At 42.9% G+C, this 243793-nt stretch overlaps 3 protein-coding genes and 2 pseudogenes across 5 annotated transcripts; 3 read left to right on the forward strand and 2 right to left on the reverse strand.

Moving 5' to 3' along the window:
- The first annotated feature begins 52519 nt into the window (after positions 1-52519).
- Positions 52520-56015, forward strand: LOC128110602 (cilia- and flagella-associated protein 300-like; annotated as a pseudogene).
- Positions 56016-76933: 20918 nt separating this feature from the next.
- Bzw2 (basic leucine zipper and W2 domains 2) lies at positions 76934-138191 on the reverse strand. The gene is made up of 12 exons (XM_052738345.1): positions 138050-138191; positions 115515-115579; positions 109439-109615; positions 105027-105130; positions 102051-102116; positions 100714-100849; positions 96024-96133; positions 91288-91458; positions 87230-87376; positions 86053-86191; positions 77857-77979; positions 76934-77372 (listed from the first exon to the last, which is right to left on the reverse strand). The coding sequence occupies exons 1-12, from the start codon at positions 138160-138162 to the stop codon at positions 77344-77346; spliced, it is 1380 nt and encodes a 459-aa protein (XP_052594305.1). The 5' UTR covers positions 138163-138191; the 3' UTR covers positions 76934-77343.
- A 326-nt stretch (positions 138192-138517) lies between these two features.
- Positions 138518-184711, forward strand: Ankmy2 (ankyrin repeat and MYND domain containing 2). 2 transcript variants are annotated; one of them, XM_052738346.1, is made up of 10 exons: positions 138518-138798; positions 145960-146024; positions 155041-155185; positions 160611-160709; positions 171596-171756; positions 177099-177313; positions 177982-178117; positions 181061-181189; positions 182279-182408; positions 183665-184711. In XM_052738346.1, exons 1-10 carry the CDS (start codon positions 138732-138734, stop codon positions 183844-183846), a joined length of 1329 nt encoding a protein of 442 aa, XP_052594306.1. In that variant the 5' UTR covers positions 138518-138731; the 3' UTR covers positions 183847-184711. The 2 variants fall into 2 exon arrangements, with proteins under 2 accessions (XP_052594306.1, XP_052594307.1); XM_052738347.1 differs by having other exon boundaries at positions 138520-138798; positions 155041-155179.
- Positions 156240-158071, forward strand: LOC128110440 (non-POU domain-containing octamer-binding protein-like; annotated as a pseudogene).
- A 6548-nt stretch (positions 184712-191259) lies between the features above and the next one.
- On the reverse strand, positions 191260-240457 carry Lrrc72 (leucine rich repeat containing 72). Of its 2 annotated transcripts, XM_052738349.1 has the most exons (9): positions 240055-240457; positions 234567-234640; positions 228692-228761; positions 205628-205709; positions 204309-204419; positions 197334-197423; positions 195870-196022; positions 192666-192693; positions 191260-191667 (listed from the first exon to the last, which is right to left on the reverse strand). In XM_052738349.1, exons 1-9 carry the CDS (start codon positions 240283-240285, stop codon positions 191502-191504), a joined length of 1005 nt encoding a protein of 334 aa, XP_052594309.1. In that variant the 5' UTR covers positions 240286-240457; the 3' UTR covers positions 191260-191501. The 2 variants fall into 2 exon arrangements, with proteins under 2 accessions (XP_052594309.1, XP_052594308.1); XM_052738348.1 differs by lacking the exons at positions 205628-205709; positions 228692-228761.
- Positions 240458-243793: the final 3336 nt, after the last annotated feature.

Consider the following 243793-nt stretch of genomic DNA (forward strand, 5'->3'; position numbering starts at 1 on the left):
ACAGAAGAGGGTAAAGCCAAAAGACGGTGGGTAGTGCTGAAAAACACTGATGTCTGGATCATGGCTGCTGCACTCCCTCACAGCCGCTGTTGTGACTTGCTCAGGCTGGGCCCCGTCAACATGCCACCATGGATGGGGGAGGGGCTTGTGAAGCATCACTGCTCCCTAAGGAGCTGTTGGCAGTTAATGATTGCTGGGGAAGGGGAAATCATAATATTCAGTGGCAACTTGCCTTGATCCAGTAAACGCCCCACACACACTACTCAAGCTCATGCAAGCAATCTGAATTCAAGTCACCTGAAACTAAATAAATAATAAGAACAAATACAATAAACTCAGTGGGTCACAACATCAGCAACAGAAAGGCATGAAGGTAGGAGGGACTTGTTTAAAGAAACAAGGGGTTCAGCAGGAGAAGGGGAACAAGGGGGCAGTAAGGAAGAGGGGATGACTAAGAGGCATTATATACTCCATATACATACATGAAGTTATCACAGTAAACTCGTCTGCTAAAGCTCACCCAGTCTATGGTGTTGTGCTGCTGGCAACAGAAAATAAATGAATACCAAGGCCAACAGGACGTCTTTGGCCAAACTCAGAAGTCTCCACAATCCCATACACCTCTCTGGAATGAGTAAACCACTGACTGAAAAGTCACCACAGTGCTGTCGGTTATTTATTTGTGGTGCTATTTACTGGGCAAGAGAGAACACGAGGTACAATGGAACCCACTGTAAGAGTTTTATTAGGGAAAGTATAAGAACGTGGATAGGCCTGCCGGAAATGAATAGTGCAGGAGAGAGAGAGGGGAACGGGTGGAATCTGCTTTTATAGGTCATCCCCACGCATGTGCATATGGGCATGGATTGCGTAGGATGTAAGGCCCTGGGGTAACTGGTCAGCACATTCGAAGTCATGTAGCTAGGAAGTGGCTATGAATTATAACACTATTTATAACTGATTTCAAATGAGAGCATTGATCCATTTCCTTAGGCTACCCACAATGGGTCTGAGGAATTCATTTTCTCAAAAAAAAAAATTAGGGTTAACGTGTTTATATACTGCAAATGTAGTCACATTTCAAACTTTCATTCATTTTTATCATCATGATTTTATCAGGAAAGGAAATCTGTGATCTAGAGTAATTCAGGTGTTAATAATCCTTACTTAAAAGCTCTTCATCGTTTAGATTTAGCTTGACATGATCTCAAAATGTTTTAATAATTTTAAACAATAATTTAAGCTTAAGGCAAACATTTTGTCTGTTGTGAACCTTGCCTTTAACGGCTGAGCCATCTCTCCAGCTTTGTCACAATTTCTTGTAAAGAATTCAGCATCAGGATTTAGTTACGTTCAATTTGTCCCGAGAAGAGCCAGTGCGATGATTCAGTGGGTAAAGGTGCCTGCCCCAGTGATGAGCTGAGTTCAGTCTCCCCGGACGCACACTAGCAAGGAGACCCTGTTCTAGCAAGTTGTCCTCTGACTTCCACATGCCACACACGTACACACACACACACACACACACACACACACACACACACACGCACACACACGCACACACACGCACACACGCACACACACACACACACACACACGCACACTCTTTAATAAATAAATGCTAAGCAAAATGGTACCCCCAGACACCTCCAGCAGTGGTACCCATGACACGGCAATGCGTTCTGGGCTTCTCAGTCTGAACACAAACTTAGATAAACATAAAATTATTCACACACAGTTTGTAGTCATGTAAGACGTCAACGCTATAGTAACTTCAGATTGTTTCATCTAGAGTCTGTTGTCTTTGTCTCAGTCCCAGTGGACTATTTCATAATCCATAAAATAGTATTAATAGGTAAATCATCAATGTTTTAAGTGCAATTGATAGAGTTAAATTATTTCTAATATCAATTTTTATTACAATTTGGGGGCCGTTATTCCTCTGATAGTCTAATAAGCAAACAAAAGAAAATACGAAGCTTTGCAAACTTTCTTTTCTTTTTTTTTTGGTATTTTGAGACAAGGTTTCTCTGTGTGGCCCTGGCTGTTCTGGAACTTGCTCTGTAGACTAGGCTGGCCTCAAACTCAGAGAGATCCGCCTGCCTCTGCCTTCCAAGTGCTGGGACTAAAGGTGTGTGCCACCACCACTGGACCAGCTTTCGTGCTGAATGAAACACCAATGGGGACTTTTTTTCTCAACAGGGAAACACAGAAGCTAGGCAACACAGTCACCCTCCTTCCACATCTGACCTAATGTCTCTGTTCTCCTGTCCCTTTTTTAAAGATTTATATTATTTTTGTTTATGTACACACATAGGTGCAGGTGGCTGCAAAATCCAGAAGAGAGCATTGGATTCTCTGTAGCTGGAGTAACAGGAGATTATGAGCCACTAGATGTGGGTACTGGGAATTTTGTTTATTATTTGTGTTTTTTATTTCACTGCACATGTATGAATGTATAAAAATGTACCACACCCATGCATCCGATCGCTGGAACTGGAGTTGAAGATGGTTGTGAGGCACCATGAGTGCTGAGAATCAAACCCATGTCCTCTGCAAGAGCAACACGTGTTCTTCACCACTGAGCCATCTCCCCAGCCCACGGGTACTGGGAATCTTACTCTGGTCCTCTACAAGAGCTGACAGTACTCTCTGTAATCTTACCCACTAAGATTCTCCCCAGTCCGCCAGCCTATCTTTCTGATGTTTTGCCAGTTTCAGCAATTAAATTGACATATTCTCCATTCCTTCAACAATGTTCTGCCTCCTTTTGCTACACAAGATGGTTCACTATTCATGCCAGAATACTTCAACCAGAACTTTGTTTTTAAAAATGTTTTTCTTCTGGCCACAAATGAAATGTCAAGGTTTCATTTTCTTTCTTTCTTCTTGCAATTTTTGTCGTATGCAAATGGTTCTCTTTTCTCCAGAGGAACTAAATCCATTATGTATGACTACCTTGCTGTGAGATGTCAGCATGGACATCTCACTTCTGAATTTCTGAGTGAGAACTTGTAGAGGCATATTAACTGCTGAAGTATTACATGCAGTTTGAGGGATCAATGGGCGAGTTGAGCTTCCTGAACAGACAAATCCAGCCTGGTCACTGATCTGGAGCCTTTGATGAGGGGAAAACTTGAACATCGGGTAAATACTTTAGACCTCTTCTCCACATCTTCTCTTCCAAAAGGGAAGCTCTTCTCTGTTCAAGGTGACAGTGCATTCATGAGATTTCTAGTTAGAGTGAACTGAGAATATTCTTAATATTCTACCACACCTAAATTTCCTACAAATATTCCCTGTCTGAATTCTGAGACCTGAGTGTTTCCATTTATTGATTTATTTACTTAACTTACTATGTTTCTAGGAATTGAATCTTGGGCCTTATGCATGATAGGCAAATGCTCTACCACTGAGCTGCATCCCCAGCACTTGCCTGGAACTTACTATGTAGACCAGGCTAGTTAGCCTCTAACTCTTAGAGATCTTTCTAGTACTCCTGAGTACTAGGATTAAAGGCATGTACCACCTTGCCCAGATCTTATTCTATTTTTGATATTGTAGGTTAATATTTATTAAATTCATTTATCCAATAGAAATTTTAAAAATACCTGGATTCTTTAATCTAAAAGCTAATAACACAAACTTAATTCACATATATCAGAGAGCAATAAAAAGTGACTAAGAACTCGGTATGTGGCTCTGTGGTAGAGTGCATGCTTAGCATGTACAAGGTCCTAAGTTCAGTCTTCAGCACCACATAAACCAGATGTCATAGTACAAACCTGTAATTCCAGCCTTCTGAGGCAGAAGCAGAAGGATTTAAAACCTCAGTCATTTGTGCTGGCTAGTCTTGTGTCAACCTGACACCCAAACCAGAGTTCTCTGAAAGGAGGGAACCTTAACTGAGAAAGTGCTTCCATGAGACACGATAAGACATTTTCTTAACTGATTACTGATGGGGAGGGTCCAGCCCATTGTGAGCGGTTCTATCCCTGGATTGTGGTCCTAGATTCTATAAGAAAGCAGGCTGAGGAAGCCATGGGGAACAAGCCAGTAAGCAGCACCCCTCTGTGGCCTCTGCACCAGCTCCTGCCTCCAGCTTCCTGACCTGTTTGACTTCCTGTCTTGACTACTTTCAATGATTTAAGTGTAAGCCAAATAAACCCTTTCCTTCCCAACTTGCTTCTTGGTCATAGTGTTTCATCACAGCAATAGTAACCCTAACTAAGACATCACCATGAGTTCCAGCCTGGGCAACACGAGACACTCTGTTTTTAAAAAGAAAATTAGGGGGAAATGCAATCAAGTTGATCCTTGTGAGTCTGTTTAAAGTGTGGTCCTGTTTGAGACAAGGGAAGCAATCCTGACACTTAGAAAGGATGATTAAGTGATTAAAAATTTTAAAGAAAATTTGAAAAACATCTTTAAGAAAGATACATTTTTTAAAAGAAACATAGCTTTCTGCCGGTTATCTCTGAACAGCTTACGCATTCTAAAAGCCAGATGGATGCAATCTGATTCAGCTCGTGGTATCCTGGTAATCCTCCAAGTTAGAAACAGATCAAATATCCATCAACAGCAGAGCTCACCAGCCACACCCTGGTCATCCACCCAATGAAAACCTACCTACCTACACAGGACCAGGATGAGGACACATGGCCACCTCAATGGTTTTCTTACAAGGCATGGAGTTGAGTAAAAGGACCCAGAGATACAAAAACATGGATTGTATGATCTTGTTCCTGTACAGCTAGAGACATTAGGTGTTAACATCCATATCTAGAAATTATACATACACAACAGTGAGGGGTTGATAACCAGGAAAGTCTGGAGAGTGGTGCATTTTGGGGAAAGGAAGTGTGGAAATGATGTTTAAGGAAGGGCCATAGGGCACTCCTGGGGGATGAGAATGTACCTAGACTGTCACCTTGCAATTCATCTGGAAAAGCCAGTGTGTGAAGGGGGCGGCCAGGAGTAACTTCAGCATAATGTACCAACAATCTGGTTTTAGATCATATAAACAATGCTATTATAGGAAAGTAATGATGAAACCACCTGTGTGTTTTCAGTTTCCTGCACTCATTTTTCTTTAGAATGGTACCTGTTTACCAAGAAATGTAGCAGATAAGACGGTCTTAGTCATATCACTTGTGGCTGCTTTTGAATACTGACTGTGGCTGGCAAAAGTGCCAATTTATTCTTTTTGATATTTCTGGCAAAGTTTAACAATCCAGGACAAAGAGACATCATTTTTGAAAATAAAAGTATATCAGCCTTCAATCATATCCTGTTTACACAACCTCAAATGTACCAGAACACCTTGTTTATTACTTTCCCCAAACCAAGTGCATGGCAAAAGTTTTAAGAAACGCGTTTAACCTCCTCCTGGTTCCACTGTGAGTTTTGCAGTATATCCAGTTTCTAGGTTGGAAATTATCTCTTAGAAACTGAAAATTTTGTTCTTTATCAGTTCAAGATATTGTGATGACTGATACTCTCTTGTAAATTTTTTTGCTTTCTCTTTTGGAAGCTCACAATCTTGTCTTTGACTGAAAATACTGGAATTTTTCAGAAATTCTTTATGATGTACAAACCAAGATTGGGCACAACAGTAAATACTTTAATGAAAAAAAAGCAACAAGTTATAAATTTTTGCAAGTAAGTGATTTAAAACTATAAATTTTCCAAAACCTTGAAGAATATGATACATGAGTGTTTTGTTGTTGTTGTTGTTGTTGTTGTTGTTGTTGTTAGGTTTTGTTTTTTATGTCGGAACATTTACTTTATGACTGATTGTTGAAATCTTCACGTTGAACTGCATGCTGCGGCAGCTACCCTCCTGGCTTGAGCTGTTGTTCCTTCATGGAATCCACATCCTAATTTGATGGTCTCATGCCTCAGCCCCCCACATACTGGGACTGCAAATATATGCCATCACCATGTGGCTAACTATTATTATTATTATTATTATTATTATTATTATTATTACATTATTAGCAATTAAACCTAGGAGTTTGCATATGTATTCTACCACTGAGATACATCCAACCCATTTAATTCTTATCAATAACTTAGGCTAACTTCTTTCTGCCTTCCAATTTGAAGTCTCAGTCTCTATAGGTAATGCTGTATACATTTGGGGAAGTCTCCATCATGTATCTCTATTATAATGACCTCTAAATTTAACAGCTTAGGACTGTACCCATTCTGTTGTATCTCTCAATTTCCAGCAAGGCTTGGCTGTCTTGTTGCTCGGCTTCCTAGCAGAGCATTAGGAGGGCACTATTCAAGTGTCATCCAGGGTCCAACCTCACCTACTGGGAACCATCACAATGTTCCGTTTTTCCGTATATTCTCAGGACCTCTGTGCAAGGTCATAAGAAGGAAAGAAAAACAAGGGGATGAGGACTTGAGACAGGTCAGTCCTTTGTTTGGGGAGTCACCTGCAGAGTGACCCCTCTAAGACCTAGAGCCTGGTATCCACTTACAGGTCGGGGCAGTTACAATGTAGCATGGAGGGAGAGTAAGGACACTGAACGCTTTCCTTTTCTAGCCAGGAACTGGCCATTGCTAGGAGTGACTCCCAAGTGGAGGATAGTGGTAAAAGAATGTCATATGATTAATAAACATCGCTTATGGGCAGCCACTATCAGGGGTCTTAGGAGGTACGTGACAAGAATTTAGATAAACAATGTAGAACACTATCACTATGGTTTCAAGAAATTGTCACCATTTAACCAAAATGGGGGGACTTTACAAAATGATGTGACTGTGGCTAACCCTCTCCATGAGCTCTCTCCGTTGAGGTAGTTGGTCTTCCTACACAGTGCTAAGGCACATTAGGCCTCTCAGCATAGACGCTGCATCTCTTCTGCTGTGATCTGCTGCACAGAGCAGCCATAACAAATCAAGATAGAAAGACACAGAAAATGCTGGGGACGTGGGAAAAAAAGGAACCCTTCACTCAAAAGCCTTTTGTCAACCGAGAATCAAGAATTCCAGCACAATTAATGTTTGCTGTAAGGACTGCCTACATAGAAACCATGAAACCATATCTCTTTTATTTAAAGATACTTCCAAATAAAAATTTAAGATGGAAATGAACCATGGTTAAGGCCTGAGCATATGTAACATTCAGTGAGGCCTTACTCCTTTTTTCCAGACGTCTTCTGGAAACCACTTAAACCAGACTGTCAGCTTTTGTTTACAATGAAAACAGCTTAACTTTCCCTGCAGGTCTTGTGACCTAGAGAATGACCTCATCACTATAATCCTACTTGGCCCACCCCAGAAACTGCCTCGTGATCGCATGTGAACTTCTTAGCCACACGGTAAAGACAGTAACTTCAGCACCTCACGGAATCCTATCCGTGGCTGTTGTAAAGACAGGGAAGCCATTCGTTTGAGAAGCCCACATCCGTGTTCTTGGGTACGTTTTAATCTTTCCCTGGACACTTCTCTCTCTATTAATGCTAGTGCTTAAGTCTATGCTAAAAATCCGTTTCAATAGACCTGAACTCTGATTTATTCTGACTCGTCCTGAAATTCCTTTCTGCGGTGAAGTCAGGGATCCAGCTTTACCTGAGTGGGGTCTCTGGGAATAACTCCTCAGGCGTCACCTGTGCAGTGTGGAGCTGTGTCTCCGGTGGACCCCTGGCACCTCTGAGAATAGGTCAGCCCAAATTCCAGGATAGAAGAAAGAGACCCGACTTCTTCTTCTTCAGAAAATGACTTATTTATTTAGGAGTGCTAGGGGTCAAACCCAGAGGCTGTGTGTGTTAGGTGAGGGCTTACCAACTGAGCTACATCCCGGCCTTCAATTAATTACCTTTGCAGTTGCTAGGGACAGAACATGGGTTGTACACATGCCGGCAAGTGCTCATTACAGAGCTCCTTCAACTCCCTCCTTCTCAGTATCTTCTGTGTCCTCTTTCTGAGGTAAGGTCTTGTTACATAGGCTAGCCTGGCCTTGAACTTGTGATCTTGCTATTTCAGCCTCCCAATACAGCTATGGTATTATCTCATAAGAACCAATCTCTTGCTGGAAGTTATAGCCAAGAGTTTGTGGCCACTATCATTAATGCTGTGGTGACTCTATTCCGATCCTTCATTGCTGCCTAGTGAAATGGCCCGACAGAATTAAAACCATTGCATTCGGAAAGAGGCTGGGATTGGAGACATGAAGGCTCTCATGGGCTGCACACACAAGATAGCTCCCTCACATTATCCTGAAGCCTCGGCCAGGGTGACTGAAATAGCTGGGAGAGGCTGGCTTTTTATGCATGACTTAAACTTCCTCCTAGAGCAGCGAGATCCGTAGTTATGTGATATCTTGCTTTCTCTATATTGTGTGTTCTAAGGAGCTCCAAGACATCTCCCAATCACTTTCCCATAGTTATCTACTCCAAGCCAAGTAACAGCCGGCATCGATGAAGGGAAGGATAAAGGACTTGGAGAAACAGGGGACTCTGAAGGTGATAGAGCAGGCCTCAACTTCCTGCTTCTGGCTTCCACACTTGCTTAAACACCACACACACACACACACACACACACACACACACACACACACACACACACACCCTTATATTTGCAGATATTCACAAAAACATTACACTATGGAAACACATTCTTCCAAGACCTTGTAAGAGACCTGCTAATACTCTCTGCCTGCCAGCTGCCCTCCACCTCCGGCCTCTGGAGCTATTCTCCTTAGGCAAGGTTTCAATTTCCTCCTATCTATTCCCTACCCAGGATCAAAACTGATTGCGTTAAAGTATAAATGCAACCTGATTGCCATTTAGGTTTAAAATCCCCGAGAGCGTTTGCCATCATAAAAGTTTCTTAATATGATTTAAAAGCTTTTCGAACTCTCTTTCTATTGACCTTCTTCTACTCTTTGATCTAACAGCATTGGATATCTTTAACTGCCTGATATCTTTTAGTCTAATCCTCCCCAACTTCTAGGTCTGTGTTGGGCAGTGCACCATTCAGACATGGGAAACCATCCTTTAACAGGAAATGTGATTCTGAGGTTGTATAATTGAAACAGTGCAAATGCTTATTCCAGCACGTGGAAAACTGAGTCTGAACCGTTGTCCTCCGTGTGCCAACCAGCAACTCAAGGAGCTTCTGTTTCACCACAAGTGGAGAGTACCTGGAGAACACACACATGCTCTCAAACCCTGCATTCAAAAGTAGTCCACAAGGGGATGGAGGTATGGCTCAGTGGTGTGGTTATTATGTAGCATCTATAAGGGTCTGGGTTCAATCCTAAACACTGGAAAGAACAATAGATCTATGCAGCTTCTTTCTGTTCATTGGCTGGAATGAGTCAAGTGGATAGAATCAACACAGTGTCATGATGTGCAGACATAATCCTAGTACTCAGGAGGCTGGAGTATGGAGGAAATGGGGCAGTTCAAACCAGCCTGGCCTGTATAGGCAAATTCAAGGCAAGACAGAGCTACACAGTGAGACCTTATATCAACAAAACAAATACCACCACCACAAAAAACAAAAACAATGGTGGCGGCACAGGCAGGCAGAGCAGTAGCAGAGACGGTCTGGTTGTAATAAAGACCAGAAACTGAGCTTTTACCCGCTGAGGAGTCAGTGAAAACAAGGAGATTAAGAGCTTGGAACAGGGACACCTTTAATCCTAGCACCCAGGGAAGGAGCCATCTCTGTGGGGCGCGACCAGAACGGATCCAAACACTCTGCCTGAGGCCAACCCAGGGCCCAGCTGCCGATCCTGCGAAACCCAACAACTTGGAGGTGTTGGTAAGATTGCCCTACTAAACAACCTGCTCAGCTGAGATCCAATCAGGAGAGGATTCAGAATCCTACAGTCTGCAGTCTGAGGAAACAAGATCAGCTAAGGAGTTGACAAATGAGCAAAATGTGACCTGAGAACACAAGAGAAGGAGCCGCCCAGCCACCGAACCAGATCACCAGAATCATAAGCCCACCCTACACCAACTGGGAACAGGTAAGCCCCCATCTCCGGACGGGCAGATCAGGTCTCTAGCTCCTAGGCCCTACCCATCGGAGTCCCAGGGACCAGACAGCTACCTTTCCCTGCTCCTTCACCAAAAAAAAAAACAGAAACAAAATACCAACCCCTACGAACCCAACAACCACTGGAACCATAAGCCCACCCTACACCAATTGGGAACAACTGGTCCCTGAGACAGAACCCATTAACACTGATTGGAATAAGCTGCTCCCAGAGAAACAGAGCCCAACAGCACCGATTTGACCAAGAACTCCTAGTGGACCAAGACTAACAATTAGAACAAGAGAGTCACCTTCAGACACAGACACCGCTTGCACCAAGCAGAGGAAGAGATGAGTAGACGCCAGTGCAAAAATACAGGCAACAACATAAAGACCTATATGACATCAGAACCTAACGATTCTACACCTGCAAGACCTGAACATACCAAGGCAGAAGAAGCAGAAGAAATCAATCCTAAAAATGAGTTTAAGAAGATGATAGAGGCGAAAAACTCCCTTAAAAAGGAAATAAAAAAATTCCCTTAAAGAAATGGGAAGGAAAAAAACCAAAACAAAACAAATAAACAAAAAACATCAAACTGGCTGGAAAAATGGGTAATGACCTGGTCACACCTACCTCCTCACTACACTTACCATCTCCCTGCCACATCTGTTTCCAGCTGCTCTCACTACTCACCAGTTACTAGTATACAGACAATTCCATGACGGGATGAAGTGTATTTGTGTGCTCACCCATTTTGTTCTCTTCTAGTCCCCATCAAGGTTTAGGTAACTAATGAATAAAATATTTAAATTGGCAAACGTTTATTACAACACTCAACTCCAACTCACCGAGGTCATCTGAGTAAAGTATAAAGCTCATTTATATGCATTCCTTCCCTTTCTTCGTTTGTTTTGTTTTATTGTGCTGGGGTCTACCGCTGAGCTCTAGCCAAAGCAGTTTTGGTTTGTTGTGTGTGTTTTGTTTTTGACAGGGCCTTGATGTATAGCCCAGATTGGCCACAAAATCAAGATCTTCTGGCCTCATCTTCGCGAGTACTGGAGTTACAGGTGTGTCCCACACTGCCCGACTGCTTGTTTTTATTTTCCTCTGAGGAGAGTGGTATGGTTTCCTACATTACTAACTGTTTTAAAGATGGTAAAGCTGAGGCTGGGAGCTTACAGACTTCATCACTGGCTGCCCAGCAGAACTGCTGTATTCTCATGCCAGATCCCATTCACTGTCTTATCAGGCCTGAGTCGCTTCGCTTGACCTCTACACATTCCAAAGGAAGGCCAGTCTTGAGGCGGGCGCTGGGCCAGCCCCTTTGGAGTACTCTACCCAAGTAAGTGTGAAGTGCTTTGCATGCCTGGAGTCTTGGGCCATGCTGTATTTCTAGCAGATGCCTGCTGCTCTAGTGAGAGATGAAGAGGACGGGTAAGAATCTGAACAGCTGCTGCTGTTATACCCGCGCTGCTGGGGTACACAAGTGACCAAGTGACCGCCAGCAAAACGCTGGCTCTCACAGCTAGGGTAAACATTTATAGTTTGTCGCATTTTGCAAGAGTTGTCACACAGCATTTCTAAGATGTGTATCTCATGAGACTCCACTGGGAGGAGACCCCTAGAAACTCATAACTGTCTATTCCAGGTCTCTCCATATGTGCTCTCTCTTTTGGTAGTAGTTGTAGTGGGTATTCATTCCACGTATGGCCTTGGGGTACCAGCCCCTAGGGCATGGCCTCTTGGGTAGCTTAAAATCTGGGGATCACATAAGGGGGCCTTTCTCTTTGTCATGCATGCACTCTTGGAGGGTGGAGACCTAACTGGGCAGCATGAAGCAGTGTGGGACCAGTTCTCAGCCTTCCAGGACTCTGGGACTGAATTTGCCATATCCTCCATTAGTGAGTTATTCCCCCCATTATAATCCTTTAATAAAGACTTCCTCTTTTAGTAATCCACATATTTTCAGCAATATCTGGCAGCCAGCATAGTGCTCAAACCCACGACCCTGAGGTTAAGAGTCCCATGCTCCATTGACTGCAGAAGAAAAGCTATGAATACCAAGAAAATTAATAAAAATTCAATTCGAACAGGGGAAACCTCTCGGTAAGGAGAGGTGATAGCTCATTCACCCATGTGACAATTCTACAAGTTGTAAGGAAGATTCACGAAACAAGGATTGGGGCAGGGTTCTGTTTTTTTGTCTTTACAGGATAATAGAAATAACCATCATTAGGAAGTCGAAAGGCCTTAGATATCTAGATGTCTAAAGCATAAGGAAAGGCTATATAGAAAAAATTTACAAGCGAAGAATATCAGGCCTATTGGTACCAATATACTCTACAGGGCAATATCTCACTGCCTAACATCAATTTCTCTTTACTTCTAGAAAAGTTATGGTCAATCATAAATCCAGCTGGCTTCAGAGTTGAAATGTGGCTCTCTCCTTCTCTAAACTCAAGCATGTTGCTAAAAGAAAAAAATTAAGAGATTCTGTCTCATATCAGAAGAGCTCCATGGTGTGGGACAGAAGAAAGCCAATAATCTGGGGACTATTGCTGTCAAGATTCTATTTCTCTCCGTGCCTAGTCTTGATTCTTTATAATCCTTCTTTATATACCTTAGATCTTAAAATTTAACCTTTCCATTTTGATATTAATAATGTTTAAGTTATCCACAGTGAACAATAAATTCTCCTAACAGCGATCTCTGAATCCCCCAGAAGGAAGATGGGGCCCCACAACAATTCTGCCTGATTCATAATGATACCATTGAGCCGATAAACACCACTCAGTGATCAGCTTTGGACTACAAACTGTTCAGAATGGTTCCAAGATGGCTAGCTGAGATGGTCCATCATATTACACTTCTAGCCAGAACTTCAGATAAGCTTTACACATAACTTGGAGACTGACTACGAGTATTACAGCCAGTTCCTACGAGACCTAACCACTGTTTTAGTTTTTTCCACAGGATTCCACAGAGATACCATTGCCCCCCAGACATCAGGAAACAATTCTAAAAAAAGGTTCCCCCTTTTCCCAAAAGATTGTTCTCTCAGGGTTATAGATAATTTGTTAGGGTTTGGTTTTAAGCTGTAATAGGGTAGGGCATGGAACAATAAAGTTTAGACTCGGGATTCTCTTTTGGAAAAGAAAATAGGGGAATAGATAGGATAGGATAATAAGGTAGATTATTGTATCTACTTGTAAACTAAATCAGCAACTATCAGCTTTAGATAATTTGCATTGGTATGGATTCTTACATATTGATACAAATGTAAAATTATTTTTCTATTCCTGCTTAAGATAATTTATATATTCATACAAATACAAAACTATATTTATCATATTGTACATATGTTTAGCTGGAAGTTCCTTCAGTCCTGCCCAGCCCCGTGGTGGGGATGAATCTCTCCCACCCATGTCCCACAGCCACTTGGTCCCAAGTAAACACACAGGGGCTTATATTACTTACAAACTGTATGGCCTATGGGTCAGGCTTCTTGTTAGCTAGTTCTTATAACTTAACTCAACTCATTTCTATTAATCTATATGTTGCCATGTGGCCGTGGCATTACTGATCTGCTGGCATTTTGTTGCTCCTTGGGCTGCAGGCTGGCATCTCCCCTGATTCCACCCTTCTTCCTCTCATCTTCAGTTTGAATGTACTGACTAACCTTATCCTTCCCCGCCATAGGCCAATGCAGCTTTATTTATTAACCAATCAGAGCAGCACATGTTCACAGAATACAGAAAGACATCCCACAGCACATATGTTCCTACTCCTGTTTGAAATATTGTGTACATTGATACAAATGTAAAATTACATTTGTCATACTGTATGTATATTCTACCTCTGTTTAGGATACTTTACATATAGACAGATATTAAGGATATTGTTGTCATATTGCACTATACAGTTCTACATCTGATTAAGATATTTTGTATATTGTCACAAATTCAAGGTCATTGCCCTTATACTGTACATCTGTTTACAGATTGTTTACTCTTATAATATGAAGCCTTAGTCTTTAAGTTATTTAGGTTGATAAGATTTATAGGTTAATAGTCACCCATGCTTGTCATATCTATAGTCATGTTTGTTAGGTTTTCTAGATATATAGAAATATATATTGGATGAATAGGTAATCTTCAACTACTTCATAGGCCTAGAGAATATGGCATTTAAATGTTCTAATAACTTGGAATTCTATTGACATGGGACAGGATTGCTCCTGGCAGAACCCGTCTACTCCCAAGAAGATGTTAGGTGATATATTTTGCATCCTAATGAACTTATCTGGGGTCAGAGAACAGAACAGCAACTAGATAGACATAGAGGCCAGAAAATGGTGGCACTCACACCTTTAACCCTAGCATTCAGGAGGCAGAGATCCATCCAGATGTCTGTGAGTTCAAGGCCACGCTGGAAACAGCCAGGCATCCCAGGAAGGGATGGCAGGAAGCAGAAAGGTATATAAGGTATGAGGACCAGGAAGTAGAGGCTTTTTAGCTTTTAGGCTTTTTTAGCAGCAGTTCAGTTGAAATCCATTCTGGGTGAGGACTCAGAGGCTTCCAGTTTGAGAAAACGAAATGGGCTGAGAAGTTAGTGAGGTGAGGTTAGCTGTGGCCTGTTCTGTCTCTCTGATCTTTCAGCATTCACCCCAATACCTAGCCCCTGGTTTTCTATTTAATAAGACCATTTAAGATTCGTGCTACAGTTAGGCATTGAAGACACTCCATACGGAGTTTGTCTTCTTCTTGGCAAAAAAAATGGCCTGTTTGGCAAAGAACTGTCCTTGCCTCGACTGCTAATAGTAAGCATGCTGTTCAATCCAGACAAGCAGGACAAAGGATAAGCAACTGCTGAACTTTGTCAAGACAAGGTAAGATGCACTGGGCGGTGGTGGCGCACGCCTTTAATCCCAGCACTTGGAGGCAGAGCCAGGTGGATCTCTGTGAGTTCGAGGCCAGCCTGGTCTACAGAGTGAGTTCCAGGAAAGGCGCAAAGCTCCACAGAGAAACCCTGTCTCGAAAAATCAAAAAAAAAAAAAAAAAAAAAAAGACAAGGTAAGATGGTCTTTCAAAATATGCTGCTTCTGAAGGTGGTCTGTCAGATATTTTAGAGCTATAGACAAAATATGGATGCCCCAACATTGCAGAGAAACATAGGGTGACTGTCCAGGCTGCCAGCGGTCTCTGTCATTTCTTGTCATTTTTCGGAAGTTGCTCGCTTGCACTTCTGGTTTATTGAGGTAATATTTTCTTTCTCAGGTCTTTGGTAGGGTTGAAGACTAGATAGTTATAGTTACAATCCTCTCATATCTTAGCTAAGAATACATTAGGTACTAGAGTTAGATTCTTCAGGATAGGACAGCTATTGGAGTAATCTCTGTAATTTGCCATTTACCTATGGTCTGGACACATGGTACTTGTTTCTTGCTTGCTGTTGTTCTTGTTGGCTGTATTTCCATTTTGGTTTATGTTATTACCTTTTCCTTCTCCTGGACAACTTGATAATCATTCTTATTGTATGTAGTTTTGTATTAGGTTTAGAACTTTCTTGTTTATACAAAAAAGGGAAATGTAGTGGATATTCATTCCACATATGGCCTTGGGGTACCAGGCCCTAGGGTGTGGCCTCTTGGCTAGCTTAAGACCTGGGTAGCACATATGAGGGCCTTTCTCTCACATGCACATTCTAGAAGGGTGGAGACCAAATTAGGCAAGGAATGTGAAGCAGCGTGGGACCAGTTCTCAGTCTTCCAGGACTCTGGGACTGAATTTGCCATATCCTCCATTAGTGAGTTGTTCCCCACATTATAATTCTCTAATAAATAGTTCCTTTATCAGTAGTCTGCATATTTTCTGCAATAAGTAGTCTTTGTGTATAAAATTTTTGCATATATTTATTTTTTGAGAACTTCACGCATGTATATAATATACTTGACCACATCCACTCTCACTGCCCACTGCCCACTCTTTCCAGGACTCTTTCCTACTCACTGTGTCCCTCTCCCAACCCCATAACCTCATGTTGTCTTTTTTTTTTTTTTTTTCCAGATCTCATGATGGAGTTGTGGCTGGCCTAGAACTCCCTATGTAGACCACCAGGCCTTAAACTCACAGAAATCTGTGTGTCTCAGCTTCCTGAGTGCTGGGACTGAAGGCATGCACTACCATGCTCAACTTCATGTACATACTTTAAAAAAAAATCCTAATTCACTGAGTCTAATTGGTGCTGCCTGTGTGTCCATGCTTGTGGGGCCATCTACTGGAGCATGATCAGTCTATCGGGGCCACACCCCTGAAGAAAACTGACTCTTCCTTCCCCAACAGCCATCACCGGGGATTTTGAATGGCTTGCTCTTGTGCAGGTCTTATGCAGGCAACCACAGCTGCCATGCATTCGAGAGTGCAGCGGCCCTATCATGTATTAAAGACACTGCTTTGCAGCAGTCCTCCCTGATGTCTGGATCTTAAAGTGTTTCTATTCCTTCTTCCACAATGTTCTCTGAGCCTTAGGGGAAGGAGCTATGATATAGATGTCTCATTTGTAGCTGAGCTCTTCACCATTACTTAGTCTCTGAACTTTGACCAATAATGTGTGTCTGCATTAACCAACATCCCCTACAAATAGAAGCTTCTCTGATGGCATCTGAGAGCTCCACTAATTCTGTTTATAATAATAAGTATTTAGAAGCCATGAGCTTATGTCCACTTAGCAAAATAACAGTAGTGGATTCCACACTATGGCCTATGACCTCCTTGGCCATGGATTCATGGCCAGATATATAGTACCAAGCAAAAGTTCCATTCTGTGGAGCAGGCTTAAAACCAATCATAAAATGGATGGTTATCCCATTGTATTTAAGCCACTATTACATGAATAGACATGTCTTTATCTTTTTATTCTAACAGGTTTCTGTCAAGCATAGAGCTGCTTTTCCAAGTCCCATGAATCTGTTCAATGAATCAGCAAGCCTGGGTGTGGACTCAAGGAGCCTCTAGTACAATTTTTAATATGTCAGGCTACCTGCCTTGCCAGATTCCATTATAAACTTGGACTTTAATTTGGAAAATCAGTGCCTTTCAAAATGGGCTTTTTCCATCTTTATTTTGGTTAGGAACTAAATCTAGAGTGTCACACATGTTAAGAATGTGCATTACCACTGAGGTATACCTCTAGTCCTTTAACTTTTTTATTAACATGTAGTAATCATACATAGTAATTGGTTTAATTATGATAAATTATAATCTATTTGATTATATATCCCCCCTTATCATTCTCTCTTGCCCCACTTCTGCTGATGCCCTTTTAGGTGTACATCTTTTAAATTTTATTTATTCTTTCACAAGTTCATACACATATATAATATATTTTATCATAGTCCCCTACTATCCTCTCCTTTCCTCTCCTCCTTCCACTGAACCTCTTCTTCTTCCCAAGGAATCTCCAAGTTACAGCATGAGAATGGGTGGGTAGGGAATTATTTCTTTGAGCAAGGGCTACACCATTGAGAATGTGACTCTTCCTACCCTAGCAACTACTAATTGCCTGTAGTTCGCCTCAATTTCTTTGCAATAAAACATTGCCATGCTATTTCCTAGTGATGTATAGTGAATTTGATAAAGAGTTCACTAAATGACACAAAGCAAACAGCCCTACATCATCCTTGTGTTTCTTGACCGGAAGGAAGTAAACATCTAGCTCTGACCAGTTATCTCACAGAAAAATGCAGTAAATAAGTATTAATAAAGTAGGACTAGTTATAGGCTCATCTGTTTAGATAATCATATAAAGCACATATATACATATACACATATATGAGATTTATTAGAGTGGTTTACATGCTGTGGTCCAGCTAGTCCAACAATGAATGTTTACCAATGGACAGTCAAAAAATCCAGTAGTTGTTCAGTCCATAAGACTGGATGTCTCAGCTGGTCTTCAGTTAAAGCCAGAATCTTGAAGTTGACTCTAATGCCAGTGAAGGAATGGACTTGCCAGTGAGAATGAGGGCAAGCAATCCTTTATATAGGCTGTGACCAGAAGGTATGGCCCAGATTACAGGTGGTTCTTCCCACCTCAAAAATTCTGGATTAAAGGTGGGTCTTCCTACTTCAAATGAAGTAATTAAGAAAAATCTCAGCCACTTGGATTTTAGTTAATTTCAAATGTAGTCAAGTGACAACCAAGAATAGCTATCACATTTGCAATGATAGGTTTGTGGTAGTGGCAGTGGTTGCTTTTAGATAGGGTCTAGTTTTGTGACTCTAGTTGTCCTTGAACTCATTATATAAATCAGGCTGACCTTACATATATAATCCTTGTGCCTCGGTTTCCCCAAATGCTGGGGTTTCTGGTATGTGCTCCCATACCCATCATTTGTGTGTGTGTGTGTGTGTGTGTGTGTGTGTGTGTGTGTGTGTGTGTATGTGTGTGTGTATTTGTGTTGTGTTGCAATAGCAGAACTTGATAGGAAAAAAGCATGTTTTAGATATTAACTTATAGTTTTAAAAATGACAAAGATAGGATCATAAAGAGAAAATATTTCAGAAAACCAATAATCTCTTCTTTTGCCAGCATGAATAATATGTTGGAAACATCCAATAAAAGCTCTTGAAACTTACAATAGTGCTCCAACATGCCCAAGTAAGATATAATATTATGAACAGGATAATCTAATCAGTATGGCTGAAAACTTCACGCATGAACAAAATCAGAATTAGTTTCTTGTTTATGTTGCTCCATACTGTCACCAGGTTTCCATTAATGGAGACACTACCACCACAATAGAAGATCCCTAGGGCCATCACCTCACAGGGAGGAGCATGGAAAACTCGTACCTACTCTCTTAAATGTCCAGCCACTTCCCACAATGAATTTTCAGAAATAATTATTGCTAGGGTCTATGAAGTCTTCCAGAGGACCAAACATAGTAAGCACTATTCACTTCTACTTGAGTACAGCACATGCTAATGAGCCAAGGCACTGTGAGAAGGTGTGCAGATCACACACCACAGTCTTCTCTCACCTCCAACAGCTCACTGAGTGTATAAAAATGATGTGTTGTTAAATTCTGGGTAGTAGACCCTGTCATTAAGTGTTGGGTGTACACCTCATATCCACTTAACTGTTTGCACTAGCTTCTTCCTTGCTAAAAGTATACAATGTTCTGCAAAAGCAGCACTTGTAAATCAGAAGTTGGTTCTATCCAATGGAAAGCCGGGCCTTAGGTCTGATTGGCAGCAGCATTGATTCTGAGAAAGGCATGTAAACCAGAGGTTTGATCCAGGTAAACCTCCCAGCCTTGATTGGAGAGAGGTGGGATTTGGGGTGAACCGATGTGGAATAATCCTTCTGTACACTGTGAATACATATTACTCTCAATGGTTAATAAAGAACTGACTGACTGATAGCTGGGCAAGAAGAGATTGGGCAGGAGAGCCAGACTAGGAAGATGCTGGGAAGAAGGAAGGCAGAATCTGGATTAGCAAGAAGGCAAAGAGAAAAGCAAGATGGGCATGCTGTACTGAGAAAAGGTACAAGCCACATGGCAAAGCATAGATAAGAATGATGGGTTAACTGAAAATGTACGAGTTGGCTAGTAATAAGCCTGAGCTATTGACCAATCATTTATAATTAATATTAAGCCTCTGTGTGGTTACTTGGGAGTGGCTGGCAGGACAGAAACTCCTGCCACCAAAGGAAACCAGCCTGAGAATGTGGCAACACACAGAGGGCACAGCCAAGGTCATGGAAGCCATCTAAGTGAAGCCTCAGGGGGAGTCAACAAGCCCTGTTTCCCTGTGGCTTCATGAGCCACAATTGTCTTCCTAAAACCCTTGAGTCAAGAATTCTCCTAGCTGGGCGGTGGTGGCGCACGCCTTTAATCCCAGCACTCGGGAGGCAGAGCCAGGTGGATCTCTGTGAGTTCGAGGCCAGCCTGGACTACCAAGCGAGTCCCAGGAAAGGCGCAAAGCTACACAGAGAAACCCTGTCTCGAAAAACAAAAAACAAAAAAAAAAAAAAAAAGAATTCTCCTAGATGTAAGCAAATAAATTAAAGAGCAAGCTGGACAGTGATGGTGCACCCCTTTAATCCCAGCACTAAGAGGCAGAGGCAGGTGGACCTCTGTGAGTTCAAGGCCAGCCTGGTCTACAGAGTGAGTTCCAGGACAGTCAGAGCTATTACACAGAGAAACCCTGCTTTGAAAATCAAAAATAAACAAACAAATAAATAAGTAAACAATCAAATAAATAAAATTAATTGATTGATTAAAGAGCAAATCAGCTGGGAAGTATTTGTTGATTGAAATTTTACTTAATTTATTGTCTTGGTCTCTAAAATCAAACTATGTGCCTTGTACATGGACAAATAAAATTAAAAAAATTCTCTCTGCTAGAATTGGAAAAAAATTTCCTTCCTCTCCATTTTTAAGTAAGCAACATTTACTTTAAACTTGTAAGTGGAAATACTTTCTCTTCCATTTGAAGTGCAAATAAATAATTTTGAAAAGTAAATTGCTATTTTGCCGGCTTGATGATATACCCAGAGAAAGAAGTTTCTTTTTCCCCTGAAAAAAGGCTAATTAGCTAATATAAATGCTATCATATATTCAGATATTTATCAAAACAACAACTAAAACATGGAGAGGGTTATACAGCTGTTGTAGAAGAGAGTACAATTTTGTCTTTGTATTCTCTTAGTAGACTGCCTGTGTGTTACAATCTGGATAATACTTTCTCAGTAGTTTGTTTCTTTTGCTGTTATCTTTGTGAAGATTTCAGAGAAGATTTTATGTTAAAATCTGTTTCCTCAACAACACATAATCTGCAATAATAACCATGCTTTAATGATAAAGTCCAGCTTATGGTAATTCTTCCCTAGTATGTTTTTGTTTTGCTCCTGTTAGTTTTCAGTCAATGTTAAATTAACTCTTTCACCACTGCATTCATATACTAATACTGCCATGCTGATAATTAGACAGGCTTTTTCTATGCCAGGTAATATGTTGGGCATTTTTGCCCCAAATTTACTACTGGATCCAGGAATTTGTTAGGTATCACTCATGAAAGTAATATGTATAATTCTTGAATATTGTTACATGAATCAGAGATCAAAGATGGGCAACCATCCCTTAAGAATCTGGGAAAGGAGAAAAGGGAAATATTCTAAGTCAACATCAAAAGCCAAGGAGAAAAAGAAACACATCAGAGCTGAGTGACTGTGGGGGATTTTTCACTTAATAGCCCTCATGTCGGTGTTCTGGCCACCATCAATTTCAAGTCACAAGATCTCAAGCATATACATCAGCAGGTGACTTTGTCTTTACCCAGACCTTTGAATGTATTACCATTGGTCACTTCACTGTAGGTATCTGAAATTATCACAATATTGGAAGTATTGCAGATCTGCATGTTCCTAGGATTCGGTAGTACCCAACCCTATTAGTTAGCAGGGTTATTGTTTTGGTTAGAATTTTGAAGGAAAAAAAACATTCAAATGTGAGAAGAATGATATGAGATTAAATTTAGCATGCATACATGTGTGTGTGTGTGTGTGTGTGTGTGTGTGTGTGTGTGTGTGTGTGTGTGTGTGTGTGATCTTTTTAGGAGAAAATTCAGCCATGTTACAAATATGTATGAAGGATCATCTTTATTTTATTTTCTGTTTGACATCCAGGATTTGGCACACAGCCCATACAAACTAACAATTAAATAAATGTTTGTTTATAAGAAGTACCAGAAGGCAGGGTAGGTGAACTGGCAGATAAAATGGGAAAAGACAATCACAGAATGATCCCCAGGACAAAGAAACAGTGTGCTCTTAAATCTGTAAGGGGGCTCAGAGGGGTTAAAGAGACTAAGGTTGGAAGGGTAGGGGAGAAAGACCCAGAAAGCAAAACCCATGCTAACAGCTACAGAACAGAGAGGAGCCTCTGAGAGAAGCCTTTTATCTTTGACCTTTGAGTTGCTAATTCACTGATTAAAGACTTGGCCTAAGCTTTTTATGCTTGTTTTTATTGGTTGCCCCTGAAAAGCCTTGAGAGCTGACCCAGTAGGAAATGGCTCTTCAGCTTGACCGGACAGTGAAGGATGAGGTGACCGGCCACGACCTTCTGATCTCTTTCTGGGGCTACCAGCCTCTGTAAAATGTGCAAAAGACCCTCTGACATGGGATAGTGTCCTCTGAAAAGAAATGTCATGTTTTCTTTCCATGTGGATCTTTTTGTTTGGTGATGCCATGCACTGCTGTTGGTTCTTCCAATTAATTATTCAGAACTTACCTGAACCTTCAAACTGCACTACTTACGACATTTTGATGTTGGATTCTTGAGAGTGGCACTGTCTGCGCTTGGTGGGTGAGTTTATCAATGAGCTTATCAATGAGACTATGAAGGAACATGTAAGGCCTAGGGTGAACAACCCTGGTCAGGAGTGATAAGCAATAGAATGATGTAAGTAAACCATAAATGGAGTAGTGATAAGCTATAAACTATGTGTGGAAGTAGGGCTAAGACTAGAAACCTAACCAGAAAGGGATATAAAAGATGAAGCCTCAGGCCAAACCAGCAGAGCTCGTCAGGCCCTCGCGTGAGACGACTCTCCTCCACCAGAGATGTGAGATCCTGTCCCCAGTGCAGACGTGGCTGACCAGAGGAAGGCTGACCCAAGATCCAGAGGAATAGACGTGGCGAGTCTGGACCCGTACACCCAGAGAGGTACTCCCACTTCCATTTGGAAGACGGGATAAATATTGCTTGTAATCTTACTGTGTGAATAAATGAGTGTTATACCAAGTCTGAATCAAGAGTGATTATTCCTCCCCCATAACCGGGGTATGTGCTCGCTACAGACTAAGAATCACAGAAGGGTTCTCACAGTAACATCTATGTAGCCTCCATTCATACTTCATACCAAATCTCTGAATGACACTTGCAGAAGATCTTGCAGTCTCCTTTGTTTTAAGAATAAATTTCCCTCAGGCAACTGCACTCTAGTCTTTGCTCAGCCTTGACAGCCTTGAGCTGCCTATCTGGAGCCCACGTGGCGGAAGGAAAGAGCCAACTATCACAGGCTGTCCTTTGACCTCTACATGTGTGCCATGGCACAGTCATGCCCACCACACACAATGAATAAGAGTGAAAAAAGAATAAACATTTTATTCTTTTATTATTCTACTTGACTTCCTGCTGTCTCCCCTTGACACTTCTGTACATACACTGCCCTTGCTTTATATTTATTCCTGGGCCCCAGTAGATCCTCAGCATCCTGAAGAAACTCCCGGTAGCTAGAGTTTTCCTGGTCCTGCCTGGCCCACAGTCAGGACAAATCTCTCTCATCCACCAATCCCACAGCTGTTTAGACCCAACCGAGTAAACACACAGAGACTTATATTGCTTACAAACTGTGTGGTGGCAGAAGCCTTCTTTTATCTAGTTCTTCTATCTTAAATTAACCCATTTCTATTAGTCTATAAGTTGTCATGTGGCTTGTGGCTTACTGGTACCTTACATCTTGCTTGTCATGGCAGCAGCTGGTAGCATCTCTCTGCCTCAGCTTTCCACCTCCCAGAATTCTCCTTTCTCCTTGTCCCGCCTATACTTCCTGCCTGGCTACTGGCCAATCAGTGTTTTATTTATTAACCAATCAGAGCAACATATTTAACATACAGAACATCCCACAGCACTTCCCCTTTTCTTTTTTTCAAAAAGGAAGGTTTTAACTTTATATAGTAAAATTATAGATAACAAAACAATTATCAATCAAGAATTACAGTTACAATATCTAGTCTATTTATAATAACTAGTAATGACCTGTAGGGTCATTGTTCACTCGACCTGAACCTCACATTGCTCTCCCACTCTCGACACCAGATCCTTACCCCACTTTCCCTGATTGTTTTGCCTGACTAAATTTTATTTACTCTTTGGTTCTCCTGCTAAATGAGACCTTTATTCACTCTCTAAACTAGGTCCACTTATTAAATGTTCTAGCAGAATTGTGGGGCTTTTTTTCCTTCAAAGCATCTATAACAATTGCAAGGAAAAATTATGCATTCTTCCATCCCAGTAGAAAATAGGCCAGATAAAGTCACAGATTAGGCCTGATCTGTAGTGTTAAGTGCAGGCTACTGGGCATGGTGCAGGGGTACTAGGAGTCAAACTGGAAACGTGTTGAATGAAGGGTTCCAACAAGAGCTTCCCCTTTTCTTCTACCAGTGCCAACGAGATTAACACAGCTACATAAGACTGATGTTCACACAGACTCTCCAGCTTGGTCCCATGCAAGTTGGGATTAAGAACATTGATTTACAAAGAACTCTCGGTAGGATCTTAACTGACAAGGCACAGAACTGAAGTTTTCTAATAAATTATTTTTGATAGACTATATTAAACAAAGCCCTGCTTATCTAATGAGTCCTAGTTAATTGCTGTGGCAGTGTAATTCTAAAGCAGAGATCTGATGTGCAGGGTAAAGGCCGAGCACAGGGAGTGAGCTATGGAGGAGATAGTGATATGAACCAGAAACAGAAGCTGGTCAGAAAGTTCAGGACAAGGACCTCCGTAAGTGTTCTTGGAAAGAAGCAGAACATGTCCTTGGTTTTGTCTTGGTCAGAGGCCAGTCATGCCAGAGATCTCAGGGGCTCTACTTTCTGGTCTAGTTTTATCTGTTAGAGTCCTACTAGCAACACCATTACTCTTTGGACCCTGTGTACACAATTGCTGTCTTATTTTTTTTTCTCCCTCATTTACAGTTGATCTGCGACAGAAACAACATGTCTTCCCAGTGAGAAATCAGTCCACACACTTAGAAACTGGTAAAGAAAGGGCACTTTGGTAAAGCTTGCATGGCTGTGGCTAATGCCCAAAGAAGAGTTAGCCTTGAATATAGCAGGTTTTACTCCTTTATATACACCTAGACTTATGCATATAGCAGGTTTTACTCCTTTATATACACCTAGACTTATGCATTTCAAACACACTGTTACCCTTAAATCTCTTTTATGTACCAGCCCCAGGTTACATTTTGAACATCTGAAACAGAGACAAGAGACTGCAAGTTCTGCAGATGGGAGATTTGCATTGCACGGACAGAGCCAGGATATTTCTTTCTTTCTTGTTTGTTTGTTTGTTTGTTTGTTTTTCCAGACAGGGTTTCTCTGTAGCCTTGGCTGTCATGGAACTAACTGTAGATCAGGCTAGTCTCAAACTCAGAGATCTGCCTGCCTAGTCTGCTGCCTGAGTATTGGGATTAAAGACATGCACCACTGCCTCCCAGCTAACATATTTCTTAAGTATACCAACGTTCTTCTGTTCTAACAGTTTTTAATCCAGGATCATCTTGTTTATTTGGCAGAACGATGCTTTTTTCCCAGGAAGAGAACTGGGTTTATGGCAGGCCAGGACTTTAGCATGGCTTGTGCCCCTGCACGGCCCCTTGAGCTATTAGAGGCATGCTCTTTGGGGATGGGTCTAATGGCTGGTCAGTCCTGGTGAATGGGCATTTATATCCTAGCATCCTAAATTTCCCCTATCTTTAGCAGGTTTGGTTATCAGGCTACTTATCTTTGGAGTACTTGGAGTGGAGGACAGTGCTCCCTTAAGTAAATTCTACCCCATGTGACTCAGTGTCTCCTAAGCAAATCTTTTAACATCAATTCTATTACTTTGAATTTTTCTACACACAGATCCACACTTAGGTTTTCTGTGGTCTAATTCTTTCTATCTGGGTCCTTGTGATTGCCCTTTAAGGCTGAATGTCAACAATAATGGCAATAATGGAAATCCTATACCTTTCTATGCTCCAATTTCAGCAGATCACCTAAATGATTTGGGTGTTGCTGATTGGTCAATAAATAAAACACTGATTGGCCATTGGCTAGGCAGGAAGTATAGGCGGGACAAGGAGGAGAATAAAGCTGGGAAGTAGAAGGCTGAGTCAGAGAGACACTGCCAGCCGCCATGATGACAAACAGCATGTGAAGATGCCAGTAAGTCACGAGCCATGTGGCAAGGTATAGATTAATGGAAATGGATTAATTTAAGCTGTAAGAACAGTTAGCAAGAAGTCTGCCACGGCCATACAGTTTGTAACCAATATAAGTCTCTGTGTTTACTTGATTGGGTCTGAGCGGCTGTTGGACTGGCAGGTGAGAGAGATTTGCCCTGACTGTGGGCCAGGCAGGAAAACTCCAGCTACATTTGGGGGTCTCAGATCTCAAGGAGGGAATGTTAGTAAGGTAGTTGGACAGGAATTAATAGCCTTGGAGGACATTGAGGATAGAGCCTTCCCTCAAGGCCAGATATGAACCTCACATCCCTTTTAACACTAGAAAGCAAAGTATCACAACTACCCTTCCTCGGGCCTCCTGGTCAAAAGGATGAAGTACATCTGGCTCTTGGTACAGAAACAGTATTCTGATCTTCCCTCATAGACTCCCTCATATATACTGCTGTCTCTTCCCTGAAGAGTTAACCCAGGTGCTAGGAAGGCAGATTAGCAGTTAAGAGCACTTGTTGCTCTTGCAAATGATCCAGATTCAGTTCCAAGCACACACATGATGCACACACATGCATAAAGACAAAACACCAGTAAACATAAAATAAATAAGTCTAAAAAATACAAAATAAAGAGTGAATCCAACTTGGCCTGTCAGTCACCTAGTCAAGAGAACATCCCACAGGAATTTGATTCACTGGAAGACACGTTAAGGAGATAGGAGAAATAATTATCTCCTTAATTAGATAATGTATTTGTCCTTTCAGAAGCCCTCCCTCAGTGCAGCTGCTTAGAGACTCCACCAGCTGGCATGTTAAACCTGCCTGATTAACTAAAACAAGTTTAACTTTTCTTTTTCCTTCTTTTTATCTCCTTTTCTTTCAGATGATGGTCAAAAGCCTAAGCATACTTTCTTTGTCACTCTGGAATCTCTCTCTCTCTCTCTCTTTCTCTCTCCAGGCCTCTCCAGTCTTCCCACCGACAGCTGCTCTCTGACTTCCATTGCTGAACAGACTTGCTTTCTGGAGCTCTAACTCCAAGGTATGGTTTCCTCTCTTCCTTTTCAGCTATGTCCCTCCTCTTCGCAGTTACTGAGATTTATAAGTTGCCTGCCCCACTGTATTTCTCCAAAACGCTAATAATATTGTCCTCAAGCTTCCTTCTGAATCTGTTTTAGTGCCTTTTGTTAATTAAACTAAGAGCCTACAAAAGGGAACAACAACCATTTCTAAATCTCTTCTAGTATCACATTACGTAATCAACATTTTTACTAGGTTTGACTACTTGAATCATTTGTGTTCCAGAGGATACTCACAGAAGTTCAAAACACTTCTGCCAGTCATGTTTTAGCTCAAGGATATATGCCAGTTAGTCAACTATCAAAGAGCAATACACTGAGTTTGAGGCCAGCCTGGTCTATGGAGCAAGTTCCAGGACATCCAGGGCAAAAAAAAAAAAAAAAAAAAAAAAGCCCTGCCTCAAAAAAGCAAACAAAACAAAACAAAAAACAAAGAGCAATGCATTCTTCATTCTTCATTGTTGAGTAATCTCTTTGTACTTGTGCTAATGTTTTTGTTTTGAATAATTCAGTCATGGAAACACCAATAAAAACTGATCTGTGGAATGGGTGCATAAATCACTGGTAAAGGATCCACAAAGTCCTCAGTCTGATTCCCAATAAACAAACACAAATTTAATTGTTTATGGCAGTCAATGAAAAAAAACAGTGAGACCATAGTACCCAGAGAAGCTTAAGACAGATATTTTTCCTACATCTTTGGATTCAGCCTTTTGACATTGACATGGTTAATCAGGCTCTAGATTCCTCAAGAAAACTGCTACAAACTTCTGGAAGAAGCACTCCACTTCAGCTTTTATAACTCTTATCCATCCAGGCATTGAATATTTTGTGAGGTACCCACCAGAGAAGACCACTCTGACTCGAGATCAAGCCAATGAAATGACTTTATTAGCCGGCAACCACACTAGGTGTGGGACCTTGTATGGTCTTGAGCCTTTCTCAGGGTCAGCTCTTAAGCACAGAAACCTCTTCCTGGGTTGACAGACCTCAGTGAGCAAGAACAGATAGCCAGAGTGGAACTCCAGAAGCCAAAAGGCCAGGTTAGTACATACAGGGACTTTCCCAGAGCTATGGTCTTTGATGCATTAGGTCTTAGTTCTCATTTTGGAGGTGCTGCTGCCTATGTGCTGGGTTCCAAGGCCTGTTCATTACAGAGCCAGTTCTGCTAAGGTCTGGGGGCCTGTTATTATACCATGGCATTTGTTTTATGTTTTTGAGATTCACTGTGCACACCATACAACAATCCTCCCGTTTCTGCCAATATGTCTAGGATTGTAGGTATAACCCACCAATGGTGGAATGAACATAGTCATCTTACAAGAAACCACATATTTCAGTTCATTTAGCCTCTACAGTCAGCAATTATTTCACAGGAAATAGTTTAAGGGTGGTCCACCAAAAGAGTCATTTACCACAGAGACCGACGTTATGGTTCAGGAAGAGCCCTGCAGAGAGGCCAAGGAAGTTGTGTATGCACAAGAGAAAACTTCTACTCTGAAGTAACTTTAATCATCCCATTGAATTGTGCCAACAACCCTGTCCAAAATTAGTTTTTAATGGAGACTATATACAATAAAAGTCTTAGAGTTTTATTGCTGTGAAGAGACACCGTGACCATGACAACTCTTATAAAGGAAAACATTTAATTGGGCCTGGCTTATAGTTGAGATTGAGTTCATTATCTTCATGGTAGCATGAGGGAAGACATGGTGCTGGAGAAATAGCTGAGAGTCCTATATCTGGATCCAAGGCAGCAGGAAGAGAGAGAGACTGGGCCTGGCTTGGGCATTTGAAACTCCAAAGCCCACTCCAGTGACACACTTTCTCCAACAAAGCCACACCTCCCAATGCCCCTCAAATAGGATTCTATGGGGGCCATTCTTATTCAAACCACCACAGAAGCTTTGGAAAAGTAATGACTGTGGAAAAGCTGTATTCTAGATTCATAAGAGCAGAAAAGGGGATGAAGAGATGGCTTGGTGGTTAAGAAGAGACTCATTCTCCTCTCTCAGTGTCTGGTTCCCAGCAGCCAAGTCTGGTGACTTCCAACGCCCTGTGACTCCAGCTCCAGGGAATCAGACACCCTCTTCTCGTCTCTGCAGGTACACAAATACACATGCACCCACTCCTACACAGATGCACACACATACATTTAACTTTTAAAATACAAAATAAATCTTTTTTAAAAAGGGAAAGAATTTGTTCCAATGAAATTGGTAGGGAAAGACAGAGCTCCAACCCAACACAAGATTACAGGCTTCAGCATCAACACTGATAGTATTGAATCACCACAATTAATACTAATCTATACTTTGTAAAATATGTTAGTTACAAATCATATCATGTGCCAAATACTAGATAGAAAATTCAGAGACATCTTAATTAGCAGAGTTCATTTACGAGTCCAAGGAAACAAGATTTTTACTGAGTTCAAATTTTGTCTTTAGTGCTCAGGATACTGCCGAGTGAGTCAGTCCACTTCCTGTTCCCTGTAAGCCATAATATAGCCAGCACCATGTCTGCCTGCACACTGCCATGCTCCCCTCATGATGATAATGGACTGAACCTCTGAAACAGGCCCAGGTGCTGGTCCTGCGAAACCCAACAACTTGGAGGTGTTGGTGAGACTACCCTGCTCAGCTGAAATCCATCCAGGAGAGGACTCAGAATCCTACAGTTTGAAGTCTGAGGAAACAAGATCAGCTGAGGAGTTGACAAATGAGCAAAATGTGACCTGAGAACACAAAAGAAGGCACCGCCCAGCCACCGAACCAGACCACCAGAATTGTAAGTATACACTTCACCGACTGAGAACAGGTAAGCTCCCATCTCCAGACGGACAGATCAGGTCTCTAGCCCCTAGGCCCTACCCATCGGAGTCCCAGAGACCAGACAGCTACCTTTCTCTGCTTCCCCACCAAAAAAAAACCCAAAACAAATTTTGTCTTTAATTATCTACTTAAGGAAAAAAAATCCCACTGAGATAACATATTTAAGTATACTTTAGTATAGACACATACATCAAAGAGTCAACCTTAACATTCAGTGATAGTGAATTCCAAGGAAATTCTTTTTAAAACTTTTTATTAGGGCTGGAGAGACAGTTGAACAGATAAAGGAGCCAGGCTTGAGGACCTGAGTTCAACTCCTGGGTCCACATTGTGGAAGGACAGAACCAAATCCCATAACTTGTCTTCTGATCTATGTGTGTGCACATGCATACACACACACACAATAAAACATTTAAAAATTATTAAAACAATATTATATATGCCAAGCAAGCTTAGAATTTGTACCGAAAGTTATGTGCTTTGATTAAGGGTACTGGAACATGTAAGATGCCTGAAAGCCAGGCTTCCGTGGCTTATTACTGATAAGATGTAAGTGACTGGGCTCTGCCAGGAGAGTTGTCAGTGGTCAAGTCCAAGTATTACTTGCTCTACAGGCCTATATTTACAATAAAAAAAGAAATTGTATATGGTGATATTTTATTTGTATTAAAATGTTATTTGTATGTTAATAAATAAAGTTGCCCGGGGGTCAGAGCTATTAGCAAGCCATAGGAAAGCAGGGCAGTGGTAGCATACGCTTGTAATTCCAGCACTTAGTAGGCAGAGCTGGGTAAGTCTCTGTGTGTTCAGGGATACAGCCATTATTGGATACACATGCCTTTAATCTTAATACCAATCATGGAAAACCTGGAGGCCTATACAGACAGGCTGTGAGGAGGCGGTCATGTGGTTGGATTTACAACCAATGAGAAGGCAGGACAGGAACTCTATATAAAGACTTTAACACAGGGGTAGCTCTGGTTCGGAGAGGTAGGACCACCGCAGGAGGAAGGGTAAGGTTTTGGCTCTTGGCTCTGACCTCTTGGCTTTCTTCTTTGCATTGGTTCTGTGTTTATTGTTTGATGGGAAGGTTGGATACATCTACATTTGGCGCCCAATGTGACAAGAATTCATTAAAAACCGATTGGCTTGGCTTGGCGGCAGGTCCGGTTTCCAGCCTGGGCGGCCCGGCTGCCTAGCTTGGGCCCAGGCCTGACTGACCCGCAGCTGGAACTGCTACAAACAACTCAGACCTGCCCCGCTGAACAGGGCCCCTGCCTGTAAAGCCAAGGCTTGACTCGGCTCAAGCGGCTACACTTTCTCTCTCTCTCTCTCTCTCTCTCTCTCTCTCTCTCTCTCTCTCTCGCTGGATTCACACCTCGAACACCAGGTGGCTGTGAAATTCCCTGGGATTCTACTGTTCTACCCAGACTTGGTAAGTCAATTAACATATCTATTTAAAAGAGAATTTTTTTCTACATTAAAAAAAAAATGGGCTTTATGTGTACATTGGAAGAAAATTGGGCTTTGTTTGAAATTTTAGGCACTCTGACAATGGAACAACTATATGAAAAGATTAATATTGATCGAATTATTCAGTTTATTACTTTTCTTATCCTCATTTTACTATTTAAAAAGATCGTCAACTTAAGTGCCAGGATAACAGTCTTAGAAAAACTTGTTAAACCGGTAAAAATGAATTATAGAGAAATTCAAATTCAGACAGAAGAAATAAATAGTGAAGTTGTTTCAAAATTGGATCGTAAGGTTACAGAAAGAAAGCCAGTTTTCACACAATCACCCTTAATTTATCCAGTAGCCATACAGCAGCTACCTGATGAAGAGAATGAACAAAATACTTGGGTTCCAGTTGAAATGTTAGACTTACGAAGATTTAAGGAGGCAATAGCATCTTATGGCATGCACTCCCCATATGTAAAGCAAATGTTAAACACCTGGTCAACTTGTAATAGGATTATACCAAAGGACTGGCGGGAATTGGCACAGGCTGTTCTTGAACCCGGACAAAATCTCCAGTGGAAAATGTGGTTCAGTAATGAGGCTAAAAATATAGAAAGACAATGGAGGGATAGCGGAATACAAGTCTGCCAGGATCAGCTTATTGGCGAAGGCCAATATGCTTCAGTACAAACACAATGTTCATATGATGTCCAAACCCTACTTCTATGTAAAACGGCAGCTTTGAATGCATGGGACAGAGTTGAAGAACCAGGAAAAAAAACTGAGTCATTTACAAAGGTTATACAGGGCCCCAAAGAATCTTTCACAGACTTCTTACAAAGATTGACTTCAGCAGTACAAAAAATGGTCCCGAATTCAGAGGCTAGTCAGATAATAATTGAATCTTTAGCCTTTGAGAATGCAAATGCAGCGTGCAAAAGAATAATTAGGCCGTTAAAGGCAAGATCTGCACCTTTGGAAGATTGGATTAGAGATACAGTTAATGTAGAGGCTTATGACCATGATGATATGTGGGTAGGAAAAGCAATTTCAAAAGGTTTGAGCAATGTTAGATGTTTTGGATGTGGAAAGCAAGGACATTTGAAAAGGGATTGTAAACAGGTCATTCCTAGAAATAATGTTTATTCAAGGAACACTGGCAACAGAATGCCCCTTCCTTGTGGAGTATGCAGAAGGTGTGGTAAGGGAAAACACTGGACCAACGAATGTAGATCAACAAGGGACAGACAGGGTAACCCTCTGCCTCGAGCTTCGGGAAACTCCCAGAGGGGCCTCAGGCAGGCCCCCACAGTAAATCCAGTTCAAACCTTTCCTGCAGTTGTAGAGGAAACCCCTACTCAAAGCAACTAAATAACCAAATGTCTATTGGAATAAATCATGTTAGTCGAGATGATGAAACAGAGAAAATAGGAAATACAGGAAAAAACATAAAGAAAATTTTTTGGCAAACTTCTATTAATGAACAAAGACCAAAACTAACAATAAAAATAAATGGTGTTTTGTTGTCTGGTCTGGTAGACACAGGTGCTGACATTACCATAATTGCACCAGAATTTTGGCATCCAACTTGGCCTCTTCAGGAGGTAAACATTCAACTCTTAGGAATTGGGACATTATCTAGAGTGAAACAAAGTGTAAGATGGCTTGAATGTATAGGTCCAGAAGGACAGAAAGGAAAATTAAAACCATATATGGCTAACATAGCTATGAACCTGTGGGGTCGAGACTTGTTACAACAGTGGAATACTCAGATTAATATCCCTCCAATCTCAGAAACAAATCATAAATTAGTACATGTTTCTGAGAGAAATATTAAAAGATATTATTCTAATGAGTGCTCACCAGCCATCCATGTCATACAAGAACAGGGCACAACAACTGATAATCTTCCAAAAACATTAACAGCTCTACCTTTAAAATGGTCAACAGACAAGCCTGTATGGGTTCAGCAATGGCCTTTAACAACAGAGAAACTCCAGGCTTTACAAGAGCTGGTGGAAGAACAGTTAAATGCTCATCATATTGAAGAATCAACCAGCCCTTGGAATTCTCCTGTATTTGTTATAAAAAAAAAATCTGGTAAATGGAGAATGGTAACAGACCTTAGAGCAATTAACAAAGTAATTCAGCCAATGGGCTCTTTACAATCTGGAATTCCTTTACCTACTCTGTTACCAAAAGGCTGGCCTCTCATAGTTATTGATTTAAAAGACTGTTTCTTTTCAATACCCTTACAAGAAAAAGACAGAGAAAGATTTGCTTTCACAGTGCCTACTTATAATAATTCTCAACCGGTTAAAAGATTTCAATGGAGGGTTCTCCCACAGGGAATGTTGAATAGCCCAACTTTGTGCCAATATTTTGTAAAACAGCCATTAGAAGTGGTACGTAAAAAATTTCCTAAATCTATAATTTATCATTATATGGATGACATTTTATTAGCTGATTCAAATGCAGATACTTTAGAAAGAATGTTTGAAAAAGTAAAGAAAATTTTGCCTTGCTGGGGATTACAAATTGCTTTAGAAAAGGTACAAAGAGGAGATTCTATTAATTATTTAGGATATAAAATAGAACTTCAAAAAATTAGACCTCAAAAAGTGCAAATTAGGAGAGATCGACTACAGACTCTTAATGACTTTCAAAGATTATTTGGAGACATTTCTCATCTAAGAACTATTGTTGGGGTAAAAAATGATGAACTGAATAATTTCTTTAAAACCTTAGAAGGTGATAAGGACTTAAATAGTCCAAGAGAATTATCACCTGAAGCTGAGAAAGAATTGGCCTTGGTAGAAAAGAAAGTACATGAAGGGCACGTAGATCGTATTGATCCAAAGCTGGATTGCATTTTGGTTATTTTACCTTCTAGGCATTCCCCAACAGGAATATTAATGCAAAGGGAAGATATTATATTGGAATGGATATTTTTACCAAATAAACCAAATAAAAAATTAAAAACTTATGTGGAAAAAATCTCTGACTTGATTTGGAAAGGAAAATTGAGACTTCGTCAATTAGCAGGAATAGACCCAGCAGAAATTGTCGTACCTTTAACTAAGGAGGACATTGAAAAATTATGGATAGAAAATGAAGCTTGGCAAAAAGCTTGTAGTAATTTTTTGGGAGAAATTAACAGCAAATATCCCAAAAGCAATAGAATTGATCTTATAAAGAGAGCTGATTGGATCTTGCCTCAAATTGTGAGGAAAAAACCCATATCTGGAGTTCGTACATTTTATACAGATGCCAACAAACAAGGAAAGGCAGGTTACAAATCAGAAAATTTAAGTAAAGTGGTTCAAAGTCCTTATAATTCAGTTCAAAAATCAGAATTGTATGCTATTCTGTTGGTATTAATGGATTTTTCAGAACCTCTCAATATAGTAACTGACTCTCAGTATGCTGAAAGAGTAGTATTACATATTGAGACTGCAGAATTTATCCACGATGCTTCAGAATTAACTTCATTATTTATTCAATTACAAGATACAATCAGAAAACGGAGTCATCCTTTATATATAACTCACATCCGATCCCATACTGGTCTGCCAGGCCCTCTAGCACAAGGCAATGATGAGATTGATAAATTATTGATAGGAAATGTGCTGGAGGCCTCAGAATTTCATAAAAAACATCATGTAAATAGTAAAGGTTTAAAAAAGGATTTTTCCATAACCTGGCAACAAGCCAAAGAAATAGTAAAGAAATGTCCTACTTGTTCCTTCTACAATCAAACACCATTACCAGCAGGATGTAACCCAAAGGGTACTCAGAGGAATGAAATCTGGCAGATGGACGTGTTTCACTTTGCAGAATTTGGAAAACTGAAATATGTACACCACACTATCGATACTTATTCAGGATTTCAATGGGCAACTGCTTTGAGTTCTGAAAAAGCTGATTCTGTAATCACTCATTTGCTAGAAGTTATGGCCATTATGGGTATACCTGCACAAATCAAAACTGATAATGCTCCATCATATGTCTCTGTTAAAATGAAACAGTTTTTTGCTTATTATAATATAAACCATGTTACAGGTATACCACATAATCCTACAGGTCAAGCAGTTATAGAAAGATCAAACAGAACTCTAAAGGATATGCTAAATAAACAAAAAGGAGTAACAAAAACCCCCAGAAATAGACTACATAATGCTCTATTAACTTTGAATTTTCTCAATGCCAATGAGAAACGAACAACAGCTGCAGAGAGACATTGGATAATAGAAAAAACTACAGAATTAAATCAACCTATATACTTTAAGGATGTGCTGACCTCAGAATGGAAACCAGGGTATGTGTTACGTTGGGGACGAGGTTTTGCTTTTATTTCTACAGGAGAAGATAAGCTGTGGGTACCATCAAAATTGATAAAGGTTCGATTTGAACAAGAGAGACCTCTTAATTAGAGGAGGTGATAGTTCATCAACTATCGTAAACATCCAATTTAAACTAACTTACACCAGTAACACATGCCTTTTCATTTAATCAGATAACTTGTCAAAAAGGAACATCCCCAAAAAACCTTGGGGAAAGGTTTTTGTTTTTCTCTTTTAGGAGAATGAAGGTTAACGAATTTGAAGAACACTGGACAAATGAGACAACTGAAGAAAAGGAACAAATCATCTATCCTAAGAAACAGAGTGAAATGGCGTATGGGTATGTTATCTAAAAAAATTTTATGTCTTCCTAAATGTTTGTTTCTGCTTTTCTTTAAAGATTTAACACTATTTAACTTCTAATAGTCCCAGTTCAATTAAAATTTAAAGCTGACTTTGGAGTTGGAGAATGGCTCTCTCCTTCTTTAAACTCAAGCATGTTGTTAAAAGGAAAATGCAAACTCCCTGTATCATGCCAGAGGAAAAGAGCCATCTTCTGCTATGGGACAGGAGAAAAGCCAAATTAATTAAGGGACTATTCTATTACGAATCTCAACTCTTTGATTCTATTCTGATTCTTTAAACTTTTCTTAAAGTATGAATTTTATATCAAAATTTACAAGATCAATATATATAGATATATATACATTTTAAACTTTGTTAAGATATAAATGGTCATATAGAGTACTAACTAATTCTAAAAAGTCGCATATATAGTCTTTGTGTTCGAGTCTCTTATCAGTTTTTTGCAGGAAATCACGGTTAGGCCTAACATCAACTGAAGTCTCCAGGAAGAAGATGGGGCCCCACAACAACAACAATTCCACGTGGACAATAATAACATCACTAAGCTGACAAACATCATCTACAGATCAGCTTTGAACTACAAGGTGCTCAGAGCAATTTTGAGATGACTAGCTGAGATGATCCAGTCTCAAAGACTACTTGAATAAGGATTTGAGATAAACCCTGAATTTTGGCATTATACACAGACTGGATAACGAAGGATATATTTACCTTTCCTAGAATTTGACAATTAACCTAAAATTTTTCTTTCAGGATAAAGATACCTTCGCCCATACCCAGCAGGAAGCAATTTCAAGAATACGACGCCCACATTCCCAAAGAGGTGGTGTGGGGCGGTTGGTTTTTTTGGTCTTTTAATGGGTTTTGGGTCTGGGATAATTTTCATTGATTAGGGGGGTCGGTTACAAGTTGTTGTCAAGGGTTAGGAAAAAGGCTAAGCAAAGGAGATTAGATTTAAGGTTCTTATTAAAAAAAAAAAAAGAAAGAAAGAAAAGAAAAATGTAAATACTTTACATTGGATTGGATTGTTTTATATTTTATACAAATTATATATATTGAAATTGATATTGTTAGAAAATGTTATATATATTTTTCTAATTGTACCGTTCATCTAACAATGTAATGCAATTTTCTGATCCTTGAATGTTATTACCAACTATTAGGATATAAAGAAATGAAAGTTAGTAGTTAGATATTATAATAGAACTTGTAGTTATATTAGGTATGTTTTCAAGATTGAGTAGATATATTTTAGATAGACAGGTTATCTTCAAACCCTTCAGAGATCTACAGAATATGGCATTTAAAATGTTTTAATAACTTAGAAAATTTTTCTTTTTTGTTATGACTATGAGACATGTCGGCTCCTGGCAGTACCAATCTACTTCAGAGAAAATATGGGCATTGAAGAAACTGCATATGGAGTTAACTTTCATTGTGGCAAAAGTTAGCCACTGGACAACAAAGTATCCTCGAATCAACAGGACAAAATGGACAAACAGGACATAAAACAAAGGATTACTGATTCTTGCCAAAACAAGTGTGGTTATGGCTTTATCAAAAGGCATCTTCAGAGGCCAGGACAATATGGCACCATCCCTGAAGTGGCCTTCGCAATTCGAAAAAGGTACAGTGCCCTTTTCTTCGAAGGCAGCTGAACAGGCAGTGGGCCGATGGCCTCTGATGTGCAATGGAACAGCAGCTGAAACAGTTATTCTTGAAGAGTAACTAAGCTCACGCCTCTCAATAGTAGACTGGCATTTGATGGAGGGATATGGAGAAGAATGGGATGCTGAGATGAAGCCATATATACACAGCCAGGAAGAATGGACAGCTGAGTTGGAAAACCATCAGCAATTTCCAGAATTTGAAATCCTGAATCATGACATGACACTGGTGGAATTCAGGTGTTTCTGGTACATGGACTACTCTCACTCAATGTGAGGTTGAACTGTTGACCTTGTGTACATCCTGCTTCACAAATGAGTCTGTCGGATATGCTGGGCCTATAGGCTGAAGATGATGCCCCAGCACTTCGGAGAAACCTCAGGTGACTGTCCAGACAGCTGTTTCTGTCAACTCACAAATTTTTTGGAGGTTGCTTATGTGCACTTCCTGTTTTTATTTTTGTTAGCTAATATTATTTCCTTCTTGGGTCTCTGAGGGAGTTGAAGATTAGTTAGTTATAGTTGAAGGTTAGTTAGTTATAGTTGAAGATTAATTAGGATACATTTTGGACTTACCAAAATAGGATAGATAATGAAATTATTTTCTCTGAATTTGTCAAATACAAATGGACTAGACATTGTTTAGGTATTTATTACTTGTATCTATTGTATATAGTTATTGTACTTTTGTATATAGTTTTTCTTATATTAGTTATAAGCTTTTTCTTTTTTTCCTTTTTATTAAAATAGAAAAGGGGAAATATGGTGATATTTTATTTGTATTAAAATGTTATTTGTATGTTAATAAATAAAGTTGCCCGGGGGTCAGAGCTATTAGCAAGCCATAGGAAAGCAGGGCAGTGGTAGCGTACGCTTGTAATTCCAGCACTTAGTAGGCAGAGCTGGGTAAGTCTCTGTGTGTTCAGGGATACAGCCATTATTGGATACACATGCCTTTAATCTTAATACCAATCATGGAAAACCTGGAGGCCTATACAGACAGGCTGTGAGGAGGCGGTCATGTGGTTGGATTTACAACCAATGAGAAGGCAGGACAGGAACTCTATATAAAGACTTTAACACAGGGGTAGCTCTGGTTCGGAGAGGTAGGACCACCGCAGGAGGAAGGGTAAGGTTTTGGCTCTTGGCTCTGACCTCTTGGCTTTCTTCTTTGCATTGGTTCTGTGTTTATTGTTTGATGGGAAGGTTGGATACATCTACAATTGTATTCCTTTTTTATTTGCCGTAGAAAATTAAGAATAATTACTGAAATGACAATTATCGCTGCCAAGTTACACAGAAGTCTATGCATTTATTTGATTATTATCTTTTAAATAAGGCAAATACTTAAAATAAAACTAAGTCACCTGAGTCATGATACTAAAGCATTTTCACCTGTTCAAGATAAGATTTTACCGAGTAGTCTTTATTAGCTTGAAACCCAGCTGTAGAAATCTGCAGTATCCTGAATGTTAAGATTAAAGCCTGAGCAATCATGCCATACTGAGGCATTCTTGGGCTTGGCGTTATTTTTAAAATTTATTTTTTTATTTTATTATTTTGTATGGGGGAGAGGGCATGCACATGCCACATCATGTATGTGGAGACTGGAGGCCAGTAGGTCCCAGGGACTGAAGCCAGGTCATCAGTCTTTGTGGTGAACAGCTTGACTTGCTGCTCCGTCTCGCTGGACATACAGTGTGTATTTAGTGGTTGTATTAATTACTTTTCTGTTGCTTTGATAAAACGTCACGACCAAAAGCAACTTCTGGAAGAAAGTGTTTATTTTGGCTTCCGACTCCAGAGGGACAAGACTCCATCACGGCAGGGAGGTGAGAAAGCAGGACAAAACGCTGCAAGATCACATCTTTGAACACACATACAGAGCAGAGAGAGTAAGGCGAGGCTGTGTACTTTCAAGGCCCACCCCCAGCAGCATACTCCCCCCAGCAAGGTTTTGTTTCCTAAACTTTCCTAAATATCACCAACTGCAGATCAAGTGTTCAAAAGCCTGAACCTATGGGGACATTTGTCATTCAAACCACCACAGTAGTATCTGCTCTATTCATCTGCCTGCAAGAACAATTTGTGATCAATTTTAGAATGCTTGCAAATTAGACATTTACTCAAAATTATCTTGAATAGATTGAAATAATTTTTTTTTGTAAATTTGACTTTAGCAACCAGCAGAGAGCTCTTATTGTACCCATTGTCCATCTTTGAATTGCCTTCGAGGTACATAGTCTCCTTCCCTCATGTTGCTATAACAACAGGCCATATCCTGGGTGGCCTGAGCAACAATACCCATCACTCACAATTATGGAAGCTGGGAAGTTCAAGGATAGGATGCCAACGTGCTCCGGCTATGGTAGGGGCCCTCTGCCTTGCTTACAATAGCAGCTTTCTTGCAACACCCTCAGCTGGCGGAGGGATGATTCACCTTACAAGGGGAGTCGTTCCATCATAGGACCACTACATCCATGACAACATCTAAATTTAATTACTCTCAAACGCCCTACCTCGAAGTACCATCACCTTGTTAGAATTTTAACATATCAATTTCAGAAAGACACAAGAATTCAACCCATAATATTTGGCTAGGGTTGGTATGACAAAGAACCACAGATTAAGAAACCTAAACAACATATATTTATTGTATTATATTTATGGAAGCTGGAGGTCTGGAATTAATGGATCCTTAGAGCTGGTTGCTAATAAAGGCTAGAGGGGACAATTTGTTCCATACCACTTCTGTTTGGACCCTTAGTGTTCCTCAACTTCTGCTGCATCACTCCCATCTCTGCCCTCAGCATCATTCAGAGTTCTCCTTGTAGTTATCTTGGGTTAGACGCCCATTGTAGCCTATTATGATCTTGTCTCAACATCTACAACTCTTTCCAAATAGTTACATTGTATGACATTAGGGCTAAGACTTCACTGTATGTATTTTTGGGGTACATAATTCAATCCAGATAACCTCCTTAGCTTTAACATCTATAAAATAAAGGGAAGTATATAGAACACTATTTAACTTTTAGATGTTAATAGAATATAGTATATGAAATATTATTCAATACATGATGTAGCCTAAATTTTCTCGACTAGTGTCTGTGATGGCTAATCTTCATTGTTAATCTGATTGGGTTTAGAATCACCTAGGAGACACACCTTTGGACTTGTCTGGAGATTTGCTTCCAGATAGTTTTAACTGAGAAGAGATGCACCCCAAATGTAGGTAACACCACTTGCAGGCTGGAGTCCTGGACTAATTAAGAAGGAGAAAAGGAGAAATGATCCAAGCACCAGCATTCGTCTCTTGGCTTTCTGACTGATTGGCTGCCTCAGGCTCCTGTCACCGGCGCTAGAGCTGTCCTCAGCGGCATGTGTCCCCAACAATGGTCTACACCCCTAACCAGTGAACACAGGCAAAACTTCTGAAAGTTACTTCAGTCAACTATTTTGTCACAGCAATGAGAAAACTGATGAAAGCCATTCTCTCCCTGAAGTGAGAAGAACTGGCAATACCGTCAAATTCCTGAAGCTTGTGGGAAGCACTCATTTGTGAGGAGGAACTGAGTTCCTATGTGTCATCTGAGATCGAAGCTGTTCAAATTAATCATTTGTTCAGTTTCCTGAGATGATGAATTCAGGTTGAAAAGGCAGTGTCTAAGTTAGTTATTAAAAATCACTTAATTTTGCACAAAGCTGCTTTCACTACAAAGCCTTAATTAAAAGTCACTACTTAATTATTTATACACCACTCAGGGCATTCGTATGATTTCCCAGGAAGTGGCAACTAAGCTTTCACAGAGTTGTGACCATTGCATACAGTAACTCTGGTCCATTCAGAACACTCTTAGTTCTTTGATTGAGTCTGCTGTTAGCTTTAGAGAGAGCTGCCAGCTAATGAGGACTCTGATGAGATCAAAAGCCAGAGAAATGCTGGTATTTTGGGATACTCATTTGAAGTCCAGAGAAATTCAAAGCTCTAAGTTTTATCAGCTCACAGCAGAACAAACTGGCAGATACACAAGCAGATTTTTAAGAACTAAGTAACAATCTTAACCTAAGAAAGGAGACCGTGTTATATATTGCAGCATCATGGTGAGCAGGCTGGCTGTGAGGTTGCTTGAGTCCCAGTCTGGCAAACTCCAGCCCTGGGCAGCTGTGTGTGTTGAACTTGCAAATTCTTGTCCTGGATGACTCAAACTTTTATCTTCAATTGGCTGCGTTAGTAATGACAGGATCAATGAAGTCACCGATCACAGGACCGATGAGGGACTTCAACCTTTCGGGCAAACATCATTCATGCCATAAGCTAACAAATACAGCTCTCTAAAACAAATATTGGTCCCCATAAACCAATACCCAGAACATAGCTAATAAAACCTGGTGCTAATACATATGTGAAGAATACAAAATTTAAACATCAGGAGGGAGCCCCTCTCTCTCCCAGTAAGTAAGCTGAACTACACAGGGGCCAAGCCTTCCTCACCTTCCTCCTTCCCTCTCTAAGGGTGGTTGTCCCAGACACTGCCTTCTCAGAGTCCAGTGTTTCAGCACTTTCAGTTTTCCTTCAGAATCCTTTACCTAATGCGTTTTTAGCTTTAATTTAATCCAATCTGAACTCAAGTACTCATGATTTAAAATTCCTTTGTCTTCATTGCTGTGTATGAATAAAGCTGTTGCATGTATGTGTGTGCTTTTTTTTTTTTAACCAAAGGTCAGTCTTCACGTGTATTATGCACTTTCTTCCTGTGAGGCAAAGTCTCACCCTAAGAGTGGAGCTTGATTTTCGGCAAGGTTGGTAGCCGGCAAGCCTCCTTGATTCTGTTGTGTCCATCCTCTACAGTCCTGTGGTCTCAGGTTTGTTCAGGATCATACCTAGACTGTTACATGAGGGCTGGGTTCTGAACTCAGGTCCTCAGGTTCCACGTAAGCACTCTCAACCCCTTAGCCATATCTCTAGCTCCTGATGTATTTTGAGATAAAGTCTTGCTAAATGTAGCCCAGACTGGCCTTGAGTTTGTGGTAATCCCCCTGCCTCAGCCACTGAAATGCTGGGATTATGTGTGCACAATACCCAGTCATTTCAGGGAAATTTAAAAAGAAATATTTAAAGTGTTTTTAACTTAAACTCTTTTACAATGTGTTTAAAAGATAAAGAGAGGAACAATAAAGATTAACTTCCCAAAGTTTATTTGAGCAAATAATGATTTATGTATTGGAGGACTCCAAACCAGAAATAGATCAGTTTCTCCAACATAGGAATGTCACAGACAGAGATAAAGCAAAGATTACACTAGGCTGGTAGCAATTATACAATTGGCTTGATTAGAAAGTCCCAAGTTATATGACTGTAGTTACCTAATTTTTAAAAATGTAGATATAAGCTGGGCGGTGGTGGCGCATGCCTTTAATCTAAGAACTCAGGAGGCAGAGCCAGGTGGATCTCAGGGAGTTTGAGGCCAGCCTGTGCTACAGAGCAAGATCCAGGACAGGCACCAAAACTACACAGACAAACCCTGTCTCAAAAAAACCAAAAAAAAAAAAAAAAAAAAAAAAAAAAGTAAATGCAAAGATGTGTTGTATTCTTTTATGTTGCATTTGTTTAACTCTGTGAAGCTGTGTTACTGTGCCTGTCTAAAACACCCGATGGTCTAATAAAAAGCAAGGCAGGAGAAAGGATAAGTGTGGCTGGCAGGTGGAGAGAATACATGGATGGAGAAATCTGGGAAGTAAAACAAGAAGGAAGGAAGAGGATGCTAGGGGCCAGCCACCCAGCCACACAGCCAGCCATGGAGTAAGAGTAAAAATAAGATAAACAGAAGTAAGAAAAGGAAAAAGCCCAGAGGCAAAAGGTAGACAGGGATAATTTAAGAAAAGCTGTCCAAAAATAAGCCAAGCTAAGGCTGGGCTTTTATAATTAAGAATAAGCCTCCATGTGATTATTTGGGAGCTGGGTGGTGGGCCCTCCAAAGAACAAAGAGCCAAAAGAGTGAAGAGTGAAAAAAAAAGGAACTACACAGTTAAATTTAGCTAGTTTTGTTTGCTTGAATATCTTGAACATTGTTTTTCTTTTATTTAATTAACTATATTTATTATTATTATTATTACTACTACTACTACCACCATTACTACTATTATCATTATTATTGCAGTCTTGTAGATCAAACTCAGGGCCTTGTGCATGCTAGAAAAAATACTCTACCACTGAGCTACATTTCAGGCCTAAAGTCTCCCATTAAAAATTTATTTATTAAAAAAAAAAAAAAAATTATTTATTTATTTAATTTGGTTTTTCAAGACAGGGTTTCTCTGTGTAGTTTTGGTGCCTGTCCTGGATCTCACTCTGTAGCCTAGGCTGGCCTCGAACTCACAGAGATCCACCTGGCTCTGCCTCCCAAGTACTGGGATTAAAGGCATGTGCCACCACTGCCCAGCTTAAAATATTTATTTTGGTTGTGTGTATGGTGTGTGTGTGTGTGGGCACACCTTCCATGGCACTCATGGAAGACCTAGAATAACTCCTAATGGCAGGCCTTATTTTCTACTTTGTTGGAGACAAAGTCTCTTACTGTTTATTGCTGTGGATACAGGACTAGCTGGCCTGGGGGCTTCTGGGATTCCCAGACTGTCTCTGCCTCCAATCCTGTTGTCTGAGCACTAAGATCACAGATGTGTGCTTCCATGTCTGGCTTTAATCTGGTTCCTGAGGATTGAGAAGTGGAAAGTGTTTTATGCTTTACCCTTGAGCCACGCCCCAGCCCATTAGATTTTCTTTAAAAAATTTAAAAGATTTTTACTTTGTGTGCACGTGTGCACATTTTTCTTGCATGTATGTCTGTGTGCCACATGTGTGAAGTGCCTTGGTTACATGTATGTGCCGGGATCCAGACCCTGGTCCCCAGCAAAAGCACTAAGTGCTCTTAACTGCTGAGTTTTTAATTAATATCTCCAGCCCCAAAGGTTTGGGGTTTGTTTGTTTGTTTTGTTGTTGTTGTTTTTTGAGTAGGGTCTTGTACCTGTTGTTGACCTGAGATTTGTCATGTTGACAGGCTGGTCTGGAACTCATGTAGATTTGCCTGCTTGGGATATGTGCTGGGTGCTGGGATTAAAGGTTTACTCCACTCTGCCCGGCTCCTCCATCCTCTTTTGAAATTGTTTATTTATGCTTTGAGTGTGAACATGTGTTAGAAGACAGCTTTCAAGAAGTGGATCTTGTTTCCCACCTTGCTGTGGTAGGCACTACACTGTCTGTTTTTTTAAACATGGGCTCTGGGATTGAACTCAAGTTGTTAGACTTGCATGACCAGGACCTTTATCAGCTGAGCCATCCAGGTCTCTGTAATGTCCATTCACAAGTGTTTATGAAAGGGAGGGAAATAATGTGTTCAAATAGACACTATTAGACCACGTTCCTTACTTGGCTATTATATTGGTCAGCTCAGATAATTACCTGAATTTTCAAAAACAGAAACAGAAAGTGAGTTATCTAATTGTGCTGTGTTGATTAGACCCTGGATCACTGAGTTTCGGAAACTTTCACAGTGTTCAAGTCTGTTCCATCAAATCCAGACGGAAGTAGGTGGTCTCCGGAGCCAGCACTTCATTGTGTCAACACCAAGCTTTCCTCTTTGGGTCCCTTTAGCTGCTCACACCCTACGCTGTCCTTTCCTCTTTATTGTCCCGTTGTTAGGGTGTGTTCAAGGGAAGGAGTAATCGCCTCCAGGACAAACCGAGATGCTGGTAGGGGCTCTGACTCTGACTACTGCAGTACCTTGCACCGCAGTGGGAGGTGGTACTGGGCGTTCAGTGATTTTGTGAGCAGGCTGGTCACTGAAGTTAGGCGAGCTCTCATAGCTAAAGGCTGCCAGCTTTCCTTAGAAGATTCACATTCTCACATGAGTTCTCTGTAATTTTCCTGAATGCACGTAATTTTCACATTAATCTTCAGTGGCATCTACTGTATGCCTTCATTACTTACAAATTTGTCCTTTAGAATTATTCTTTAGTTTTAGCATGAGTTCCAGACTAGAATATTACTTCATGTCTAAAGCAACTACAGTGCACAATGCTGGAGTGGGTTTACTTTGGAATTGCTTATTACTATGTTCAGAGGTTGTTTTCTAACACAAGGGAGGAAATTAAGCTTTGGATTCTTTTTTATTATTGTTTTTTGTTTTTAATTGATCCTGATTACAGTTTCCCTTCCCTCCCTTCCTCCCACCCTCCCTGCTTCCCCTCTCCCCCAGGTCCACTGCTCCTCCATTTCCCTTCAGAAAAGAGCAGGCCTCCCAGAGATATCAACTGAATACAGCATAACAAGATACAATAAGACTAGTCACAAACCCTCATATCAAGTCTGGTCCAGTCAACCCAGTAGGAGGAAAAGGGTCCCAAGAGCAAAAGAGTCAGGGACAACCCTGCTCCTACTGTTAGGAATCCCACAAAAATATCAAGCTAACAACCATAACATATATGCAGAGAACCTGGTGCAGACCCATGCAGACTCCGTGGTTGCTGATTTAGTCCCTATGAACCCTGCTTAGTTGGTGTCTGTGAGCCTTGTTCTCCTGGTGTCCTTGACCACTCTAGCTGCTACAATTCCTCCCCCACTTCCCCAGGTTTCCTGAGCTCCAAGGGATCTGATGGAGATCTGGAGCTTGATCTCTTTCTCCTCCTAATGTTTGGCTGTGGATCTCTGCATCTGCTTCCATCAGCTGCCAGCAGAGTCCTCTCTGATGACAATTGGGCTAGGCACTGACCTATGAGTATAACAGAATATCATTAGGAATCCCTTTATTGATTGTTATTTTCTAAACTAGGTCTCTGAGTTATCCAGCCTCTTGTCCCTGGTCATTCAGACAGTGTTGGGAATGGGCTCCCTCTTCCTTCACAACAGCCTCAAATAATAGAAAATATCTTGGGGTAATTTTAAGCAACTGAAAAGACTTGTATGATAAAAACTGCACATCTTTGAATAAAGAAAGTGAAGATCATCTCAGAAGATGAAAAGATCTCACATGCTCATGGATCAGTAGGATAAACATAGTAAAAATGGCCATCCTACCAAAAGCAAACTACAGATTCAATGCAATCCCCATTAAAATTCCAACATAATTCTTTACAGACCTCAAAAGAAAAATACCCGACTTCATATGGAAAAATAAAAGACCCAGAATAGCTAAAAGAATCCTGTAAAATAAAAGAACTTACAGAAGTATCACCATTTCTTATTTCAAGATATACTACAGAGCTATAGTAATAAAAACTGCATGGTATTGGTATAAAAACAGACAGGTTGATCAATAGAATTGAATTGAAGACTCAGACATTGTAAGTCCATATACCTATGGACACCTGATTTTTTTTTATAAAGAAGCCAGAAAGACACAATGGAAAAAAAGACAGAATCTTCAACAAATAGTGCTAGTCAAACTGGATGGATGAATGTAGAAGAATGAAAATAGATCCATATTTATCACCCTGAATAAGACTCAAGACCAAGTGGATCAAAGACCTCAACATAAAACCAGATACGCTGAAATCTGATAGAAGAGAAAGTGGGAAATAGACTTGAATTCGTCAGCACGGGAGACAACTTCCTTAATAGAACACCAGTATCACAGACACTAAGATCAACAATTAATAAATGGGACCTCATGAAACTGAAAAGCTTCTGTAAGGCAAAGGACACTGTCAATGGGCAAAACAGCTTACAGAATGGGGAAATATTTTCACTAACTCCACATTAGACAGAGAACTGATTTCCAAAATATATAAAGAGCTCAGGAAACTAGACATGAGAAAAACAAAAAGTGGGATACAGATCTAAACAGAGCATTCTCAACATAGGAATCTCAAATGGCTGAGAATCACTTAAAGAAATGTTCAACATTCTTAGCCATCAGGGAAGTACAAATCAAAATGACTTTGAGATTCCATCTTATACCTGTCAGAATGGCTGAGATCCGTAACATAAATGACAGCTCATACTGGAAAGGATGTGGAGCAAGGGGAACACTCCTCCATTGCTGATAGGAGTGTAAACTTGTACTGCCACTATGGAAATCAATATGGTGGTTATGTAGAAATTTGGTAGATGATCTAACTCAAGACCCAGCTATGCCACTCTTGGGCATATACCCAAAGAATGCTCAATCATACCACAAGGATACTCACTCACTATATTCATAGCAGCTTTATTCATAATAGCCAGAAACTGGAAACAACCTAGATGATCCTCAACTGAAGAATAAAGAAAATGTGACATATTTACACAATGGAGTATTACTCAGTTGTTACAAAAATGACATCATGAAATTTTCAGGCAAATGGATAGAACTAGGAAAAATCACCCTGAGTGAAGTAACCCAGACAAAGAAAGGTAAACATGGTATATACTCACTAATAAGTGGATACTAGTTGTTAAGTAAAGGATAATCAAACTATAATCCACAGACCCAAAGAAGTTAGATAAAGAGGAGAGGTCTAGGGAAGGATGTTTGGATCTCCCTGGGAAGGAAAAATAGAATAGATATTGAGAGTGGACTTGGGGTAGTTGAGAATGGGAACAGGAGGGATTAGATTGGGGAGAGAGGATGGAGTGAGAGAGTACTGGGAGAGATGACTGGAATAGGTTGAAATTTAGGGGGTGATGTGGAAACACAGAGCAGTGGAAACTTCCTGAAACCTATGAGGTTAATGCTAGCAAGGACTCCTAGTAACAGGGGATATGGAGCCTGAACTGGCCATCTTCTATAACCAGGCCAATATCCCAGTGGTGGGACTGGGACACCTACTCAGCCACAAAAATCTACAACCCATACCATGCATACTGCCTGCATGATGTGCTGGGGCAATGGTAGCTCAGAGCTTATGAAAGTGACCAACCAATGACTGGTCTAACTTGAGGTTCAAGCCATGAGAAGAAGCCCATGCTAGACACTGCCTGGAGACCCTAGGGTAGAACCAAACCCAATTGACACAAAAGGAAAAAAAGGCAATGAAATGAAATGATTCCCAATGCAATTCTGCTTTACTCATAGATTAGTGCCAGGCCCAGTTGTTTTCAGAAAGGCTTCCTCCAGCAGCTGATGGGAGCAGATAGAGAGACCGATAGCTAAACATTAGGCAGAGCTCAGGGAACCCTGCAGAAGAGTGGGGGCAAGGATCATGGGAGCCAGAGAGATTGAGGACACCAGGAGAACATGGCCCACAAACATCAACTGAGCAGGGCTGTTGCAACCATGGGCCTGTATGGGTCTGTACCAGGCCCTCCCTCTGTATACATGTTGTGGTTGTTTAGTTTGTGGTTTTGGGTATCTCTCACTCTTTTTCCTTCTCTTCAGACCCTTTTCCTCCTACTAGGTCACCTTGCTCAGCCTTGATGTGAGGGATTGTGCCTAGTCTTATTGCATCTTGTTACACTGTGTTTGGTTGATATTCCTGGGAGGCCTACTCTTTTCTGAAGGGAAATGGAGGAGCAGTGGATCTGGGAGAGAGGGGAGGTGTGGTTACTGGGAGGAGGGGAGCAAGGGGAGGCTAAGATTGGGATGTATTATATGAGAGAAGAATAAAGAAAGAGAACAACAAAAAAAGGAATGTAATTCTAGTATCTTCCTTTATATGTTACTTGACCTTTCCCCTTGCAGCTTTTAATATTCTTTCTTTGTTCTGTGTTTAATGTTTTGATTTTTTTAATTAATTACTTAATTAATTTTTCTATTATCAGCTTGATACAGTATAAATTCTTATCCTAATAGTGAAATGTTTCACTGAGGCTTGCCCAGTAATTGAGTAAAACCAAAACTTATTATAAGCCACAGTCATCCTAGGGTCCCCCCCCCCTCCGCTATATAGCCTCCCTGGTTCTGTGGGTTGCAGTCTGATTGTTCTATGTTTTGATTATTATGTAGTGAGGGGGCTTTCTTTTCTGGTCCAACCTTTTTGGTGTTCTATATGCATCTTTTACCTTTATAGGAATCTCCTTCTTTAGGTTAGGGACATTTTCTTCTATGATTTTGTTGAAATGTCTTTCTGGGTCTTTGAGCTGGGATTCTTCTTCTTCTTCTAGTCCTATTATTCTTAGGTTTGGTCATTTGATAGTGTCCCAGACTTCCTGGAGGTTTTGTTTAAGGAATTTTTTAGATTAACATTTTCTTTGACCAATGTATCTATTTCTTCTGTTGTATTTTCAATTCCTTAGATTCTCTCTTCCAGCTCTTGTATTCTGTTGGTGATAGGGTGACTGGGGATAGGGTAGGTGGGCACCAAGAGAGTGAGAAAGTTGGACAGGTCCATGGGCAGGTGGCCTACCTGGAGTTCTGTCTGGAGGCTGGAATGACCTCTGGTCAAGCAGGGGTTCTCTATCTGAGTTGGGGGATGGGACACTGCAATAGGGAGGGGGTGGACTAGGGAAAGGGTGGGGGACACTGAGGGAGTGGGAGAGGTCCTCAGGTAGATCACCTGCTTGGACTTTTGGCAGCCTGCACAGCCTCATGCAAGGTGTCTCTGCCTGAGTTGGGGCTGGGACATGGTGATGTGGAGGGGGTAGGGACTGGGGACAGGGGTGCCACCAAGAGAGTGGAGAAGGTCTGCAGGTGGGTAGCTTACCTGGACTTCTGGTGGCTGGCATGTCTCTGGTAGAGCCAAGTCTTTGGATTCTAATAAGACAACTTAGGCATAAATGCTTAGCTCGAGTGATACTTTTCAGGAATGGTCAGGGCCTTATCAGTGTTTTCTGTGTATTCCACTGAACACTGACAAGCTGTGGTATAGCTGGGAGGATTAAATGGAAAGGAGAATGTAGCCAGAGCCTTTTCTCTGTCCCACTTGGTCCTGCAGCAGCCTATAAAGTAACCATTCAGAGGCTTAATATTAATTACAAACTGTTTGGCCTAGGGCTCAGGCTTATTATTAGCTAGCTCTTATATCTTAAATTAACCCATTTCTATTAATCTATGTATCGCCACGTGGCTGGTGCCTTACTGGTACTTTCACATTTTGCTTCTTGGGAGGCTTATTGGCATCTTTCTGACTCTGTCCTCTTCTCCCTGTATCTCTGCTTGGATTTCCCACCTGGCTATATCCTGCCTTGCTATAGGCCAAAGCAGCTTCTTTATTAACCAATGGTAATAAAACATATTGATAGCATACAAAAAGGCATCCCATAGCATTTCTAATCAAAAAGGAAGGTTTTAACTTTAACATAGTCAAATTACATACAACAAAACAGTTAGCAAGCAAGAATTACAGTTACAATATTTAGTCTATTAGTATTTGATAAAATTAGAGAAAACATTTAGTTCTCTATCTTATCTTGGTGAATCTAAAGTTTTATATCTAATTTACCTTTTATCCTAACTAATTAAAATTATAAATATCTAGTCTTCAGTTCCATCAAAGATCCTAGAAGGATATAATATTATCTGAGTAAACAGGAAGTGCATTGAAAGCAACTTCCAAAACTCTATAAATGACAAGAGACATCTGACTTCATGGACAGTCACCCAAAGTTCTTCTGTAACAGTGGGGCATTCATCTTCAGCCCATAGTATCAGGCAGACTTTTCTTTTTCTTTCTTCTTTTTTCTTTTTTTTTTTTGAGACAGGGTTTCTCTGTGTTGTTTTGGTGCCTGTCCTGGAACTCACTTGGTAGCCCAGGCTGGCCTCCAACTCACAGAGATCCTCCTGGCTCTGCCTCCTGAGTGCTGGGATTAAAGGTGTGTACCAGCACTGCCTGGCCAGGAAGACTTTTCAATGCAGCAGGAATTTTGAAAGACTGTCTTGCTTTGTTTTGGCAAAGTTCATCAGTCGCTTTTCTCTGTGTCCTGCAAAATATCTGACAGACTCTTCTATGAAGCAGGAATTTTGAAGGACAGTCTTGCCTTGTTTTGGCAATGTTCAACAGTCTTTTTCTTGTGTGTCCTGCATGTCCAGTCTGCACAACATATTGTCAGCAGTCAAAAGCAAGAACAGTTTCTTTGTCCAGTGGCTAACCTTGCCACAATGAAAGCAAACTCCATAAGGAGTTTCTTCAATGCCCATCATTTTCTCTGAAGTAAACTGGTGCTGCCAGAAACAGATGTGTCTCATTGTCATTAAAAAACTTTAAAAACAAAACATTTTAAATGCCATATTCTATAGGTCTTTGAAGTACTTGAAGACCGGCTATCTAAAATATATCTATTTAACCTAGAAAACATACCTAACATATCTACAAATTTGATTGTTATAAATGACTAACTACATATCGGAATATTAAGGTCTAGCCTCTTAATTTCCTTCCAGGGCCCCAGGAGAGACACTGCTAATGGCAGGGAATGAATCTAGATACATGGAGCTCTTTCATCATACTTGTTTATTCGTCCGCCACCATGATTCTGTTTGGTTCTCTTGGGGAGAGTCTATATCTCTCCAAAACCAGCAAGAACCTTCATGTTTACAATACAAGAATTACAAGGTTCCCACCAGAAGCTTCCTGGTTAACTTCATTTGCAACCCAAAGGGGAAGTGAATAAAGGTAGAGTTAGATAGGAGCTGGAATAAATCAGAAAAGGAATTTATGTGCTAGAAATATTTCCTCATCTGTGGTTAGGTGAAAACATTATGAATCTATCATAAATGTGCTCAAACTACAAACTCACAGGTGATGGGGTAAAGAAATCTATAAGTCACTAAAATAAAACTGACTCTATTTTCCTATGCTGCCGTTTTTTCTGACAGGGCAGGGGAGGAGTCCTGACGGCCAGTCAATATGCATCACAACTTGAAGCACCTGGTGAGAAGAAAACTTTTTGTTCTAAGAAGTTGCTCTGGGGCATTGAGAAGAGGGGGGAAATCTGAACTTGATTTGCACAAGAAGCAAAGCTATGCACCTAGGAGCCAGGCACTTGGCCTGGGAGCCAGGTTGCCTCTGAAAGCATGTTTTACCTTAGTTCAGGGGCCTTGGATGCTTTGTTTGGAGCTGGCCCTACCTTTGGATGTAGCTAAAGGGGAATATTTGCAGAATGCAGATACCAAATTCAAATGCTGAAAAGGGAGCAGGGAGCCCAGAAGCAGAAGGCCCTGCCTATATGACCTTATCCAAGTACTTTGAGCGTATATGCCTGTGGAGGTTCACACACACTGTTCTTGGGGAATTATGAACACAAGAAATTCATAGCAAGAAACAGTTGAATATTACAAAGCTGAATAACACCAAGTATTCAGTGATAAATGGCTTTCTTTTGAAGGACTCCTTAGTCAATCAAGTTATAGCTTATTATGTATAGCTGGACTCCTCTATTTCATATTCTTGTAGCCCGTGGACAACTACTGACCTATGTTTCTTGATTATTTATAATAATATGTGTTTATTATTTATAATAATAGCTTTCAAAAACTAGAACTTTATATTACATTTTTAAATGAACTTCATAGGTATAATAGCTTAAACAAAAATAGAAACACATGTTGTAACAAAAGTAACCTTAAATTTTTATCAATATACAAAAATCCTTTAAACAAGAAAAGAAACATATACACAGTGTAACAAATAACTTTAAATTTGTATCAATATACTATATTCCCATAAATGATAACAAATATCCATAACACACCAAATAACCAGAAGCCAACCACACCCCCCAACTCTTGGGAATGTGGACATAGTTTTATCCAAACTGCTTCCTGCTGTCTGTGGACAAAGCAACTTTAGGGTTCCAGAGAGAAAATTTTCAGATAATGACCAAGTGCTGGGGAGACCAGCAGGAACCTTTGCTGATAAACATTACTTGTCAAGTTTCAGGAGGTCTTTCCTGATCAAACCTGATCCATATTAACCCTGAAGAAATCCACAGCCTCTCATCTCCTGTGGGAATAAAACTCCAAAGCATTCTTGATTTTCATTTGACAATTATATATTTTGACTTCTTTTTTAAAGTTAAGATAGCCCTAAATTATCTAGGTTGGTTCAATTTTGTAGTCTTGTTCACAATCCCATGTGTCCTAGCAGCTGTCTTTTGCTCTTCAGCATTCAAAAAATTCAAAATGAACACAATACTATACAGGATCCAGACTCCTTGTGTATTTCATGTCTTACATGGCTTTTTTCTTTTACTCTCTCTTTAAAGACTTTATTTTATAAACTCTTCATTTTTTTCTATGACTATACCCTCTTTCTTTTCTTAAGCCCATGCACATTGTAACCTGTTTAGAGGTTTTTTTCCTTCTGGACCTCTTTTATTGTGTATATTCAGCCTTTTTTGACCATACAAACAAACCTTTAAACTGATAACTTCATATAGCCTGGGTGCTAAGAATGGTTTTGTGAGACCAAAATGAGCCATCTTAGAAATAAGACCAAAATGCTTTCACCCTAAAATTAAGGCCTAAGATTTCTTCTTTTGGGAATAGGCCATTAGTTACTGAAACCAGTCATTTCAGATTCCAGAAACCAGGAAATGTAAAAGTACAGAGTCACAAGATAGTCATGATGTAATGCCTGCCGGACTATGGAATGTCCACTCCCTGGTTTCCAGGATAACTGACCATAAAAATGCCCCCACCTGAGGGCAGCCCATGAGAAATGATGGCAGGCAACCACTCCCTTAGAAGTAAGATTAAGCCATGATTTCTAGAAAGCCCCTAGAAGTGAGCCAATCAGAACTGTAGCCGTGCTACCACCCCTAAATGATGTAACCTTGTGATTTTTCCCTTTAAAAACTGAGCTTGCGGACAGGCGGGCACTTCCTCCAGCCTCCACTGTGTTGGATGTATTGGACGAAGTCCCTGCCTAGGCTTGTATTGCTTTTGGATATCCAGAATTAAACCTTGCTTTTGCATTCCGGCATGCTCGTCTTTGGTGGTCTCTCTGGGGGTCACGATCTGGGCACAACAGTTTCACATTTTTTAAAATGATTATTTTAAAAAAATCAGGAATGTTTCATGACACATGGAAATGATGTGAAATTCACAGTTTAGTACCCATAAATAAAAAGAATTAAGGACAGAAAAAAATTAAAAAAGTAAAAACAAAAAAACTGCTAAATTACACCTGGATCCTCCGCATGTGGCTCTTAGCTGGCTCTTCCTGCTTCTCAGGTCATGAAAGCCAAGCATGAAACTCATGGCCTGGTAGGAGGTTCATGACCAGAAACTGCATTCATCCTTCCTAGAGCTCCAGAATGCATATGCTTGCACTTTTTACTTAGTTTTTTTTTTTGTTTGTTTGTTTGTTTTGTTTTTTGTTCCTACTTAACATACTAGCTGCCTAAGGCCTCACTAATGGGCAGAAACTATCTGGCTGAAATTCTTAAAGGAGCTATATCTCCTCCACCCCCACCCCTTCTTTCAGCTTTCTCAGGCAGTATGGAAATTCAAGCACCTCATTGGTATGCCAAAATGTTGTTGTTCTTTGGTCTATTGGGGAGGGCACCATCCAGCTCCCAAATAAATCACACACGGAGGCCTATTCTTACTTATAAACATCTGGTCTTAGCTTGACTTGTTGCTTGCCAGCTTTCTTTAACTTTAAATTATCCCATGCACCTTTTGCCTCTGGGCTTTTCCCATTCTCTTACTCCTGTAAATCTTACTCTTACTCCATGGCTTGCTGTGTAGCTGGGTGGCTGGCCAGGCTATCTAGGTGGCTTCTACTTCAGATTCTTACCTCAGAGAACCTTCTCATCCCTGAGCATCCAGGAGATCACCAGCCAGTTCTTCCAATAGGCCATACTGGGCAGAATCCATGCACAGGCATTCACCTTTGTCTAGATGTTCCAGCCCTACCAGAAGGATGATTTCATCATGGCTTTTTTTTTTTTTCAAAGACCTTAACGTTATTCCAAATTTGCAGTTACTCTCAGATTCTTCTGGACAGTGAACCACATTAGGTTTTGCTCACAGAAGACTCTGAAAAATATGAAGTCCTGAGCCCACTGGAAAGGGAAGAGTTCTTGTTCTGTCTCTTTAAGCACCTCTGCATGGGAGGGTCCCTTTGTCAGTATGAAGATATGCTTAAGCCATATCTGGAGACAGTAATGCTGATCTGTAAGGATCAGGTGAATGCTCGGAAACATCCTCGAACCAAGGAAATGCAAATTACCTCTTCTGTCTTTAAAATGAAATCCTACAACTCTGCTGGTGTGTGCTACCCTTCAGCTAAAGAGCATAAACAGACATTCTCTTACTTCATTGTGGATCCCATTAAGCATCATGTGAATGTCTTATACCATTGCTATGGTGTGGGGAACATGGCTAAGTCTTGTTAAAACCATCAGTTGGTGCTGCTCCTTAGTCATTGTGTCTCCTTGTCAGCACTAATGGATGGATAGATGTGTTCTTGCAGATCAGTCAAAAGCAACTGTAAAGAGCCTATTCCAAGCTGAAGAAGGCAAACACTAAAGTGCCTCTCTCTCTACATTTGCCCAGCACACTCATGCAGGAATCCCTGATGGAACCTGCACAAAGCAGAAATGTTGTAGAGCATTATTTTTAGATATGTTACTTTTGTTTATGCTGCATCTGTTTAACTCTGTGAAGCTATGTTACTGTGCCTGTCTAAAACACCTGATGGTCTAATAAAGAGCTGAACAGCCAATAGCAAAGCAGGAGAAAGGATAGGTGGGGCTGGCAAGCAGAGAGAATATATAGAAGGAGAAATTTGGGAGAATAAGGGAAATAGCCAGAGAAGGAGGAAGACATCAGGAGTCAGCCACCCAGCTTCACAGCAAGCTATGGACTAAGAGTAAGATTTACAGAAGTAAGAGAAGGAGAAAAGCCCAGAGGCAAAAGGTAGACAGGATAATTTAATGTTAAGCAAAGCTGGCAAGAAATAAGTCAAGCTAAGGCCAGGCATTTATAAGTAAGAATAAGCCTATGTGTGTGTTTTATTTGGGAGCTGGGTAGTGCCCCCCCCCAAAAGACCAAAGAAAAACAACAGGGGAGGGGAGAGCAGGGTAAAGATGGGGAGGGACAGAAAAACCATATGGAAGCCTACTACTGTAGAAACTTCCTAAAATATATACACATATGAAAGGAATTTAAATGGAGTTGCCATATAATTGGAGAGAGAATTCCCCAGCTAGAGATGTTATGCCCCCAAGTAAAACTTCCAGTACCAGGAATGGGTTACATGTGGTTGAGTTGTTGGCTAAGTGGATCCAATGGAATCCTCCAAACATCCAGGCTATTGTCATGGCTATTTGTTTCTCTCCACAACCTGACCATAAGGCCCTATTGCTGAGGAGAATAATTACTTATGTCACTGGACATGGGGAAGTCGAGCTGGTGCCTAACTAGAAACTTCACCTCCACTGACTAGTAGCCATGGTGCTGGAAGGTAATCTACGTGCTTCTGGAGGAGAAAGGTAATCATCAATTTCACCCAGCTACAAACCCAGTGACCCACGACAGAGACCTCCTCCAAGACATACTGGTACAACAGTGGCAGAGACGCTATGTATGTAACCGACCACTTTTAAGGCCCACTCCATGAGATGGAACCTATACACGACATTGCTAAAGTGGCCAAGAACCTGAGCTTGGATAGGTCACAGACCTAGGGGAAAGCCTGCTATTATTATTGTGCTAAAGGAACTTAGCAACAAACATACTGCTATATCCATAGATCAGTGCATCACTCAACCCTCATAGAGAAGCTTCTTACAGTAGAGGGGAATTAACAGAGAGACCTATAGTGGCAATTAATGAGTGAATTACATGTAGTTTATCTGATAGTCAAAAGACGTTTATTTTGCATCAACTTACAGCAAGCAAAAGGGTCTGTTACAGGATCCAGGAGAGGTGAGGTGCAGTCCAACGCAGTTCTCTGGAGAACTCTGACTTGGTCTGCAGTCCAGCATCCAGCATCAAGGATCACAAGGTAGCCAAGAGAGTGAGCACATATGCATTTCAGTTCTTAAGGGGTCCCTGTCTTGGCCACGCCCAGGGTGGGGGCAGGTACTTAGCAGTTACCTGCTGCCTACTAGGGGCGATACTTCAGGGGTGAAGCACAGACAACCACCCTTACAGAGACCCACAACTGGGCAATGTGCAGAGAGTGAGAAACTTTGGAGCACTCAGTCTTAAATGGGATGTCTTCATCAAAGCCCTCCCTTCAAGACTCAGGAGTCCAGTGAAAAGGAGGCAGAAAGGTGTTCAGAGCCAGAGGTGGTGGATGACTCCAAGGAGACAGTGACTTCTAGACGCTGCAGGACTGATGCACACAGGAACTCACAGAGACTGTGGCAGCGTGCTCAAACCAGACAGAATCCCAGCACTGAGAAGGGAGTGAACATAAAGTCCCACCCCTAACCAATGAGCTATTTGCAATTGATACCTGCTGGGAAAGGAAAAATCAGTTTTCTCCAGTAGGGCGTCACTGGATGTATCAACCACATTCCAGGACAGGCCTTATGCCCAGGAGTAGTCACTTGGCCAGCGCAAAATGAACTCCATGTTTGTTTGTTTGTTTTTTTAAATTTTGTTTTGGCATTTTTTGATTTACTGATTTTTTTTTGTTTGTTCTGTGTAGCTAGAGTTTTCCTGCCTTGCCCACAGTCAGGACAAATCTCTGTTACCCACCAGTCCCACAGCCGCTCAGACCCAACCAAGTAAACACAGATTTTATTTGCTTACAAACTGTATGGCCGTGGCAGGCTTCTTGCTAACTGTTCTTATAGCTTAAATTAATCCATTTCCATAAATCTATACCTTGCCACATGGCGCCACATGGCTCATGGCGTACCGGCATCTTCACATGCTGCTTGTCATGGCCACGGCTGGCAGTGACTCCTCCCACCTTCCTGTTCTCTCAATTCTCCTCTCTGTTAGTCCTGCCTATGCTTCCTGCCTGGCCACTGGCCAATCAATGTTTTATTTATTGACCAATCAGAGAAACACATTTGACATACGGACCATCCCACAGCAGTTCTGATTTTTTTTTTTTGAGAGGGAAGAGAGGAAGAGAGAGAGAAGTTGGATGAGAATAGAGGTGGGAAGGATCTTGGAGGGAAAACATGATCAAAATAAATTTTCTGAAAAAATTTTAAATAAAAACGTTGTGATTATTGAATTATCAAGTCTTTAACTTTCTATTAAAACTATCTTAGAGTATCCGGAGAACACCCCAAAAGGATTCAAAAGTCTTATCATGTCTAACTGGTTAAGTCTATACACAAATAAAATATGGAAAGACTGATCTCAGAGGCAGCTACTATATAAAAATTGGAGAGAAGCTAGACATACATGCATCAGGCATTCATGTCTCATGTAAGGCATTACAATGGTAACTCTACTTATAATTTAAGATTGTACATGGTGAATCCTTAGGGTAACCATGATAAAGGTAATATAAAGTACACAAAATAACGAATAAATTGTAATTAGTAGTATCATTACTATTGTTGTTATTCTTGTTTTGAGATGTGGTCTCACTATGGAGCATTCTGGCCTCAAACTTACTATGTAACTTAGTCTGCCCTTGAACTAGAGATTCTCTTGTTTCAGCCTCCTGAGTGCTGGGATTATAAATATATTCCACCACAAAAGCCTAAAATGGAATTCTGAAAAATCTTCAGGTGATTTAAAGAGAAGGCAGGAAAGGAGAGATGTAGGGATAGAAGCAGAGGGGTTAACAAGGAAAACTGGAAGTTTGCAGATGTAAATCCAATGGTTTGCAATCATGGAGATTTTAATTTATTTTCTCCAGTATTGCTATAAGTAGCAAATGAAAAGCAAACAATTCACTGTGGGTGTTTAATCTCAGGACATTATCACCCACCAAGGTCTCAGTGATATTTATACAACACCCACCTGTCCTTCTCAGCTTTGGCAACTTAGGATAGCCTACAATCACCTGAGAGGAAAACCTCAACTGAGAAATTGCACAGATCAGACTGGTTCATTCTTCCTTGGCTATGAGGGACTTCCTTAGTTTGGATTTTTATTGCTGTGAAGAGACACCATGACCATGGCAACTCTTCTAAAGACAACATTTAATTGATGGGGCTCTCCTACAGTTTCAGAGGTTCAGTCAATTATTGTCATGGAGGGAGCAAGGCAGCATGTGGGCAGAGGTGGTGCTGGAGCTGACAGCGATACATCTTGCAGGCAACAGGAAGTTGACTGACTGTCACACTGAGTGAAGCTTGAGGAAAAGACCTCAAAGTCCCCACAGTGACACACTTCCAACAGAAGGTGTGGCACAGATTAAAGGTGTGCCCTCCAGCCTCAAGGTCTGGATTAAAGGTGTGTGTCATCCAGCCTCCTCCAACAAGGCCCCACCTACTAATAGTGCCACTCTCTGTGAGTTTATGGGAGGCAAATCATTCAAACTACCACTCTTCTCTAGTTAGAGTAATGCCGTATGGAAGAGCACGCAGGCCAGCTTTCAAGTTCTGGCCTTGACTTCCCCAGTGACAAACTGTGACCTGGAACCACAGGCCAAATCAATCCTCTCCTCCATGTTGCTTTGTGTCTCAGCAACAGAAAACATGTGAGAGCAGCCTTAACCAGTGTGGAATGCATGGTGTCAATAAGTGCACGGGTGCGTTGATCAGCCACGTGGTGGGCTACAAAGTATGCCTCAGTACCTCGGAAGCACTGACATTACACTGCAGATGCTTTTTAACTAAACTTGAAAGCAATAACAGTGATATATTGGAAAACTGACATCTGCAGATTAAACAATGTGGGCCCTTGTCTTTACTCATATTGGTTAGACGTTATTCAGCATATACATGTGAGGATGTGAAATGTATTTGGATTCAAATAAAAGATGGGAGGCCGCATGATTAAAGGAGACTTCTCCGCTAACGCCCATGGGAAAACATTGAGGTCGGGCCACAAAACGAGACATGTGATCAAATATTTGTGTTTTTAAAAAAAATCTTATTTACTCTTGTGTATTTGCATACATGTCATGTCACATGTTGGAGGTCAGAGGACGACTGTGGAGTCAGTTCCCTCCTTCCACCTTTCTGTGGGTTCTGCTGACTGAACTCAGGCTGTCTGACTTCTGTGGCAAGTGCTTTGCCCACTGGGCCCTCTCACTGGCCCAAATACCTGAATTTTAGACTTTTACACACTCCATTATTCATGCTCAGCACTGTGCTGCATTGAAATTGTGTGTGTGTATGTACACGTGTGCATGTGTTTATGCATGTGGAGTCCTGAGGTTGGTGTTGGATGTAATTTCTGGGGGACCAGCCCCTAATTTTTTGGCCAGGGTACTCTTGAGCAGGGAGAGGTGGGAAATATCTAGATAGAAAGAGATACCTAGACGATGAGAAGACAGAAACACAGGATAGCCTCGGGAGGGCCTGGGTCAAAACCTACCAGCCTAAAAAGGGCTTTTTATAACAATGCCAAGGGTTGAGGCCAAAAGACCTCCCCTGCTAGATACAACCAAGTGTAGACCCTTCCAAACACCTGGTACTCAGGCCCATGACCCAATCATCCTCTTATACAGTCCTGCTGGGTAAAACCATAGGAAACCTTGGTGGGCTCCAACAGTATTTCTGCCTTCCACCCTACTTTTTGAGGCAGTCTCTCTCTGTCTCTGTCTCTCTCTCTCTGTTTCTCTCTCTCTAACCTTGCGACTCACATTGCTTAGACTGGCTGGCCAGCTAGCCCAAGTCATCTGCCTGTCTACATGACTCTCTCATCCCTCTTATGCTGGGGTTACTGTGTGTACTGCCACACTTGGCTTTTTTTTTTTTTATTTAATTTTAACCTTAGCATTGTCTATTTTCTTATATTTTAATATCATAGTAAAGCCACCTCAGCTTCTGCTAGGAAAAGCTTAAACCTTTCTGTGGGAGCCCGTTCGGGTTCCTCGTGGCTTTACCCAGCATGTCCACATAGAGGATGATTAGGACCACCAGCCTGAGTGCAGGTGTCTGAGATAGTCTGCACTTGGCTGTGCTGGGGGAGGAGGCCTTTTGCTCCACCCCTTGGCGTCTCTATAAAAACCCTGGGGCAGAGACAGTCGGGGCCCGTTGGAATAGGTTCCAGGCCCTCTCGAGGCTATCCTTTATTTTCTATCTGTTTATCTCCGTAATAAATCCTTCTATCTAATATTTCCTGCTGCTCGCACTCAAGAAAACTCTGGGGAACTGTGGGGGTGGTTGGGTAAACGCCCCATAGAATGGCGCCATGAACAGGGACTAAAGAAAAAAAAAAGGGACTAAAGAAAAAAAAGGGGGACTAAAAAAAGGGGGGACTAAAGACAAAGTAATAGGGACTAAAGATAAAGGAAAATAATAGTTTTATTACAGAGTTTTTGGCGAAAGTGCTGCGTTCAGCCCTGCCGGTGGATAAGGCATGCCGGTGTTATGGAAAATATATATTTTTTATATATATTATTGAGAGGCAGGGGTTTTATCCTTGAGAGAAAAGGAAAGCAGACTGGAAGGATGTCCGATGCTGCAGCGAAATTCTCTTCTGTCAAAATTTTCTATCTTCTATCCCTTTCTCAATTTCTATCTGAAAAATAAGTATAAGGCATAGGGTAGTAAAATAGTGTAGGAAAAACTTAGAAGTGTAAGATTGTGTAGGAAAAATAAGGCAACTAGACAGAAAAACTTCAATTTTCTAACTTTGGGGGCTATGAATGCAAACTGGGGGGGAAATCTTTCTTTGGGCTTTACGGGTAGTAAAAAAAGCTCTTCTTTGAGCTTATGGGGAAGAAAAAGTTTCCTATGGAAGCTTTTGACCTGGGGACAGCTGAAATGCTAAATTCAAGCAGCAGGAGAAAGTGATTTCTCCCTGAGGCAAAAATGGGGGTGTAAAAAGCCAAAAAGTTTAAAGTTGGGAAGTTTTGGGAAAAGTTAGTCTTTCTCCTGGGAAAAAAAATCTTTCTCAAACTATAAAGCTTTTCTTGGAAAATTTGGGGGAAAAAATCTCTCTAAAAAGCCTTAATCTTTCTCAAAATCTCTTAAACTTAAAAACTAAAGCCTTTAACTTAGAAGTTCAAAAATTAGAATCACCTGAAGATATTAGTATGGGGACCACCTGTGATCAGCTCTAAGGGAAAACAACAAACCTCTTAAGACAGCAAAACCTCTAAGTTCTGTCTTTCAAGCTTTAAAAATCCTCCCTGCAATGCAGGAGGCAGGGACAAGTTCCTAAAAACCTCTCTTCTAAGCTGTTTCTTCAAGCTGGTAAAAGACAGTGGGTCAGAGTATCCTGAGGGAAACGCTTGGGAGAGTGTGGGTAAAGAGCTACAGAGAGCCCAAAAGGGCAGGAAACTTTACTGGGAAAAGCAAAAAAGCCAAGCTTTTCAGTTACAGCCAAGCTGAGGCATTAATGGTTTTGTTTCTGAGTGAGCTTTTCAGAATGACAAGGTGCTCCTAATCGTCCTAATGCAAAGATCCCCTGAAGCAATGCAAAGTTAGCATTGTATCCTCGCTTCTGAGCAAAAACCCAGAGGCGACTGGCCAGAGTCTCTGAGTTAGAATGCATTTCGGGGATACTAGGGTTCCTGCAGTTGTAAACTTCCTGGAGCACAGAGCTGAGGCAGGAAGGTGCAGGACCCAGGGGAAGATTGCTAATGAACAACCAAAGCTAAAGCCGGTGGGAACAGCACAGTTGTCCACTTTCCTGCAAGTCCCGGGTTGATAGGTCCACAGCTGCAAAAAGAAATCCGAGAAAAAAGCTTTCCTTTCAGAGTAAGGACCTTTCTGGGAAAACAGTAAAGCTGAACTGTGTCTGAAGCAGTTGTGCTGCCGAGTCAGAACACTGTCTGGGGAAAGAGCCCAGCCAGGGCAGAACAGAACTATCCAGGAGTAAAGCTTTCTTTTCTGTCAGAGAAAGCATCTTTTTGAGAAAAGCTTTGTTTCCACTGACTCCCGTGAGATGAGGGGGAGTGTAGCCCTAAGGGGTGATTGACTCTGGCATAAGCTGTCCTTGAGCACCCAGACAAGCAAATGCAACCCACTGGGGGACTGGGCCAGGTGAAGGCCTGATGAGGCAAAACACCTGTCCTAATGGGAGTTTAGAAATGACAAAAACCTCCCTTGCTAGATTTTCAGTCTGTACACAAACCACACAGACCCTGCAAACAGAAACGGACAAAGAACCCCTACCTTCAGTAGCAGGGAAAGCCACCACTGTAGTGTCAGAAACTGTTTCTGGGGTAGAGGGGATAAACTGAGACCAAACTGGGAACTGTCTGGGAAAAAGACTCCAAAGAAACAGAAGGAACATAATCCTCCCCAGAAAATACATGACCTGAAAAAGCTGCTAGAATTCGAGGCAGATTTGGGGGGAGAAAAAAAAGCCCCTACCTCCAAAGGCAGCTAGCAGAGGTACAGAGCTGCAGACAGATACCTGAAGCTCTGCATCTGGGGAAGGAACAAGCAAAATGAGACAGATCAGTGGGAGAAAACCTCTCTGAAAGAGCTATGGAAAAGCTTTTGTACATGATCTTGTTTTTCACTGACTGGCTAAGACAAACACGAGCCCTGAGGAAAGTTGCTATCAGAAATGCCAGCCTCAATGCCGGCTAAGGAGGCAGGTGCGGTTCTGAACCGGGGCCAGTGTCAAATGAAGGAGAGACACCTGTTAAAGCCAGCTAAGGAGAGACCAGAACCCTCCCAATGTCCCATAATTGAAAATGTAAAATGCTTGTTCAAATCTCCTGTTGCAAAAGCAAAAAACTTTGCTCAAACCTCCCGGGCAAGAATTTGTAAGCAAGTCTGGTAAAAGAGAACCAGTTGACTCTCAGACCCTAAAAAATATGGGAAATGACTGATATAAGGGAAATGATATTATTATGGACTGATATAAGGGAAATGCATTCTGGGAAAGGTAGTTTTTCCGCTAAAGATGGCGACATTGCCCTGAAACACGTTTGTCAGCTCGAAAATACGTTCATGGTAAACTTAAAATACAGCCTTTAAAAGAATAAGGAGGAAAATCATCTAAGAGTTTAAGTGTCAGTTCCATTGGAAAAATTGAAAGGATATGGAACTAGGTGCTTCGCGGTTTGGGGCTCCATTGGTAAAATGCCTTATTTACCCTAATAGCTGTGCAAAGTTTTTACGGTAGTTGGATGACAAAAAGCTACCTATAAGAGCAAACAAGCCACTTTAAAATCCGTAAGAAAGCAAGAGAGAGCAGTTTATACACTGAACGTTGTCTAAGATATGAAGAAACTTATGTGAAATTAAAAATTATTTACCTCTTGAACAAACAGCCTGCAACGAGTGATTCCTTTGCAAATCTAATTAAGGGGATAAGAAACAGGAATTCAAAAAGAAATGACTGCTTTATAGATGGGAAACAAACTTCAGAAAATCTGTCTTACAAAAGAGTTGCTTCACCTGAAAGTTCCTTATAAAAAATCAATGCTAAGTATTACAGCTGCTAATAACATCAGGAGTTAAAGCTAATGAAGTGAAAATACTAAATACAGTTTGGAGCTGTGCCACTTGTGGCTTTACTAGCTCCTTTAGAAAATACTTTATATCACCTAATAGCTATGCAGTGTTTGGCAAAGAGCTTTACAGCAGCTAAATACGGTAATTTCACCCTCAGCGTGAAGTGAAGTTTTTCCATAGAACAAACCAAAAGTACTGCTGTAATAGAAACGTTTGTCTGAATTGAAGCACTTAGGGGAGCTATTATGAATTTGGGTGAAGGGACAGCCTCTAGTTAAAAACCGTCTACCGCTGACAGTGCATCTCTGCCGGTTCCGGAACAGCTGAGAGAACTGGCAACTTTGGAGTGTGGCTTCGCCCCGAGAATGTTACAGTCCCCTAGCAACAATTATCACAATTCTATAACACTCACTAAATCCCAGTGCTTTATAACAAAGCTGACTATAAACTCTAAACTTTAGAAATGATGTATGTACTTCCTGTCTAGTTAAGAGAATCTTTCTAATAGAGATAGTAATAATAATTAAGAGTAAGAAATAGAAAAAGATGAAAATAAGATATGTGAGTTTATAAAATTTCTCTTGTTAGATTTGTGTTAAGAAATCTTTAGGTGTTTGCGAAGTTAAACGTATGCTAATGGTAGCCCTATATAAGTTTGTAAGATAGATCTATAGAGTTCCTTTAAGAATATAAGCTTGCAAGAAGTATCTAAGGTAGTCTTAAGATATGTAGTAATAAGCTTACTTATTTACTTTATAAGAAGTAAAGATGTTAATTGTAAATGTAAGTTTAAATAAGAAATAAGATGGAATGAACATGAGAAATAAGATAAGAAGTATATAAGTAATAAGAAATATATTTGCTAAAGTAGTTCTACAGTTCCCTTAAAGAGTATAAATAAGTAATGTTAATGTTATATGTGAATTTGTAAAGTGTAAATGTTAAATATGAATCTATTCCTAATGTATATGGTGAAAGAACCCGAGACACAGAAGGTTAGTGTCCCAGTAGACTGCAAAGCAGGCAGTCTGAATGGTTTCAAAAGCTCCAGAAGCCGCTAAGAAGCTAAGAATGGTGGACGCCAGAACCAGCACAAGGCATCCGCAGCTGAGATCCGTGGAAAATCAGCGCAACACAGAAAAACCTGAGCTAACATCAAAAACGGTGCGGTTTAGAATACTACTGTACCTAAAAAGGTCTCTGGCTTGAGAATAAGTTCAGAGACACTTGTTTGAAGAAAAATTGTTAACTGCAAAAAGTTTTGGTTGAAAAACGTCTCTTCATATTTGGAAGTGAAAGCCTGATACCAGAATTTATTTGTTTGAACTTTTTGAACTTAAAATGAGATAAAACTACAAAAAGATTTTTGTTATGGATTTCTTCATATTTGGAAGGCTAGTACCAGAATTTATCGTTTGAATTTTAAGACTTAAGAAATGAAATAAACAATAGAGATTTCATTGATATGGGACAATTTTGAGTTTACTTATAGTAATGACCTAGGAACTGTTTTCTGGAATTGGGTTAAAAATGGAACTGTTTAAATGAAGAAATTTACTATTTCTACCTAGAATCAAGATGCAGTTTTGTGTATGCATATATGCTTTATTAATTGGTGATTCATGAATTGTTTTGTGGAACTGTTTATGCAAAAATGAAATTACTTACAGAACTGGTTTTGTGTTATAAATGGAACTGTTTAAATGGAAAAGTTTGGTTTTCTAACTAGGCTTGAGATTTTGCTTAAATTATAAAGAAAAGGGGGAGAGTTAATATTCCTTAGTCTAATTTCAAAAGTTGTTTGAGTGGATTAATGTCATGTTTTTGTTAGTAAGAAATGCAAACGGGGTATACTAAGAGACTACTTTTAAAGTGTGTAAAAAGTTTTATTAAGAAACTGCTTTTTTTAGCAAAAAAAAGTTTTGCTAAAAGTTTTCCAAGTGTTCATGGTTAGATTGAAAATATTGCTTTTCAATATGGGTTTGTAGGAATTGTATAAGTTTGGGTTCCTCTAACTAGGTTTGAGATTTTGTTTAAAAAATTATAAAGAAAAGGAGGAGTTATGAGATTGAATTATGTTTGCAGAAATTATATTTACCCTATTGATATTAATGCACCCTGGTTTTGTGGAGTTAAGGAAATATTTAAGTTTGATGTGAATACATTGAAGTTTTTCCTATGTTCTGTTAGCAAGAAAATTCAAATGATTGAGTTAAAGTAAGATGGAGAAAATTGTTAACTATATATAGCACCATATATGCTAATTCAAATGGTTCTGTTAAGAGTTTGCTTTGTGTTGTAAGACTGAGAGAATTGTGACTATATAGCAATATTTGTGTTAACCTGTTAATGGTAATGATGAAACTAAGGGATTCTTTAAGTTTGTAGTCGCCTTAAGAGTTTTTGGTTTAGAAAGGGCTTGAGGCAGCTAAGACTGCTGTAGTCACCTTGGACCTAATTCAAAAGAGAAATGCCATCTTTATCATCCTCTACTCCCATATTGGGAGGTGTAACAGCTATGGAGATTGCTATAAGCCATTAATAGTTATTTTTTATATATTAAGAAAGGGGGACCTGTGGGAGCCCGTTCTCGGGTTCCTCGTGGCTTTACCCAGCAGGTCCGCATAGAGGATGATTAGACCACGGGCCTGAGTGCAGGTGTCTGATATGGTCTGCACTTGGCTGTGCTGGGGGAGGAGGTCTTTTGCTCCACCCCTTGGCGTCTCTATAAAAACCCTGGGGCAGAGACAGTCGGGGCGTTGGAAAAGGTTCCAGGCCCTCTCAAGGCTATCCTTTATTTTCTGTTTATCTCCGCAATAAATCCTTCTATCTAATGTTTCCTGCTGCTCGCACTCAAGAAAACTCTGGGGAACTGTGGGGGTGGTTGGGTAAACGCCCCACACCTTTCAAATCTGGTTTTCTTCATTCCTTCCCTCTCCCCAATGGCCTACTGTCTTCCAAAGGGTCTTTTAGTCCAACCTGCTGGGAGAGAGACATCTGGGTCCTGAAGTTTGGCTTGCAAGCTTACATCCAGGCATTGCTTATGAGCGCCACACTACGCCTTGTTCCTACTGTGGTCCCTTGTGCATGTCCTGGCACTCAGGTCCTCTAGTTTAGATCTGGATGGAGCAGGGAGAGTAGCTTTTTCCTTTCCCTTCTACCTCTTCTGCCAGTTGACACATAACTTAGCTCTTCTGTAATCAAATGTTTTTCTCCCACCTTCCTGGAAGCCACTTCCCAAATAATTGACTCAGAAGCTTAATATTACTTATAAATTCTCAGCCAAGAGCTCAGGCTTGTTAATAGCTAACACTTACACTTAAATTACCTCATCATTCTTACCTATGTTTAGCCATGTGGCTTGTACGCCTGGCTTTTTATGTGGGTGCTAGGTATCAGATCTCAAGTCCCCATGCTTGTGAGGGCGGTACTTTACCAAATGAGCTGGTGTTATGTCCCCATGCCCTGAAGGTTTTGATCTTTTGTAAACCACGTGGTCTATGCTCCCTTACCTCAGCTCTTACTTGAATCTACATATAAAAATCACCTCGCCTTCACTCATGTTCCTCCCTGTTACCTAGAACTTTATGATACACTGTAAATATTCATCAGAGTCACTGCATTTTAAGAACCTGCTGTTGTGAGTGCTGGCTGAGTCGACTGGACAGAAGAAGAAAAAACCCCTGAAAATATTATCTTGTTCAATAAGAATTAAAAAGTTGAGAAAAACCAGCTTTGGAAGATGTCCCCACACACTTGCAGATGAGTTCACAGATGTTTCTACAGCTCCGGCTGAGTCACACGGCCACAGGACACTGACATCTGACGTCAGCTAAGAGCTGCTGAAAGATGCCAGGTCCCCTTGTCCTCAGAGACACGTCTTGTTTTGCCCTGTCCTTCTCCTTCACTCTGTCCTTTGGTTTTTAATTAGCCTCCAGAAAGTGAAATATGCCATCTCCCCAGGCCCTTACCTTGTCCCAAAGCCTGAGCCTATCTCTGCTCTAATTGTCCATTGCTCTTCTGTCTCTTTAGGGATGTGTCAAGATGGGTTGACATCTGAGGCCTTGTTTTCAAGACAATCACACCTCAGAATCCAGGCCAGCCTGTAGCTGGCTGGGATGTCTGGAGTGAACGCTGGCAGCCTGCATTTTTAGCTAGCTTCCAGGTGGTCCTGATGCCGCCTATCTGGGGCCTATCCTCAGCAAACCCAGGGTTTCTTTGCTAAAGGGGAGAGAGAATGCTGACCAAGGGTCTAGGATGTGCTCAAAGGATTTTGTGTGTTGTAAGAAGTTGAGATATTTCCAACTCTGTTCCCCTTAAGATTGTTTTAGAGACAGACAAGTGGTACAGAAAACTGAGGTTGGCTGCTCTCAACCTGAAGGCCAGCCTGGGATACATAGCAACACCCCACTCCATATATATATGAAGGAGTTTGGGAAAGCTAAGTTAGAAACTATGAAATAATCTTGGAAACCTACAGAGAGGAGCACCCAGCAGTACCTCAGAACTTGTTAGAGAAAGCCATCCTGAGGCCCAGCCAGGAGACTGAGCCAGACTCCCCGCCCTCTGGGGGGTGGGGGGGCTCTGGATGAGGCCTGAGGGGCAGCAATGTATGCTGCTTTCTGGGCTTCACAGTCGCTGTTTAAGAATGGATCTTCTCTAGGCCCTTATTTTGCAGTTAAGCAAAGTAAATACCAAGCGTTAAGTGACTTACTAATTAGCTAAACAACTAATTAGAGAGCCATCTTCCAGCTCAGGGCAAGCAAATCCAGGTTCTCTCTGCTCCCACAAGCCGCCACTGTCTGAAGAAACACAAACAACTGAGGCTACAGTAGGCTGTGCTCTTTCATCCGTACAGCCTGTCTGGCCATGTAAAATAGGAATGCCCTTTCAGGGAAGGGAACAGAATTTCCTTCCCTCCTCCCTTCCCTTCCCTCCCCTGTCCTCCCTTCCCTTCCCTCCCCTGTCCTCCCCTCCCCTGCCCTCCCCTCTCCTGAGACAGTCTCATCTGTAGATCTGACAGGAACTCACTGTGTAGCTCAGGCTGGTGATCCTTCCTGCCTTGGCCATCCGAGTGTCAAGATTACAGGCACACGCCGCTATGCTTGACTATTTTGTTTGTTTGATGACTGGTATGAAGGCAAGCGCATGCTCCAAAATTATCACCGACAACCAGCCTCATGCCTCCTAGTCATGAGTAAAAAACAATAGTCTCAGTGGGATATGGGAAGCTGAGGCAGGAGGGTTGAAAGTTTGAAGTCAGCCTGAGTCACTAGGAGAAGTGCTGTCTCATTAGAGGTATGAACTGGTGAGGTGGCTCATCGTGGAGGGGCTCTTGTTGCCAAGGTGATGGCCTGAGTTCAATCCCATGGATCAACATGGTGAATGAAGAGAACCTACTTCCACAAGTTGTCCTGTGACCTCCACACATACACTATAGGACTCATGTGCCCCCTCCCCATAATTAAATAAATGTAATAAAAAATGTAAGTGGAAAGGCATAGGGCTATATGTAGCTCAGTGGCAGAACACCTGCCCAGAGTAAGCAGTCTTTGGGTTCAGTTTTTTCTTAGCACTGAAAAAACATACCAGCATTCCCAATTCATGAATTCTGAAAGAGCTGGCCATTGTGGCCAGTAGAGCAAGTATGTTCACTTAATCATATACCAGAAAATAGTTGAACTCAGAGAACAGGTATCAAGAAATCAAGGAAAACTGCTGGGCGTGGTGGTGCACACCTCTGACCCCAGCACTCGGGAGGCAGAGGCAAGAAGATCTCTGTGAGTTTGAGGCTAGCCTGGTCTACAGAGCAAGTTCCAGGATAGACAGGGCTGTTACACAAAGAAACCCTGTCTAGCCAGGCGGTGGTGGCGCACGCCTTTAATCCCAGCACTTGGGAGGCAGAGGCAGGAGGATCTCTGAGTTTGAGGCCAGCCTGGACTACAGAGTGAGCTCCAGGACAGGCTCCAAAGCTACACAGAGAAACCCTGTATCGAAAAACAAAAAAACAAAAACAAAACAAAACAACAACGAAAATCTGGTATTTATGTTTTTGAAGAATACTGTATTTATATGGTAAATTGTTACAGAATACTATTAATAACAGGATATAGAATAGATTTAATTCTTAAAGAATCAAGCGAAAACCATACTTATAGATGGGAGTGGTGGCATATGCCTTTAATCCCAGCACTCAGAAGCCAGAGAGGTAGGTCTCTATTTCCTGCTTTATTCAGTGAACCTGGGAGAGTGGGGCCTGAAAAAAATGAGATGGACTAAAACACTGGTTCTCAATCTGTGGGTCTCAACCCCTTTGGGGATTTGAATTACCCTTTCACAGAGGTCACCTAAGACCATCCTGCATATTAGATATTTACATTGTGATTCATAGTAGTAGCAAAATTACAGTTTTGAAGAAGTAACGAAATAATCTTACGTTGGGGGTTGCAGCATTAGGAAGATTGAGAAGCACTGGATTAAAGTCTCATGAAATAGCCAACTTTATCGAGAGCATTAGACAATTTATACTTGAGGGTTAGGAAGAGTCACCTGAGTAAATTTTACAATCACAAGGACAAGCCACATGCAGCACAACCATGTCTTTCCATAGAGGCCTATGAATAACAACAGCTGAAGTCCAATCACTCCTGACCGCTACACCTAGGAGGAGCACAAAAACACATTCCAAGACAATTCTGTGTTTTGAAAAAACAGATCACAGGACTCTTGTCTGTTTCCTCACAAGCACTCAGACTTCTCACACTACTCCATTCTTGGACTGTGTTCCAATAGGTCTCTGAGTTCAAGGCCAGAACTGTTTATAAAGCAAGTTCTAGGGCAGACAGGGCTGTGTAGTAAGATTCTGTTCCAGACAATCACAGCAACAATAAGCAAAGTAACTGTATTTATAAAAATATTAGAGCATGTTTCTCCCTAAATGTTTTCAATGTATTCCATAATAAACATACTAATGTTTTACAGTACGAAGATGCTGTTTTCTAGAAAGAAATTCAAATAAACATAAACATATAAGAATCTGTGAGCTGCTTCCTGTGTGTGGGGAGCCAAACCAGGTCCTCTGTAAGAGCAAGTGCTTTTAACCACTGAGCCATCTGTCCATGCCCTCTTCACACACTTTTTGCATGTGTTCAATTGAGTTACTGCTTTAATTTCCAGAAACGTTACGCTAACTGCCATTTTATATTAGTCTATTGAAGCCCAGAGACTCCACATGTATACGGTGTTTATCATTCAGGTACTTGTCAGTGTGGAAAAGTTGCCAAGGCTATAAAGCTTTCTCTATGTATTTTTTGGACTTTTATCGTCTCATACATCTACATATAGATATCACATATCTACATACATATAGTTCTACAACTGAGCTGCACCCCAGCTCTTTTATTACTTGAACATGAGGTGGAGATTTTAATGTTTAAAAGTTACTTTTGTCTGCCTATCTTTTTTACTGTAGCAACCAGTCTCTCAGATAACTTTACATTAGCCCTACATCCTGGCACCCATACCAGTGTATTGTACAGGATTTTATGTTCCATAGGACTGGCCTTGGCAAGCACAGAACTGACGCTGTCATGTCCAGGATCAGGTTATTAAAGACTGGTTTCTTTTTTTTTTTTTTTTTTTTTTTTTTTTTTTTTTGGTTTTTCAAGACAGGGTTTCTCTGTGTAGCTTTGCACCTTTCCTGGAACTCACTTGGTAGCCCAGGCTGGCCTCTGCCTCCCAAGTGCTGGGATTAAAGGCGTGTGCCACCACCGCCCGGCTCAGTTTCTTTCTTATTAAAGACTGGGCTCCCCGCTAATCACTTAAAGCTGAGGGAAAGCCAGCTTACGCTGTCAGGGCTTTCAGGTGGCCTGAGTGGAGACTGGAAAAGAGAGGGAGAACTGATGAATCCAAAATAGTGAGTCAGCTTGGAAGCAGCTCCTGCAGCCTCCAGAGGGTGGCAGCCCCAGCCAACCGCTTGACTGTGGCCATACAAGTCCTAGGCTAGGTAGGGGCAAAGCTACTTCTAGATAAAGACCAAAGAAACAGTGAAGTCATGAATGTGTACTTAAAGCTGGTGAGTAGTAGAATAATTTATTATGCTAACTAAGTTAACCACGTGTATAATTAGTTCAAATTTTACTTTAAAGGTAAAACAGTGCTGGATGTAGCTCAGTTGATAAAGCATTTGCCTAGCATGCATGAAGCCGAATGTTTAATCTCCAGCCCTGCACAAATCCTGTGTGGTACAAGCCTGTAATTCCAGCATTTGGGAGGTGAAGGCAGGACAAACAGAAGTTCAAGGTCACATTCAGTTCAAGGTCACATTTGGCTATATAGAGTAGAGGCCATCTGTAAGCTATGCACGACTGTCTCACAAAACAAAAGCTTCCAGAAGCTTTCATGGAAAGACATGGCTTTAGTTGTTTGGTTTTTTTTTTCTTCCAAGACTGAGTTTCTCTGTGTAGCTTTGGAGCCTGTACTTGAACTCACTCTGTAGATCAGGCTGGCCTTGAACTCACAGAGATCTGCCTGGCTCTGCCTCTGGAGCCCTGGGTGGCATGTGCCACCACTGCCCAGCAACAAGGCTTTAGCTTAAGGCTTTCATGAAGTTCTTGCTATTGGAGTATGTGCCTTCATCCTTATGTGGCTCAAAATTACCATCAGCTTTGGGAAAATGTTAAGTCACTTTCCATATTTGTTATAGGCTAGAAAAGAAAAATTTCAGGTGTTTCTCAAATATAAGTGCTGCATGTCCTTCTCCTTTATTTATTTAGCTTTTATGGCAGGGCCCTGTTCATGCTAAGCAATACCCCAGACCAAATGAGCTAGGGATTTTTTTTTTAACTTTTGCTTGAACTGTACAGTTATTCTCAGTATAAAAAACAAAAGAAGCATAGATGTGGGATGGTACAGTTGGGATATCTTGGTCATTGGTCACCAGCCCTCAGTTAACTGCCCATTTTCTGTTTGGCTACTTTAGGAACAGGGAGAGTCAAATACACTGCAATTCAATGACCTTCAGTTTTTACTTATGCTCCCTTAAAATGAAGAGAAAACTTCCTTAAATATTGATAAAATTAAATGTGAAATATTGAATATGAAATGTATAAAAGTCAACATAAAATATTCTGTGGTAAATAGAATGTAATGTGTAATATTTTATCTTTGATATATTCAAAATGTTGTTTTAAATCCATGTATTAGAAGATTTAATTTACTGTTTATGAAGCATGATTGCTGTGTATCCTAGCTAGCAATAAACACTTGTCAAATTAGTGAACCAAATTTTATTATTATTATTATTATTATTATTATGAGTTACCTTTCCTTTCCATACAGCCCAGGCTGGCCTCAAATTCGCAATTCTCCTGCCTACACTTTTGAATGCTGAGATTAGTGTGTGCCACTACACTGTTTTAAAGTTAAAGATTTTTTTTTAACTAAAACAAACACATCAATTGGGTGGTGGTGGCACACCCCTTTAGTACCAGCACTTGGGAGGCAGAGGCAGGCAGATCTCTGCAAATTTGAGGCCAGCCACGTTTACAGGGTGAGTTCAAGGACAGCTGGGTCGGTTAGAGAAACTCTGTCTCAAAAAACAAACACATCAATACAGGCTCTATGATGTGACTACCATTTAATTTCACACCTTTCTTATGTAGGCGGGGAGGAAACAAAATAATAGAGACTTCTGTAAACTGATGGTGGTACTTTCTTCCTTGCCTTTTTTTTTTTCTCTCAAAGGACTATCTTCTAAAAATATCAGATTCTAGGGCAAGATGGCTCAGTGAGTACACCTGCCATCAAGTCCATGACCTAATTCAATGCCTGGGACCCACATCTGTGAAGGCAGGGCACTGACTGCTGCCAAGCTGGCCTCTGACCTCTATATGAGCATGATGGGCACGTGTGTGCAGGCACACACATACACACCCACTAAATAAATGTAATAAAAAAAAGAATATCACAGGAATGGAGAGAGGACTGATTACTCAAGAGACTGACTGGGGTTCAGTTCAAGCACCCACATGGTGACTCACAAGTGTCCATGATTCCAGTTGCAGGAGTCTGACAGCTTCTGCCCTGCGTGGGCAATGTGTACGTGTAATGCATAAGCACACAGGCAGGTGAAACACCCATGTAAATGAAAACCCAAGGAACATCACGTTAGAGGAGTAATTTCTCCAAGGCATTTATTATGGTTGGCTTTAATGTCAACTTGCCACCAATCAAAATCTTGAAGAGTCCTAACCGATGTAGGAAGCCCCGCCCCAAATGTGGGTGGCACCTTCCGGTAGGAACGCAGGTTTAAAAAGGCTGTTAAACTGATTTGTACCATCATTGCTGAAGATTCCTTTGCTTACAGACCAGCGTTTCTCCAGGGAATTCTGGGTTTCAGCACAGGGAAGTGCAGAGGCACCCACCTGTGGACTAAGTGACCACTGGTCACCCCTCAGTGAGACAGTTTTTCTGGAACCACTCCAGCTCTTGACAACCCAGCCTCGTGGACTCAACATCTCAAGTGTGATTTGGCCCTGGATACTATTTAAACATTTACGAAATTATGATTCTCTATGTATTTCCATTCCCTTGGTTCTGTTCCTCTAGAAGACCTGACTGAAACAGCAGTGAATACACTGCCTTGACCCAACAGGTATAAAAACTTCTTACCCTGACCTTGGGGAGTGTTATTTAGCCACACGCCCCGTTTTGTTTCAACTTTTGCCTTCTTGAACCTTTCCATTGCCCTGACAGCAAAATTACTTCATGTAGCTCAAGAGTAAAGGCTACAAAGTTTCCCAAATGGTCAGGTTTATTACATTGTTACCATTGAGAACAGGCTCCTCAGAGAATAAAATCACCTGAATATATATAAATACAAACAGACCCTTTAACACGTACACTTTAAGCTCTTAGCAAGGAAAATACAAGTAGCATGGAACTATATATTTCCATATTCAACAACTGTTAGTAACTTTTGAGATGTCACTGGTAGCAAACACACACATTTGGGTTAATGTCCATTTCACCGTGAAGACCACCTAAAGAACAGAGTAAGTCCCCTGCCCCCTAAATTTTCTGAAACATGGTCTTACACTCTAGTCCAGGCTAGCCTGTAAGCTCATTATGTAGCCCAAGCTAGCCTCCACCTTGCAGCAACCCTTCTGCCTTAGCCCCCGAAATGCTGGGGTTATAGGTCTGATTTACCATGTCCAAACACAGCAGTTTTTATAGCTAAGAAATTTAGCCATTTAAAAATATTTGGATTGGAAAAAATTATGACACTTGTATTAGAAAGTAATGTAAAGAAATAAAAAGTGCTTGCCAGGTTCCAAACCCGAAGCCTGAGTTAGATCCCAGGGAAGAGAAGGGAAGTTCTCTGACCTCCACGCCCAGGCCTGCTCTCACACACTGTGGTCGTTTGAAAAAGGCCCCCATGGGGAGTGGCACCATTAGGAGGTGTGGCTTTGTTGGAGGAAGTGTGTCACTGGGGGCGGGCTTTGAGGTCTCAGATGCTCAAGCCAGGCCCAGTGTGGCGTTCTCTCTTCCTGCGGCCTTCAGATCCCGTCATATAACTCTCAGCTCCTTCTCCAGCACCATGTCTGCCCGCACACCACAACGCGTTCCACCATGATGATAATGGACGAAACCTCTGAACTGTAAGCCAGCCCCAACTAAATGTTTTCCTTTATAAGAGTAGCTGTGGTCATGGTGTCTCTTCACAGCAACAGAAACTCTAACAAGATACAGCCCCACCGCACACTACACTAGTAAATAAAAAGAGCTCTGAGAATATACGCAAGGGTTTTTAAAAAGCCATTTATTTAAAAAACTGGTTTGTCAAATCACATACACGAGCAGAGGGAACAGCTATGGAGGTGGCCCTGTGACACAGACTCCAGTGGGTGTCCCACGGCCTCTGGAAACAGCTGAAAAGGGGCCTGCTGAGTGAAGTTAAGCTTCAGGTTCCTACCCGGCCCCTTGCTGAATGGCTTTGATTAGCATACAGTGCGAGGTAGAGTCCCAAGTGTGTTAGCCGCTGCCTCAGGGCTCCGCTTAAACAAAACAGAAATGAAAACCCCTTCCCCTCCCAGTAGGGAGGCCTCGCTTATCATTTTTTTCCCCTTGGTGCAAACAGAAGCCAAGTTCCCCTCCCCACACGCTTCAGCGTTCCCAACCAAAAGTGTGGTGTTCGGCAGTGTGCTCCGGACAGTTAATTTTCTTCACCTTCTGATTCGGATTCTAAGAGACAAGAAAGAGAAAAATCAGGTGTTTTATCAGATTCCTTTACATGAGCTTCTAATGAGCATCCCAGAGCTGTGGTCAGCCCGGGACAGATTCACATGTATTAATTAGACAAAACAGTTCCACAGGAGGGCAGATGGAAACCTCCATGAGGTTTGTTTCCCAGCGAACTTCGGCCGTGTAATAACCCACGCAGCCCTGGGGAGTTTAAGCTCTGACTCTGAGACACGCTTTCATTCTGGCTTCTGTCTCCAGCAGGGCCCACATGTGGCCAAGCCGCACCACTTCATCCTCCTCATCTTCCACAAAGTGGATAACCTGAGTTCCTTTTTTTATATTTCTTTTTAAAAAAATTGTATTACGTTGCTTTTAGATGTAGGCGAAAGAAAATGCTTGTGTATGAAGACACATTAAGAATTTTAAGGAAAGCGAGGGGAGAGGACCTGGAAAAAAGTGGCCATCGGAGTTGTGAAGAAGTTACCTTCTTCTGCGTTTTGTAGCCACTCCACAAACTTCTTCATCTGGTCAAGAAAGACACTTTTGCCCTTGGCGGCATGAGCCTCCTTATACCACTTCAGGATCGCCTCCTCGCTCAGAACGTCAGCTGCAGTTGGAAAGCAAGGGTACCAAGTTACCACAGGAATGGCATGTTTAAAAAAGACTCTGCTGTGGGGGCGGTGCTGGAGAGCTGGCCGACGAGTGACGGGCACTTTCTGCACAACCATAAGGACGAGAGTTCAGATCCCAGCGTGGATCTGAGTCCAGACTATGCTCATAACCGCGGCTCCAAGGGTGTGTGTGTGTGTGTGTGTGTGTGTGTGTGTGTGTGTGTGTGTGTGCATGTGTGTGTACAGGAGGATTGCTGCAGCTTATAGCCCCAGCTCCAAGGGTCTGTGTGTGTGTGTGTGTGTCTCTGTGTGTGTGTGTCTCTGTGTGTGTGTGTGTGTACAGGTAGACTGGTGCGGCTTATAACCCTGGCTCCAAGGGTCTGTGTAGGGGGACAGGATTGCTGCAGCTTGTTGAATCCTACAGAGCCAATGAGAAAACATGAGCCTCTACTTCAGGGTAAAACGTGGTAGAGGACACCAGACTTCTTGTCTGTCTGTCTCTCTCTCCCCCCTCCCTCCCTCCAAGCTCATTTAAAACAGCACAGAGCCACACCCCACACCCTTACAATCAGCTCAGTTCTGTCGATAACAGCGATGGCATCATATCAGTCAGGATACAGTTCAAGCCACACAGGTCAGTACTGGGCTGAGGAAATCTTTCTTGCAAATGAATCAGCAATTCCAACGTTTTAGAAAACCATGTCCCGACAAGTTCTACCACATAATGATTAAGGTGCAACCTCAGCTATGAGGCACACACACGTGAGCCGAGGAGCAGGAAGCTGAAGAATCAGGAACAGCACCGAATGCTAAACTAGTCGGCCCACACAGGACCTGGTCTCGTAAAACGAGGAACAACCATATGGCTATTTGCCCTTCTATTTGATTTCCCTTTTGTTTGTTAAGGAGAAACAGCAACCAGAAAGATGAAGGTCGGATGCAAGGAAGATGGCGGCAGGCGGACAAAGACGAGCTGCAGGGGCAGGACCAGTAGGCAACCCCACCTTCCACACCACACGCTGCCATTAAATTACCACCGTGCTCCGGGATAACAGCCTGTGCCACAGTGCAGTCTCCCCGTCCACAGGAAGAGAAAGGCACAGCAAGACAACTGTAAATGGGCACCCCATGAAGTTATCACGCATGGTCATGAATTGAGGACACTTAAGGGCGGGGAAATATGAAAAAAACAAAACAAAACAAAACAAAACAGCCTACGTACTCTGCAGTGTCCTAAGGGTTGTCTTTTGGGATTGTGTCCCCCGTAAGAGTCTATTCCATTACACGTACTGATAAGTAGATGTGACATTGATGCATCATTCTAGCGACACATTTGCAATTAGAAAAGTTTTAAATCACTTACTATGGCATTCATTTAAAACATAGTACCATTTTCACAAGAAATGCATTTAGTTTTCCTTTCCTTTAAACAAACAAACAAGCTGGCTTTTGGAAAGGGCTCTTGGATTAAACTCAAGGAATGGGTAAATAAATGATTAAAAAAAAACACTCGGGAGGCAGAGGCAGGTGGATCTCTGTGAGTTCAAGGCCAGCCTGGGCTACAGAGTGAGTTCCAGGAAAGGCGCAAAGCTCCACAGAGAAGCCCTGTCTCCAAAAAACAAAAAACAAAATATGGGGAGGGGCACTGGAGAGATGGTTCAGTGGTTAAAAGCCCTGGCTGATCTTCCAGAGGACCCCGGTTCAATTCTCAGTACCCATGTGGCAGTTAACAATCACCTGTAACTCTAGCCCAGAAAAGAGAATGACCTCTTCTGGCTTCCACAGGAACTAGGCACACACGGTGCACAGACATATAGACAGAACACCCACACATATAAACGATGTGGCTGGTTCAGAACACAGGTGTTTGTTTCACTTTTTAAAGAATCATTTGATACCCTACATTTTGCAAAGGAAAGATGTCTGGATTTGTTCATTTATAAGTATAGGATACCCCGGTACATAATAGTCACAGCCCTATACAATTATTCTTATCCTCTAGCCTTTCTGTTGCTTCCAAAACCTCCACCAGACCAAGCCCATTTTTTGTAAAGGGACAGAACAGGGGGTTATGGTCCCAGGAAGTGACTTGTTGCTGTTCAAGACAGCTTTGCAGAGATTTGTCAAGAATACTAATTGGGGGTTTTAAGATCACTTGTAACTGGTACATTGTCTTTAAGACACTTGTGACTTAGACTTCAGAAACTCTTTTGATCACTCACCCCCGAGGACTGCAAGAATTTTCGGCACATATGTCCAGCCATATGCAGCTTTTGTCTCTCTCTCCAACTACTACTGTTATAAAATAGGTTGGTTATAAGACACAGCAAATACGGGTAATTGATAAAGATATAAATGGAAACGGCACTCGTTCCACACATTAATGAATGGGGATCATACATAATGAGCCAGACAACTGATGTCACCTGCTGCTCAGAGGCACTAGGCCTTCTGAAGGCAGAGCTCATGCTAGGGTTTGTCACCCCACAGAGGACAAAAGCAGCCATGCACATACTAAAATGTGTCAAAGACAGGGGTGGAAATGACACCAAAAGACTGGCAAAGCCACATCAAATATATCTACACACACACACACAAATATAAAACCACCCAACAGTACAATGGAGAGGTCTGAGAAGTTAAGAGTCTCATTTATAAGTCTTTAATCCCAGCACTCAGGAGGCAGAAGCAGGCAGATCTCTGAGTTCAAGGCCAGCCTGGCCTACAGAGCGAGTTCCAGGAAGGCCAGGGCTACACAGAGAAACTCTTTCTCGAAACAAACAAACAAACAGAACCCCATTTATTAATGAATATTTGTTTAAAGACCAAATTTCTAGCACCAGGGAATTATTACTAAAGAGCTAGATCCACAGCCTGGGACAGTTAGGCATACCTGGATGTCAAAAAGTTTAGGAGGGGCTGGAGAAATAAATAGCTCAATGCACAAGAGTGCACACCCCTTGCCCCTGCCCCAGGTCCTGTTGGTTCCCAGAACTTACAGGGATGATTCATGACCAACCACCTGGACTCCTCCACGGGAATCTGATGCCTCTGGCCCTGCAGGGCATCAGCATACACATATACCTGGTGTGGCACACACCTTTAATCCAGGCACTGGGGGCAGAGAGGCAGGTGGATCTCTGTGAGCTCAAGGCCAGCCCGGTCTGTGTAGTAAGTATTTTTCTGAGAGAACGTTTTACTCTCTAGCCCAGGCTAGCCTAGCTCAGGCTAGCCTTGCCTCCTCCTGCCTTTGCCATTTGTAGCTGGGATTACAGGCAAGAGACACCGGGCTTAGGTTTAAAAAAAGGAATTAATTCCTGAGGAATGAAGAAAGGGAGGGACATTTTTATCCTAAGCAAAAGTGGGATAGGGGTTTGTTAAAATTACAAGCGTTCCCTCAGACTAGATGATATATTTTCCTTCCATCTTGCAATTTTCACAAGTCGGGAACTCTTTTGTCTATGTGATTTCCAGCACTGAACAAGAGTAGCCATATAGCATGTGTTCATCACACAAACAGTAGACAAACCCAGGGATAGAACAGAGAGGCTGAGAACCATGGAGCTTTACAACATGTTATTATATAGTTAAGTCTAAAACTATACCACCAGAAACTTAAAAAACTCAGAATTATACATCGGGAGTGTCACATAAGGACACACGTCAGAAGATAATTTCCCCAAGAACGCTGGAAGTATTTCCCGAGAAGGTAGAATATTATTTTAAGGTGTGTTACTTTTGTTTATGTGGCATTTGTTTAACTGTGTGAAGATGTGTTACTGTGCCTGTGTAAAACACCCGATGGGCTAATAAAGAGCTGAATGGCCAATGGCGAGGCAGGAGGAAGGATAGGCGGGGCGGGCAGGTAGAGAGAATGTATAGAGGGAGAAATCTGGGAGAAAAGAGACCTAGGAGCCAGAGGAGGGGAGGAGGAACGAGAGAGAAGGAGGAGGACTCCAGGGGTCCAGCCACCCAGCCACCCAGCCACCCAGCCACCCAGCCACCCAGCCACGGAGAAAGAGTTAAGATTTACATAAGTTTTCCAGGACGTGCCTCCAGTTATGGAGGGACCCCCGGCTACAAGCCTGTAGCACGAGCACCTGTGGGGGATACTTTCCAACACTGTAGGGAATATGGTGAGACTCACGTGTTTTATTTCATTTGTTTATTTTTAGTTATTTCATTATTTATATGTATGAGTGTTTTGCCTGCATATAAGTCTGTTCACCATGTGGGTGCTGGGAATCAAATCCTGGTTCTCTGGAAGAACAGCCGCTGCTCTCAATTACTAAGACAGCCCTGCTTTCCCCTGGGACTCAGTTTTGTGGGGGTTTTTAGATTGTTTTGTTTGGTTTTTTGAGACAGGGTTTCTTTGTGTAGTTGTAGAGCCTGTCCTGGATCTCACCCTGTAGACCAGGCTGGCCTCAAACTCACAGAGATCCACCTCTGCCTCTGTCTCCCAAGTGCTGGGATTGAAGGCGTGCACCACCAAAAAAAGATGTACAGAAATAAGAGAACGGGAAAAGCCCAGAGGCAAAAGGTAGATGGGCTAATTTAAGTTAAGGAAAGCTGGCTAGAAACTAAGCCACACTAAGGCCGGGCATTCATAAGTAAGAATAAGCCTCTGTGTGATTTACTTGGGAGCTGGGTGGTGGACCCCCCCCCCCCCAAAAAAAGAGCAAAAACCTCCAACAACAGGTGTTCACTTATTTTTCTTAAGGAAAAAAAAAAAAAAAGACGACAAAAAGCTTCTCAGAAGCCAGAGGTGTGGGCCGCCTGGAGGTGACGTTACAGGACAGGCAGTTGTGAATGCATGGTGTGGTGCTGGGAAGCGAACTCAGGTCCTCAGCACTAACAGCTGATCCATCCCTCTAACACCTTAGTCTGCATTTCAGCAAGTTCTCCAGCCGAGTCTTACACCCACTGGAGCCGGGAAGGGAGAACATAAACCCACTGTTCACCTAGGCTTTCCGGCACGACACAAGCGCATCTGAGTCCTCAGGGAACAAATGAAGCCGTATCTCCTGCCGCACAAGCACCGGTTGTGCGGAGTAATCCAGTTAAAACAATAAACACGGTAACGTAGCAACGCTCTGAACGGTGGTGGGAACATCTGTTCTCCAGGGATTCCTTGTTCTCAAGAGGAAATGTACAATATTTTACCCAAGAAAATAGGCTGTAAGTATAAGTCTCAGGGAAAATTACAAAATTACCGAAAAATAATAATTTAACATCTCAGTGATTTATCTTTAGGTCCCTACTGAAAAAGTTTTCTGATTTCTGTTCACGTGATGCTGGGGCCCTTCCCGCCACAGGCAGGACTGACTTCCGTTATTTAGAGGCGTGAGTGAAAGGCTTACGGAAGAGCCGCCGCCTCTGCCTTTTATTTTCCGGCGATTTTATACTTTCAGGTCACTGTCCCTTGGCACCTGGGACTGGAAACTCGTAACTGAAGTAGTTTTAGTTCCTGTCATTGTCGCTCTGAGGAGCATAATGGGGAAGGACACTGGCATTGACAGGCACGGTGAAATCTGAAGGGCTTCAGCGGTTCATACCACTTACAGGCCATCAGTTCTGAATCTGAACCCCGCCCGTCTCCAAGAGAGTCATGTTTTGAATGCTTGTCCCCCATCTCGTGGTGCTATGACAGGCTGTGGAGCCTTGGGCAGGAGGGAGCGGGTGGCAGAAGTCAGTCACTGGGAGTGGGTCTCTGAGAGTTACACCCAGCCCCGGTACTTCCCATGAACAGCTCCGGCCACGTGCCTACTGTCATGGGTGGAAATCACGGAAACCATTTTCTCAAATGGATACTTCTTTCTACAAGCTGTTTGTCAGGGACCAGGTTAAAACAATACAAACTGATGTAACATAAACCGTGCCAATGCCATGCCCAGTAAAAAGTCCTTTCTTTTTTTCCTTCATTTTGTGTGAATTAAATAAAATAGGGGCTCTTATAGGGAAATTAACATTAAACTATGGTGCCTCGGATAGAAAAACTTCTGATAAGACTGTTCGATTACAGAGGTGGGGTGGGGAACGGTGTTGGGTCAGAAAGCAAATGTAGAACCCACTTACCCCCCTCAGCCTCTGCAGTCCCAGGTGAGCAGTGCTCTTCAGGTGGACTGCCAGCATAGCCTGAACGGTTTCCTTTTTAATCGTTTTCTGTAATGAGGGTTTTGCCTACAGGTGTGCACTCACAGCACATTCAGACACCACATCAGAAGAGGCTGCCGGCTCCCCTGAACGTCATTACGGATGGCGGTGAGTCAGCACGTGGGTGCTGGGAACTGAGCCCAGGTCCCCTACAAGATCAACAAGTGCTCCTAACCACTGAGCCACCTCTCCAGCTCCCAGGTTTGTCTTTTTAACATTCACTTTATACACGTGCATTGGTGTTGGGTCTGCATGTATGTCTGGGTGCCATGTGCATGCAGTGCTGGAAGGAGCCGAGAAGGAGTGCTGGTCCCCAGGGAACTGGGTTACAGACAGTTGTTAGTAACCACACGGGTGCTAGGATCGATTCTGGGTCCTCTGAAGAGCAGCCAGTGCTCTTGACTGTTGAGCCATCTCTCTAACCCCTCAGGTTTGGTTGGAAATGATATTAAGAAAATGCCCCAGAGGCCGGCCCACAGGCCACACTGGTGGGGGCATTATCTCAATTGAGATTCCCTTTTCCAAGTGACTCTAGCTGGGATTAAGTTGATAGAAAACTAACCAACACATTTGTTGTTCTGCAAACATAAAATATCACCCCAAAGGACTTGTAAGATATATTTGTATCAAGAATCTGGATGGTTGCTGGGTGGTGGTAGAGCACTCGGGAGGCAGAGGCAGGTGGATCTCTCTGTGAGTTTGAGGCCAGCCTGGTCCACAGAGTGAGATCCAGGAAAGGTCCCAAAGCTACACAGAGAAACCCTGTCTTGAAACACCAAAAAACAAAAACAACAACAACAACAAAAACCTGGATGGCCAATTAAAATTCACAGTGAAATACCACTAAGCAGTCAAAAAATACCTGTTACTCAACCATGTAAAAATGTTATAACAATAACTAAGTAGACAACTTTGGGGGGCAGGGATGAGAGATGCATCTGTACATCACCCTAACTAAACTCATTTGGTTAATGAGAAAAAAGACACGAAACGGGGCTGGCTGGGATAAAGGAGATCAGCAGGAGCTGGGGAATGGGGCGGGGGTGAGGGGGCCGGAGTGGGTAAAGGGGTGTATGTGAATATGATCAAAAGACAGCATATGTAAAGAACACAGTAGGCAATTTTAAGAACACAAAGGGAAAATAAACATTAAGCTTCTATTACCTTATCTTCGTGATATTATGCTACTTATGTATGTAATAACCTCTAATGAGCCTTTTGTAATGTTCAAAATGTACCTCCCAATTGCTCCCTCCCCGTCATTAAAACTACATCATCTAGCCCTAAAACAGCCCAGAATCACTTTTGTATGCTGTAGGTATGGAGACTGAGATCAGTTAGAGCATTTAACATTCATTTTTAGTGCTAGTTGTCATGGCAACCTAAACCTTATAAATACAGTGAAAAGACAGTAAATGTGAATTCTTAAAAATAGCCTTGCCTTGGAAAAACAGGAGAATGGCTGGGCCAAACAACCAAAATGTCAAGTGAAAGGCTAACTATTCCAATAATTTTCAAGTCAGGCTTATGGCACCGAAATGGGTCTGAACACAGTATATATAGCATTTTGATAATCACTGTTATTAGAGCTAATTGTTACAATTCAGAAGCAGACCCAATTATCTTATATAATTACATTTGTTCACTATAGCCAAGAAACAACCAGTTCATGCCCAGTCTTCTGGCAGATTTGACCAGTAAGAAATGTTCAGGTGCCCAACTAGCAATGTTCCCAATGTAGTGCACACGGGTGCATGCCTTCTCTCTTTCTGTGATGCGGCCAACTCCCCAAATGCTCAGCAGTTAGCATCTCTGGTGTTCCTCCGTAAGGACAGGCTTGTGATCTCTGCCTTACCCAGCTCTGCTCTCAGGGCTTCTGCAAAGCACTGAGGCACAGTGACTGGACATGAGAATACCTTTATAGAAGAGAACCACGATCTTCTGGAAGGCTTTCATGAAGTGGATGTTGTCGTAGCAGTATTCCTGAACCTTCTGCAGGAGGACAAGCTCTGACTGGCCTTGGGAGCTGAATACAGCCAGCAGGGGAGCGTATTGCTGGAAGAGAGCGGAGGGGAAAGGTGTGACCTGGGGCCAGCACTGTCAGAATCTCAGCACCATGGAGGTTCATTTCCGGGTTGTTGTTATGGCCAATCAAAGCGAATTGTATAGCAGTGTTTCTCCCTAGATTCTTCTCACTGTACCCACTAAAGAGACCAAATGAGACTCTGCCTATACTGCGGGCAACTGCAGAACCCACTGTGTATGCTGGACACTGTGGAAGTGGGATCGCATCCTCCAGGCCATGGCGCAGCCTCCCTCTGCAGTTAGGAGGGTGGGAGTCTACTTCCTGATGTCCCAGGCATCAAAAGCCACCTGGAGGGTCTTTCTGTTGTTCCCACACCCGCACTGTCTTTGGTTGCTTTCTCTAAGACCTACTCATCCCCTTTCAGGAGACTCCCCATCACTGCTGCTGGGACAGATGGCGCTCACTCCTCACGAACACTGGAGTCAGCATCTCTGGCCACCGAGTTCACAGTCTGTCCTTGACTTCCTAACAACTCCATACGCAAGATCTACGGTTCCCACTCACCTCAAGGCAAAGGCATGCTGATCTATACCTGGAAATATACAACTGACATCATCCATTTCTTCGCTAATTCTAATGTCTATTCATTGTTTACTCAAATAAAAGATTCGGGTATTTTTTTCATATAAACACAGTCAATAGTTAGCTCACATTTCTCTTCAATGTATGAACCTTAGGGTGACTCTGGATATTTCTGATGTTTTTAGTGAGAACCCACTTTGAGATGTTTCATGTTCTCATATTGGAGACATTTAAGGCAGTGGCAGATTTGAAAAGGAAAAATGTAGACAGGATACGTTTAATTTGGTTCTGGGGAATGCTTTTGTTTCTTATTGTCTGTGACAGGGCCTCTTGTAGCCCAGACAGGCCTTGAACTGATCTTCCTGCCTAGACCTTCTGAGTGTTGGGGTTGTAGGAATGTGGCCCCACACCCAGCTCTCTCTCTCAGACTCCCGGGAGGTGCAGCTGACCCACCACAGAGCTGGTTCCGATTTAAGACCCATTACCTTCAGGTGCTTGAGAGCTTGCTCTGCGACCAGCTCCTCCTTCTTGTTCCATTCAACAGCATTCATGATACAGGTCCACAGAAGCCCGATCACCGCTGTTTCCGGAAGATCGTTCCTTTTCATTTCCTCCTTGACATAAAGCACCACCTACATTTCATGGAGAGACAGTCAGTGAGCAACAGCATGCCAAATATAGACGCTGGGGTTATTCCTCTCACTGGCCTGGTCAATAAAAGGTTTGGGGCAGGGTAGGAAAAGCTGTGCTCAACTTCTCCACTCCTGATACACAGCCTCAAATGACAAAATGAAAGAAAACTGTAAGAACAATTTTTACCCCATAAACTTAGTTCTAGACAAAAGCTGGTAGGTGGCATGGACTAAGAGAAAGGCTTTGTTTTCTAGATAATAAGTATAGGGATGAACCCTGTGGGTTCAGTAGAGTAGGGTACGTGAATCTTCTTTAGGTTTAAAGAAGACAACAGGTCTGTGAATTTTTATCTCCATTTTTCTTTTTTTTTTTTGGTTTTTCGAGACAGGGTTTCTCTGTGTAGCTTTGCGCCTTTCCTGGATCTCGCGCTGTAGCCCAGGCTGGCCTCGAACTCACAGAGATCCGCCTGGCTCTGCCTCCCGAGTGCTGGGATTAAAGGCGTGCGCCACCACCGCCCGGTTTATCTCTATTTTTCAAAATTAAACTCCTTGATGGATATGTTATGGACGTGCAAAAATCCCTTCTCTATAATATATTCTCTGATGATTCCCATGCCCCATTCAGTGAAAAGTAAAGAAACTGTAAAGTACAAGGGCATCTCCTTCCTCTCTTTCCCGTCTTTCCAGACAGGGAAACTTGCTCCTTAGGTGAGGATGACTTTGGACTTCTATTCTTCCTCCTAACTGCTGAGACTGGACACCACACCTGGGTCATGAGGTGCTGGCCCCAAGGCTGATGCACGCCAAGCAAGCCACACCCCAAACTGTCATTTTCTTTCTTTGATTCATGTGCATCCAGCAACACCAGCAGGTTATCTCCCCTTTCAGATTAGGTATAAATATGGACACTCATTCTCAGTTCTGACATCTGGAATGCAGCTCTGCCTAACAATGTGTTTCATTCATACTCAAATGCTGTGCCTTTTTCTTTTTGAGATACAATCACAATTACAGGTAAGGTCTTAGAAGTGATTTAAAGCCATACAGTATTCTAGGTGTGCAACTCTGTAACTAGCAATACACCCCCTTTCCCTTCCCTTCTGTGAGAAGGTAATCGTTTTTCTTACTTCTGATCTGAACTTCGGAAACAGTGGGTTGAGTAGCTCTCAAGAAGTGGCTGGACCACGCCAGGCTCAGAGCTGCCTGAAGATCTAGAGAGTGAGAGCAGGGGGCAGGCCTGCACCTAAAGCAGCACTGTGGCTTTCCTGCAGCTCCTCCCCACACCATGGAAGGCCACCCGGAACTCTAGTTTGAATATGGCTGGACACACTGCTGCCGGGGAGGCCATGGATGCACGAGCATTTGGTGTTCTAACACCTCCACCTGGTGGACGGTTATCAGTTCAAGAAGCCAGGCCAGGCTGGGAGCGCAGCAGCTGCGGTGCAGAGGTGAGGCTGGGAGCGCAGCAGCTGCGGTGCAGAGGTGAGGCTGGGAGCGCAGCAGCTGCGGTGCAGAGGTGAGGCTGGGAGCGCAGCAGCTGCGGTACAAAGGTGAGGCTGAGAGCACAGCAGCTGCGGTGCAGAGGTGAGGCTGGGAACACAGCAGCTGCGGTGCAGAGGTGAGGCTGGGAGCACAGCAGCTGTGGTGCAGAGGTGAGGCTGGGAGCACAGCAGATGCAGCTGTGGTGCAGAGGTGAGGCTGAGAGCACAGCAGCTGTGGTGCAGAGGTGAGGCTGGGAGCGCAGCAAATGCAGCTGTGGTGCAGAGGTGAGGCTGGGAGCGCAGCAGCTGCGGTGCAGAGGTGAGGCTGAGAGCACAGCAGCTGCGGTGCAGAGGTGAGGCTGGGAACACAGCAGCTGCGGTGCAGAGGTGAGGCTGGGAGCGCAGCAGCTGTGGTGCAGAGGTGAGGCTGAGAACACAGCAGCTGCGGTGCAGAGGTGAGACTGAGAGCACAGCAGCTGTGGTGCAGAGGTGAGGCTGGGAGCGCAGCAGCTGCGGTGCAGAGGTGAGGCTGGGAACACAGCAGCTGTGGTGCAGAGGTGAGGCTGGGAGCACAGCAGCTGCGGTGCAGAGGTGAGGCTGGGAGCACAGCAGCTGTGGTACAGAGGTGAGGCTGGGAGCGCAGCAAATGCAGCTGTGGTGCAGGGATGTGGGAGGAAGGAGGAGGACTCCCAGCTTAAGTTTGAGTTTACCATATCATAGAAATGGTGTTTCTCAGCCCAAAGAATAGCGTTCCAGACGCATAAACAGTGATCACTATCTAACACATACGGTTCCAAACCCTGGAGCTTTCACACAGCCTCTGTAAAGGGGGGAAACAGGATGCTGGTCCAGACGGTGGTTCCCCGTGTGGATTTGTGCTTTGTTTTCTCTTGGGTTTTTTTTTTTTTTTTAATTTAATTTTATTTTTTAATGCCGAATGCCATTTATTTTAGGAGGGAGAAAACCTTAAATACAGGCTTACAGCACAATGGGAGAACCCTAGAGGGCAGAAGTCCGCTACCGATGTTTCATAATCTTGCAGCTAAACTGTTAACGCCCATTATGCAGGATACACAGACAAGGAACTTCCCTTAAGCATTCAGGAGGGTGGTACCCATCAGGGAATTAGCATAGGGAGGGTATCAAGGTCAAGGTCAGCAAGCAAGGCAACAGTTACCCAAAATGGGGGCCAGGTCCCTCTTTTACTATAAAATGAGCTTCTGACTTAGGTTGCGTGGGACGTCAGCAGGTCACCTTACCCATCATGGAGATGCCTGCCCAGGCCACAAAGGTGCTCTGTCTTAGGTTGGTGAGCGCCCCCAAGGCATTACCCGTTTCTGAATACTCATTATCATACAGGCTCAATAGTGTGTGAGCTGCAGAGTTAACTGTTGCCAAAGATTTCAAAGTGGTGCTGGGCTTGCAATCTGTGTGTTTGACACAGAAAAGACCAACAGAAGTCCTAACCCACCCATGGCCAGTAGGCTAAAGGCAACTGAGTCATTCCCTTCCTTAATGAGCCTTATTGCAAATTGGAGTCCTTGTAAGATGGTATCCCAAAAGCAAATGGATCTTGAGTTTATAAATTTATAATTTTCAAAGGCAATCGAACTGTATATAACTATTGAATTAAATTTATCATACCCAATAGAATGAATAGAATGTTTTCTCTTTCAAAGGTAACAGAATACAATTCAATGGTGGAGCTCTTGCTATACATGTATGAGGTCCCGGGTTTGACTCTAATCACCGTGAAAATAGAAACAAGGCCACACATTCACAACCAGTGATGCTAAATGCCCAGCCCGGACACTAAACACTAGCTAATGCCTAACACCAGGTAGAGAATCCACAATAAAACAGAACACCACACTATGGGGTATTCTAACATTGGACAGATAGCCAAGTCTATATGTTGACGAAAACAGTTTGGCAATCATAGCAGCCTGGTAAAATAAGCCATTTGAACCAAAATAACATTAATTTCTAGAATACCCCAAAATGTAATAAAAGGGGATTTTGAATGAGTACTTTGAGCCAACTTAAATGCTAGGAAAAAGGGGATCGTGTATAGCAGTAAACAAGGGGTGGAGGTGTGGATGTGTGTGAGGGGAGGGGGGGGGCGGCAGGAAGCTGTGCTATATGCCCTATGTAGTTAGTTCTTCCCATTGGTGTGTGTGCGCACACACACACACACACACACACACACACACACACACACACACTAGCATGCATGTGCTGGGGATGGAAACCATTGTCTTGTGAATGTTTATTCAAGTGCTCTACCACTGAGCACACCTGTACCCATCAACCAAGCACATTCACCACAGCCTCCTACCTCCCTGAGGGGGCCCCACCCCTTCCCTCCTACCTCCCCGAGGAGGCCCCCTTTATCCCCATGTGGTGCTGCAGGTCACCATGGCCTCCTACCTCCTTGATAGGACATTCCTGAGACAGCCTCTCTTGCAGTTCCTTCTGCAGTTCCTTCCTGGTGCCCAGCGACTGCTGGACTCGGAGAAAGTCTGACAGCTCTTTCAGACCGGCATCAGTGAAGTACTTAGCAAAATGGTCCACACTCTGTCTGTTCACTGGGAAGAGTTCCTGAAGGAGAAAAGGAGATGTGTAAACTGCAAGCTGTTCAAATTAGGATGGAATTTCCATATTAAAACACTTGTGATCTCACGCAGATGAGGACTGCTCCACAGCAGAGAACTATTCTTGGGACAGTGACTGAGTAGCACCTTTTAGAAGACGATGACTTTATAAAGAAGATTGCAAGATTGCACAATGCAGGCACTCGCCTTGCTCACTGGAACCATCAACCCCCTTTTCTTTCACCTTAATCAACAGCACACGACTAAATTTGCTTGACTATGGTGGCATACGTCTTTAATCCCAGGATTTGGAAGACAGAGGCAGGTGGATCTGTGAGTTCGAGGCCAGCCTGGTCTATAGAGTGAGCTCCAGGACAGCCAAGGCTACACAGAGAAACTTAGCCTTGAAAAAACCAAAAGAAACCCCAAAACAAAACAAAACAACCCAACAACAATAGCAACAACAACAAACTCAAAAAACTGAATAGTACTTGAGTTGTTTTTAAATTGAGAAGAAAAATTGAAATCGTTAGCTACTCACACTGTTTTCTTAACTGAGTTAAAGTTTGTTTCTGTAAAGCAGAAATGATCAGAAACATCAGTGGCTCCTCCTCTCCAAGGACCTCCGGTCTCCTAAGCAAATGCTGTTCCTCACTATTCAGAAACAGAAAAGGAGCAGCAGTGGAGATTCCCACTCTCCACTAAGGACGGTGGTTCTCAGTTAAGTTCCGAGTAAGACTCAATCTAAACTCGCCTCCTCAACTGCTCAGTTTCTTACATAATTCTGATGGAATTTTTTGTTAAAACAACAACAAAAAGAGCAAAACACCCTAACTCTCTTCATATTTTCATCACTCCATTTCACTGTACCCTACGCAGCTTGGCACCTGCTCAGTAACACTTAGTCACGATCTAATCCTGTGTGAATCCAGCGCCCAACTAAGGAATTGAAACAATTTTCAAACTGCTGTCGAGTCTAGAAACAGACACGTGCTTTACATTAGCTAGGTCTGCATGTGTGCAGGCAATGACTCTGTGACTCATCTCGGGAAAGATCTGCCATGGGGCTGCCACCAGGGAGAGGAACACGGTACCGCTGCTGCTGGGCCCCCATCACCCCTAATTTCCTCAAGTCAAATATTTTATGTCAGAACAGAGTCGGTGGGAACATCTAACAAATGTGTGTTCACATCAAAACAACATTTCTCACCATACTGAGACTTCATCGTTAATATTTACACTACCTCCGAAGACCTTCCAGATTTAGGGGAAGGTTAATTTCATTTTATGGAATGGTCCCTTCTGCTCCCAGAGAATAAAAGTGTATTGGCACTTCCTTCATAGTGACTATTTAAAATACGAGTGTTTCTAAAAAACAAAAAATTAAAACATCAACAATGATCTATGAATTTATCATCTATCATCCATTTATATCTATTCATCCATCCATGTATCATCTATGTATCATCAGTTATCTGTCTATCATCTATGTATCTATGTATGTATGTATGTATCTATCTATCTATGTATCTATGTATCTATGTATCTACCTACCTACCTGTCTGTCTGTCCATCTGTCCTGTTATATCTCTATCTAATGAGTGTGTTTATACACATGCAGGTCAAGGGATGACTTGTGTGAGTCCTCCAGGGACAGCCCGTGGAGGTCTGGTGCTTCCGTATGTGGCCTGAGGAATCACACTCAGTCCACCAGGCTTGGTGGCAGGCACTCCTGCCCACAGAGCCACCTCACCAGACCTGAAGTAGACATACAACCATTTGGCAGTTGACATGGTTTAAGGACAGTGCTGGTGGCACTTCCGGTCAATTCTGGCTCCACTGCTCGGTGCAGCCACTGAACATTCTTGTCAGGAAGAGTGTGGCTGTCAGGTGCGATCTGAAATTATGTCCCAGTGCATGCCAATCATCATGTCCCCAGCTCATTCATGACGAAGCAGATGTGGTCCACAGCTCATTTATGATGCAGATGTGCTCTTTCAGACACATCTCCTCATTACACAGGTTTTCCCTTACTACCAAAGGCCTGTATTGATTACCGCTCCCCATAATCTGTTTTCCTTTACCTGTTGTCTACACAATTTTCTCTCTACAGGATTTTCCTTTTTTGTTGTTTTTGATTTTGAGGTAAAGTCTCATGAAGGCAGGCCTGGAACTGGCTTTGTAGCAGGCTAGCCTCAAACTCATGGCGATCCTCCAAGCCTTAGCCCCCTGTGTTAGGATTATAGACATGTACTATGATGACCCTAACTTCACCATTTAAAAAAAATTGTACATAGTGTGTTGCTCATTCCCCTGAAGTAGGATGTCACCTCATAAAGGCAAGGGTAAGTTTGCTTTCTTTCAATTTTCCCAGTTCCCAGAAATTTCTGGCACGTAATATGCCAAAACCACACTCAATGAATGAGTAACAGGAAAATCAACTTCAGTTTCCCCTTTTCTAGGGTTATGGAAGAGTTTCTCCCATCCCATCTCCTCAAGCTTGTACACATTTGTCCTTCTTCTGTCACACTGCTGAGTAATGGCTAACGTTACTATTTTTCTGAACAGTTACATAAATTGTATATCTTCACGAGACAAAAATGACCCCCTTAGAATGTAACAGACGCCAAGTGTCTCATGTGGTAAGTCAGGGGCTCTCAGGCACCTACTGCACTGTGGATCACAAGCAGCCTGTCCCACCCGACCTGTGTTGTGAGCACTTGAGAGAAACACCGTCTATGCTTCTCATTCCCACAACACACAGATCTGGGAAGAACAGTTAAAAGACATATGTTTTCAAAACATAAGATGGGGGCTGGAGAGATGGCTCAGAGGTTAAGAGCACTGCCTGCTCTTCCAGAGGTCCTGAGTTCAATTCCCAGCAACCACATGGTGGCTCACAACCACTTGTAATGAGATCTGGTGCCCTCTTCTGGCCTGCAGTCATACATGCTGTATACATAATAAATAAATAAATCTTTAAAAAAAAAAAAAAAAAAAAAAAAACATAAGATGTTTCACACCCAGTCATCTAACTAACCAACCTATGGCTGTTTAAGAAACCAGACTTAGCAAGTCTCTTATGGCAAGTTGTGGTAAATTCTTTGTTTCCAATCACCAACATCTCTGTCAAAGACACCCCCGCTCCTACTACAGAGAGAGAAGTAGCTAAATGCCCTACTCTATTTCCAGGCTTGCCAGTGACTTCTTCGTGAAGTTTTAATTTTAAACTATATTTATGCACATGTGTCAATGTGCATAAATATAGTTTAAAATTAAAACTTCACGATATATGCACATGGGTGCAGGTGCCCTTGAAGGCCAGGCGGGAGTGTTGGAGGACCTGGAGATGGAGTTCCAGGTGGCTGTGAACTACCTCTTCCCTACACAGGGGCTGGAAACCTCTGCAAGAGCTGTAGGCACTCTTGACCACTGAGCCATGTCTCCGGGAGGGCCAGTAATGTGCCTGAGGACTTGAGTTCATGACCTGTGTTCCTGTCCCATGCCATGCAGACATGACGTCCTAAATGGAGGCTGATCCTTCAGTCTGGTTTCTGGGATGAAAAGACATATGGAACCCAGATAGACAAGATCCAGCTAGTTATGGATAATGCACAGGCTCCCCAAAAAGGCTATGGTGGGGGACTGGCAGGATGGCTCACTGGGTAAACAGGCTTCATGCAAAGTCTTCCAACCTGAGTTTGATCCTCGTAACAACACAGTAGAAGAATAAACTGCAGCTGTCCTGACCGCTCTGTGTGCACTATGGCATGCATGAACCGCACCCCCCCCACACACCTTCAAAGAAGAGAGAAAGGTGTAATATAACTTCTATTCAAGATATCACACATAGCTATCTAATTTGTGAGATTAAAAACATTAAAACTTTAGTTTTGCAAAAAGTTATTTGATATAGAAAAAACTATTTGTTGGTTTGTTTTATTATGCTGGGGATTGCAACCAGGAAGGCTTTGAGCGTGCTAGGCAAGTTCTCTACCGCTGCACTACCACCACAGCCCTCAAGAGAAAGCTTCACTGTTCATAAAATGTCAATACCACATTAACAAACTCCCAAATTTGAGTGTTTGCATCTCTTATAATTTTTTATATGTGGATCTGACAATGTATTAGATAGAAAGCAACTGAAGAGAAGACGTGGTTAACCTGGCTCACAGCTGGGGGCAGCATGCTGGCAGGAGCTGCTTGCCCACCGCACCAACTAGGAAGCAGAGAAAAGGCCAACGCTCAGCTCGCTCGCTCTTTTCCCTTCTTATTTGGCACAGCACACTACCCCGTGGGACGGTCTTACCAGCGTACAGCACTCTCCCCCCCAGTTAATCCTCTCTAGGAAAGCCCCCATACATTTCCAAAGGTTTCCTCATGATTGGCCCAGGGGTATTTTACTGATTTAAAATCTATTGGGATGTATGGAAGATAAGACTGGAATTAGTTTCTCTGTGATAATGAGAAATAGAAGGAGCCCAGTCCAGTTCAGCAGAGCCTGGCACATCACTGGCACGCCAGCAGGGCGAGAGCAGTCGCACAGACAACCTTTGATGCACAAACACTTACAAGCAGCCGCTTGTCCAAGTTGGCTTTTCGCAAGGAAGAGGTAACAGAATTGGCATCCTTCTCTGCCATCCAGGCTTTGAAAAGCTTGACAGCAAACGAGGCTGCAATGCCTGTTAAAAGAGAGCGAGAATGTCAGCCCTGTGTACCGGAGACCCCTTGTGTGGCTGTGCAAGGCTACACTTCCAACTAGGTTTCCTGAAATGGGTAACAGCTAATTTGGGAGAGAAGAAAAACAGACAGACCTGCATGTACAGCTCTCTTGTCATACTACAAAGAAAGCATCTTCACGAGAAAGAACCTGGGCACGATCCCGCAACAGGAAGCGGAGACAGGAGCATTGTTACCAGAGCTAGACCACCTGGTCTACACAGTAAGTTTGAGGACAGGCAGGGCGACATGGTGATATCACACTTATAAGAACAAAATAAACCACCACCAACAAAAAATCAACAAGGAAAATACATCAAAATAGTTTTTAGCCACGCGATGGTGGTGCACACATTTAATTCCAGCACTCAGGAGGCAGAGGCAGGTGGATCTCTGAGTTTGAGGCCAGCCTGGTCTACAGAGTGAGTTCCAAGACAGCCAGGGCTACACAGAGAAACTGTCTCAAAAAACAAAGGAAGTTTTCAGAGAAGGACTCTTGATTTCAATCTGGTATAACTTATTCACGTGTTTATTTATGAATTCATTTTTTCACATTTACTTAGTGTGCATCTGCATGCAGAAGCCAGAGGTCAACATTGGGTGTTGTTCCTCAGAAGCCCTTCATCTTGTTTTCTGAGACAGGGTCTCTTCACTGGCCTGAGGTTCCCCAGTTAGGCTAGGCCCCAGGAACCCTCCTATTTCTGCTTCTCAGCACTGGAATTATAAACTGTACCACCAGGCCAGGGTTTCTACACAGTTACTGGCTACTGAACTATATACAATAGCCTAAAAAGTACTGATTACAAGAGCTCATGGTACCAAAGTCTGTCTGATGGCCACTAGGGTCACAGGTCGGTAAACCTTGATATTCAGAGGGATAAAGGTGTACTCACAAATCCTGGCTACTGGAGAGGTTTGGGGTAAAAGCTGCCTGACTTACTTTCATGGTATGAACTACATCAAGACCAAGAGTATTCTATGGTCAAAAAATGGCAGATGACGATTGCGCTCATGTCGATGCTAAGACTACCCCTGGCTATTTGTGCCACCTGTTGTTTTTACTAGAAAATGCAACGATCAGACCTGAAAACTCTGACGCTCTGCACCAACAAACCCACTGCATTTGGATGAAGACTCTGGGATTTATGACCAAGAAATAGAGGCAAAGGCTATGAAAGAAGCGGTCAACAAGTTTACTCCAGAGAGAGACGGCTTCCCACTCCACTCATCCCTTCCATTTCATCATTACAGAAGTAAAAATGCCGAGGAGGCCCCAGTTTGATGTGGGAGAGCCCAGGGAGCTTCATGAAAGGGCCTGGCTCTGGAATGGCTACTTTTTGAGATTGGGTGCTGAAGCTGGACAAGCTGATGGATGGGCAGAACCAAAGTCCGAGAATCTATTTAAGATTCAGACTCACAATTTTTATTTTATTGTCTGTTTGATTGAGTTAGGGTTTTGCTATGTAGCTCAGGCTGGCCAGGAACACACAATTCTCCTGCCTCAGCCTTCTAAGCAACTAGAAGGGCAGAAGCGTATGTAGTTCTAGTGACAGTAGATTTGTTAAGTGACGTCGTAAGGACTGCCAGCGACTGAAGTGAACCCTTGACGTGGATGATCAGCAACCTTTCAATTTATACAACACCAAGGCTGCTTAAAATTAAACACATGGCATTTTAAAAGCAATTTAGATAGATGTGTAGATGTTAATCAGGAAACCCCTCAATCCCTTATCCATATTTGAATCATGATTACTTCCAAAAACAAACCCTCAGCTAGCTAGCAGACAGTTTTTCTGTAACACTTCCAAGTTCTAAATATAAGCTTATATTGCATTTGATGAAGTTATATTGCATATGATGTGGTTGAAATATTTAACTGATTTTCCTAAACTGAATGTCTGCCTAGTATTGGTGGCATAAGCAGCTGCCAATATCTCCTTTGCTCCTTTCTAAAAGAACTCCTACTTTGGTCAGGTCAGGTTGACTTCTGATGCGTCCGAGTCCTGCACCTCCTCCTGAAGTCCGTCATCACTTCAGTGACCTCATCCTCCTGGCAAAGCTCCTGGACCTCTGCTGACAAGTGCCTTCCTGCTGAACGGGAGGAGGGAGGTATGTGCTAGAGTCGATCTGAAGACACTTGATGATGCCCGGGGAACCACTCTTGGGATGAAGTCTATGCTATCAGTGATATTCCTGTTCACTCTGACATCTGCCCTGACTTTGCAGTTATTATTTCATTTAAAAACCATGGGTCAGCAGTTAAAGGTGCTTGTGCAAGCCTGGTGCCCCGAGTTCAATCCCTGGAATCCTCATAAAGGTCAGAGAAGAGAGCTGATGAGACAAAGGTATCCACAGATAGACACATGCATGCTGTGACATTACACACACACACACACACCTATGGAAATATGCTTATGGATTATACACTCAAGAATCTTATGCTAGCTACTTTTCAAGATAATTTTTCTTTTTGTGATTTGGAGGTGAAACCTGGGCCTGCAGACAAGCCAAGCAGGGATGAATCACTGAGTTACACCTCCACTCAGCACAAACTTTCAACATTATTACTAGGTTATAGAATCAATATAACTTTAATACAATTAGGTGATGAAGTAAAAATAAGACTATTCTGTAATCTGTCTTATAAGAAAGAAAGCAAAGCATGATTGAGATTTGAAGCCTAAATAACAACAACAACAAAAAAAATCTATATTTAAGCCTATCACTTTGTACTACAGGAAACACTTGATGGGAAACCTGGAATGTTTTTGAAGTTACTCTGTTAGTGAGTGGAATGATCCTGTTTACTTGGATGGTTACTAGAGAGGAGTTGAGCAAAGGTAAAACTTCTTAATCCTTTCCTAATTAGGAATTAAAAATGTACACCTTTAGTTTCTAGTGATGGTACAGTACGAAGAAAAACTATGATGCAAACACAAGATCACTCCCACGGCAAAGGCATTTCCCTCCCCATTTTACTATAACCAATTTCAAACACAGAAAAGGTGAGTGACTGAGTCATAGAATGACCATCTAAATTCTATAATGGTTGTTGTTAAAGATTTATTATTTTTATTTTATGTACATGTGTGCACCTGAGTATTGAATGTACACCTCATATGCGCATGTGCCCATGGAGGCCAGAAGAGGGCACTGGGTCCCCTGAAATAATGGAGTCGTAGGCAGTTATGAACCGCCTGATGGTGTTGGGAATTTAGTCCTCATCTTCAGCAAGAGTAGAATGTGCTGTTGACTGCTGAGCCCCACCCCCACTTGGGGTTCCATTAACTAGTAAGGTGATTCTTTTCTGTTGTGATGGCTAGGGTAATCTAGTACTATCGATGGATGAATAAAGTGTCAACTGTACCTTCCCTTTCTGTGCCTAACTGGCCAGTAACATAACATACATGAAGTGTGAATTCTTTTCAGAAAAATACTTTCAGATATCCCAGTATTAACAATGACTAATGATTCCAGAGTCATGAGCCAAACAGTGTAGAGAATCTGCATAACGCCACTTGTGTCCTGACTTGCTGTTTTCTCCGAGCTGTAAGAGCACTGTAGTCCTCTCACTATGGGCGTGAAAGAAGCTGGGCTGTCCTACATGCAGGAGGGAAACCTCCCGGAAGAAACACACGTTCTCTCAAAAGCTCCTTTAATTTATTTTTAAGGAAAATAACTGTTAAATTATAATTTGCATACCATTATCCTCCTACAAGAAAAGAGCCCACTTTTGTTTTATTCTGTAATCAATTATTGCAGTAGTGCTTGCCAAACTTTAGAATTTGCACAAGCTTCTTTCTACTGCAGTAATCTTGACTTTGAAATTACTCACTGTCTTGGACAATGAATGCCTTTAAAAAAAAGATATTTTAATGCACATGTGTGCTTACATATGTGCATGTGTGTATGTCCACGGTCAGCAGAGTACAGGCTCCCCTGGAGTTGTGGTTAGAGGCTGTTGTGAGCTGCTGGGAACACAACTCTGGAATTCTGCAACAGCAGCAAGTGCTCTCGACCAATAAAATATCTCACCCTGAATGTCTTAAAAGTGTGACTAAAACCCACATCCGAGAACCCTGCAAGGCCTTCCTGTTTGTCTTCTTTCTTTCATTTAGGTAGGGCAACTGCCATGTAGCTCAGGCTGGCCTGGCACTCACTCCGTAGCCCAAGCTGGCCTTGAACCTGTGATGACCCGTAGGCTTCAGCCTCCCGATAGGTTCCAGAGATCTGAAGGTTTCCAGTTTGAGAGATCTTTTGAAAATGATGGGAAGTTTCTGGTTTCCATGTGAAAATTGGAGTTACTAGCTGGTATTTTTTTTATCTCCAAGGTTTTCGTTTGCAAGTAGAATTCCAATGCCAATATATAGCTGTGCACATTCTTCTAATTCTTTATGATAAACGGGGGCTTTCTTATTTGGAGGTGTACACACACACACACACACACACACACACACACACAGGGAGGGCGGGCGGTTTTCTAACTGTCTAGAGTGCTCCTCTCCTCTCTGCCTCACACACAACAAGACCCGAGCACAGTTACCTTCTTTGACTAAGCTGTCGGTGAAGAGGCTGGTGAGGATGGTTGCTGGGAGGGTTCCATTGCCCAGCAGGATCCCGGACAGCATTGCCAACTTTGTCTGCTCTGCTTCAGAAAACGCTTTAAGGAAGAGGAGAAGCTGTGGGTCAAACAAAAGACATCATGTCTGTGTGTCCAGACACCAGGGTAGAAGACAACAATGCAATGAGATCACCCATCCACGTCTAGGTGGCGAGGCCAGCGGCTGTACACTGGATGTACATGTGCAATGAGAAATGGACACTGTAGCAAGTACTGCTGTCTGTTACAGCACTTTCCTACAGGTTCCTGCACACGTAGCTATAAACAGTCACAACAAGAGACACTTGGGAAGACTGTGTACGCACAATACACATTTGGCTACTGTAAATGGAAAAGGGGAAGCATATAGCGAACATGTTTCACTTTCACCCCTGCCCCCATGTTGGGTGACCACTTCCTCACCATGGCATATGCAAAAACTTTACTTTGGACAGAATAACATTTTATTTTATTGATTTACATGCAAGTGCATGTCTCTGTGTACATATGCCATGTAAATGCAGGTGCCTGGAAAGGCCAGAAGAGGGTGTCAGATCCCTGGAACTGGAATTACAGGTTGTTATAAGCTACCTGATGAGTGCTGGGAATTGAACTCAGGCCCTCTGCAAGTGTAACAAGCACTTCGAACTGCTGAGCCACCTCTCCAGCCCTAGGAATATAACTTTTTGCAAGCAGGGAACACAGCAGGAAAGAGTCCACGTGAAGCAAGACCTCTGAGGAGGAAAGGCTTGTCTAAGTTCTTAAGACATTCAGATCAATCATAGTTTAAACACAAGCCTTGGTAAGGAGGCAGTGGAAGATGTGAGATTTTCTCAATTTCATCACTTCTTAGGTATGACGCTGAAGTTCCCCAGGGGGCTCCCATCACAACAGGGACCTGGCTGAGTTTTCCTCACTCAACACCAGCGAAGTTTCCGACATTAACATAGGTCTCTATTTACAGGCGGGTGACATGACTCTTACTAGCTCTGGAATGAGTGCAGGACACACAAACTCACCACCGTCCTTAGCATCCGAGAGACTGTTTCAGAGAGATTACGTCACTGTGATGTTTATACTAAGTGGAAGAACCCAAACCAAAGCTTTTGACTTCTACTCCCTGTCTAGTAAACTCTCAGCAAACCAAGAGATCACCTCAGGCCAGGGAGTGAGAGTGTGTGCATGTGCATGTGTCTTCGTGTGTGTGAGATATGGTCTTGTTTTGTAGCTCAGGTTGACCCCAAGTTCAGGATCCTTCTGCCTTAGATATTTTAATTTACCTTTTTCATTTCATCTTCAAATGCCTTTTCCAAATATTTGTATCTCCTGATGAGTTTATTGAAGACCTAAACACAAAACAGAATAATTGAATTATGCAAATAATCTTAAAGGCCACAGAAAAAAGGGTGGAAGTTTACCATATCCACTGCCATAGGTCTGCAATGATAAGAAGATAAATGTTCTCATATTCAGACATGGGAACTATAAGCATTTCAAAGGAGGTACCATGACTCCAGGAAAAACAGGATCAAATACACACATAGGATAAAATAAACTCAAGAATGGAAACAGGCTGGAGAAGTGGATCCAAGGTTAAGAATGCTTGCTACTCTTTCAGAGGACTGAGTTCAATTCCCAGCATCCATGTCGGGAGACTTAAAAGCCCTGTAACTCCAGCACTAGGGGGACAGAATGCTTCTGGCTTTGGAGGACTCCTGCACCTGTGTACATATCCTTACAAAAACATTAAAAAAAATAGAATATTGAATACCCAGGGTCCGGGGATAATGCTATGTCCGGCATGGGATATCTGAGGGGAAAAAAAAGTCTACATACACTATGTTCTTATGTCTGTTAACTTTATTCCTCTAGGACAAAATTCTATCAATACAGCTACAGCTCCATCAGGCATTCAGGGCAGGAATAACTCTAGACATACCAAGCTCTTTATTTGTCTACTTTATTATTTCTCTAGGATGAAATCCTGTCTACATAGCTTCAATTCTGTCCAGTTCCCTCTCATAGTCCTGCTAATGACTAAGCTCTTATGTTTCGGGCCTCATTTTCATCCTCTGTTTCCTCATTCTCCATCTCTACTACTACTACCATCTACATCACCTCTGTGTTCTTCTCTTCTCCCTAGTCATGCTGCTCTGTCTGCTCTACAGAAAAATGCCTGTCTGTCCTTTCTTTCCCTGGCTACAGGGCTCTCTGCCTCCTCAGGAATGTTGCTCTACCTTCTACCTTGATATGTAAAAAACCTCTTTTGTTCTCAGTCAATTGCCCTGGAGAGCCACTAGGCCTCAAGGCAAGGTGACGGTCTGAGCTTCATTTGCACAAGAAACAAAGCTATTCTCCCTTCAGCTTGCCTTAGCCTACAGGACCTTAACCAAGGACTGGCTCCTGCAGGGAAGTAGTTACCTAGAAGTTCAGCAGGCCTGAGGAGCTGAACTGTTTACCAATTGGTCTGGGCATGCAAGAATTTCATAGCAGAAGACAGCTGAAATAGTAAAGACTGGATGACACCAAATATTCATAAAAAATGGCTTGCCTTTTGACAGACCCTTGGCCGGTTAAAGTATAGCTTTAATACACAGCTGAATCTCTGTAATATATTTTTGTGGCTCGTTTCTATTGTGATAGAAACAAGTAGAGAAACAATAAATAAACAAATGTTGATGAAAATAAAATAGTTTAAATCTTTAATCCAGATGCAGAGGCTGAGAGAAATCAGACTTAGAAATTATGATCCTTCCATCTGTGGTGGTCCAAGAGGCATCGGGAGTTTGATATGAGACCCAGCCTGAAACCCCAATCTGCTGAGTTTGGGAAGGGACTATTCCTATGTAAAGAGTATTTACACCTCTACTATACACAGGAGAAGACATCTGGAGGCCAGCCCCACGTCCGGGCAATTCGACCCTGCCTGTTGTTCCATATAAAAACATTTCTCTTCCCCATGTTGGTAATGAGGCTGTGTATGCTATGAAAATGCATGCTCCCCACTGAGCCACACTGCCAGCCCACAGCCAACTTTTGAAAAGTCCATATGGACTCAGTATAGGAAGAACAGGCCTGGCTAGCTGCACTGGCAGCTGTTCACTCTCAGACCTTTCACTCCTTACTTTTTACCAAGCTAATATGGGCAAACTGACACTCCATAATTTTATTTAGTATTTCCCTAAGAACCAGTGGGTATGAACATACTTGCATACATTTAACAGGGACTTGTTTCTTTTCCCTTCAAGTGTCCACATAGACCCTTTCCTAGAAAGGATGCGTATCCCACCTTATTATTGACTTACGAATCTCTTATAGATTTTATGCTATACTAGTATCTTTTTACCTCTCATTGATTTTTGAGATTGCGTCTACTGAAGCCTCAGCTGATCTTCCGCTCACTATGTAGCTGAGGATGACTGAATTCCTACCCTCAGCATGCTAGGCTCACAGGCAGGCATCACATCACCACGCCCAGTTTATTCAGTGCTGGGGGATCGAACCTGGGCTTTGTGCATGGTGGACAAATGCTCTACTAGCTGAATCATAGTCCTAGCCTCTTCTTACTCTATAATTTTTTTAAAATTAATTTATTTTATTTTTGTGTATTGGTGTTTTGCCTGTATGTATGTCTGTGCACCATGTGCATGCCTGGTGCCCTCCGAGGCCAGAAGGGGTTGTCTGATGCTCTGGGACTGAGGATCCTCAGTAAGCTGTCATATGGGGGCTGAGATTAAACCCCGGTCTTGTAAGAGTGGCCCATGGTCTTGACCACTGTGCATCTCTAGCCCAGTTCATACTCTCAACAGCTACATGGTATGTAGTCTATTACTGTAAGTCACTGACATTTCAACTGCGTTCACATTAATCTCCCTCCTTGGCATTATTATAAGAAATACTGTGACGATAATCACTGTAGCTGCCATTTCATATATGCTCAAGCATGGCTGCAAGATGTCTTAAGACCAAGAAGTAAAATCAGTGGGTCAAAGGGAATGTGCACCTGTAATATGACAAGAAGGAGCAAAACTGTTTTCTCCAAAAAAAAATAGGATGAATTTACACGGTCAGACTGTGCAGGCACCTGAAGACTTGTAGGTGAGGGGCAAAGGTCGATGCTTTCCGGAACCGCAAGTGTGTGGTTTTTCACACTTGAGTTATCTCGCACTGTGGGAGATTGTTCTCCCTCCATTTCTGCTCAGGTGCCTCTGTCCCAACACACAGCACGCACGCCCCCTCGCAGAGCCACACTCTACCTGAGCGTAGTTTCGGATGGTTTCATGATCTTCCTTCGCTGAGAACACACAGTGGTTGGTCATCTTGGTCTTGTCACCATCGTCTATGCGTGTTCCTCCAGGGGCTGAAAGACAAGTTATCTCGGTTAGGATGGCGCTGCAGGACAACGCCAAAGTGGGACGAGAGCATCAAGGAAAACAGAGAACAGATGTAAAAACGGGTCATAGTGAATCTCATAGGATGCACACGTACAAGTAAAGACAGGTTGTGATGCATGTTTCCAATACAATCCAAATACGTTGTTCCACGTCATACATTGACCACACCTGTTCCATGTCCTTGCCTTCACCAGACCCTATCATTAAAAACCTAGTTCTTTCCAAAGTGGGTACTTAACCATGAAAAACGAACCTCTGTTCAGTGAACTGAATTCCATTATTCTCAATGCACCGTCTGATGCTTCGTACATTGGGCCATGGTTTTTTCAGGACTGCTAAATGCTTTGCTGGACCTTGTTCACCTAACTGTGGGGTTGAACAGATTCAGCTCTTTTTTATTTTTAAAGCTTTATTTTTTAAAATTACTTATATAGGTGTGTCATTGCACGTATGAGTGCTGATGACTGGAGGCTAGAAGAGGACGTCAGATTCCCTGAAGCTGAAGTTACAGGAGGTTGTACATAGAGGTGCACATACTGCTGTTGCAGAAGACCCAGGTTTGGTTCCCTGCACCTCTATGAGTCATCTCTTAGCAAAGGGCCTAACTCTTACGGATGGAGCGTCTGGTGGGAGTGGGCCATCAGTACTAACTGTGGTGTCAACCATAGGAACCAACTCGTCTGGATCTTTCTGGTCTTCACTGGGGTACAAGAATGTTTCTCAAACCATTTCCTCTTTCACGAACACAATTTCCCATATGTGGCTAACAGTCTGTACTGACTCCTTGAACTTGTACCTAGTCATTTAGCAGCTGCACTGGCTAGAACAGAATTTTAATTCTCTTATTTGTTTTGTGAGTACACTAAATGGACTGGAACAGAGGAGTGCCTTTTTATTAGAGCTCAATTTTCCATGTTCCCGTAAGTTCCAGCAATGGCTACCATAAGCACTGATTGGTTACAAGGACAGAGACAGAGCACTTCTGTTTTTCAGTTCTACTTCACTGCAGTTAGGCTGGGTTTAAGGGCCACGTTGGAGAGACCTGGCCTACATTTAACACGTATTTGAAGCATAGAGTTTTACACTAGCTAGTGTACTGTGCACCATCGGTACAGCAGTTAAGAGACCAAGCTTGTTGCCTACTTATCAGTCACTTCTTCAATTTATTTGCGTAATTTAGCTTTAATTTAACTTGTGATTTCAGACATTGGGTAAAAAATGCCACATATAGGCACTTTCGTTACCGGATGTAAGAAATGAGAATTTCTTAGCTTACAGACTCTTCCATTGGGCTTTAGACCTCAGCAAATAGTTTTGCAAGTAAATTAGTTTTCGAGAAGTCAGCTCCTGCAGGAGCCTATTTTCCTTAAGTCAACTTATGCACCCGATTTAATTAGCCCCTTTTAATGAACAAAAACCACCTGAAATTAAATTATATTAAGATGATAATCTTCTCAAACCTCTGGACTAATTGTTCTTTCATGGTAAAAATTGCAAAACTGGGAAGTCTGACTTTGAAACTGCAGATTTTTCCCTGGGGGAAGTAAGGGTTTTAGGAATGCATTTGTTCACACAACAGATTCACTTGTCATATGCTGACTGATAGCTTGCATTTCAAATGGCTTCTCATTATATTAGAAGCAAGAGTTAATTGTCACTTCTAAGTTTAGGAACACTGCTACTTTTCAAGGTAGCAATAATAAAAGAAAACGTATCCCTTGTGGCTACTTTTTCTTAAGATAGAGGTAAAAAAATGATATTTTTTGATGAAAGAACAAGAACAACAGGAAAACTTTGTGATATGAAGGAAATTCCTACTCACCTAGTCATTTGACAAAGGGTTCAGTTAAAGGAAGGGGCTTGTCTTAGCTCATCTTAAATCTGGACTCAGAGGCATCTGGGTTGTACAAAATCGGCTAAGCTGTGCCAAACATATATACGAACAGCCTGGTGTATATACTGACAGTGTGAAGGATGAAGCCTGGGCTGCAGAGCTAAAGTGGCTATTGATTGTAAGCAAGCCCTCAGAAGATCAATGCATAGTGTGCAGATACCTGAACACATTTATGGGGCAGGGGAAAAGACTGGAAGAGTGGTAGGAAGGGATTCCTAGCGGTTTTCTAAGAGGGGAAGGAAAGAAAAAGAGCCCAACGCAGACAGAGGGATTAAGAGTGCTGCCTGGAGGTCACTGGGAACCTAAAACACAACATACAGTTCCGAGAGCCTGAACTGTCTATGGGAATGAGCCGCCCGCACGAGCAGTCCCAGTAACAACGTTCCCCGGGACTGGCCAGCGTGGCGATGGGTGACCCCCTTGCTGACCACTATCACAGAGTGACCAGTGTCCTGATAACGCACCCAGCGGGTTCCAAGGGTCCTGTTAGAAAATGCTCTACTTCACTTTTAATTTAAAACTATCAACTGTTAGTTTAATTGACAAAGATCTAAATAAGATAGGCATAGGAAAAGATGCATGATTTATGGCAAAATGTTAACAAAAATGTTCCCTTCGATGGCTAGATCTGACTATCTCCATCCTTTAATACTGTGGCTGGGGCCTTGCTAACTACACAGAGCCTGCCGGGATGTGTCCACAAACATTGGAACTCAATATTCTTTAACGTCACTGGGCTGTAACTCTTAAAATCACCCCAAATGTAACAATCATGGAGGCGAAAGGCAGAATATACTGCTTAGCAAACACAAGTTAGCATGCACAGCACCACATGCATATAATATTACTCAGTTCTCAAAAATGTGAGGCGAGAGATTTCTAGAAGGGAGTTAACCAAAATATTACCAATGGCTATTTCTGGGTATTGGGATTTAACACACTATATAGTTTTCGTGATGGTGGTGTTTCTGTGTGATGAGTGACTTGTGTAAATGGGAACACAAAATTAATTCAGTATGCAGTGAAAGTCATCAATATAGATAAGGCCCGGTGGCCTATGGGGCCACGCTTCATATCAGAACATGTGACCAGGGACTCAGAAAGGGCTCTACCTCAAAAAGGAGGAACGTATTCACCTTGTCTCAAGGCAGGTTGGCTTAGCCAGTGCTTCCTTGAAAGCAGGGATGACATCTGGAACAGGCACTTCCCATTATATCACCTGTCTCATCAGAGCAGCAGCACACTTTGGCACCACTTCCAAGTATTTGTAACAATCGAAATATTTCCATAGATTTGTAAATCTCTTTCTCTTAAAAACAAACTCATTTTTGTTTTATTTTATTTTATTTTTTTATTTTTTAAAGATTTATTTATTTATTATGTATACAGTATTCTGCCTGCATGTATCCCTTCAGGCCAGAAGAAGGCACCAGATCTCATTACAAGTGGTTGTGAGCCACCAAGTGGTTGCTGGGAATTGAACTCAGGACCTCTGGAAGAGCAGTCAATGCTCTTAACCACTGAGCCATCTCTCCAGCCCTTGTTTTATTTTATATGCACAGGTATTTTGCCTGCTTGTATCTAAGTGAGCCACATGTGTGCAACACCTGTGAAGGCCAGAGAGGGCACTGGATCCCATGGAACTGGAGTTACAGATGGTTGTGTGCCACCTTGTGGGTGCTGGGAATCACACCTGGGTCCTTTAGAAGAGCAGCCAATGGTCTGTAACCGCTAAGTCATCTCCATCCCCAAATATCTCTTAGATAACTGAAAATCAGGAAAACGGACTGCTTCTAATGACATACAGCTACCTGGAAATCAACGATAAGAACTAAGATCTAAAGGGGTTGGGGAGATAACTCAGTTGTTATAAGGACCAGAATTTAGATTCCCAAAACCTATACAAAACGCTCAGTGGGTGAACCTGGGATTCCCTAGAGCAACCTGGCTAGCTAGAGTTGCCATGTTAGCAAGCTTTGGGTTTGACTGAGATCTTGTCTCATTGAATAAGATGGAAGAGCTATAAAGGATGATCCTTACATCAACCTTAGCACATGGAGGAAAAAAGAAGAGCTGCCATTTGATGTCTGGGTTCACCAAGTATGCGGGAAGGATCTAGAGGACATATCCAAACACACAAAGCCATGCCATAGACACTGTGGGTCAGGAACACACGAAGCAACGGGCTTTTGGCTGCAGAAACTCAGTCCTATGCTCTTTGAACCAGTAATCATTCAAATGTACATTAACACCATTCGGAATTATAATCTAGGTAAAAATTTTAGATGAATGTAAGTTTCCAAGGATTCTACCCTAAGAGGAAATAGGATAATGGAATCGGAATACATACACACTATGAGGAAATGCTAATAGGGCTTACCAAGCATGCTGCCAGCCACCAGGATATCAAAGAGTGTGTCTGCATAGCGACGATAATCTAATCGCGAGCCAGTAGAATCCAGAAATTTGGCTACAGCTTCAAGGTCATCACCAGCTTCATTAAGCCCCTGGACAAGTGTATCCCTGAAGACTGTGGGTTCGAATTTCTCTTTTTCATCTGAAATAAATAAAAAAAAAAAAAATGGATTCCGTGTGTGTGTGTGTGTGTGTGTGTGTGTGTGTGTGTGTGTGTGTCCATGTAGTACTGAAAGAAATTGGCCATATGGATTTACATGTTCTAAAACCCCTTGTTCAAACATCTATTCTAACAAATTGATTAAGCATCTAAAAATATTTTAAGTACCGAACACATAATAACACCAATGACTGTTCATTTATGTCATTTGTAGGCTAGGCTAATGTATGCAATCTATTAAGTCTAACCATGGGAGAAAAAAATTATAGCCACTAAAACTTAATTATTTCACCCGAGATAAAGAAACGAAGCAGAGAATCGCCAAAGACTGTAGAAGATGAAAATGAACAAGACTGAGGTGGAGGAAATAAAAAAAGTGTCTCTTTTTCAGGATAAAGGACTCCAGAGCACATGAACACGCTATAAGCTGGATGTGTGATGTACAGCTCCAGGGCAGGTACTGTTTTCTGTCCTTACCTCTTGACATTTAGTGTTGAGGATCACAAACTTTCTTTTTTGTATGTGCATGGATGTTATATCTAGTCATATTTTACTGGAAACAAAAAAATATACCATTTTAGAATACTTATTCAATAAATAAGAAAGTGAGATACTGTTTTAGTCTTGCCATCCTTTTAGTGGATTCTTCCAGCCACTGCACTCTACTGCAATACCACATACCCTCTAGACTCTAGAAAACCATACTATGAAATATGAAAGAGCAGTAAACAGTGACTTAGTGTTATGGCTAGGCACGTTTCTGACTTTGTAGATCATCTAAAGGGCTGCAGAGATTTAAGGAAAAACAGCTATTATACAGCTGCTCTCTCCAGCGCACACCGATGAGGCAGACATGGAATAACAGAAAGGCATCGGGAGCTAATGGGAACTGTGCCCATGAACACGGGGCTCCGCCATGGAGAGGGTGGGAGGGGAGGGAATGGGCTGAAGGAGTTCTGATCTGGACTTTAGACAGGTGTCGTGGGGAAGGTTGGTGTTGGAGAGAAAAGGGGAGAAGGGGGAGGCAGAGAGGAGTTCATAATAAATACTTCCTGAGTAACAGTGAGCTCTTGGAATGAAAAATGACAGAAAAGTGTAGAACTCAATTGGAGAACTGAAAGAGAAAGCTGAAAACAGCTGTTGTGAACAATCTAGAAAAATCTTAGTCAAAAGACAAGGCAGAGGGCCGACTACTCAAATACCGAAATAGTACGGTAAAGACAGCAAACCTCCAAGTCAATGGAAATTACTTTTTAAATTTTCAGAACGTTTTATAGAATTGAAAAACAAGGGTTTTCAGTTGACGAATGATGTGAACATACTACACTTGAACTGGACCCACACCAGGTGTGTCCATTGTCATGAAATTTCAGAACACCAGAAAGAAAGCAACTACCTGAAGTTTCTGGGGCAGAGAAAACCAAAACCAAGTCCGCATAAAGTATCCAGGAACAGAATAACACGACTGTTCAACAAGTCATGAACAATTCCGGTTCAGAAACCAGGATCTTTAAAAATTTGGCTAAAAAAAATTTCCAACCCAGAGTTCAGCCAAACTATTCTTCTTCAAGGAAACAGCAAAGTGAGGCTGTATTGAGATCCACGGCCAGGCACCAGGCTGAGCTCTGGGAATTCAATTAATGAGAGAGAGAGAGAGGAGAGATTCTGCAGGTGAGGGACGTGGGGATCATGATGGGAGGACGTGCAGAGATGACCGGCCACACTAGTGGAAACCCATGAACTGTGGACTGGTGGCTGTGGAACCCTCATGGGACTGGACTAGGCCCTCTGGATACGGAACTGTTTGGGGGGCCCTCAGGCAGGGGGATCAGGATCTGTCCCTGGTGCATGGGCAGGCTTCTGTAACCTGGTGCCTGTGGTGTGACACCCTGCGCAGCCTTGGTGCAGTGGGAAGGGGCTTGGACCTGCCTAGGCTCAGTGTGCTGGGCTCTGCTGACCCCTCATGGGAGACCTCGGTTTGGGGGATGTGGGAAAGAGGGCTTGGGAAAGAGGGCTGGGGGGTGGGAGGAGGGAGGAGGGGGGATCTATGGGTGGTATGTGGAGTGAGTAGAAAATTTCTTAATAAAGAAAAATGGAAATAAAAAAAAAGTGAGGCTGTATTGAAACATTCAAAGCCTCAAGAATGGGGAGTAACTGTCGCCTGCATCATGAGACCCTACAAAGGAAAGGAAAAAATCCACGAGAAGGAAAAAACACTGGTGTGGACAGTGGACAGTTCAGCTTCAAGGTGACAACTCAAAGTTGTTGCAATGTGACCAGGAGAACTCCTCAGTATGATACAGTGTGAGGGTGAATGGCACTTAGGAGGACTGAGGTGGCGCACACCTTTAATCCCAGCACTCGGGAGGCAGAGCCAAGCAGATGTCTGTGAGTTCGAGGTCAGCCTGGTTTACAGAGCGAGATCTAGGACAGGCACCAAAACGACACAGAGAAACCCTGTCTGGAAAAAGAAGGCACTTAGGTACCATACTCCAACCTCCAAAAGGAGATCACCATGGAAGAGGTGGTGGGAAGAGCTTAGAGGCAGAGCCAGGGGATGACGCCAAGAAAACAATGACTTCTGGATGCAGCAGGACAGATGTGTGTATGAACGCACAGTGTCTGTGACATCGTGTTATAAGACCCACACAAGCCTGAACGAGAAGCATGGAGAAGGGAGTTGGGCACAAAGTTGTCACCCCTCGCTGACAAGCTTGTGTCAATTATTAGCTACTGGGTGGGAGAGGAAGGTAGCCCCAATGAGTCTTCCAGAACGCGATGAAGAGGCCACACGTCCAAGAACACTCGGGCAGCACGACTGGCCCTGGTGGGGTCAATAGACAGACGAGAGGTTGTGTGGGAGGGGAAGGGGCGCATCTGAGAAGGTCTGGGGGAGGGAGACAAGTGACTAGGGTCAAAATAAACTGTATGGAATTCTTAAAGAACTGATAAAAAAAGTGAGACACATCAATGACACAAGAATTCCTTCAATGTACTATCATTGCTATCAATTCCTTTATATAATGGAGGAAAAGTTAGGGTTGCCTAGTTTTAATCCATAGAAAATAAAGTACAAATAAGAAATGACTAAATTAATTTAGCCAAAGGATCACAATGATACTGTAAGAAAGAGTGTACCTTAAAGATTATGTCTGTTCACAGGAGAGAGAGGGACAGGAGGTATGCGGGCAAGTGAGGACCATCAGAGGGAGATGAACCCTCCTGTTTTCATAGTAGGAGGTGAACATTTAATACTGCTGAGAGAGAGAGAGAGAGAGAGCGAGAGAGAGAGAGAGAGAGAGAGAGAGGAGAGAGAGAGAGAGAGCGCCCCACAGGAAAAGGTGATCTGGCTTCACAATGTGAAAACCAAAGCATCCGTTAAAAGAGTCCAGAGGCCCCGCTGCTGTAACTACATCTCACAGAGCCATTTGTTTAAATTACATGCTTACATCATTTTGATATCAGGAAAAGTCTAGCTTGCACAGAATGCCTACTTGTAGTTGTCTAATGTGAGAATGGGTAATAAGTAGTTAACATCACTTATACCAACACCAGAACCATAGTACTAGTCAGAGTCATGCGGGGAGGATGCCATAAAGACATATATAAATTAATAGCAACAGTGTTCACTATAAAACAAGAAATAAAAGACCCTTTGATGCTGTAACAAAAACATTATGCAGCCACCAACATTCAAATGGAGCAACAGAAAAAAATATAATTAGAGTCTTGTTGTGTAGAGGGGGAGGGGGAGGGGGAAATGATTAAAATTCTAGAGGAACAAAGTACATAGGCTGCAGGCGGAGTAATCATAGCTCTGAGCCAGAGGAACCCACGGGAAAGCAGAACAGACATCACCTTTACTCAGCATCTAACCACAGGGAAATTCTCCTTTCCCTTAGGAGTCAGACATTTCCTTCCTCATAATATGAAAATCACAGGGAATAAAAAGACCGTGGGCCATTTATTAAGTCTGTGACTGACTTCAATGGGACCATTCTCACGACGATACTGTATGTGGGGTGTGTGTGTGTGTGTGTGTGTGTGTGTGTGTGTGTGTGTGTGTGTGTGTGTATTTTAGTGTAAGTGTGTGTGTAGTGTGTGAGGTTCGATACTACAGCGTGCTTGGACATTGACTGCGGTGGTTTTGATAATTTGGAAATTACAGACTGAGGCACTGGGAAACACAGTTGGTGAACATCCAGGCTGTGGCAAGAGTACACACAGAAAGGATTATTTTTATCTAAGAGAACTTAAAAACTTGTGTTTGAGCCAGACCTGGTAATGTACGCCTTTAATCCCAGCACTCGGGAGGCAGAGGCCGGCAGATCTCTGTGAGTTCAAGGCCAGCCTGGTCTACAGAGCAGGTTCCAGGGCAGCCAGGGCAAGACAGAAACCCTGTCTTGAAAAGCAAAAAAAACAAAAAAACAAAAGCAAACAAGTAACACACAAACAAAAAAACCCCACCAAAACCAACAACACCCCCCCCAATCAAAACAAACAAACACAAAAACAGAAACTTGTGTTTGTAAGAAGTCCTTTGTCTCTCAGTAATTTCCCACAGAAGGGAAAGGCATGGAAAGAGACAGCCCAACACGGCTACAGCTGTTGCAGTGAGGGCAGTGGCCACTGTCACCTTGACAGAGCCCAGGGTCATCTGGGAGAAGGTCCTCGGAGAACATCTGTGAGAACTTTGTCAAGCACGTTTTCACGTTTCTTCTGCCAGCGAGAGCGCGTGTACGGGGATAAATGATGGCCACGTCTAGAGACCCCAAGTTAGGGTGGCGTACACATGTCTTCTCTTTCAGGGTGAAGTCTCTCCTGCTCATTATCTCTGTCACGAGCTGGGGATGCAGCTCCACGGTACAGCACTTGCCTCACAAGTGCGATGTGCAAGGCCCTGGCCAGGCTCGACTATGAGCACAGGGACAAGGTTGGAGAGGAAAGGGCAGTCGGTCACACAGGGGTGGTGACTCGTGCTGCGGTTTTAGCTCAGGAGGTTGAAGCAGGAGGATTCAAAGACAGCTGGGGCTACATGCTGAATTCTAGACTAGCCTGGGCTACAAGTGAAAACCTTCCCGAAAAACAAAACCAAACACACCAAAAAAAGGAGGAAGAGGTTGCTAACCAGGAAAAGGGCAACCACATTGGTACTTTCAGTAATTCTTCACTTCCTTCATCTTATTCCCTGAAATAGCGTCTTTTAAAGTTTTAGCTGAACCATTTTTATATCCAAAGACAGAATTGTATAAAACCAATAATAAAAATTACATATGACACATAACTATGCAAAACTACATTGTATGCACAATGCAACTATAAAAATGACAATTCATAAAATTGTGCAAGATGAGATATGAAATCATGTTTCAAATACCCTACACAGAGGACGGCAACACAGACATTTTACTTAAATCTTATTTAAAATCTTACTGCTCTGCATCAGCCTGGGTCTCCTACTGTTCGCCCACAGCAGGAAAGAGTGAAAAGTCCCATGGACACCAAGCGCCGGCACGGCACTAGATTTATCTGGAACACTTTTCTCTTAGCATTACCATCTTTGTCATGAATATTTTCTCAAAAACCAAAACAGGAAACTACAATATAAACAATGGGGTCAAAACAGTAAAGTCTGTAAAAAAAACACCTAAGTTTATTTGATCAATTGTCTTCATTTTGTCCCCAAAGAGGCACAGCTCGGGTAGGATATAAGAGCAACCCAACACCAAACACAAGTCACCCAGTTCCACGGCTGCATTGCCGAGTAAAGGCTATTCAGAGTTCAGTGTACCAGGAAGAGGAAGTAGGGAATCATTCAGGCTCTCCTCACTCCTAAGATCTGATTAGCAAATTATGCACGCAAACACACCCCACAACTTACCCCTTTTCCGGGTTTTGAACCGCTGGCCTGTTAGTACTGGCTTCTGATGCTTATTCATAAAATTACTGAAAAAGAGAACAAAGTTTGTGCTTTAAATTAGCAGTCAAAATAAACCTATGTAGATAATAAACACAGACTCACTTGAACCATGCATGGATATGGCGTCTAAATTACTGGATTAGCAGAATGGGAAAGTTTACCTAGAACCACTTTTGGCAAAGGTTGGCAAACAACTACCCGCATTGACTTTAACAGAAGTTAGATTTCACGCCATGCTTTAGGACGCATATGGTGAGTATCTGTAAATACTTACATGTATATCCTGCAGTCTAACAATTGCTTTATTAGTGGTATCCTTTAGTTACATCCACATACCAAGGCAAACATACATGTATGTGAAAGATACAGTTGCAAAAAAAGCATGTGTCTAGCTAAGTGAATCACAGTTTAACCACCACATGGAACATTACGCAGACTTACAAGAGGATGAATTAGATCTAACTGTGCCACTTCTCAGGTTCTGACTCCATCTCTATGACATAATCATATCCAGTCCCCATTTCTTCCCATCACATACTGGGTTGTGACCTCACTGTTCTGCGTTTGTTCCAAAAGACAAGAGGGAGCCAGTTCCTGAGGCCGTGTGCCTGCCTCTTTCAGGTTGGCTCCTCCAACTATTGCGTATCTTCACACACACTCAAATACCTCCTCTGCAGAGGACTCCCCGACCACTTTCAGTGTTCTTCTCCTTCAGTCTTTAGTACCACTGGTCATTTTACAGTCATCTGACTGATGGTGGACTGTTCTACCCTGAGTGTCCAACTTCAATGAGGTTAGGAAACGCCTAGGTTCTTACACTATTTCCTATCTTTTCTTTTTTTTAAGATTTATTTTTTCATGTATATGAGTGCTCTTTATTTAAAATTAATTTATTTTTATTTTATGTGCATTTGTGTTTTGATTGCATGTATGTCTGTGTGAGGATGGCAGATCTCCTGGAACTGGAGTTACAGATGGTTGTGAGCTGCCATGTGGGTGCTGGGAATTGAACCTGGGTCCTTTGGAAGAGCAGCCAGTGCTCTTAACCACTGAGCCATCACTCCAGCCCTCCTATCTTTAACACCTAAAAATTAAGCAACAGATAAGCATTTAAATATGTAACCAGTAAGCAGCTGTGCTAACATGGAACAATGTTTAATTGTTAATAGGAAAAAAAATTCCATCAAAGACTGTGAAGTGTAACTTATCTACCTAAAAAGAGGGTAAATGTAGTCTGTGCTTTTTCTATGTAAGAAAAATTCAAGTACTGATATATAAAATTTGTTCTCCAAGACCTTTTAACAATTAATGGACTGTTGGCATGAATATACACCATACATAGAGATTGCTTAGGTTACAGAGGCCAAGTAAGACAGTATGTGCTACCCAAACAAGTTACTGCATTTATCATCTATCGCTTAAAAATTTTTAGTACTACAAAAACATTTTTATAAAGTGTGATTTGAAAATATCTGGATTTCTTCAATTATACCATTAAATACCCAAGAAAATCTGCAGCACTCAAGCAATTATTTATTATTTCCCAAAGTTTAAAAGAATCATTAGCAGTATGGAGAATCCTGATTCAATTTATAAAATCAATGTTCCTTCCCAGGGCTGGGCTGTTGCTGGATGGTAGAACACGTGCTGGCATGCGCTAGGTCTAGTGTTCTATTCCTAGACCCATCAAAACAAAACAAAATTCCCCTTACCACCAAGAACTTCACATCGATTGTTACTGAAGAAGCAAAACTAACTACCAATAAAGCAACAGATGCAAACAATTTATTTTACCACTGGAGTTGAGTTTTTAACAACTTCACACAGTGAAAGGAACGGTTTTGAGACACAAGGATGACGAGCCTGAAGAAGACTCCAGGAACAGTATAAATACTGAAACAAAGCAAATAGTTACAGTGCTAGGATCCTCACACTGCCACCCCGTCTCATCCGATGGATGCTGGAAAAGGAGCACCCACACATGGATTACTTACATTAACTGTGAAACTCATTTCGAAATCCCCCTGTCGATGTTGTTATTAGATTCACCCCAGATCAGCAACACTGAATTGGTGCAAAGTGGTAACACCTGTATCTCCCTCCACATTCCATACTCCCCAGGACGACAAACATCCAAATGTATTATCATTCAACGACCAAAAATCACCAAGAGTTTGAGTCTCATTAGGAAATTTGGGAACAAAAGTAAAATATAAAACGTAGCTCTCTGTCAAAATGTTCTCATTTTGTAAATATTTGGAAATTTTCAGGTGTGAGCTTTCTCTAAAAGTTTTTTTTTTTTTTTGAGCCAGAATACCAATGCAAAGAGTCCACCAATGAACGCTGTCTTGACACCCTAGTCTCCCCCTCCCCCCATTGGAAACGTGCTATAAAACACTTCATTTTAAAAGCTTTAGCTTTTATGTCAACTTTAGTTCTAAATGCTTAAGTTTTTCTTCATGCCCGGCTATGGAGCTTATTGCCAACACCATCTATCCAGTCTATGTGGAGAACAACTGAGTAACACATAAGCATATATATGCGAGGACTTATAAACATCAGCAGAATCTGAAATAAACAAACCTGTTTCCCGCAGCCAGGTTGAAGGAAGACACTGATCACCGACAGTACCTCTCACTGAGCTGTTACTATTTGCAGCAGAGGCATACTTCCTGCTAATTTTAGCTCTTCATGCTACACTATAATCTGCTCCAGTGAGGGTCAGCCTTTATAAGGTCCTCACTGAGCTCTTTTGAAAATCCTGGCCTCAGAAAAGCCAGGGCACTTGAGATTAAAAAACGGGCCTAGTTCAAACCTAGGACAATGTCAAAGATACAGTGGCAAAGAATATTCAAGTATGACAATGTTGAAAGTACACATTTACTATTACTGTTTAGTGTATTTACCACACTTCATTATAATCTGAAACCAATTGACTAGACACAAGTACCATCATTCGGCTGTGGAATAATCCTCTTGTACACTGTAAAGATTTGTCACTCAAATCGGGTTTAATAAAACGCTGATTGGCTAGTAGCCAAGTGAGAAGTATAGGCAGGGTGACCAATCTAAGAATCTGGGAAGAGGAAGGGCCGAGTCAGGGGTTGCCAGCCAGACACAGAGGAAGCAAGATGAGAATGCCTCACTGAGGAAAGGTACCAAGCCACATGGCTAAACATAGAAAAGAATTATGGGTTAATTTAAGTGTAAGAGCTAGTCAGTAATAAGCCTGAGCTAATGGCCAAGCATTTATAAGTAATATTAGGCCTCTAACTCAATTATCTGAAGGTGGCTGCAGGACTGGGTGGAACAGAGAAACTCCATTTACATCATTCTTTGACCCCCCACTGGAAAACCTGGCAGGTGTGATGGAAGTACACTTGTAATCTACTAGTACTTTGGAGACTGAGACAGGGGGACTGCCAGTTTGATGCCAGTCTGGACTACACAGACCCAATGTCAAATGAAATGAGACACACACTGAGTCAAGCCAACCACAGATGATCTACAGGAAAAGGATCCTCCCCTCTCTCTTTAAATGAGTGATAGTTGTCTCAGTACTTGGAGGTTTATGTGCATGCTCTGGCTTTGTTCTTGTTTGGTCTGCTTTAGTGTATCTCTAAATTTTGATTGCCTGCCTTCCATGACCTGCACACCACCGCACGATGCTATCCACTCATACCACTTCAACTTAGGAACACAGATACTCTAAAGCAGAGCTCACAGCATTTCTTTTTCTTCTGTAAAAGGACAGAAAAATAGGCTCAGCTTTAAGGTCTTATCTCTATTCCAACTGCTATGGTCTGAAGAAGCCATATGAAAATGAGTCCTGCAAGATGGTTCAGAGGGTAACTACCATTGTCTGCAAAGTTGACGGTGTGAGTTTGACTCCTGGAACCCAGTGAGGGAAAGGAGAGAAGCACCTCCATGACTCCATGAAGCTGTCCTCTGATCTCCACATATGCACAGTAGTACACACGTGTAATGAGGCTTTTTATGTCCTGCCAGCCAGCTCCCAAATAATGACATGCAGACTTCTTACTAATTATTAAAGTTCACCCTATGGCTTAGTCTTGTTCCTAACTAGCTCTTAGAACTTAAACTAACTCATTTATATTAATCTACGTTCTATCATGTGGCGTTACCTCTCTTCCACCTTGCACCTCCTGTTTCTTCTCTATGTCTCCTAGTGTCTCCCACGTGCCTAGATTACTCCTTCTCTTCCTTTCTCCCCCAAGAAATCCCACCTACCTCCTGCCGACCTACTGGCCATTCAGATTTTTATTACACCAATCACAGCAATACATCTTCATACAGTGTACAAATATGTCACAACATTTCCCCCTTTTTGTCTAAATAAAAAGGAAAGGTTTTAACTTTAATACAGTAAAATTATACACAATAAGAACAACTATCAAGTAAGAATTACATTCACAATGTCTAGGCCATTTATATTTGTCAAATTTGGAGAAATTACTCTATTATCTATCTTACCTTGATGAGTCCAAGTTTTATACTTAAACTTTTTCTATCATAACTTGTATTACCATCCTGAAATTATCTTTTTAAACCTCAGAACATTTTTTTAGATAAAATATTTAAGCTTTTATGTCTTTTAACCTTATACACTTTATACCTTTCTTGTGAATTTTCTTTCTAAATTTGGTAGCAAGGAAAACTATAACTATCTCATCTTACTCCATCAGAGACCTGAGAAGGATATAATATTACCTGAGTAAACAGAAAGTGCAAAGCAAACAACTTCCAAAACTATAAAAATGACAGACAGCTGGCAGCCTGGGCAGCCTGGACAGTTGCCCAAGGTTCCTCTGCAGTGTTGGAGCATCCATCTTTGGCCTACAGGCCTACAATATCTGACAGACTTTTCTAGGAAGCAGGAAATTTGAAAGACTGTCCTACCTTGTCTTGGCAAAGCTTGGCAGCTGCCTTACTTTCGTATCCTGCTTGTCCAGTTTGGACAGCACACTGTCAGCAGTCAAGGCAAGGGCAGCCCCTTGCCCAAATGGCTAGCTTTGCCACATGAAAAGCCAACTCCATATGGAGGTTCTTTGATGCCCGTCATCCGTTTCTGAAATAAACTGTGCTGCCAGGAGCAGATGTGTCTCCCTGTCAGGAAAAGCCTTATGATATTACAACATTTTAAATGCTACATTCTGTAGGTCTCTGACATGTTTGAAGACCATTTGTCTAAAATATATCTGTGTTTGACCTTGAAAACATACATACCCAACATGACTATAAGTTTGAATGTAATAGATGACTAACTACTAACCTGCATTTCTTTATTATCCTAAACAGTACGTAGTCATAGTTTTCAAGGACTAGAACTTTACATTACATTTTTAAATGAGCTGCATAGGTACAATATCTTAAACAAGAGTAGAAATATATATGCAGTATGTTCTAACAAAAATAACATTAAATTTGCATCAATATAAAAAAAATCCATACCAATGTAAATTATTTGAGACTAGTAGTTGCTTGCTGTGGGAAAATGCTTTTGTAGGTTGGTTTAATAAAGTGCTGATTGGTCAGTAACCAGGCAGGAAGTATAGGCGGAGCAAGCAGATGAGGAGAATTCTGGGAAGAGGAAGGCTGAGTCAGGAGTCGCTAGCCAGACACAGAGGAAGCAAGATGACAAGGCAGAACTGAGAAAAGGTACCAAGCCATGTGGCTAAACATAAATAAGAATTGTGGGTTAACTTAAGTGTAAGAGCTAGACAATAATAAGCCTGAGCTAATGGCTGAGCAGTTATAATTAATATAAGCCTCTGTGTGTTTATTTGGGTCTGAGCGGCTATGGACTGGCCAGGACACAGAAAAACTTCCAGCTACAGTTGCTTTTTAGTCTAAAAGTGGATTCAATAATCGAACCTTTTATCCTATCATTCCCATATCCCCCCTTTTTATTTTCAGAAATTTTCTTAAATTATGTGTATATCTATGCCCATGAAAGTATGTGCCCAGTAGCCAAAAGAGGGCATTGGATCCCCTGAAGCCAGATTTACAGGCAGTTGTAAGCCAACCAACATGGGTGATGGGAACCAAACTCAGGTTCTCTGTAAGAACAATATACACTATCTTCTGACCTATCTCTCCATCCCCAGAATTTCTAGTCAATATTTTTTCCAATAAAGTATCTTAGAGAATCATTTTGCCCAATTTTCAAAGCATTATGCCAATGGGCAAGAAAAGCTTTGCAACAAAATACCATAAAGAAATTGTTCTACTCAGTCAATATTGTTTACAACTGTGGGGGGCAGGATTTCAGTCTTCAAAAATATAGGAGCACAACCTTACCTGCAAACAAAGTGTTTCACGAGGACATTACACCAACTCAGTAAAACAGTTTTCTAGGAGCACTTGGGGCTTGTTTGCAAGATTCAAGAATTATCTCTTATTTTCTAATTGAATAAGATAATTTACCACTAAAAGAACTAAAAATTATCCATAATTATAAGTGATTCTCTTTCTCCAAACAGCTAACTGCAAGAAACATCAAATAATTAACATGTTAAATATAGAAAAACTTCTAGGTTGACATTATTGCAGTAGTTCTCTTAAAATTAAACTGATTTAAAAAGTTTAAATTACTAACATTAAAGAAACTAAATGTATGTGTATAATAACATGATATAATTTGTTGTATAGCATGCCAATGGACTCTAAGGTTCAGGAGGTTCTTAGTCCACTAAAGAAAAATTCAACAGCAGACACAAATGTCTCAGCTCACATTCAAAGATGGTGAGAGTGGGCTAGCCCAAGACATGGTGGCCTCCAGAGATCTTAGGTTTCCTAATTTTATAGGAAGTTTTTACATATATTTGAGGTGAGTGTTGCAGTCACATTTCCCATTTTCTCCTCCCCAAGTCACAGTAGACAGGACCTTCCTTCTGTCTCTTCCTACAGTCCTTTTGAAAAGCCCACACGATGCAGCAGAACCACTGTGATGAAACTAGGGTCTTTTGAAGATATATTCTGTGTATGCATCATGGCTAGGAAACCCGCAGAGAGCCTCAGCTCCTGGTGTAGGGGTTAGAACCCAAAAGCTGGCCACAGCCCTGTGGTTCCATAAAACTACCCATGACATCGTGCCCCAGTCCTTGTGGTGCCTGTTCAGAGGCTGTGGGTGGAAGTAAGATCCTTTATGTATGTGATGTATGGTAGCTATAGGGTCCCCTCAACCCTCCCCCGCCCCCCGACCCCACTGGGAAAAAAAAAGTCTCGGAAATGGTGCATTCCAATCCACTGTGAAGTCAGATAATCAGCAGCCACATCTCCAAAATTTGGAAGAGAGGATTGAACATTTCTTTCGATGTTTAAGGGCTTGATTGAAAAAGGAACCCAACCTGGAATATTCCTTAAGGACAGCAGAATCAAAAACCTGACTGTGGGGGATCACTGTGCAGGCCTCAGCACCAAGGGTTTGGTGCCAAATAAAACATTCTGGCTCCCTTCAAACAAACTCCTATTGTAAGTTGTGTAGCCACGTGTAGGTATGACTAAGAAGGTTTCTGTGATATTTGTAAATATTGAAGGACCTCAATGTTAAAATTGGATGAGTAAAAACCATTAGCACTAAGCACAAACATCTTCCTCAGATGAATTGTGGGTAGGGGGAAACTGACATCTGATTTCTGAATATGAGCTAAAAGTTAGGATCCAAGAACAAATCCACCAGTTACACTGTATCTAGTTTCTAGATCTAGCCCCAGAATCGCCCAAGAACCAGTAAGGGATGCATGCCCACTCCATTCTCCTCCAAGTTCATGGCCTCTTGTTCATTGTTACTGCAAGCTTGTATGTATTTATATATCCATATGTACCTCTAAATATAACCTGTTTGGTCCACATGATGTTACTTGTATGTATGTTTTCAAGACTAACCATTTGGCAACGGACAACCAATTGGCATGCTTTTCCCTGGTGAGGGTGACCTTTCTCATTCCCAGCTGTACCGTTGCCTATAATTCTTTGTGTAGGGTTGAGGCTTGTGGGCTTTTCTCCATCCAGTTTGGCACGTTTATTGGTGTCATTCTTTGCTCATGTTTGGTCAGTCATGTTGGTGAAACTTGAAGAGTATAACTTCCTTTTATTAGTACCTCACCATATGGTATGGCATTAGAAGGCACTGAAATTTGATAGGCGTTATACAGGGAGGTCATCAGGGTCCCAAGAAAACCCCAGAACTTTGAAGTGTTGGCAGCAGTTTCTAGCCAAACAACATACTAAGTCAGGAGGGCTGATTTGGCTTGGTCCTCTCCTACCCCAAATAGGTGGTTTGAACTTCCACCTGTAGGAAAAGCTTGAATATTGTGCCTTTGCCTCTGCTTCTGCTTCACCAGGACAGGAAGCTCAGAAGGTTAGTATCTTCTAACAGATGATTCTTTGGGGACACAGTGAACAGTTGCTCTGACCTGTCAAATTCGCAACTTTATTTACGGTGGGGGTGGGGTGAGGGAATAGATATTCAGTGCCCAGTGAACCTGAAGCACAGAGAAGAGGGGAAATGTCACAGCTAGAATCTTACAGTTGATGGGTCGGACAGGTCATGTGCAGAGAACAACTTACAACGTGCCAGAATCAGTTCCGTCTTTTCACCATGTGGGTTCTAGGGATTGAGCGCACTCGAAGTCAGGCTGGGTGCCAGGCACCCTTACCCACTGATCTGGCTGGCCAGGACTAAGTCTTTAATGCACGCTTTACATGTGGGCAAATCCATCAGCATGGAAACCGGGTTCTACTCCGGCCCCTGCCACACCTGTGAGACCCAGTTCTCATGAAGTCTGACCGGGAGAGAAGAACTAAACCAGGTTTCTAGTGTTCCGTGGCATGTCCTTTATGGAGCCGGGCAGGCCTTCTACCTTTCCAGAAGGCTGGTATCGAGGAAGAAGGTATGTAATTAGCAACAGGAAGGCTACCACTCGTGTGAGCTGGCAGGTGACTGTGGGGGCCATTATCACTGTGGAGCTACCTGGTAACCCAAACCCAGGGGCTGGGTGGTTGAACTCTTTACCTCGAGGGTCTTTCCTGTTCCAGTGGAAGCATCATAAAGAATGGGGAGGGAACAGCCAGCTCCACCTCTCAGGACAGCCCAATCAGATGCCCCATCTTCCTTTACCACCCGGAGGTTACTGTGACCCCTTTCCTGCTTACAGACAAGAGAGATTCCTGTCGCCCAGGGAGGCTCTTTGGGGCAGCTGGAGATGCTGTATGCTGGCAGAAGGAATCTTCTCTGGGCTCCAGGTTTATCTTCCTCTGCCCAGTCTCTATTATAAATGTGGAAGGTTGCCTCCAGTTATTGATTTAGGAGGACTTGAGGGTCCAAGAACCAACCTTTTCTGTTTCTTGCCAGGTGTCACATGAAAGTTGTTTTTGTTGAAGAGACGTTCTCAAGAGGAAAGGCGGTGGGAACAGGGTGTTTCCCAGATGTGAGAGAGCCAGTTAGGGGCAATCTGAGATCTGGGTATATGCCCAGGAGTGGACTAGCTGGGCCATCTGATAGCTGTGGCAATGCATTATGAAGAAAATATTTTATATTCTAAGAAACTAGAAATTTTGGTGGAACTCACAGCCAGAGTTAATAATACACCTTAGGGTCACTTAAGATTTAAGACTGCCAGCCTACTGTTTAACCTGCCTTTAAGAAACAATGTAACAACCAACCTTACTTGCCTTGGATTTCCCTGTAATCAGCTTTTACAACCTAAGCTAATATATAGCTGTAATCTTCCATTATGAACTCTCCCATGCTCCTGACCCAGACAGTAGTGTGTGTGTGTGTGTGTGTGTGTGTGTGTGTGTGTGTGTGTGTGTGTGTGTGTGTATTATGATAATCATTTGCTAGAACCAGCAAACAGGCTGAAAAGTGGCCTTATAAAATGAATATCCATCATAAATGTTGGAGGGGACAAACAGATATTGCTTAATAAACGGTGTTTATATTTGTTGTTATCTGGGCCAGCTGGGGTGAGTTGGAGTTAGACTTAATTCCTTGGAAAACTCTGTGAAGTGTCCCTCAGTTCTTCCCCATGTGACACTTCCTGTGCTGGTCAATAAAAAAGAGAGCAAAGCCCTTTGTGAGGACAGACACACAGATTCTGAAGACAGCATTCTGGCAGGAACTGATTCAGACTCAGGCAAGAGAGAGCCAGCGTGATGGAAGAGAGAGAGAAGCAGAAAACTAGAATCTGGGTTCCCTCTGGTCACATGACACCCAGGGGAACTGGATTCCTTTCCTTTGTGCGACACCAATGCACTGCTGGTGACTGAGTTTATTACTGATGGGTTCAAATCCACTGCAAACATGTTTCTTATACCTGCAATACTGGTACAATTTTTCCACATTGATAATTTCATATCCTGTGATATTCAAGGAAGAGGGTAGAAGACAGAATAGAAATTTGAAAATTGAGGAGAAGAGAGTTAAGGGCTGGAGTGATGATGGCTCAGAGGTTACATGAGTACTGGCTGCTCTTCCAGAGGGCCAGGGTTCTATCCCCAGCATCCATATGGTGACTCAGAACCACCAGTGACACCAGCACCAGAGGATCCGATGCTGTAGTGGTCTGGGTGACAAGGAGCCTCACAGGCGCTTATGTCTGAATGCTTGTTCCCAGTTAGTGGAACTGTTTGCGGGGAGGTGTGCCACTGGGGATGGGCTCTGAGGTTTCAAAAATCCACACAAGGCCCTGCTTCACTCTCTGCCCACTGCCTGTGGATCAGGATGTAAAGCTCTCAGCTACTGCTCCAGTACCATGCCTGTCTGCTTCCTGCCATGATGATCATGGACTCATCCTCTGAAACTGTAAGCCAGCCTCCAATTAAATGCTTTCTTGCCTTGATCACAGTGTCTCCTCTTCATAGCAATGGATCAGTGACTAAGTCAGATGCCTTCTTCTGGCACCATGTATGCAGGCGGTTCATACATATACATGCGGCCAAAACGCCCATACATATAAATAAATTAAATTAAAAAAATTTTAGAACATTGGGGCTGGAGAGATTGCTCACTGTTCTCCCAGGACTCAGGTTCAATTCCCATCCCCACATGGCAGCTCACAAACTGTAACTCCAGGATCTGACACCCTTAAACAGACATACATTCAGGCAAAACACCAGTGCACATAAAATAAAAGTAAATAAATTATTGCTGGGAGGTGGTGGGACACACCTTTAATCTTAGCACTTGGGAGGCAGAGGCAGGCGGATCTCAAGAGAGTTCAAGGCCAGCCTGGTCTACAAAGCAAGTTCCAGGATAGCTAAGAGTGTTACACAGAGAAACCCTGTCTCAAAAAACCAAAATAAATAAAAAATAATTTTTTTTTAAAGAAAGGAATAAGTAAAACAAGAGCAGATCCAAATTTCTCTCATCCTGTATTTCACCAGAGTCTTCAAAGTTCTACGTATGCAGACACAGAGCACACTCAAATCCTAAAATTACAGACCACACTGTCGGGGATCATATCTAGAGTCCACCACACTAAAATTACATGTTAATTAAAAATTTTAACCTTTGCTGAAATGCAAAGCAGTTTCAAAAAGATCGAAGCAGTATTATTATTTACACATACATAAGAACAATATTTCCACAGACTTCAGATAACATCACACCACTTCCTACTAAAAGAAACCAGGATTCCCAGGATAAATGACTGATTTCAAGGTAGGGCAGGCTAGAGTCACAATGATCCCTGGGATATCTGGTTTCAGAATAAATAAACAAATATTAAGGAAATTAAAATGATAGCTACTTTGAAAATAATTCTTAGCCTCGTTTGGGGTAGTGCGAGAATGATCAAAGGTCATCAATGATTAATATAAAAAAATCGGAGCTGGGAAGTCCAGACTCGATGTGAAAACACTGGCAGTGTAGACGGGAAGTGGAAGAGTGCTTCTTGAGGCAGGGTCTCCTACAGCCCAGGCTAGCCTTGGACTTCCACGTAGTGGAGGATTGACCTCCTGAGGACTGTGATTACAGGTGTGTGCCTGGCCCTAGGGATGGGACTCAAGGCTACGGGGCTACACCCTCAGCTCCAAGGAATCAGAAAAGTCACCAATTTGTAATTATTACATAAAACAAAGGCATAAAAACCTATACCAAAATGTGTTATAAGCTCAGTATGGTAGAGTGTCCTTTAATCCCAGCATTTAGGAAGCTGAGTCAGGTGGATCTCAAGAGTTCAAGAGCCTATGTTAAATTCACTAAATTTTATTGTTGTACTGTGTTATTTATTTGTTTATTTATTTAGTGTGTGTGTGTGTCCGAGTCCATGTGTGTCTGGGTACATGCATGCTATTATGCACGTGTGGACATCAGGGGACAACTTGTGGGAGTCGTACGTTCTGAAGATTGACACAGGCTACCAGGTTTGGCAGCAAATGGGTTTCTTCAGCCACTGAACATTCCCACCGCCCATTATCTTACTCTTCAGAAACATACCCTGAAATAGCAGATAAAAGCAAAGTAATACATATACTACTCTCAAATCATTCAGAAATAAAAATCACGAACACAGCACCAGCGACAGAGTAAAGGCAGACACAAGAAATAGCAGTATTTTCAGGAAGTTTGGGAAGAGGATGATTCGGGAAGCTGAACTCCTCAGGAGTTCTGTATTTTGAGGGGCTGTTTAGGAATATGAGTGCCACCTAGAAAGATTTCCAAATCCTCAGAATATGCTCTACTGTAGGAAGTAACCCAGATGTTCTGACACACTCCAGGGAAAAGGAAACACTTGGACATGAGTGTTTATGATAAAGATGTACATATTTTTGTTTTCATATTTGACTGTCCCTATGCAAGAAAAATGACTGACTTATTCATTTGGTTGCTTTCTTATTTGTGGCTCCACAGATTATGTTCTTGTGTGTGATGGGGGAGGGTGCCTCCCTGTGGGGCCAGAGTTGAAGTCGGCATGCTCTACTGCTCTCCGGCTTATTTCTTTTGAGAAAGGGTCTCACTGAATCTGAAGCTAGCTCACGCATGTGGCTAGACAGCCTGGCCTTCAAGCTTTGGAGGTGTGTCAAACACACAAAAATGAAGATTTTCATTTTCTGTAGGAGTGTTTTCCATGCATGTCCCTGTGTGTCACTAGAACAGAGTGCCTGCTGGGCCAGAAGAAGGTAGATCCCCAGGAACTGGAGTTATAGCTGTTTGTAAAGGCACCATGTGGGTGCTAGGAACTGAATCTGAGTCCTCTGAAGGATTGCTTCTTCTTCTTCTTCCTCCTCCTCCTCTTCTCCCAGCTGAGCCTCTCCAGCACCCCCAAATCCTTTTAATGGACTTACAAATTCTCCCCTTTAATAATGTCTCCGACGTCTATACAACATGTGCAAGTGAGCTGGCTACCTGTGTGCAGGTGCCTTAGAGGCCAGGCAGGGTACTGGACCCCCTGGAGTTGGAGTTGAACGTGACTGTGAACCACCTGACGTGGGGACTAACACTCAAACCTGGTCTTATGCAAGAGCTGCAAGCATTCTTAAAGACTGGGCCGTCTCTCCAGCCCCTCAAAAAACTGTCATTAGGACTTGGAATTATGTGGTCGAACTCAATAGTATATCCCACCATTTTTCTGTTACAAATCTTCTGATTTAGTATTTCACACTACAATTAAGCGTTAGCCCCTGCTGCAGAGGGAAGTTATTCTCACATTTATGACTTATTTTGCAGTTTTAAGCTTAGAAAAGACAATATGGCTTGTCAGCAGCTTTTAATACTGTGAAGTGATATGATGGTGAGGGTGTAACACCAACACACTAACCCAAAGCAGAACAGAAACTAAATAAGACCTAAAGCTCACACCGCAACCTTGCTTATTCTGATCTATGTGTGTCCGAGGGAAATGGTAATTTCAATGCTTTAACATTATCTTATGTACCCCTTCATAAGAGGGTTTTCAGGCACAAGGATCTCATGTATATTAGATAAAAGTCACATTGTGTCCTCGCTATCAGTGTTCGTTCCTTTAGCAAAGCGTTACACCCTTGTTAGACAGCGGAGCAGACCAGACCTGGCCCCCTAGTACAGGAGAAGGGTGTGTCTGTGTTGCACACACGTGAGTGTGGGGCCCAGGGCAGGCTGCAGGTGTCTTTTTCTCTCTCTCTGCATCACTACCTTGAGATAGCATCTCTCACTGGATCACGTGCTTGCCAGTTCAACTAGACTGGTCAGTCCGAGAGCTCTCAGGACCCACCTGTCTGCGCTCTTCAGTTCTGGGTTACAGGCATGGGCACCCACACTCGGCCTCTTTTTGTTGGTTTGCTTTTCTGAAGCAGGATTCCTCTGTGTAACAGCCCTGGCTGTCCTAGAACTCACTTTCTAGACCAGGCTGGCAGGGAACCCACAGAGATCCACTTGCCTCTGCCTCCCAAGTGCTGGGATTAAAGGCGTGCGCCACCACACCCACAGGAAGGATGACTTTAATTTAAGATCTCCTCTCCGCTCCGATATATGAGCTTACAGGTTGACAACAAAGGCTGCCCGAGCTGAAGAAAACCAGGAGGTGAGGATCAGCAAAGAATAGAATGTCAAGTGCCAGAATCAACTCAGAGGCCGGAAAACACAAAACCGAGGGGCACGTGTGTGCTCACAGTTCCGATGCCAAGTCCGAAGCTGAGCAGCACAGTAAGCGAACTAAGCGAACCCCACCCACTACCTAGAGGGCGTTAGTCAGAGGAGAAAATTGTAACACTGTGGTAACAAACCTCCAGGAAGGTCAAATATGGCCGTGGCAGGAATCTGAACATTTGCTCAGTTACTGTTTCCTTCAACCTCGAAAGGCCTACCCTATGTTCTGGGCTGGGGACCTGCCCAAGCCTGCCTAGCAGATGAAGCTTTAGGTGAAGGCTACACACACACACCCATGCATGTCTTTAGACAGGGAAAGCATGTGCTGCACAGAACTGCCAAAGCCAGCCTAGTACCAATGGGCACAGGGCACCGTTGACAGGACACTGCATTCACCAACAGCTTTATCCACGATGGCACAAGAAACACAAACTTAAAGGGAAGAAAGCATCTTAACTTCCTTTTTGATTTATTTTGTGTATGTGAAGGTTTTGCCTACAAGTATGGATGTGCACAACAAGCGTGCCTGGTGCCCATGGAGGTCAGAAGAGGATGGTGAAGGTGGGTGTTGGGAACTGAGACAGAGTTCTCCGCCCGGGCAAGCCCTCCTAATTGCTGAGCCATCTCTCCAGCCCCCAAAGAAGTACCAACAACAAAATATGGAAACCAGTTCAGTGTTACAAACTCAAACACCCTTTTTCTTAGCAGTGTTAGGGATGGAACCCAGAGCCTTGCACATACAGTCCAGAGCTCTATTACTGAGCCCCCACCCCCCTTTCCCCTCCCTCATATCTTAATGTGTGGTTCAGCTACAGGTCAATCATCATTTGTTTATCTAATATGCCAGGTCTGGGGGGCAGAAGGCCAGCGTAGCCAAGTTTCCTGGTGTTCACTTGCCAGCAGGTGTAGCTCTGCCCCTACTGACTGACACAAAATTGGCACCAGCAGAACAGAGGCCCTCCTGACAGTTAACGTATCCATATACCCTGTATCATTCACTTGAGCTGTGGCTTCGCTGATTAGTGTTTGAATAACTGTGTGGGATTTTTTTTTTCTCTTTAACTTTTTCACTCACGTTTAACACCCAGAAGGAATGGATACTTTGAAAAGTGTGGCTCTAAACTCAGGCTCTCAACTACCCCTCAGATAAAGCTCAGAGGCCTCACCACTCAAGCGAGGCCACACATTTCATGGTAGCCTTGGTGATATAGTACAAGACTCTTGCTCCTCTGGAGCTGACCAAGATGGAGCAAGTCCACTGTCTCCATCCAGAATGCTGGCAAAAGAGCCAAGCTGTCACACTGTCTTGGAAAGATACTATAATTCCTGAAGGAAGCCTTGTCTTTATTGGCCTCATAGACTTTATAGTTTAGAACTAGGTAGAGTAGAATATAAATATAACGTCAGCACTTGGGCATCCCGAATTAGCAGGTACCACCAAAATGGCAAACAGTTCTCTGTAGTTTTGATAAGGAAAACATCCATGTATCTTTAGGCAAAGGACCTAACTACACTGCCTCTTGGGGACACCTAGATATTAGGAAATTTGTGGCTCCATGATTTCTGTAACGTTATAAGATCCAATGTTTCAACTATTTCCTGCAAAGGCTCAAATTGAGTGAAAACAAGCTTCATACTCCCAAACATATTATGTGACATCCTTCTTAAGCCAGCAGTTTCCTCGGCACCATTAAATTTGGGGTTCTCTTTCCTGTTTGTAAAAGTCCCATTCTATTACCTTGCATTCTTAGGAAAACATAGGCCATGCCTTTTTTTCCCTTAGAAACCACCACAGTTCTAGGAAACTTTACAAATTAAAAAAAAAAAAAACATTAAAGTGTTTTTGTAAGACTGTATGTGAAGGGAAGGACAGCAGTGGAGTACCAGAGAGTCAGCCTGGCAGTATCAGTGACAGTGCTGTGTGCCTGCAGCCTTCGGCTCCAGGGCCTGCCTTTAAAATGTCCTCCTCTAGGATGGGTGTGACGGTATACACCTTTAATGCCAGCAGAGGCAGGTGGGTATGAGTTCCAGGATAGCCAGAGCCACATAGAGATACTCTGTCTCAAAAAAACAACCAACCAAACACAAAAGTCCTCCTCAAGCATAACAGTAAGTTGGAAAGAAGGGAAAACTGTAATTTTCTACTTACACAAACTGATTATCCTATTCCCATTAAATAGTAATACTTATAGAATTAAAAGAATTAAGGCTAGTCAAATGGTTGTTTTCCTTGATATTAAAGTGGGTCATGAGATCTATATCATTACATGTTTCCTTCTCATTGACATAAAGGAACAAACAAAACCAAAGAAAATAGTTAACCCTCAAAATCAGGGAAAATGGTAACAGTACTGTATCTCAGGCATTTAATACAGTGGTGTACCTTAAGTGTGATTTTCAAAGTAGAGAGCTGACAAATAGGACCATCTGAGCATTTCTGGCACTCTTCACTCAACACATCCAAATTTAGAACAGGCCAAATCATTCCACTTGGCACCTAACCTCCCAAAAGACACTTGCTGAAGAGATCTGTCCCCAATAAACAGGCTCCAGAGAGGCCAAGAATGAGAAGAAAGCTGTGTGCAGCGTTCTCATATTGGTAGAGTCTATGTTAATTAAATGCTTTCTAAAAATCCTTCAAGCAAAGCTAGGAAAGTGATGTTAAAATAATATTCAATACTTCTAACATATAAAAGAGCAACCTTTTCTTTGGACAATGCAGGAGATCCAACTCAGTGTCCCATGCTTGCTGAGTGCTCCCCCAACTACCAGGAAAATTGGCGACTCCAAGAAATGTACGATATGAAGTTCCAGGAACCAGAAAGCAGGTGTCCCGTAAGTACCAAGTTAGTTAAGCGAAGTGTGAGTAAGAACCCAGGGACACACCCTGCCCTCTCGCTGGTCCTGGCTTCCCCACATTAATAACCTCGTCCTGCCAGAGCTGACACTGCTCTGAACAAGTCTGCCACTCCTTTTTTGGGAAGGACTTCTGAGTTGGCTTAAAAGACAAAGAAAATCAGTATCTCCCCTTGGTTCGCCTCTGGATTTTTCTCAGATAAACGATGTGTCTTTCCTTAGACTTGTCTGCAAACGACTTCGTCAGTTTTAAAAGGGACAGCAACTGACTGCCAGTAAGACATTCATAAACCCATGAAGCAAGCAAGGAGTAACCCCCTCTTCCTTACAGTTGGGCTGAAAAGCTAAACACGACGGGATGGTTTTAGTCCTCTGCAGAGCTAGGTGTGACTGCCTTACACTCCAGTGAAGAACTGCATAACCTAAACATGGAGTATTCATATCACTTTCCTACACTGGGGGCAGGGCAGGGGGATGTCTTAGGGAATGTAATACTTTCAAATGTCCTTTCAAAGATGTCATGGTAAAACATCTCAAACATCTTCCAAAGGAGGAGGGATGGTTAATGAAGTCAATTCAGCCAATGACAGCGCGGTCAGTGGTGCCTTCCTGTTCCCACCCAGCCTCCAGTCATGGTTACAATACAAAATGTGCACATGGCACACCATTTCCTTCTCAAACAGTCACAATGTATCTCCGAATGATAAGGAATCCTTTGAAAACAGAAGCATACTATTCTGGTCTAAAAAGTTAAAATTGCTTCATCGCATCAGTTTCCAGTCAATCATGATAAGCACCTAGTGTACATCCAAGGAGTCAAATGCCAAGGGAAAAACCCTCCCTGCAGATAAAACACCCACAACTAGCTGTCAATGACCCTGCAATAAAAAGTATTATCTTTAAGCAGAGAGTGAAAGACCTGGGACTTGTACAAGGAATCCAGAATGGCACATTAAATTTGTGACTTTCTTTCTTAGCTGGTAGTACCAAGTGTCAAGAAATCCAGAGACTCCAAATGTCTCAAGACTGCCTGCCCTTGGTTATGGCTATGTGCGATTAGTGCCATTTCACACTGCCAGGAAGGATTAGTGAACTAAGAAAACAAATCCACCTAAAATAACTTTGAGATCAAATGAATTCAACTCAGCATGTAGTGAGCACCTACTAAATGCTTGGTAGTGGGTTATATGTTCAGAAGCACAGAGAGAGCTGACCTGGAGAATTTAGAGTCAAGAAGGAAAACAGGTCCAAACAATTATGAAAAGTTGTCATAGGAAGGGAGAAAAAGGCCATTTGCAAAATTGTATCATTTTCACATGGATGCAGACCCAGAAAAATGGTGTTAACTGGAGGGGTGATTCCAGGGTGCTGGCTGGCTTCTATAATATAGATCAGTTGGAGGTTGCCAAAAACAGTCCGTGCAACCACGTCATCTGTCAGCGCCACGCCACACAAAGACTGTAGTAGGTCCCTGTAATTGTCTGAGGGGCTGCACTCCCTCACTGGACAAGGTGAAAGATACACATGCAAGCTGGAGGAAAAACACTTATCAACTGAAGGAAGGGTAATTCCCAGGGAGCAAGGAGAAGAGAATGGGTGAACAAGAAAGGCAGAGGATTCCAGGAAGAGAAAGGAGGAACAGGGGCTGGAAATCACGGGCATGGGGAACCAGTAGCACGGTGACCTTAGGGCAGAGTAGGAGGAGCTGGCGTCTGGAAATGCCTGCTGGGACCACAGTGGAAGTCTTGCTCATTGGCCAGTGAAAGGGTGATTGTGTTTGGTGTTTACTCAACTGAGAGTTCCTTGAAATAGTCAGGTGGGAGAATGTGAGGAAAAGCTTAGGAATCCATGGCAGACACCAAGGACACAAGTATAAAGAGGTGATAGGACTCGACGACATTTCAGAAATTACTGTTTTAAAAAGGTAAAAACAGGGGTAGAGTAGAGCTCAGTGGTAGAGCACTTGCCTAGCAAGCCCAAGGCCCTGGGTTCGGTCCTCAGCTCTGGGGGGTGGGGGGTGGGGGTGAAGACAGAAACAGGAGAGACTATCTTACACACACACACACACACACACAATATATATATATATATATATATATATATATATATATATATATATATATATATATATATGTAATAGTGTGTTAATATGCTTGCATTTTTTTTTTAAGAAAAAACTGGAATAAACACATATACGATGAACATGTCTCAGGAAGGCTGTGGGTAAAGGATAAGGACCAGACAAACAGGTGGGAAGGAGAATTGGACCTATGGGATGCTGGATCTCACAAATGTCATACAAAATAGCTAGTCAGAGGATGGGTACTTGCCCACTTACCACCAAGCACATGGAGAAGAGCTAGAGTAGATGGACAACGGCTCAGGTGCCTATTGAACATAGCAAAGCGGACCTAGCCGCCAGGTTCTCCCAGCATTCCTCAGTCCCTACCTGTTACAGGTAGGGCTGGCACACCTGCCCTCTACCCCGAGCTCCCCTACATGATCCAGCCCTTTGGTCACCAGCCACTTCGTTACCTGTTGCCCTCCTGGCTGCTGCACCTGGTTCCCCTTTCTCCCCTCCCCTCCCGTGGCTCAGGGTCGGGTCCACTCCGGACTCTCCCAGATGTCCCTGCCTCTGGCTCTGCTCTCCCTTTTATGTATAATAAACTTTCTCCTCCACCATACCTGGGAACAGTCATGACCTTCCTTCTCATTTCTTTTTTTCATTCAGTTTGGCTATGTTTTCATTTATTTTATTTTTTAATCTTTGAGACAGGGTCTTACTATGTAACCCTGGCTGGCCTGGAACTAGTCATGTAGAAAGATCCGCCTGCCTCTGCCTCCTGAGGGCTGGGATTAGAGATCCTGCAAAAGGATTTTAAAGACAGATCACAAAGACTCTAATAGCAGATTCCATACTTCCTCACTGTGGGGCTGTGGTCAAACTAACCTCCTTTACCTTCTGCTCCTATTTTCATAAATGGAGATAGCACAGACTAGTTCCTGGCTAATAGTATAGCATCTGGCAGAATATCTGGAGCAGATTAAGTAGTCACAGTGAATAGTTATTCATTATCAGTAGACCTCTTTGATAAGAATACATTTTAGCCGGGCATTGGTGGCGCACGCCTTTAATCCCAGCATTTGGGAGGCAGAGACAGGCGGATCTCTGTGAGTTCGAGGCCAGCCTGGTCTCCAAAGCGAGTTCCAGGAAAGGCGCAAAGCTACACAGAGAAACCCGGTCTCAAAAAACCAAAAAAGAAAAAAAAAAGAATACATTTCAATAAACTCATTAATTAATCTTGTTTTGACATTAAATATTTATATTGTACAGTACTATTACTGAAACCCTTCTGAACACTCGCCATTAGGTATTTGTTTCCAAAATTCAAACTGAACACAGGATTTATCTGCACTTCTAGGTGGATGTTTTCCTTTGTCCTTAAATGTCATCAAATATAAATTAAAGCCACGCATTCACAAGACTAAATTCCCACCAGGTGTTTAAAGCACCAGGAAAGCACATCCTATGTACAAACACATCCTATGTTGCTATCCTTGAGAAAGAGACAACCCCAGTGAGAAAAACAGGTGTGACCTTCAAGTAACCATGGCCCAGATTTGGCACAAGGGATGGAAATACTGGCAGTTAAGTGCCCAATCCTGTCTATGCATCTGCTGATACGATGTGAAGTCACATGGTGGGGTTACTTTCAGGCATTTCCTCAGCCTTGTGGGCTCCTTTGACACACTAATTGCTGTGTGGTCAACATAAGCAGCGGTCACTCTCAGAAGCCTCCTGCTTGTTTGAGCAGCTACATCGTCTTTAAAGCATCATCAAACAAAAGTTTCTTTGTTGTACGTTGAGATGAATAATTACCAACCATTTTCATGAGAGAATCTGCTCCTCCTCCCCAAACTGAAGATTTATGTGTCTGTGGGGGTTGGGGGATAGGCAGCTTGAGTTTAGAAAAGATTTTGGTTAAAGGCAAGAAATCGTGAGTATCATCCCCAGATTTCTTAAGTGTGAGTATATGCTTCCAGCAAAATGAAGGTGGACTTTCACTTTATATATGGTACTGTGTAAAGAAAGCGTGGTCTTGGGGATGCTTAATAAAAACCACCCACACAATTAATTATTCAAGTATTTCTCCCTAGCACAGTTGGGTCTTGAGCAAGACATCAATACCAGTCTGTAGAGAAACAAGAAAACTAAACAGTCATTTCTGAAGAAGCTGTGCTTGACGCTGTAAACCGCTACAGATATGCACCTTGGGGGAATGACTGCATATTTTAGCAAGCATGTCTTGCATCTGTGCCACAGAAAGGCACACACTTTATTCACCCCTCATCTACCTACCGTGGAAGCTCCAGGCTCCACATCACAGTTGAATGAAGGCTGGATTAAGAAGCTAATCTAAGGCTATATATAGACAGCAACACCAATTTAATCCCCGCCCTCTCCACCCTCCCCTCCCTAGTTCCATAAATCGCCAAACGTGAGTTACAAAGGCAAGCAACTCTCTCGGAGCAAAGATAGCCCACACCCCAACGAAGTATTAATGCAAGCGTGATTTGCTTCTAAATATCCTTAGCAAACACCACAGGTCGGTGTTGTATGGCTTCCAGAGGCCAAGAGATGACAAATGGTGGGGAGGACGAGGTTTGCAAAGAGAAAATTACCTTCTCCGAGCCTCTCCCCATCATAAGCTCACCTCGCTGGCGCGGGCCTCCCCGGGGATCGCCACGCACGAGACCATGTGCACCCGCCACTTCCACCGCGTGGCCAGCTCGCGGCTCGCCCGCGGTCCCCGTGGCTCCTGGGGCGGCCACACGCAGCGAGGTCGGGGTCCTCCTCGTGGGGCACCGGCACACGGTACGTGCAGAGATGATGGCGCGGCGCGGGGGCTTCTCTGCCGAGAGGAAGGCAGCCGCCCCAGGAGGCACATGCTTCCTCCAGGCTCCAGCCCGGGTGGGAGCCGCTGGCCCGGAGGCGGCCCCGGCTCCCTCGACCCTCGGGCTCCCGCCGCCCCACCTGGGCACCTCTTACCTGTCCAAGGAGGGAGCGACGACGCGCGGGACCGGTGGCTGCGGCTGAACCTGCAGAGCGGTGGAGGCGGCAGCGGCTGAGGCAGACAATGGAGGAGTGAAGGACAGACACATTGACACAGACACACGGAACCCGGCTTAGCTCCGCCTCCCGCCCCGGCCCCGCCCCGGCCCCGCCCCTCGCCCGAACGCACGCCACTCCAGGGGCGGTGCAGCGTGTCTGGCGGCATCCCGATGCCACTGCGCATCCCCACAGAAGCCACTACCAGGCAGAGAAGTGGTTTAGGTAGAGCGCAAGGAACCCTGTGTCTCTGTAGCTCTTAATAGGCGATCATAGGGGTAGGGAGCTTAGAAGATTCATCGAACCCCCCTCCGGATTTCTCCTTTTGGTTTGGACCTCGTGAGCTGCTCCAATTGGAGTCTCTTGCTGCGCTTGCAGCTCCTCCTTCCGACCGGGCCAATGAGGCGCGGGGGCGGTCCTTGCGGAGAGCGCCTGCCCGGCTCGCCCGAGCTCGCCGCACCCGCCAGCCCCCAGCCGCAGGACCCTGGCGAGCGCCCCTGCGCTGGGCAGCTGCCCCGGCCTCGAGTTCCCTGGCTGTGGAGGACTTCCACGACGCACGCACGTCTCTCGCTTTTAAAAACCTGGCCAAAAACATAGAATAAGCTTCAAGCTGGCGGGAACGATGGGTCACATAAAGAAAGGCGAGCTGACCCAGGAAGAAAAGGAGCTGCTGGAAGTGATCGGGAAAGGTACGGTGCAGGGCTGGTACCCGGGCGCTGTGCACCTGGTCGCCGGGAGTGGAGGAGCCTAGGGGAGCGCTCCGGGCCCGGGGGACCTTGGGCAACTTGCGATCCGGAAAAAGCCTTTCTGTCTCTGCCTGGGGACCGATTTCAGGGGCGGGGAGCTTTTTGGAAATCGACCGACTGCCACTACCCCTCTGAGACTGTAATGCGCAGCCCTGGGGCGCTTGCCTCCGCGTGTGCATGCTTGCCAGCTCCTGGAATGTTTTGACCGCAGTCAGTCAAGACCACAGTGGCCTGGTAGTTCTAGGCTCTTAGGCGGGTGTCTAAAGGGCCCTTTCGACTTCCGGAGGCCTAAGGATCTGGATCCCCTGCGGATCTCCGCCCCTGCTGGGGGTGGAGGGAGCTCTCAGTGAGAAGTGTTCTTTATAAGGGCACAGAACTCGGTCTGAATGTGCCGCCTTGAGCTTTCTGCATCCAGGGTCTCTGTGGCTGGCTTCCCTGCCCGGGCCGGCGCAGGAACCCGCAGGAAGGCCAGGAGATGGGCGAGACGCTCACTGCCGCCGTTGGTCTGGTATTATACGTCTGAGATCTTGTTGTCGTGCTTCTCAGTGCTTTCCCTTCCACTTCGTGGGTTCGAGTCCCGCCTCCGCCGTGCACCTTGTAGGAAGGAAGCCACCTAGGCCAACCAGAAGCCTTGTTTCCCACACTAGTCTGAGTGGACGTCTTAGACGAGTTCCCTGCAATCCCGTTACCTGGCAGGTGACATCAGTGTGACCACGTGCACTGTCACTTTGATGAGAATGAGGGGCCTGCAGGCATGACTAATGTGGATTCTTTAAGTTCAAGAATTAAACATATGCCCTCGAATGGCAGAGAAGCTGGGCACTAACATGGGGCTCCTGGGTTTACAGTCTTGTACGCAGCCAATTTCTATCTAGAGCCACAGATAGGAAGGCAAATGCATTCTTTCTAAGAAGGAATGCCTATGAGTCGAAATAGTATGAAAAGAGAAAACTATTGGGTTTGAACTCAACAGGTCACTAGATCTCACTTCGAAATCAGTCATGACTAGATGCTCAGGGTACTTGATATTTGCCGGAAATCTCAGAGCTCCGGGTTGGATTTTTATCCTGTGAACTGCATGGCCTCAATGACTTCCGGCTTTCTGTGCTCTCTGGGTTTCTCGCTGCCTTAGGTAGGTCTGGGATTTAGTTTAGTGAACAGGAGCCCCAGGTACATGCCAGGTACTGTACTGTGTACCCATCAAAACTAAGGGAGGAGAGAGCACATAATCCACCTGCGGTGGTAATTCTGATTTAAACAGGCCAAGTTCACTTGAAAGTGAAAAGCAGCGAGCAGCCGGAGAAAACATGGTCTGAAGGGGAGGTGTAAGTTCTTGGATGTATTTAAAGGGTTGTAAGGGTTTATTCGAAAGGTCATATCGAACAGGAGTAGTGTGCGTATCACTTGTATTTCTTGGGCCACCTCATGCTCAAGGTTTGTGAGTACACAGATGCTGGTGTTCATTGGTTTAATTTCCCCGAGCCAATGAGTGAAGAACCAAGGTAAACTTAGTTTGGGATGCATTCTTGTCATATCAAGGTTTTTGAGCCATTATTGCTTTTTAAAAAAAATACTGGGAGATGGGAGAAGATAAGCCCACATTGAATGCCATTCTGAGCACATGGCATGTACTTATACATTTAATCTAGAAGAGCTAAAGGTTTGTGTTTTGCTGTGTTTTCTCTGAACTGTAGCGGGAAGCATCATGGAATGGTCATTAACTGTGTGTCTGGGTTAGTGTTTTGTTTTTTGTTTGTTTGTTTTGTCAATTTGATACAAGCTAGAGTGATCTAGGAAGAGGAACTTCAACTGAGAAAATATCTCCAACAGGTTACAAGTCTGCCAGCATTTTCTGGCTTAATGATTGACATGGGAGGGCCCAGCCCATTGGAGCCAGTGCCACCTTTGGGCAGTTGGTCCTGGGTGCTGTGAGAAAGCAGGCTGAGCCCTGGGAAATAAGCCTGTAAGCAGCACTCCTCCATGGCTTCTGCATCAGCTCCTGCCTCCAGGTTCCTGCTCTGCTTGAGTTCCTGCCCAGATGACTTCCTTCATGATGGAGTGTTCCTCTCTCCTTGCGTTGCTTTTGGTCATGATGTTTTATCACAGCAATGGAAACCTAAGTAGGACACCATGCCAGCTAGTTCCCAGCACTGCCACCATGGTTCCCTGGTAGTGTGGACTTCTGCACATGTCCAGTTCTGTGGATATGATAGCCCCTACCTCATAGCATTGTTATAAGGATAAAGTGAGTTGGTACAGGTAACGTTAAACACACTCTGCTGCCCGTGGCTTTGGTAAATATTTCCCCTTCATAGAGACGGAAGGTGCCGAGGGAGAACTTTTAGAAACCTTGCAGAAATCTACTGTTTTCAAAGCACATGTTATAGTAGATATAGTAGAAGTTTCTTGATTTTTTTAAAAAACATTTTATGTGTGTGTGTGTTTGTGCTGATGGTATCAGATCCTCAGGAGCTGGAGTGAGTTACAGGTGGTTGTGAACCGCCAGATGTGGATGCTGTGGTTACTGGAAACTGAACTCCAGCCTTCTGCAAGAGCAGTTGTGTGCTCTTAAGTTATGGGCTGTCTTTCCAGCTTCCAGTTGTCTGCTTATAAACATTTTTATAACTTTATATCTGATGATAGCAGTTTATATCTATATATTTTCCTTTTGAAGTTAAGGCACTTGTGTGTCATACAATGCCTTAGTGGGTAAGGTCCTTTCTGAGCGGACTAGACAACTGGAGTGTGACCCCTGGGACCCACATAAAGATGGAACAAGAGCAGTCTCCATGGCTGTCCTCTGACCTCTGCATATGTGCCGTGGCATGTGCACACACCCTCCACACACATCATACAGTTAAGATGCTTGGAATATCTTTACATAATTTTACTTATATATAAACATTAAAGCAGCCACAAACTCAAATCATATTTTAAATGTTTAATTGGATATAGATGCTGTAAAGCACCCATTTTGGGGATCTGGGGTGATGGCTCAATGGTTAAGAGCACTTATTACTCTTGTAGACCTGGGTTCTGTTCCCAGCTGGCTCACAAGCATCTAACTCCAGGTCTAGGGGATCTAGGGCCATTTTCTGGCCTCCATAGACACTAGGCAGATTTGTGGTATACATGCATCCATGCAGGCAAATGCTTTACACATAAATAATTTTTTTTTTCTTTGAGACAGGGTTTCTCTGTATAGCTCTGGCTGTCCTGGAACTTACTCTGTAGACCAGGCTGGCCTCGAACTCAGAGATCCACCTGCCTCTGCCTCCCTAGTCCTAGGATTAAAGGCATGCACCACCACTGCCTGGCTAAATATTTTTTCAAAATATATCTTTTGACACCTACTAAATAGTTATTCAAATCTATACACACCTAACGCATAGCTATGTGGTAGAGCTCTTGCCCCACATATGTTAACTAAGACCTCAAAGTAATAATAATTGCTCTGAAGGTAAAACAAGAAGAGCATGTGGGGGCTGGAGAGGTGGTTCAGTGGTTAACAAAGCTGGCTGCTCTTCCAGATGGCCCAGGTTCCATTACCAGCAACCACACAGTGGCTCACAGTTGTCTCTAACTCCAGGTCCATGGGACCTGATGCTTTCTTCTGGAAGGCATGTGGTGCACAGACGTACATGCGGACAACAAAACTCATACACATAAAATGAAAAAATAAAAGTAAAGTGTGCTGAAGGCTTCCAGTGTGTCCACAGTAAGGCGAACTCCAAGTCTTCCTCAGAATTCTCCGGGATTTTTGTTTATTGTTAGGAAAGTTAGGGCTTGGTCTGCTTTGTTGAGTTTCATGGTAGCCCTGAAAATGTCACAGGTGGTAGCAGGTGGTGACAATGAGAACTCACTCTTAGTGTCACTTGTTCCCAGTGCTGGCTTATCTAGGTAAGACTGATCAGTCCCCCTCTGATGAAGGCAGCTGGTTCTCTTTCCTTTGGTTTAAACATAAACTCTCTGAAGGAGCAAATCACCACTGGCTTTCATTAGTCTGGCTCCACCAATTTTTGTCTGTAGTGAAGGTTGATCAATCCAGTCCAATCCAGGTACTTATCTCAGGGTTGGCTCCCCTACCGTGGTTGTTAAATTTGATAGGACACACTTCTTTCCTCGAGTAAAACAGCTTTTTAAAAACTCAATGGCAGAATGTCATTTGAGAGTCTCCTATGGAGGGTTAGGAATAAGTAGAAGTGTGACTCCTGTGTGAGCCGCATGCTTCACACCTCTGCGATATTTGGCGGGTTCTGTAGTTTGCTTTTGGTGTCATTAGATTGGGAACACCACATTAAAAGTCATATTATATATATTTCCCCTTGGTGTAGTTCTCTCATCTATTTTCATTCTGAAGAAGCTCAAACTCTTCAGATTTTTTTTCATCCCGCTTCCTGCATCTCCAAAAGCTGATGTAAGAGATTGCATAAATATGTATGTATGTATGTATGTATGTATGTATGTATGTGTCTGCATGGGTGGGATGTAATAGGTGTTTGTTCTCTGCCCTGATTTCCTGGCACACAGCTCTTAAAGCACTCCCTACCTCTAAGCATCAGGAGTGCTGGGTACATCTTTTTATTCTAATATCTCTTGGCATTTCCTAGATGACAGGGATGCCTCTATTTATTAGTCACTGTCTGGTGGGCTCCTAGATAGCTCTACAGCACGGGCTGGTCATGGGAAGGACCAAGCCACTGTTACAAGCTTGGAAGTTTCAGCTTCACCTTGCTCCCATCAACTTCCAGGAAGGGGAGAGGGGCTGAAGACCAAGCTAATTATTGATCATATCTATGCATCAAAGCCTCAAAATATTTCTGAAATACCAGGTTGAGAAAATGTTCAGATTGCTGGAAGATGGGCTGCCCAAAGAAGGTTCTGTGCTTCCTCCCGTATACCATGCCTTATTCTTTTAAACCAGTGGTTCTCAACCTTCCTAATGCTGTGGCCTTTTCATTGTGGTGACCCCCAACCATAAAATTATTTTCGTTGCTACTTCGTAACTGTAATTTTGCTGCTGTTATGAGTTGTAATGTAAATATCTGATATACAGGATATCAGATATGAGTTGTAATGTAAATATCTGATATACAGGATATCGGATATGCAATGTCTGTGAAAGGACTGTTTGACCCCCAAAGGAATTGAGACCCAGAGGTGAGAACCATTGATCTCTACCTTTCACAATTAACAGGAACATGTGAGTTTAGTGTTTCCTTGAGTCATGTGAGTTATCAGACCTGAGGAAGACATCTCATTGATGTTTGCTGGAGAACCGGTGCGTGTGTGTGTGTGTGCGTGTGTGTGTGTGTGTGCGTGTGTGTGTGTGTGTGTGTGTGTGTGTGTGTGTTGGCAGGGGTATGGGGAGTCTCTGGTTTCATAGATAAAGTCTGGAGACTACTGGGTGAGAGTTTAGCGGGAGAAGCACCCTGCCCTATACTTTACAGCAAGCCTAGTATCTTTTTAGGCTGTTGGCTACCGGGCAAACATTTTGTAGAATTAGAGGCCTGTTCTCTAATGAGACCCATGCTGTCCTTACCATGTGGCAGGCTTGAGATGCTCACAATCCCTGTAGTACTCTCTTTTGCTCCATAAACATCTCCTGGCCAGAAACAAAACGACTTGCTGAGTCCTCAGTGGAGCATGTAAGTCAACTGAAGCATCTGCCCCAAGTGTAAATGGGCGAGGGACTTCTTATTCTCAGTCTTCTTGAGACTGCTTGAGAGTCTCTGATGGGAAGCTACAGGTATGGCTGAAGTTGAAAGTAGAAGCTGCTTGCGTACTCCTGTGCATCTTCCTCGTGTGTGTGTGTGTGTGTGTGTGTGTGTGTGTGTGTGTGTGTGTGTGTGCGCGCGGCGCGCGCACGCGTATGGGGACAGCTCTGGGTGACATGATCAGGAACATTGTCTACCTCCTTTGAGATAGGGTCTATTATGTGCCTGGAGCTCACCAGGTAGGTGAGCTGGCATGTACTGCAGCAAATTTCTCCTTCTCCTTAGCCACTCAGCCAATAATACCAACTGCCCTCTCGGGGAGTTCAGCGCCAGGAAAAAAAAAAATCCAGCAACAACAAAAACACAGTATTTACAGAAATAGTGGCTATCACACTCCAGGGTCATGTAGATCATTCTGTTGACATTTTCCCATCACACCCAGTGGCATCACTGCTTCTCCTGCACTGGGGAGGAGCCCTCAGGGGACTTGTCTACAAATCATATAGTGGGAAAGAAGCATGCTGGTGTTCAGTCCGTACCCCACTTTTCCTCTTACTCAGTTGGGGTGCTCCTGTCTTTGATTTCCTTTTAGAAATCATAGCTCATCCTCACACTCTGAGGACATTCAATTTCATTATTCTCTTCCAGTCAAGCCAAGAAATTATTGGGCAGAACATGTGGCTGTCGTGGATTAGTGGCGGGACTATTGACATTCTCCTCTGCGACCACTTTCTGCCATGCTGCACACAAAACTGGAAAAACCTGATCATTCTGACCCAGTTACAGCTGGTTTCCAAATCTGCAGAGGACTGACTTTTCAATTTTAATGCGATCCTTTACAGCATGGGAGACTGAATACTCACCAGAGAGCAATTTCCATAGTAGCAGACTTTGTAGCTACGTCTTACCTAGCAGTTTCCAAACCAAGCATTCTTTTAAAAACATGCCATCATTCACAAGAGCCAGTGCTGACAGATGATACAATACCGACTGTATCTTGAATTCTAAGCATTACACGGGTGAGACTGTCATTTTTGGATGGTGATTTGGATTAGATCGTCTTTAGGATTTGTTTCGACATTAACTCCTATGCCGAGTGCCTATAGTCTGACTGTCCAAAGGAAAATCGGGCCAAGGTAATATAATTTAAGGTCAATGAAAGTAAAACCAAGATGGAACTATGTTAGTTTGTATTAAACTATTTCTTTGGAGAAATGGTTTTGAAGCCAATAGTACGTGACTGGGTGCTCTATGTCTTAGGACCCAGCCTGACTAACCTTAGTTTTCCAGACAGCCCTTTAAAGTTTGTCCCCTCACATTAGACCTCTCCCCTTTTCTCCGGGAGGTGAGCTCATGTTTCACTATGTTTTTTTTTTTTTTTTTAAAGGTACTGTCCAAGAAGCTGGAACACTGTTATCTAGTAAGAATGTTCACGTCAACTGTTTGGATGAGGTAAAATTAATACAGCATTTTATTTCCTGAGAAGATGAATGACATAGGCGTTGGGAACATGACTCGGGGGGTTAGTGAGGATCTGAGTTCAGATGGCCAGCACCCATGTGAAAACCAGACATGGCAGTACACACCTGTCATCTCAGCACTGGGGTGGGGACAAGGTGGCAGAAACAGGATGCCTGGCGCTCACTGGCCAGCCGCCAGGCTAGCCAGAACAGTGAGTCCGGGGTCAGTGAGACACTGTTTACAGAATAAGGTGGAAAGCAATGGAGTAAGACACTTGACATCAACTTCTAACTTCCACATGGGCAGACACATCTGCACACACACACACATACACACACACACACACACACACACACACACACACCCCGAAAATGGGTAATGCAAAATCTTTCAATAGAAGTTGTTTTTTATCATTTGTGTGCTCAAGTTATATTACTTAAAAAGACAAGAGACAATGAAAACATGACTAATTTTACGAGCAATCAAATAAGTACAATTTAAGCCCAAACTATAACCCCTTTCTCTTTCCCTTCTCCCTCTCCTCTTCATCTTTTTCTTCTTTTTTTTTTTTTAATTTTATTGTGTTGTTTTTGAGATGGGTCTTAATGCTATATGTCCCAGACTACCCTTTCAACTCTTGTCCTACTGCCTCGGTTTCCCAAGCTCTGGAACAGTTATGCAATTAGAGGTGTTTGTAATCACATCTGTTGCCAAATAATATCTTTCTTTTTTTTTTTTTTTTCTGTTTTGTTTTGTTTTGTTTTTCGAGACAGGGTTTCTTTGTGTAGCTTTGTGCCTTTTCCTGGAACTCACTTGGTAGACCAGGCTGGCCTCGAACTCACAGAGATCCGCCTGGCTCTGCCTCCCGAGTGCTGGGATTAAAGGCGTGCGCCACCACCGCCCGGCTCTGTTTTTTTTTTTTTTGAGATCGGGTCTTACTATTCAGCACTGACTGGCTTGGAACTAGCTCTGTAGCCCAGGCTGGCCTCTAATTCACAGAGATCCACTTGCCTCTGCTTCCCAAGTCCTGGGATTAAAGGCTAACTGTATCACCACAACCAGCCTTTATCACTTTTTACAAAATATGGGAACATGATCTTTTATATGCTAATAGATCATATACATTATATTTTAAAAAATAAATTTCAAATAACATTAAACAAGTTTACCAAATGCAATGTGTTAGATTTGAAAATAAAAAAAAAAATAATCAAACTACTGAAATGCCTATCTTGGAATGTTTTTTAATTCAATAATTCTTAGATTCATAAATAAAGTAGAAATGTGTGGAACTAGAAATACATTTATCAAAATACGGTGTTTATTGAAAGCCTTTGTGGTGGGTGAAGCAACGAACAGAAGCCATTTTGCAGGTATTATCATATTTTCAATCTTTGTGGTAGTCTAAGATTTCAGATCATGAAATTGTATGAGTAAAATATGCAGAAAGAAATAGAAAAATAACTTAGGAAAAATGAAAACGAAAAAGAAATGTGAGGTGAGATAAGGTATCAGCTACAAATAGAAAATGGATTGACTAGAATCTCTGAGGGTGAACGCTTTTGTGTTTCAGGGCATGCAATTGTTAATCCCACTGATTGAGAATAAGACCACTACCGTAGTTTAAAACCAAATTTGAAGCAAGCTTTAATTAATACTGGACACGTGGATGGGCTCTGGTCAGGCCCATACCCAGGTTCCTGGGAAATGGCCCCGAGTCACGGTTTGCAGCAGCTTAAGAAGGAAATCGCATAATTCGTTGCATTTCCCATCAGGTACAATCAGGGACAAGCATACATGCTGATGTACTTCCAGCCTACATCCAGTCAGGGGCAAGGGCCCAGCTGGGAGACCAGCTCCCACATTTTACAACATGGTACTCTTGAGGAGAGAGGGATAAGAGATATTAGATAGAAGGATAGAGGGGAGAGAAACAGAAACACAGGATTGCCTCGGGAGGGACTGGATCCTTACCCACCGGCTCCTCCTGTCCTCTTCTAAAGGGCTATTTATAGGAATGCCAAGGGGTGGAGCAAAAGACCTCCCCTTGCACAGCCAAGTACAGACCCTTCCAGTCACCTGGTAACCATATGTGGTCAAGCAATTCTCCAATGCAGCCCTGCTGGGTTAGAGCAAGCTCAGATCTCACTAGGAAACCTTTGTGGGCCTCCACATATATCCTGACATATTTCCTGACTATCAACCTCCCGCCCACATGTGATCTAGCACATCCCGTGCAGATGGGTCTAATAAACTTGTTCAGGGGAGTGAAAACATGTGGCTTGTTATCTCCCGTAAACAGTAGCCTACAGGACTACTTCAGGAACTGTCTGTCCTCGGGCAAGAGACCTGCAGATCGGAGATGTTTTTGTTTCATGAATCTCTTAGGCATGGTAATTAAAACTTGAAATGTAACTTTGGTTCTCACACAATCATAACCCATAGAAGTGGAGAAAAGATTCACAAATATCTGAGGAGGGATATATAGCAAGAATATATATAGTAAGAACTACTAACTTAAGAAAAAAGAATTTATAACCTGGGGGTGGGGTGGGGGGCAGGGGAGGATAAGCAAAGGATCCAAACAGACAGGGCTCCAAAGAAGATTTTAAAAAAAAGTACCAGAAAACTTGTGGGTAATCCCTGTGATGTCACTACCACTTGACGATGCTTTGGAAGCACAGTGGGACATTGCTTCCTGCCCGTTTGGGGACTCAGTCTGGACACCTCTCACTACCGCTGTAGTAGAGAGATGGGGTGCTCAACACTGGTTTTCTCCAGAGCACTACATCACCTCACATCGATAACTGGAAAACAGCATTTTAAATTTGACTTAGGAATTTTGTTTTGAATATGGGAATATTTTCTTTTAGCAGATTAACTGTTTTGTTTTGAGTTATTTGTCTCCTATTCTTGATTTTTTTTTTTAACACTGACAGACTATGAAACAACTAGAAAGGCTGATGGAGAAGCCTTTAGCTTAGAACTAAGAAGTGTGTTAGTATTCCTTCAGTTTTTTTTCTTGGCCCATTGAAATCACACCATAAAATGTAGCACTAGAACCAACATAATACTTAGTAGTCATTGCATTGGGAATTTATTTTTGCATTGCTTGAGTAATGCAAAATGGAACTGAGATAAGAAAGTAGGGAATGATATCCAGATCTTTCAAAAGCTAGTCTAACTTTTCCCAGATTCCAATAGCCTGGGATAATGATATGGGGGAGCCCACATTACATGCGGACATGACAGACAGCTGGCCCAGACACCTCCAAGTGAGCGACATAGTCAGAGAACTCTGCTTTTGGAAGGAAGCTTTCTTGGTTTTTGGCCCTAAAATCTAATCTTGCTAAGGTGGCTAAAGAGAGAAAGAACAAGAGGGTAAAGACGTAGAAAGAGGGAGATAACATTCATTTTAAAATGAGAAGTAATGGGAACAAGGGAGGCGGGCATGTGAGTGGACACAGGTTCCAGCAGCCAGGACAGGAAGAAGGACAGCACACATGGCAACAGACCTTAGAGGTTTGCAGATTGTCACATTGTATTGAGAGGTTCTGCTTTAAAGGCAAGGCCGTCCTAGAGTTTCAGTGTTATTCTCTCCAGGAAGGCTGCCTGCAAACCCGTTCTGAGAGAACAGGAAAGGTTGGAATCTGTGTGGTCTGTCTCTTAAGAAAAAGATTGTTATGTGTTTGTTTAATTAGGCTACGAAACAGTTTCTGCCTGACATTCTGAAATGTCATTTGTTTTGTTGATCCCAGTCTCCCCCTCCTCCTGCTTCCTCTCCCCACCCCAGTCTCCCCTTCCTCTCCCCACCCCCACTCCCCCCTTCCTCTCCTCACCCCGCAGTCTCCCCCTTCCTCTCCCCACCCCGAGTCTCCCCTCCTCTCCCCACCCCACTCCCCCCTTCCTCTCCTCACCCCACTCCCCCCCTTCCTCTCCTCACCCCAGTCTCCCCCTTCCTCTCTCCACCCCACTCTCCCCTTCCTCTCCCCACCCCACTCCCCCCTTCCTCTCCTCACCCCAGTCTCCCCTTCCTCTCCCCACCCCAGTCTCCCCTCCTCTCCCCACCCCACCTCTCCCCTTCCTCTCCTCACCCCAGTCTCCCCCTTCCTCTCCCCACCCCAGTCTCCCCTCCTCTCCCACCACCCACTCCCCCCTTCCCTCCTCACCCCAGTCTCCCCCTTCCTCTCCTCACCCCAGGTCTCCCCCTTCCTCTCCCCACCCCAGTCTCCCCCTTCCTCTCCTCACCCCAGTCTCCCCCTTCCTCTCCTCACCCCACTCCCCCCCTTCCTCTCCTCACCCCACTCCCCCCTTCCTCTCCTCACCCCAGTCTCCCCCTTCCTCTCCTCACCCCACTCCCCCCTTCCTCTCCTCACCCCAGTCTCCCCCCCTTCCTCTCCCCACCCCAGTCTCCCCTTCCTCTCCTCACCCCACTCTCCCCTTCCTCTCCCCACCCCAGTCTCCCCTTCCTCTCCCCACCCCCCACTCTCCCCTTCCTCTCCCCCACCCCAGTCTCCCCTTCCTCTCTCCACCCCCACTCTCCCCTTCCTCTCTCCACCCCACTCTCCCCCTTCCTCTCCTCACCCCACTCTCCCCTTTCCTCTCCTCACCCCAGTCGTCTCCCCTTCCTCTCCTCACCCCACTCTCCCCTTCCTCTCTCCACCCCACTCTCCCCTTCCTCTCCCCACCCCACTCTCCCCTTCCTCTCCCCACCCCACTCTCCCCTTCCTCTCCCCACCCCACTCTCCCCTTCCTCTCCCCACCCCACTCTCCCCTTCCTCTCTCCACCCCACTCTCCCCTTCCTCTCCCCACCCCACTCTCCCCTTCCTCTCTCCACCCCACTCTCCCCTTCCTCTCCCCACCCCCACCACTCTCCCCTTCCTCTCCACCACCCACTCTCCCCTTCCTCTCTCCACCCCACTCTCCCCTTCCTCTCTCCACCCCCCACTCCTCCCCCTCCCTCCTCATCCCACTCTCCCCTCTTCCTCTCCCCCCATTCTTCCCCTTCCTTTCCCCACCCCACTCTCCCCTTCATCTCCCCCACCCCAGTCCCCCCCTCCTCACCCCACTCTCCCCTCCTCACCCCACTCTCCCCTCTTCCTCTCCCCCATCCCACTCTCCCCTTCCTCTCCCCCACCCCAGTCCCCCCTCCTCACCCCCACTCTCCCCTCCTCACCCCACTCTCCCCTCTTCCTCTCCCCCCCATTCTCCCCCTTCTTCTCCCCCATCCCACTCTCCCCTCCTCACCCCACTCTCCCCTCCTCACCCCTCACCCCACTCTCCCCTCTTCCTCTCCCCACCCCAGTCCCTCCCTTCCTCCCCCAGTTTTCTTTTTTTTCACTTTCCCGTCACATGTTTTATCACACTCACTCTTCCTCAGTGGTTCCCTTTTGTGGGGACCTTTCCTCACTCATGGCTCCTTGTCTGCTTTCATGGCCTATGCTCACATCCACACACGTGTGTTCATATGTTCCTGGCGTTGCTGTTATTTGGTGGTAGAGATCAAACCCAAGACAACTCTTCACTGTGCCACTGAGCCACACCAAGCACCGGGTGGCTTCTGTGTGCTGGCCTTTTTATAATGCCGTGCCCTCTCCTCCCGCAGCCCACATGCTCTCCTCTTCATGCATAGGTCCCAGCACTCCCCGGGGCTCGCACCCTGTGCTCTCAATCCATCTCTGCCTCATTCAGATGATAGTGATCATACAGTCCATCCCTCTTCACTGAAGTACTAATTACCCTAACAGTGCATCCATTTCCAGCATCCGTTATTCCGTTTCTGTATGAACACACACTTAAGACGTCTTAATATTGTCGAGTCTCCCTGTTTCCCTGTTTGCAGTCCCAAGAAGCACCGATCACCCCCCATTGAGTAACCTCTTTACAATCACCTGAGAGGACCCAGCTCCAATTCTGCTGTCAGCATCACTCTAAGAGGGTGGGTGTAAGGCAAGGGAGAGAGACAAAAATGTAAGGGGGGCACAGGAGGGAAGGGAGCCCCTCAGAACCTTTCCTGTTGAATGCAAGACAAGAATCTCCTACAGAATTGATGAAAAGCCAAAGTTACCCACAGAGATAATAGTTTGTTTAAGGACATCTCAAGAATGGATGTTTAAAACAACAAATGAACGGTTTAGGGCCAGAATATTTATGATCATGAGCTGAACTATATTAGTACTCATCTCATTCCTAAATTGAAACCACACACCTCATAAAATCGTATTATAATTTCATTAACAAAAAGAAGTATTTTTTCCCTTTTATTTTTTTGAGACAGAGTCTCACTACATAGCTCTGGCTGGCCTGGAACTTACATCGAGACTTCTCTGCCTCTGCCTCTGCTGGATTAAAGGCATCATTATGCCCAGTTGAAAGAAAATTCTTTATGATAAAATAAATTTACTAAATCTTGAAACTTTGTTTAATCTTTAAATTTTGTTTTAAATTATACTTTTGGAGCAATGTTACTAAAAAAGCTGTGGAATTATATATATTATTCATTATAAATTTCAAATTGAAAGTTAAAGAACAAATCAAACACAGCACACCAATAAAAAACGACAGCGTAACTACAGAAGATAGGAAAGGCTAAGCACCACGGTCAGACCTTCACACAGCAGCCCTGTGCCCAAGGTTGCTCAGCCCGTCAAGAAAAGCTGTGAACAGCAGCCTCACAGACACAAACGGGCATTCCTTCTTGGGTAATCTGCACCCAAGAAAAAGATGGAGGCAAGCCAACACAAGATGTTTTAAAGATATACTAACACCTCTAAGAGAAAATGTCTTCCTTGGGACATGAAAGGATCGTATATGAGGTTTAACAGAACCATGTGTGTGCTGTAATATTATTACATTACATGATATGTCATTAGGTAAACACAGACAGATGGAGACCAAGCAATTCAGTCTACTTTAAATATTGTCGCTACCCCTCAATGTTTGCAATCATATGTAATCAAATCCTAGTGTGATTAAAATATGTATGTGGTTTGGGGATTATTGTTTTAAGATACAATGTCACTGGGTGTGAGGCGGGGGGGGGGGGGGGGCGCTGAAGAGATGGCTCAGTGGTTAAGAGCACGGGCTGCTCTTCCAGAGGTCCTGAGTTCATTTCCCAGTAACCACATGGTGCTCACAACCATCTGTAATGAGATCTGGTGCCGTCTTCTGGTGTGCAGACAGAACACTGTATACATAGAAAATAAACAAATCTTTGCCGGTCGGCGGTGGTGCACGCCTTTAATCCCAGCACTCGGGAGGCAGAGCCAGGCGGATCTTTGTGAGTTCAAGGCCAGCGTGGACTACAGAGAGAGATCCAGGACAGGCACCAAAACTACACAGAGAAACCCTGTCTCGGAAAAACAAAACAAAACAAAAAAACAAACAACAACAAAAAAGAAACAATGTCACAGCAGGTAAATATATCCCATGCCTGCCTTTTCTCTTTGGCGGTAGTCAGAGAATTCCCAATTCACTACACAGAGATGATTTTTTCTAATTATTTATTTTATTTATTTATTATTTAGTGTGTGTGTGTGTGTGTGTGTGTGTGTGTGTGTGTGTGTGTGTGTGTGTATGGAGGCCAGGAAAGAGTATCTGATCCTGGATCTAGAGTCACAGGCAGTTTTGGACCATCTGATATGAGCGCTAGGAACTGTACTCAGGGCCTCTGGAAGAGCAGCAAACAATATTAACCTCTGAGCCATCTCTTTATCCCCTCTAAATTTTTTAAAAAATCTTCATCTTTATTTGTTTATATTATGTGTGTGTTTGTATGTGTGGGGCCACATGTGCCCAAAGAACAGCTTTTTGAAGTTGGTTCTCTTCTACCAGTGGGTCCTGCTGCTCAAAGTCAGGTAGCCAGGCTTGCTGGCAAGCATGCCTACCCACTGAGCATCTCGCTGTCTCCAAATGCACTTACTGAAAAGCTTTAGAATTACCTATTATGAATATGCCAGAATCTGTTCAGCTTTCCTTTTGGTAAATGTTCTGTGTATTTCAGAATTTTTTGTCTTTGGTTTGGTTTGGTGCTAAGGTTGAACCTAGGGCCTTGTACATGTTAAGCAAGTACTTTACCATTAAGCTACATTCCAAACCAGTTTTTAACTCTTTGAGATAGAGTCTCAGGCAGGCCTTGAACCTGTGGTCCTCATGCCTCAGCCTCCTGCCTTTGGTTTTCTTGTGTTCATTGGTGTCTTAAGAACTAAGAGTGTGAGGAAATGAGGACCTGAGGCCACTGGTGTCTTAAGAACTAAGAGTGTGAGGAAATGAGGACCTGAGGCCACTGGTGTCTTAAGAACTAAGAGTGTGGGGAGATGAGGACCTGAGGCCATTGGTGTCTTAAGAACTAAAAGTGTGAGAATATGAGGACCTGAGGCCACTGGTGTCTTAAGAACTAAGAGTGTGGGGAGATGAGGACCTGAGGCCACTGGTGTCTTAAGAACTAAGAGTGTGGGGAGATGAGGACCTGAGGCCATTGGTGTCTTAAGAACTAAGAGTGGGGGGAGATGAGGACCTGAGGCCATTGGTGTCTTAAGAACTAAGAGTGTGGGGAGATGAGGACCTGAGGCCATTGGTGTCTTAAGAACTAAGAGTGTGGGGAGATGAGGACCTGAGGCCACTGGTGTCTTAAGAACTAAGAGTGTGGGGGAGATGAGGACCTGAGGCCACTGGTGTCTTAAGAACTAAGAGTGTGGGGAGATGAGGACCTGAGGCCACTGGTGTCTTAAGAACTAAGAGTGTGGGGGAGATGAGGACCTGAGGCAGTCTGGGCTCTGACCCTTGATCTTCTTGTCTGATAGTGTGTGAGGTTGAACATGTCTTTTCTGCTTGTTAATCTATTTTTAAAAATGTGGTTTTTTCCACTTAGAAGTTGAGGTAAGATCTAAGAGAGGAAATGAATATACTTTCTAGGTTTTAAAGATGATTTTATGAGTTTATGTGTGTGTTCATAAGTTATAAAAATGGAAATGTGCGTAATCAATGTATTCTCCCTTCCGTTTAAAGAATGGAATGACTCCGTTAATGCACGCAGCATACAAAGGAAAACTTGAAATGTGCAAGTTGCTTCTGCGTCACGGAGCTGACGTCAACTGCCATCAGCATGAGCACGGGTACACGGCCCTCATGTTTGCCGCGCTCTCCGGTAAAGGTTCAGTTCGACTCTGTCAGTGTTCTTGATGGGCATGTGTTTTAAATGTAATGCATGTTTTACTTTAGTAATTTTTAGAAGTTTAATAGAAAAGAGTGGTGAGAATTGACTTTTGAAAAACTATAATGCAGCCAGGTGGCAATGCACACCTTTAATCCCAGCACTCAGGACGCAGGAGCAGGTGAATCTCTGAGTTCGAGGCCAGCCTGGTCTACAGAGTGAGTTCCAGGACAGCCAGGGCTACACAGAGAAACCCTATCTTGAAAAACCAAAATAAAAAGTTATAATGCCTGAAACAAGTTACAGAGTTAGTGATCTGTTTCTTGTCTTTTTTTTAACCTGTGTTTATTGTGGTTGGGGGATATGTGCATGGCAAAGGTCAGAGTTAGTGATCTGTTTCTTGTCTTTTTTTTAACCTGTGTTTATTGTGGTTGGGGGATATGTGCATGGCACAGGTCTGCAGGTCAGAGAAGGACTTGCAGGAGTTAGTTCCCTCCTCCCACCATGTGGGTTGTGGGGACTGAATGCCAGGCCTCAGCCTTGGCAGCAAGCACTCTTACCCCTTGGCCATCTTGCCAGCCCACTGCAAGTCACATTTTAGTGACGTAAAATCAAGTGCTTCTCCAGGCACCTCAGCTTTCTACTTTGCTCCTCTGAGTCTAAATCTTTGCATGTTAATGAAATCCAAACACTGCTTTGGTCTTTTATCAAACAGTTGCTATGACAGTGCTGCCCATTTGTCTAGCTGGATCGTCCATGTGGAAACAGACTTGCATGTTTACAGACCTGTTTCCTGAATAAAATAATTGAAAAGTATCAGTTAAAATAAAATAGGGTTTACATGATTGCGTTCCCCCTGCCCCAACACACACACACACACACACACACACACACACACACACACACACTCACACACACACTCACACACATACTTCTGTTGCTGATCCTGTTTTGAGACAGCATCTCATTCTATAGACTTGGCTGGCCTGGTACTCCTAGAGATCCACCTGCACCTCCTGAGAGCCGGGGTTAAAGATGTATGACATCATGCCAGATGATTGTAAGTCTTTAAGAAAATAGAGATATAATATAATAAGCTCTGATTTCAAAGGCACACTCATACACACACACACATGCATATAATCATGGGGCACAAAAGCATTTCTAAGTTGTGTGTACAATAAAAAATCCATAAATAATACAGACATCAGGGGCTGGAGGAGTGGGCAGAGGGGTGTGAAAACACAGAGCAAGAAAACTTTTAACTTGGAGAAGCGAACCATACTCCAAGGATGCATCATCAACCAGCAGCAGCAGCAGCAGCAGCAGCAGCAGCAGCAGCAGCAACACACACACACACACACACACACACACACACACACACACACACACAGCCAGAATGAAGGCTTGACTACTAACCAGGAGAGACCTTCACCCTGTATAGCCATATCTTTGCGGGCAATCTTTCTCTGACATCACCGAGGAGGAAATAAAACTTTCTGAGAATTATGGGAAAGCAGGCGAAGTTTTCATTCATAAGGACAAAGTCTTTGGCTTCACCGGCTTGGAAACACGACCCCTAGTGGAAATTGGCAAAGTGAACCTGGACAATTTGTCTCTCCGTGGAGGAAATTAGCCGAGTGTGCCCTTACCCACTGAGTGTCTACAGCCTTCCTCAGTACGTGTCTAAGGAACCGCTGGAAGAAGCCTTTTCTGTTTGGCCAAGTGGAGGGCTGTGGTCACTGTGGATGACCGAGGAAGGCCCTCAGGGAAAGGCATTGATGAGTTCTCAGGAAGTCAGCTGCTCGGAAACTCTGGACAGATGCGGTGAAGGCTCCTTCTTGCTAACCACATTTCCTCAGACTGTGACAGGGGAGCCAATGGACATGATGAAGAGGGGCTTCCAGAGAAGCTGGTCATAAAAACTCCAGCCGTTTCACCCAGAACGGAAGCAGCCACCCCGATTTGCACGGCCTGGGTCCTTGGAGTTTGAGTATGCCATGCACTGGAAGGCACCATTGAGATGAGAAGCAGCAGCAGGATCCAGTGGACCGCAACATCGGGGAGGCTCGTGAGAAGCTGGAGATGAAGACAGCGTGCCATAAGCACCAGGTTGTGAGGCAGGATTTGATGAGGCTTCAAAAAGAGCTTCCGAGAACTGAGGAGCTGCGGAACCGAGAGGTGCAAAAACAAAGCAGCTAGAGCTCAGGCAGAAGGAGCAGCGCAGACGCCGTGGAAAAGAAATGCGGCAGCAAGAAGAAATAACGAAGCAACAGCAGGAAGGATTCAAGGGAACCTCCCCTGATGAAGAGAACAAGAGACATGGATGGGCCAAATGGCTATGGGAGCTGCTATGAGCATAAACAATAGAGACGCCGTGCCCCCTGCGCCTGTGCCCGCTGTATCCCAGCTCCTCCAGGACCCGCCACTATGATGCCGAATGGAACCCTGGGGTTGACCCCACCACCAACTAAATGTTCTGGCCAAGCTGCTACAATGGAAGGAATCAGAGCAATTAGTGGAACTCCTCCTGCACGCAGCCGTCAGGCTCCTGGAGCTGAATTCGCTCCAAACAAAGGCTGCCCATACTACGTAAACTTGCAGTGTCTTGTTTCCTGATCCCTTATATTAAAGGCCTTTTGTGGACTAGCCAGAATTCCACTCTGGAAAAGTGTTAGGGATTCTAACCGATACTTAAGTCTTCCCCACCTCTACTACTCGTGGGAGTATGCTTGGAGGCAGAGGGCAAGGGAGGGGTGGTGTTTAATGAATCGAAGTCTGCAGTATATTGCTTTGTCAATCAAGGCGTGTTGCTTGTTGAGAGTGTGGAGAACCGCCACAAACTGGACTCAGAGCCCCATCAGTCTTGATCATTTCCTCCCTCCCTCCCTCCCTCCCTCCCTCCCTCCCTCCCTCCCTCCCTCCCTCCCTCTCTCTCTCTCTCTCTCTCTCTCTCTCTCTCTTTCTCTCTCTTTCTTCCTTTCTTTCTTATTTTGTCTCTCATGTTTTAATTACGTTTCATCTTTATTCCCCTCAATCCCGGAGACACTGTCATATATATCATAAACCTAAACATCCTCCAATGACCTAGCCCAGTTCCTTCATTCACTCCCCGGTGAGAATTCAGAAAAATGTCCACAGAGCTTACAACACACATGGATGTGTTAAACCTCATATACGACCCTTTCACGTCCCAAGGAAGACATTTTCTCTTAGAGGTGTTAGTATATCTTTAAAACATCTTGTGTTGGCTTGCCTCCATCTTTTTCTTGGGTGCAGATTACCCAAGAAGGAATGCCCGTTTGTGTCTGTGAGGCTGCTGTTCACAGCTTTTCTTGACGGGCTGAGCAACCTTGGGCACAGGGCTGCTGTGTGAAGGTCTAACCGTGGCGCTTAGCCTTTCCTATCTTCTGTAGTTACGCTGTCGTTTTTTATTTGTGTGCTGTGTTTGATTTGTTCCTGATACCTTCACATTTCAAATACCTTGAAATTTTTCTGAGATATGGAGCAGTAATGCAGTATCACCTTATTAAAATACATTTGAAGCTCCTACCCCTCAAAAAGAAGAAAAAGAATGCCTCCCGTTCTTTCAGAGGACTGAGGTTCAGTTCCTGGTGCCCGCATCAGGTGGTTCACAACTGCCTGTAACTCCAGTTCCAGGGTATCAAATGCCTTTGGCTTCCATGGGTGCCTGTACACATGTACAGTAAAGACATACAGGCACAAACATACATAAATAAATAATAAATAATAACAAATAAAACTTTATAAACAAAGGGGACATCAGTGATTTAATTACATAGAATTTTAACATTGCTGTAAATGAGATATTCCATAGATAGAGTTAAAATACAAATAAAAATGAAGAAAAATATTTTTTGAGTATCTTTAATGGTCTCATTGCTATCTATAAGGAGTTCTTATAAATCAACTAGAGAAAGACAAATACTGTAAGGGACAACTGGACAGAGAACAAAAGAAATAGAACCAGCTGATCAATATATAAAATACTTTCAGCATTAATCAAAGAGGTCAAAATTGGAGCACATATAATCATTTTGCACTTACTATATTGGCAATGATTAAAGCAGTAGTGCTTGGGGACTTCTGTGTACTGTTTTGTGGAATGTATTTGGTCTATTCTTGCTGGGTGGCAACCTAGCAATATGTATTTAAAACATATGTAATCTTCATCCACATTTTCCAGGAAGTGTTCCTAAAGATAAGCCTGGTCATAGCTACAAAAATGAGTCAAAAATGCTGCTCACTCAATGGAGAGAATATTAGCAAAATATCTATTATGATTCTGAATAATGGAAATGAACTATAGATATTTACATTGAAATGTGCAGAAAGATCCCTGATGTTTATACCATATATATGTCATGTATACCATATACACCTCCCCAATGTTTATACTATATATACCTCATATATACCATATACACCTCCCCAATGTTTGTACATATATACCTCATATATACCATATGCATCTCCCCAATGTTTATACATACATACCACATATATACCATATACACTTCCCCAATGTTTATACATGTATACCATATACACCTCCCCAATGTTTATACATATATACTTCATATATACCATATACACCTCCCCAATGTTTATACATATATACTTCATATATACCATATACACCTCCCCAATGTTTATACATATATACCTCATATATACCATATGCATCTCCCCAATGTTTATACATATATACCTCATATATACCATATATACCTCCCCAGTGTTTATACATGCATACCACATATATACCACATACACCTCCCCAATGTTTATACCATACATACCACTTATATACCATATACACCTCCCCAATGTTTATACCATATGTATACCATGTACACCGCCCCAGTGTTTATACCATATGTATACCATATACACCTCCCAAGTGTTTATACCATATGTATACCATATACACCGCCCCAGTGTTTATACCGTATGTATACCATATACACCGCCCCAGTGTTTATACCGTATAAACCACATATATGCCACACACACCCCAAGTCTGTAGGTGTGAGAGGGGGAATGAGTCAGTAGGTGTTTAAGGAGGGCTTCTGTTCACTTCTCCCTCCTCTGTTGTTGATAATTTTGTATGTATATTTTGATTTTATACTAAACATTACCGTTAAGCAAACATGCTCTGTTTTATTGTTAAAAGTGGTATTCAATTCTGTACCATGTTTGCATCACCAAATTGGTTTCCCAGGAAATTAGTTTGACGAAGTAAGTCTGTAGTACTTTATTTTTGTAATTATGATTGGTATTCTTGGAAAAATGAAAATGTCCACATGATAGAAACTTAAAAGTCAGTGAGAGGGCCTGAGAGAGAGAGCAGACAAAACTGTGTATTTCTTAGGGTTAACAGATCTGTGTCCTGGAACTCTAGGCAATAAAGACATCACGTGGGCCATGTTGGAGGCTGGTGCCGAGACGGACGTTGTGAACTCAGTGGGAAGAACAGCCGCTCAAATGGCAGCCTTTGTGGGTGAGTGTTTACTACAGTGTCACAGTGGATTGTTCTTGGTTTCCTTTTATGTATATTTTATTTTATTTATTTAGTTTGGTTTTTTTGAGACAGGGTCTCAGTATTTATCTCTAGTTGTCCTGGAACTCACTATGTAGACCAAGCGGGCCTTGAACTCAGAGATCTGCCTGCGTCTGCTGTGTGGGATTTAAGGTGTGTGCCACCACACCTGGCAAAATGTTGATAGTTCACTCTAACATAGTGAAATCCCTAATGACTCTCTGGAGAAAATGAATGGCCACGTGCAATTCCCACTCTGAGAGAGACAGAGCAGTAGGGACATTTCATTGCACTCAAATCTTTGAACTAAGGTACTTATTTCTCTAGTGGAGGGAGTTTGACCCACTGGTTAGGAAATGACCTGTGAAACCAGCAGACCTGAGTTGAAATTCTGGCTACACCACTTTTGTAGCAAAGTACTTGAAGATTTTTGTCTTTCAGCTTCTTCACTGTAGAACAATGTAGAACTGTTCACTGTAGAACAGTTACAGGGCTGTTTTAAGGACTAATAGAGATGATTAGCTTAAGATCTCCACGTGTAGAACTGAACAAGTAGTTCTACTTACTGCTGTGAATGGTCTTCGGGCAGCGATGGGGGTGTTTTTGGAAAGCAGTGATTGGTAATAATTTTAAACTGTTTCATTATCTCCATCAGCTACAAACCTTTATTTTATGTGCCCACTCATCCTTGGCATGTGAATCCTGTTAAGTGACATAATGAAGGGGTGGGGGGTGAGTGAGCACTTGATCGTTGGTATTTTGGTCTCCGAACTGGCAGTTGAGAGCCCATTGATCGAAAAGCAAAGTCAGGAACAGCTGATTTAGTGGGATCACCATGAGTGGCCTTGTGATGACCAGTAACTAAGCCAAGTCTTACTGCTCACACCCTGTTGAGTATCTTTGTGGATGCCATGGTTACAGTGGTGAGCAAGCAGAAGTTAAGTGGCTCGTGTTTTCACAGTGTTGAAAGGCAGCTAGCAGTGGACCAACGTGGTGTGAGGTTGTCCTGTAAGAGAACTTGAGTTCTGTGGATGTACTTTGAAGAGGAGGATTTTCTACCCTGTTCCAACAGGTTTTTGAGAGAAATTATGTTTAAGCTGAGATACAGTAGGAATTAGTCAGTTATGGGCAACATTAATTATACATTGTATTAAATTTTATAGTCTTTTTTTTGAAATTAGTAGTTGCTTCCATTTATTAAGCCAGGCAGTCTACTTATGTTGGCTTTGTAATGACACATACTCTCACTTTAATTTCAGGAACATTTGAGAAAGTTACAGCCTTGTGCCAACTTCAGAGAGGTAGCTTAAGTCTCAGAGATGTTCTGGCTGCTCCCCCAGCTCACATCTAAGCTACCATGGAGGGTGTCCGCACAGAGGGTGTGAACATCCAGCTCACATCAAAGCTACTGTGGAGGGTGTCAGCACAGCGGGTGTGAGCACACAGCTCACATCTAAGCTACTGTGGAGGGTGTCTGCACAGTGAGTGTGAACACACAGCTCACATCTAAGCTACTGTGCAGGGTGTCCGCACAGTGAGTGTGAACACTGAGCTAGGAAATCTGGAGTGGGCATTTTAGTTTAGATTGCTGCTCATTGGGATTGTGGGAAAATCTCATCACTTTTGTGGGCCTCAGTTTTCTGACTGTTGTGCAGTGAAGAAGGAAGTCTGTTTAATCTTACAGCTTTTTATTGTGTCCACAATAAATGAAACAGCTCAGTAGAAGTTAGTTTTCCCCAAGGTCACAGGACTGGAAATGGAAGAGACTCCTCTTTCTCATCCATACAATGCTGTTTTTTTCCTTAACATTATTACACTATTACCAAAACTTGAAAACACAAATTGTCTACAGAACCGCTCTGTTTGAACAAAGAGGCATTTTTTGGTCACATACGCTGTGGTGGTTTGAATGAGAATCCTCCCCCACCCCCCGGGCATAGACTCATATATTTGAATGTGTGGTTTGCAGTTGGACTTTTGGGGAGGATTAAGAACTGTGGGCTTGTTGGAGGAGATGTGTCACTGGGGGTGGGCTTTGAGGTTTCAAAAGCCCACACTAGGCCCAGAGTTAGTCTCTGCCTGCTGCCTGAGGGTCAGGATGTAAAGCTCTCAGCTACTTCTCTAGCATCATGCCTACTTGCCTGTCACCATACTACCCATCATGATGATAATGGACTAACCCTCTGAAACTGTAAGAAGGCTCTCAATGAAATGCTTTCTTTTTATAAGAGTTGACTTGGTCATTGTGTCTCTTCACAGCAATAGAACAGTGACTAAGACATTCTGTACTGGCTAGTTTTACATCAAGGTGACACAAGCTATAATCATCCGAGAGGAGGGAACATTAGCTGAGAAATTTCTTCTGTAAGGTCTGGCTGTAGGTACACCTTTAGGGCATTTTCTTAATTAGTGTTGTGGGTAGACTCAGCCCATTGTGGGTGGAGCCATTCCTGAGCCTGTATTCCTGGGTTCTTCCAGGGAAGCTGACTGAGCAAGCCATGTGGAGCAAGCCATTAAGCAGCACTCCTCCATGGCCTCTGCATCCGCTCCTGCCTCCAGGTTCCTGCCCTGTTTGAGCTTCTTACTTTCAGTGAACTGTTCTGTGGACATGGGAGTGAAATAAACCCTATGCTCCCCAAGTTGTTCTTGGTGACAGTGTTTTATCAAGGCAATAGAAAACATAATTTATAAGACAGATAAATGCAGATTTTTTTTGTATCTATACAAAATCTAAAAGCCACAAATGAGAGAAAATATTCAGCATTCACTTTTATGAAACTGGCTTAATTAGCTTAACATGATTATCTCCAGTTGTATTATTTTCCTCATTCTAAAACTACAGTAATATTTTCCCTGCATTTAAAGCTAGTTAGACTAATGCCACAGGTGAAAGGTATACCACACCTTGTCAGTTGAAGTTATATGTTCTATATAATTGGCTTTAATTTTTTTTTTTTTTTTTTAAAGATTTATTTATTATGTATACAGCATGTGTGCCTGCAGGCCAGAAGAGGGCACCAGATCTCGTTACAGATGGTTGTGGGCCATCATGTGGTTGCTGGGGATTGAACTCAGGACCTCTGGAAGAGCAGTCAGTGCTCTTAACCTCTGAGCCATCTCTCCAGCCCTGGCTTTAATTTTTTTCCTTTTATTGAAAATAGATTTTTTTCATATATCCTGATTAGCCTTTCCCCACCCTGTACTTCTCCCAGTTCTTCCCAGTTCCCCTCCCGTCTGGATCCCCCCGTCTTAGTCAGGGTTTCCATGGCTGCAACAAAACACCACAACCGAGAAGCAAGTTGGGGAGGAAGGGTTTGTTTGGCTCACACTTCAGCATTGCTGTTCATCACTGAAGGAAGTCAGGACAGGAACTCAAGCAGGGCAGGAACCTGGAGGCAGGAGCTCGTGCCGAGGCCATGGTGGGGAACTGCCTACTGGCTTGCTTCCCCTGGCTTGCTCAGCCTGCTTTTTTATAGAACCCAGGACCAGCAGCCCAGGAATGACCCAACCCACAATGAATGGGCTGAACCCTTCCCCACTGATCATGAATTAAGAAAATGCCTTAGAGCTGGATCTCGTGGAGGCATTTCCTCAGTTGAGGCTCCTTCCTCTCTGATTCTCCATCTTGTGTCTAGTTGGCCCACCAAACCATCCAGGACAACCCCCTTTCTCTCTCATTAGAAAACAAACAGGCTTCTTGGGGGTAATAATAATAAATAATATAATAAGAAAAACAAAAACTAACATTGGAACAGGACAAAATAAACAGATGGGAAAAGGCTGACAAACAGATACAGACACAGAGACCCACTCGTTCGCCCACTCAGGAATGCCATCAAAACACTAAACTGGAAGCCATGATGTGTGCATGCATGCGTGCGTGCGTGCGTGCGTGCGTGTGTGTGTGTGTGTGTGTGTGTGTGTGTGCGCGCGCACGCAGAGGACTTGTAGGTTAAAAATAGAGAAAAATATACACAAATTAAAAAAAAAAAAAGGTCTGATCTTACATTCTGAGAGAAAGAACTTGCAAAGATGCCATTGAGTGCATTTTGTGTGGCGTGGGCCGTCTCCTGCTGGGCGTGCACCCTATCCTTAGAGGAGTTTGTTTTCCCAGTGAGATTCCCATGGAGAAAATGAATGTGTCATTGGCAGGTGGTTATCGGTTGGATATGGCTTCTGAGTTAGGGATGGAGCAGGTGTCCACTTCGTTCAGCTCCGGGACTCCATCTCACACTTACCTGTGCAGGCTCTGTGTGTGCTGTCTCTGTCTTTGTGAGATCGTATGCTCATCCAGCATGTCGATTTAGGGGCCCTCGTGTCCTTCATTCACTCTGGCTCTTAGACTCTCTCCATCTCTTCTTCTGTAGGGTTTCCTGAGCCCTGAGAGGAAGGATTTGATGGAGACTTCCCCTTTTAGGCTGAGTGTTCCAAGGTCTCTCACTCTGCATTTTATCTATCTGTGGGTCTCTGTATTTGTTCCTATCTTTTGGAGGAGGAAGTTTCTCTGACGATGGCTGAGCAAGGAACTGATCTATGACTATACTAGAATGTCACCAGGAGTCGTTACTGTATTCTTTTAGTAGAACAGTAGTATTTGGTTTTGCCCTAGGTCTCTAGGCTATCTAGTCTCAGGTTCTTGGTCACCTAAGCAGTGCTGGTCTGAGTTCCATCTCCTGGAGTGGGCTTAAGTCAAATCAGATATTGGTTGGGAATTCCCGCAAGCTGTGTCCAACATTGCCCGACATACCTTGCAGGCAGGACAGCACCGATCAGAGGGTTTGCGGCTGTTCTGGTGTTCATGTTTCCCCTTTGGTAGTGTGCAGAGTACAAAGACACTAGCAGGTAGGAGATAATTAGCCTTTTAAAAAGTGATTCTCTTCTTTCTGTTCCTTGGTCCAGCAGCGTGTATGTTGGTGTATCCACATATGGCTTCTGTCACTTTCAAACTGTGGTCAACCTACACAAGAAACATTATTTGTGAATTCTTTTCCATATTTACTAGTATGTCATAGTCATCTCTTTCACCTTGGGGTACTAGTGAATCATTTTAACAGCTATGTAACATTCCATGGCCCAGATTCCATTGAGCTTTTCCTGTTGGCTGATTTGATATCTTTCATCCACTTAACTAGAACAATCCACTTCGCTGTTAGTCATGTCTGTAAGATGTTATCAGAAGTAAAGCTTGCTAAGAAAAAGATATATAGTTTTAATTAAATGTTAAGTCTAAATTGTTTTCCAAAAGGACACAGCAATTCATCTGAATATCGTCTGCGGGAAATTACCGTTCTGCTTCTGCTGACGTGATAGGTGAAAGGTGCTATGTCACCTGCCTCCCCTCGAGACTGGTGAAGTTAAACCTCACTGGGGCGCATTTCCGTTTTCTTCTGTGGACTGCTCTCCTCTCTCTCCTCTCCTCTCCTCTCCTCTCCTCTGCTCTCCTCTCCTCTCTCTCCTCTCTCTCCTCTCCTCTCCTCTGCTCTCCTCTGCTCTCCTCTCCTCTCCTCTGCTCTCCTCTCCTCTGCTCTCCTCTGCTCTCCTCTACTCTCCTCTCCTCTGCTCTCCTCTACTCTCCTCTCCTCTCCTCTCCTCTGCTCTCCTCTCCTCTACTCTCCTCTCCTCTCTCTCCTCTCCTCTCCTCTGCTCTCCTCTCTCTCCTCTCCTCTCCTCTGCTCTCCTCTCCTCTCTCTCCTCTCCTCTCCTCTGCTCTCCTCTCTCTCCTCTCCTCTCCTCTGCTCTCCTCTTCTCTCCTCTGCTCTCCTCTCCTCTCCTCTGCTCTCCTCTCCTCTCCTCCTCTGCTCTGCTCTCCTCTCCTCCTCTGCCCTCTACTGTCCCCTCTCCCCTCCCCTCTTCTTTCTCCTCTTCCCTCTTCTCTTCCAATAGGGTCTCATCTAGCCCAGGCTGTCCTTGAACCTGCTGTATGGTTGAGACTGGCACTACATGCTCTGCTTCCCAAGCATTTGCATTTGCAGACCTTTGCCCCCGCCTTTCCTTTTATGATGGGGAAGTTGTCTTTTTCTTATTACTTGGAAAACCGTCATGTGTATTATAGGCTGTCAACTCTTTCTCTACCAGATGTGATGTGAAAATTGTATGCGAGTCTCATTTTTGCCTTTTGATTTTAAAGAGCTTTGCTATAGAAAAGTTGTCTTTAAACAGCCTTTTTTAAAATTGCTTCTGAGACTTCTGTCATTTAGAAGTTGTCTTTACCATGAGTTACAGCAATGTTCTCCCAAATGTTCTTTAGGTTGTTGCTTTTTTCTGCTAATGTGTATATTAATATGTGTGTTTTGTCTGCATCATGTGCATGCATCATGTGCATGCCTCATCAGAAGATGGCGGCAGATCTGGAGCTGGGGCTACGGACAGTCGTGAGCCTCCTTCGGGGCTGAACTGAACTCAGAGATCCAGTTCTTTCTGCCTCTCAAGTGTTGGGGTTAAAGGGGTGCATCACCACACCCAAAAGGAATGGTTCTTGTACTTACAGAATTTATGTTTTTAATTGACCACTAGACTGTCTTCTAATTACAGTCTTCCTGTTTCAGCCCACCACACCTGACTACCATATCAGCCATTTTCTAAAAAGCTTATCAAGAAGTACTTTCCAGCTAATGTCCATATTATGGGAATTCTTACCTCACTCCTACATTCTGCTACTTCTAGCTTATTATGGATGAAACAGAGGAATAATAAGTTTTACATTTTTTATTAATCTCCTGGGATCACAATGGCTTTCATGGCAAGCCAGGTTTTCATGTAATTTCTAGGGACTTGTACCCTCTTGTCCGTTTCCTTTGTCAATAACTAGTTATTTCTTTCTTTCAGTCATTTTCTTTCTCAGATCCACTTGGTTTGTTTGTTTGTCTTTTGAGGCAGGGTCTTATAGTTTAGGCTCACTTTAAAATTGATGTGTAGCTAAGAATGGTCTGGAACTTTTGATTCCCCTGCCTTCACCTCCCAGTTGGCGGAATTACAGGCAGGTACTACGGGATTTTATTTAAATAATGTAACATACACGCAAAGGTAATCTCTCATTTCTAATTCCAAACAGTAGCCCCTCTCTTTTTAGCAGGTTTTCCCGATGTGCACCGGGTTCCATTCCCGTCCTCTCTCGTCTTTGCTCCTTATTTTATTTGGTGATTTGTGTGTGTGCGTGCTTGTGTGTGTGTGTGTGTCTTCAATGTGACTGTCCTGGTGAAAGTGACACCATTCCCAGTCACACTCTGCCCTCTGTGCACAGGGCACTGCTTGTCCGGTTAGCAGCCCCACCTCACTGCTCTCCTCTCTGTGTCTGGCTTGTCCTGCCTCCGGGCCTTCGTGCTCGCCTTCTGGACTGCTGTCTTCGTCTCTGGGCCGGGAGATCCTCGCTGGGAACCTCCTGGAGCGGTCTAGTCTTTGTTGCGCCCATTGCTCTAGAGCACCCTTGGTAGGGTGTCACCTCTTTTAACAGTCCTCTTGATGTGATGGTTGGCAGACACTCTCCCCCACTCAGGTCCGCCCTCTCAGGGCCCTCTCTGTCCCTCTCTCTGTTGGCTTCTGAGATCCCATTTTCATTCAGGTTTTTGTTGCATGATTTCTCAGATGAGTTATGTGGATTGTGTATCTCGAAACCCACCACAGCTAAATGATCATTCTGAAATGTACTTTTTTGTTTGTTTGTTTGCTCCCTGACACTTATTTCGCCGTTCCTTTCTCTCTGTTCATGTCAAAGTCATGCTACAGCTTTCTAAATTCTAGTGCTACAAATGAGAATTCAGTTTAGTTTCCATTCTAAACTTTTCTGATTTGAGGGAAGGTTGACCTTGTGTAAAAAATTTACTCGACTTGTCAGTGGGTCTTGCTGTTGAGAAGACCCGCATCTCATCATCGTAGCAAACTGCTGGACTGGAACTTTGCATTTCAGGGACTAGAGTACACCCTGGTGGGGAAGCGTGGCAAAGGGCGGGCACTGCACTGTGGCCGCAGGAGGGCAAGCAGCCGCTTGTTATGTGGTGCCAACCAGGAAGCAGACGGCAGGTTGGAACAGGACCGGGACAGAACCCCAAGGCGCACCCCTGGGGCCCTCGGTCCTAGAAGTTCCACAGCCTCCCCAAGCAGGGCCCCGGGCTGAGGATCAAGTGTTTAAAACACATGAGCCTTCGGAAGACATTTCAGCTCGATCCATAACAATTGTATCCCCTCTCTATAGTACTTCTTAGTGATAATACTTTTCAGTTGTATTTAATCAGAATTCTTAAACCAAAATAGTTAAAACCTCTTTATCATTTTATACAGAGTTTTAAACAAGTAAATTACATTTACAAAGATAAACTGTACACATATGTCAGTCTAATAAATTATTAGCAAATGATTTAGGTTCAGCTTGTTTTCTGACAGGGTCATTGTTAGGTATCAGATACTTTATGTATGATATATACAGTTGCCAACTGTCTTTTTCAACTGTCCAGTTAGGGGCTGGCTGTATTAATCACTGTTCTCCTTCCTATGACAAAGTACCAAAGCAATTTAGGGAAGTGTGTGGGGGCGTGTATTGTGGCTCGTGATTTGAGGAGACAGTTTCTCGTGATGGGGATGTATGGTGGTAGAAGTGGGGATGGCAGTCACAGTGTGTCTGCAGTCAGAAAAGCGATGGGTTCTGGGACTCGGCATCCTGTCTCTCTTTTTATTTACTCTGGGACTCTTGTCCATGGGACCAAGAGAGTGGTCCAGGTCTTCACTTAAACCTCCCTGGAACCCTCACAACACACCCAGAGGTGTCTCTTAGGTGACTCTAAACCAGTCATGGAAGCTAACATTTCAGGGACTGCTGGAAATTGCAGTTACTTTCCTTTGACCGTTTGTGTCTGGTTTGATTCTCTTGCTGAGACATTTGAACATTGTTTTCGTCATGAGAACCTGCTTGATGGAGGTCCATGTAAAGAACCGGTGCAGCTGCCCTCAGCCTCTGTTTCCTCATGTGCCTCTGTCAGCTCACACAGAGACCCCTGGGTTGACTTGGATGCCATGATGTATATAACCTGCTGGCTCAGTTGAATGCCGATTTTCTCCTGGAAGATTCTGGAAGTAGATACCATTTTCTAAGCATAGCGCCTTGGCTGATTTCAGATTTCTAATATGCGGTTGACTTCTTGAGATAGGAATAGAAATCTCTAGTAGGCAGAAAGAAGACATCAAGGAGGGAAAATCAAGGAGAAGAGGGGGGACTCCACTTCTCACTTCCCTCCAAAAACAGAACGGCACGGCCGGCATGGCATTTAATAGAAACATACACACAAAATGGCACTGCTGTCGGTACTGAATTCCATTTTCAAATCAGGGATATTTTCTTCCGTCACTTACTTTTTTATGTTTTCTTCTGTTTTCACTCTTTATTCTTTCCAGTGTTAGATTTCCTGCGCATTGTGAGCTCTCCCATCCCTCCCTTTGTAATTTCTCTCGAGTGATTTGCTACTACAAATTTAGTTCACAGAAGCAAGTAGGATTCTCTCTTTGAATTTGCTTATTAACTTTTAAAATTGGAGCTTCCCTGCGGCTCTCGAAAGCCCCTGGTTACTCTTCCAGACTCTTCGGTGGTTGTTTGAGATCTGCGGTTGTGTTGGTGTCTCGGAGGGACGCTGCCCAGTCCCTGTTTTTCGCCTAGCATTTCCTAGGCATCCAGGTAAAGAAAGCCTGCAGGCTTGGGGGCCAGAGGCACAAAGGGCTGTAGTATCTGTGCCTGTGCGGCCAAGGTCTACAGCCACCCACCCCAAGTAGGAATCATCCTTCTCCTCAGTTTCTCGGGAATGCTGAGTAACGGGTAGAGCACCTGCTAGTGCACATGTCGGGGCCGATAGCCAGCAGGGCAGTGCACCCGAGGTCTGTGTTGGCGGTCTATAGCCACCTACCCCAAGTAGGAATCATCCTTCTCCTCAGTTTCTCGGGAATGCTGAGTAACAGGTAGAGCACCTGCTAGTGCACATGTTGGGGCCGATAGCCAGCAGGGCAGTGCACCTGAGGTCTGTGTTGGCCAGACCACAGGCACTCCCAGGACCCTGGAGGCACGGACAGGAGCCAGGCAGGCAAACCGGGGTTGACCACTCTCTTCAAGACTGACTGTCCCTGATCCCTTAGCCCTGGACAGGCAGTGAGGAGAGAAAGGCTGTCCCTCCAGAGACCTCGGCAGGGCCCAGAGCCGGGTGCTCTGGAATGTGCCCTGCCCTTCCGTTCTACCTGCTTGCCCAGAGTGGCCACTTCCTGGCTCCAGAGAGGCTCCGGAGAGGGAGCTGTGGGTAGAGGGCAGCAGGAGCAGCGTCAGCTCAGCAGCTTTCCTGGGGAAACATCACATTTCTGTTTAACCCAATAGCTCATGGTTGTGGCTTAGCAACCTGTGAGGGGCTGTAGTGTTGATTCTAAGCCTGTGGGAGCAAAAGCTCTCTATACTTCAGTTCACAAAGAGGCTAAGCTTCTCTCCAATTCTGGGGGGTCGGGGATTACTTGATAATATTAGTGATTATAACAGATACTTTGCATAGAATATATTTAAATTATATGTATATGTACCTGTATGTCTTGGGGGAAACGTGAGTATCATTGGTGTTAAGGTTTAAGAAGAGATAGTTAATCATAGTCAGTTTTTATAAAATAATTTTAGGGTTCTTAAGTTGAATACTTTTTTTTGGTAGTCTATCTCTCTACTTTAAGATGCTTAAAAATGTTCTCTGAAGTATTTTCCTTTCCTTCTCTACCCTTTTCTCAAAGAATAAAAACATTGTACATGTTTACTCCCAAAGCAACGTCACGTCATAAAAAGAGCCCAGACTCCGGTGTTTAATGATAAACTAACAGCTTTTCTGTTTTTCTATTTAAAGGTCAGCATGATTGTGTGGCTATAATCAACAATTTCTTCCCTCGAGAGAGGCTGGATTATTACACTAAACCCCAGGGGTTGGATAAAGAGCCGAAACTGCCCCCAAAGTTGGCAGGACCACTGCACAAAATCATCACCACAACAAACCTCCACCCCGTCAAGGTAGCCTGGCGTCTGTTGTATCTGCTCTCCAGATCAGGGTTGCTTCCGTGTCTAAAGTGTTCTCATGCCGTGGGGTCTTAACTGTCTCAGGCGGAGTCCTGTAGATGAGGGTTTGCAGGAGCCCCCAGGTCTGCTTGAGTCATGGAAGGAATGCCCTCACTGGGCGCCAGGAGCTGGGGAGGGAAACCAGGAGAGGCAGGGCAAAAGGCCAGGAAGGGAAGTGTTAGCCTCACTTGACTTGACCTTATCCCCAGGCATTGCTGCAGACAGCCTGGCTCCAGCCCTGAGAGAGTGGGAGTCATTAGTGTCCTTTAGTATGTCATTGGCCTGGGCCTGTCCCCAGAGGGAAAGAACACCCTGCCAGACAGAAGAAATGAGGAAGCTCCCTTGAATGAGGGAAGTTCTCCAAAGGAAACTGCTGTGCCCTTAGCCCATGCTGAATATGGAAGGCCTGGTGTGAGGCCTGGTAACGTGGATCTAAGTGGCACACCACGGTTGACTTATACAGTAATACTTATCCTTGTGAGAATACTCAGAAGTGTAATAATTTCACTAAACATAAGCACGTTTTCGTTGCAAGTGAATATGTGATGCCTTTGATAATGCTGTCAATGGAATCCGACAGATTGTCAGCTTAGGCATCAAACTTCAGCTTGTTCAATGTGAGTTCCAAGAGCCATCCTGAGCTACTTTTCCTGCCATCTTCTCTATCTTTAGTCCTTTTTTTGTTTGTTTTTCAAGACAGGGTTTCTCTGTGTAGCCTTGGCTGTTCTGAAATTCTGCAGACCAGACTGGCCTCAAACTCAAGAAATCTGCCTGCCTCTGGCTCCTGAGTGCTGGGATTAAAGATATGCGCCACCACCACCCGGCTTTGTTTGTGTGTGTGTTTTTGTTTTGTTTCAACAACAGAAGCTACATTAGAAATCTGAGGAAGATGAGGCTTAGAGTTTACCTGTAAACTCCTCTGCTCTCTCCTGGGCAGTGCAGCTGTCCTTGAGAACCCCCAGGAGTCTCAGAAGGGCCTTTTCAGTGGGCTGTGGGGACCAGGTTTCATGCAGAGAATGTAGGTGTTTCTGTATAACTCAGGTCATCACAGCCTATTCTGCTTTGGAGTGAAGTCCCCTGCATTCTTACTGACACTCACACCCATCCCCTTCTCTCTCTCTGACTTTCACACCCATCCCCTTCTCTGACGCTCACACCCATCCCCTTCTCTCTCTCTCACACCCATTCCCTTCTCTCTCTCTCTCTCACACCCATCCCCTTCTCTCTCTCTCACACCCATCCCCTTCTCTCTCTCTCTCACCCATCCCCTTCTCTCTCTCTCTCACACCCATCCCCTTCTCTCTCTCACACCCATCCCCTTCTCTCTCTCTCACACCCATCCCCTTCTCTCTCTCTCACACCCATCCCCTTCTCTCTCTCTCACACCCATCCCCTTCTCTCTCTCTCACACCCATCCCCTTCTCTCTCTCTCACACCCATCCCCTTCTCTCTCTCTCTCTCTCACACCCATCCCCTTCTCTCTCTCACACCCATCCCCTTCTCTCTCTCTCACACCCATCCCCTTCTCTCTCTCTCACACCCATCCCCTTCTCTCTCTCTCACACCCATCCCCTTCTCTCTGACTCTCACACCCATCCCCTTCTCTCTCTCTCACACCCATCCCCTTCTCTCTCTCTCTCTCACACCCATCCCCTTCTCTCTCTCTCACACCCATCCCCTTCTCTCTCTCTCACACCCATCCCCTTCTCTCTCTCTCACACCCATCCCCTTCTCTCTCTCTCACACCCATCCCCTTCTCTCTCTCTCTCTCACACCCATCCCCTTCTCTCTCTCTCACACCCATCCCCTTCTCTGACTCTCACACCCATCCCCTTCTCTCTCTCTCTCACACCCATCCCCTTCTCTATCTCTCACACCCATCCCCTTCTCTCTCTCTCTCACACCCATCCCCTTCTCTATCTCTCACACCCATCCCCTTCTCTCTCACACCCATCCCCTTCTCTCTCTCTCACACCCATCTCCTTCTCTCTCTCTCACACCCATCCCCTTCTCTCTCTCTCACACCCATCCCCTTCTCTCTCTTTCACACCCATCCCCTTCTCTCTCTTTCACACCCATCCCCTTCTCTCTCACACCCATCCCCTTCTCTCTCTCTGACTTTCATATCTGTTTCTTTGTCTTCAGATTGCAGGGAGGTTCTGGAATCACTTCTGACATTTGCATGACTCCCACTATTTCTGCTAAATGTCTTGAAATTGTTCTATTTCCAGTATCTTTACAGATACCTCCATTATGAGGGAATTAGAGCATGCGCCTCCTTCTGCAGCCGATGGAAAGGCATATGACCAGAGGTGGTCGACGTGCTTGAGTCTTTAAAGAGCCTTGGCACCGTGGTCCTTTCTGGAGACCGAGCCTTGCTCTCCGTAGGGATAGGCAGTCCATCCACCTGGACCTCTGCCTCTCGTCAAGCCGCCCCTTGCTTTTGTTGAGTGGCCTACTGTACTGCTTCACCCAGCTTCGAGCTGGCACAGAGGGTACAAAGGAGGAGAGAAACCCGTCGGGAGCGTTTTAAAAAAGCACAGACCTCCCCCCAGCTCACCTTTTCATTGCCTTTGTGTCTACAATGGCTGCGTTTGCACCTAGGTTACATGGCTGCTGGAGCAATGTGTTCGTTTTTAGACAGGACTCGGGGAGTTGTGCTGGTGCCCAGACAATAGTGGTTATCCAAGAGAAAGACAAAATCCCGGGAAAAATCACAATAGCGTTGTGAGGGACCTCTGAGGGAAGAGCCGGCAGGTGATTACGTGGCAGTCCATTGTGGCAGTCCATTGTTCAGGCGGTTTTCAAGCCCAAGATTGTTGATGCACCAATTTAAAAAATGGGGGCAGAGTGAAAAGAATTAAAAATGCCACTGCAGGAGCATGCCTTTTGCAAGGCATCCATGGAGAAAGAAGACTCACCTTGATTTTATGCTGACAGGAATATACTACTTTCCTTGGTAGCGCATAATTAGGATTCCCTTGATTCCTTTTCATAATACTGTGGAGACGAAGGAGGCTAATGTGAATGTTCCTTGTGGGCAGCATGTACGTGTGTCAGTAATTCTGTAGCTATCGATCAGAGTCCTCATCAGTCTTAGTTCTGCTTTATAAAATACATAAAGCCTAGTGTCTCAATTTAAAAAAAAGTCATTAATATAGACTATTTTAGATTTTTAAAAAAGAATTTTGCTTATAAGTCTGTACTCCTGATTATTTACACCATATATAAAATATTGAAAAGTTTTAAGTGATCATAATTAGCAGAAGTATAAATGGGTAGCTAGTAAGTTCTGTACATCACAGATAATTTTTTCTACAAATTAGTATTTTAAAAATATTTATTTTATGTGTATACATGTGTACCTGAGGGTATGTTCATGCACCACTTGTGTGCAAAGTCCTGGGACGTGAGTAGAAGGATCAGATCTCTGGAACAGGAGTTAGAGCTGATTGTGTGCTGCCATGCGAGTCCTGGGAACCTAACTTGGGTCCTCTGCAAGAGCAGTAAGTGCTCTTAGCTGCAAGCCTGCATGTATATAAGTGCACCACCTATGTACCTGGTACCTGTGGGAAGCAGAGGAGTGCATCTGAGCTTCTGAAGCTGCAATTATGACTAGTTTGGGGCTGCCATGTGGGTCCTGGGATCCACCATGGATCTTCTGGAAGAGTAGCCAGTGTTCTTACTCACTGAGACATCCATCTCTCCAGCCCCCACAAATTAATTTTTAATATTTGTTTTGGTAGGGAGAATAATCAGCAAATTTAATAATAAGGATTCAGTTTTACTTACTTCTTGAAGTAATTTTATATATATATTTTATATATATATATATAACTTCTTTAATTTATTATAATGTGCTAGATCTTAAGAAAATATTTGGTTATATATAAGTAGAGTAGTGTCAAAGGTAATTTCTCATTGACTTTAAATCTATGTTAGATTTTTCAGGAAAGCTGGACATGGGTATTATGTCAGTTCACAGATGATTTTTCTTCATGTCTGAAGAGAATGTAATCCACGGAGTCTCCTCCCGGGCACAGGGGTTGAGCAGAAACACACAGGCCAGCAAGCACTGACCGCTGCACACACCCTGGCCACATCACACACGTCGTCATCATCATCCCTGTTAGAGGCTGTCAGGACCTCTAGGTGGTCTCCTGCAGACTGACTCCAAGGAATATGCCCTGTAGCAAAGCTCATAAAAGCACTTCTGATTACACTGAATTTGAGCTGAATTAGTATATAAATAGGAAATGCAGGACCCATAATGTGTAAGATTGGATAACTTTCTACTATTCTCCCTTTCAAAGCTATTTCTGGTTTCCATTTTCACATAATTGCATTATTGAGGATGGTTGGACTCATCTTAAGAAAAATTTCCACAAAGAAATGTAGTTAATATTATTTCTAGATTTCTTTCTGTGGAGATCTTATTTTCTTGTAATTAATAAGAATTCAAACTGGTGGTGGCACCCCACGCCTTTAATCTCAGCACTCGGGAAGCAGAGCTAGGCGGATCTCTGTGAGTTTGAGGCCAGCCTGGTCTACAGATCGAGATCCAGGACAGGCTCCAAAGCTACACAGAGAAACCCTGTTTCTAAAAACCTAAAAAAAAAAAAAAAAAAAAATTCGAAGACTAGGGGGTCTAACTCAATAACAGAACACTTGCTTAGCATTCAGGAAACCCAGCGCCTCACAAACTGGGCATGGCAGTGCACATTCATAACCCCAGCACTTGGGCTGTGGAGGCAGGAGGATCAGGAACTCAGAGTCATCCTTATTTAGCATGTTCAAGGCCAGTCTGGGATGCATGGAACCTGTCTCACAATCCAAAAGGAAAGAAGGGGAGGAGGAAGGGATAAGGGATAAGGAAGGGGAAGGGAGTGGGGAGAGCTGTAGTTTTCCTGTGGGGTTATTGAGTTTAGTAATGTTAACTAGAGGACGTTGACTCCTGTGATGCTGTGCTGTGTGTAATGAACGGTTTGCAGGTGCACTGAGAGCATTTATGAAGCGCTTTTCAGAGACAGAGCTGCACTGTGCTCTGGCAGGCATGCCAGCACCCCAGCATGCGCAGAGACAGACCACATTTTAATCGTAGTGTCAGGAGATTTCCCAATACCGGATTTGCTTTATAACGTACAGTAGTAGCAAAGTGCCTCCTGATTTGAATTGTGCAGTACCGTGTGTGGTTCAGAGAAGACCCTGGGCGGTCTCGGCCTCAGCTGTGCAGACTGCCTCTCTGTACATGGAGACATCTTTTGTGGGATTTCAGTGTTCGGTGGCATTTCTTCCAGATTGTGATGCTTGTGAATGAGAACCCTCTGCTGGCGGAAGCAGCGGCTCTCGGGAAATGCTACAAGGTGATGGATTTGATCTGTGAGAAGTGCATGAAACAAAGAGACATGAATGAGGTGCTGGCTATGAAAATGCACTATATCAGCTGCATCTTTCAGAAGTGCATTACCTTCCTCAAAGAAGGAGAGAATAAACTGGAGACCCTGATCAAAAGGTACTGCTTCTACCCTGTCATGCAAAAATATGCTCAACATGTCTTCTTCTCTGAAGCCTGGTGACTCATGTTAAAAAAAAAAACTAACACTTTAGCATCAGCAGACACTGTAGGAGTCATGTTTAGTCTCCCAGAAACAAAGACAATATTGGACGCAGATAGAGTTTTGGTAATTTTGTTGTTGTTATTACTGGTTTACTCTCGAGGAACCGTTCACAGGGAGGAAGTGACATGTGAAAGACCACACAGCAAGAAAATGGCCCAAGTGATGAGATGGAGTGTATTGTGATGTGGGCTGCTGTACTGGTACTTGCTGTGTCTGTTACCACACTTGGCAGGGCTGAGTGTGACCTTTGCCCTCTGACCGCGGGGAACTAACTCAAGTGCAGCTTTACTGAGAAAAAGGAACTGAGTCACGAGGATGTGGCTCATTGAGAGTTTTCATTCTTCCCACGGACAGCTGACTAGGTCATAGGTAGCTGGCCAGCGTGAGAACACTGCTCAGCCCTTTGAGGCAGGTGTCACCTTTGCTTGTGACAATCAGATCTTGGAAGCATGGTCAGGTCTGCTATTCAGTCTGAATAACAATCTAGGTTGAGTCCCTCCATGTGAGATTTGAGGAGACACTGACAGTTTTAACCCGAAACTGTTTGAACTGTGTCTTTCAGCTTGTTGAAGGGCAGAGCGTCTGATGGCTTCCCAGTGTATCAGGAAAAGATCATCAGAGAGAGCATCAGGAAGTTCCCGTACTGCGAAGCCACACTCCTCCAGCAGCTGGTGCGAAGCATTGCTCCAGTGGAAATCGTAAGGCTCTTCTTCTCCCTGTGTTCACTGTCCAGTGCGACCCAGCCACCGCACCATGCCGTGAGCCTGAGGACAAGTTCTGACTGTTCTTATTCTTTCAGGACAATTTTAGGAGCAAAACTGGAAATAGGTTGGCAGTATCTCTCTGTATAGGGAAGTAGGTAGTTATAAGAGAAAGATTTTACACCTCTGTGAATGCTGTACTGGTTGTGTACCCATCTACTGGAGATAGAGACACACACATGTGCTCTAAGAATTACTAGTAGAAGTTTCCAGAGTAGATGGAGGCACAGATTGGTCATCCAGAGTACCAGAGTTCAGGCCACAGACCACGGCTGGATGAGCCAGCACAAGGCTGGCTGTGGTTCCAGACAGTCATCTCAAAGCGTCCCTGATTCTTCTGTGCAACTTTAGTGCCTCTAATTAGGAGTGTTCTGTAATTAACAACAACAGCAACCTGCATATCCCAGCCATGGGAAGTACATTCTGCTGCTGTCTTAAATCACTTACCGTCTTTTGTCACGCATGGAGGTGCTGTTTCAGAAGACACTTCATGCTGTCCTTGTTTTGACTAGTTTTCTGTTCACTTTAGCCATGCTGAGCCACGCTTTTCCAAGCATTTCAACCAAATGCTGTGTTAGCCTTAAGCCTGATGTAGTCCCTGCCACGTGGCTTCCTCTGTCCCTCTGGGAGTTTGGTTCACTCCTCTTTTCCTACTGTGGGTTGTGTTATCATCCTTGGTGTAGAAAATCAAGACAGAAGGGGGTTCCAGGCAGTCCTGGCATGGCGGTTAAACATGGGCAGTCATTGGTTCACACGCTTTTGGGCCTTGCACACAGAAACACTCTTCCTTTTTAACACAGTTGGCTGTTTGCCATTTGGGCTTTTAGAAGATTACGTAGCAAATTGTGAAGTTGAATTGCTGTGGATGACCATAGCTTGCTCCGGCCAACAGTCAAATCAGCAAAGATTTACTTCTTCACATACACTCAAATAACCGATGCTCGCAGACCAGGGCTGCAGGACGGCTTGGGAATGGACTAAGGAATGCCCCACCTGTCTGTCTTTCTGCCCCATACTCCTCACCCATATAGCTCACGTATGCATGCTTGTGTGCACAGACTTGCAAGGCATTAGACATTTCCTGCGGGACACATTCCCATCTCCAGCAGGCAGGAAGAACAAAAGGTCTACCCCTGAGGGGAGGATGCTCTCCACGCAATCTGAGTTGCACGTGTGTCCAGTGGATAAAAGTTGTGACTTATTGACACACCGCTGCTGCACACTAAATTACTCTCTGTTGGTGAGAAGTTTGGACAGTTATGTCCGAGAAGCGACTCGCACTGCTGGGTGGAGACTGGTCTTGCACCTCCATGAGAGAAATCAGAACAGCAAACCCGGCAATCCCAGTGTTCAGATAAAACCTCGATGCCTCCGAGGGCGCAAGCTGGTAACCTGAGTTTAGTCCTTGAATCCAGTGGTTGGACGAAAGTGCCAGTTGTCCCTGACTTCCACGTGTATGCCAGGGCAGGCATGTGCCAGCACATGCACACGCATACAAATGCACATACTAAAATGATTTAAAAAAAAAAAAAAAAAGAATCAGTTTTCTGTTTATGGGGCCAGCAAGAAGGCTCAGCAGGTAAAGGCACTTGCCTCCGGGCCTGAAAACTTGATTTTAATCACAGAGACCCACATGGGTAGATAAGGTAAAATTTGTGTTTTAACTTCTAGGAAACTGGCCCATGTCTGCCATGCATGGAGGTAGTGAGAAGCCGGTTATGTGTGGTCTGTGAGAGACAGACTGACTTCCACTGCTTGTCCTCTGACCTCCACATGTGCAGACTTGGCACACACTCACACAATACAAATAAATTTTTAAAAAATTTTCTTTTTAGAGTCAGGGCATGTCAACATCTTAGCCCCACAAAAGAGTAATTACATCTTCTAAAGCATAATGTTTAATGTTTTTTTTTTTTTTTCTGGTGATTTACTTTGTCAGGGAAGGTTAATAATAAAGTCAAGACAGTATTTAATGTCATTTAGAAAGATCTCTTTCAAAGATTTTGTCCTTTAAGAATTATACATTCTAAGCTAGACCTAACAGGCCAGGCCTGTCGTTTTAGCTGCTTGGGATTAGGCCAGGAGAGTTACAAGTTCAAGGCCTGCCTAGGCGACTGAGTGGGTTCACAAGCAAGCTAGGTAGCTTCATAGGATCTTACCTCAAAATAAAAAGTAAAAGGAATACAGAGGCTGTCACTCAGTGATGGATCACCTGCCTGGCATGCACAGAGACTTCGTGTGGTGCCCTGTTCGAGAAGCAAGTTCCCTAAACTATTTTTGAAAACGTACCGCTGGGTTCCCCAGCTAACTCCACCTGTGGGTTTTGTGGTGCTACAAGTCCTTACACCTCTAAAGTGACACTGACTGGTTCCTGTCCTGTGAGGATCTCAGGCTGGCGGCCATGGCAGCCACTGCTGCTCCTGCCAGTTCTGATGCCTGGGTCCCCGCTGCACGGGTTATATATATATATATAAAAGATTTTCTTTCCTTTTATATACCAACCCGTCCCCCCTCCCTCCTCTTCTCCCGCTCCCCCCACCTCCCCTCATCCCACCCCCATCCCCTCCTCATAGAGGGTAAGGCCTCCCTTGGGTAGTCAACACAGGCAGTTATACCATGTTGGGGCCAGACCTAGCCCCTCCCTTTGCATCAAGACTGAGTAAGGCATCGCACCATAGGGAATGGGCTCTAAAAAGCCAGTTTGTGTACCCGGGGTAAGTCCTGGTCCCATTGCCAGGGGACTCACAAACACATCAAGCCATGCAACTTTCACTCACATTCAGAGGGCCTTGCTACTGTTTCTAGTCAACGCCATGTGTTGATACCTCTGTGCTCTTCCTTGGGGTTTCAGTGGGTATTCTCTCCTCTTCACCCCCCTAGGGGTCTGATCCCACTGCGTTCTCGGTGCTTACCCAAGCCATCACAGGACAAGTGGGTTTTGTGGATGTTGAGTTTTGCACCACCTGTGGAGAAAAAGGAGCAAGTAAAAGATGCTCGGTTTGCAAAATGGTAAGAGTGAAATTCTTCCAAATCCATTGATGTGTAGGTAAGATGGCTCCAGGCTCACAACTGAATCTTATATCACTTAAGTGTAGTAATTGGAATTAGTTTTTATCATAAATTCTAATAAGTGAACATAGCAAATTAATCTTAAACAGTAGCTCAGAAAGAACTTCCTGTGTGCCTCAGTTTCTGTGTTTAGAACCACATAGAAAAAAGAGATGAAAGGATGAAGGAGAGGAAATAGAAAGATCAGAGAGCACCGGGACATGGGCTGGTATGGATAGCAAACCCAGACTGGGACATTTCAGGTTGGCGTCTCAGTCTTGTATCATCTCTTCCTTTTAAACTAATGCCTTTCTAACTGACGATCCGTAAGAACTCCACTTTCCCGTTTTCTAGAGTTATCTCTGTAACGTACATACCTGCTTATGTTCTTCTCACCCAGTGCCTGTGTACGCATCTGGTACACTCACTAAATCCCACAGGTAATATTAATTAACCTGTTGATTTCAAGGTTGAAATTCTTCAGCTTCTTTTGAGACATTAGCATCTGCCACGGTCATCTGCTTCTCCAGCTTTTCCTGCTTAGGTTACTTCCTAAAGCCTGTTTCCTTCCGGGTGAAATAGGGCTGGCTCAGGGTGTGCAAACTATTGCTCGTAGGAAAGCCCAGTAAAAGCAATGTCATGGTCACACTTCACGTCTGTGGCGGGCTGCCTTCAGCGGGGGCAGTTCGGCACCTGAACACGTCCCCAGAGCTGTGCTAGAACAGGTCGGCAACCAGAAACGCAAAGGGATTCTTTTGAATTTTTCAGTTTTGTTTTCTCTTAAGACCACCCTTGAATTCCTGACCTTCTTGCCTCTACCTCCCAAATGCTGGGGTCACAGATTCTTAATACTCCAGATACCAAATCTTTTGTAGCCCCTTGGACCAACACATAGCTATATTATATACAATCACATATCATATAATAGTTTTGGGTTTTTTTTAAGTATGGAAAACAGCATTTTTATGGAATAGTGCTTGGTTTAATGTTTGTTGGGAAACCATGCTACTGTAAATCTTAAAATGAAAACAAGTTTGTAATTGATTTCAGGTAATATATTGTGATCAGACCTGCCAGAAAACACACTGGTTCGCGCATAAGAAGATGTGTAAGAGTCTGAAAGATGTTTATGAGAAGCAGCAGTCTGAAGCCGCCAAACATAAGAGCCAGGAGGAAAAGCGTATGTACACAGCCACTGTTCGGGCTGTTCCTTTTCGAGGGAAGGGCAGTCTCCGTGACACCGACCCTGTATACAGAGGAACTGTGTCACCTTTAGAACAGGAGAGCCTCGGGGGTACCCAGCTTGGGGACACTGCACAGAACACAGTCAGCTGAGATGTCACTGGCAACCAGACACATACCGTTCTGATGAGAATGGTAACTCCACATTTGACTACCCTGGAGTGGTGGGTGTCCTCGTGGGTCATTCATGGAGGATTTTAAGGTCATTGAATAGACCTTGAATGTCTCCCGATGGCTACCAGAATACTTTAAAGTTAGAAGCCTTTACACTTTTAATTACAGTTCGATATTATGAATGGAATTAAAGTTTATTTGTAAATTTGAGACCAAATTGTAGATCTGATGTGCACACTCCACTCTGTAAGCATGAGAGCAATGAGTTACACATTTTCCCATCTTATAAGTGACTGCTTTTCCTCTATAACTGTGACTTGCTTCTGTGGTGATTCTCATATTCCAGCAGCCTGCCAGCCCTGGGAATATATCCAGCTTTCCTGGAAGTGTGTATAGCTAGAAAACATTCACTATGTGCAATTAACTCTTCCAAGGCACTTTCATCTCTGCTCCTGAAATGCGGCTCTTTTATCATTTGGTGTAATTGAATGGTTTGCACAAAGTTATTTTTAAAAAGAAACATTTGTCACTAAGAGACTCGTTTTCCTGTCTTGCCTTCTTTGCTGTGGATCAATTTTTTTTTTAAGTTTTTTTAAGTTTTTCAAGGTGTAACCTTGGCTGTTCTGGCACTCGATCTATAGACTAGGCTGGCCCCGTACTCACAGAGATCCTCCTGCCTCTACCTCCTGAGTGCTGGGATTAGAGGTGTGCACTATTCCCCAGCACACCAAACATTTTTAATCTTGTGTTGAGGACAGAAAATGGGTAGGCTTTTATCAATAAAAGTTAACTAAATACAGGCAGTTACTGTCTCAAGAACATCAAGTTAATTAAATGCCGATTTTGTCAACCCCAAACAATTCTGGTGTAGAGTTCTGGCCTTCGAACCCCTGCTCTTGTCATCACTGTGAAGCTTGGAGCGAGTACCCACCCCCTCTTCTCAGAGTCACTACTGATTGGCACAATAGTGACGGTTATAATAAAAGTAATAGTCTGCCCTGGGTAGAGACTGATTAGTAGAGTAACATTGCCACACTGTCTGGCACATGATAGCAACAAATACATTTTTCTTTTTATTAGATGGAAAGCTCGATGTCAATTCTAACCACGTTAATGAAGATCAACCAGAGGCTGAAGTGGGCATCTCCCAAGAAAATTCCACTCCTGACGATGCTGCGGAAGGAGAGAGAGAACCTGGAGACGAGGCCGGAGCAGCCCGGGCACAGGATGCTCCTACGGGGCCCCAGCTGTCCGAGGAGTAAGAGCTGTGAACGGTGAACAGCACGGGCCGCCTTCATCCCGCAGATAGCTGCAGAACTCATGTGACTGTCTCCATTTGCTGTGACACTGCATGGCACCGCGGCAGGAGTGCACATCCCTAGAATAGAGGCTTTCAAGCAAAGCTACCTCCTACGCCTTGATTTCCTCGTCAGCTCTGTTCTATAGTCGAACAGGCATTTCTGTGGAAAATATTTTCTTTCAAAATACACAAAAAACCATGTCCATTCCCTTTCTGGCCCCCCAGTGATTGTACACAAAGGAAAATAAATCCCCTTAAAGAAGAAATCTGGGTTCTAGGGAAGAAAGCGAGCACTGTTTAGGGAAAGAGAAATCACGGGCACAGAAATGGGCCGTCAGAAAGAGCAAAGCTTCCCAGTGAATAAAGGGCATCTGAATCGTTCTTATTGTCCTGAAGTTGGACATACGAAGCTGTAATGAGGAACACTCTGTATTCAAAGAGCTTTTCCATAATTCAGCCTGGCGTAGCTTAAATAGAAATTATCAAGAGCACCTTGAGTCCTGTGTTTCTTGCAGCAATATTCTCTGTAGTATTTGAACATTTAGAAATGCTGGATCAAACACTGGGTAGTCACTGTGTCCGTACTTCCTGTAAAACCACCTCATGCACCATACTCTATCTGAAAAGCCAACTTTTATCTTCCTACTAACCTTTCATGAGCCTCATCCTACCCAGGTACTGTGACTTAGAGCTGTCGTTTTAAGAATGTCCCGTTCTGTATTTTAGCGTATGTGGCATGTAAGCAAAGCTGGAGTGCCGTGTCTGACGGAGGTGCTGTCTTTCGGTTTCCTGTTGGCTTTAAAATAAATCTACCTACGTACATGGTTCATCTTGTTTCATATTTGTGTCAAGGGGCCGAATATTAGCGAAAATAATGAATATGAAGGCTAGTAAATATGGAGGAATGAAGTTAAGGTTCTATAATGTGTAAAATAACTGATCCTTCCCTCACTCAGCGGGTCAGGTTTCCGAGTCCTGTTGATTCTAATCTTCCTTCCTGCCATTTTTCTTCCTGCCCTAGCCCAGTTGTCCCCCCATATGCTACGATCATTGTTCAGTGACGACTTCATGTGAGTAAATTCAGTGTTAAAAAGTTAACTATCCTGTTTAGACTTCTCAGTTGTAACAAGCTTCCCTTGCAAAGTGAAGGCATCCATCAACACGCCTTGTCTACGCAGTGATAAACACTTCAGGTTGTGAACGAGCCATCCAGGCCCCTCTGTGTGGTCCAGCACTCCCTGCATTTTAATGATTTCGAATGTTTGCTCATGCCATCGTCCTTGTCCCTTCTACTGAGCGTCAGCTGCACACTATGCTAGGCTCTGGCAGCCTGCCTAAGAACCCTGGGATCCATGCGTTGATACTTGGTGAGTCCTCTGGGTATTCTTTCTTGCTTCATGTGCCCCAGAATTAAGGGACAAAGTGGCCTGCAGCATGGCAGCACTCAGAGTACCCACCCCCAGCCCCAGAAGTCCCAAGAAAACCCTGCAGTCTTTCAGCCTACCCTGTGTTACGAACTCAAGCTAGCAACATCAGCTCAGATCTGAGTTTGCAGCCAGCTACACACTTGGAACTCATCTGCTTCCCACAATGGCATGAACACTTCCTTATATGGTATTCTCTCCATAGATACGTAACTGTAGCTGCTGTTTCTTAGGTAACACTAATACATCAGGCAGTCTTGGCCGGTTTGGCCTTATAAATGACCCCCTACCAAGTGGCTTAAATCACAAATACTTATTTCTAACAGTTTTGGAATCTGGAAGTTCAAAATCAGTGTGCTGGTTTGATTGGACTCTATAAAATTCTTCATTCTTGGAAAGCACGTGCTGCTCTCCCATTTTGTGGAGGCAGAGGTCAAAATGTTCTGTAGGGGGACTAACTCCACCCATGAGGGCTTTACTTTCATGACCTGATTTCTCAAAACACCCCAGACTCCAAACACCTTCACCTGAGATTTCATTCAATGAAATCCGAATATGAATTCTGGAAAGTGGGGGATATACCCACTATAGTCCCTAAGAGGCACCCCTGAACTGGGGCTGTGAGTAACCACACATGGAGTAAGTCTCAGCCTTTGAGACTCTGTGAGGTCATATTATTAGTTTACCCAAGAGCAGACTGAAGCCTAGGGAAGCGTGTATCCTTAGGCTAGACCTGTCTCATCACGTGGTCCAGCTTTAGCCACAACTGTCCTTTATACCAGGGATTTTTATTTATATACCAGGGATTTTGGATAAAAATTTTCACTTGAGTCAGCCTTTGTGGGTATCCATTGTTTAAAACAAAAAGCATAATTAAAAATTCTCTCTTTTTAATGATATGTTCCATTTTAGCAGAATTTTGTCTAGTTTATGGGTCATAACTTCTATTTTGTGTTTAAATTAGTGACCTTTAAAGAAGTTCTTTCTAGTCCCAGCAAGTTATCCCTTCATTAGTAAAGTTCTTAAATCCCAGTAGAGAAGAATGTGCTTTGCAAAAATATTTTTTCTTTTATTGAAAATAGATTTTCAAAAAATATATATATTCTGATTACAATTTCCCCTCCCTCATCTCCTAGTTTCTCCCACCTCCTCTCCCATTCAGATCTCCCTCTTTCTGTTTCTCCTTAGAAAACAAAAAGCCTTCTAAGGGATAATAATAAAATAAAATATAGTAAGATAAAACAAAAACATGTGCATTGGAATAGGACAAACAGAAGGAAAAGAGCTCAAGAAGAGGCATGAACAGATACAGACTCGGAAACACACATTCGCACAATTCAGGAATCCCATAAAAACAAAACCAGAAGCCATAATATATATACCAAGAACTGTAGGGGGAGAGAAAGTAAAAAATAAAAAAGGATAAAAGTTAAACAAAGAAAATGCCTTGACATGACATTATGAAATAAGAAACCTCCAAAGACACTGCTGAATTCATTTTCTGTTGACTATCTACTGCTGGGCATGTGGTCTACCCTTCAGAGTGGTTTGTTTCCCCAATGAGACTCCCTTGGAGTCAAAGTTTTATTTTCGTATGTAAATGGTTATCAGTTGGAGATAGCTTCTGGGCTAGGGATGGGGGCATGTGTCCACTTCTCCTTTCAGATCTAGGAACCCATCGGGTGCAGACCAGCGAAGGTCCTGTGCATGCTGCCTCAATTTCATTGGGTTGTTGGCCAAATGGGAACACCCAAACCACTCAGGCTATTGCCGAGGCTATTGGTGGCTCTCCACTAGCTGACAGCAGGTTCCTGTTGCTGAAGACATACCCATACAACCCACTGAACATGGAGAGGTTGAGACGGTGCCTACCTATAGTCTTTGTCCATACTGGCTTAGTATTCTTGGTATCAGAAAGTGTTCTACATGCTACCAAAGGAGAAACATAAACAACAGCCCAGCTACAAACACTTTGACCTACAGTGGTGTCCTGCCTGCAAGATATGCCAGGGCAATGGTGGTACAAACTCGTGGGAGTAACCAACTAATATCTGATTTGACCTAAGGCCCACTCCAGGAGATAGAACCCATACCCAGCACTGTTTGGGTGACTAAGAACCTGAGACTAGATAGCCCATAGACCTAGGGTAAAGCCAAATACTACTGTTCTACTAAAGGAATTTAGTAATAAAATGACTCCTAATGACATTCTGCTGTGGTCACAGATCAGTGCCTTGTTCAGTCATCAGAAAGCTTGTAGCTGGCATTTTTGTTGGGCCACCAACCAGCTCCCAAATAAAGATATAGAGACTTATTATTAATTATGAATGCTCAGCCTTAGCTTAGACCTGTTTTTAGCTAGCTTTTCGTTTTTTAACTTAAATTAACTACTCATTTCTATTAATCTCTGGGCTGTCCTGAGGCTCAGCTCTGTACTGTTCACCCTGCTTTGCTGCTTCCCCTGGGTCTGTCTGGCTGGCCCCTATCTGGTTGGCCCCATCTAGCTGGCTGGCTCCCCTTTTCTCTCTGCCCACCAGCCCTTCCTATCCCTCCTCTGCCTAGCTATTGGCCATTCAGCTTTTCATTAGACCAATCAGGTGCCTTAGGCAGACAAGGTGAAACAGCAACACATCTTTACATACTTAAACAAATGCAGCATAAACAAATGCAAAGATATTTATATAATTAAACAATTATTCTGCAACATAAACAAATGGACAGATCTTTACATAGTTAAACAAATATTCTATTTCACAACAGAAGCTTCTTCCTACAGAAGATGGGAACAAATACAGAGACCCACAGGCAGACAATATGCAGAGAGTGAGAGACCTTGCAACACTCAGCCCTAAATGGGATTCCTCCATCAAGTCCCTCCCCTCAGGACTCAGGGAACTCTGCAGAAGAGGAGGCAGAAAGACTGTAAGAGCCAGAAAGAATGGAGAACAGCAAGGAAACAAAGCCTTCTAAACACTCACAGGACCAATGCACATATGAAAATTTTTTTTTCTTCATTCAAGTGAGGCATGCTTCACTTTGTCATCTAATACAAAGAATAAGTAAACACAACTGCTCTCCAGGCTGGTCACCCCAGCCTCTAGGCCTTAGGCCCAGGAGCACAACCTGTGCCCGTATACCCCCACCCACTGCAGCCCTAGTTGTAGGCCAGCAGGAAAGCTCCTGTGGGCAGGCCTGACCACCACCACTCCCCACTGGACCCTGCAATCTGCAAGTCCCACTCTGTCCCCCAAACCTACCCATCCCCCTGAGACCCCAGAAGCTCCCTGAGACACAAGCACTGCCAGTGTCAATTGGACCAAGAGTGGCTCCCTGAGACACAGACACTGTTAGCACTGATTGGAGGAAGAGATGGGTAGATGGCAATGCAGGAATACATTGAACAACATAGAGAGCAATATGGCACCACCAGAACCTAGTGGTTCTACATCAGCAAGACCTGAACATCCCAACGTTGAAGAAGCAGAAGAAAACGACCTTAAAAATGATTTTATGAAGATGATAGAGGCATTTCAAGAGGAAATGAAAAACTCACTTAAAGAAATCAAGGAAAAGACAAATAAAAAATTAGAAGAAATCAACAAATCTCTTAAAGAAAGTCAAGAAAACGAAGAAAAAGCAATCAAACAGGTGAAGGAAACAGTTCAAGACTTGAAAACTGAAATAGAGACAATAAAGAAGATACAAACTGAGGGAATGCTAGAAATGGAAGAGTAAACGAACAGGAGTGACATATGCAAGCATAACCAACAGAATGTAAAAATGGAAGAGAGAATCTCTGGTGTTGAAGATACGAAAGAGAAAATAGATTCGTTAGTCAAAGAAAACATTAAAGCCAAAAAGAAATCATAACATAAAACATCCAGAAAATCTGGGACACCATGAAGAGACCAAACCTAAGAATAATAGGAATAGAAGAAGGAGAAGAATACCAGCTCAAAGGCACAGAAAATATATTCAGCAAAGTCATAGAATAAACTTTCCCAACCTAAAGAAAGAAATGCCTATGCAAGATATACGAAGATTATAGAATACCAAATAGACTGGAACCCCCCCCCCAAAAAAAGTTCCCTCACCACATAATAAACTACTAAACATACAGAATAAAGAAAGAATATTAAGAGCTGCAAAGGAAAAAGGCCAAGTAACATCAGAATTACACTCAATTTCTCAATGGGGACTCTGAAAACCAGAAGGCCTTGGACAGATATTATGCAGACACTAAGAGGCCATGGATACTAGCCCAGACTATTATACCCAGCAAAACTCTCAATCACCATAGACAGAGTAAACAAGACAGTCCATGACAAAACCAGATTTAAACAATACCTATCCACAAATCTAGCCCTACAGTAAACACTAGAAGGAAAAATCCAACCTAAGGAATTTAGATGCACCCATGAAAACACGGCAATAGATAATCCCACACCAACAAATCCCAAAGAAGGGAAACACACACACTACCACCAAAAAATAACAGAAACTAACAATCACTGATCATTAATATCCCTTAATATCAGTGGACTCAATTTACCTATAAAAAGACACAGACTAGCAGAATGAATACAAAAACAGGATCCATCTGCTGCATACAAGAAACATACCTCAACTTCAAAGACAGACACTACCTCAGAGCAAATGGTTGGGAAAAGACTTTCTAATCAAATGGACTAAAGAAGCAAGCTGGTGTAACTATATTAATATCTAACAAAACAGACTTTAAACTAAAATCAATCAAAAGAGATCAAGAAGGACATTACATATTCATCACAGGAAAAAATCCATCAAGATAAAGTCTCAATTCTGAATTTATGCCCCAAATACAAGGTCATCCAAATATGTTAAAAAAGAACATTACTGAAGTTTAAATCACACATCAAACCCCACACACTAATAGTGGGAGATTTCAACACCCCACTCTCACCAAAGGACAGTTCTGACAGAAAGAAACTTAACAGAGAAATAAGGAAACTAGTAGATGTTATAGTGGGAGATTTCAACACCCCATTCTCACCAAAGGACAGTTCTGACAGAAAGAAACTTAACAGAGAAATAAGGAAACTAGTAGATGTTATGATTCAAATGGACTTCTCCAGAAGGCTGGGTGTGCTGACACAGGGCCTGGACTCCTCCAAAGTCAGTGATCAGGGAAGGAGGGAGAGAACACACTGATTCTGTCTATCTTCTGACCTTGCACACTGGACAACCATTCCCACCACAAGAGCAAGAACTGTCACCCAGATGCTCAGGTCATTGCTTCTTCTGATCCTATCTGACCTTTTCACCAGGAACCACACCTGCCTGCTCAGACTCAGCCCAGGCACAGGGGACCAAGAACTGATTTCAGCTGTCATGGCTTGCCCTCTGTGATGTCAGCCCACATTTCCATGTGTTTGTATTCTCTGAGCAGGAGCAGGATTGGGAGAAATGCCACCACCCTTTATAAGCTGACAGAGCTCTTAAGTCAGAGAACCAGCAATGAGCACGAGATAAACTGTTAATTTTGTTACTCAGCACCAGGCAATTGGGAAAGGCTGTCTAGTTTCTTTATTCCCTAGCACTGGACTTCTGGCAAGGCTGGCCAGTGTCCCGAGATGGGAAGACAGTGCGCTGGGTAGCTGAATTATGTCGTTACATGGTGGGCTGCTGTGCAGCAGTGAGAAGTGTAGAGCCATCACTATGGCAACAGCACAGGGCTGCCTCGGAACAGCAAGTGCTAGAAGCCACACACAAAGTGTTCATCCTTCGTGATTGCGGGTATATGGCTTTCACAATCACGTATGCTCTTGATTTCACAATCAAGATTCACAATCAGACTTGCTCTCTAGAAATCAGGGTGCTGGTTTGTGTGGAAGGGTGGACAGTGCCTGTCAACAGGAAGAAGGGGCCTTTAGAGAGCTGATAATGCTTTATTACTTGATCAACAGCACCAGTTACGTGACCTTGTTTATTAGAGGATATGTGTTGAGTTTTACACTTAGAATTTGCATACATTCCTATATTCATGGTAACTCAAATAACAGCTTTGCATTAAGAAGCCTATAGTGTAGGAATCATTTTCCCATCACTGATTGTCCTATTTATAAACTCCAGGTTGCAGTAAATGTGTAATGTGCTAAGTCATGGGGACATTTTAACATACAACTGAACAGCCCGAGGATTTTTGGAAGTACTGTTATCTCAGGGATATCATGACCATTTGGGGAAACTTCGCCATCTTCTCCTCTTCATACTTTTCCTTTCGTGTTGGAACGGTGTCCCAGTTCATAGAGGTAATGGCCATCAATGACCTCTTCATGGATCTTGCAAACACAGCATCTTCAGGGTCATCAAACACTGTCCTGCAAAGGTAGCAATTATATCAAAAACAGGTAGGTCTGACCAACATTATATTGTGTATGATTGTGTCTGTGTGTTGAGGGTGGCATCCAGGGCCTTATGCACCCACAGAAGTATTTCACCTCTGTGTATTGAGGGTGGCATCCAGGGCCTTATGCACCCCACAGAAGTGTTTTACCGCTGGAGTGCACCAGAAGCCCTAACTTTGTATTTAAATGAACACATTGCCTAAGTCCCCACAGCATTGCAAGCTTTAATGCATTGACTTTCAGGCCAAGTGACACAATTTGTATTGTGTACGTGGTTCATTTTTAAAGTGGAATGTCTGGATGTATTTCGGGATCTATTATAAAAGTCTCACATTCTCATGTATTCATAGTGGGAAACTATTAAACAACAAACTGTAAATACTTTTGGCATCATGCATATTAATATTGTAAACATTTTATTTTGAGATTATTTCTCCACATATCTTGCATATGATGAGAATATTTTCTAACATTGAACTCAAAGAAAATATTCATACATAGAAAAGTAATGGTTTCTAAATTCATTAGTATTCATGAATTTGAAATGTCCTCTGTAGAATTAATGAACTATTTGCTTTGGGAAATGTAAGTTCTAGTGAATGTAAAATGTTAATCTATATGATAATTGCTTCTACTGAACATATTTAGTGGCAAAGCAAACAAGCCAAGTTCCTCATTTGGAATAACTAATAGTGCTTAACAAGTTTTAATATCTTTACATCTAATCATCTACTTATTTATTTGAGGTTATAATCATCACATTAAAAGCCTGAACATGTCAAATATGAGCACATAGCTGGAACTCATTTGTCAAAGAAAAACAACCATTTTTCTACCTATTGAAAGGCTAATACTTTTTAATTAATTAAAATTTATTTTAGAAGATAGGGATAATTTAGAAATGAGACAATTATGAAACAGTCTGACAATAAAACCAAAGATATAATTTTTTAAAAAAAAATCACACTTACTTGTCAACATTATCCCCAAATTCGAAATCTAAAAATAAAATTCTAAATTAGTATTTTTCAAACATTTAGTCAGCACTCAAAAATAATGAGACAATATTGGATTTCTCTTCAAGTAAACTGACAGAAATGCCTTTATAACTAGTATAAAATTGAACATTTCCCTTAGGTAAGGCATTTTGCTGTAGACTTTTGGGTCAGTCTTTAATATAAGGCAAACCTCAGACCCTTGAAAACAATACGCTGAATCAGCTTAGCTGACCATGGAGGCCAACTGGGTGCTTTTATAAGCAAGGTCCACACATAGAAGGAAACCCTTTTTTCTTCTGATGAGCACATGCTTCTGTAAGAGAATAGCTGGGACAAGTATTTAGGGCCATCTCAACCATTTGGACTCTTGGCGTGAACTTCAAAGAAAGAACAAATCCAAGATCACAAGACTCAATGTTCTAAAGCTTTAGTGCTGAAGGGCCAGAGCTCAGAGCCTGGGGCTTGGGGTAGCTCCCAGTCTCCCGTGGCCTTGTTTATTCCTCTCCAGAAGGCCTGGTACCACGCCAAAGACAGAACTTTCCTACACCTGTCTGGTCACTAAAGCCTTCAGCATAAGCTCTTGCCAGTCCACAAGAGAGGGCACAGCCAAGAGCATGTGGCATCATGCCTTTCACAAGTGGCTGCCTGAGTCTCCTGGCCTTTCTCCCCTCCCTGGGCTCTTTCCCCCTCTCCACAGTGTTATTGAGATACAATTGAAAAGGAACAATTACACAGATTTATGGTGTGCTACTATGTTTTTGGCACCTAACCCCCCCTCCCACCCCCCCCACCCCCACACAATGTGGAATAACAGTTAATTCACATGTCTGGCATCTCACACAGCTACCATTTTTCTTTTTTGGGTATGCATACGGTAAGTACATTTAGGAACCCCCCTTTTAGCAGATTGTTAACCATAGTTGCATTACATTAGATTGCCAGAATTTGGTCATCACAAACAGTTGGGACTCTTTGACCCAGATCTCCTCATCCCTCCCTCTGACCAGCAAAGCCACAGTTCGAAGAGTGATCTTCCTGTTCAGGGAGACCACAGAGCAAAAGACCACAGAGGAAGACACCCAATATCCTGACCTAGTGTCTACATGTGTGTTCACAGGTGTGCATACCCTTGCAGTTATGTGAGTTATGTGCATACACCACACACATATACACACACACACACACACACACACACACACACACACACACACACACACACACACACACACAGAGCTCTGTTATCACTCCACATTACAACTTCAGGGTTGTTTGTTTGTTCTGGGTTTTCAAGACAGGGTTTCTCTGTGTATCAGTCCTGGCTGTCCTGGAACTTGCTCTGTAGACCAGGCTGACCTTGAACTCATAGAGACCCATTAGCCTCTGCCTCCTGATTGCTGGGATTAAAGACATGTGCCACTACTGCCTGACCCACAACTTTACGTTTTTAAATAGGACAAATATATCAAGAAGTGAGGCTATAGTGGGATAGTTTGTATTGGATGAATGTCTGGTAATACAATATTCCCCTGTGAATAACCATTAGAGGTCTCTTCTGCATTTGCTATTATAAAAGGCATCACAGAGAGCAGTCTCATGTTTTTCTTGCCCATGGATATACTTGTGTAGGAGAGTTTTCAAATTGCATTCTTATGTCAAATGCTGAAAGGTACTGCAGTCTTGTCTCCAAGCAAATTGACCCAGTTTATGAATTCATAAAACCTCCTTCTTTTTCCTTTAAAGATTTTTCCTCCATGTTGGAGGAAAATGGTACCCTACACTTCTTTGGCTATACTCACTGTATCCATTTCTTACTTTCTAGAAATGACTTGTTTATGTTGTCATTTTATTTACTGGAGTTTTATTTTATTTGGCTTTAACTGTGTGCGTGTATGTGTGTGTATAGGTGCACTCACCTGCGTGTGCATGGGTGGAAATGATGTATGTGTGTACATAGCTATATTCGCCTTGCCTGTGTGTGGATGGAAGCAGAGTCCTGCTTCAGGGGTCCTCCTCCATCATCCTCCACCTCATCTTTGAGACAAGGTGTCTCATGGGAACTGTAGCCCATCATTCCAGCTCAACTGGCTGGCCAGCACGCCTTGGGGGTCTGACTATCTCCACACTGCCTTTATTCCCTCCAGTGCTGGAGTTACGGGCACATGCTGTCACATGTTGGTCCTGGGAATTCTAACTCAGGTCCTCATGCTTGTCCATGTGAGTTTTGTTATTGTTATTTGTTCGTTTTTACAGGATCTTATTCTATAGCCCAGGCTGACCTGGAACACATGATCCTCTTGTCTCAGCCTCCTGATACAGGAGTACATCATGCCCTGCCCTGAGAGAAGTTTTTGTTTTGTGTTTCTTTTAGTGTTGGAGATCAAACCAGCTTCGGGCATGCCTGGCAAGCACTTGGCCACTGGCATCGGACTTAGCCCTCCTACTGGGATTAAATAGAATTGTGAAAGTCCGTTAGGGATCGTGAGGATTAATTTCCACCTGTTACATGTTGCAATGCTTTTTCCAATTTGTGTTTTAATTTTGACCCTATGCTGCATTATAGCTTTTACTTTTATGTAGATAAATCTGTCAATGTTTCTTCTAGTATCACAGAACTTTACACTAACTCTATTTACCTAGTCCCTGTGTCCTTTGCTATGTGAGAAAAATAAATCTGTTTGGGTGATGTTACATAAAGTAAGTGCCAATGAAGAAAACATAACTGAAATTATCTGTAATATTTCTGTGTGACACCTTGGATGTGAGTATAACCAAGATGTTGAGAGGGTTCATTTCTGGCTGGCAAAATTACAAATGATCTTCATTCCTTCTTAATATTTTCCCATATCATAAAAAAGTCGACCCTTCATTGAGGGAACTGTCTTGTTTTGTTGGTAATAACAATGACAGCTAATTTTCTGTCCTTTTTACTGCACTGGATCCTGGAGAAGAAGGGCTTCAGGGTATCCTTTCACTATTACCGTACTATAACTCAGGTAGCACAGATGAGTGAAGATGAAAATCATGTTATTAACTGCAACAGTGGAAATATGACGTCAAAATGTAATGTTGGAAATTAATTAGGAGCTACTCCACTCTACAGTTCTTAGAGTTCTTTTGGAAATCAAGTGTTCCCAAAGCTTACCGCCTTTTAATCTCCTTCTCATTTTTACACAGTACCTGAGGGAAGTCTTTGAACTCGTTTTTGCCTTATTGGTAACTTGGGGTTCCAAGAGGCATCCACTCTTCCTCCAAATGCTATTGATTGAATGATATGAGTTTTTTTATGGTCAAAAATGGTAATCATGGATCTTCTCTCTTTCTCTGTAACTTCTAATAAAGACAAAAAAGAGATAGTATTTAGAATTCTAAATGAACAAGGCATACAGTGATTACAAAACAGATCTGAGCAACATGACTTGCCTGACTAGCCAAATCAGTGAGCTGTGGTTTAGGAGAGACCCTGCCTCGATATACAAGGAGGAGAGAGATCAAAGAAGACAGCCAATGTCAACCTCTGACCTTCACATGCATGCACATGCACCAGCACATACAAGTGTGCCCACATATGAGCATACACCTACACACAGAAATACATTTAACTTACATATGATTATCTTGTTGAAACAGAGTTTATCAAGAGATTTCAGGGGTATTAATATAATCTCACAAGCACTCAGTAGATGTCCTCATGTCACACAGTGGAGCTCAATCATGTGGTCTAACACACTCCTGAGGCTCTAGCACATATCAGCACATGACTGGCATGGCAACAGGAGGCACCCTGCCCCTCACCACTGCTGGAGACAGTCAGGTCTTGATACATCCTCATGGAAAGACTTCACATAGTAACAACCCATGAAGGATATTCTGTAGACTTAGAAAGATGATGGGATAAGGGATAGATCACATTGTACTTGGGCTGAATTAGGCCTCAAAAGTGAACAATGAGCATGGGTTGTGCATATGAGACTTTTGCGAAGCAAACATGCTAGTTTACATGAATAGATATGTATAAGAATTCACTGTTGAATAATGTGAACTTATAGAATTTCAAAGAAGATAATTTTTATAATTTAAGACTCAAGAAATTTAGTATAAATCATTTTTGAGATAATAAACCAAAGTGTCAGGAGGTAAACAATTTGGCATCAGGAGCAGGAGAGCTGGCTCAGCGGTTAAGAGCACTGACTGCTCTTCCAGAGGCTCAGGTTCCCTTCTCAGCGCCCACACGGTGGCTCACAACCATCTGTAACTCCAGTAGGAGGGGATCCAACGTCTTCTGGCCTCTCTAGGCAGAAGGCATATGTATGGTGGTGCGCAGACACACACATGTCCATATAACATAATGAGCAAACAAAAAACCAATTTGGCATCCACTGTGCTAATATCCAAAGCCTGAGCTGAAGGAGGGAAGTGGTCCACCCACTGGGCAACCTGGCCCTCCTAGCAAAGCAGAGCAGACCTGAGTTCCTGAGCGAGGGCAGATTTCAGAGCGCTGACACGTCTTAGTGAATAACAGAGCAGCTCCCATTCATAATTAGTTGGCAGTTTTTGATGTGGACAAATTGTGCCTTGCCTTTTTTAAAGCACTGATTTACCAGACAGATTCTAGATGTTTCTATAGGAAAGAGGAATCCTTACGTTTCCGGTCAAGCAGCTTCACTCCTGGAAGGTGGTAGATTATATACAAACGGTATAAGTTATATTGGGACAAAGGGTTTTGGTACAGACCTGCAAAGGAAGAATCCAAAATAAAATGTCAGATTTCACAATAGTTCCTTTTTACCACCTATTAAGATAGAAGATGTAAGACTTGTGGACAGAAAAAAGGATAATCACTGAGAGATGAGCAACTGTACCTATTGTCCAGCACACAGTCTCATCACGCATTTCCTTATTTAGAGCACTACTGATTGCCTTATCTCTTGTATTAATTAATTAATTCATTCATTCATTCAAAGTTTTCGATTGCTACTATCCATCAGAAATAGTGCTAGCTTGACTCATATCTGGCACAAAAGAGGAAAACTTGGAATGTTCATAGGTAAGTTTGACGAAGAAGAACTAGACACTAGCTCTATGAAAGTCTTAAGGCTGCTTTTCATAAAATACCACTTGGAATTGTTCTGGTCTCTGGAGTAATGGGGGGGGGATGGGGGGGCAGGCAGTGATGCAGTGCACTGTCCTAACAGGTTTCTTCCTGAGCCTCACTGTTGCTGTGCTCAGAGGATGCACATTCCACCGGCACCTAGAGATCTCAGGAGCAGAGCTGCACACATGTGGATGCTGCATCTCATCTCACTTCCATCCGCAAGACTCCGTGGCTAAGGGATGGGTAATGAACCTAATTCTGCATGAGAGTGGTGGGGAGGGAGAGGCGGGTGGGAACGGCTCAGAGGATCCTGGTACTTCTGACACAACCATCCCTCAAGAATTAGCACAGAGGGATTTTTAAAAATGCTTCAACTAGAAATTTTGAGTGTTTTATTTTATAGTGACATATTTTGTCTGCTCATTCTTCCATAACATTAAATGAGACTATTTAGACACATTGTGAAATGAAGTTTTTTGTGATTTCCAGTGTGGCATCTTCAAAATGCTTCTGAAAAACACATAAAGCGGGGAACCGCTAGATGGCAGTAGAGCAGAGCGCTCCAGCTACTGCCCAGCCGTACCACTCAACGAAACGTGGCTCCTAGACTACCATAAAACACAGAGGGTTTTAATAAATGGGTGATGATATCAAGCATCTGACGCCCATAAGAACTGATCAACACTTAGAATGCATAGTTTGCAACATAAAGAAGATTGGAGAGGCATGTTTGAAAAACAACAAACTCATTCAAAACTGAAGAGAAACAATACCTGGATGTTATTCTCTGTCAGTAAAACACATTGAGATATGTGTGGTATCAACACAAGCTCTTCTGGCTAGTCAAATCCTTACATGAGCTTTAAAGGGAGATGAAGTCAGCAAGGCAGAGACCCGCGGCACAGTGAACACGAGTTAATGGACAAGGGAAGGTGAAGGAAGATGTAGAGCCGAGCCGGAGGACCAAAAAACGTGTGTATTGGGGGAAGTTAGAGGAAAAGACAAAGAAAAAATTCCAGACCAGTCACACACACACACACACACACACACACACACACACACACACACACACACACGGAACTTAAAGTGGAAACAAGTGGTTATCAGCATGGGAGAGGGAACTGCATGGATGAACATCGAACGGATTCGAAAGGACAGATTTGAAAAGGCACACAGAGTCACCAACTAGCCTAGGCTGGGGACCCCGGGGGTCCTCCTTTCTCTGCTGCCCCAGAGCTGGAATCTCAGGCAGGCACCACCACTCTCCACGGGTTTCGGTGGGTTCTGGGGCCAGGACTCAGATCTCAAGCTTGTGAGATGAGCTTTGACAGCCATTGCTAATTTCACCTAACTAAACAAAGCATCGCAATCAGCAGCCCAGCACCGCATCGCTGGTGAGCAAGGCAGCCAGATAGCGAAGGCCACGCGCTCAGGGAGGTCCATGCCATGCCATCTGAAAACAGAAACCATGGGGCAGAAAGGCAGAAAGCAGAACAGCCACCTAGCCTCTGAGGACGTTTCCCGAGAAAAACAAGTTGATCTGAGTAATTTGGAAGACATTTCCCCATTATTCTTCACTTTTTTTTCTAGCTCTTGCATTTTAGAAGGAAGCAAACTTATTCTTGACTCCCTTTCTCCCCACCTCCCACATTTATGCTAGTAAGTATTAAACATTCTGGATTTATGCATTTTGGATGGCTGGTCCTAAAATTACCATAAATTAAGTTTCTGAGCTATGAAATCAGTTTCCTGTGTCTGAGTGTTCTGAAAGCCTTGTGTGATGTATGGGCACATTCCTGCAGCAGCTATGAGGCAAAATCGCTTACACTTTCGCTTTCAATAGGTTAATACTATTTAATCCACCTTTCCCTCTAGGCTACTCATGAAGCACACCTCAGTGGCGCCAGCACTGTCTTGCTTATCTTAATTTGGAAGTCGGAGTCTAAGCAATTTACATTTACCCAATAATATATCAAAACGTCTCTGCCACCTTACGGCACCAACTTGAGTTAGATGAGTCACACGTGTGGAGTTCCTTAATGAGAGATGAGAGGAAGACAGAGAATGAAAGAGTCATCTAAATAATTGGCTCCCACTGATTAAAAAAAAAAAAAACAACTTTTAAAGCAGAACTTAAAAGTCATCATGGAAACAGACCCACACAGCCTTGTCTTTTTGGTTGTGAGCCTTGGCCTCTGACAGCTGAGCCATCTCTCCAGCCCCAAGACCCAAATATTCTCAAAACACTTTAGAAAAAAGTTGATGTGGACTGGGCTCATGGCTGGGGGGGCTACAGTCCTTGTCTAGTGTGAAGCCCCGAGTTCAGTCCTCAGCATTCCATAAAACAAGCTGTAGTAATATACACCCTCTAGAATCAAAGCCCAGTGAAGGTGGAGGCAGGAGCATCACAAGGTCAAGGTCATCCTTGGCTACATTTGCAGTTAGACATCAGCCTAGGCTACATGTGAGACCTTTTTCTTTTCGCCAAAGGGGAAAACAGCTGATATAATCAACAAAGAGACAACACATCTGTTTTAATAAATGAGGATAATGGTATGAGGGAATTAAAAACTCATACAGAGTATCACCCGGTTAAAGGAAGTTCAGCTTGCTAATCAGTGATCAGGCAGCTGGATTTTGAAGTCACACCAAGCTGGATTGCCATCTCTCCTGTTAGCACTATCTGCTTCTAACCAAGTTTGTGGGCTGTCACTCAACAAACCGAGTAAGGCAATCATCCTCGGGTTAGCAGGAAAACTGGGATAGAGCAGAGATGGAAAGGGGAGCAGCAAAGCTTCTCTTCCTCACATAGGCATCCGGGGACCATCTAGGAGTTCTGTTGGCCTCATAGACTGTCTGGTTGGGAAGAGGCAGCCCAGCACGCTCAAGGGTGTCAGAAGTGGACTCAGAAGAAGAGTCCCTGAGGTCCACATCCTTCCTAGCATCCTTCTTCTCCTTGCCCTTCATCAACAGCTGAGAATAGCACATTGCTGATGGCAAGAAGAGAGAACGCTGGAGGGTAGGACCTGTGGAAACACAGGGCCCCTCTAACATGACCGCCCTCTGAAACTCCTCCACTAGGAAGGTCTTGCCTGTGAGGAAGTGCAAGTTGCTAAGTGGATTTAGTGAAATGGAGAAAAGCTGAGAGACGACAGCAAAGTTTAAGAGCAAAGGAAAGAGCAAAGTTTAAGTGCCGTATTGATGTTTTTCATTTAGTGTCGTGTGCAGTTAGCTTTATGTCAACCTGATACAAGCTAGAGCTCTCTGAAAGGAGGACATCTCAACTGAGAAGACGCCTCCATCCTCCAGGATGTAGGAAAGCCTGTAGAGCATTTTCTTAACTAGGGATTGGTGTGAGAGGGCCCAGACCACTGTGTCTGGGGATGTTTCTGGGCTGGTGGTCCTGGGATATATAAGAAAGCAGGCTGAGCAAGCCATGTGGATGAAGCCGGTAAGCAGCACTCCTCCATGGTCTCTGCATCAGCTCCTGCCTCCAGGTTCCTGCCCTGTTTGAGTTCCTGTCACGACTTCCTCCAGGGATGAACAGAAATGTGGACATACAAGCCAATAAACCCTTTCCTTCCCAGCTTGCGTTTGGTAATGGCGTTTCATGACAGCAGTAGAACCCTAACTAAGACATGCTGGTAAAAGAGCAGGCCGACTGACGGGGAGAAGAACTCATTCCTGGTACAGTAGATCGAGACACGGGAGGATTCCCTTTTGCAGTTTGGAGAGCAGAAGGGAAGAGGAAGCCACAACTGCACAGGAGGGTGTGGAAAGGTAGACCTCCTGGAGAGCTGAGGTGGGGCCCTGCCTGGCCTGGAAGACAGAAATTCCAAGCACCAGACCTCACACTCTGCTTCTGGCTTCAGGCCTCCCTGAAGCTCCCAGCCCTCCGTCTCCTGGGCAATTGTTGGCAATTTTTCTCATAAATGCCAAAGGAAGGTGCAGTGTTGAAATGGGTTGGAGCCTTACCCCCAGGCTGTTTTCTCACCCTCGGAAGAACTTATGATTGAAGTAGTAACACTTTAGATTTTTACATGGTTTTCTTACTTGAAAAGAGAAAAATTACAACATTTGAAAATGCATAGTTTTCTCATTTTAGGGAGTTCAGTCCATTCTAAGATGGCAAACGAAGCTCCTAAGAACCCAGTGTGAGGACATCACAGCACATATATGTCTGCTGAGTGCACACTTTCCTCATGGAATATCTGCAACCGGAATAGGGCATTTCCAGAAAGTGCTTTCTTTTTAACTAAATTCAAGGAAATGACCCCATGACAAGTTCCTCAGGTGGGACATGTTACTGTAACTTGGATGATATCATCATGGTTTTAAGTAGAGGTGATTTTAACAGTCATGACAAGTAATAACATGGATGTTTTATTGCCAGACTGGCCTTTAAAGAACATGGGTATTTTCTCCCTAACCCAGGCCTGACTCCTGTGTGCTCATATGTACCCTTGACACCAGGACCTGGGTTGGATTTCAGGTACATTCAACTCTGAACCAGGCATCTTGGTTCAATGCACAGCCCTGTTCCCTACAAAGGCCAACATTACATATTGTCCTTCAGATGTTGTTTTATAGCACAACTTTACTTAAGTGATTAAGTTTTACCTGCAGCAAATTGTACAAATAGTTTTTCACCAAGCTCCTTCATGAATCTAAATCATTAGTCTACAAGTTATAAAATTGTAAGCCCAATAGAAGCCCAGATCAGCCTTTTCTTCTACTTTGGGATCCGTTAATAAATACAGAACAGATGGCAAATGGATGATTCTCTATGCATCAAATGAATAAATTATAAACTTTGAATGAATGAATCAATCGATAAATGATCAATAAAACAAGGCATAGATGTGTTTTAATACTAGTAATTTGATAAATCTCTGAACCTTGTATCTTCACCACTGAGGAGGGAATAATTCTAACCTCATCATAGAATTGCTGTGAAAATTTAAATAGTATTATAAGAAAACAATTTCTTAACAGGAAGGACATTAGAAATATTACTATGGTGATTATTGTTTAAAGCAGCAGTTGCATTGAGTCTATTTACCACTTAGTAGAATTTCTAGACTCTAAGCAACTTCTTAATTATTTTATTTATATCCTACATATACAATAATTTTGTTTTCCTGTTTCAAAGTGGCATCAATGACAAGAACTTCTTCTTAAGAATTGCTTTGGAGAATTATCTCAGTGTTTGAAGAGATTCTGGGTGATAGCTATGAGCCCATTTTATAGAAAAATAGTGATAGTAAGAGGTCTAGCATAGACCTAGATTGGGCCTAGCATATTCCTTAAATTGTGGAAACATTTGATTGACATGGGAGGGTTAGATAAATAGGCAGGTCATTCCAAGACTCTGATGGAATATCATAATTCGGAAATATTTCTAATGGCAGGTGGCCTCAGCACATCTCTAAGGTAATCACTGACTTGCCAAGAACTTTGTGCAATTTTGTGACTTTCACGATTTGGATTTTTAAAAGTCTACTTTTGGTCCCATGAGTCAATTCTCCTTAAATACATGAGATGCTCCTGATGACAGAGAAAAGCTACAGGAGCTTGAGTTCCTCTACATGCTGATCTGATCCGAACATTCACCATCAACATTAGCTTACACAATTCTGAAAGACAAATAAGGGAATATGCCTGTGTCTCGACAAGCAGAGGTCTCCAAGCTCAGGTCTGCAAACCTCAATGGTCACGAGTCTTTCTACCTGTGACACCTGGAATCCTCTGCCTTGTCTTGGAGCTGTGTGCATGTTTATTAACCCTTCAAGACTATAAGCACATTGAGAGGTGAACTTCGCTGATTATTTTTGATCTATTCCTAAATATATACAGCAGTCAGTGTCATGCTGGGCACGACTCAGCGGATGTGAATGAAGGCTGTTTCTCAAACATGGGGAAACTTCGACGTTCTTTTTTTGTTTGTTAATTTACTTTATTAATATACACCTCAATGTCACTTATACTTACCATTAAGATGCATAGTTCGTACATATTCAGTAGTGCAATGATTCAAATCACTTGTTCTCATAATCAATTTTAAAACATTTGATCACCCCAGAGAAACACATACCCCTTCCATTTCACCCATCACCTGGAATTCCCTCATCTCCCCAGGCTGAGATGAAACCCACTTAAGAACATCTGCCTCTCACCTCTGCCTGTCTAGCTGTGCCTGGTAGAGATAGCTCCTATAATTGGAACGATACAACTGACTTGGGATGAAACCCCAAGAGTAGATTGGGGCACACAGATCCCCACCTGTTACTTTTGCCGTTTTTATCTTTCATGACCTATATCATTCCACTAATAATTCTTTTCTAGCTGTTGCTCTTTCAAAAGTATGTGTTAAAAAAACAAATAAAATCTAGTCACATTCTAGAGAATGGGATGTGCATTCCAGCAGCAAGCTGGCTTCCCTAAACCGGACTTGGGAAGGAAAATAAACATCATGCGCACGATCACTGTCTTAATCTACGGGCACAGAGAAGTGCAGTGTGTACTTAGGGTCTTCAGATCCTGCATCCCCTTCAGCTCCTTCACCGTAGCGTCGATGCTGGTTAGCTCATTGTGGTGCAACATAAGAATATGCAATGAAGGCAGATTATGCAGGCCTGAAACACAAAAGGGTTTGGGGTGAATTGTACTTTTTAAATTGACAAATACAAATAAGAATCTTTTCATAGTAAATAGATGTTGTAACTAAGCAAGCAAATGCATTATAGCTGGTAAAAAGAGGAAATGCCTATCAATGATATCCTGAATTATGGTTAAGCATACAGCAATGAAAACTGACTGTGACATGGGGCTGCGGAGTCATTTCTTGCTACTGTGGTGTGGGGCTGCAGAGTCATTTCTTGCTACTGTGATGTGGGGCTGCGGAGTCATTTCTTGCTACTGTGACATGGGGCTGTGGAGTCATTTCTTGCTATTGTTATTGCTTCAGTTGTTTTCCTGTGGCAACGATTTGGATTGTTTAAATTTCATGTTTGAGTTATATTCTCTCTGTGTTTTGCAATGTGTGTGTCTGTACATGTAAACCAATGTTACTTAGAAATACAGTGGAAATCAAAGGACAATTTCTCATTCATTCACTGCATCCTTTGCAAATTGCTAGGCTATTTGCAGGATGAGGAACCATATATATATTCATTTCATTTTTGTTTTCCTGAATTGCATATTTTAATTCATTTTTTTAACATAAATGAAAGTGGGATGAATCTGTGTGATAATCAAATTATAGTTAAATTGGAATGTTTCCTTCCTTGCCAGTATAAGAGCTTATCATGGGTGTCAAAGCGTTTGACATTTTGGTTCCATGGTTATTTTTATAGCCAAGTGCTTTCTCCAGCAATCCATCGTGTCTCCTGATCACAACCTGTCGTACACTTTATACCTGGTTTGAGACTCTCAGCATAGAGACTGTTACAAAATTAAGTCAGTGGAAGCAGGAACTTGCCTAATAAAACCCCAGCAAATGCAAAATTTTAAGACAACGTATAGTTTTTATATTTATTCTTACTCCTAAATGCTGCTAAAGTTAGGTTCCACAGTAGCTAGTTTGTGTACAACTATAGTAGAATGGTAGTAGTGTAAAAAAAAATGCTGCTTTCAAATTTTGAGTAAGACATACAATATTGAACTAAAAAAATGGTCTAACATATTTTTAAAAAATAAATGCACAAATGGTCATTTAAATAGATATTACATATTTTTAGTAGACATGATGAAAGATTTTTATATGTTCTTAGCAATCATTATAGTTGAAAGTTATTATTTAATTGAAAACTTATTTAATCAAGAAAGAAAGTTTGAGACGTACCTTCTATCTCAAATATTGCATTGTTGTTTAGATACAATTCTGTCAGACAATAGTTTCTAGTTAAAAATGCTATCCCCTGTAGCTGAAAATGAGAAATGACACATTACATTTGTAATCCTAAGGCAATGAAAGTATGACTCTAACAACTATTATTACTGCGGTCTTTTGGCCTGGGCTATAAGTGGTACCTGAAACACTTTTTGTCACAGCTGTGTGATAGAAAGGGTGTTTTTAAGCAACCTAACAACAAAATTTTCTGAGCATATCTGGGCCAAACAATCACCTGGCTTTCAGGGCCACTGTCACCTGGCCTGAGGTTTTCTTTCTACCCAATTGTGTCCTGGATGGTCACCGGTCTTCCACACACCAAGCCTTCCTCTGTTACTGTGAGCCAAGGGCTCTCTAAGATAATGCACAGCCACATCTACACCTGTGGGCTCCATGGTTTCCCTTTGCCCCCACAGCCTTTCTTCCTGGTGCACTTCTGATCACGTGTAAGATTCAGATACATTTTCACAATTCTTTTGAGATTTTCTGAAATCATTCTTTGACCTTCCTGCATCTCCCAACTGACCCAGAACTTCTTAGTAATGGCCCAATGCTAAGCTTTCTTCTTGCCCTGCTCTACAGAACACCTCTTCTGCTCTTTCAGTGTCTTTTACATCCACAGAAGCAAAGGCCTCTGCGCCCTAAATAAAGGAGGAAACTCTGCTAAGCAGGGTTGGTGCTGACATCTAGCCCAGGAGCCACAGTCACAGCTAACCCAGGAGCCGCAGCCACAGCTAGCCCAGGAGCCACAGCCACAGCTAGCCCAGGAGCCACATCCACAGCCACAGCTAGCCCAGGAGCCACAGCCACAGCTAGAGCAGGAACCACAGCCACAGCTAGAGCAGGAGCCAAAGCATGGCCCCGGTCCTTCTGTTCCTCTGTTCTTTGTTCAGTTTCCTGTGAGTCTTGTCTTCCTGACCATGTCCACATTTAACTGGTACAGTGAATCATTCCATTTCTCCAATTGTGTGTCTTCCTTAAGGAAAGGAGCCATGTCCTTCCATTCTCCTTCCCACCGCCATGTTCTTCTAACATTAGCCTGAAAGCGCATCTTACTCCATGTGTGCATATTCATGTGTGTATGTTTGGGGGTGTGCCAGGATGCACACGTAGAAATCAGAGAACATGCTGTGACGTCACTTCTTACCTTCTACCTTGCTTGAGATAGTCTCTTTTTCTTCACTGCTGTGTTTGCTAGTCTATCAGTCCTGCAAACTTCTGAGGGTTCTGTCTCTGCCTCCCATCTCACCACAGGAGCACAGAGATTACAGATGTCCAGGTTTGTGTGGGTTTGAGGGATTCAAAGTCAGGTCCTCATGTACTATATATATATATATATATATATATATATATATATATATATATATATATATATATATATATATTTGTTTTACTGTATCAACAAGTGTTTTGCATGCATGCATGTGTGTGCACCATGTGCATGCCTAGTGCTAGATCCCATGCAACTGGAGTAACAGGGGGTTATTACCTACCACATGAATGCTGCGAATAAAACCCAGGTCCTCTGCAAGAGCAACAAGTGCTCTAAACCACTGGGCCATCACTCTAGCCCCTCTCCACCAGCCCATATCTTATTTTAAGATTTGTTTCAAATGTCAAAAGTCAAAAATCCTCCTGAAAATGTCTCAGCTGCACTGTTAAGTGCTATATATGTGCCTACATACATACATACATACCATCTATGTGAGTGATATGGGCACTCAGTGCTAAGACACATGTCAGAAGGCCTCCCTTATGTCATCGCAAAGGGAACACCATTACACTAGAAATCTTGTTTTAAATTTTTCTTACACTTTAGTTTATTTTTGTGCATATGTATGGGTGCATGTCTGGGGGTCAGAGGACAATTTGCAGAAGTTGCTTCTCTCCTTCTACTATGTGGGTTCTGGGACTTGAGCTCAGGTCATCAGGCTGAGTGGCAGGTGCCTTTGCCCTCCGAGTCACCTCACTAACCCCAACTCTGTAATCTCAAAAAAAAATTCACTTCTTTGTTTGAATTATGGTGAGACACAGTAGAGCACAGGCAGAGGAAGATATATTCTAAGAGTTGCTGATAATTAAACTTAAGAGTGTTTGCTTTACTGCTCAATATAGGACTATATATATATATATATATATATATAAATATAAATAAAATGCTAGGGAGAGGATCCTCATGAAATAACTACTGATCAAGTTTTACATGGTTTTTTTTTTTTAATTTATTTTAATTTATTTTGCAATACAATTCAGTTCTACATATCGGTCACGGATTCCCTTGTTCTCCCCCCCTCCCGTCCCCCTCACCTTCCCCCCAACGCCCCCCCCCCCATTCCCATCTCCTCCAGGGCAAAGCCTTCCCCACAGACTGAGGTCAACCTGGTAGACTCAGTCCAGGTAGGTCTAGTCCCCTCCTCCCAGGCCGAGCCAAACAATCCTGCATAGGCCCCAGGTTTCAAACAGCCAACTCATGCAATGAGCACAAGATCTGGTCCCACTGCCTGGATGCCTCCCAAACAGATCAAGCCAATCAACTGTCTCACCCATTCGGAGGGCCTGATCCAGTGGGGACCCCTCAGCCATTGGTTCATAGTTCATGTGTTTCCATTCATTTGGCTATTTGTCCCTGTGCTTTATCCAACCTTGGTCTCAACAATTCTCGCTCATATAAACCCTCCTCATTCTCGTTAATTGGACTCCCAGAGATCCACCCAGGGCCTAGTCATGGATCTCTGCATCCAGATCCCTCAGTAGTTGGATGAGGTTTCTAGCACAACAATCAGGGTGTTTGGCCATCCCATCACCAGAGTAGGTCAGTTCGGGCTGTATCTCGACCATTGCCGGCAGTCTGTTGTGTGGGTATCTTTGTGGATTTCTGTGGGCCTCTCTAGCACTTTGCTTCTTCCTGTTCTCATGTGGTCTTCATTTACCATGGTCTCCTATTCCTTGTTCTCCCTCTCTGTTGTTGATCCAGCTGGGATCTCCCGCTCCCCCAAGCTCTCTTTCCCTCGACCCTCGCCTTTCATTACCCCCACTCATGTCCAGGCTGTTCATGTAGATCTCATTCCATTTCTCTGTCATTGAGCGATCCCTGTGTCTTTCTTGGGGTCCTGTTTTCCGGGTAGCCTCCATGGTGATGTGAGTAGCAGACAATTCATCCTTGTTTCATGTCTAGTATCCTGCTATGAGTGAGTACATACCATGTTTGTCTTTCTGAGTCTGGGTTACCTCACTCAGGATGATTTTTTCTAGATCCATCCATTTGTCTGCAAACCTCATGATGCCATTGTTTTTCTCTGCTGAGTAGTATTCCATTGTGTATATGTACCACATTTTGTTTATCCATTCTTCAGTTGAAGGGCATCTGGGTTGTTTCCATGTTCTGGCTATTACAAACAATGCTGATATGAACATAGCTGAACAAGTGCTCTTATGGTGTGGTTGAGCATTTCTTGGGTATATGCCCAAGAGTGGTATAGCTGGATCTTGGGGGAGATTGATTCCCAATTTTCTAAGAAAGCGCCATATTGATTTCCAAAGTGGTTGTACAAGCTTGCATTCCCACCAGCAGTGGAGGAGAGTTCCCCTAGCTCCACATCCTCTCCAGCATAAGGTGTCTTCAGTGTTTTTGATCTTAGCCATTCTGACAGGCGTAAGGTGGTATCTCAGAGTTGTTTTGATTTGCATTTCCCTGATGATTAGGGATGATGAGCAATTCCTTAAATGTCTTTCGGCCATTTGAGTTTCCTCTGTTGAGAATTCTCTGTTTAGTTCTATAGCCCATTTCTTAATTGGACTGTTGGGCATTTTGATGTCTAATTTCTTGAGTTCCTTATATATTCTGGATATCAGTCCTCTGTCAGATGTGGGGTTGGTGAAGATCTTTTCCCATTCTGTAGGCTGTCGCTTTGCCTTGTTGACCGTATCCTTTGCTCTACAAAAGCTTCTCAGTTTCAAAAGGTCCCATTGATTGATTGTTTCTCTCAGAGTCTGTGCTACTGGTGTTCTATTTAGGAAGTAGTCTCCAATGCCAATGCGTTCAAGACTACTTCCTACTTTCTCTTCTAGCAGGTTCAGAGTAGCTGGATTGATGTTGAGGTCCTTGATCCACTTGGACTTAAGTTTTGTGCACGGTGATAGATATGGATCTATTTGCAGCCTTCTACATGTTGATATCCAGTTTTGCCAGCACCATTTGTTGAAGATGCTTTCTTTTTTCCATTGTGCACTTTTGGCTTCTTTGTCAAAAATTATATGTTCATAGGTGTGCGGATTAATGTCAGGGTCTTCAATTCGATTCCATTGGTCCACATGTCGGTTTCTATGCCAGTACCAAGCTGTTTTTATTACTGTAGCTCTATAGTAGAGCTTGAAGTCAGGGATCGTGATGCCTCCAGAAGTTGTGTTATTGTACAGGATTCCTTTGGCTATCCTGGGTTTTTTGTTTTTCCATATGAATTTGAGTATTATTCTTTCCAGGTCTGTGAAGAATTGTGTTGGTATTTTGATGGGGATTGCATTGAATCTGTAGATTGCTTTTGGTAAGATTGCCATTTTTACTATGTTAGTCCTGCCTATCCATGAGCATGGGAGATCTTTCCATTTTCTGACATCTTCTTCAATTTCTTTTTTCAGGGACTTAAAGTTCTTGTCATATAGGTCCTTCACTTGCTTGGTTAGTGTTACCCCAAGGTATTTTATGTCATTTGTGGCTATAGTAAAGGGTGATGTATCTCTGATTTCCTTCTCCACTTCTTTGTCCATTGTATATAGGAGGGCTACTGATTTTTTTGAGTTGATCTTGTATCCTGCTATGTTGCTGAAGGTGTTTATAAGCTGTATCAGTTCCTTGGTGGAATCTTTGGGGTCGCTCAAGTATACTATCATGTCATCTGCAAATAGGGAAAGCTTGACTTCTTCCTTTCCAATTTGTATCCCCTTAATCTCCTTATGTTGTCTTATTGCTCTGGCTAGAACTTCAAGTACTATATTGAATAAGTATGGGGAGAGTGGACAGCCTTGCCTCGTTCCTGATTTTAGTGGAATTGCTTTGAGTTTCTCTCCATTTAATTTGATGTTGGCTGTTGGCTTGCTGTAAATTGCCTTTATTATGTTTAGGTATGTTCCCTGTATTCCTGATCGCTCTAATACCTTTATCATGAAGGGGTTACATGGTTTTTAAATATAGAAAAACTTGCTCATGAGTATAAACTTATTTTTCTAAAGCTAGAATCTGTTATTATTGGTAAGAAGACCTGTTTTATCATTTGATAAATAGTCAGTTACACAGATGCCAACCCAGCAGTTTTGGAGCATTTTAGTGGAAGTGAGTGTCCCTTTCATAGTCCAGCAAAGCCATTTTCAGGTTGCATCCAAAGAATGAAGGCTACATTGACAAATTTTCTTCAACTTCTTCTGTTGACAGTGCTCACAATTTATGATGCCGTAATAGGCTTATATACTGCTCATCTCATCTCCCAGGCTGATCTCAACCAAATCATGAGAGATCACTCTAACGCTGCCATAGCTTCACAAAGGCCAGGGGGAAGTACGACTCCCCAAGGTAGGAAGAACCATCCCGAGGAAGGAAGGAAATCCCCCTTGACTCCCTGTCCCTTTGTGCTTTTCCTACTGGTTTCCAGCAGGAATCCACTGCCTCTGTCCTGTCCCCTCACCACGCCCTGATCTTATAGTAACCACCAGCGTGGGAAACTCACACTGCACTAACTGTGGTGCTTTCCTGTTACTCCCCCATACACGTTGACAGCCGTTGCTGAAGAGTGGAGGTTCCTTTCTCTTGCATTAGGAAGGATGTTGTTGACCCTGGTAGTGTCACCTCAGCTGCAGACTCCTAGTGTTCCCAGGATATTAACATTTATGGACTGCGATTATTGTGATGCAAAGACGGTTCTGTGTGTTGAGGTAAGGCGGATGAGGTGGGAAGGAAAGAAACCAGGGCAGATCATGATGACTCTGAGAAACTCTTAAAGACACGCAGCAGGAGAGCATCATCATCCAATTTGATGTCAGAAAGGAAATGTCAAGATAAAACTCTGTTTTGGCAGGAGATAAGTCAGGAAGGCATTACTGCAATTCAGGAGAACATATAGGATCCCAAAGTAAACTAATGGGGATGGAAAAAATGAGATGGTTCCAAGGTATAATTCACATAATTTAAATTATATGGAAACTTAGCAGATTGTTAAAGCCAGAAACAGAATGAGAAAATTATGATACTCAAGTCATTATTAAAATAAAATGGTAACACAGCTACGCATTAAAAATCTACATTTTCCTTTCTAAAGAAGAATCTTATGTTAGTGCAACATTCACAAATCACAGACCTTAATTCAAAGCTTGGCATTATATACATTACATTATTAAGTAATTTTCCTTTGTTTATTTAACCATTATTATTAATTCATTTGAGCTCTTGAATGTAAAGTACTTTTAGGAAGCTGCTGGCGAAGATGAAGACCAGTATGAATCGAAAATGAAGCAAGCACACTCTAGAACAGTGGTTCCAGAGCAAGGTTGCTCCATCTTTGCTACTGCTGGGCATTTGGATAAGTCTTGGCTGGTTTTGGCCTGGGGCAATCTGGACACAGAAGTACACACAGTAGCATCCCTAGCCCACAACTGGTAGATGCCCATAGCACACACTTTCCAATGTGACAATAAAAACCCTCTGAACAGCCGGGGGATAGTGGTACACACCTTTAATCCCAGCACTTGGGAGGCAGAGCAGGTGGATATCTGTGAGTTCGAGGCCAGCCTGGGCTACAGAGCGAGTTCCAGGAAAGGCGCAAAGCTACACAGAGAAACCCTGTCTTGAAAAACCAAAAACCAACCAACCAAACAAAAAAAACAAAAACCCTCTGAACAACGTCAAAGACTCTAAAGAAGGGAAACAAACAGCTGAGAGTTGAGGGCTGGTGACTTAGGGCCAAGGAGACGAGAGAAACAGAATGTGGGGCTGGAGAGGGGCCCCTTAGTAGTTAAGAGCACTAACTGCTCTAGCAGAAGATCTAGGTTTGGGTCCCAGTGCCTACACAGTGGCTCACAACTGCGTGTAAACCCAGTTCTAGAGGATCTGATACCCTCTTCAGATATTTGCAAGTTAATGCACACATGTGGTGCACACACAAACACCGAGGCACACACATACACATGAAATAAACATTTCAGAAAGAGGACACTCATTGCTTATTACAGGTAAGGCATTAAGCCAGATGCTTTTGCAGGTATTTTCTAGTATGATCCTTCAGAAAGGACTATATTATTTATTTTATGTTATTTATTTTTTCTACCATCTCTCCAGGAGGAAACTAAACCTCAAAAAAGTTAAACAACTTTCTGACTGTATAGAGAGTGTGAATAACAAAGTGAAGATTCAAATCTAAGCCTGACTGATGACCCAGCCAAGCACTGGCAAGCGCCAGGCTCTTTAACTTGGTAGCATTTCTGTATAAATGACCTATCATTCATACAGTCATTCGCCTGGAAATGAGGTTGAGGCATGAAAATATTCTATAAATTAATTTATTTCTCATATTTTAGCCATCACCTCCCAAAACGTTTAAATGTATCTCAAAATACTTGACCTGAAATACAAAGAAACAGAAGAATGTAGAATCCTCTCTTTCATGTATGTATAATAACGAAAAGATTGGCTTCCAAAGTTTTGTGTGATTGTAAAATAAGACCACAAGACTTTTGACTTGTCAGGTAACCTCCAAATCACACACAGTCAAAACTCTCAGTAGATTAGATTTGGACCTCAATACAATATGTATATGATGAACTCCCATCAGTTCCAGATGTGAAAAGCTGAAAGCTTGTTCTATGCTCTCACCACTCCCCACATACTAATAAAAGTCCTAGAACAAAAAGGAGAGGAAGAAATGAAGTTATCTTTATGTGCTGATGACAGAATACTAAATGTAGAAATACTGAAGACCACCCCTAAGAAAACCCTATTAAAATGGTTTATTACATACATGTGTAAAGATGTCATATTGAAATCCAGCATTATGTATAATTAATACATACTGATAAAACATTTAAAAAATCTGTTAGGACTGATCAATGGATTAAATAAAGTTATAAGATACAAAATAAGCACACAAAATTAGTTGTACTTCTAGATGCTAATAAGGCTGGGGATGTGGCTCAGTAGTAGAATATTTGCCTGGCATCAACAGGGCCCCGAGGTCAATCCCCAGCATTACAAGAAAATGAGACAAAACTCAACATCTAGTTAACAATAAGAAATGATACCAGAGGGAGATTAAGAAAATAATAGTATTTATAGTAGTAATAACAATAAGAATATTTATATGTAAGTTTAATTTTAATTTTTAAATTTCATTTTTGCTTCTTTAGAGGCAAAAAAACCCACCCCATTTTATTGGAAAAAGAAAACACAAATAAATAGAAAGACATCCCATGTCCATGACTTAAAATTAATGTGAAAATGTCCATACCACCCAAAGCAATGCAATTTCTATCAATTTCCCAATGACACTTTTTAAAAACAGACAAAAATTTCCTTAAATTCACATGTACCCACAAAAGTCCCCAAATAACCAAAATCTTTTGAACAAAAACAATAAAGTCAGATCCATTTTACTCCCTGATTTTAAAACAGTATAGAGAGCAACTGCCACCAACATAAAATGAGAAACACTGAGCAATAAAGTCATCCCAGAAACCAACCCATATGTTTATGTCAATTGATATTTTAAAATTAATTTTTATTTTATATGTATGAATATTTTGCCTGCATGCCTGTTCACCACCTGCATGTAGTACCCCAGAGTCCAAAAGGGAGCATCATATCCCCTAGAACTGGAGTTACAGAGAGTTGTGAGCCACCATGTGGGTGCTGAGACTCTGACTCTGGCCCTCTGGAAGAGAAGCCGGTGCTCTTAACTGCCGAAGCTGCTTTCCAGCTTCTCAGCTGTTCTTTTGAGATGGCACCAAGAACACACATAGACAAAGGGTAGTCCCCTCTGTAAATGTTTTTGGAAAAACTGGCTGTTCACATGTGGAAGAATGGGATTTGGATCCTCATCTCATGCTGTATGCAAAAAAATCATTTCATAGTAAACTAAAGACTTATAAGATCTGAAGATAAAACAACTAGAAGAAAACACAGAAAGAGCCACAAACATTGATCTGGCAATGGATTTTTGGTATAATTCTCAAAGCACAGGTAACAGGAGCAGAAACAGACATGACAGGGCAGTAAACTAACAAGCTCCACTACGACAAAGAAATACCGAACAACTTGAAGAAACGGCCCACAGAACGGGAGAAGACATCTGCAAATCATATGTCCAGTGAAAGATTAATAGGGAAAGCATGTTAGGAACAAAAAGAAAAAGAAACAAAAACCGGAGCAGGTAAACAGCTGGACTGAAAATGGACAAAGGAGAGTGGCCGTGGGAGCCGCAGGCCGGTGGAGCTCGGCAAGAGTCACCAAGCTCCTCCGATTCTCCTCCACTGAGTTGCACTCTGGGCAGGCAGTGGATCAGAAAGCCCAGGATGGGGTGTGGGTGTGGTGGGAACTGGGGAGGGTGGGGGCCAAGAATGAGAACTACCCTTGGCTGAGCTCACCCGCATGGCAACGGAGCAGGGGCAATGCCATGCCAGCGACAGGCGTTTGAAGCCTTCGAGGTGGCCGCCTAGAGTCCCCTCAACCCACCTCTGCATAGAGACATTGCAGACTGCCTCAGCATCTCAGCTGTCTCCAAGAAATCAGCCTAACCTAGAGCCGGCACCCTTCAAGCTTATAGATAGCAGATTGCTCTGTTCTTACCCGGTCCTGGAGCTGAAAAAAAGGTAATTTACCTAACAGTGTGCACAATTGGACCAAAGTCTCATTAATACAAATACCAGCTCTAAGTGTTTCATAGAGAAAAACAAAATGGACAAAGGACCTGGCCAGACATTTATGAAAAGAAGATCATAAACATGGCTAACAGGTACATACAAAAATATTCTCTCATGATTAAACTTTAGGGAAATACCAACTAAAATCACACTATTATATTGCCTCATATGTCAAAATAGCTTTTTGTCAAAAATGATGAATGGCAAATGCTCATAAGGATATGCAGAAAACAGAAAAAGGAATTCTGTACATTGTTGGTAGGAAAATAAATTAGTTATTGCCATGGAAAATGGTATAGATTTTCCTTAATGAACTACTGTATCCACCTGCCACAACCTCCACTGCTTAATGATTGAGCTGGTACAGGCAATGGGGGATGAAGACCCTACAGACCGGCACACAGAAGGCTGGGATCTGGGGGAATGTCTGCTCTGATGAGGACTCACTAGTGGGGGCGGGGCAGGGGATGGTGGAGAAGGCATTGTCTACTTCACACTGAAGGAGGATTCTGGTGGGATGTGTGCTCTGATGGGGGCATCAGCAGGGGATGGTGGAGAAGGCATTGTCTACTTCACACTGAAGGAGGATTCTGGTGGGATGTGTGCTCTGATGGGGGCATCAGCAGGGGGGAATACATTGTCTACTTCACACTGAAGGAGGATTCTGGTGGGATGTGTGCTCTGATGGGGGCATCAGCAGGGGGGAATGCATTGTCTACTTCACACTGAAGGAGGATTCTGGTGGGATGTGTGCTCTGATGGGGGCATCAGCAGGGGGGAATGCATTGTCTACTTCACACTGAAGGAGGATTCTGGTGGGATGTGTGCTCTGATGGGGACTCACTAGCAGAGGAAATGCTGGGGAAAATTATTTTAAGGTGGGTTATGTTTGTTTATGCTGCATTTGTTTAACTCTGTGAAGCTGTGTTACTGTACCTGTCTAAAACACCTGATGGACTAATAAAGAGCTGAACAGCCAATAGTGAGGCAGGAAAAAGAAATAGGTGGGGCTGGCAGGCAGAGGGAATAAATAGGAGAAATCTGGGAGGAGAGATCTAGGAGCCAGAGAAGGAGGGGGACTTCAGGGGCCAGCCACCCAGCTACACAGCAAGCCATGGAGTAAGAGTAAGAGTTACAGAAGTAAGAGAACAGGAAAAGCCCAGAGGCAAAAGATAGATGGGTTAAGTTTAAGTTAACAAAAGTTTAAATTAAAAAAAGAAATAAGCCAAGCTAAGACCGTGCATTCTTAATTAAGAATAAGCCTCTGCTTGTGATTTGGGAGCTAGGTGGTAGGACCCCAAAAGAACAAAAACAAACAACAAGGAAAACTGCTGTTTATTATATACTGAAGGAGGAAGCAGCTTAGCTTGGGGTATCAGTAGATAAGCACTCACTGGCTGAACTCATGCAGGAGGAGGCAGCTGTGGTTGCTATTTTCTGCATGTGTCAACATCCCAGCTCTAACTGGGAGAACATCTTGCCATCCCCCTAAGCCTGGCCTGGGAAAAGTCTTGGCATTCTCATGGGTCTGAGGCACTGGGGTCTTTGGAATGGCCATGCTCATGTCAATAACACATATTCACTCAGGACACACCCCATTCCATAAGATCTCTCCAAAGGAGCTGGAATGAACATTTTGAGGGATAGCTGCACTCCTATTTTTATGGCAGTATTATTCACAATAGCCAAGATATGAAACCAAACTATCAATGGATGGATGGATAAAGAATGGTATACTAGTCAGTCTTTAAAAAGAAAGAAAACCTGTTATTTTGACAACACAGAGGAGCCTTGGAAGCCATTATTCTAAGTAAAACAAGCCAAGTACAGAAAGGCAAGTACCCTATGATCTTGCTTATATGTGGGTAATATACAGAAGTTGAATTTGTAATGCAGAAAGATGGGTATGTAGAGGCTGAGAAGGGAGGGAATCAGGAGTTATTGATAAAAGGTTACTTTGTTTCAGATAAAACAGACTGTCAATGGTCAACAATAGTGTACTGTATGTTTCATAATAACAGTTTCAAATGCTTCACATAAAAATGACAGGTGACTAAGATGATGAGTAAATTAAATTAGCATGATTTAATGATGTTGTATACATACATAAGAATATCACATAGTACTCCAGAGCTGGTAGTGATGTATAAAGAGAGAATTAAGTAAACATTCTGTTTCATATGTATCCAGTCTATCAGTAGGCCCTAACTGTCCTGCCACACAGAAAGAAGAGAACAGACCAGACCAGACCAGACTAGACCAGACCAGAGCCATAGCATAGCAGACCAAACCAGACCAGAGCAGACCAGATGAGACCACAACAGACCAGAATGGAACAGAACAGAACAGATGAGAACAGACCAGAGCAGAAAAGAACAGACCAGAACAAAAGAGTAGAATGGAATGGAACAGAGTGGGGCAAAAGAGTTCCAAGGCAGTTAAACAAGAGACACCTGGTAGAGCTAAAGGTAGGTAATTCTGACCCCAAAGATTACGCTCTGTCGATTACTGACAAGTTGCAGCCCATTTTCTCGAGCTTGGATTTCAAAGCCCTGATACTCAAAGTCTTTCCCTTGGGGCAGAGGATTGCTGAAGGCTTTCCTGAGGAGTCTGACCTTAGGAGAAGAGACTCATGCATCACAACACTGGGGTTCCCTTAAATTCTGCCCTGCAGACAGTCCTACAGAGAGGTTTGCATTGACAAGTCCAAACCATACATACTTACACTTCCAATCAACATTCAGACTTGCATCTCTTTTCTTTTATTGAGACACAGTCTTATTATACAGCTCTGGCCGGCCTGGAACTTGCCATGTAGATCTCAAAATCATGGAGATTCACCTGCATCCCTCTTCTCCCTTTGCTTCTGGCTGCTGGGATTAAAGGCATGCACTACTATGCACAGTAGATTTTTATCTTAAATGTTTTTTAAATTTGTGTGTGTGAGAGAGAGACTGTGTACATATTTATGTGTACCTGGTACATGCAGATGCCCAATGGAGGCTGGAAGAGGCCATCGGATGCCTTGTACCTGGAATTATAGGCAGTTGTAAGCCATCAGATGTGGGTGCTTGGAACTGAACCTAGGTGCCCTGCAAGAGCAGTGAGTGTTCTTAAGCACTGAATCATCTCTCCAGCCTTTGGACTTTCATTTTATAATACAGCCAGTTTGCAAAATTCTGACATAAGAAATTGAAATACACAGAAATAAGATTAATTTAGAGTTAATAGATATATCATTAACAACAGCAGCAATAATTCCACCATCATTCCCATGCTAGAAGGTATTAGAGGAGATTTTCGTCTTTGGAACAAAGAAAGCATGAAATGGTATATATGTAAGGCTAAGATGCTCAGAGGGTTAAGGCACTTGCTGCCAAGCATGACAGCCTCTTCTTGATCCCTGGGGCCAACACAGTGGAAGGAGAGACCCAACTCCTGCAAGTTACCCTCTGACCTTCACAGGAACCATGGTACAGGTGTGCCTGCCCCACCCCCAAATAAGTAATTAAAAATGTAATAAACATTTTAATAGCCTCACACCTTTTAGGACCAATGTTATAAAACCTGAAACATGTTGTCAAGTACATGGAAGAGTTGGGTCTCTGCTGCACTATGTTGGGAATGTCATGCTGTGGGGGCATTTCTGCACTCTGATCAGCAGTCTCACTCCTCAGTATGTGTCCCAAAGAACAAAATCAGGGTCTCAAAGAGTTACCACGCACTCCCACATTCACTGTTGCATTATTCAAAATAGCCCAGGGGTGAAAAAAGCCTCAAATGTCCACTGACAGGGGAAGGGATTAAAGAAAATCCACAGTTTACATACAATGTCATACATACATACATTAGTCTTAGAATACACAGAAATCCTCTAATGTGACATGTCAGTACTTGGAAGACACCATGCTAAGTGAAAGAAGACAATCCTGAAGGGACGGAGACAGTAAAATTTTACTCATGAAGTTTCTAAAGTTTCTAAAGCTCCTAGAAGCAGAAAGTGGAGATCAATGATTGTGGCCCAGAGGAAAGGAAACAGGAAAGTCGCTGACGGGTCTGCATAAGTTCTAGAACCCTGCTATGAGATATAGTACCTGTAGTACATTTAAATATTTGCCTAGGAGGTAAATCTCATGTTATCTGTTCTTTTCCCCCAAACAAGCAAACACAACCCACAGGGTTCCTGGAATCTCAAGGGAGGCATATTTTGGTTCCAGCAATGGTTTCATGGATGCATGTATTTGTTCAAAGTTATTGAGTTGCACATTTTTAATGCATGCAGTTATTTGCGTATCAGTTATACTTTCATAAAAATGTTGAAAATATGGGCTGGAGAGATGGCTCAGTTAAGATCACTTACTGCCCTTACAGAAGACTAGAGTTTGGTTCGGGTACCCGTATCTGACAGCTCCCAACTGCCTGTAAGTTCATCTCTGCTGGCCTCAACCAGCACGGCACACATGTGTGCATACACATACACATAAACACATCAAACTAAAGTGAATCTAATCATATGAGGGTAATATAGAAGATGCATCTTTTACATAAAACATACACAGATATATAATTTTACTGGATTACATATAAAAAGGTATATATAAAATAAACATTTAGGGGCTGGAAATGAACTTCAGTGAGTAGAACATTTGCCTTACATGTGCAAAACATGAAGTTTGAGGTCAGTGCCATATACAATTGGGTATGTAATGGTGGTCAATTGTTATGTGAGACCCTGTTTTTATTTTTGTTTGTTTGTTTGTTTGTTTGTTTGTTTTTGAAACAGGGTTTCTGTGTAGTTTTGGTGTCTGTCCTGGATCTCTCTCTGTAGACCAGGCTGGCCTCGAATTCACAGAGATCCACCCAGCTCTGCCTTCCGAGTGCTGGGATTAAAGGCATGCACCACCACCTGGCAAGACCCTGTTTTTTAAAAAAATAAAAATATGAACAAGAAAATAAACATTTAGATTAAAAGAGCACTTGAAAATGAAAAATTTGAAAGCAGCCTTTAAGAACATGATGGGAGCCTGGGAAAGCAAGATGAAGGTGTTGGAATTCCTAGCCACTTCCCCATGACCATGCATGCACTAGCAAGATGCTTAGTCATCCCAGGGCCTTACGTCCTATGTAGTCATAATCTATGCTCATGGGTGGTGCAGCTAGGTAAGGTCATATGCGCATGTGCCGGGAGAGGAATCTATAATAGCAGGTCCCACTCATCCCTCTGCCCCTTCTTCCTGCACGATCATCCCCACAGGCCTATCACATCCCTTCTGTTCCCTCCCCTTCATAAACTCGTATAGTGGGTTTGGTTGTACCTCGTGGCTTTCCTCACATGGTAAATAGCACTACTTAATGAATAACGGAAGGGTTGTAGGAAGAAAAGCAAAGTGTGAAGAATAAAATTCAGAATGTAAGAGGAGATTGCAAGAGTGCTGATCAAAGTTCAGCAGTTCGACGTGGGCATATGTGTCTGTGTGCACATGTTTATGTGTCTGTACGTGTCTGCTTACATGTGCATGTGTGTGTGTTTCTGTGTATATGTGTATGTTCCAGAAAGAGAACAATGTACGTAGAGGAGAAAGAAATGAAAATACTTATGAAAACTTTTCCAAATCAAGACAGGAGGTTTTTGGATTGAGATATCCTCAAATTCAATACAGCAGATAAAAATGATTCATACCACCATGGCTTTGTTTCTGCCGCTGTGATAAAGCAACCTTGTAAATAACAACTTAAGGGAGAAAGGGTTTGTTTTGACCCACCATGGCAGGGAAGGGAAGGTGCTAAGAAATTAAAACAACGAGTTGCATTACCTCCACGGTAAAGAGCAGAGAGAAATTCATGCATGCATTCTTAATATTCTACTCACTTTCTCCACCTGTGTACAATTCAGGACCCAAACCCAGGGATTGGTGCTGACTATGGTGGGCTGGGTCTTCCCATAACAACACAATCAATACAACCCCCCACAGACATACCCACAGGCCGAGACTGAGTCTAGATTATGTCAAATTGAACATTAAAACTAACCACCAAACTTATTAACACATATTGTGAAATGTCAGAATAACTTATCACCAACACAAAATTCTACTGGTGAAATAAGCCAAACTTTTGGTTCAAATATGAGGGTTGAACACACACATTCACAGGTATTCACAGTAAGAAAACATGTCTGATCTGCAGCCCTTCCCCAGGACTCTAGTGGAGGAAAAGCCATGCACTACAGGAGACAGGAGGAGGTCGTAGGGTTTCCCTAGGATGGCGGTGAAGGTGACGGAAGCTGCTTACAGACAGGTAAAGCACAGGTCAAGCAGCTGGAGCACTTGCAAAGGGCCTGGGCAAGCTTAAGACAAAGGAAGGAGCTGATGCACTCAGGTTTGTTCAGTTGACAGGAGTTTGGATTGAGTAAGTAGTAACAGTGTTTTAAAAGTACATTAGTTTGCTAGAGCAGATCATGGAACGGTTGACTGAAATAGAAAATTCTCACAGTTGTAGGGGCGCAGTCTGAGGCTGAGGTGTTGGTGGGAGTAGGCAGAGTTCTGGGGCCTCTCCTAGCTTGTAGAAGCCATCTTCTCCCTGTCCCCACATGAGCTCCCCCCTGTGCATATGAATAGCATCTCTTTGTGAGTCTTAATCTTCTCTTTTATAAAACTGCCAGCCATATTGGATTAGGGCCCACCCTTAATACCCCATTTAACTTAATTACTTCTAAATGCCCTATCTCCAGTACAGTCACACGGGATCAGGGATCAGGGCTGCTACATATGAATATAGGGAGACACAATTCAGCCCTTGAGGGAGAAAAATCAAACAAATAAGAACTCCAGGGAATCAGAGCACAATAAAGGAAAACTGGAGTATAATACATGGTTTAGCTCTGAAAAGCATACTTTGTCTTAACAATGTAATGAGTGAATATTGATTTAACTGAAATTACACTACAACCACATCAGGAGACCAGGAAGTGGAAAGTATGTATGTGTGTGGTGTAAGTGGGACAAGAAAAAGTAGGAGCTAAACCCTCATGTTCCTCAGCGGGAACAAAATGGCTGTTGTGCAAAAGAGAAAGAAGGAGAAACAGCAAGACCTACGGCCCGGGGTTTTGCAGAAAGGCTGGGAGTAGTGAAGTATCACTGAGAAGAACTGAATGGTGTGCGTCCGAGGACAGCAGATGGGGCAAGCCACTGGTCCTGGTGCTAATTTGCCAAACTACCTAATTCTGTAAACTTTTATTGTATGAGTACATAGTGGATTAAAATAAAAATATGTTTGACAGGGAAGAAGGCTGACTCTTAGTATTTATTCTGTGACTGCATGTACAAATGTTTCCCATCAGAGCTTCATCTGTCCCACAGCATTTCATTATCGTCATGAACTTGGAAGCAGTCAAGAACACAGGCCTGTGCATGAGCAGGCTCTGAAGAGCTTGTGTGATCTGATCCACAGTGACAGGATAGAGCCCTCCCCAGCCTTCACGTCAACGTCCAGTCACTAAGTAGCTGCTCTTTCCAGGACATTCTGTCAGGAATCGTTATTTCTTTTATTTCTGTTCCTTTAATTTTTTTAATCTAATAAAATTAAAGAGATAATTTCTCAGAATTTGAACCTCTTCTATGTAATTCCAAGACTTCCTTATCAAGTGATTCTTTGTAGAAATGAGAGTCTACTTTCCATCAGACAAGATACTCGATTTCCCAGACTTCCTGCGGGTAGGCGCAGACAGGATCCAGACCAAACCATTACAGTGTCTTCACCCTGGGCTTCAATCAATAAACTGCAAGATGAAATAGTGAATTAATTCTTACGGCAGCAGAGATGAGACAGTGTTGTCCACAGCAGTGAGCCGGGGGCGGGGGGGGGTGGGGGTGGGGGTAGGGTGGTGTCCACAGTAGTGAGCAGGGGGGTGGTGTCCACAGTAGTAAGCAGGGGGGCGGTGTCCACAGTAGTGAGCAGGGGGGCGGTGTCCACAGTAGTGAGCAGGGTGGCGGTGTCCACAGCAGTGAGCGGGGGGTGGTGGTGTCCACAGTAGTGAGCAGGGGGGCGTGTTGACAGTAGTGAGCAGGGTGGTGGTGTTGACCGAGTCCTTGCACAGCGCTGGTGCTGCTGACATCAACAGTACAAGCAGCATGGGCTTGTGCTGCTCCGTTTGTGGAAACTCATTCTGCAATCTGGTTTTTAGTTTTCACCACAGGAGCATTCGATCCTGAGAATTGTCTGAAGTTTATTTTTAAACCTCGTAATGTCCACCCAGTGTCTTTTCAATAAGTGCTTTTTCTGCTGCGATCAGGAGGATAATGTGTCTGTCCTTTTTATCACTTGAATTGGTGACTATGGAAAGAAAACTTCCTAATGCGATGTGTGATAAATAGGAACTAAGACATCAAGTTAACCAAAGGAAAATGTCAAGGAAAATATCCCTAACTTACTTTCCTCAAGTTTATAATTGATGACCATGATATGTCATTTGTGATTCACTGACAAATTGGAATTTTGCATTTATGAGAAAATTCTAGGGTTTTAATTTTCTCACCCTGCCATTAACAGGCAGTGCCAGGCTGCTGAAGTCCATTGACAAGGCAGTGAGGGGCAACGGACAAAAGTCCTGGCTCTGTTGTAGTGGTAGAGGAAGACTGACTAAATAAACACACAGACAATAAGTAAATTGCACCTTATGGAGTAAGTGGATAAATGTTGTGGGAAAGGCCTGGAGATGGAGAAGGAGGTGTACTCTTGGGAGAGTTGGCTTCCAAGGAGGGATGCTTGCAAAGGCTCTGTGAAGGAGACAGAGAGTACGCTAGTTTGTGTCAGAGCAGCGCTTGTGATGAACCAGGGCTAAATGAGAGACAGGATGGTGGCTGGAAGGGCTGGACCAGAGTTCCAGGGCTGAGCCATAGCCAGGGCCTCCCTCCGCAGTTCCTTTGCTGTGCCCTTGAGAGCTTAGCTCAAAGTGACAAGCAGCCATCTGGATTTGAGCAGAGGCATGGCTGGTTTGCGTTTAGGTTTCACAGGCCATTGCTTGTTTGTTTGTTTTTTTGTCAGATTGAGTGATTCTTCGTGAGGGAGGCAATTCCTTCCCTGCCTCCAAGGAGTAACTGAGGATGTGGAAGCAGTTTGTGTTTTAATACCTGGCAGGGAATATCCTAGAAACCAATGGGCAGAGGCCATGGATGCTGCTTAATGACTTAAGATGGCCACCTCTCATCATCAAGAGTTACACAGCTCAGAAAGTCAGTAGCATCATGGCTGAGAAACCCTGGGAAACTTCCAGACCAGTGGCTAAACAACCATGGTGAGTCTTCACACATATGTATTATCATACTGTGTTGGCTAGTTTTATGTCAACTTTACACAAGCTAGAGTTATCTGAAAGGAGGGAACCTCAACTGAGAAAACGCCTCCATAAGGTCCTGCTGTAATGAGTTTGAGTTCCTGTCTTGACTTCCTCTGATGATAAGCTGTGATGTGAAAGTGTAAGCTGAACAAACTCTTTCCTCCCCAAGTTGCTTTGGTCGTGGTGTTCATCACAGCAATAGAGACCCTGACAAAGACTTAGACTTCTTTCTAACACGTCCTCTGCCTCACTGCCTTCCCTTCCCCGCTCTCCCTCTGCAGCTGGCCCCTGCCTCTCTCCGGTGGTTTTGTTCCCCTCTCTGCTTTATGACGTGGATTCCTTTACTTTCTGTTCTCCAGTTCCCTTAACATCTCTTCCTTCCTTCTCATGATTTCCTTTCTAGCTTTGTGATCTAGAAACATCCACTACACACACACACATACACACACACACACACACACACACACACACGCACACACACAAACCACTCACAATGTATACATGAGTGAAAACATGTAGTATTTGTCTTTCTGAACCTAGCTTATTTTACTTAATAAGCTGCTCTTCCTGAGATCATGGATTGGATTCCTAGCTCCGTATGGAGGCTCATAGCCTCTGAACTTCAGTTCCAGAGTATCTGATGCCCTCTTCTGGCCTCTGCAGGCACTGCATGAATGTGGCACACAGACTCAAATACGTAAAATAAACTCTTTAAAAAGTAAAAGCTAGGTACACACCATTCATATCCATGGATTTCATAGCCATGCAGTGAGCTTTATGTTTATTGTTTGTGTTTTATTTTTTTATGTTTTAAACATTTGGCAAACTATAAGTCAACAAAGTTGACAAATGTATTAGAGTTAATGTTGCCCTGATAAGACACACATCATAAGCACACAAACTATGTGGGACTTGTACAGTTCATTTTGTTTATTAGTAGCTCTTATATTCTAGTATGGGTGGTTTCTTGTAATTATTTTCTGGAAAAAGGTAAGGTGTTTCCAAATGAGTAACTGCATATACCCAAACTTATTGCACAAAGAAATCTGAGGGACATCTCCCAGATTTCTTCATCATGGTTACCCAGTCAACCATCTGTCAGTAGAAAAATTCATGCTAACCCAGCTCATTCACCAGTCCCAGGAGCACTTAAACTGTGTCAGGAGGGTTCACCTTTGCACGTTACACACACTACATTAATGTGTTCCTTCGAGAAAAAGCAAGTGATGATTTTAAAAAGAACACAGTTCATTGCACATAACAAAAACACAAGAAAAGAACTCAGTATCTCCCTGCATCCCACCCTGCCCCACCCTCTTAAAAAGAAAGTGTTGATAGGCACACAACCCCTTCCTTTCTGCGTTAGGCCGCTGTAGGTTAACTGTATGAAAATCAGTGGGTGGCTGGAGGTCAGATACTACCCACTCACAGAAAGCCGAGAAGCACCACAAAGTCCCTAACCATGTCCCTCCCCTTAGACACAGGGCAACATTTGTACATGTCTGCCTTTCAAAGGTGACCACCGCAAGGAGCCACACTGCAAACAAAGATGAGTCACTGTTGCCAAGCCTGATGATTTCCATCTTGTTTTAATCAGAGGTCATGTGCTATGACCCAGGATAATTTCTGGCAGGGTGTTTAGAAGAGTTTTGAATTTTAATACCCTTAAGTGGTGCGTGTTCTTTCCATTTCAGTTGTTAGTTGCCTGAGCCTTGAAGGTATTTTTTTTTTCTTCCTAGAAATTACTTCAAGATTAAGAGACAGTCTGATGCTTACAGTTAATACCGAAAGCAATTTTATTTTCCATTTCCACCCAGTTGACATACTGAAATGTTTTCATAAACATAGCTGTTTAAAGATTCAGTGCTGTGAATATAGACTTCTGCACAAAGGAAGCCCACTGTTGGGAAAAGATTACCATCCTTGTGACTGCTGGTGTTTGGAAATCTAAATTAAAACCACTAAGATTGAGTTATCAGTGTATAGTGAACGAAAGGCAGGCTGTTGGAAAGCCACACGAAAAGCTGAAAGGCATCTTCTGACTAGTTAACTGTAATTACTGTTTGGGTCTGAGTGTTAGCTGATTCTGCTCTTTTGCTTGGAAGGAGCTGGGAGCCCCACACTGAGGCCATTACTATGAGGGGAGCACTTACTTCTAAAGCACAGCCTCTAATGGAAGCTTTGTAGACCATCTTTCTGACCTGGAGAACTGTTCCCTAAAGTTGGAGACACAGGGGTTTGGTGTCTGATGCTTCCTGATGAAGCTAACTTCATTTCACTAACAGTTGGGCCTAGTGACACCCTTTTCCTCTGACTAAAAGACAAAGGCATCTGCATCTGGGGAGCTGAGTATGAGAGCACATGTGAAAAGTGGGTCTGGTCAAGGTTCTCAGTGTAAACCACAAAACCTTGAGGTGGTGAGAGGAAAACATGCAGAATGTATTTTAAGATAGAGGCGTATGCAATGATTTCCTGAATAGGACTCCGATAGCTCCAGAATTATTAGCAAGAACTTACAAATAGGATTACATGAAGTAAGAAAGCCTCTGTAAGTAAAAGAAACAACTACAGAGCTAAAGACGAGAGTAGAGTTTGGATAAGGTGTGGTCAGGAACAGCAAGTGGAGAGAATTATTACTGGAGGGTAGTTAGCTTTCCCTTGCCATGTCCAAATACTTGAGAAAATCAACTTGAAAAGAGCAAGAATTTATTTCAGCTCAGAGTTTCAGAGTTTTCATTCTGCTTTTAGTCTAGCTGGATTTAGGCTAATAGCAAGATGAAACACTGCAGAAGGAGCGTGCGGCATGATAGCCGGAAAGGAGAGGAAGAGGCCACTGTTCCTAAAGCCCCTCAACAGTACGATGAAACCCACTGGGCCTCACCTCCTCCCATCACCCTTATTATTAGCACCACAGGCTGGCCACCAGGCCTAAACACAGGAGACGTTGAGGGTCATGATGAATGGAAAATGTCACAAGAGACCTAACAGGGAAGCTTCTGGATGATCCACAGGGTCAAGAGCCAACCTGGAAAACCTAATAGCACTAGTGGATACAAAACAAAGAACTGTTTCTCCCTTGCCTTTCCTTAACCTCCACAACACCCCAGTGCACACCAAACCTAGCTGGAGATACGGGTAAAGACACTTGCCACCATACCGAACCTGGAGAAGACTGGAGTAGAGGTGAGGAGGAAAGAAAATGGCCATCTCTATCTCCATAGTTAACAAAGAAAACAGATGGCCACCTATGGTCATGCCAACTCCCGGTAAAATGTTTTAAAATGAGATTACAATAAATTCGTCAACAATGAGACATAAATTTCTTCTCATCAAGGCAGGGTATATGTGTGTGTTTCTGTGCCTATGCGCATGCATGCACGTACACATGCATGTGTGTGTGCATGGGCACGTGCCTGCCTGTCTGTATTTCATTTGTAAAGGAAGAGCAATATGTGAATAATATTGTCATTGATAAAGTTGGTCTACAACATTGACCAAATGGACTGTAACATTTTAAATTACCAGGAAAGGAGTGACGTGACTCTCCAAGCTTTCTTTCACAAAACTTGGGAGGCAGAAATAAAACTGTGGTCTGATAGAATCTCACACATTGTTTTATTCAATATACCAGATGTACATATGTCTGATAGGTCCCTGATATCTCTGTACCATATATACATATATATATATATATGTTTGCTTGTAAATAATACTTAATATTCTAAATATTAGCTCCATTAAAGCATGAAATTAAGACATTTAAATAACTTAAAACATAACATTACCTTATTATGATGGAGCCATAAATATTTTAAATTTTTAAATCTACAAAGATCAATAACCTCAGTCAGGTCCCTGGAAAGAAAAAAAACATGAATATTAGCAAAATTCATTTGCTTACAGGTAAGGCTGGCCATACCGCACGTATGGCTTGGGAGGAACTGGCAAGGCCTCTCTATCCTTTCAGAATCATTGGCACCTTCTAATTTCAAAAATTCCATCATTTGGATTAAGCTTGTGTTGCCAATAAAGTTCATTAGCTGAAATTTATATCTCATTATTACAGCTCATTTCAAAACATTGCACTGAGGATTGGGAAGGGAGAAAAAATGAGGTGGACACTGGACATTCATCCTGTTGTGGCCAGACGTGATCTAGGATATGAGCATGGTAGGACACCTGGAGACAGGTGCTGAGGAGGGAGCTTTGTTGCTCAGTGATCTCCTGGTCACTATTACCCACCCTTCTTGAACTGTTGGGACTCTTGACCATCCAGGTAGCCTTGGCCATCATCTGATGTGCTCACACCACAGATGTGGACCTAGCAGACAAGTTATCCACAGGGGTATCATCTCTGAGGAAAGGTGGCCCTTTGGAGTTTTCAGATCTCCTTTGAGTTCTTAGAGTGGAAATTGTAGATACCAAGCACTTAAGCATGCATGCGGCTTTCCTCTTCCTAACCTTGTACAATACATAGTATGCAGAGCACTTACATAAACAGTAGGAGTATTAAAATACTACTGTATTACATATACTAATTTATTCATGGCAACGTCTCTCACAACATTTTCAAACTTTAAAACCTGTTTTGAGTCACGGTATGTGTATGTAGCCCAAGTGAGACTCAAACTCTCAGTCCCCTTCCCTTGACCTTCCAAGTGCTGGGATGACAGGGGTGCGCAACTGCCAGCTGCTCACACTTATTTTTTGTCATGAAACTCCAAGGAACTATTTTTTTCCTGATTTTTATGAGACAAAGTCTTCCTGAGTACACCAGGCTAGACTTAAACCTGCAATCCTCCTGCCTCAGCCTTCTGAATAGGTGAGATTTCAGAGGTGAACCATGGTGCCTGATAAAGCATGTAAATATTTCTAAAAAAAGCAAACCTTCCTCGTTGCTTTTTATATAGGAATATTTCAGTCTAAGAAAAGGGGGGTACAATAGACAATTACAGATTTTCATAGTTATTTTTAAGACTATTTTATTTTGAAATTACAATGACATTTCTCCCATCCCTTTGTACCTTCAAGCTCCCCCTGCCCTCTTTCAAATTCATAGCCTCTTTTTCAGTACCTGCCATTGCATATATATATGATACTAAGGGACACAATTTCACAGCAAACTTCTGGATTCTCTGACTATTACAATCCTCCAACCCCTTCCATAATATTCCCCGAGCCTTAGATGTGGGAATGTTTTTTTTTTTTTTTTTTTTTTGGTTTTTTTTTGAGACAGGGTTTCTCTGTGTAGCTTTGCGCCTTTTCCTGGAACTCACTTGGTAGCCCAGGCTGGCCTCAAACTCACAGAGATCCGCCTGGCTCTGCCTCCCGAGTGCTGGGATTAAAGGCATGTGCCACCACCGTCTGGCGAGATGTGGGAATGTTTTGTACATATATCCAGTGGGATCGGGCTCCACAATGCTGAATTTTAATTGATTGTATTTTTCTGTAGTGGTCTCTATCAGTTGCTAAGAGAAGTTTCCTGGATAAGAGGTGAGGACTCCACTTATCTGTGTGTCTAAGGACAAATATTTATAGATTGTTGTTAGGGATTCTGCTGGTTTAGTAAATTAGAGGTTGCAAATTCTCCTCCAATAATCATGACTTCATTAGCCCTGAGTAGTTAGTTAGGTTTCCAGTACCAGGCGTGATTTCCCATTTTAATTTCAATTAGAGAACTGTGGTTACCATCAAGGCAAACATGCCCCTACTGTACCCTTAGGGTTATCATTCAACGCCAGCTGTTGAGTGGTTCATAGGCATCATAGCTGGGTAGGACTGTAGGTTGCCTCCCTCCTTTGGAGTCATGCATGGTGACTTCTGGTACTTCTGTACTTAGGGAGTTTCAGCTCAGGGTTTTCTGGGCTCGGTTTCTGTAGTGCATCAAGACTTATTTTATTTGTTGTGAGCTGCCTGAAAACTGAAAACTAAATTCAGGCCCTCTGCAAGAATAGTATGCACTCTTAACTGCTAAGCCATCTCCTTAGCCCACAAACTTTAAAAAATATATCACTACGTTTTCCTTACTCTACCGTGTGTGTGTGTGTGTGTGTGTGTGTGTGTGTGTGTGTAAAATTTTCCTGCAATCATTAGAAAATAAGACTTATTATTGTAGGGCTCACTTTCCTAAATAGCTCATTATCCATAGCTTCCAAATTAAAATGTTTTTTTTTTTCTGCAAATCATAATACCACTATCACACCTAAGGAGATTACATTTAATTCAGCAAAGTAAACCATCAAATAAGCTATTCACACCTCCTACTCCCCTACATTTATATACTACTTTCACAGCTTGTTTATGTCTTATCTCATCATATTTATGTATTATATTCAGTTGCTATAACTCCAGTCATTTTAAGTTTACGTTTGCTAAAGTCTTCCCCATTAGCATATCTACATTTTGAAAAGTCCTAGACAACTGACCGGCAGAGTGCCCCACATTTTTTATTTATCTTATCGTTTCCTAACAGTTATATTCCAGATGTACCACCACCTTTTGATGACACTAGTGGAAATGATGTGTCACACCAGAAGGTAAATGATGTCAGCTCGTCCCACTTCTGGTAAAATTAAGTTGCTATTTGTTATATAAGGTCTGCCAGGTGTCTATTGTAGAAGTGCAGATTTTATACTAAAAACATAACATGTGGAGCCCAACTCCACATGAAAATCTTACTTCCCACAACAACATTGCCTTTAATTGGTGACCCCACCTGATGTGGGATTGAAAGAGACAAAAAAGGTGATATATAGTTATATAAACAAATACATAGTTTTAAAAAATAAAGTCTTTAAAGAGATAGTAAAATTAATATAAAAAATAAGCCACATAAAGATGAATATTACACAGAGAATCTGGATTGTGTTGTCTTTGGGATTCTTAACTTCAGAGAGATATTTGATTGTAAAGGAAGTTGAGTTAAACCAATATGTATATTTTAAAGATATCTTGACTTCAAAATTTGGATGTAAGGATATGTTACTTTGGAAAGGAGACTCTGCTTTTGTTCCCACAGAAAGCCAAAGGCTATGGATTTGTTCCAAATTAAGATACATCAGGTTTGACCAGCCAAGACCCCCTGAAAGGTCTCCGATGATACCATGGCCCAGATGATCCAACATCCAGAATGGTTTCAAGTCAACTGGCTCAGACGATACAGCCTCACGGACTACTCCATGATCCTAAAATTTTCTTTGTGTCCCCGTAAGATACAGCGCCCCCCTCCAGCAGGAAGGAGTAAGAGAAGCTATGCCCAAATTCCCAAATTATATGTAATTTTACTTTGTTAAGGTTAAAGCCTTCCTTTTTGAAAAAAAAAGGTGGGGGGGAAGTGCTGTGGGATGTTCTGTATGGCAAATGTGTTGCTCTGATTGGTCAATAAATAAAACACTGATTGGTCATTGGCTAGGCAGGAAGTATAGGCAGGACAAGGAGGAGAATAAAGCTGGGAAGTGGAAGGCTGAGTCAGAGAGACACTGCCAGCCACCACGATGACAAACAGCATGTGAAGATGCCGGTAAGCCACGAGCCATGTGGCAAGGTAAAGATTAATGGAAATGGATTAATTTAAGCTGTAAGAACAGTTAGCAAGAAGCCTGCCATGGCCATACAATTTGTAAGCAATATAAGTCTCTGTGTTTACTTGGTCGGGTCTGAGTGGCTGTGGGACTGGCGGGTGACAAAGATTTGTCCTGACTGTGGGCCAGGCAGGAAAACTCTAGCTACAAAAAAACATTTTTTTTTCTCATGCACTAATTCGTCTTACATCCATTAACTTTTTTTTTTCTACAAAGAGCATCTGCTCTCTTCTTTCTCTCTTTTATTTTTCTTCTCCATCGTCTTTGGATTTATGGACCCTCCCACACACAGTTTCGCTGATACAACAACAAATACCAGCTTTCTCTGAAGCAACCTTCAATGGGGAGTGCACAGTCCCATTCATCTCTCTTCATGGTTGGCAGCTTTTTCCAGGAAGGAGGCCCTAGAACATGGGGCAGCCTGACTATTGCAAAGGCAGGGATGGTAAGCTGCTAACTCAACCCTCCCTATGACGTGACAAAAACAACCCCTACTGAGAAGCATAAAGATCTGGAGCCCCACTTTGGGAACTTCCCATAAATTTTAATCCATTAGTACAGTATCAATGAGTCTAGCCATCCTTATCAGATTTCTTATAGTAATAATATCAATGTGGAAAATCTGACTATTACATAATGCAACAATGATTCATTTTTTTAAAAGTACTTTCAAGCTGGGTGTGTTTTTCTGCACACAAGCCTGTCCTACATCAATAATAAGTTACTATATTTTAAGGTGAGGCCAATCAAGACCATGAGATGTAAATCTACTACTAATGATGCTGTGACTTGTGCTGACAAGTTACCAAGAGACATTGATAAGGCACTGTCATTCCAAAGGCAACTGGGACTTAAGTGAAGTGCCCAGCTCACCTGGTTTATGCACGTAGACTATGAAATAGTTTTTTGCCCCTGCTCTGTTGTCTTTCATTTAAGAAAACCACTAATCACTCACCGTCAAGGGTTGATACTTCTAATTTTTCTAGTGTTTTAGCGATATCCTTTTCATCTACCCAGGCTTACGATGGGCAGCATCCCTTGTTGGAGTGGCCTTCTTGCTGCATTATGACTTGGTGAAGACATGTGTGAGCAGGGAGCAAACTCACTTCCATCAGGAATTCACTCCTGAAACAATGAGCCTGCTTTGGTCACAATACCATTCATCCACGAGTGAAATGCGGAGCTCTCACGGCCCAATCAACTCTCAATGCTTCTCAACACTGCTGCATTAGGGGTTTGGTTTCTAATGTATGGGTTTTGGGGGATGCATGTGAGTCAAAGCAATGTTATTGCTATTAAAATGCAAACAGTGGCCAAGCAATGTCACTTATTGGCCAGTGGAAATACAGTGGTCAGAGTCCAACCATGCACATCACTTCCTCTCCCTCTTCTACCTGGGGTATGTTGCAGACACTGGGATTATGGTGTTCTATAGAACACCTCTTTGATGTAAAGGAAGAGTTTTTTCTATTTTCTAACAAAATTAGTGTAAGTGGTTTTAGGGGTTATAGTACAATAGTGGTTTTTATAATAAGAGAATGGGCCATTCATAACAATAGTAATAATATTCTAATGATAACTGAGAGTCTACTATGTACCAGGTCTCTCTTTAGTTTCTAACTCTCCTACATGTCACAGCCATCCTGTTATAAGATTGTATTATTATACAAGAGTAGAATTGCTTAATGAAATAAAAATGTATCAAGTTAATAATTTGTAGTTTTTGAGAAGTAATGAATATTGTCTGGGACATAATGATACTAAAAGTCATATTCACTGTCTTTCTAAAATTAATATTTAACTGATATCCTATTTGTTTTTAAATGTAATAATCCTAGCAGGAAAGCTACTTAACACCCCAAGATCATCAAGTTAGCCTGGCTCAATGATACCAGTTTTTTTTTTTTCCTTTTCAATGTCTTGCCTCTCCAGCATAAGCAGTAGACTCTCATAAGTGGTAATTAGACTGTGGTCACCTACCCAGTCCTTGAAGAAGGGGTAATGAAAAACAAAAACCATTTGCCTTTATAAAGGATTGTAAGATGATATTCCGCTGTGTTTTTCCAAAAAGCACACTTACTTTTTAGAGAGGAACAGCTCGAAGACATCAGCATCCCTCTTGTGGCCACATATCTTTAGCTGATCTTCAACTACCTGATAACATATAATTAATCTGTCAAACCACATTCCAATGAGCAAAAATACTGAGACATTTGCAGTCAATAACAATATGTCTATGAGGAGATCAAAAGAAAGGCAAATATGGAGGCCACCACTCTAAACTGATAAATTCCAACACTACAATTATATATTATTTACTCATCTTTGTGGTTGAATCTCATTATTTTTAACCCTAGGCACAGATGTGTAAATAACTTTTAACCAGAAGGAAAAAAAATACATAAGTGTGTATACGCACCATGATTAAGTTGTTAGTTCTCTTCAAGGTATAGTATTTTGGTTCTTTAGCAATTATTTTTAAATGTTCCTTCATAAATGAAGAATTAGTGTTTGACAGGGTTCTGTCTTTATAGAAAATACCTAGAGCCAGGGTGGAGGTAGAAGGAGTAAAATACAATGTATATTTTTAGGGGCTTTTTTCTAATGGCCCACTTCAATATATTCAGGACCAATAAGTTCTCAACAAGCATCAAACAAATGAATAAATTCCATTTTTCTCTGAGTAAATTAATACGTTTTCCATTTTATTGACACAGGCTTTAATTTTAAAAGTACAGATCCAGTGGAAGCTATAATGCCCTTTGCATTTTTTTTAATAATCACTAAATGAACACTGGTAGGCTTCCTGACTGAGAGCAATATGGAAAAACTAGCCCAAGAGTAGAGTTAACAAGACAAAACCAAAGTGGGGGGGGGTCACTGGTGCACTTCTGGGTCCACAAACATCCTACCTATCAGAATCAAAACAACCAGCCAAAGTAGTGTCAGGAAGTGATTTACAAGGTTTTGAGAGTGGATTTACTATGTAACGGGGCACTTTAAGAAGTTAGAGCGAGTGGGATGAACAAATTCTCAAAGACCCAAGAAAGGTAAATATCCTAGTGAAGGAGGGTGACTGAAAACTTACAGTTCCTCCCTTCCCTCGATTCTCTCTCAAACAAACTGAAGCTAGAAGCCTTGGAGAATTTACAGGCTTGGGCTCAGGTCTTCCAATAGCTGGTTTGTAGTTTACACTTACACACACCAAATCTTGGAAAAACTCATTGAGTCAGGGTTAGGTGCTCTCACCTGGGTATTTAGGCTTAAACATCTAACTTCTCAGCCTGCAGTATGCACAGTCAATCTCAACACCGCAAAGTGACTTAAGGCCAAAGTAGAATGAAATTTTTATTCTGTTAAAGTTCTAATATTTAAAATTTATAATTCTAAAGTTATAAAGTCATGCTTTTAACTTCACCTAGCCATTGTTACTCAGAAACCGTTAGTTCGCACAGTGAAATGTATTATTGTTAATCTCAACGTACTTCTCTGTGGCTACGAAATATTCCCAATAATTAGAATATAGATTAAGGCATGGCCATGGCCTCATAGGAGAATAGTTGTACAGTAGTTTAAACATATAGAGAAGGGTATGATGGTCAATTTTGCATGGTAATTTGACTGGATTAAGAGATGCCCAGGGAGTTGGTACAGCATTATCTGTGAGAGTTGGTGAGTGTGTCTCCAGAAGAGAATGGCATTTGAACTGGCAGTCGGACAAAGCTGACTCTCAGTGATGTGCTCGTCGTCCAGTCTACTGAGCGTTGAGGACAGAACAGAGAGGCGGAGCTGAGCACATTTGTTTTCACTGGTGGAGCTGGACACCTACGTTCCTCTCCATCCACTCCCAGTCGTCAGCCACTGGACTCCGCAGGAACCAAGCCCTGTCTCACCTCCACCTTGCAGACAGCAGCTCTGTGAGGTCCAGCCCTTCCTTCCCAGGTGAGCCAATCCCTCCTAGTAAATCTCTGTCTGTAGGCTTACGCATTTTAGGGGCTCTGTTTCTCTGGAGACCAATAAGAGAGATGGATATCTAGACATACGTTTTTATGTAAAAAGTTATTGCTGATGTAATTTGTTGAAGTCCCCACAATGTCTGTTTTCTTTTAAAAAATTAAGTACATATACAATGTACGTACTCTAAACTGAAAACAAAAGCCTCATGTGGTCATGACGTTTTACTTTCTAGAATATATATTATATATGAATGTATGTATGCTATATATAAAATAAATGTAAGTGTGTGTGTGTGTGTGTGTGTGTGTGTGTGTGTGTGTGTGTGTGTGTTGAGATAGGGTCTGGTGATTCAGCTCAGCTTCCCGAGGAGCTGGGGCTGTTGACAATTCTATAGTACCTAGCTCAAGACAATGCATTTCAAGTGTTTAAATATTTATAATAAATATGTATTAACTTGATAATCAGAAAGTATTATGCATTTTCAAAAGTTTAGCCACAGAAGAAATACTTAAGGTTTAAAAATTTTTAGAAAAGCAAGAGAAGAATAGGAAACTTGCAAATACCACCCTAAGTTGTAAATCACTGGCACAACTAATCACTTATACAATTTTTTTATCATGGCATGTTTCTTTTCATCAAGTAACTTTATATGACTCCAGCACAAAGTTTGAATATCAAAGTACCACAAAAGTGTGCGGGAAGTTGAAGTTTCAGGTTTCACTGAGACGTGGTAGGCAGCAGCAGCCCCCCACCTCCCGCCCCGCCCCCCACTTCCCTGGTGATGCTCATGGCCCTTCATTTTTTTTTTTTTTTTTTTTTTGGTTTTTTTCGAGACAGGATTTCTCTGTGTAGCTTTGTGCCTTTCCTGGAACTCGCTTTGGACACCAGGTTGGCCTCGAACTCACAGAGATTCTCCTGCCTCTGCCTTCCGAGTGCCGGGATTAAAGGCGAGCGCCACCACCGCCCGGCCTTCATGGCCCTTCATTTAAGAGGACTTCCAACATCCTTTCCTGATGATTTTGTATTGTGGTAACAGACATCCACCTTCTATCACTTTTGCCATTTTCAGATTTATAGCTCTGCAGAATCAGGGATGTCCTCAAGGAGTTGCGTTCACATAACCACCAGCACCGTCTTCTTCTAGAACCTTCCCTTCACCCTTCACAGGTGCCTCCCCCACCCCACCCCCAAGCCATGGCAGGCAGGCACTGCTTCCTGCTTATGTGACCTTGTGTAAGCAGACCTCTGCAGCACTTGGCCATGGGTGGCTGGTTAATTTCAGTCAACAGACTGTCTTTAATCTTTATGTGGTAGTATGTATCAGAAATTCACTTTGTAAAGCTCGGTGGCATTCTGCGGTGTCTACATACTTAAGTAAGTAGACAAGTGGGTTGATCTGCCTTTCAGCTATTGCCAGCAAAGCCACTAGGGCTGTGGGTGTACAAAGACCATGCCAGCTCGCCCTTTCACTTCACGGAGGTAAAGATGTGGAGACGATGTGGCGATTCTGCTCACTTCTGGGGAATTTTCATGTCATTTTCTATGATGGGACAGACATGGCAGGCATTCTTTAAAAGGAATATTTTTAAAACAGTAGATCCAAACACAATCTCCCAGCCACCAACCAAAACTGCTGACTGCTTAGTTTGGGCTGTGACTAGTCTGTCTTAGTTTACTTGGTAAAGCTATGGATAAATTTGGCAAGATGCCTGATGTCAATGAGTAAATCTTTAAGTGGGAGACAGTCAGGGACAGCTAGCTAGATACAACGTGGCAAATGTTAAGGGCTATAAGAAAGGGGAGACAGACTGTGGCAAAGGCAGAGGAAGGAGAGGTTCCTATTCCTCCGGGAGATGGGGTTTCAGGGCAGGACCAAGAGACTTAAAGAGTACCAGGAAAAGAACCAGGATTTTGATGGAAGAAAGGACTGATACCAAAGATACAGCACAAGGAAGCTGCAGCCTTGAGTACAGAGGAAAGGCAGGCAGAAGCAGCTGGAGAACAAGAAAGTTGTTTGGGAATCATATCATGAGGGTTAACTGTGAAATTTAGATTTGGAATTTAATTAAGATTTGTGCACTTAATTAGTGCCCAAATGCTTTAATAGCCTTCAATAAGTATAACGGAAGGTCACACATTTTCTGTAAATTGTCACTTGAAAGTAACTGAATATCACAAGGGCCACACATTCATATACATGTATTTGTACAAACTAACTACATTGTAAAATCCAAGTAAGAACGTCTAGCGATGGTCTCCTTCCTCACATGACAACCACACTGATGCCTTTAAACACTGTGCCCTGTGAAACAAATTCCAAAGGTTTGTTTCTCCTCCTCCCCTGGTGTCCTTCTCTTGGTACCTAGAGTATGGGCTTGTTAACTGCTGGGAAAGGTGACTTTGGACTTAACACTGGGATGATACGAGCATCTTACAGAGTCTTTGAACTGGAGAAAGGATGTGACAAGCTTCTGGAAGATGCCTCTAGCAGCAGTGTGTGATAGCCTAGGGTGCAGAGAGAGGTACAGGCATGGAGCAAGGTCACCTCTGGGAAGTCAAGAATGACTGGGTGACAGGGAAGAAGCGTGAGCAATGGATTATATCAGATCCTGTGTGGATAGAGAATCCAGGCAAAGGCAGATAGTAGGGGCAACGGGAAGATGCAGGCAATGGCAGGATGATGCCACGCTATGACAGTGTTACGTTTGCTTGCTTGGTGAGGAGAAAGTGCCTGGAAGGAACATGTAGCCAGCTGAGAAAGGCCTGAGCTTTTGGCCTCGATGAAACAAACACACAATACAGGTCAAGGTGCCCAGAAGAGAACTATGAGTGTTAAGGAATGTGGATCCCATCAGTAATTTAAGGGTAAGTCCACAGACCTGGTGAGTCATACCAGCCCAAAGGAAAGAAAAGGACTCGTGTAAGGTCACGGCAAGGTGTAAGTTCATGAGAAAGGTAGAAGAGGGAAAGGACACAAGGTGGGGAAAACCATCGCCACAGGATGAGCCCAGGTGGGGATTGTAAGAAGGTAGAATTTAGGTCTGCAGTATTGTACCAAGTGGGAACTGTTGTTATTCAGGAACGATGTTGATTTGGGAACAATTTCAGCAGCCTGACGTGTGTGTGTGTGCGTGTGTGTGTGCGTGTGTGTGTGTGTGTGTGTGTGTGTGTGTGTGTGTGTGTGTGTGTGCTTCTGATTTCAAGTTAATTGGTACTTTATCAAGAAAAATGGAAATAATCCGATACAGACTCGCGATGGGGTGGTTCCACACAGCAGCCTTCTCCACTACCCACTCTCAGAATTTAGTACGGGAAGATAATGTTTTATAATCGCCGAATGATTAAATATTGCACTAAAATCTCCTGAAGGAAACATAATTCCTGCACCCCCGTGCAACACAGCCCAAGTTAGGATTTAGTGTGGCCCCCTAGTGTTCCCCAACCTTGAGGCTTAGCTAAGGGGACCGAGTGGAGTTTAGTACTGCAAAAATCCCCCTTACCAAGACCCCAGGAGTGGCTTCCAGGAGAGCAAGGCATTGTGTCCGACCCTTTCCTCCCCCGACCCAACCCTGCACCCAGGCTGTTGATCTGGTAAGGGAGGTGCCTTTTACCTGGAGACTGCTCAGCGGAGCACTTTTTGACGTCTTCCGGAGGTTGGAGCATGGAAAGATGAGTAGCGAGGCGGACTTCTGGTCTCTGGACATCAGGAAAACTATGGCGGTGAGGGGCACCAATCGTCCACTGTTCCCTTCCCACCGTCGCCGTCCTTCAAGTAAGGGCCGATGCAAATCAGGCAAGATCCGAAGCCAAACTCTGACTTCTATGACGTTTACGCGGTACATCACAACACCTTCGGTGTCCTCTCCCTCTGCAGCGAATGTGCCGGCCGTGGCGTGCCAGAGAGCGGGAGTGGGTCTGAGGGCCAGAGCAAGCAGCTGCCCAGCAATAATTTCAGAGTGGATACATGAGCACCAGCAGGCTTCATTTACGGAAATGAGGTATCCCTTAGGTCGCTGGCAGCTGTGGGAGTGAGGCGGTTCTCCTCCGAGTCTCGGTGCAGCCCCACTCAAACCGAGAAGCGTAGGACTTCATTATCATATCAAATTTGACATTTTACTCATGGATTATGATTTTGCATCAATTTTGACTCGAAAGCATGGCATTAAAATTTTTATTTCAGCTACTGAGGTTTGGGTGCTCCTAACATCGTAGCACCAAGGCCTCATCATGCACCCAGACCTAGGATGGAGAATGAGGTTGGCAGCGTTGAGGTTCCCCCAAACTTCCTTCTGACTGTGTGGGCCAACACAGAGTAAATAAGCGTTTCCTTTGGCAAATCTCTTCTAATCCGGATTTTAGTTCCTAGTAGCCGTGTGCTAGCTGCGTCAGAACCAGTTGGGATTCTCCCTCATCTGGGGTGTCCTTGTTTGATGACCCATCTTTCTGGCCTCTCATTGTAACTTCCTAATGCGGTCTTTTGAAAATGCTACTACTTCATGATCACCGAGGCTACCGCAATGCAAACAACCACAGAATGTCAGAGATGGAGGCGAATGAAGGGACTGGCAAAAGAACTCTCTCACAGATGTCCTCACGCTAGTAAATGATATTATTATTATTGTTATTATTATTGTTATTATTGCATCCCTAGCAGGGTTAGCAGAAGGCTTTCACTACCATATGCTAGGATGATAGCTTGAGGAAACAAGCTTGAAATCTTAAAAATTCATTTAGAATGTGCAGCCTCCTTTATAATCAATCTTGTTTTAATAAAAATAAAGTGGCTCTCCTAACTCTCCTCAAATCTTTGAGTAATATTTACTCTGAAGCAAAACAGCCTGTGTTTATCCTGTGGCTTCACCTCCCTGGCACTCTGCCATTGCCTGCAGCGCTGTGCATACCCCAATTTGAAAGCTCTCTCGTACAGTGCGTGTGGGTTTGGATGAGAAGAAAGGGCCCTGTGCACCAAGTTGGGGCATGTGGGGCTTAGCCTCAACTCTGACATTAACTAGTTGTTGGCCAATTTCAAGTCACTTAATGTCCCCGGCTCTCACATTTCTTCAACAACAAAATGAAGAAGTTGGAAGTTCATTAAAATTTTTATTTTTTAATTACACTACCCTACAAAAATGGTATTTACAGTGAAAATTATTGTGGAGATGGTTGACATTTAGAGACACTGATATTTAAAGAAGAATTCTGCAGTAAAAAGTTTGTGAGGAAAAAACTATTCGTGTGATGGACTATTATTAAATCCACATGGCTTAAAAATTCTCTAGTGTTTTGTTAAATAATTCCAATGATCAATTTACATGTTCTTTGTTTAAGTGAGTAAAAAATACTTATTGGATAAAAATGATCAACACCCACTTTCTACTCAGCAGACTTAGATAATGATGAATAACATGAATCTCAATCACATTTTACATCCTTTTCCTGTTTATGATGTGCTCTGATTAGGAAGCTTTGTGCTCATGGTGTTGCCTGCTCGATGATCTCCTGAGGGTTTTTGACCTGCTTGCAGTTTTTGAGGTGTCAGGGTAGTAGTTGGTTCTGAGCTGCCATGGGCAGCATCAGTCTCCCTCCACAGTCTTAGCCCATCTTTGCCACCAGGGCTCTGGAGGACACTGTCCACATGTTCTCATCAGATTCTCTCAGCAAAGCAGCCACCCCACTTCTCTCTATCATACTGTCTTCCTTCTCAGTGTTCACATATGATTCCCAAAGGCCTGCCTGTGCAGGAAAAGGAAGTGATTCTTGTTCAGGAACAGTTCTATGTTGTCTGGAAGAGCTACAAAACTTTATACAGAAACTCAAATCATTTCCAGTTGCAAACTCGTGCCTAATTCAGTATGACGTCGCACTAAGATTGGTAAGCTCATGTCCAGGATTCCTCATTTTCCTAAGCAGGAGACACTCATTCCAACCCTTTGAGCCAGGAGAGCACAGCTGCATCATTTCGGGTCCCTAAGTAAAGAGTAGAAACAACCCAAGGGAGGAGTACATCGATGGACACCAAGAGAGTGGGGAAGAGTCACATGAAGAGGACCAAAGCCTGGTCTCAGTATGACGCCAAGCGCAGGGCTCCTGATTGAAGCTGGAGAATGTGTGTGTAGGGTGAAATCATGCAGTTTATAAAAATTAACTTCAAGTGTGCGATTTAATTTGTGAAGTCAATAGAATTAACCACCCTCACTTATCTGTCTGGACTTGGTGAGTTGTCAAAGTTTTCCCTAAGTCTTGTCAATGCTAGCAGAGATACTGCATCTTATCGCAATGATACAATAATCAGACATATATATCCTCTGTGTACGCACATATTCATGTGTACACGGATGTCTTTGTATTTTGATGTGTGTGCCCATATTCATCTATACGTATGCACTCACAAGCGCACAGAGATAGGTAGGGTGGTATGGTTTGGATGTGATTCGTCCCCAAGGATTCACGTGTTATAATGTTGGTGCTCAGAGTACTAGTGTTACTGGTAGTAAGACAGTGGGACCTTTGAGAGGTGGACACTAATGGAGACTTGGGTCACTGCCCTTAGAAGGACTTAAGGTAGTTCTCCTGGGACCTGGGAGTTCGCTTCATGAGTGACTTATTTTAAAACACAGAATCCACCCTTAAATTGTTTTTGGCCTTGTGTCTCATGATATGACTTCCCCATACATGTGCCTGCCAAGATACCATCACCACAAGACACCCAACAAAAGCCAAAAAAGGACAGCTACCTCATATTATAATCCAGCGTCCTAAGCTATGAGGCAAATAAGCCTCTTTTCTTAAAATACACTACTTAGCCTCAGATGTTTTACTACAGCAATGATAAATGGACGAAATTGGAAGACAACCTTTACAATGCCCTCAACGGTACTTGCCTCTTGGTTTTCAGATCCTTGTACAATCATCTCTCTTCGTATGCATGGATTTCTGGGGCTTTGTCATGAGCTTCCTAGTCCAGATCCTGTGATTTCCTGATGGCAACGGTCCTCAGGCAGCCAGGGAAGAGGACTGCCCTCTGTCGTATAACCACATTACTATGGTGGTAGACCTGCAGGAGGTGCCGGCATGGCCTGTAAGCCAGGACATAAGGCCCGTTTCACTGATGCCTGATTGAAAACCCTAAACTGATTTTTAATTGAAAAACAGTTTCCACGATATATATTATTAACAAAGCAAAGAATATTTTTCTCACCCCTTTATGAAAAGCTTTCAAATGAGCCATATACTTAAAGAACAACAAAGGAGCAGTGTAAAGCATGATCATTCTGTCATTGGAGACATTATATATCAACATATTTTGATATATCTACATATGGATTTTACTGTGTGTGTGTGTGTGTGTGT

This window comes from Peromyscus californicus, unplaced genomic scaffold (genome assembly GCF_007827085.1).
Source record: "Peromyscus californicus insignis strain IS unplaced genomic scaffold, ASM782708v3 Scaffold_15__1_contigs__length_86483966, whole genome shotgun sequence".
In the NCBI taxonomy this organism is placed as follows: domain Eukaryota; kingdom Metazoa; phylum Chordata; class Mammalia; order Rodentia; family Cricetidae; genus Peromyscus; species Peromyscus californicus.

Excerpts from the sequence above, each read along its gene's own strand:
- Ankmy2 (XM_052738346.1), top strand. The coding sequence starts at position 138,732 with ATGGGTCACATAAAGAAAGGCGAGCTGACCCAGGAAGAAAAGGAGCTG. Across the intron at positions 171,757-177,098 it reads CAAACCTCCACCCCGTCAAG|ATTGTGATGCTTGTGAATGA; the intron begins GTAGCCTGGCGT and ends CATTTCTTCCAG. Across the intron at positions 178,118-181,060 it reads GCATTGCTCCAGTGGAAATC|GGGTCTGATCCCACTGCGTT; the intron begins GTAAGGCTCTTC and ends TCACCCCCCTAG.
- Lrrc72 (XM_052738349.1), bottom strand. The coding sequence starts at position 240,285 with ATGTACCGCGTAAACGTCATAGAAGTCAGAGTTTGGCTTCGGATCTTG. Across the intron at positions 205,710-228,691 it reads TATGGCTCCATCATAATAAG|CTACAGGGGATAGCATTTTT; the intron begins GTAATGTTATGT and ends TCTCATTTTCAG. Across the intron at positions 197,424-204,308 it reads GCAGGATCTGAAGACCCTAA|GTCTGTACCAAAACCCTTTG; the intron begins GTACACACTGCA and ends CTTCCTTTGCAG.
- Bzw2 (XM_052738345.1), bottom strand. The coding sequence starts at position 138,162 with ATGTGTCTGTCCTTCACTCCTCCATTGTCTGCCTCAGCCGCTGCCGCC. Across the intron at positions 96,134-100,713 it reads CGACAGCTTAGTCAAAGAAG|GCATTGCAGCCTCGTTTGCT; the intron begins GTAACTGTGCTC and ends CTCTTTTAACAG. Across the intron at positions 77,373-77,856 it reads GCTACAAAACGCAGAAGAAG|AATCCGAATCAGAAGGTGAA; the intron begins GTAACTTCTTCA and ends CTTGTCTCTTAG.